Source organism: Siphateles boraxobius, unplaced genomic scaffold, assembly GCF_051911475.1.
Source record: "Siphateles boraxobius isolate OS27281-9 unplaced genomic scaffold, OSU_SipBor_1 43, whole genome shotgun sequence".
Lineage (NCBI taxonomy): Eukaryota > Metazoa > Chordata > Actinopteri > Cypriniformes > Leuciscidae > Siphateles > Siphateles boraxobius.
The window spans coordinates 4,367,003-4,618,896 of NW_027509064.1; the positions used below are offsets into that span (position 1 = coordinate 4,367,003).

Below are 251,894 nucleotides of genomic sequence, written 5' to 3' on the forward strand. Positions count from 1 at the left end.
AATAGCAAATACAACGTAATATCAATTGCAGAATAATATAGACAATGATAAAAATAGTAAATGAAATAGTATCTACCCGAAACGAGTACTTGTCATAAAAGTCGGTTTTAAGAAAATATAGAGTTAACTATAAGTTAGCTAAGTTAACTAGCGACATCGCTAGCTATTTCAGTCTGATTGACTCCGGTGCCCAACTAACTACTATTACTAATTATATAATGACCAAATACAACCAGAAACAAATGTTCAGTCTTGCTTCTGAAAGGTAATTCCCCGAGACCTGTTTTCAATTGTGCGGCGATTTGTACAGACCCAAGCAGCACACGATGCAGGCATTTTTTCTCAATTCCCGTTATGAGAGTTATGGGAAAGTTGCCCTCCGCAATATGGCGGCGCCGTTGACGTACGATCCATCGGCCAATAGGGCGTCTATATATTTATTGTACCTATGGTAAAGAGAACATTGACGTCACTTTCCCACCGGAACACACTCCCCTTTCAGGTGGACTGAGTGGCTGAGCATCCTGCTGCATGACTGGATTTCATAGGGGAAACAGCGAAAACGGGAATAAAACAAACGATTATCTTCTTAAATTAAAGAAAGTTGGCCTCGACACTATTCCTTACAACTTACAAAAGAATCAGTGTCCCATGGATCTGAGCACGTGTTCAGAAATCGACTGTGTCTAAGTTACACTTTGACGCGGGGAAAATACATAAAGCAAAGCCTATGAACGCTTTGTGCTACACTGTTATACAATATATGTAGATCTAAATCAGGTTAACAATTATATATCATTGTTATATATCGTCAAATTGCCCAGGCCAACAAGGCAAATAATACACTATTTCGGGTATAATTTTACCCCAAAATCCACGTTACGCTGTCTGGATTCCAGCCGTTGCTGCGAATTACAGCGATCCATTTTCTTGTCTTTTCGGCAGCTTTCGGGCGTGTAAAAAGATAGCTCCGATTTTTTAGAAAAAACATAACGTTACTGGTTAAAAAGGGTATTTGAGAAGTAGTTATCTGCTTGTTACCGCTAGATGGAGCTGTGGGATTAACATTTCGTGCTCTGATATTTCAAAGGAGATATGTAACGTGTTCACTGCTAGCATCAGATACAACCAGGTTCAAATACAACCATGTTGAATTTCAGCCCATAGAAATGCAAGCAGGGTTAATGCAATGCATATTTTTTCAAGTAGTGCAATTCAACAAGTTTTTTTGTTTCAAAAACATTTGTCATTATTGTACTTGCATACTTGACTTTTACTTGCATACATGACCTTCACTTTATTTTGTAATGAAGGAAATTTACAGCCACAACTTTACAATCTCTTTGATTGGATTGTCTGTTAATGTATTTGTTTTTACACAAAATTTGATTAAAATGCAAAACATAACTATTCTACTCAACTTCTCTTTGAAAACTGCATGCATTTCATGTTCTACTTATAATAATGTAGGCAGCCTAAAGAAGCCTGTATTTTTACAGTATGCAATTATTCCTTTTCAAACAGCCTAGGTGTTTTCTTTAGGTTGGACACCTTTAATCCTGAAAAAAAATGTGACTTGCGATTTGCACTTCATAGAATCTTCCATACTACAGTACAGAAACACTTTCGGAGTCGGGCCTCCACCAAACAGCTAAATACTAATGCATATACAGGTCCTTCTCAAAAAATTAGCATATTGTGATAAAGTTCATTATTTTCCATAATGTAATGATAAAAATTAAACTTTCATATATTTTAGATTCATTGCACACCAACTGAAATATTTCAGGTCTTTTGTTTTAATACTGATGATTTTGGCATACAGCTCATGAAAACCTCAAAAAATTAGCATATTTCATCCGACCAATAAAAGAAGTGTTTTTAATACAAAAAAAGTCAACCTTCAAATAATTATGTTCAGTTATGCACTCAATACTTGGTCGGTAATCCTTTTGCAGAAATGACTGCTTCAATGCGGCGTGGCATGGAGGCAATCAGCCTGTGGCACTGCTGAGGTGTTATGGAGGCCCAGGATGCTTCGATTGCGGCCTTAAGCTCATCCAGAGTGTTGGGTCTTGCGTCTCTCAACTTTCTCTTCACAATATCCCACAGATTCTCTATGGCAGGCCAATTGAGCACAGTAATACCATGGTCAGTAAACCATTTACCAGTTGTTGCGTGACAACTAAAGAAAACTAGGTGAGGACTCAATTGCAAAAGAATAGTGATTTATTTAATAAAAGAAACAAAGTAAAACAAAATATAAAACAAAACAACAACTTCAAAATCAAACATACCGGAGTTCACGGGAAAACAGGAGACGTATACAAAACAACGAACCGACACAAACTGCAAACACTAAGGAACTTATAAAAGGGACAAATCAAGCAGGTAAAGAAGGATCAACAGGTGGGGCAAATGAAACCAATAATGAGATAACAAGGAGGGTGGAATCGAGACAGAGACAGGAACACAAAACACCACATGTGCTACACGAGACAGGACAGGCATGTGACACCAGTGGTTTTGGCACTGTGAGCAGGTGCCAGGTCGTGCTGAAAAATGAAATCTTCATCTCCATAAAGCTTTTCAGCAGATGGAAGCATGAAGTGCTCCAAAATCTCCTGATAGCTAGCTGCATTGCCCCTGCCCTTGATAAAACACAGTGGAACAACACCAGCAGCTGACATGGCACCCCAGACCATCACTGACTGTGGGTACTTGACACTGGACTTCAGGCATTTTGGCATTTCCTTCTCCCCAGTCTTCCTCCAGACTCTGACACCTTGATTTCCGAATGACATGCAAAATTTGCTTTCATCCGAAAAAAGTACTTTGGACCACTGAGCAACAGTCCAGTGCTGCTTCTCTGTAGCCCAGGTCAGGCGCTTCTTCCGCTGTTTCTGGTTCAAAAGTGGCTTGACCTGGGGAATGCGGCACTTGTAGCCCATTTCCTGCACACGCCTGTGCACGGTGGCTCTGGATGTTTCTACTCCAGACTTAGTCCACTGCTTCCACAGGTCCTCCAAGGTCTGGAATCGGTCCTTCTCCACAATCTTCCTCAGGGTCCGGTCACCTCTTCTCGTTGTGCAGCGTTTTTTGCCACACTTTTTCCTTCCCACAGACTTCCCACTGAGGTGCCTTGATACAGCACTCTGGGAACAGCCTACTTGTTCAGAAACCCTCTTGCTTGAGGGTGTCAATGATGGCCTTCTGGACAGCAGTCAGGTCGGCAGACTTACCCATGATTGCGGTTTTGAGTAATGAAACAGGCTGGGAGTTTTTAAAAGCCTCAGGAATCTTTTGCAGGTGTTTAGAGTTAATTAGTTGATTCAGAATTTTAGGTTAATAGCTCATTTAGAAACCCTTTTCATGATATGCTAATTTTTTGAGAGAGGAATTATGGGTTTTCATGAGCTGTATGCCAAAATCATCAGTATTAAAACATTAAAAGACCTGAAATATATCAGTTGGTGTGCAATGAATCTAAAATATATGAAAGTTTAATTTTTATCATTACATTATGGAAAATAATGAACTTCATCACAATATGCTATTTTTTTGAGAAGGACCTGTAGATGCCAAATCAGAAGCTGTTAAGTGTATAATTCATAGTCTACTCTTATCAACAGCACTTGAGGATAACGGATTACAACAGAAATACATTTTTGCAGGTTACAGAATACATTTGCAATGGAATTAAATGGGACATTCACTTTGAAAGTTTACCAGCAGAAATGTGAGCCTTGAGCACTTACCTGAATAGGAGTTATTAGGCTGTGAAGTTGTTCAAATAATTTTTGTAATGGCACTAAGGTTCTAGGTGAACAAACTTTAGTTGTGTCACTGTCACCTATGTAATGCATATTAGGCTTTTGACCTTGTGCATTTGAAAATGTAAAAATTAATGTGTTGTGGAAAATTAAAATTGATGTGGAATTACTGGACAGCAACTTTGCACATACAGTTTGTAGGATTGTAACAACAATTGAACATGTATAACATTTAAGACTTGTGGCTATACTTGCCAAACACTAGCATCTGAGCATTACCGTTTACTTCCTTTATAACTACCTTACTTGGTTCCAACCACAATTGTCACTTTTTTTTTTACTGTGGAAAAATAATGTGATAATCAAAAATGCAACAAATACAGTCTATACATCTTAACGTGTATAAATTCATAAACTGCAAAACTGATCATTTATATAAATAAATCAATCACAAACGTTTTACCAAGATTTAATGTACATTTATTCTTAACACGTGGAACATATAGTATAAAGATTTCATACGGAATAAATGATATTCATTAAGCCAAAAGGGGGGGGGGGGGGGAGGAATTTACAACAAGATTTTAGCTACATCATCTGAAATACAAATATGAATCCATAGCACTGGAATCGACTAAGGAAACCGCTGGGAAAGAGGGGAAAACAAACTTGTTTATTGTATCTTTGTTCCGGTTAATGATGATGAAATCGGTTGGAGTTAATGGACTTGTCTGGTTTGATATATACCTCTACAGCTTTTACAAAAGGAATTGAAATGTTATGTGTATGGGATCGCAAGGGCAAAAGATTGCATCCCTACAACCAGAGATGTAAGGAGAGGAAGGTGGTAAATAAACACATGGCAATGCGCAATGAGAGATCTGTTGAGTGAAACCTTTAATTCGTCAAAGATTAAAAACGGTGAAGAGCGCCATAAGATGAGAAAGAAAAAGAGCAAAGTGTAATTTACAACATCATTATATACACTGCAGCCTGGACTGCATCTAGAGCTCAAGACCAGTCCTAAGAGGTGATTTCTTTAAGGGTCAAGTCATACAATCGAGGGACAAAGAAGAGGTCGGGGTGTTGTAGGTTCACGTTACTTTGGGGGGAAAGCCATTTTTTCCTCTCTCAACATGAACTAAAATTTTTAAAAACTACAGTTTTTTTGCTGCCAAGCCAGCATTATCTCAGTGTGAAACAGTATTATTACAGTATGTTTACAGTTTTAAGGTGTACAGTACAGAAAAAAAGTCCTACAATCTACTGCACAGGCCTCCCATTTACATTTCTGTTCACAGCCAACGACCTGGTTCCTTTAGGGCTAAGTATATATTTAATCAAAGTTACAGCAATTTATACCACACACCAGAGTCTGCAAGTCCATTTAGCCTCCAAGAACCAGATTATGGTCATCTCCATGCCCTTGCTCACCCGGAAGGTGAATATGGGCACAATTTTTCCCCAAAACTCACTGTAAAGTGACAGCAACTTTGGTTACAGTTTTGTTTTTTCTGTCTTTTTTGTAATTTTATTTTTCCTTACAAAAGAAAGTCCAACGGGCAGCGCACTTGCAGGTAAGGATCTTGATCGGTACATCCTTGTTAGTTTAATTCTTATACATGTCAAATCCATCGTGACTTAATGGTATATCCTTCCTTTAGAGCAAAGCAAGGATAGACAGTGGAATCTGAGGTGATTTTGCATAAATTAAAAAAAATGAACATACAGTCAGTCAGTTTCACTGTTAAATTTTCTCCACTCACGCGGACACACACACATTAAAAAAACGAGTGGGGAAAAACATGATCACCCCCACGGCTGTCATGACTGGCCGATCAGAAAAAGTACGTCACAGATTACATGGGACACCAAAGAGTTCATAAGTGGGGACACCGATATGTCCAATAGCCGTGACTCAAACAGCGTGAACTCCGAGTGGTTCTCTTCCACTTTGGCAAGAGCGTACAGGGCTCGTGCTGCCCGCCGCATCATGTCCACACTAGTGGGCTCGAAGTGCGCACCTTGTAAGTGCAGTAACGAGCCCTGACTCTGTTGAAACTGGGTGGCTGCAAGACTGTCCTCCAAGAAGCCAAGAAGGTTTCCAACACTTCCTTTCTGCACAGCAATCGCCCGGGCCGCAACGCTATCGCCTTGTGCCAGATTAGCTAGCAGCACCACCGCCATTTCCCGGCAGACGGGCACTTTGCGCTCACCGACCATGCGCACAAGGGAGCCGTAGAGCTTCTCTAAGCGGCTGAAAGGCGGTGTAGCCAGAATGAGGTCAACATTGTTATCCTGGATGCTAAGCTTACTAAGGGTTTCGAGGACGAGTCTCTGCGGAGACAGTGTCCCATTGAGCCCCAGCGTGGGGAAGGGGTCAATCGCTTCGGCCGAAGGGCACACGGCCCAGTGGAGCAAGCCATCCAGCAGTGGCAAGCAAATACTTTCTGGGTAGATGGAGAGGTCCAGCTGACCTGAGATGTTTGCTAATGTGACCAAGCAGTTTTCCCGCAAAACCTCAAGACAGTCCCACCACCACTCGTCTCGCTCACAACTGACACCTTCATCTTCCTCCTCTTCTTTTTCATAGGTAACCGGTGCCTGTTTGCGTTCAGGATGTCGATGGTGCAACAGCACAAGCCGACCAAGTAACAGCAAAAGCCCTGGATGCTTTGACATCTCCAGATCATTGCCAGGAATAAAGGAAAGGCTGCGAATAATGTTGGAAACGCAGATGCAGCGGCGAGCAAGGGCATCCTGCCAATCTGAGAGTGTGCAGAGCGGTGTCTCGTCCTTGCTATGTGGCTCGTCTTCCAAGATCTTGATATTGCAACTCTGCTGTGCAAGATCGATGCCAAAGAGAAACGTATTGTTCTTGTGGCTATCCAGGTTGCCTCTGACTGCTTCCTCAGTCACAGAGCCTCGCCTCGCCGACAGAACGTCATCAATAGTGGCTGTTATACTTGCCGACGTACTTGCTGTTGTAGTACTTTTACCTTCTGACAATGGTTGATTTGAGGATGACTGAGGTTGTACTTGTTGATGCTCTTCATGTGTCTGAGCCTTCTGAGCATTATCCGTAACAGTTTCAATTACTTGAGATACCTTCTTACGTGGCTCAACATTCACTGGCACCCGTTTCTGATGCTTCAAGAGTTCCATCTTGCTCTCAAAATGGGTTTGTATATGCTCGGTGGTGTCACCACCACCCACACTCCAATGGATAAGACCACTATCAAAGGCTTGCCGCCGACCCAATTTACTAGTGCGCCCAATCACAAACGGGTCTTTTTTCCTCAATATCTTGATGGGAAGCTTGTCAAATTTACTAGCTTGCTTTGGCCTCTCCTGGGAGGCACTCGTGTCCTGCAATGGGGTGGATGATCGGAGATGATCTTTGCATGAAGTATCATCGCCCTCCCTCTCTTCTATGCCATTATTTTCATTGGATTTTTGACCCTGCATAGACTCCTCTTTCTCTTGCTTGACCTGGACTTGTGACGTATGAACAGGGTTTATCTCAACATCATCATCATCATCATCTTCCTCCTCTTCCATCTGCTCTGCCTCTGGCCCCTCCTCATCAGACATCTCGGGGTCAATGGCATCTGGGTCAATTAGGGTACGCTGCCCAGGGTCTCCAACCTCATACTCTTTCAAGATGCCAAAAATCTCAATGAGGCACCTTCGGAAGTACTCAACAATAAGCTCGAGGAAGCCAGGAAGCTGCAATCGGAACAGAGATATATTAAAGATAAGTCACTAGTTGACCAACCTGACCCATCCCTAGTCATATCGTCTATAAAATTTACTGACCTGGTTCAGGTTAAAGTTAGAAATGCTGTTGTCATCATAGAGAAGAATATTAATGGTATCCAAAGCCCATGTACTCTCAGCTAACAAGCCTGATTTGAGGGACATCATGACTCGCCAAGCCTCTGGTGTTCCTGAAACAAAACAAAACCCAACTTTCAGAACACTCTACAAATGGACCAAGACACAAGTATTCATGGGAACGATGCTGTGACCCTCTTACCAATATCTTTCATGGTAAGCCGACGACGCGGTTTCAGAATGGGCTGCGAGGCCTCTATTGAACCTGGTGGGAATGCTACGTCTCTCCGAATCAGAGGGGGCTGCACTGATGGCTGGGCAATGTGTGACGCAGGAACTGGAGGTCCAGCCTTCTGAATTTTCATCCCCGAGTGCATGTATGGAGACTTACTGGGTGAGGTCCTATTCTCCATTGGTCTTGGCATGGGTGCAGGGCTGGACACTTGTGGAATGTGGTTCTGAGAGGATTGATAGTTGGGCTGAAGAGTTCTGGACATTTGTGGCCCAGAGCCTCCAGGCCCGTATGGGGGCTGACGCTGGTTAACATGGCCAGGCCAAGATCCCTCATGGTTCATGCGCTGATCTGAAGGCATCATGTCTTCAGAACGATTCATGCTATGGTAGCCTTGACCTTGAGAAGGGACACCAGGGGGCCCCTGGCGATTATGAAAGTTTGGGTAGTTCATCTCATTACGCCCAGGCCACATGGGACCTTGGGGTCCATCGGGGACTGAGGGCACACTCATGGAGCTACCCATCATCTGCGGCTGCATGGAGGGCTGGGAGTTTGGAACACCCATGTTAGGTCCTCGATCTCGCCCGAAACCAAAAGGAAATTGGCTCTGTGGGCCAGGTGGGCGTCTGTCTGAGCCTGGATAGGTATTATACTGGTTATACATATCTGGTTGGGACTGAGGTCCACCTGGGGCCTGGGGTCCCTGCTGCTGACCACTAAAAGGGTATATGTCCCCTTCATGACGCTTTGCAGGAGGACCATAAACACCATCAACCGGTCTCTTCTGCGTGTAATTCTATATGAGAGAAAGTTTTTTTAGATATTCGGCAATAACACAGCTACCACTAATGCAATAATTTTTAATAGGTTGTGTTGCACTGACCGGTTGTTGTTGTGGGTACATTCCTGACTGTTGGTTTGGGTATGGTCCACAAGGGGGAGCACCTTGGCCAGGGTATTGATTACTGTAAGAATCATGCCTGCAAACCAAAAAATAAATCCAATTTTAGAAAGCCCTAAAAAGCATGGATGTTCAATAGTGAGTAGCAAACAACAGAAATAAGCAATTGTGAAATTTATATTTTAAGCATGTAAACATTTAGCAAGTTTAATGTGTAGTTTAATTAAATTTTAACCTCTGCTGTTGTGGGGGCCGGTTGGGTGAGTACATCCCTGCATCTGCACCAGAAGGCATCATGTTAGGTTGTGGACCCATATTGCCATCTGGGCCCATACTTGAGTCTGGTCTGTAAGGAAATAAAGAAATGGCATTTTCAAAATGGCAACTGAAGACACTACTCCTTGGTTAGGTTGTGTTGGAATGTTAAAATCACTGCAAAGCTACTAAATATTAACACTTCATCAGATTTCAGTAGTGTTTTTATTGCTGTGATAAATTCAATGGCTACATTTAATAAAAAGGTAAAACACAAATAAATGTTCTCACCTTCTGTCGTATCCTGGACCATATGGGTACTGTTGTCTTTGACCCATCGGCATATTGCCCATATGTCCTGGGGCGCCTCGGTTATATTGTTCACCCATGCCACTATTTGGGCCTTGACTTGGGCTCATGAACTGCTCACCCGCTGAAAATGCAAGCAGAGAGAACCACTGAACATCCTCTTTTGTATACTAAAATATTATGTACCACCCATAATTCTTATCATGGTGTGTTGTTTACTACATGACAAATCATTAAAAGTACAATTTATACTTACAAGTATAATTAGTAAATTTCAGGTTTAAAAAAAAATGTGTCTGTTTTGTCCAGCCTTTTAACAATCAGTGACACTATGATTAGAATCATAGGATGTGCATAATACTTTTGAGAGCAGACAATTTGAAAGTTTGAAATGTTAATGTAGCAAAGTACATACAAACTGGCTACAGTGAGTAATCTGGTAACAGAGTTGGCTCAATATTATAGCAGGACAACTAAAGATTTCATCGTATAAATTGGGCCAGAAAATAACTGACTCGTACATAATTAGGGGTGGCCCGATCCGATACTCAGTATCTGTATTGCTCCGATACTACCAATATTTGCCGGATCGGGTATCGGCCAGACGAGACCATCCAAATCCGCTATTGTGCGTATGTTATTGTTATACAACACAAAAGGCACAAAAACATTATAAAGCACCATAATGTTTTTGTGTACTATATTCCAAGTTTTCTGAAGCCATTACATATAGTTTAATGTGACGTACAGACAGGGGCGTAGCCATCATTTCAAAAGTGAGGGGGACAGAATGTCAAGTGTAATACCATTTTTTTTTTAGACTTTTGTTGACAGGTTAATTGGCTTAATATGCTATTTATTTTTAAAGCAAAAAAACAGAAAGAAAGAAATGCAGATGTTCAGTACTTTATATTTTCCTGGCTTAAAACGAGGCGGAGGTGGTAAAATCCTGATCATGTATTTTAATTAGATAATAACATTTTAATTTTTCGTAGACCATCATTTAGCCTACTGTGTTTCCCAAAGTATTTTTGTAGGTGGATCTCGGTACTTCTAGGGCGGTCCGGGGGGGGGAATGAAAGAAAATTTTGTACATTTTAAAGATAAATTCATTAATCTGGTGCACTTAGAGTCCCCCGAATCCACTTTTAAAAATAAATAATCCACCCGTCAACCGCCCAAACATATGATATTCTCTGATTTAGATATCTGATCATCGCATTACAATTATTCAAATTATAAGTGTTACTGATAAGCATGATAATATGGTTAAATATCAAACTGAAGTAGGCTGATTTAAAAATAACATTTACTTAAAATAAAAGTTCTTCTTTTGGCAAAATAACATTTCCTTAATAGCCTAAAGTTTGTCTTACTAAACTAAAACTTTCCAATTGAAAACCTTCAAAAGTCAAGCTTTTAAAAATACTTCAAACTTTCTAGTTAGGCTTTTTCAAGAGAACTTAAAGTTTGTCTACAAACTTTTTTTATCTAATTGTAAAGTGTTACCGAATTATGGTAAACATCATAGTCTACACGTTATTGCCTGATTCAAGCAGATCGTGGCTGTTAATGCATGAACATACAAATTCAGCATTAACAATCACCGTGTTTATTCTAATTTGAAGGGCTTTGATAACATATCTGTGAAAATAAAAGACATTACGAATAAAAAAAGATTGAAAATAGTGCACGTTTGTGCGGGTATAGTGAATATTTTCAATTTACAACAAAACTTGTTAATTATTCAATAAGAGAAATAGGCAGAGGTATTCATCATTGTGCAACACAATTCGGATACCACATGACAACTTACTTACAGTGCTTGACTTTTTCGTGAAAAAGGAGTGAAGAGTTTTTTTTGCCGTTTTGAACTCTATGAAACTGGATTCGGCACGGGTGCGAGCATGGGCGTGTCGTAAGCTAATGCACGAGTGACTAATTACCATGGAAACGTGAAAGTCACGTATGTAGATAGACTATCCTTGACTCTTTGGATTTTAAATCTCGATGTAGGGCAGGCTATACACACCCGCGGAAACCTCAGCTTGTCATAGACACATTTGCCTTATGAAAAAGTGCGGGGGACGAATTTAAATTTTATTAAAAGTGGGGGGGGCACGTCCCCCCCGTCCCCCGCGTAATCTACGCCCATGCGTACAGATTTAAGTCGTTAAATTAATCTTCACCTAAGTGCTTCCCTCCTCTGCGGATGTCAGTCATTCTCCATTCAGCATTCAAACACTGCGCCTCGCTCGGTTACGACAGTCAACACGATGAAACTCTCTCCAAGATGAGTCAATGTTCCTATTATTATACTGTAGATAAAGGTCTATGGTTTGCATAAAAGGAATTTAACTTGCTGGAGTTTCACATGTTAGCCTTCTGTCTCCCGGGTGTCTGTTAGATCACAACACTGGAGTAGAGAGCGATATAATTGTTCTTCACGTGCACATTAAATGAAATTTAAAACGGTTAGAAGGCTCAAACTAATGAATAAATAAATAAATATATGTATATCTTCCCTTTGTGCTTTGAACTTTTCAATGCGAAGCGCTGCGCGCCGTGACTCCATGTTACTTCAAACACATCATTCTTCCCACGGGATGCACCTAAGTGTTTCGTGCTGCTCTGAATTGGAGCCTTTCATATTACAATACTTTTGCGTAATGGCAGTTTATTGATAGCCTTAGTTGTTCTGTCCAATCCATCATATGTTGCGGCTTCATTAAAGAGTTGCACTTAAAATGTTTATTATATAGTATATATTTTGTTTGTATATTGTTTTACAAAGTAAGGAAAATAATGTTTAAGTCAACCTTGATGCCTTTAACAAAAGAATAATCACAGTGTTTTCCCCACAGTGAGGCATACAGATACTTTTATTAGGTAATTAGGTAATTCGGCACTGTTTTTTTAATTATTATTTTAGTATTGGATCGGTAGTCGTATCGGTCAATACTGAATCCCAGGTATCAGAATCGGTATCGTAGGCAAAAAAGGCGGATCGTGCCACCCCTATACATAATGACGAGAGATAACTCCATATTACAAAGAAAACAAACAGAAAAAATTACAAAAGAGCTCCTTAACATTACTTTGTATGGATATGACCAGAAGAGTCACCTTTTCTCATACCACCAAAGGGGTCCTTATTTGGCTCATAAGGCCCCATGCGGCCCATCATGTCTGGTCCACCCATACCAGGCTGATAACCTGAATTGGGGGTGACAGAGTTACGCCTGGAAAAAGCTGGATCCCCACCATCAGCAAACGGGTCCTGTAAATTCACACTGCTCCTGTGTGAGACATAATGACGATAAGCTCAAATGAGAGAAACTGTGACCCTTGAAATTAATTTTGAATGTCCTGATACAGAGAGGCACAGTATTGACATGTACCTAGCACCAGGCATGGGTGGCATCTGACTGTGCGGTGTTGAGGCAGGTGTAGGGGGCTTCAGGTCACCACCTTCGGCCATAGAACTGCTGGTCGACTGAGGTGTCTGAGGACCCTGTAACGATCCTGATCCAGCTGGGGGGCAGAGATAACAGATTTGTCAGTCAACAAATCCTATAGGAAGTTTAGGTGGTCATATTGTGTGAATGGTAAACACTGTGCTTTAAAAAACACAAACCAGAAAACAAAATTCTCTTTCCACATGGCTGTAATTTAAACACCAAATATGTTCTGAAGTGCTGTTTGTTGTTTCCACAGCACTTTCACTGTCAGTGTGGACAGACAGCATGCCAACATGCAGTGACACACTTTCAAGGAAATGTGCTGAGCTTGGCTCATTTGGCAACCCTCCCCAGCCTGAAATCAGCTCCTTTTCATGGCACTTAATCTCATTTGAGGACTTTCCCCTCCGATGACACAGGGAGAGGTGCTCTGCCAGCTAAGTGCTCAGAGAGTAGCATTCTAAGGTTTGAAACTCCTTATCCCAGCATGACAGAGTCTCCATTACTACCACTCAACCAGCAGCTAAGTGCTTAGTCATGTGCTGAGAAAGATGAGGCAATGTGCCTCATGGGTGGGCAATTGGATCGCTTGAGTACTCGGATAAACAGGCAGAGAACTCAAATGCAATTGATAACATTACAAATGAGGCCCCATATTTGTTTGTTTTTTCACATTTAGCTATCTGCTTGTTAAGTCGTGACTTATCAAATACTTTTTCCAGGTCCAAGTCTCAATTCTTCAATTGAGAATACTATTTCAGCAGATGTCACAGTTTTTTAATAGCACACATTTAAGCAAATCTTTTAAAAACATCCGGTTAGGAATGTCACGATATTCCAGTAGTCGGTACCAATACCATTAAAATTTTACAGTTCTTGGTACCAATTTCAGTACCACAGCTAAATCTAGAACTATTTTTCCATTTTAACTATTTAAAAAAAAGTTTATTATTTATGATGGTAATCATAAGCAAATAATACATATAAACATTGATGGTTACATGCTGTTTAAAAGTAAAAATTTTTTATAAAAAGTGAAAAAGCAGCAACCTTCTATGCACACATTATTAGTATTATTACTACATTGAGACATAGATAAATCTACTGTACAACAGTAGCCTAATTTAATTATTTGTCAATTTCTTCAAGTTAAACCGAACTACTATTATAACAGGTTGCCGTACAGTAGAGATGCGCGGTTGGCGGTTATAGCCGCGGACTCCGCGGATAAACCGCGGATCGGGCGGATGACGTGACGAAAAAAAAAATATTTTAATTAAATTCGGGCGGGTGGCGGGCAGTTTCTAGTCTAGCAGCGCCTTGTATCAGCGGATGGCGGGCGGGTACGGTTATGAAAATTGGTCAAAAACGTTGGTGCGAATGGATGGCGGACGGATGATGAGTTTTGTGATGCGGTTGCGGATGAAATAATAGCCCATCCGCACATCTCTACCGTACAGACCTATGAGTTTGTGTGCGTGTATATGACTATAGTTTCTAAAATGAAACTATAAAATGCTCATGAAGTAACTCTCAGAGTGGCAGCATATCGTGAGGCAGCAGAAACACTGCAAGCGTCAAGCGTGCTTAAGTGTGTGTGGTAAATGAAACAGCGTGTCTGCGCTAGGGCTGGGCGATATGACCAAAATCTCATATCAAGATATAAGTCATCTCATATCCCGATAGCGATATATATATTACGATATAGTACCTGTAAATTCAATCAATTAATAGTTTATAAATACATGGAAAATAATTTATTTTAGTATATATCAAGTAAAAGAATAGTTGATATATTTATTGAGTATATATTAAGTATATACTCAAAATGTACTCATTCATATGTGATTATTTTTCTCCTTTTATTTAGAACTCCTGGGCAAATGTTTGATTAATAATGTAGAAATATAAAATATGAATGAAACACTTTACAAAAACAAATGATTACAGGCCGAACATAAAATCTTGCTATATAAAATACCAAATGTAAACATTGTACTTTCAAGTTTAAAATGTAGCAGCAATCAGGGCTCCAAACCTGTTCAATAAACGAAAACAAACGAACGAAATCTTACAGGAACATAACAGAAACAAAATCAAATTTAATCGTTCTGAACAGACATGCTTATTTGAAATGGTCATTACCCGGTTAATGACGTTATTTTATCGTTCTGTTAAATATTTTAATTTGCCAGTCAACCAATCACGAATTCAAAGTACATTCAAGTACAGTACTGTACAAATGTGATATTGACACATAGCCTATCCAACGTGAGTGAAATGCCTGCGCTCAGCTGTCAATCATCATAAGTAAGTTGCAATGGCAATGCGCTGGCGTTAGTTTTCCTAAGGATATACTGTATGTCACCAACTGTCAAACAATTAGGCTTGCATTTCAGTGAAAATGAATAGCAGGAAATATGCAACTTTTTGTTTTTTGAAACCAGCGAAAATTGCAGGATAGTGTAGAACATGGATTCAAACTACGTCAAATCATGCACTTAAAGCGCTTCTGTGAACGGAGAAAAAAAGAATAAAACTAAATATATAGAACTAATATATAGGCCTATACGCAAATTTCTTTAATTATTTCCCTTAAATAATTACGGATTAACAAAACGAAAGGAAAAACTTTGCTGAGCTTTGGTTCATTGTGACAGGGTCCAAAGTTCACAAAAAGGAAACCGAGAAGGCAGAAAACGGATCGTGCTTTTTTTCTGTATTTTACAAAAGCTTTGCAGTTTTGAATAATTTCTTGCTTCCATCCGTATGACCATAAATTACGGAGTAACAGGTTCCTCGGAAGGACAAAAATTCCTGTGATCGCGCCGACGGCTCACGCACACACGTTCTAGCATTGCTAACTTAACATCGCAGCATGATCATTATCAAAATAAAATATTCAACCAAACATATAGAAATTTAACCAAACCATGTTCATGCTACAGAGGTATAGGAACGAGCTCTTAGTTTTTTTCTGGCTGGTCCTGCTCGGAGCCACCCGGTTCTGTCACCCCTTCACTCGCCATGTTATGCACGTTTCTTCCTGCATCCCCATGGCGGCGTGTAACATTGCAGTCATCCAAATTATGAAAAAGTTTTGCTGTAAACAATGTTTTTTGCGATACGATATAAACGATAGAGCATAATATGAAACGATAGACTTTTTATATCGTCCATCCGATATATCATCATATCGCACAGCCCTAGCATTTCATTGCTAGGGCCTACGCCATTCATTCACACAGATACATGCAGGATTAATATTTAAAGTCTTTTTGTGGTTTAATATTCACAGACACTAGTATATATCGTGGTGTGTGTATATATATATATATTAGGGGTGGCACGCTTCACAAAACCCACGGTTCGGATCACGGTTTTAGGGTCACGGTTTTCGGTTCTGTATGGTTCTTGTTGTTATTTTCTCTTTTAATCTTTAACACTCCGGAAATGTACTTCAGCATATGATATAGGCAATAGCTTAATTATCCACAATTCAGGATACAGTATTAAAAAAAAATTTGATATCATGTAATCATGCACAAACTGAATTTGACTTGACTAAGCACATTATTGAGACCATCTCTGAGGAAAGCTAGGTGACATTTTGATACAGCAAGAGAGAAGACATTGATGAAATGCTTTTGTTTATTTGGCAAAAAAGGAGAATGTGTATGGCTATCTCTATAGGGACTTATGTGCATTTTTAGCACACAAAGATTAAAATTAACTTGCATTTATCAAACTGTCAACGTCAGTGTAGCTCTTACAAAATGTTTATCTATTAAAAGAAAAAGAGTGAAACTCTTAAAGCACTATCTTTTAAATAAATCAAAATATGTTACACATAATTGCCTATATTGAGGCTATAACAATAGCAAATGCATAACCATAAAGTGAAACATAAGTTCAACCTCAACACAAAAACAGTATCAACAATCCTTCTATTCCCTGAGAGTGAGGATACATTTTTTTCACTTGAAATTAAAGTGCAGTATTTGGAAACATATGACTGGAGTTCTTATCTAAACTTGGTGTCACTGTATTTAAATATCATAGGTAACATGAAATCCAAAATGTTCCCACACACCGGACTTATACGACGCTGGCTCATCCTCCAACTCCGGTTAGCCTTCCTTATATCTCCCACTTGACATTTCTATACGTGACGAGACCTGCAGCACTCCATACTCCACTTTTACTGTAGGCTTGTTCGACTTGAACCGGCGCTGCACAGACCGATCGGTTTATGACATCAAAGTACCGCGAGAGTGATTGAAAAGCATACGGAGCCGTTGCTCTCGCGGTACTTTGATGTTATTCAACGATCGGTCTGTGCAGCGCCGGTTCAAGTCGAACAAGCCTCATATGTATGTCCATTGTCCACACATCTCTTATTTTGCGCGAAAAGTAAACACACTGTCTGAGGTCACGGGCACGAGGTTACATTGCGCATGCGTCGAGCCGTTAATTATTGTAATTTATATTTGCTTGTAATTTATTATTATGTTTTTTCATGTACCGTGCCACCCCTAATATATATATATATATATATATATATGAATGAGAGAGAGAGAGAGAGAGAGAGAGAGAGAGAGAGAGAGAGAGAGAGAGAGAGAGAGAGAGAGAGAGAGAGAGAGAGAGAGAGAGAGAGAGAGAGAGAGAGAGAGAGAGAGAGAGAGACTACAGTGCTCCTAGTAAAAAAGTTAGTCTGAAGCCCTGCACTTAGATAAATTAGAGGGTACCAAATATACCTGGTACTACAGAAATGCTTGTATAGTCACATTTTAAAATTTTCCGTACCGACTTGGTACCAAACTACCGGTACTTTTGACAACCCTACTTCCAGTGTACATTACAGTCTCTCGGCTCACACCCCAGAAACCAATATTTTAATGAATCATAAATTCATCCCGTTCTGGCTAACTGACATGTTATGGCAATCAAGGTTAGGATCATGATTTTTCAGTATTTGCACTATTTGTTTGCTTTTGGGATCTGATAGAGAATTGTTTTGAACTTCCTTATCAAACTTTTTTATGATCTCTTTTTTAAGTCCTTGAGTGCTCATGCCAATCCCAACCAACATAATTGCCATGTTTAAGTAGACTTGAGCCAATGTGCATGTGTGTAAATGTCAGAGAGTGCAGGGAATGATGACGAGAGAGAGACAAATGTGTGTGGATGAACAGCATGTTTGTACACCACATGTTGCAGCTCATCTTGCGGCCAGCTAGAGGACGATTACTACTGGCATGCCTGTTGGATGACTCATGCTTTCATTCATTAACTCGTACACACATCGGGGTCACTGCCAGGTCAGACTTATCCGTATCTCACACTCCACAGCTCTTTAACACATGGCACAATACCTCAGCCTCCCTCCTCTGGGCAAGGATATCCCTCAAACACATATAAAGAAGGGGGAGGGTGGAAAAAAAAGATGAAGAAAACCCCAGCTTGACTTAACATTTCACTAACCCCTTCGTTCACACTTCATGTTTCTGTTACACGGGACGGAACTGTTGCAACTTGCATGAAACAAAAACAAAAGTTACACCAGCGGTGCACCAGCTTAAAGTGCCGTGCTCAGATAAAAAAAAAATATATATATATATATATATATATATATATATATATGTATATATATATATATATATATATATATATATATATATATACATATACATATATATATATATATATATAAATATCATCTATATATACACATATACATATATACATACATATATATATATATATGCTTTACTCAAACTATTTGGGCAAAAAAACAAAAACAAATTAAAACAGTATAGGCCGAAATAGTTTGAGGGGTTAAAACCATTGACCAAAACAGTGCTGTTTAAATAGTGCTTCTTTTAGTCATGTCAGCATGTATTTCGTGTGCACAATGTGGATAAGTAACAAATAGTGTGCTAAAAAAACATTTTTTCTTTATATGTATCAATACTGAAATATCTCAAACGGCTCCAATACTTATTTCCAGCAGTATCAAGACACCGATACCAGCTGCACTTTCTTGCTCTCATCTCATGACAGCAACTTGACAAGTAACAAGTTGCGCTTTAACATCAAGTACACCAAAAATTCTGTCAAAATGCCCATCTTGGCAAGTATTCACATAAACATAGTCTGTTATGTCTTAAGTGAAGGTAAACAGTTGAGAAAGAGAACAAATGTGAAACAGTATATTGTATCTGTGCATTAGCTCTTACAGTGACCGCAGCCTAATAAGCCTGCAGCTGTTTTGTCAATGTTAATCAAACAAAAGACAGAAAAAAGAAAAGAAAAAAAACTCACTGCTCTTGACTGAATAACTTTTGTAACTTCTGTATTTAATTTTTACAATGAAGACTATTAATCTTTTATTTTCAGGGAAGAAATACTGCAGAAATTGAATACTGTAAGACTAAGGCTGCAAAATATTTTGTTTTACCATCGATATCGTGATAAGTGCATCCGCGATGTCAAGTATAGAGATTGTGGTTAATACATAATCCGTACAGACCAGGCACCTCGGTTAGAAACACGTGATCCTCGGAATAATTGTAAAGTTTAACAATCATAGAGTGAACGTTTGTCATTCACACGTGTTTTATGTCCTGTCAGATTAAACATTCAAGCAATTTTAAACCATCTTAGTGCACAAAGATGCTAAAGAGAACTCAATACAGAACTTGCGCGCTATATTCTGTGCAGAGACAGAGCCAAGCAGACAGCAAACATACACCGAGTTCTGTACTCTTTCTAATCTATTTGCCCGTCTCAGCGAGTGTCCTCGTAAACAGTTGCTTATGGCTTAACGTAAACAATTAATAAAACGGATGCATATCATTATATTGGATCTGTGTAATATACCCGATGCTGTATAGTCAATCAAACAACAAAACACAAAGAGAGAATCACTTTTGTAGCCTTAAAGATTAATTATATGTAATTTATACAGTGAAGACTGCAGTATTATTTTACATTTGATTATTCAATTTCTGTACCTGAATACCTGAAAAACAAAGCATTGTTTATTTCATTTGTATCTTTGATCTATTGTATTAATCTATGCTTGTAATTTATTATTAACAGGTATGGTTTAGTTTAATTACGGTTATAACTTATGTTGTCACCTTCCTTTTACACTACAAGCCTGTTGTAGCAGAGTAGACCCCATCTGAATGATGGCCAAAACTTTATTAATGAGTTTTATGAAGTTTATTGTACATCACACAAAAGATGAAAAACTTTATCATCAAAAAGTTCTCACAGGTTTCCCGAGATGGAAGAAGAGAGCTGGTAAGGGTTTTAGCACTGAATCAATTGTCTTAAAAAGCATTCTTGGCCGATTTGCATTTTCTGTGATGGGTTTTGAAAGGAATTTAGATTTGGCCTCCTTCACTGACTTTTGGTAACCAAGTAAGCATGCAGTTAAACATTCATATTAAACTTGGAGTTCATCTCTTTTCCACTTCCGCTCTGCCTTATGACACTCTTGTCTAAGAGAGCGAGTAAGGCCTTTTAACCAAGGCTGGGCGGGACCCTTTCCCTTAGCTTTCCTGGGCTTAAGGGGAGCAACAGAGTCTAAAGAAATGGAGCAGGTTTTAGTAAAAACCTCCACCATTTCTTCAGGGTTTAATTCGTCGAAGGGGACAACATCTGCAAGGTTGGCTTGATAGTACTCGGAAAATAAGCTGGCAATGGAAGGTTGGATGAAACGAGAGTAACTGAGTGCGAGTCGAGGTGGGAAAACACAGACAGATTCAAACACAATTGGCAGATGGTCTGAAATAGCAGCATCAACTACTCTCAGATTTGTAACGGGTAAACCGTGTGACAACACCAAATCCAAAGTGTGCCCCAATTTATGAGTAGGGCTAAAGACTGATTAAGAGATTCATTAAGATATAAAAAATCTTTCACCAGTCAGGTCACTGTCCTTTTCACACTGCATGACTATCTGGGGTAACATTCAGTTGCTGCTGTGTTCACACTGCACGATGGATCAGCGACAGGAGGTTTCACACTTCATGACTTTACAAAAGAAAGAGTCGCAGAGAACAACTGTCTGGTCCGCAAACTACGTTACACAACCAAACATGTTGTGAAGTGAGAAGTGACGTGAGAAGTTGAGAAGTGATAAGGAAATAATGCAAGACTGAAATTGTTATTAAAAATGATAGCCTGCAAGAAGATTGCGATCTAAATTGTCTATGCATTAATTTGCAGCGAAAAGGAGAACAAAAAAACAGCTTATGCAGGAGGAAAAGATTGGGGAGATGAGGGGAGCAAGGACTGAGTGTTCTGCAGAGAGTTGGGGGTAAATCAATAATTTTGCAATGTATTGCTGTTGCTGCTGGTCAAGCAAATGTTTGTTCTTTGTTTCTGTTTGATATAATTGTAAATACTATTATCTATTAAATAAAATACTGATATTCTGGTCTATAACTCCTCCCTGAACATCCCGCTGCCCTGTATCTTGCCCTCTCATTGGCTGTAGGTCATCACCGATGTAGTTTTCAGTCAGAACGCAGGATTTTGAATCGCCGACAGATTCAGATATTTAGCATCTCAAATATCTCACAGGCGTCGGTGAATCGACGGCGATTCTCTCAGATCGTGTCGTTGATCATTCACACTGCGTGACTGTCACTCAGTGAACGAGCACCGATTTGCTTATGGTTTCGGGCATTTGTCGGCGATCTCCCAAATCCTGTCGGCGAGCCAAAATCAGGCCTAAAAACGCTATACATATATATAAAAGCAGTGGGTGGATTTGTATCAATGTAAGTTGATTGTGTTCACACACTGCCAACACACTATTATGTCCAAAAAATTAAGTTGATTTTGCATTATAGATTTATATTTACATGCTTACATACTTTTTAAAGCATTTAGAAAATATTTATTTCCTAGACTTTCAATGGATGTTTTCTTATTTTCTTATTATAAAAATAAATAAGTGTAATTTAAGTGTTTGTATAGCTACATATCAGTTAATTTTTACCTTCAATATTATAGTAGGCTAATGAACTAATGAATTAGTTAAGAGATTTGTTTTCCTTGTGAAAATTTGCCATGTATTGTACCTGAAATCCAAAACAATCGATATCGAATCGGGATCGAAATCGAATTGCAAGCCTGGGAATCAAAATCGAATCGAATTGTGAAATTTGTGTCAATACCCAGCCCTATTAAAAATATCTAATATTTGGGGCAGAAATTCCCCATGGTCTCGAAAAAGGTATCGAATATCGATACTTTTCAAGGTATAGAATCGAAATTAGAAATTCCAGTATTTTGACAACACTACTTACAACAGGTAAACAATTAAGCAGTGTGGATGCACTTCACAATTACCAAAAAGGATGGTGAAGTAGCAACTTGTTTGGCTAAAACACAGAGGCAGCTCACTGAGGAAAAACTTTACTAAAACTGATTTAATGTATCATCTGAGTGCACAATGCCCTGAACAGAATACCAAGTTTAAGTACCCAATTACCCAAATTGAACCGTCCAAATTTTATTTCCTATTTTTGGCTAAAATAAAACTTTAATTTCAGCAGCAAAATTCATCAATATATTTTCCAGGCCTGAAGACAGAAGTACAGAAGGGTATACATAAACTCTGATATCGCAGCAGAAAGGAGAAGTAGCTAGCAGTACAGTAAATCACTATAAACGACAAGAAATGAACATCAAATGTTGGTGTACAAACATTACCAGCTGTATTAAACCACATCAAAGCAAAATTCCATTAAAACAAGACATGCACACACTATAATGTCACATTTACAACCACATTAATCTAGCTGGTTACAGGTGCATTATGAGGCCAATGGAAAGAGGTTTATGTCCAGGCAGTTATCGTCTTTCAAGTCTGATTATGTCAGCTTTCCTGGACATCATGAAAACATTGTACCTGCATTTGGGAAACTAACTCAGAACAACAACGCATTAACCTTTCCTTCAAATTCATAAGCTTCAAATCTGCACAACACTGTGGTAATCTTACACCAGAAAGAGAAATGCTGAAAGCAAGCACCAAATCTCACAATGAGAACATATTTGATGCTTAATACACATCTCTGTGAAGAGGGATTTTGGACCACTAAGATTGCACAATGGCAGGGCTACCCAGTGCAACATGGCAAAAATTACAGACTAAAAAACTAGTATGTGAAATATGCCTTTTTGCATCACACCTGGTTATAGCATGGCATTGGTCATAATACCTTGATACTAAATCCAAAAACAAGTTTCCAGTTATTGGACATGTCTGCACTGACCTGGTGACGGGGGCTGGACCTTGGCCTGGTTCTTTTTAGGGTCAGTGTTGAAGAAGTCGGGTGGAGGGTCTTCCCCTCGCTCGATCTTGCACTCAAAGGCATATAGACACTGGATGTACTGTTTCTTCAGAGAGCTGGCCGCACTACTGGATGTGCCCACATTTAGGTTAGTGGCTAATTCCCTCCACTTTTTATTCTTGTTCACCTGATAACAGCAGACAGACACAATTTAATGACTATGACAGGCTGAAGAGACCTTTAGTGAACTCCAAAGCCAACAGAAACCAAAATAAGCATTTCATATGCAAATCACAAATAACTCCTAATGAAAACATTCTGCAATTTACAGCTACCATATCAGGAGAAGTTCATCTCCACACCTGAGTGAGGCCGCCTATCTCTTTGACAGACACGTAGAGGCGAAAGAGGTCAAGGGGTTTGCGGCCCACTGCAGGGAGATTGTTCATGCCCATAGCTTTCTCCTCAGCAAATGCAAGGTAACGATCCACCCACATTTTCCGCTCTGGTTCTGGACCCAGCTCATACAGACGGGTTATCTTCTCATTAGTGGTGGTAGAGGAACTCGACTTCTGCAAGGATGAAAAAGCAAAAATGGATGCATATAGTAGATTACTGCTGTTTAGTTATGGGGGGGAAAACATGCAATTTTCATAATCAGGAAGCACGGGGCGGAGGGGGTATATCAACACGGTGTATATGTGCAATGTGCATTTCAGTGGAAAAGCATTTTCATTAATGATGTATAAAGCCAGGACTGCAGGGAGCAATTTCAAAACCCCTGAATGTGCATTTCTCCCCATGTACATTCTCTGGCATTCAAAACCCTCCGTACAGATGATCAGTCAAGCGCTGTTCACAGAGCTCAGAGAGGCCCATGTCCTTGAGCTTAAGAGATGCATGTCGGCCAACAAAACTAAGGCCGAGACCCATTTAAATATTAATAGCTCTTCACCTTTTTTGATTCAGTCTTAGGAGTACCATCCACTTTGTTATTTAACTTCTGAGATTGGTTGAGTTTGTCCATGCCAAACTCTGGACTGGGAGCCATGCCTATGAAACAAATTGAAAAACATTGTCATTGTGGGCTACTTCAATAATCAGTAAAATTAAAAAAAGTGAAAACATCTAAAAAAAAATGTGCAGACAAAAACGGATGCGTGAAGAAAAACAAAAGAAAAATACAGGAAGTAGTCCGCAAGCAAGTTCAGTGCTTACCTGCAGAGTTATTGGACATGTTGCCAGGCATGGGGTAAGGTCCTGCTTGATTCATCATACCCTGCATGCTGTTCATGGGTGGTGCATATGGAGAACCAGCTCCCATCATTCCTTGGTTCATGTTGGGAAATCCAGGCGGTCTAGGAAAGAAACGAATAAAAAAAATTTGACTTAACTGAAAAATCTTAAGTGGTATGAATGACTCAGATGATCTTCCATTGTCTCTTTCAACACACTGCCTTCACTCTCACTGTTATGATCTAATTTTCAGCTCTCACAGTATGATCAGACTAGGGCTGCAACTAACGATTATTTTGATAATCGATTAATCGGACGATTATTTTTTCGATTAATCGATTAATCGGATAGAAATTAAATTTGATTTTTTTTTATTATAACTAAATAAAACCGTAAATCAGGGTATTTATGTGTAAAAGTGTACTTTAAAAAGTGCAAAAGCCACACATTGAGTTTTACTAATAGCAATATTTGCATTGTTTTTAATGATAATTGCTGATGGCAAGTTGACAAACATGATTATTGTTAAAAAAATGATTTCCAACATATGTTTTAACACAATTTTTGTTAAAACAAATTTACACAGACATGTTGTTCAGATGTGAATATCTGAACTAAAAACAAACTAAAAACATCTAAAATATATAATTCATTTAATTTTTATTTAAAATTAATTATATATAAGGAATATAAGGATAAAGAATATAATATATATTATATATATAATATATAAAAGAATATAATATAAGGATAAATTGATTAAATAAATATAGAAAGACTGAAAACAATTGTGTGAATGTAGAGCCGCAGTAGATCGCGTTTGAAAAACAATTAAAACTTAGTAGACAAATGCTATAAAAAGAGAACGGAATGGAGGTAACGTTACCCAGCAAGCTAACAGGCTTGAGTAAAGGACAGGAGAAATTATGCATTAGTGCACAAGCATTCGCTGAAAACCACTGAGTACAGTGACTAAAAAACAATATTTTACTGCTGCTGTTATTAACTGCCTTTATATTTAGTGCTTCGCTTTGTAAAGACCGTTTTAATTTAACCTATTTCTGCGGTAGCGCTATTTTAATCCATCACTTACGTTGCGAGCGAACTGATTGCACAACCTGATGCTCGAGACAAAATACAGACATCCCAAGATCCCGGAAGTCCCGGGAGTCTCCCGCATATTGATTGCGGCTCCCTGATGCCCGCGAATTAGTTCAAACTCCCGAAATGAAATCTAGAGCGCGCAAGCAAGAGTGCGCATGCGAGACAGAAGAGACTGCTCCAAACCGTGTAGCGCGCGCGCTCGGCAGAGCGCCTGAGGGAGAGAGACCTTGCGTGTGTGTGCGTACCAGTAAACGCTCCCCGTGACGTAAGCAGACCAACTAATCGATAATGACATTCGTTGACAACGATTTTCATAATCGATTATAATAGATTTTATCGATTAGTTGTTGCAGCCCTAGATCAGACTGACTCCAGCTGTGCTCCCCCGGAATGTAAAATCTCTGCTGCAATTCTGATTGTACCGGCAGTCCCCCAGGATGCTATGGTTTTGCGACTGCAAAATTTAAATGTAAAATCAAGCAAACTCTGCATTATTTGTCTTATTTCCACCTCTTTCCTTTGTAAAGTGTTTTCTTTTGTTTCTTTTCTTTTTTTAAATTTCATTGTAAAGTGATCAGGGATGGATCGACATATGGAGCACCGGGACTTCCACAGAGTCAGGGTTGTATAAAAGCGTTTAAAGAAAAGCGATAAATTAATATTTCCAATTGATCTCTTCAAATCATTCACTCACGACATGCACTTGCCTATTGTGTTACCAACCTGTTTGTTTCCAAAAGGCACGCGAGATATCCAGCTATGTGAGCATTCCAACACCAGATGTTGTGTTAGACTTTCGTGTTGTACGTAAAAATTCTGACACTACAGCAAAAACTACTAGCTTAATTAATGTGCATTTAAAACATTAAAGACAAGCAGTCAGTAATAAAACAACAATCAAATTATAAATAGCACAAATAAATATAATAGAACAAAGTAATCAAATGTGAAATATCACTGCATATTCATCCCTGTATAAGAGCAGTGAGTGATTTATTTGCAGGTTTATTAGACTGCTGTACCTTTAAGACCGAATGCACAGGCCCAATATGAATATACCGTCTACATTTACTTGTGATATAACTGACTGTTTACTAGGATACTCGCCAAGACAGGTGTTTTTACATAATTTTGTGAAAGTTAGTTCCTACAAGCGCAAGACGTGAAAAAGATTTCAATTCAGTATCTGCGCGCAGTCTGAGACGCAGGTTTTCATGGTGCGCACTTCGGATGTTTGTGTTCATGAAAGTTCTGGACCTGCAAATGACTGAGTGAACGATCAGCAATAAAGAGCATGCAACATAAGTGCTCTCTCTCTCTCTCTCTACACCGTCAATTAACGTTGATACATGCCTCGTTTTACTTTCTTTGCAATTGACATTACTACAAACATTCCACTGATGTCTGTGAAAAAGGGATGCGCTCGACAAGCTTACGCGTCTGTGCCGCAGCGCGCTTAAGGTCTCATTATGCCTCTGCGTCAACTCCACGGCGTAGCTACGCCGCCACTCCTACGGCGTCGTGGCAGTTTTATGGGTCTGCGTCAGGTTGCGCCGCATCGCGGTGCATCTGACCAATCACAGCCCTTGCGGTCTGCGTCGCCTCGACGCGCAGTTACAATTTTTTGGAGGTCAGAGAGGGGTTCGCGGCGACGCAGAGGGGTCTGCAAGGGTACGCCATCGATTCGACACAGAAGCATAAAACGGGCTTTACTCCACTGCACGTTTTTTTCCTCTTATCAGCTTGCGTTCCACAGCTATATAGACGTTAATACATTTGGTTTAATTTTCCAATAATTACATTTACTTCATAGACAGCTTTCTTTTTTACCCCTATTATGTTCTCTGTTGTCTGTTTTTCTTTGTCTGGACACAAACACTGTACACTTGTTGAGCGGTATCGGTTGTTGGTATCAGAGTATTTCATACGAGCACGAAACGGTAACCATTTATCTTGTTTAACATGATAATTTTGTCAAAATTTACTATATCCAGCAAAGTAAACCATTAGACTGAAGGTTGATTCTAACAAAACTATTTTCTGCAAGCTTTTTTCAAAGTAAATGTATGTGCCTTTCCTCCCCCAAAAAAAGGGTTTTCGGAGATTCCAAAAGGACACCTAATAACCAAATAATACACTCTTGAACAAAATCTTAAAACCAGGGAAAACCTTATAAGTATTCGCATTTTGCGCTGGTGGATCGTAACCGGGTTGTAAGTACTACTTCAAAATGCAAAAAGAAAAAACAGGAGCAAGAGACAAAGAATAGAGAGTAGCCAATTTATTGAAAACTGCATTTAACCCTTGTGCATCAATTAAAAAAAGTTACACATAGGTATAGAGGACAAAAATGTTCATGTGAAAAAATTGTCGTAAAAATGTGAAGCTTGGGAGCACAGACTTAAGTTTGGTTTCATTTTAAAGAAGACCCTTGGCAGATTATTACTGAAGTAAAAAATAAATTAATAAGTAAATCCAAAAAAGTTATATAGGTTTAAGTTGATGAAAATTATTTATGAACATTATTTTATACAAAATATATATTTTATGAAACAAGTTGAACTCTTAAACGGCTAGAAAATCAAAGCCATAAATCTAAAATTGTGTTCCAAATTTGAGGATGATATCTCAAAAAATGAGCTTCCAGTAAGATTTTGTTTGGGCGCAGTAACAGATTTTCCCCATTGGGTGCCAGCAAAACTCCACTGGTGCACACAGTAAATGGATTTTAGATATGCAGATGAGTTTTTCTCTCTCAATTATTACAAGCACACAAACACTTTTTTTTTATTACACGCATACAAACCACACTCAGACATCAATAACACACCCACACAATTATCGTTGCACAATTTATCCAATTGGCTATATGCAGAAGCAGAAAACAGGAATAAAGCGAGTATTTGCTTTATAGGCCAAACCTGGAAAAATGGCACCATCTGGTAAAAAAATAAATAATAATAATATAGTAAACATTTTATTTTTGAAACCTTGCCAACAGAATGAAAGCCTCTTAAAGATTGCATCATTTTATAGTTAAATGGCCCTGGGATTAAAAATTGCATTTTTGTCGAAAAGGCGCTGAGAGGCACTATTTTGTGTACCTAGAGCAAAATAGATTTTTTAAGGGAAATGGCGGTGAAATAGTAAAATTCCAATAAAAATACACACCTGTGCCACATTTTATGCAGTTAGCATTAACACAGGCAGAGTGATAAAAAAAAAAGCTGAAAAGGACAAAAATGTCGATAAGGATGCACAAGGGTTAAACTCAAACAGGCTGTTCATCAGCTGATCGAAAGTTTAAGATCATAGCCCAAAAATAAACTCACAAAAAAACTAAAAGTGTCAAAAAAGGACTCAGTAGTGAGTAGCCCCACCATTTATGTTGATCACTTCAAACACTCGTTTCGGCATGCTTGATGCAACGGTTTCCAGGAGGCTTATGGGGACATCGCTCCATGTGGAAAAGATGGCTTCACAAAGGGCATCCAAGGCCTGGAACTGACGTCCGTTTTTATAAACTTCCCTTGCCATCCATCCCCAAAGTTCTCAATGGGATTCGCTCCATGTGGAAAAGATGGCTTCACAAAGGGCATCCAAGGCCTGGAACTGACGTCCGTTTTTATAAACTTCCCTTGCCATCCATCCCCAAAGTTCTCAATGGGATTTAGATCAAGGGAACACGCTGGATGGTCCAAAAGAGCGACGTTATTCTCCTGGAAGAAGCCCTTCGTAAGGCGGACGTTGTGAACCGCAGCGTTGTCCTGTTGAAAGACCCAGTCATTACCACACAGACGAAGGCCCTCGGTCAAGAGGGATGCCCGCTGCAACATGTCCACATAGCCAGCCGCCGTTTGACACTCCTGCACAACCTGAAGCTCCATTTTCCCACTGAAGGAAAAAGCCAGGTAGAAAACCTCTCCGGTGGGACATCCTCGTCATGCCAGTAACATTGGAAGCCATCATGACCGTCCAGATTACATCTTTTCTCGTCAGAGAATGAAACTTTCTTCCACCTTTCAATGCGTCATGTTTGGTGCTCCCTTGCAAATTCCAAACGAGCAAAGTTTGTGGCGTGGGAGGAGACTTGGCCTTTGAAGAAGTTTTTTGTTCTTTAAGCCCTTCTCTCGCAGATGACGTCTTATGGCTATTGGGCTGCAGTCAACATCAGTAAGGGCCTTACTTTGGGTCGAGGATCGTCCCATGTCTTCACAGACAACACGTTGGATCCTCCGGCTCAAGAGCAGGTAAATTTTCTACCACTTGACTTTTTTGGCCCATAACTCTCATCTTTTAAGAAACGTAAAATGACTGTCTTACTGTGTCCAACCAGGGCAGCAATTGCACATTGCGAGAGGCCTTGCTTGTGCAGATCAACGATCCTGCCTCATTCAAATAGAGAAAGCCTTTTTGCCTTTGCCATCAGGCGATCGTGACAGTGTGACTGCTTAAGGACAATGACATGAAAACCATATTTTTGCGCAGATTTTACCTTTTTAAGGCTATGGCCTTACATTTTTGACCAGCTGATGAACAGCCTGTTTGAATTGAAATGCAGTTCTCAGTAAATTGCCTTTTCTCTATTTTTTTGTCTCGTTTCTTCTTTTGGCATTTTGAAGCAGGACTTACAACCCGGTTACGATACACCAGCGTGAAATATGAACACTTGTAATGTTTCCCCCAGCCTGTTCAGGAGTTTATAAGCATAATTCATTTATATATATATATAGTATGAATAGTATGTGTACAGTGCAACAGCAAATAGCTTGTTTAGAGATTGTTTACATTTTAGACATGTCAAGTTGCATACTCAACAGGACCACATGGGGATGCCCAAAAAAAAACTTAAACCAACCGCCTTGACATGACTGCATTATATGCCTACTACAGTGCACGGATACATTCAGAATTACTAAACACAGCAACATACACTGACAGATAAAAACATTACCCTGAATGTTTGCGCAAAAACAACGTGAATGTACTAAAATATGTCTATGCATAAATGCAATGTGCGATCAGTGCATCAAGAGCGCACATACAAGGTTTGATTTGTTAGCGCATCAATAATAACGGACTCACGCGTGCTTACTGTACGACTCCTGTACGTTACTGCAATCGTATTTACCTTGATTACAATTCGCATCCATCAAAACTTTACTAGCGAGAAACTGGTTTGCTTTATCCAGCTGAGAAATGTAGTTTGCATATCATCTGGCCATGGTGGGATGTTTTGACGTTCCGTTCAGTCTGTATTTCACACAGCGCGACACGTGAGGGCTCACGCTCTTCAGAAACAATCACAGAGTTTGACAGAATATTTAAAGCGAGAAACACACTGGAATGAATAATTCACTGAAAACTGGCCATGAGTCACTTTTCACTCAGCCATCTCTGATGAAATAAGCCTGGTTTTCCTGACATACAAGCGCTGTTTTGGACTGATTGTTTGAAAGAATTTGCTTCGTGGGTAATTGAAAACCTTCCCAGAGTTTAGCTGCTAAAAATGATCCGATTGCAAACAGATAAGTAAAATCGGGTTATGGGGCTAGAATAGAAATTTCTGCCAACCAGGGTTACAGGAATTGTGCCATTATAGATGCTCAGTTTGAAAATATCCCGACCCCCAAGATAATTTAACTGCGTGACGCATTTAAAGAACTTATTTCATTAATTATACAAATTACATTAATGACACAGTTTCGAGTGCTTCATTCATTTTATTTGCGTTATTTAAACACGTCAAGGATTTTGAATTAAATTGCATACTTGCTTGAAGTCACCTTAAAAATATTTAACGCAATATAAAAAAAACAATCGTTTGGCTATTGTTACTGTATATGATCACACTCAACAACCTGCTGATGGCACCTACGACCCTAGAATCAAGCATTTTTTAAATTTGCATTGACAGTCAGTGGAATGGACTCTTGCGTGAATGGCACAGACCAATGAGCTTGTTCTCACACTGAAGAACTAGCATTGTCAGATCAGATCCAAACATCTTTTTTAGTCCGTATTGTGCACGGCACTTCTCAATGAGTTTAAGTTTAAAAGTAGAATGTGGTGCACTCTACCTGTGTATGGAGTTGGATGGGCCATGGTGCATGCCCGCTGCAGCAGGATCCTGAGGCTTTCTGTTCATTCCCGGTGGTGGACACATTCCAGATGCCACCTGAGGGGGCATGCCGCCCATGTTGGGGGCAATGCCAGGGCCGTATGGCCTAGTACCCATCTGACCTGGACCCATGCGTCCTGGAGGCATCCCTCCATACGGCCCCCCTCCACCCTGCCCAGCCATAGGGTTCATGGAGCCACTCATGCCAGGACCCCCTGGATAGTTAGCATTTGGCATGCCTCCATAACCTGGTGGCCTCGGATAACCTGTTAAGTAGATTTTGAGGTTAAGGTAAACTAGGCTAGTGTAATAAAAGTGAAAAATGGTTTTGATGTTCTTAAAAATCATCAGTCAAATATTTAATCAAAACAAAGCTTCTCACCTTGAGGTCCATACTGGGCACCCTGCGGTCCATAGTTACCCATGGTGTTGTTCTGGGGGAAGGAACCCATCCCACTATGCATTTGGCCTCCAGATGATTGTCGTGGGGATAAAGTTGACCCGGGTTGAGGAGAGCCATATGGCATCTGAGGGTTCCTCATATATACTGCAGAAAGCGGACACAGTTATGCTATGGTAAACTAGCCTTGACGTTAATTATTATAAAAAAATAATACTACTGGTATATTTCACTGTAAAATAAAACAAATATTAAAGAAATATATAATTATTTTATTTTACATTACTGTAAAACTGTAAAATGTATATTTTTAAAGATTTATTTTTTGGCGTTTTTGCCTTTTATCATAGAACAGTACGTAGACAGGAAGCGAAGTGGGAGGGAGAGGGAGAGAGGGAAATGATCGGGAGAGGGAGGGGGGTATGATCGGGAGCCGGGAATCGAACTTGAGTCGCCTGAAGCGCAAAGGTGGAATATGTCGGAGCGCTGCCCACGAGGCACACAACGCATACATTTAATTAAATTGCAGGCTTTGTGATTTGTAATCACACCCACCCATATCGCGTTTTCAGTTTTATTTTGATTAATAGTGCAGCCCTTATTCAAATTGTAAAAATAATAAAATGTCACAGTAATTTAAAAAACTATCAAGACTCACCTCTATCCTGACTTATGGAGGAGTGTAATATACCATCTGATTGGACACTCGGTGGTCGGGGGGGCATTTGGTTTCCTATAGGTGATGTAAACAACAAAGTTTTTAAAAAAAAAGTGGGCAACTACTGATATTCTCAAAAAATTAACTAAACAAAAAAATTACTGCATTATTAAAATAAATTATTTAAGTGAGGTTCCCACCAGGCATTGTTCCGGGTGAAAGGGGTCCCGTGCGCGAGGCCGGGCCACTGGCGGGGGAGCCCACAGGTGAGGGAGAGGGGCCACGGATACCCGAGAGGTGAGGAGAGGTGTGGGGAGAGAAAGGCGACTGCGCTGGGTTGCTCTGTTCACCCTGACTGCTGGACACACCTGATGTGCTCACGCCCGGGCTCAAAGCACCCTCTGTGCCTGTGGGGAGATCGTCGATGGAGCCTGACAAATCCTGCACAGGAGAACAAGAAGAAATTAAAAAAATGTTTTAGTGCTGTGTGATAAGGCAAACCATTACTGTTGCTTAATGATTACTGACTTTTTGTACTTTTTTGATAAGAGCTGCACGATATTGAAGAAAATGTATGATAACTGATGCGATAAATTATGCAATATTCGATATGCCATACGATAATGCCTTAAGTGTGTAAAATCAATTTACATATATTGTTTATGTAACTTTCAGTTTTTAAATGTTTCACATTCTCTGTGGGAAAAGAAAGCATCACTACAACTTCTGAAAGTGAACAGCAGTGTTTTTGCATTACATAAGAAGTCACAAATCTGACCATGTCATTTTAACATCAATGTAAACAAAACAAAATACCCATTTAAATACCACTGACTCTGTTCAACTTGGCAATATAAAATTCTATCAACCGGAAAACTTAACATCAAGAACACCCAGGTAAACAAACACCTGAAAAGGGGTGGACAATCAGTTATTTTTGTAATTTTAATTTATCTTTGTTATTAAAAATAAGAACAAAGAAGCAAAGTACAAACAATAGGACAACTACAATAATCGTGCAACCCTATTTTTGATGCATTAAAGCTTTTTGGTTGCATAAACTTTCAATGGATGAACACAAATAATGAGAATATTAATGTCTTCATTTGTGTTCTTAAGATGAACAGAAGTCTTATGGGTTTCTAACAACATAAGTGTGAACAAATTGGCTACTCAATTGTCAAACCATCCTGACCAGTCACCGGTTGCATAAAGCACCTTAAGTTTTTCCCTTACGTATGATACTTAGGGGGCGATTTCCCCTTACCTAAGAGAATAACTTAAGGGTGTTGCATATAATCTCTTAAACGGTTCTCTTAGGTAAGGGAAAGATTTAAGTGTTTCACGACAGCCATCCTGGATTGACGTTATAAACGTCTGTTGTTGCCATAGATATGCAAAACACTAACACTAGCAATTTCGCAGTTTCATCAAATAAAGTAGGATAGGATATCGGAAAGGATAAAGGATAAAAGAACAACAATTTTGAAAAGCAAACTAAATCCCAATGTAACTGCAGCAAAAAACAAAACAAAAAAAAACAGAAACAATGGGAAGAAATAATAACGGAAAAAATCAATGCAATGAATCTTGACGCGAAGAGGACGGTTCAGGAAGTCCTTAAAAAATATGAAAACATCTCTTTGGTCGCAATAAAAGAGCTGAGCGCTTATAAGAAAGAAAGCCAACAAAACAGGTAAGATTAAGCAAGACTACGCTTTTAAGACTGTATGCACCGCACCGTGGTGAAAAGTTCGCTTTATTGCTGTACAGTGTTAAGATTTAACCATTACAAAACTGACCAACAGCTTGACCGTTGCGTTTGAATGACGGGAAAGAGCCCCCGCAACCCGGTGAACCACTCTGCTGACACACAAAAATTACATAAATTCAGCCATGTCGTCTTATTTTTGTCCGCGTTACTCTTAAGGTTACGATTTCCAAACCTTAAGTTATACTTAGGGAAATGACCGTTAAGAGGTTTTATGCAACACATAACGCTTTTTAAGGGATTACTTAAGTGAAAAAACAGCATTTAAGGGAAATTCTAAGTGTTTATGACGTTTCACTTAAAGAAACCCTTAAGTAACACTTAAGGTTTTTTTTCTGCAACACCCTTAGGTTTAAGCGAAACATAAGGGCGAACTTAAGGGAAAATTACACTTAAGGTTCTTTATGCAACCGGGCACAGTCCCTAACAGCAACGATCTGGATAGCACACACGACAAACTAGCATTGTTGCGTCAAAGTTTTGGACAGGCAAACACTTCACATTTTCTCAAAAATAAATCTAGTTGCAGGGCATACATCAGTGACATTTACACAAACGGTGCATAACAAATACAACATGACAAGTATAAAAAAACATAAAAAAGAAAAAGAAAAATAACTATTAGATATGAAAATGTTCGCTCAATATACATAAAATAAACATGGATATTTGGTGCTACCATGTGTCTTTGATTAATGATGGTTTTGCCCATTACAGAACACTGGCTGCCTGAAAGCAAGCCTGAGCAAAATGAGCAGTGAGTTCATATGGGGTGTGATGCTGAAATCAATCTGGCAGTCAGTCATAAAGCCTCCCAGCGGAGGAGTGCGTGTGTGTGGGAATATTTACACACTAAACTGTCGTCACGTGGAGCGCATGTGTTCAGTGAAAATTTGCAAGCTCATCTGCCAGTCAGATCAGAGAGGAAAAGGGAAAAAAAGTGGGAGTGGAACGAGAAAAACACACACACACTCAGAGCACGACTGGAGCTTAGCCAAGTATTCCCATAGAAATCTCACACTCGCAGACTGGCTGCGGCCCCAAAGTCGGCGGTTTTGCACTTGAATCGGCGCCCGCTGCTATTTTTGGGCCGTGACCTGCTGGAGGAACCCTAGAGGGAGAGACAGGAGGAGAACGCTGATTCAGGCTCCTGTTTTAACTGCCACACACACGCTCACTGCATCCATGGAGAGAGTTTGCATGTCCCAGGTCTGCTCTCCTAACAGGAAACAATTCTCTGTGGATGTGTGTTAATGTTGGCATGTGTGAGTCTACAAGGAGATTCCTGTGTATGTGACCCATGAGGACGGTGTTTATTACCCAAGAGTGTATCACTGATCCCAAAGAGAAGGCATTAATTAATGGAGACCCTGAGGACAGAAACTGTAAGTGAGTGCGAGTGTGCATGTGTTTTTTTTCCTATATATTTAGCGCACAAAGGTTCGGAAACCACAGAAGATATCCAAGGACTGAAGTTTATTAAATATTTTAACTAGTTTGATAATGCATTCAGCTATCAAAATATCGTATTTTCAGCATGATTTAATACATTTTACCATGCATAAATCCATTAATAGCAATACTCAAACAGCCAAAAATTTGTCCGGACCTTTGTCAACAAATATATCTGGGTGCATGACATGTATGCTGTTCATTTACATATATTACTGACATTGCCAATTTTCAACCAGCACTGTATTGTTACTGTAAGTTATCTTTTAAATTTAAGAGCTAAAATGCTAGATTATTGTGATTTTACTATTTAATTTCAAGTTCAAACATCCAATCCTCTTCAAAGGCAGCCCGTTCTATCACACTCACTCTTTTACTGTGTCTTCACACATGCACACTCTGCTATCACAAGACCAGTCATCTGACTGTTGGCTGAGGGTTTCTTAAACCTTTCTGAGAGTCACATGAACTTGTCTGACCCCCTGATCTCTAAATGTCAAGGGAGTCACAAGGGGTCAGACTGGGCTCTCCTGACGACACAGAGGTCAAGAGTACAGCTCAGTTCAGGGCATAAGAGCAGCATTGAGCAACATGTTACACTGTCTCTGAACACAGCAATACATCATACTGTAGCATGCATTCACAGACTGACCCTCCAGGCTTCACCTATGCTTGCCTCTCCTTCTATTATTCACTCTCTGGCTGGGTTTCAAAACCAGTTCAAAATATGTGCATCTTAAAGCTGGAATACACCTTTTCAGGTGGTTTAAAATGTTTTATGTTTTTTGTTTTTGTTTTTGTTAAAAAAAAATTGTTTTACATGCTTCATTTGTTACCAGTGTGTTTACCCGATCAAAGCTTTAAGAAGACACTTTAGCTTTCAGACAACTGTTTATTGATGAAGAAGTGTTTTGTATGCAAGGAGGGAGTGTAATTACACAATTGAAAAAAAATGTTAAATAAAACAGTATATTCAAATCAGTGCTGTTGCTATGATTGTCAAAAACGAGTAAAACAAAAATTAAATATCAGTTATCAGGCACATAAACATGCAAATAATCGGTATCGATTATAAAAAACAAAAGGAGAATTAATATTGCCCTATCTCTAAAAATTTGTCAATAACCAGCCCAACTAGCCTGTCTACCAACTCAACACAAAGAAAATGCAATTTGTTTACAACACATTGGTTTGTCGCAATAAGACTTTCAAAAGCAAATGACTGCACTCTAAATATATTTCTATCTTAAAAAAGGCCAGTGAGTTGTGATGAATATCAACAAAGTAACTAAGGCAGCCAGGTAGTTACACAGACACCATAGTTGAAAAACTCAAGTATACTAACTGAACAGAAATACATTGATGTGGCAAATGCTGTTTGTGAGGTTTTATTACAAGCTGTGTCCCAAACACACACTCTACGCTATGAACTTGTACTATGCCCTATGTACTCAACTGCCTAGTGTATGAGTTGTATAAGATTAGTTTGTCATCCAGTATCGAGAGTCTGAAAGCCCCTCCAACTCCGCTATGCAAGGAATCCTGCGACAGTTGAGTAAAAGTCCAACGTTCAACAATTTTCCGGTTAAATGAGTACATCATCCGGGTATTTAAAATTGACTCGTTCTTTTTGTGATTTTCAGTGTGTGCACTATTTACTACAAAATGGCACAGAATAGTGCATAAGTACGCAAATTGGGACGCACCTACAGACTCTGTCTGACCCTTGCTGGCTCAGGATGCTGATCCACTCCCTCGCCTTTTCCTGTTCACTCACACACACACACATATATGCCCATTCATCTGTTGCCAAAACAGTAGAATTAGAAAAGGCAGAGAGGGAGGGAGGAGACAGGGACCAAAAAAAGAAAAAAAAGAAAAACACACAAAAGCAGCTGCATCTGTGAGGTTGCCATAGCAACTGTCTCCACGTGCTTGACACATTAGTCCAAAGTAGAGCACCCCTCCACTCCCATTCTCTGGCGCTGAGGTTACAGTGCAGTCACACACACACAGGCGTTCACAGTCTACTAACACAGCATTACAGTATCTGGATGAGCAACGCATCTCGAAGACGTCAAGTTAAAGCAAACCCAAATACACCAAGCGGGACATGCGCACGCACACATACAGCAGATTAATTGTAGATTATCAATACACGCATTTTTGCTGCTCACACCAAATCAGAGCAGTACAAACATCGCTACCCAAGTGAAGGAGGACCCAAGTACAGTGTTCTGTGTCTGTGCAGATGTCAGCCATGAGGGGGCGCTACCAGCCCACTGATTGTGAAAGTGATGGGGGGGAGAGAGAGAGAGAGAGGGCCCTGCCTCCACCAGCGGCCATTACTGCCTCACTCTCAGCACAAACACAGATACTCTTCTCGTGAAGGCAAGCATCACTGCTACTATTGCTCATATTAGGGTTAGGGATGTGCACAAAGGATGTGATCAGGCTTTAGATATGGCTTGAGAAGTTCAGTGGATAGCTAGAGATGAGAATACCATACAGATTTATAGGTGGGCTATTTTGACTTGTCAGTAAGCAAGCCCCTAAAAACTACAGAACAGCCTAGCAACCACCCACACTCGCAACCGTCTAGCAATGCACTGGCAACCATTGTGGCTGTGACGTCTGCATGGGCAAGCACCACTCACCAGGGCTGCGCAATTTGGGGAAGTTAGCCATTTAAAATGAAATATATATATATCAAGTTAGATACTAATAATAATAATAATATAAGGTTATTTTATATAATAATAGGGCTGCAACTAAAGGTTATTTTGATAATCGATTAGCTGGCTAATTATTTCTTCGATTAATCGGATAAAAGGGGCCCAAATTTCTTTTTCTTTTGTTAACAAAACACAACCACCACACATCCTGCCCAATGTTGTCCTTCAAACAATAATGGCAACTGAATGCTATGAAAACATATAGTAAATACATCTATACTGTATGCAAAAGAACTATAAAGCAAAAGGACAGTTTAAAAATAAAGATAATTAAGAAAAATAAAAACAAACTCCGTGTTAAAGGATAAGAGGAAAGTTCTAAGCAACACACACATTCACTCTAGACACAGTAGCCCGTTACTGTAATTTCTTTATCCTGTAAGAAACGACTTGCATTTATATTCAATTACATGCTTTTATCCCTTTACAGTAACTACTCTCAAAAAATACTTGAATTACATGTTGACTTTAAAACCTAAATTTAACATCCAACAACATATTTCAGCAGGATTACATTTTTGCACTGAATATTAATTGTCTCCCTCTCTAATACATCCTTGTCTGTTTAACGCAGACTGTCAAGACGAACCTTCATGCAAAATGGAAATACTCCGGTGAATCTGTAACACTTACAGATAAGAATATAAACGTAAAATGAACATTTTGCGCTGAGGAAACATCACACATTAAACAACTCACGCATCTGTCAAAGCACCTGACAGGGCAAGCCATGTTAAACATTATGCTAAATGCATTAGTTTGAAGATTAAAATTAAGAATTCTCATGTTTTGAGCTGCTTGGATCACGTACCATTCCCACAGCAGCTCACTCTCCACTATTTTTAGATAACATTTTGTCCATAGAAATGCATTATTCAGTGCTGTAATTTGAAGCGACTGGCGTAAGTTTTCCATGGACAGTGTCGATGATTTTCATTACCGATTATTATCAATTAGTTGTTGCAGCCCTATATAATAATTATATAATAATAATGATATATAATCTGAGATACTGAAAACACCGGATCATGAGCTGCTTGTGGCTACGGTGCTGTGCTTCAAACATGCGGTGAGTATATTTAATTAAAAAGGAGCCATATTGCAATTCTTTTTATTTATCGTGCAGCCCTTCCACTCACATTGTAAATAGAGACAAGTTGCACTAGCTCAGAAAGACATTGAGAAGAAAATAAGCGATTTGGTTTCATTTATTGAGCTTTGCTAGTAATAGCTGATAACTCACTTTTCACACTCCATGTTCATATCCTCACGTCACCCTAAACTACGGATCTTTCCAAGGGCAATTTTCTCCTCTCAAATACTCAACAGATAAACTGGCTGTTGCTTTGCATCTTGTGCCAAGTTATAAATACTCTTTATTAAATCATGCATTCTACAAAAACCACTTGAAGACCCCAAGGGTCTTGGCACTGCGTCCCATGTGAACGCCCCCCCTAATCCCCTCTGGCGTGCAGGCCTGGACTGAAAGTCGCCATGAACAGTGCAGGCGCAAAATTGTTCTTGGATAAATAAAAATAAAATAAATTAAAATTAAACATGTTTTGGCTTACAATATAAACTAAATATACACATCTGTGTATATTTGTTACTGAATTTCAATCATTGTGCAATTATTTTAAGTAATAAAAAAATACATCAAGTCACAGAATAATTTTGCCAGTAAAGACTGCTAATTTTGCAGTGACTTCTCTGATTGATGGATCTCTTTTGAATATTATGGGTAATGGAGTTCTATACTGGGGTTGTTTCTCAAAAGAATGGCTTTTATTGGAAAAAAAAGTCGTTAAATTGAACAATATATTAAAAGTGTAAAGTATACTTAAATATAAGAAATACAAGAAAACAATTTTACATTAATTCACAATAAAACCTAAACCACCTAATCCAGCTACAATAATTTAAAACTAAATAAAAGTTACAGTACTAATAACAGGCATTAGTAGAGGATTGCATCCAACCGCGATATTCACGTGTTTGTTTTTTTTGTTTTTGTTTTTTTTTCATAAGGCTATGCCTTTCTTGTTTTGCACTTTGTGCATGTGTATTGAATATTAGTTAAATAAATAAATAAATAATGATAACAAGACTGTTTATCATGGTTATTTGTACAGGGGCTTCGTGGATTTGCAGTGAACGAGAGAGATCGCCTTAGCGTGTGTGATTACCTGCGTTTGTCCTTCCAGTCAAGTCATATATTCATAAATAAAAATAATAAATAATACGTTTGCCATGTCCTCGGAAAGCTAAATCTTTGTCCTATCATTTTAACGTTTGAGGGTCATTCCCATGAATGGCATCAGCGCTGGTCAATTAATTAAATCAATGCCATTGGTCTCTAAGAAGTGAAGCATCAGTTTCAGTGTTGACCATGCAGCGCATTACTGCTCAGCCAAGCCTTGTAAAGTGGAGCTCAAAAGTAAAATAATTTCAACACCTTGTTTCATTACATCAATCTTTGAATGAATCTGCGTTGTAGAACGTGTTGTTTAAATGAACGATTTAACACCTCACTAAAAATCTGCGCTCTGATTCGGTCCGGTACATAGTGGAAAAACTCAAGAGATAGCAAAATCCACAGTCCCCTTCTCCCCCCCCGAGAGGGGGATCCGGAGCCTACGGGTACCCTTCAGACCTGAGGCATTTGATTTTCGTTCCTGGGTAGAGGCTGTCGACCTCCCTCGGCCCGGAGACCTGTAATGATCCTTCCGCAGGTTACGACTTTTAGACATCTCTAGATGTATCGGTATAAGGTTTTGGTACACAGCCCTAATCACAAGTAGCGGCTAATGCACAATAAATACAACAATCACAAACAAGTGTCATAACCTATTAAAACAGTTCTTTCATATTATGATAGACATTGCTTTCATATAATTTGATATCTTTTTACTTTACCGCATGTATTTATGTAAATGAGTAGCCTATGTGTTACCTATGTTTGGTCAATGTTAAGATTCTTTTTAGTATGCCAATAAAAATACTGCAGGCTTTCTTCAGGTTATCACTTAATTAAAATTAAGCAAAACAAACGAACAAATGTTTACTTTTACGAGCAGTCAAATATTTGCGAGCTTGCAACAGAGGGAATCTCTTTAAGTGAGAACGAGAAGTTTAAAGCTTACAGGCTTCCGTACTTCGACTGCCACGCCATTTCTGGTATTTTTAACGGTTCGATTCTCTCAAGTCTGCATTCGATGCATCCTCGATATCGAGAACACATCCTGGTACTTTCATGAGTCCTCTGTACTTGTGTTCTTGAGTACTGAAATTGAACTATGACGGTTGATGATGACGTAGTACAAGAGAGTTAAAAAAAAAAAATCACACTGACTATCGGCTTTTACGGAAACGTACATCACTTAACCTCGGAGCTCCTGGCGTGTCTTGAAACCTCTTACACATTAATCACTACAACTCAATTTTTCCCTAGGGAAAATGAATGGGATTTTTCCGGAACCCGACTGTTGCGCTATATGCCATGGTCACTCTCTCTAAGAGTGATTGAATGTCTGTGATTGGATTTACCAGTAAACCAATCAAAGGTGGAGCCATAGAGCCAAGGGCTGCGTCCAAAAATGTAGGCAGTTGAGTTGTTGCCTCAATGACTTTGAAGGAAACGTTTGCACATGAAGGTATCGTACGAAACTGATTTCAGGCAGACTTCTGTTCTGAGGCAACATAACGGTTTAATGATCAACAGCAAAATAGAACGCTTTGGTGAAAACCAAGAGAATATTTAATTAGTACAATAGTAATTTCTCGATAGAAGTTACATCAAAAGTGGACAACGTTGTCAAAAATGTAAATTTACACACAAAGTGACCACCAACCGTAAATTTTCAGATAACATCTTTAATTTTTAGCTCAACTGTTTCAGAATAGAAAGCACAGGATTGTGTGATATAAAAGGAAGCGAAGAACACATCTACAGTATGCTGCTTTCAAAAATTGATCAGATGAAGGTATCTCAGGAGACAGGAAGTGAAGCTAATTTTGTATTCGGACATGCCTTGATGCATCATCACAAGGCAGCATTTTTAAGCTTTCAGAAAAAAACAAAGTCTGATGAATGTCTTTAGGTATTTAGCCTACATTTTTGGTTAATAACTGCATCATATAAAATATGATACAATTACTGTAACAACTAAGGGTTTCCACGAGTAAAAATATCCTTTAGTGACACAATGAACAATTTTGTAAGCCAAACGTTATCACATCATATGGGCACCACCGTCAGAGCTGCAAATAAAAACATCTATTCACAGGCATCTGAACTCATCCAAGTCTCTCTCTCTCTCTCTCTCTCTCTCTCTCTCTCTACACGCCGTTGGGGAGGGGTACTCCATATGAGTGCATTAGGGGGTCTATTGTGTGGGTCACAATAGTAGCGGGAACCACAGATGCTTCTGTAAGGGAGGCAGCCACCCAGTCTGGGTGAAAACAGGGAGAGAGAAGGGAGGAGAGGTGGATACTGGGGGGCTGAGGGTCTGACAGAGGAAAAAAAACAGCCTGTCTGCCTCTTCTCCAGAGCAACGCCCCTCCCACAGCAGAGCGGCCCCAGAGTCAGAGCTGAGCAGAGCATAGGGCCGGAGATGTGAATACAGCACAGAAAAACTGCTGGAGCTGTAGGCCGAGAATAAGAGACAAGAGAACTGAGATCTGCAAATAAGGATAGGAATCATAAGCAACCTAATGGGATTCTGGTTCCAAATCCAATTAAGGAATTGTTACAGAACCAAAATCATTAAGTATTTGTAAGACTTTAATACATCACTAAATACATTAACTTGGTTTTGCATTAACATATCCTGGTTTCACAGACCACATTTTAAAATGCAGGTTTGATCTTTTTTAACTGAAAGCAACTTGCACTGACAAATCTTAAAATATATCAGTGCAATTGTTTGGTCTCAAGATGCACACCAGTAATGTTTTTTCTACAGCATGTTTAAAAAAGCTTAATTGAACTAGGGCCTTAATCTAAGTCCTGTCTGTGAAACCGGACCTATGTATTTGAAAAAGAACAAACATGCCTGAACAGTAGTGTAGGAAATACTGCCATATAAGCACGGCTTACAAGTATTTTAGTATCTGCATACGTTTCGTCTATATATCAAATCATATCACAGTTGCAAATTTATATCTGTATAATACAGTCATTTATGTAGGACATTTCTCAATACAAAACCCGAGTGTCTTTCAGGCAAGTAAATACTTCACAAATAAAATGTGACCCCGCCTAAATGATAGATTATACCATGGGCTTCAAGATTCAGTACTTTAATTTTCATTTCTAACATGATAAATAATGAAATTAATGATTTTGACACTATGTTTTATGATTTTGTGGCAAAAAAATACAGAAAGTTGGCTTCCTAAACATTGATTTTAATCATCTCCGGCACAGAAACACCAGCTGATTCTTGTATCATTTGGTTCAGAAATATCTTTTCTACAATTAGAAAGAGCAAACAGACCTTAACATCAATCCACACGAGCAACAATCAGCTCAGTCTCGGGAAAGGCAAGAAAATTGCAACTTAAGCTGAGTTCTGAATTTTGTGTGGATTTCTTCGTGTCATCACTTAAATTTCAGGAACAGCTTATTTGTGGCACACTAAGAGCAAGAAACGGAAGATAGCTGATTGTTTAAACGGTGTGTTTGGTTTACATTTTGCTGGAAATGCCCCAAATTATGACATAATCAGTCTTATAGAAGATTACTTTCTGGAGGATGATGACTAGAGCTGTAATAAAATTGTTTTTCAGGTGCATCACGATGCATGCTGATGTAAACGATTCCGCAACGATACACAAAAACAGAAGAATAGGCCCATCATACATATCAATATACAGTTTTTTGTAGGCTAAATAAAGAACGCGTATTATATACTAATTAAAAAAAGTTGAGCATGTCCTTCGGAAGCAATGCACTTGCGTCTGATGCTTCTTTCAGTTTGTACGAGTAGAACATCCATGTATGACAAAATGTTAAGCACAATAAGCCACGAAAAAGATTCTCTCAATGTGTTACTTGCGCTGAAAAGAGCTATAGGGATTTTTAATCTAGCCTAGTAATTATTAATAAAATATTTTATTTTATCTCGGATTTTAAATGTTACAAAACAGCCCAGAAAGAGATTAATGAGATTTTCTATTGATGTTTTATATATTAATTAATATATAAATGACATTTTCTACTGATATTTCATTTTACTAAAGAAGTTATACAAAATCATTACCGTGAACTGACTTAGTAAATCAAGCTCTTACTATTGGCCAGCATCACACACAAACTTTATCGGCCAATAGTGAGCCTACGTTCTGACGTAGAACCCAGAAGCGCTGCACCATTTACAGTACGTCAACAGTGTAGGAGAATGACAAGGAAGAGAAGAGAAGGTTGAATAAAGTCGTTATTTCGTTTTAGCACAAAAAATATTCTCGTCGCTTGATAAACTTTAGGTTGACCCACTGTAGTCACTTGGACTATTGTAATGATGTCTTTACTAACTTTCTGGGCCGACAGATGAAATTACCTAGCAGCCTATGAAGGAGTGAGCCAGCTCTCAGATTTCATCAAAAATATCATAGGCTAATTTGTATTTTATGCTTTGATTGCATTTTATGCTTTTCCAAGAGATAAATAAAAAAGGATTTGTGTATCAAATACGTTTCACTTATATTTTTTGTCTTTTCGTGTTCTCCTTCCTCCATTCGTTGTCCGAAGATGAACAATGGTCTTACGGGGTTGGAACAACAAGAGGGTGAGTAATTACTGACAGAATTTTCAGTAGACCTTTAGAAATAGGATTGCATAAGCCACATTTCAAAGTAGTTTACAAAAATAAATGTGCAAACCAGTAAAATTCCAATAGTAATACAGCACTGCAATTGTTACTTACAGCACCACGTCCCTACATGAAAACGCACTTTCATTACAATCAATCTACATTGGAAGCACCCATCGGTATCTACACTATAGTTTTCGGCTTGCCGCTTGAATTAAAATCACATCACAGATATACAAAGGTAAACAGTATAACAGAATCTTCCCGTTGACATTTCTACCATACATATCTCCATACTACCCAGCTCTGATGATGGAGGCTGACACTTAAGAACCACTAATGAAACTGATCATGGTGAATATTATGGATGATGGTGTCTTTAAAAAAAAAAAAGGAACTAGTTCTGATTCTGACTAAGAACCTGTTCTTAATTCTAAAGCCCATCTGTAAACCTACAATAATAAAAAAAACAACAACAAAAAAACACTGGATTGATGCATTTCAGAAAAGTATGGAAGAAAAATAGAATATGTATGATAAAAAATAAAAATAATGGGAGAGGCAGTAGACGGAAAGAGAGAGTGCTGCAGTGAGACACGGCCTTTGTGCTGCCGTCAGCCGAGCAGAAGCGCTGAGAGAGGGGAGGGGGGGGATGGGTTGGGGGGGGGGGGGGGTTGGCTGAGAGAGGGTTTGTGAACAAGAGTGCGAGAGACATACAACGAATGGAAGGAGAACACGAAAAGACAAAAAATACAAGTGAAACGTATTTGATACACAAATCCTTTTTTTTTTTTATCTCTTGGAAAAGCATTAAATGCAATCTAATACTGCAGTTTTTCCTGCATCGTGCTTGATTCTGTTAATTAAACTAACACACAAGATGAGGGAAAAACGGTGCAACAGAGAGCGCATGAACAAGAGCAACCTGAAGCCCATGAACATGAATAAGCCACGCACACACAGGAAGACCCAGAATAGCAACAGGAAACACGCCCCAGACTCTGAATACTGCAAAGGCACAGCCGCGCAAAACAGGCAACATTCAGATCACACAGAGAGCAAAAGTTAAAAAAAACTGCTGCAGAATTAGACTTATAAACAAGATTACAATTTAATTAGTTTATAAGTCTGTCAAGAGAAAATGTCTGTTTCCCATTAGAAGATTTTATACATTTTAAAGTTAAATACTTCAATATGGTGTCCAGTGATAAACACTCCAGTAGTGCATGACTAAGTGCAAAACGTCACCACATTGCAAGAGTGCCAACGCGATACCACCTACAGATATGTGTATGTATGCATGCGTTATACTGTATGTGTGTGTGTGTGTGTGTGTGTGTGTGTGTATATACATATACACACACACACACACACACACAAACACACACACACACACACACACACACACACACACACACACACACATATATATATATATTAGAGGTGCACGATTAAAAAAAAATGTGATATTGATAATGAATATTGCGATATCCATTTTTTTAAACATGTAAATTTACAAAAGTTATGGGAAAACGCATCAAAATAGATTCATAACAAATAAAACAAATTATTACAACACAAGGTTTAATTTCAGCAGACAGTCATATTGGACTGGTACAACATGAATAAATACTAACCATTTGTACTACAGAAAATGGATAGATATATATATATATATATATGTATATATATATATATATATATATATATATATATATATATATATATATATATATATATATGTATATACACACACACATACATACATACATACATACATACACAAGTATATACAGATATGTATATAAGTGTGTGTGTATGTGTGTATATACACACGTATATACAGATATGTATATAAGTGTGTGTGTGTGTGTACTGTATATATATATATATATATATATATATATATATATATATATATACACACAAACACGTATACAGATATGTATATAAGTGTGTGTGTGTGTGTGTGTGTGTATATATATAATTGATACAAACTTGTAATTACCTTAACTTTCTTAACTCAAAATATATACAAACAGTCGTATTTATGATAAATCTATAATTGTGTAATACTGTGAGTAAAATAGGATATATCACAATTGTGAGTTTATTCTTGTTTCTCAGAATTTCACATTTATATCGCAAATTTTTAAGGAAAAAAACTCAGACTACAAGATATTTACTAAAAATTACAATCTATAAACTAAGAATTTGGGGAAATAAACTTACAATTGTGATATTAAAAGGTCATTACTTTATTTATTTTTTAATTGCGTAGTGGAAACGGGCTTCTCTAACATTCCTTTAATCGCCACTGGGCAAAAATCTTCTATCTGATCATTTGAAAAATAACAATTTATGAGGCATCATTTATGTTCATACCTCAAACAGTGGAGGGTTGAGCAACGGTTGTTAAAATCACTAACCCTAAGCATGAGCAAGAGTAATAGTTAGGCTTGCTTTAGCAAATGCTATTAATAAATATAAAAGTTACAGAATACAAAAAAAATTTAAGAGTAAAAAGATGGCCATAAATATGCCAATCTGCAAAGAGACAGCACAACAATGAGAGAGTAAGAAAAAAAAGTGAATTGCAACAAAGACAAAACTGTTAGATGAGAAACTAAGTGAAAAGGAACAGGACAGAAAGAGGAAAGATGGATGGAAAGAGCCGCAGACATCGGACAGTACTGGAGCACTTGGCACTGGTGGTACGTCAGGGTGGGAGTGCTGGGGAAAATGCGGGTGGTCTTAAAATGATATCAGCCATTGGGGTTCCTGTGTGAAACTTGCCTGCTCTGTCTTTCCAACACACTTTTCTTCCGTTTACTTCCATTTCTTTTTTTCATTATCAATTTCCTGCCTCAATCCATCCTGACGCCCTCTTTCTCCACTTAATGTCTATTTGTTTTCATCCCTAGCAGTGTTCCTACATATTCCGAACTAGTACCTTTTTTATTTTTTACAGTTGAACTAAGAACCAGTGGTTAATTCTAAACCCCATCTGCAAACACGGGATTAAAATGTGCATTGCAAGAGTGTTGCCCAGTTGCACACGATTGACGGGCATCCAGCAACAACATATACAGGTCCTTCTCAAAAAATTTGCATATTGTGATGAAGTTCATTATTTTCCATAATGTAATGATAAAATTAAACTTTCATATATTTAGATTCATTGCACACCAACTGAAATATTTCAGGTCTTTTATTGTTTTAATACTGATGATTTTGGCATACAGCTCATTAAAACCCAAAATTCCTATCTCAAAAAATTAGCATATCATGAAAAGGTTCTCAAAACGAGCTATTAATCTAATCATCTGAATCAACTAATTAACTCTAAACACCTGCAAAAGATTCCTGAGGCTTTTAAAAACTCCCAGCCTGTTTCATTACTCAAAACCGCAATCATGGGTAAGGCTGTCGACCTGACTGCTGTCCAAAAGTCATTGACACCCTCAAGCAAGAGGGTAAGACACAGAAAGAAATTTCTGAACAAATAGGCTGTTCCCAGAGTGCTGTATCAAGGCACCTTAGTGGGAAGTCTGTGGGAAGGAAAAAGTGTGGCAAAAAACGCGGCACAACGAGAAGAGGTGACCGACCCTGAGGAAGATTGTGGAGAAGGACCGATTCCAGATCTTGCGGGACCTGCGGAAGCAGTGGACTGAGTCTGGAGTAGAAACATCCAGAGCCACCGTGCACAGGCGTGTGCAGGAAATGGGCTACAGGTGCCGCATTCCCCAGGTCAAGCCACTTTTGAACCAGAAACAGCGGCAGAAGCGCCTGACCTGGGCTACAGAGAAGCAGCACTGGACTGTTGCTCAGTGGTCCAAAGTACTTTTTTCGGATGAAAGCAAATTTTGCATGTCATTCGGAAATCAAGGTGTCAGAGTCTGGAGGAAGACTGGGGAGAAGGAAATGCCAAAATGCCTGAAGTCCAGTGTCAAGTACCCACAGTCAGTGATTGTCTGGGGTGCCATGTCAGCTGCTGGTGTTGGTCCACTGTGTTTTATCAAGGGTAGGGTCAATGCAGCTAGCTATCAGGAGATTTTGGAGCACTTCATGCTTCCATCTGCTGAAAAGCTTTATGGAGATGAAGATTTCATTTTTCAGCACGACCTGGCACCTGCTCACAGTGCCAAAACAACTGGTAAATGGTTTACTAACCATGGTATTACTGTGCTCAATTGGCCTTCCAACTCTCCTGACCTGAACCCCATAGAGAATCTGCGGGATATTGTGAAGAGAAAGTTGAGAGACGCAAGACCCAACACTCTGGATGAGCTTAAGGCCGCTATCGAAGCATCCTGGGCCTCCATAACACCTCAGCAGTGCCACAGGCTGATTGCCTCCATGCCACGCCGCATTGAAGCAGTCATTTCTGCAAAAGGATTCCCGACCAAGTATTGAGTGCATAACTAATGTAAGTAACATAAGTAATGGGCGATATAAACGATATACAATATAAACGATACAAAATTGGCCTACGATAGAGATCTTAATCCTTTTGCACTATCGCGATAATGCATGTTGACGCAATCTACCCGCGAAATTTACAGTCACGAGCTGCAACCGGCTGCAACGCATCATCGTATTCGTCATCTTGAGTAAACATGGCTGAAAGCGAAACGGAGGAGCTGGTGAAAAAGACCGGTGCAACATCCATTATTTGGACTTGGTTCGGATTGAAGACGTCCGACGCGCAGTCTATTTCTACTGTGCTGCACCATAGACAGTAAAAAAATATGGAGGTAGTGTCCATGACGTCACCCGTAGGTTTCTGAAGAGCGTTTTTGAAGCCTAAAGTGGGCGGAGTCACTCGTTACCATCTTGGAAGCGCGTCACAGTGCGTCACTCCCGGATAAACGAAAATGGGCAAAAAGGTGGGATGTGGGTGGAGTTGAGGTGCCTGGATGCTGAAACTACGCCCGCCTTGCTCGAGTTTGCTCAGGCTAACAGCTAATGTGCTACTGGCCTCGCGCTAAAGTGACAGCTGACTTGAAGTAGACCTAAAGCCAATAGTTAAAGTTCATGTTTTTGCCCTTTGAAATACTATAATAGTTAAAAGACATAACTAACGGTGAGACTATGTGTATTGTGATGCATTATTATTCTCATGCAGTAACTTACAATATTTGCTCTGAGCGTGTCTGTGACAGTGATGCGCATACCCTGTACATGTCAGTCAGCGCGGCACCGCACGTCAAGTTCGTAGAGAGCTTTATTCAGTCCATTTTAAATTCTGATAGATATTACCTAAGAAGTTCAAGTAAATGCACTAGAAATACGCGCTCATTTAAGGGACGAATAGAAAGCACTGACACCTGCAGGATTTAATCTGACGGTACTTTTTATTGAACACTAAACATGAAATAAGCATATTATAGTCTATCTGCTCCGTAAGATCAACGGTACAGCAGAACGAGTGTGGCCTCTATATCTTAGACGTTTTTAAATCTGAACTCCAAAAAGCAACGATATTGTCAGACATCCATGAGTGCATGTTCACAGAGGAAAACACCTGAAGAACAGCGCTGGTTGTTCACTCGACAACGACGGAATCCAACGGCGTGGGCGAAGGTATAAGGGCGGCATGTAAAACTGTATGAAATAATCCCGAAAATAGAACAAACACGGCAGAGATGACAAGTTCAGCAGCTGGAATCAGCTGAGGTGACATGATGGCTAACAGAGAGCAGACAAACGGCTAGTAACAGCAGCGGTAATCCACCTGTCACTCAAGTGGCCACGCCCTTGATTATGCAGCATTTTACGGCTTAATATAATTTAAACGGATGAGTTCTAAAAAAAAAAAACTTCACCCCCCTCACAGTTGTCATGAAGGGTAAAATTAGCTGTATAGACCAAAACAACTTAAGACACCAGGCTGTAAACATTTTTTTTTCTGCGGTAAAGTTGGGCATTTTAACATGGGGGAGATACAGATTTGGTTCAATTTTGCAGTCAGCCTCAAGCGGCCAGGCGATGAATTGCAGTTTTAATTCACTTCCGTGTTGGTTTCAAGAGAGAGACAGGGAGGTTGCCGCTTGTGCTGCACGCACTGAATTAAAGTGATAGCGCATGGTTCATGGTCAAAATGAACACGGATTGATTTGAAAATATAGTAATCTCTCCTTAAATGCATTTAAATTATACTACTACTTTTTCAGTCATTTTCTTATAAACTTTAAGCTCGGGTTAATTAAAGCAAGGAAAACTACACAGTAACATTACCTCAACAACGTGACATAATGGATGCACTTGTCTCTTCGTGGAGGTGGAAAAACAAGTTTTTTGAGACCGCAATATTTCTTATAAAAAAGATTTAAATGCAAAAGAAAAGGTATGAGGGAGCTGTTTTTGTCAATTGTGTTAAAATAAATGTATAAATGTTGAGCAACATTTATACATTGAGCAACTTAATATATAAATCTATTTAGAAGTAATAATAAGTTTGTGTCCTATTAAGTTTAAACGTGAATAGCCTAAAGGCCCGTTCACACCAAGCACGATAACTATAAAGATAACGATAAAGATAACTACATATGCGTCCACACTAGGGAGGAAACGATACACTCAGCTCACGATTCGATACGTATCACGATACTGGGTTCACGATACGATATGTATCACGATATTTTGAACAAAATAAAAAAATTAAACTGAAAATCAAACAACAGATTTATTTAACATTAACAGTGTTCAAAAAATGTCTTGTTATACTTACAACTTAAAGAATTTACAATACTTCAATATAAATCAAGATTTAGTTTAACCTTCTGTATGTAAGATTAACAATTGACTAGGTGTCACTGACCAATAAAACTACTTTGTATAGATGTCTTCTATACAATTGTCCTACTTTCACTCTCTTTTTCGCACCTGGTTGCAGGAGTTTTTCTTTGTGGTGCCGTTTTAAATGACACCTGTGCTCGAAGTGGGGCGGTACTCACCGGTACGCAGTACCAGCACTTCTACATTTTACTCTTAAGCGTACCTGCAATTTTTCTTGCGAACCGCTACTTCCTTCTACCACTGACAGAAAAAGCGTCAGTGAGCCCGTTTCACATATACTCCGTTTGCAGTGCGTATGTGGTGCGTATTTTTTCCGCACCCATGTTAACAGGTTAGAGCTTTCACACTACACGCGGATGCGCTCCAGCGGTCCGTTCCAGGAGTGGTGTGTACACAGAGACAATTTATACAGCTGTGCAGCGATCGTTTCCACACAGAGTCTATTTCTGCTGCGCTGCACACGCTGAATTAAAGTTACAGCGCATGGTTCGTGGTCAACATGAACACAGACTGACATGAAAATATATGGATCTCACCATAAATGCATTTAATTAAATAAAATTTAGTAATCTCACCATACATTTTTGGACTTGCAGACTTGGAAGTCCGTTTTCACACACACACACACACACACACACACACACACACACACACACACACACGCACACGCACACGCACACGCACACACACACGACTTGTTTAAATACATTGATGCTGTTAATAACAATAAATTGTTGTTATACCAGCAATATCTCCAAGTCTCAAATGTCATGATTTAGCAATGCAAGAGAGTACCGGCACCTTTTTTCCCACTTCAAGCACTCCATGAAACATAATATTTGTTGTGTTCGACGTCCTGTTAACAGTGTTTGTTTACAGTATTTACACACACTTCGTGTTTTGTCTGTTTTTTTTTTTTATATCATTCTACGTATATCGTATATAAGTGGAAAACCAAAATGCTGCCAGACGTCGGACTTGTAAGTGGACGGGGCATCCTCCATTTCAATTTCAGTCGAACGATTCATTTGAGCGTGAATGCAGTGAATGCAAGCGTGACGCAGGTGCGTTAGCTCAACCAATAGGATAAAATGGACGTCATCGTAAAAAATAAATAAATCGCCATAACTCTACGATACATATCGTAACATTTTTGCATCGCGATACATCGTACCGCGATATATCGTTACACCCCTAGTCCACACCAACGACCGATAACGGTCTTTTTATTCTACAAACGCGCCAGCCCGCGCTGCAGTTTCAAAGTAGCGAAAATGGATGACCTGCTGCTGCTTTACGTTACAAAAAAATATCAAAATAAAAACAGGCGCTTTTGGGTACACGAAATCCTTAAAAGACAAGAGGAGTTGGGAGAATCCGAATTTTATTATAATTGTTGTTTACAACATGTCATTGAACATGTTTTTGCTGTTCTTATTGCCTTTACACGTCTTTGCCAGCAGATGTCCTCAGCCAGCATGCTATGTCCCGAGAGCATCTAAACAGTGAATCTAGCAAGTCTAGTGTAATCGATCTAATCTAACAGTGAATTTAGCTGACGAAGTCAATGATGGGATAAAAATATCGCCTAGTCAACACCTTTATGTATACAACGCCTTTTTCACTGCAACTTCAGCAATGTTGTCAAAACTAGCGCTGGATAGCCTACCTGAGGTAATTATGTTACACTATGCTAAACTGCATAATCATATCTCATCGTTAATCCTTCACACCATTTATTCCCAGGATACGACCGATTGCTTTCCATATATCCAACTTTTTTAACGTATCCTTGAAAAGGGGGTTTGACTTGTCAAACAGTGGAGGATTTTTTTGTACCTCGACGATCAACTTCTCTGCAATGTCATCTGCCATTTTAAATGCGCGAGACCTTTAAATTAGAATGGATTCTGATGGGCTGTAGGTGTTTTATCGTTCGACAGCTGGAAAAAAATCGTTCTGAAAGTGATCCCAACGATATCGTTCCTCATATCTTTATCGTTATAGTTGTGGTGTGAACTCTGTTATTCTTTAATATGGAGAACGATTTTTAGAATTATATCTGTATCGTTATCTTTATAGTTATCGAGTTTGGTGTGAACTGGCCTTAAGTCTTCTGAAAGAGTGTAGATGTATTACTAGCCTACTGGCTGTGTACAAATACAATCGCAATGCGATAATTTCAAAGTCATTTGAAATAAAAAATAGAAGATAAATGTTGTGTTTATCGCACAGCCGTAGATCAGTTGCCCACTGCAAACGCAGCATACGTGAAAGCACAATAGCGCGTGCTGCTCCAGCGCCACATACCACTGCAACATGCACTGCACACAGAGTATGTGTGAAACAGGCGTGCACTAAAGGAAAGAAAACTTTTTCTTTGTTAAAGTCTTTGCAGCTAGTGTACTTGAATTTTATTTATCAGCAACATTATGTTGTATAATTACAGTTTTGCATAATAAATAAATTGCAGAGTCTTCAAAAAACAGAAGACTAGGAAAGCCTCAGGCCCAGACGGCATCTCATCTGCTTGTTTAAAAGCCTGCGCTGACCAACTGGCCCCGGTCTTCACACAGACCTTCAATAGATCATTGGAGCAGTGTGAAGTTCCCTGCTGCTTCAAACGCTCCACTATCATTCCTGTCCCCAAAAAACCCCAAATCACTGGACTTAATGACTACAGACCTGTCGCTCTCACGTCTGTGGTCATGAAGTCGTTTGAAAGACTGGTGTTGGCCCACCTGAAGGACATCACTGGACCCCTGCTGGATCCCTTTCAGTTTGCTTACAGAGCAAACAGGTCTGTGGATGATGCAGTCAACATGGGACTGCATTATATCCTGCAACATCTCGACAGACCAGGGACTTATGCAAGGATCCTCTTTGTGGACTTCAGTTCGGCCTTCAATACCATCATGCCTGGTCTTCTCACAGCCAAACTGACCCAGCTCTCCATACCATCCACGATCTGTCAGTGGATCACCAGCTTCCTGAAGGGCCGGCAGCAGCGAGTGAGACTGGGGAAACAAGCATCCAGGACTCTCACCACCAGCACTGGTGCCCCCCAAGGGTGCGTTCTCTCCCCACTGCTCTTCTCCCTGTACACTAATGACTGCACTTCTGAAGACCCCACTGTCAAGCTCCTGAAATTTGCAGACGACATCACTGTCATCGGTCTCATCCATAACGGTGACGAGTCTGCTTACAGACTGGAGGTTGAACAGCTGGCTGTCTGGTGCAGTTACAACAACCTTGAGCTGAACAGGCTCAAAACAGTGGAGATGATCGTGGACTTCAGGAGGAACAGCCCAGCACTCCCCCCACTCACCATCATGAACAGCACTGTGGAAGCAGTGGAGTCATTCAGGTTCCTGGGCACTTCCATCTCTCAGAACCTGAAGTGGGACAATCACATTGACTCCACTGTGAAAAAGGCCCAGCATAGACTGTACTTCCTTCGCCAGCTGAGGAAGTTCAACTTGCCACAGGAGCTGCTAATTCAGTTCTACTCAGCCGTCATTGAGTCTGTCTTATGCACTTCCATCACTGTCTGGTTTGGTTCAGCTACTAAATCAGACATCAGGAGACCACAACGAACAGTCCGGACTGCGGAGAGGATTATTGGTGCCCCCCTGCCATCCCTCCAGGACCTGTACTCTTCCAGAGTGAGGAAGAGAGCAGGTAAAATCATCACAGACTCCACTCACCCTGGACACCACCTGTTTGAACTGTTACCGTCAAGACGGCGACTCAGATCACTGGCCACAAGAACATCTCGGCACAGGAACAGTTTCTTCCCACAGGCCATTTCCCTCCTGAACAGTTAACACTCCTCCCAAGGCATATGCCTGTAAGTGCAATACTCCCACTGTTTAGTGCAATACCCTACAACTCAGGTGATACTTATATGTAGATTTATTAATTTATAATATTCAAAACACTATAAATATGTTCATAATCTGTAAATCTGAAAATGTCTATTCTGACTAAGCCCAACTGTGATACTTTTATTCTCATATATTTTTATTTTTATTTTTTATTCTTATAATTTGTAGTATTAGGTTTCTTGTTGTATTTGTATATGTCCACTGGAAGCCTCAGTATCAAAACAAATTCCTTGTGTGTGCAAGCACACTTGGCAATAAAGCTCTTTCTGATTCTCATTCTAAATGTTCTCAAAACTACATATGTTTCTTTAAAAAAAAAAAGTTTGGCTTTCCTTATGGTCTATCTAACCTGTTCTGAAATGGTTCTATTATAATTTGTATATCGTGGAAAATATCGTTATCGCAAGAGGCTGCAATGTCTATCGCAATATGGATTTTAGGCCATATCGCCCATCCCTAATTATATATATATATATATATATATATATATATATATGTTTTTTTTGTTTTGTTCTTTACACATTAAGATTGCATATAAGATATGATATCATGAACTAGTGGCCGATACCAGGCCTCACAGCTGAGTTTTATTGCCATCTCACTGTACTCCAGCTCAATTTTCTCTTAGCGTCTCTCACATTCCCAACGGGCTGTGCCCCTGTGAGTCAGAATTACTACTCCATAAAACCTTTTTCACTAGGAGGAAGAGGGAAAAACTAACGAGCATGTGACGAGCATGTGACCTTCCACTCCAGGCCTGAGCACATTTACTCATTATACATCTCAGAATAAGATACTGCAAAAAGATTGTGGACAAAGTTTAAGGGACGATTCAAACTGAGCACTTACAGGACACTGGGGATATTTACTAAAAAAGGAAGAGTGTGTGATCTATAAAGGCAGCGGGGGAAACGAGGGGCCGGGGGTGACAGACCCCTGAAGTCACGGCGGAGTTTAGAAGTACAGAGAGGAGGCGGATACTGCTTCGGATTAGCCGCACTTTGAGGAAGGTGCACAAAAGCCCATCAGAAAGGAACTGGAGGAGATTAGAAAAGACTGAAGGGAGTGTTCATGTTCTCTTACACACAGAAAGGATATATCACTTCCAGGGCGTCCCACATTGAAATCCCAAGCTATTGGAAATCTCCCTCCGCCAGATCGCTCTCACTCATATATGCGGACATAAACACCATTATCATCAACCAAATGGAAGAGGATTTGATTTGATCCTCGACTGATATGAACCACACTGCATTGAGATTAATTTGGGAAATGAAAAACAAAAAAACATAACTCAAAACTAATTAATCAGGATCACAGCAAAAGATGCCCAGTCTTTTTGCCTCTGAAGACACAATCTGGGGAATCAGTTTTTTGGATTCAGATTCTCCCCGGTATCTGATCAGCTCCAGCTTTCTGTCTTTCTCGGTCTTGGCACGTATCACCATACATATGACTGAGACATTATGGTAAACCAGAGTGCGTCTACAGAGGAATATGCCAAATGGGTATTAACTAAGACAAATGCAAGCTCATGAAAAAGCTGTCTGAAGGTAGAATCTTGCCAGCATAAACCCACAAGTCCAATGTTTTTTGTTGTCAATATAATTGCCAATCACAATGTGGCTTCACACTTATTTACAGCAGAAAAACTTTTAAAAGCATCAGTGCACTAGGTTATATAGTGCACAGTGAACTGTGGTTGTTTGCTGTACTGGTTTAATAGGCTAAAGGTACTAACATCCCTTTAACATGGTGGTTCAACGTGGTGCTTCTCAATCAGGGCTCAACCAGGGCCCAACAGGGTCCTCAGCAAAAACATCCATGAGGGGGCACAGGATGTATTATTTCAATTAATCTAAACACTTTAACAACCCAACTGTTATCTAATTAAAATAACACTTTAAAAGCAAAAATACTGCGTAACCTGACAGGCTTTGATCTTATGAGACTTTACTGTGGACAGGGCTAACCAACAGCACATAAGCCAAGCAACAGAATGTATCTTCATTCACCATGGTTGAGTGTTTTGAAGGTTATTGAGAAGTTACTGTTTTAACCATTAGCAAGATTTTAGAACAGCATTACTAATATCAGTAGCCTCATACTCACGTTTCACGTTTATGTGTGTGGCCTCAGTGACATCAGCCGAAACAGATTTTTTTTTTAATAGGTGGAGCGAGATGCATTTTTTAAAAGGCCAAACTTTTTTATTCTTTGAACGGTGTGCAATGATTTCACTGATTTACACAAAGAAACGGCTTTAGAAATTCAGCTACAGCAGCCACAACTAAATCAAACGTTAAAGAATGTTGTAAATATCCTTATGTGAATACGGCAAAACATGCATGAGAACAAACAGTTCACAGAGAGCTGACAAAGTGTACAGTTGCTAGACTTGTTCATTCGTTGCAGTGTGAAGCAATAACTGTCAGGAAACCAGCTGAACCAGTTAAACTGGTCCCTACTCACTCTCTGAAATGTCTCAGCAGTTGTCAGCTTTAATCCACATTAACTTTCATAAAATCAGTCCTCAAAATCCAACAAATGCAGACTCAATCTAAAAGATCTTAAAGTCGAATAATTCCAGGAGGTGGAAGCACTATATTTTTGTATTAGGGCGAAAGACTTTTAGACTACAAGGAGCGGAAAATAAAGATGCTAAAACAAATAAACCCTGTAACAATACGTATATGCCCAGTATTTTTTCCTCAGCATAGCAGTACCATTAAGCTTCTAGTAGTTTTGTTACGCAGCTGGATAACTCCCATGCAGGTCAGGTAGTGATTTGGAGAGGTTTTACCTTTGGTGTCGGCCAGGCTAAAGTAAGCAATAGGGGCTAATCTACCGTGAGAGCAGAGCGTGAGGGAGATGTTGATGGTAGAAGGGGTCAATCGAGGGCTACATTATTGCCTTTCCTGCAGGCAACCATGGGGATTCCTTGGATTGAATAAAATCTCGGCCAATCTCAGTCACTGGCTACGTAAGAGAAATATAATATATATATATATATATATATATATATATATATATATATAGAGAGAGAGAGAGAGAGAGAGAGAGAGAGAGAGAGTGAGTGAGAGAGAGAGAGAGAGAGAGAGAGAGAGAGAGAGAGAGAGAGTATATGTGTATATATATATATATAAAAATGGAGAGGAGATCACATCCTGAGGGCATCCCCCACTGGCAGAGATGAAACCATCTCATTTCTCTCTCACACACTCATCCCCCCTTTTACCTTCTCAAGACCTCGAGCTCCAGTCTTTTTCCAGCTCTCTATAAGACACTTTCTCTCACTCTCACATTAATTATCTCAGCTTATTTTAAAATTTTGGACACACTGTTGCTCTGAATGAGCTATTTGTATCTGCTAACCTTATATGCAAACACACGCATGTGCCATATCCTGCATGTTTTTTACAGTGACAGTGAAGTGCAGTGAAGACCTGATGTCCAAAAGCAACTAATCTTGCATAGCCGACTTTTGGCGTCAACGTTTATCTTGAACTAAGTAACCTTGTAACCGACATGTAGCATGATATAAGGTTTATGCTGGGTAAATTAGACAAATCAATATCACACAATAACACTCAGTTGTGACACGAAACAAAATTTCTTTCAAAGAATGATGCACAAGGCACAATGCTAAGGATTTCTTCTGTTTGCCCTTTTGGGGCAGACGAGGTTCCAATTTTTACTTGCCCTGCTAAAATATTCACTGATCCAATCAAAAAATATAAATTGATCAAAAAAATTTAAAATGTGTTGTTTTGACTCATGTAAAATATTCTAATAAATAATCCCCCACAATTTTTGATACCAGTCAGTGAAATTTCACAAATTTCAAATTCGATTTTGATACCGCAGGAAAAATTACTATAAACTTCAAACAATATTGAAGACAAATGAATAGTCAATAATTAAAATAAGAAAAAAAATTACAGGCAACAGCGAAAATAAATATACAAAAGAACAAAATATACAAATTAAACTGTTTTTCAGGTAGGTCTCACCAGTAGTATTCCAAGTATTAAGTACAGAAACTGAAAAATCTAACAAAAGTAAAATAACACTGCATAGTCTTCACTAGGGCTGGGTAAAAATATCGATTCAATGCATTGCAATTATTTGTTTCTCAATTCAATATCGATTCATCAAATCCTATGAATCGATCCAGCCCACCGGCCAGTGGCGGCGCTGTGGGCAACACTCTAGTGAGAGCCTTTCAGTGTTGTACAAGACGCGCTTTACCAAAACAGCAAGATGACGGACAGTAGCTGCACTCCGTTCAAGCCTGCACCACCAACCAGGGACGTCGTTAGGCCTATTTTAGGGGAGCTGAAGCTACCCCAAAATGTTCCTAAGCCCCCCTAAATGATAATAAGAACAACAATAAGTCTCCGGGAGTCTCCAGCATATTGATAGCGGCTCCCTGATGTACGCAAATTACTTAAAATCTCCCGAAATCTAGAGCTCGCAAGCTCCAAACCGTGTAGCGCGCGCACGACAGAGAGGAAGAGAGCGAGAGTCCTTGCGTGTGTGTGCAAATGTGCGCGCTAGGGGTGTGCCATATCATACAGTCCACGATAATACCGGTATACATTTTTACATGATAAAAAAAAGTGTCATATCGCGATGACGTATGACAATAACACAACAATAACACCTGTCTGAGCGCGAGAGCAGCCTGTCAGCCTCCGATGACGATTTAGCAATTTCACAAACAGCTTGAGTGTTCAGCGGGGCTGCCGACACGCGTCTTCTCTCGTGCGCATTTAGGAGTCGAGACATGACTGACTGGTCTCTTGCACAATCAGGCCATCAGTGCATCGTAACTAAAGTTTATAATTTTCAAGTCTTCTTAATTCTTATCAGTTTAAACATTCAAGCGGTTTTAAACTATCCAATAAGCTACTCGCGCACTCTCTGAGAGAGTTGCACTGCGTGCATACATAGAGTAGCCTACAGCTCGCGGGAAACTAAAGTTATTTTTCGCGGATTATATCGCTTTAATGGGGGGGAAAACGCAAAATTGTGTAAAACTTCCGGTCTTGGTAAGTATACTCATAAACACAGTCGGTTATGTATAAAACGCATGTGACAGTGTGACAGACAGTATAATGAAAACAGCAATGGATCCGTGCACTAGCTGTAAAAGTGACAGCAGCCATAGGCTATGCGTCTGTCATTAATGTTGTCGTCAAAACAACAAAAGATAGCTTTAATTGTAATGAATGAGAATTATTAGCCTATGTATTTAATTCATTCAGCAAACAGAACTAAAAGACTATGTGTTATTTTACATTTGATTACTTTATTATGTTTCCGTAGTATTTCTGAATACTGGTGTTAGACCTACACACATTTAACATTTAATTCAAAGATTGAAATCAAGCTTCCTTGTGTTGTGTAAACTCTTAACAACAAAATGTGAGCAAACATTTAGGCGAGATAAACATAATAAACATAATCGTGATACAATTTTGAGGCTATATCGCCCACCCCTAGTGCGTGCGTGTGCCTCACATAGCACTTTTTTTTTATGAGTATGCACATTTTGTGTTTCTGTTTACATTTCTTTAATAACTTGAATGTATAGGAAGAAATATACTTTCTATTACAGTTACATGCACTTTAGAGGTGTGTTAATAAAGCACCTGTTTGTTACAGTTGTGGTTTGTATTCAACACATGTACAATATTGTACAGTTTGTTCTGCTAAATAAACCATGACAGGAAACATGCTGGGGTCAATTTGTTCTTAAACATTGGTAATACTGCACACATTATTTAAAAATATACTCAGGTACTTAATTACTTGTGTATTTTATCAAAACTTTATCATTTTCACGTCTTTTTAAGTTTTACCAGTTTAACATTCAAGCGATTTTAAACTATCCAGTGCTCGCGCGCTCTCAGAGATGTTTTTCACTGCGTGCACATACAGTAACAAAAGTTATTTTTCGCGGATTATATCGCTTTAACGGTCAAAAGAACGCAAAATGATAGCTTTATATATTTTTTTATATATATTTTATAGCTTTAATTATATGGAATCAGGATAAATAGCCTATGTATTTAACTTAGTCAGGACTAAAAGACTAGCCAGTGTTATTTTACATTGAATTACTTTATTCAGTTTCTGTAGTATTTTTGAACTACCCAAAAACTTTTTTTATGTCTCTTATTTGTATCTTTATTCTATTGTATTTACAGTATATGTGTTACTTTTTTCTATTTAATTCAAAGATTGAAATCAAGCTTCCATGTTATGCATAAACTCTTAACAACAAAATTACCCCATTGTAAAAACAAATATTTAGGTGAGATAAATGAAATAAAATTGTCTAAAAAAATATAACTGATATTTATCTATCTATCTTAAACATAAAATAACCTGATCCTGTTTGATCAAGGCATGTGACTGTTCTGACTTGTCCAATTTTCAGCATCAATTTTGCATCTTGCATCAAAATCCTGTCTATTCATTGTATGCAATTGAAATATAGAGTTGGATTCTGTTTTAATGTACCCAAGTGTACCTAAAATAAAAAGTTTAATTTACAGGTTTGTGGCTCTTAATTTCTTTTTATTAATTAACCACTTGTAAACTTATGTTCACTGTTCTTTTTTATAAACATAGGATTTGTATTACATCTATATTCATTGAGTCGAATCGAGAATCGAAATAAAAAAATCAAATCGGAAATCTAAATCGTATCAAGAGCTTGCGAATCGAATCGAATTTGAACATCTGAATCGATACCCAGCCCTAGTCTTCACTGTATAAATCAAATGTAGATTAACATGTTAAAGCTATAAAAGTTGTTTAGTCAAGATGAGTGATTTTCTTTTTGTCTTTTTCTATTGCTGTCACTTTAAGAGCCAATGTATGCGTTTAGTTTCTCACCTGTTTAACGTTAAGACATGTTGTTAAAAGGCTGTTCACGAGAATACTCGCCAAGATTTTGATACTTTTGTTGTGTGTGTATTGTTCCGTGCAAGAACAAGACGATGCAAAAGAGAACTCCATTCCGTATTCTTGGCAACCACACCGTGAGCTGTCAGGCTCTCTATAGCCGCGTTTCCACCACAGGAACTTTCCCCAGGAACTAGGAACTTTGGGGTGGTACTCGGTGTGTTTAAACCGCAGGAACCAGTGTCTAAATGAAGTTCCGGGTAAAAATTTCCCCCCCAGAAAGTCCCTGCTGGCGAGGTAGTACTTTCGTTCAGGAACTTTCGGGGTGGGACTTGTGCGCTGAACAAGCTGATTGGTTGAGCTCACGTCACATTTGATTCGTTGACTCCACGCAGCATTTTATTTTAGCCGCCTTTTTTTTTTTTATCGCGTTTCCTGGCTTCGTGCAGTAAAGAGTTGTCTGGAAATTAATATGTTAATTTTTACAAATTTAATAAAAGTTTACATAAAAATACAACCAGAGCAAAACGCACTCAAAACAAACTCGCAGACTGAGAGGAGCAGTCGCACGCAGTTCAACGTCACCAGACTATCTTCCCGGTTCTTTAGTCCGCGGTGTAAACGCAGTAAGCAACCGGTGTGGGGCAAAAAAAGGTTCCTATGAAAAAAGTTCCTGGGACAAATAGTTCCTGGTAATTGCGGTGGAAACGCGGCTTAAGTGTCTGCGCACAAAAAACAGCACGCAAGTACTGAATTGAGTTCTCTTTCGCATCTTTTTATGGTTGAATAGCTTAAAATCAATAGAACGTTTAAATTGACAAGACTTAAAAACGCATGCAAAAAATTAACTTTCTTAATGACACTGCACAGCACTGGCCTGATCGGGGCAATTCCGTCAACTGTCCCGAACATCTTTCACAATGGCCCCAGGCCATCGGGCAGTCCTTATTGCCGAGCCCTGCTGCAATCATTTTCATGCAAGGCTGTACAGAACACCACCAGAAAATTTAGCATAATAGACGTAATGTTCAGAATTTCTACCCATCCAAAAGTAACAACTATATCAGAGATGTGGCCTAGCAGGCAGTGGTTATGCTATATGCTGCTTAAGTGCAGTTGACCCCAGTTGAAATCCAAAACATCAGGTAATTTCCCGATTCCGATGCACTTAGGACAGGAGTGTTCAATACTACTCCTGGAAGGCCAATGTCTTGCAGAGTTTAGCTCCAACCTGCTCTGAATCAATGCACTTGCTTGGAGGGTTTAAGTAATCCTAAAGACCTTGATCAGCTGGTTCAGGTGTGTTTAATTAGGACTGGAGCTAAACTGCGCAGGATGGTGGTCCTTCTGGAGCAGGACAGGACACCCATGACTTAGGAACACATTGTACAATATTTACCACAGGTCTCACAACTTACAAATCTTTATCAATGGTTCAATGTCAGTTACCAGGTAAACTACCTTATAGCCACGGAGCTGATCCCTGCCGATCCCTGTATAGTACTGGCTATGACTATTGTCTTCCAGCCAATCACTATCTCAGAGACAAAGATATTTTGGACAAGTCTGTATACATTAAGGCACAAAAGCATAAGCTAGCAGTGGTAAATAAACTAAAAATATTCTGATGAGTAACCAAAAGCAGTTGCATAAACTTAATGCAAGAGAGCTTACCTCTTAAGCACTTTAAACTGTTTGAAAGCTAGCACTGCATTACATTATTCTGGTTTGAAACATTCGTGGTACTCACAGGCAGACTGGAAGGTCGTCCCTGCATGGTCTCCTCTGGACCACTCTTACCAGACACCATGGGCTGATTGGAGGAAGGAGCTGAAGATTGAGAGCTGAAGGAGTCTTGAGAAAGCTCCTGAGGAACAAAGTGATGACGACAAAATGTAGAATCATTTTGTAGAAGGGCAACAAACTCAACACTTGTGTAAGGATAGCGTTCATCGAAGCACCTCCAAGTATTTGGACACTGCTATAACCTGTCAGATTTATTTATGTTTTTACCTGAGGTGGCGGAGGAAAGCGCTGGAAGGGCGACTGCTGTTGTTGAGACTGCAGCGGAGGGGTCTGGGAGTAAGGTGAGGGCTGACCCTGTCCTGAAGGTTGCTGGGATGACTGAGGTGGCACTGAGCTGGGCGGCTGTGATTGTGGTGGGCCCTGCTGCTGCTGTTGTGGAGGTCCCTGCTGCTGAGGAGGCTGAACCGGACCGGAGGGTGGTTGAGAGTATCCAGGCTGCGACTGAGAGCCTTGCTGGCCCTGAGAAGGACCCTGTGACTGAATGGGACCCTGGGACGGGGGGTAGGAAGGCTGTCCTGACTGTGGAGTCTGGGAATACGGAGGTTGGCCCTGAGGGGGACCATGGGGGCCCTGAGGTTGCCCGTAAGAGGGCCCACTCTGGCCATGGGGAGGACCAGGGGATTGCTGGGAATAAGGGGGCTGAGAGCCTGGAGCAGTGGAGGGCTGCTGGGGGTATGGAGACTGCTGGGGGCCTCCGTGAGGTGAAGGGCCCTGTTGTCCGTAGTAGCCACCTTGGTTCTGACCATAACTACCTGGGCCATGCTGTCCATAGCTCATCTGAAGAGAACACAATAAGTAAAGTACTCCAATTAGCAAGCAAACATCAATTTTGCAACATAAAACTATAAACTAGGGACATGATATATCTGTGACCATCTGTAACTGTCAGTATGCATTTTAATTCCAGATCACCAGGCACGCAAACTTGAGCAGGTTTTTGCTACTAATTTGATTGGACTCTGACTCGCAAACTATCAATGCTATTTTAACAAGACTAAGATATTCCCTTATGTCATCAAACAACCAAATTGCAATGAATCGGCTATAGCAATAGATATATTCGCTTTTGTATTGTGACGTAGATTTAAGTTGATTGGATTCGAGATGTAGGCGTTGCACTCAAACGTGAACCTGAGCTTGCAGTCAATTGTGGAGAGGCGGAGTTTAAGCAGACTAAATTGAAGTACTGCATAGATTTATTATTATAAATATGTATGAGTTCATAATATTACTCATTCTGTTACAGTTTATAACATGAAAATAAATGTAATCTCAAATATGATTACAGGGCTCCAGACGAAAGAAAAATAATGAGTCATTGACTCCTATAAGGAGAAAAAAAATAAGCACCAAATTATTAAAAAAAATAAACATTTTTAATTTTGTCATGTGTTGTCATGTCTGCCCTTCTTTTACAGCATCAGCATTTTCATCCATCTTGTGGATGTCCTGGAAACTAAGCTTCACTAAAAGAAGAACAGAATTGGTTTTCTTGAGAAAACTTGAGAACTACATATACAGTTACAAAGAATTGTTCTTTACACAGAATCTGAGCCAGTGTCACCATAATAAATGTCAGCATCACTTGGCCAATGAGTGTAGTTTGGCGGCCTCCTAATACATCCAATAAATGTAGTCGGATGTCTTGAACACACACAATATATTTTTCTTCCTTAGTAGCTGAGAGGTAAATGTGGTGAAAGCAGGGCTCAACATAAAAAAAAAATCCCCACTGGCCCCCAGGGCCAGTAGATCAGAGTTTTACTGGTCCCTTCTATATTTTTACTGTCCCTGAAAGAAATAGAAGGAAAAGCACTTTTCCATTAAACTATTTATTGTATACATTAGAATAATTTTTTCTTGTCCCCTCACAGTGACAGTAAACTAATTATTACATTACATGAGTGATGAGTAATGTTACATAGGCTTTATTTTCACTTCAAAATGGCAAAATTAGACAAAAGTATATTAGTTTGCCTGATTATTTTTGTCATTCGTTTAACATTTATGACCTAAAAAAATGTCAATGAATAAAAAAATGAAGAGCCCGTCGGCAGGCCGGTTAGGCCTATGCATTTTGGTCGGCCTTTGTTGGAAATTTCCGCCAAACGAAACAGTACATGCCCTCATCGCCTTTCTCCGCCGTGTACTGTGTTTTCCATGACAATAGGAATTAGGACTGGGCGATATGGCCAAAAATCATATCTCTGTATTTTTTGGTTAAATGATGATATACGATATCGGTACTTTCTACTTTTTTCTATTTGGATAAAGAAAATCTGTATTTATTTTAAAAAAAAATGTTATTTCACATCCTGCTCAATGATATCCAAACAATGTTGATATTGAAGGATATGGAAACAAATATAGGGAATGTAATGTAGGCTATGCAATATATTATGTGCAAAAAGGTAATTAACATCACATTACATTCTAACATTGTAACATTACAATCTAAAAACAAAAATAATGCTTTTGTTTTTAAAATGACTAAAGGCTAAACTAAAAATGAAAATAAAAACAAAAGCACAAACTAATTATATTAGCCCGCATTTGATTACCCCATTATAATGGTCACTTTCATAAAAAACATACTTGTAGGTTTAAAATTCCACATATGGCACATTTATTTTCTCCAACAACAAATATTTTATTTCATATTTGTTTGACTCTCTAACATTTACAGATGGAGAACACACCTGTGAAATGTAAGTTAAGCACTGAGGAAAGCACCACGTCTCAAACGCATTAAACAGCGCAAGTATTTATCTGTCAGTCAGCAACAGTATCTGTCAGAGCATCTGCAGGGCAAGCTGCTTTAAACTTAACTATATCTTACCAGTTATTTTGAAGCGCTTAACATAAGCTTGTGTCATGTTTAGGACAAATTGTAGCTACTATGTTCTTTCACTGCAGGAGCTCACATACTCTGCTATTTTTCAGATGTGCTCGTATCAAACTACTGTATCGATATAAAGAGTATTGCCTCATTCCATATCGTTTAACCCTCAGGGGTCTGAGGGGTTTTCTGGGTCCTGGAGGTGTTCTGACATGCTCTGACATTTGTGCTTTTTTCAGTTATTTATAAACATGTTAATGGCGAAGGTGTAAATTCACTCTATATAGCACAAACGGGGCTACAGTAATATGTGAGCAACATGTTTGCACGTTTGTATTTTTTAGAGAATAATGTTTATGCGTGGTTATTGAAAAAACTAAAACTTAAAGTGTCTGAAATAAGGCCACAAAACACATACTAAATATGTGTCCACAAGACTTTTGACTAATGGGCATTGTTGCATAGAGTTTTTGCTTCAAAATGATCTGAAAATCATCCTGCCTAATCATTTACAGAAAACAATACATTGATTTAAATTTTATAAGACACTTATTGTTTGAAAAGGCAATATGCGTGGAGGCGTGTTCACACCTGAGAAGACAAAGGCCAGATAATGTGCCGCATAATGAGCTGCATATTAATTAGCCCTTTCACACAGGAGTGTCACAGTGTCCCAAAGAACGCAAGGACAAAAGAAATTATCTATATATATATATATACATATTTTACAATTAGAAATTGTAACCAATTACAAATAGGTTACAATTACAACAACAATTACAATTTTAACAATATTTCAAGTGTATTCTTTCTTTGTAAAAAGTATACATTTTATCATACATATTAAAAAAGGTAAGGATTCATTATTTTGAATATTGGAACAAACACTATAATAACATCTTAGTTGATAATTCAATATACCTACTTTATTTTTGACAAAACATCATATAGTATATTTAACATGAGCAGAAATTGGTGAACAAAAGCGTACCTATTTAATGTGACAGTAGTCTTTTTTTACAGTCAAAACTTTATAATCTATCCAAAACTAATCACAAAATCTTGTCTAAACATTCATATTTAGTCTGTAACATATTGTGTATATGATATATTAACATATACATGTTAATTTGCAGTTTGTTGCTTATACAGACATTTATTTCAACATATTTCAGTCTATTTTTACTCATCTTAATAGGCCTTATCAATATAGTTTGGATGTGTTCATGTAAATTTAACAACATGTTTACTAATGTAGATGCGAGAGTGAATGAACGGCACAGATACGCGCTGTATAACTGTAGTAAACAAAGCAGCGATACCAGCTCACTTTTTTCCTTATCAGTGCAAGAGAGACTAAAATTACTCTGTTGATTTTGATCTTACATATAAGTGCTGTACACCATTACATCCTGTTACGTGTCTATTTTTTTTGTGGGTACTCACAATAAAAACAAAGTGTTGTGCTTTGTCAAATAAAGAAAAATAAACATGATGCCGTTTTACCTTCTCTCGTCAGTGAGGTCCATTCTGAAACGCGTCCGAAAAATGAACTGTAACTCTGTCAATACTTGTCACAGAGATACGAGAGATTTCTCTTTATGAAGCTGAAATTCTCTTCTTTTAAATGAAGTAATTTATATAAAAAAACAAATATTCTCAGTTTATGTAATCTTTATGAAAAGAGAGAGATGTCAGTCTTTTTCTTTCCAGCTCATTATACCTCATTACGCGTTACGTGTCACACAGACATGCAAGTCTTTTTGCGGTTTACAGTCAGACACTATTCAATATCGCGATTAGAACGAAGCACTTAAGAATAAATGACTTACTACATCAGCTGGATCCGTTGCTCCTCGAAATGAAACTACCAGCACTTTTGATACATTTTCCAGGGTTATTAGATAGTATTATTCCTCACAGTGAAAGGATACGCTGTGTACACAGCTCTAGTAAGATACTTACTGAACACGATGTGTTTTATAATCCAGCTGGTGGGCGTTGGCATGTTTGAATGGCTTGCCTTAGATCATTCGCGTTTGAATACCGCGCGCTCTCCGTGGGCGTGGCACATTAACGCGTAATGAGGTATAATGAGCTGGAAAGAAAAAGACTGACATCTCTCTCTTTTCATACAGATTACATAAACTGAGAATATTTGTTTTTTATATAAATTACTTCATTTAAAAGAAGAGAATTTCAGCTTCATAAAGAGAAATCTCTCGTATCTCTGTGACAAGTATTGACAGAGTTGCAGTTAATTTTTCGGACGCGTTTCAGAATGGACCTCACTGACGAGAGAAGGTAAAACGCGCATCATTTTTATTTTTCTTTATTTGACAAAAAGCACAACACTTTGTTTTTATTGTGAGTACCCACAAATAAATAGTCACTTAACAGGATGTAATGATGTACAGCACTTATATGTAAGATCAAAATCAACAGAGTAATTTGAGTCACTTTTGCACTGATAAGGAAAAAAGTGAGCTGGTATCGCCCGCGATACCGCCGACCCCAGAGGGTTAAAAAAAAAATCGATATACTGTACAAACTCAATTTACCGCCCAGCCCTACTAGGAATGTCCTCTTTCTCGTATCAGCCTCGTAGATCTTTGACATTTTAACACGTTATAAATAACCTGAAGCAATATTTACACTCTTCGCACCACTGTGTATATGACGTTTGCTGTTTGTTTTGCTGATGGCCAGTCACTGGCCAATCGTCTAGCCCGACATACTCTTTTACTGGCCCCGGGCCATCGGGCCATTGCTTATGTCGAGCCCTGGGTGAAAGGCAGCTCTTCATATTAAATTATACGGACATTGTTGAATTTCATGTTTAGCTCCTTTCATTCTTTCTCATGAAGACAACCGGTTAAGTAAAAATATGAGGATTATGTGATCATATTGCAAAATGCCCCTTTCTATAGTTATTTTTCTAGCTGACTGATAAGCATTGAATGGCTTTTCTGAGCCTGAGGTAAATTAGACGTACATGACCTGATCGTTCTCAAGCTTTTTATACAAGCTCTTTCCAAGGTTGAAATGCTGATTGGGCGATCTCTCAGGCCACAGTGCCAAAACGACATTTATTGCTTGTATTTTGTAATAAAATTTCATAATATTGACAGAATTTGAGATCTTAAATTTTTTCACTTTTTTATAAAATTAACAAACACATTAAAATGGGACAATTACGTGCAAAACTGCAAATCTTACCGCGATTACAGGTGGCTCCTTGACAAATAATGTGAAGTTCAGGCAGTAACAGAAAACCGCAAAAATTAAAAGACATTGAAAATAAGAATTCATATCAGTACCAATTGTTGTTTTCTCTCTCTTATAATGGCATAAGTTGAAATGGCTGATATTTTTGTCTTGACACACGTTTCTGACACGGAAAAGCTGATCCTTGCTGTCCCCGTGCAAATTTTGGTGCTAGTTTTTTTTCCCCACCGCGACTTGCTGCACGTTCGTCTCATTTTATTAGGCTATATCAAGACAAAAGATGTGATGGGCTACTCATCACAGAACAGCAGGTAAAGAGAGACACAATTTTTAATGCATATTTATATAGTCACCAGTGGTGATCTCAGAAAAAAATCTCAAAAATTTATATTTTTAGTCGCAGTCTGGAGCCCTGAATTATGACAATCAACTTGGCAAGCAACTGTTCAAAATAGCAGTTAATGTGAGTTGCATTGTGAAATGTGTTCTCATTCCACTTTTTTTTCAAAAGGCTCTGAAATAGCAGCAAAAACACATTTTAGGTTTCACTAAGACTGAGGTCAGTGTTTTCTACAAAGCTCTTATCAATTTGAACGACCAGGGCATACATGGGCTTTCAGGGAAATGCTTGAATTTCATTACTTTCAGTCAGCCTACAAAAAAAGTTGACCTTGCTGGTGAATGTACTGTATGACAAAAGCCTGATGGTGACAAGCTGGGCACTTTCTCTCTCAAGGAAAAAGGGAAATATAAAAATGGGGAAGAAAAACACCTCTGACAGGAAGGTTTAATAAAAACAACCTGAAGAGCATGTTCTACACCAGTTTACAAATGGATGGCACTCCAGTGCATTTGCTTACTCAACACAAGCACAATGGGGCACCTAGCACAATTGCACAGACAACAGGATGAAGAAAGGCAGACACTTCAAGACTGCCACATACAAAAATACAGCAGTGCAAGGAAATCCCCATGTGACAATCCCGAGCCTCACTGTGACCTCATAACAACCTTCTTTGAAAGTGCAGATGAAAAGACTCATGAGCTCATGCTGCTATGATCAAGAACATCTTAGAGTGTAAATTGCAGGTTCAATTTTTCACGAAGATAATGCAATGTTCTTATTAAACATAAAGATAAGAACCGCCCACCATTGTTTTTTATGTTTTTTATACCAAAATGCTGAATATAATATGAAAAGTTGGTACGTTTTACAGTGGTTTTAAGCACGCCCCCTCCCTTCCACTAGGCTGGGCGTGACGTCATAACAGGGACTCCAAGCCTAGAGTTACCGTTAGTCTAACGGCAAGTAACAAAAATGGTGAACTATTGTGTTTGTGCGGGATGTACAAATACTTCTAATACGGGAGAGAGGCTCCATAAGTTCCCCAAGGACAAACGGCTGATTCGTGCCTGGGTGAAGTTTGTGGCTACGAAGCGAGCTGATTTTAGTAGAAACGTTTTTTAGATTCAGAAGTGATTAATTAAATTACTGAATTGTAAACATATTCGTGTGTGCTGGCTTTAAGAGGACCGTGATCCTGCCTGAAATGAGAGTGAGCTATGCGCAAAACAAACGGGTTCAGGCAGCATGAGTCAAAACCAGGATGCTGCGTAAGGCACGTCAGATTTGCCGGTCGCGGGTCGAGCTGCTCCTCTAAACTCCAAAACGCGTTCACCTCACGACAGCACATACTCTCCACTGCTGATTCCATTGGGTGGCATAGCCCACACAAACACCTGTCAAACACAGCGATAGGGACATCGATCTATTTTTTTCTTTCTGACAATGAGCATTGTTAATTAGTTGCGTTTTAGCACAGGCAATATCGCGTTCTGTCAACAGATGCCAGCAAAAGCGCCATTGTGCCTGTGCAGTGTGTGCATCTCTACAGCTCTGATTAGGACCACTAACACCATGTAAGTAAATAATGTCTTCAGTTGTTGTCCCTTCTTGCTATTCTACATGACGGCAAGATTTTGAAAAAGACTTTAGCTTGTTTCCTAATGTTATCCGGGCTAGCACCAGGCTAACCTAGGCTAGCTCTAGCTACTCACTAAGACTGAGTAGCTAATTTTCCTCACACCAGGACATGAAAACATGTCTACATTAATAATATAGTAAAATTGTATATGAATATCCCACATTTTCTCCACAATACCAATGTGCAGTTAGTGTTACTACAGTAAATCCATGGTAAATGAAGTTGATTGTAGATTGAAAAGCCTTCTGACAGTATTGTTGCACAGAGTGTTTCTCCTGTTCATCAGTATTTTATTTATTACTTTTACGTGGCGGGTCCAGTTAAAAAATCCATAGCGTTGAGCACCGTGTTCTATAGTTGCCATAGAACTGACTATTTTACCTAGCAGAAAAATATCTCAAAGCAATGTAATGCATCAAAATGGCACAAAACACCACAACAAAAATACATTAAGCTGACCTGTTGTCCGTATTGCATTCCGCTCATGCTCCCAGGAGTGCGGCCCTGCATGCCCATAGGATATCTCTGGGGTCCTGGCGCTCCGTAACCTTGTCCTGGGTAAGGAGGACCCTGTTGGGAGCCAGGGGAAGGTCCCTGCTGCTGAGAGTAGGGGTTTCCAGCACCGTAGTGTTGCCCTCGAATTTTTCCCACCTGGTCTATGGGGACGGGAGGCTGAAAAAAGAAAAAGAATAAAGGTAGGTGCTAATAATTCAGCTGCACAGTTCAAAATCAGCTAGTGTCATACAGGAAGTGAAATTATTGTGGTACGATTCAGCTTCCTTACAGCATTGATCCAGCTGCACGCCAAGCATTTGGATCATAAATTTTTTTGAAAGCATTCACTTAAGCATCTCTGGTTAAAATGAAGTCAATGGTGATCAATATCAAGAGAGGCTTGTTACCACTGTTAAGAATGAAAACAATCACAATGTCACAACAGTATTAGCCAGAGCATAGCAAAGGCACACCACCCAAAATCAAAAATAGATCTGTACGCTTCAAATACAGTGCCAGTGAAGGGAGGGGAAAATTGGCGCGGAATGAATGAGAGAATGAAAGCAGCGGTTCTATCTGCCAGGCCATCCTGAGTGCCAGCGGCTGGAGATTGGATGAACACTGAACTTCCCTTTGAAAACAGACAAGAGGAAACAAATGTGTATGATGACTGAAGGGTGACCCGAACACCAGCTCACAGGACAGAGAGAGATTGGAATAAAAGAGTACTACAAGAATACAGTGCTTGGGAATTAGGAAAAGATGACAGGGACCCTTCCACTTCAAGGCAGAAACTGAGATCATCAACTGAAATTGGCGATTAACTGCCCATCTTTTTTCTACTTGCAAAAAGGCAGCACTTGCTTTCAAGTGCTCTCAAATGGTTTTATTAGAATTGAACTGAATAGTAATGTAACATCTGAATCAGAAAGAACAAAAACACATTGTTCATGTTAAGAACGTGACAAGCCTACGTCAAAGAACTGGTGGCAAGCCTACGTCAAAGAACTGGTGGCAACGCAAGCCGGCTGGGTTGTCGCTTCGCAGCGGCTGCGTCTAGGCCTAAAAAACAAAACTATGCTTAAACACACCGCAGAAACAAAAGAAAACGGACAACTAGCATGTGCGTTCCAGCGCCTGCAGCAGGTATCATATATTCATCAATCAAAAATAGAAACCGAAACTAGGACTGTAGACATACAAAAAGTGAACAAACCAGCACTTGTCTTAGGGCTGCTCAATTATGGAAAAAATCATAATCACACTTATTTTGGTCAGTATTGAAATCACGATTATTTCACATGATTATTTCACATGACTTTGGTTCCCATGTTGAATTCTAAAAAAAAAAAAAAAAAAATTTAACATTCATTGTACTTTATTAAAATAAATAATATAACAGATAATACTTCAATTTTTATTTAGGTCTAACACTTATAATGCGGGAAATTCCCCCGCAAACATTGATTCACTTTAGCATGTAGATTGTATGAGTAAACTAAATTAATCCACACAGATTATAAAATCCTTTTTTCAAATCAATTTCTCCAAGACGCAATTTCACAAACCGCGTGAGTGTTCAGCGGTTCTGCATCTTCTCTCTCTCAGTCTCTCAAAATGGGTTGGGCAAGGCAAGCGTCGCAACTACATTCTCGCGTTTAGGAGTCGGGACATGATGGAATTGTCAATTGCACAATCGGGCCAGCATTGCATCATAACTAAAGTTATAATAATTTTCACTTCTTTTTAAGTCTTTTCAGTTTAAACATTTAAGCTGAGATAATTTATGGCTTCGAGAGGGGCGGATGTGCGCGTGTCAGAACACAAGACAAAATAAGAGTGTTCTTGCAAAAAAGAACATGGCAAAATAATCGTTTTTACTCAATTGTACTATTTTGGTGATCGTTGGGAGCCAAAATCAAAATTCGATTAATTGCACAGCCCTAACTTGTTTGCCATTTTAATTATCAATTACTTTCTACTGGGGCTGTAGTCAAGACCACCTTTGTCGAGTCCAAGTCAAGACCAAGTCCAAAGAGGTTAGAGTCCAAGACAAGACCAAGTCCAAAAAGGTTTGAGTCCGAGTCAAGACCGAGTCCAGGACAGGAAAAAAGTCTTATGCATGACATTATCAAGACAATCATTTTGGGTTATTATTTGTTGATCTAAAAGCAAAATCTGTGATGATTTTTAAGTATAAACATTTCCCTTGATATCATATAATCTTCTAATATAAAGAAAAAAAAATTATGACATATGGTGATACCTCATAATAGCAGTGTTGAACTGATACTAACACCAACCCACTACTATTACCACTGCTAGGTAGGCTACTAGTAGCCTACTGAGCATTTGAGCAACTAAATGACAATATAGCTTCACTCCAGTAAAATATATCTGTGGTAATCTCTTCACGTTAAACCAAACTTTTATTTTGACGGGTTTCTGAGTGTATCTGACGATGAAATGCTGAAGATAAACGTGTACTTGAGTATGTGTAGTACATGAACCTGCGGCGCTCATTTGCAGAGACTCGGTGAACAATCAGATTTGATAGCAGTCTTTAATATTCACAGTCACTAGTCCATATAGCAATTTCATATTATGATCGGCAGTGAATAGACAGATCTCTTATTTCAGCTATGCGCCGGTATTGCAGTAGCAAATAGTAGAAAATAAATCACACACGCGCAAGTCGTACAGTCAATGACAGGCACTACAATCTGCGGAGGTGCATACTACAATAATACGTTACTGGGAACATAATAAAAGACACCTGGACTCGGTTGAGACCAAAAGCCATATTTGGCAAGCACAGTGGCCGAGACCGAGACAAGTCCGAGTCCGAATACCAGCGAGTCCGAGACAAGTCTGAGACCGAGATCATAGAAAAACGGTCTCGAGTCCAAGACCGGACTCGAGTACTACAGCCCTGCTTTCTACATTCCAGGCAGCTCGTAATGAAACTATTTAAATTTTGGAATGCTCAAGCAAGATTACGTAAAATTAGAACAGCCTTCTATCTGTGCAGTCTTGAACTCTTTGCTCGCTTTTGCTTTTATTCTAATGCACTGATTCGCTAAACTGAATCAGAGCAAACTCTCTCACTGATGATCAGACACCGATTCAACATGCTGAACCGGGCGAATAAATGCCGACGTGTGCCTGACAGAAGCTTACTGATGACAGTAGCTCACTGATGACAGTGAGGTAAATGAAACATGAGACACAAACACACACACACACACATACATACAAGGGGTGTAACGGTTCACAAAATTCATGGTTCAGTACGACACAGTGGTATCACAGTTCGGTAAGTTTTCAATACAGCAAAAAGAAAGAAATGCCAGAGAAATTTCATTGGTTTAAAAAAAAATATATTATGTCAACAGTTTTCCTACATCTTGAAACTAATTTTGAAGGATGAACAAATAATGTTTTGGTCATCACATTCAAATCAACATTTAAATGAGATAATATTAGAGTTTTGAATTGCTGGAAAAAGATGTGACGTAGGCCTACTTGAAAGCATTTTACTATTCCTGCAAAACTTCCATGGTGAATGTTGATGATCTGTTGACTTAAAGCCTATAAATAGTTCATTCATGGCACAATGTTTCTCCATGTTTTCATGTCAGCGCTGTTTGATCTAAAAGAGATATACGGTTAATAACGGAGAAATTTGAATGCTTCTCACTAGATCTCGCAGTGATGTTATTACTTCTGTGGCGAATTCAAATGCTTTCTTTACTGGATCCCTTAGCGCTGTGTAGTAACAGTGTCGCTTGATCAATATAGGCTCGCGCTGCACTGACATTGGTCCAAACTGATAAACAGTCAGTGAAGCAAAAAATAACGCAGTATCGTTCTGCTTTCATTACGTTTGGTATTTGATGTTCAGCAACGTTGTGGTGGTGACCGCTAACCAAATTTAGGTCACACCGGCAGGAAAAATGGTCCAAAGAATCTTTCGGTTTGTAATACGTACCAAACCGAAAGCCGGTTCAATACCAATACGCGTGTCATTACACCCCATATATTATATATATAAATATATGAACATAAAAGCATTTACGTGATCGTAGGGAATATTCCCCTAAAAAATAAAACTCAGCCATTTCGTCTTCAGCGGTTCGAATTTAGGAACACCAAAATGACTGCTGTGTTCCTTATTACAGCCAAGAACAGAACACCACAATCGCTTAGACGCCATTCTGCTCCAGTGTATCAACAATGGCGGACTACGATGACAGCTCGCTCAGCTCGTCTGTGTTGAAACGCTGCTGTCAATTATCAATCGTGGGAGGGGCGTCCGATCTAGTGACATCACAAAATCGAACGGCTCAATTTGAGGCAGGGGAAAACCTACAAGGAGATTAGAACAAAAACACTGGATGGATTTTTATCATTATATGATGGTTGTGTACAGGCACTGCCAACACACATTTCAGTAAAATCAACTTGTAAAAGTGCATGTACCATTATATGACTCCTTTAATTTGAATCAATGTTTCATCAACCAATTGCCTGGATTTAATAAATAAGCAAATAAGGGATGAGTCGCGATCTTCGAATAGTCGAACTGCGTTCGAAATTCGATCATAAAATTACTTTTTCGAATATCGTTATATTTCGCGCAATTCCAATGTGTCATAATTGACGGCGCGCCAACTCTCACAGATCACCCAGCAGGGTATTTTCCTGTCGGGGACACAAGGTGTCACTAACATGAATGAAACCCCCTACTGCGCAATAGGATACCAGTGTTGTATATAGTGTAAACAAACAACAGAAGAAGAGCACCGTCACCGTTAACTCTGCGCCCAACAGAGGTGGGTAGTAACCTTTTACTGTCTATGGTAGTAACCGTCTACAAAGTAGGCTACATTTACTTCCTTACGTTGGGGCGACGTTCCTCTCGTTACTTTATTTTAATGCAATACATGCTGTTAAATGTATAGTTTATTCCAAGTGCGCTGTACCTTTTTTATGCGCATGAGCGATGCTCAATTCACAAATGAATCACTCTTTTGAGTCGATTCTGTTCAAAGACTTCAAACAGATCTGTCTAAATTGGTTCGCGAATCAGTTTGAATGGTCTGTTCAGTTTCCTGCACGCACTGAATCCTCTGATGCACTTTCAATTCACACTCGGAGTCGTAACAGGAAGATTTCAGAACATCAAGAGCGTTGGATGAAGTGGCCGTGGGCCTACAGCAGGGCTCGACATAAGCAATGGTCCGGGGCCAGTAAAAGAGTATGTCGGCCCGATGGCCGCGCGGGCCAGTGACTGGCCATCAGCAAAACAAACAGCAAACGTAACACAGAAGCGCGAAGAGTGTCAATGTTACTTCAGGTTATTTATAACGTGTTCAAATGTCAAAGAACTACGAGGCTGATACGAGAAAGAGGACATTCCTAGTAGGGCTGGGCAGTATATCGAGTTTGTACAATATATTGATTTTTTTAAACAATATGGAATGAGGCAATACCGTTTATATCGATACAGTTGTTTGATACGAGCACATCTGAAATATAGCGGAGTACACAGTGTGTGCTCCTGCAGTGAAAGAACATAGTAATATTGTCCTAAACATGACACAAGCTAGTATTAAGCGCTTCAAAATAACTGGTGAGACATAGTTAACAAGTTTAAAGCAGCTTGCCCTGCAGATGCTCTGACAGATACTGTTGCTGACTGACAGATAAATAATTGCGCTGTTTAATGCGTTTGAGACGTGGTGCTTTCCTCAGTGCTTAACTTACATTTCACTGGTATATTCTCCATCTGTAAATGTTAGAAAGTCAAACAAATATGTCCATTTCACTGTCAGGAGAGGACGAGCTTCTGCAAGTGAATCTCCGCTAAAATTCAAGCTTCCGTTAATGTGCGCCGCCGCGCGCATGCTCGCCAAACAGACGAGCACGATAGAATAGTAGCGTAATAATTCTGACTAAAATACACTGTAGATGTTACTAAAATACTTGTTGTTGGGGACAATAAATGTGCCATATGCAGACCCGTCGCTATGGGCGGGCCATAGGGGGCCGGGCCCGCCCCAAAAAATGCTTGTGCCCCCCCCACTTGAGGCACAGATAATTTAATTTTAATATTATCATAGTTGCTAATTTTGTGTTGCATTAATGTTGCATTCTTTATCAGTAAAATATTAAAAATATAAAGAAACAATGGTGTGATTTAGTTTGATTGATGGGAATCTACACTGCAACAGCCTATCACGGCCTTACAAAAGAACGTTAGGCTACGTACGTGACATACAACTAAGCCGCTCAACAGTTAAAGCGCATTTTTGAAAGCTGTTTCAAAACGAGTTTTCACCGGCTTACTCGCTTCAGTTCCTTCCGAGTGGAATGATACTTTGACGGGGAGGTTCTGCTCGGAGAAACGCTTACACCCGCTGTACTGGGACTGGACAGAGGACAGCGCAGCCTCCACTCAAAGTATCTGTGCGAGTGTAATTGCGTGCTAGTGTATGTATATGTGTGTGTGTGTCATGGCAATGCATATCCCTCTGTTGACTGCTTTAAAATGCAATGTTTGAGAGATGCTTCTAGTGTTACATCTAATATGTTGTATAGTCAAGTGTTTTATGGATATTCATAACATTGCTTCTGTGTAATGTGGTGTAGGCTAGGCTACCTGGTCATATTGCTGTAGGTTATATGTTTAACGTGATGAGTACGTGCTGCGCGACTAGAGTTGATTATTATAAATATACATACTGTAGGCTAATAATAATTGTGCCCCCCCATACATTTCATATGCCCCCCTTAAGACTGAGGTCTGGCGACGGGTCTGGCCATATATGGAATTTTAAACCTACAAGTATATTTTTATGAAAGTGACCATTATAATGGGGTAATCAAATGCAGGCAAAAATAATTACTGTTTGCTTTTGTTTTTATTTTATTTTTAGTTTAGCCTTTCGTCATTTTAAAAACAAAGTTTTTAGATTGTAATGTTACAATTTTAGAATGTAATGTGATTTTAACCACCTTTTTGCACATAATATAGCCTATTGCATGGCCTACATTAGGGCTGCAGCTATCGATTCTTTTTGTAATCGATTAATCTAGCACTTAATCGATCGATAAATCGAGTAATCGGATATTTTTTTTCGTGTGTGTTTTATTAACAGAATAGTTATATTAAACTTGTGTCTATTTCAGTTAAAGCTGTTATAAGTTATATACTATAGGTTATATAGTATGCAAGTTATAAAGCTATCTCATATGTGAATTTTCCTTTAAGATGTTATAATATAACCACTCTAAGCATCTAAGCATATTTGTGTATTTTGGTAGTTTAACGCTGAAGAAGAGCGGTAACTTGACTTCTTGTTGAACACGCAGTAAAAGCTGACGCACTTTTTGTTCCGTGCGTTTTAACTGAAAAATGAGTACTCCGAACAGGCTGGGGACTTTCTTTTTTTTTTTGTAACTATTTGGCAGACGTGAAATACAAACTATGTGCAAAGCAAAGACTGCAATAAAATATTTGCTCCTCCATCACGTCGCGGTGTGTACAGTGAATGCATGCTGAAATTATTGTTGCGTGGCTACATAAAAGTTTAAGCATATGTGATGCATTGCTGCAATTGGTCTGACTGGTGTGTGTGTGTGTGTGTGTGTGTGTGTGTGTGTGTGTGTGTGTGTGTGTGTGTGTGTGTGTGTGTGTGTGTGTGTGTGTGTGTGTGCTTTTTTTTAGGCTATACTCTCTTGCAATTGAACCTGATAGTTACGTTTACTACTTAAAAATGTCATCAAAGCTAAAAATCATATCTAGTCAAAACGCATCACGACATCGCTACAAATACAGTATGGGATTAAAATCAGCGAACATCAATAGGCTTAGACTACGTTACCTTGTTTCAGCGAGTTAAGTGTATTAAGTGAATTAAGTGTGTAATGATCCCACACTTTAGACAATTTCTGCCGTTTATTTACATATTTATTCTCCGCCATCGCGCCAACTAAATTCAAAATATATGCTTCCTGAACAGGTCCGTGTGAATAAACGGTCCGTGGGAAACAATCAAATCCCTGCGCCGGGCGTATAGTGCGCGTCATACGAATTTAACGAGGCTTCGAGGCAGAGTTTTTGCCTCGAGGAATTTTTGTAATCGAGTAACTCGAGGAATCGTTTCAGCCCTAGCTTACATTACATTTCCTATATTTGTTTCCATATCCTTCAATTTCAACATTTTTTTTTCTTCATTTTGTTTTTATTGACAGCTTTTTTAGGTCATAAATGTTAAATGAATGACAAAAATAATCAGGCAAACTAATATACTTTCGTCTAATTTCGCCATTTTGAAGTGAAAATAGGCCTATGTAACGTTACTCATCACTCATGTATCAATAATTGGTTTGTCATTGTGAGGGGACAAGAAAAATTAATCCTAATGTATACAATAAATACAGTTTAATGGAAAAGTGCTTTTCCTTCTATTTCTTTCAGGGCCAGTAAAAATATAGAAGGGGCCAGTAAAACTCTGATCTACTGGCCCTGGGGGCCAGTGGGGATTTTTTTTATGTTGAGCCCTGGCCTACAGTTTAGTCTAGTGAAAGCAAATCTGCAAATGCATCATTTTTGCCAGCGATGAAGATATAGTTGACCATCTTCGTATGATGACTGTAAATGAATGATTCCACAGGACGATGCATTCGATCTCATTTCATTCAGGTAATACATTTTACAACCAAACAGATTATTACGCGATGATAGCAATGCTACAAGTATGATGACATTATCCGTTTTTTGAAAATGTTAATTTATTGGCTACATTAAATAAGCTACCATTGTCCACAGTTTATGAAATGAACACCCGCCATCCCGCGGTAATGTGTGTGTATTGCGCAGTGGCATCACACGAATAGTTTTGATTGAAACTAATTTGTTTAAAAAGTAGGCTATTGCAGTAACAAGGCAGGTCCACATAAAATCATTATGACATATGACATTATTTTTTTATCTAACGAGCATCTGGTTTGGCGATGCAAAAACGGACTGTCGTGCTTATTGTTTTTTTTTCTATGTTAACTATGTTAAAAAAACAACGAAAACATGTAACTTGTTCAATTAATAAACAGTTTGTTTGATGACAAATCGCTAAAGATGAAATTGGCCACCCTTTCTGTCATTGTGAGTGTGCGTTTTTTTTCTTTCTATTTTTGAATGATAATTGACTTTTGCTCCTCGATTTTCGAATGCCATTTTTGGCAGAAATTCACATCCCTAAAGCAAATATAGCAGACAATATAATCAGGATATGGAAGCGCCAGAATGCTCACTTTGCACGTGAACTGGAGGTAGTCTCATAAATGAACCGAAACTCAGTGTATAGGCTACTTGCCTCACATGACATACATACACACACACACACACACACACACACACACACACACACACACACACACACACACACACACACACACACACACACACACACACACACACACACACACACACACACACACACACACACACACACACACACACACACACACACACACACACCCTTCTCAAAAAATTTGCATATTGTGATAGTTAATTATTTTCCATAATGTAATGATTAAAATTAAACTTTCATATATTTTATATTCATTGCACACCAACTGAAATATTTCAGGTCTTTTATTGTTTTAATACTGATGATTTTGGCATACAGCTCATGAAAACCCAAAATTCCTTATCTCAAAAAATTAGCATATCATGAAAAGGGTCTCTAAACGAGCTATTAACCTAATCATCTGAATCAACTAATTAACTCTAAACACCTGCAAAAGATTCCTGAGGCTTTTAAAAACTCCCAGCCTGTTTCATTACTCAAAACCGCAATCATGGGTAAGGCTGCCGACCTGACTGCTGTCCAGACGGCCATCATTGACACCCTCAAGCAAGAGGGTAAGACACAAAGAAATTTCTGAACAAATAGGCTGTTCCCAGAGTGCTGTATCAAGGCACCTCAGTGGGAAGTCTGTGGGGAGAAAAAAGTGTGGCAAAAAACGCTGCACAACGAGAAGAGGTGACCGGACCCTGAGGAAGATTGTGGAGAAGGACCGATTCCAGACCTTGGAGGACCTGCGGAAGCAGAGGACTGAGTCTGGAGTAGAAACATCCAGAGCCACCGTGCACAGGCGTGTGCAGGAAATGGGCTACAGGTGCCGCATTCCCCAGGCCAAGCCACTTTTGAACCAGAAACAGCGGCAGAAGCGCCTGACCTGGACTACAGAGAAGCAGCACTGGACTGTTGCTCAGTGGTCCAAAGTACTTTTTTCGTATGAAAGCAAATTTTGCATGTCATTCGGAAATCAAGGTGCCAGATTCTGGAGGAAGACAACAGAACATATAATATTCATTTTATTTTTCGTGTTCGCATTTATGAGGAAAAAACGGACGTGACAAGCTCTGCAAGCGGCACTAAAGTGCTTTAAAACTTTCACATAGACCTCGAGCAGAAAGCACAAAGCCTTTCATTAAAGTCAAATTCGTTTTGTATTAATTATATCTTAATTTTAATCAATGTTTCATCAACCAAATGCCTGGATTTAATAAATAAGTAGTAAATATAACAGACAATAGATAATCTCGAAACGGAGGCGCCGGCAAGTGAACTGCAACTCGTCTCATAAATGAACCGAAACTCAGCGTATAGACCTGAGAAATATATCTATTGAAATGTCTACTTTTAAACAGAACAAATCAAAACGAAAGACAAACTGCTCTCTGCTTAGGTAGGCCTAATCCTTCTGAAATGTACATTTCTCTCTGGCGCGTTCAAAGATCGCGAGTCCGCATCCTCAACTTCATCTTTGCAGCCCACAATGACTAAAAACACTTGTTATTAATAAACAATTCGAATGTCTCCTTGCTATATTTGATGTATTCATATCATTGCTTTTGCCAGTTGATTGTGACAGCTTTTAGGTGCTTTATTGGCAGCGCCACCCTTACATGAATCCCTGCACGTCGCATTTTTTTTTATATTAATTTATCGGCCATTATAAATGCCGACACCGATAGTTATGAAAATACCTAATATCGGCCGATAATATCGGCTCGCCGATATATCGGTCGGGCTCTACTTGCTATATTTGGCACATTCATAATCATTACTTTTGCCGGTTCTTTGTGGCAAGCTTTATGCGTGCACTTGAATGCAGAATAGGCTATATATGGCTATTACGTAAACGCTCATTATGGTTTAGTATTCTCTCTCCAATATATATTTAAGTAATTAAATTAATATAAATATGCGATTAGACTAATGGCTTAAATGGACAACCACTAATCGACTAGAAAAAACTTTAGTTTTTTTGCTCGGGCAGGTCTGATCGAGCGGAGCGTAATCTTCAGAAAGGTACTCTCCGCTCTGGAGGAAATATTACCACTCTGATCACATGCTGTAGTCTAAGACTAATGTGTTGTTCTTCTGTTCCTGATAGTTGATTGACAGTTTTTTGTGTTTGTTATTAGCCTCACCCTCTGGTTAAATGAACGCGTCACCACTGCATCAGCACCGAAAAAAAATAGATTTTTTTAGACAATCGCACAACCTATTTGATATTCTACAATTAAATCAACTAATCGAATATTTGAAAATTGTGACTCATCCCTAGTCAGTATCAGTTTACATTTCCAAACATTAATTTTGCCTTTCATTGTAACAATCCAGTGAGACCTCTGTATGCACAAGGAGTCTGACAACAGCCGATATGCTCCACACGGAAATCTGACCTCACCATCATCGAGTCCATCTGGGATTACATAAAGAAACAGAAAAAACTGAGATGGACTAAATCCAGAAGAACTGTGGCAATGTCTCCAAGGCACTTGAAGAAACCTTCCTGCAAAGCTACCTGACAAAGTGTACTTGTACAAAAACTGTTTTAAACGCAAAGGATGGTCTCTCTACTATTTGATTTGATTTAGTTAATAGAAGTAAATTGATAAATAAAATCCATTTATGACATTATATTTTTTTTGAAAGCATCTTCACTTTACAGCATTTTTAAACAGTACTGTAGCTTTTCAGAAATGTTTTTTCAAGCATCTTGAAAACATTACCCCAGTTCTTCTGGATTTAGTCAATCTCAGTTTTTTCTGTTTCTTCATGTAATCCCAGATGGACTCGATGATGGTGAGATCAGATCTCCGTGTGGAGCATACCGCTGTTGTCAGGCTCCTCTTAATGCATTGTGTTTCCTTCTGGAGCATCAGTGTATGTTTTAACCTTTTTTAATTGTTGTGTTTGAGTCCCTCAATTGTCCTCAGTGTGAAAAGATGGATCTCAAAATCATACAATCACTGATGGAAAGGAATTTTCAGGACCTGGAGGATTTTTCTAAAGAACTTTGGGCAACTTAACTGCTCAGGACAAACAAGGGACTAGAGAACAATCATCACAAAACAAAAATCCAGGATCATCCAGGTTACGAGTCACAGTATTAAGAATCAAGGGTACATAAACTTTTGAACAGGGTAATTTTTATAAATTCAGCTATTCTTTGTCTTGGACTATACTTTTCAAAGATCACTAGGACCGGTAAAGGCACAGAGAGACAGGGCAGGACACAGGGCCTGAATTTCGTTTTGGAAAATAGGGGGGAAATCCCCCTTTAGATCATTCTTATGGGGGGGAATTTTTAATTTGAGGGGGGAGTTTTTTAGACAATTTTTAAAAAATACGTTTAGCTAAATGTTTGCTCACTCATTGTATTTCTGTTTTTACAATGGGGTCATTTTTTTTAGTTTACACAACAAAAAGAAGCTTGATTTCAATCTTTGAATTAAATTGAAAAAAGTAGCACTAATAAATACATGAAATAAAGAGAAAAGTTTAGGTCTAACACTAGTATTCAGAAATGCTAGAAAGGGAAAAAAGTAATCAAATGTAAAATAACACGGAATAGTCTTTTAGTTCTGTATAATTTGAATACATAGGCTATTAATCCTGATTTCTTACAATTAATGCTATCTTTTGTTGTTTTATATACAATAATGACAGACACATTTTAGGCTACTCTCACTTTAACTTCAACGTTCACATGTTGCGTGTAAAGCGCAGTCCGCGCCACTTTCTCCTCTTTCAAAAAGGGCTCCCTGTTGCTAAGCAATCATGAGCCACGTTCTCCATGACGACGAAGACATTTCAGCAAAGGATGAACGCGCAAAAGACGTAACGTGAACGGCCCATACTGTTTTCATTGGTCACATGCATTTTTCTTTTTGTATTATTTTTTTAAGACATAACTGATTGTGTTTGAGAGGATACTCCCCAAGACTGGAATTTAGACAATGTTGTGTGCTTTTGACCGTTAAAGCGCTATAATTCAAGAAAAATAACTCAGTTTTGTTACTCACAAGCTGTTTGTTATGCGGGTTAAAATCGCTTGAATGTTTAAATAGGTAAGACTTAAAAAGACGCACAAATTATAAACAATAGTGACAATGCAATGGTCCGATTGTGCAAGTGACATTTCCATCAAATGTCCCGACTCCTGGAACGCGAGAGTCTAGAATCACCGCCTGCAGCTGCAGCGCGATTGGCTTGCCTTGTGTAACCTATTTTAAGAGACAGAAGACGCGGCTTTGGCAGAATCACTCACGCTGTTTGTGAAATTGCGTCTCGCAGAAAGTTTTAAAATGACTGATTTGATCTTATAATCTGTTAGGTTAAATTTACTCATAGGCCTACATGCTAGATTGAATGAATGTTTGCAGGAATTTCCCGCATTATAAACGCAAGACCTGCGGGAATGATTAAAATGCTGCGCAATACCCGCAATCCCGCACCGAAATTCGAGCCCTGGGACAGTTGAAGTGGTAACAGCTGTGACCACAGCAAATATTTAACCCGCACTGCACCTCCAGCAGCTGTAATAAGACTCTCTTGATAGAATAGAGACTGGACCTGCCTGAGACTACTGAAGTAAATCTGGGCACTTTTTCTTCTGTCAATATGAGCGAGAAACAAGAACAGGAGAATTTCTTTTTAAAATGTAATTGCAGATGGACGAGTGACGGGCCACAGCGGATGATTCTAGTGTCTGCTCAAGTTGATTAATGGAAGAGATGTAGTTTTGTAGTAGGGTCGAACGATATGTGATTTTCAGGGCCGATGCTGATACCGATTATTACAGATAAAGTAGACCGATAACAGATATTTTAAAACCGATATATAGCCTATAACTGGTGTAAAAATCTAAGTTAATGTCAAAATTAGGAATAACAAAGAGTTTTGACAAATACTTTCTTCAAATAATTTTAAACATATATTTAAATCTGAGAACTGTTAATAATAACATTATTATTATTATTATTATAAAAAATGCTCAATATCGGTGCCGATAATCTGTCAGGCCGATAATCGGTCGACCCCTATTTCGACCCCTATTTTGTAGCCCACAAGACCAGACTGGGGATAGTGTTAAGTTAATTTTTGACTGTACAGTAGTGTTTACTTGTATAAGGATGGAAGATGGATCCCTTTAAGATGGATGGAAGATCGATTTAAAATCCCTTAAACTCATCTTTATCTCATATTTAAGTGTTTTTCCTTGAATTTGAATTTTTTATGCCTTAAAACAGCTTTTATGTAACTACACCCTTGCCTTTAGTATACGCGGTTCTAAGAATATGCAAAGTAGCCCCGCTAGGGGTGTGCCATATCATACCGTCCACGATAATACCGGTATACATTTTTGCATGATAAAAAAAAGGTGTCATATCGCGATATCAATGATATAGCGACGCGATGACGTATGGCGCATTTACGTTCCCTAGCATGCACAACAACACCTGTCTGAGCGCGAGAGCAGCCTGTCAGCCTCCGATGACGATTTAGCAATTTCACAAACAGCTTGAGTGTTCAGCGGGGCTGCCGACGCGCGTCTACTCTCGCGCGCGTTTAGGAGTCAGGACATGACTGAATGGTATCTTGCACAATCTAGCCATCAGTGCATTGTAACTAAAGTTTATAATTTTCAAGTCTTCTTAATTCTTATCAGTTTAAACATTCAAGCGGTTTTAAACTATCCAGTAAGCTACTCGCGCACTCTCTGAGAGAGTTGCACTGCGTGCATACATAGAGTAGCCTACAGCTCGCGAGAAACTAAAGTTATTTTTCGCGGATTATATCGCTTTAATGGGGGGAAAAACGCAAAATTGTGTAAAACTTCCGGTCTTGGTAAGTATACTCATAAACACAGTCGGTTATGTATAAAACGCATGTGACAGTGTGACAGACAGTATAATGAAAACAGCAATGGATCCGTGCACTAGCTGTAAAAGTGACAGCAGCCATAGGCTATGCGTCTGTCATTAATGTTGTCGTCAAAACAACAAAAGATAGCTTTAATTGTAATGAATGAGAATTATTAGCCTATGTATTTAATTTAATCAGGAAACAGAACTAAAAGACTGTGTTATTTTGCATTTGATTACTTTATTATGTTTCTGTAGTATTTCTGAATACTGGTGTTAGACCTACACACATTTAACATTTAATTCAAAGATTGAAATCAAGCTTCCTTGTGTTGTGTAAACTCTTAACAACAAAATTACCACATTGTAAAAACACAATGAGTGAGCAAACATTTAGGCGAGATAAACATAAGAAAATTTTCAACCAACAAAAAAAATGTCTATATCGTCATAAATATCATTATCGCAAATATTCTTAAAATATCATGATAGAATTTTGAGGCTATATCGCCCACCCCTAAGCCCCGCCTCCACTCACTCACACCAGCTCAGAGTCAGGGTCGACCAATTATCGGCGCCGATATTAAGCATTTTTATGGTTATCGGTATCGGCCATTTTCAAAACCAATTTGCAGATAAAATAATTTTAAAATGCGCTATATTTGGCACTGACGCGCCCACCTCTGTCGGAACTCACCACTCATTAGACTAAACCAATGTCCCCACCCGCCAATCAACACGGAAAGCTGAAGGCACTGAAAGTTTTGCACTCTCACACCAAAAGCACTTGCTGACTGAAGCTGCATCAATGATCACGCATCAGTTGTCTCTCAAAGTTAAGGCAGCAGCAGACTTTGCTGAAGTAGCAATAAATTACTAGGGCTGGGTATTGACACAAATTTCACAATTCGATTCGATTTCGATTCACAAGCTTGCAATTCGATTCGATTTCGATTACGATTCGATTCGATTCAATATTGATTATTTTGGATATCAGGTACAATACATGGCAAAATTTCTCAAGGAAAACAAATCTCGTAACCAATGCTGTAAACTATGTGAGTCAGTTGTATCATTAAAATTGTTTCATTAGCCTACTAGCCTAATATTAAAGGTAAAGATTTACTGATTTCTATACAAACAATTACACTTTTATTTATTTTTCTAATAATGAAGTTATATGAAATATAAATATTTAAATGGTGGCTGTCATAAAAACTTGCCAGATTTATTCAAACATGCATTAAATATTGAAAAACATAAAATAATTATAAAATAACATAAAATGCATATGTAATATGGTGCATATATTTAGCAAAATGCTCCTCTCTAGAGTTAATTTTTCTAGCTGACTAACGAGTTCATGGTCACTTGATATGGTTTTTCTGAGGTAAATGTGACGTTACATGACATTGTTTACAAGCTGTTTCACTGACGTCTTTCCTCGGTTGAAACAATGATTGAGCGATTCCATGTGACAACAAGGATTTCGATAAGTTATACTCTATCTTTTAACACACTTTCAGATGCTCATTCAAGTTTATTTCACGCTGTAACTGGTAATATTAAGGCGGAAGAGAAGATTATGTGTGCTCGGCGCTGCTGCTTCTCTTGAGCTGCGCCAGAGCGATCTCACGCCACAGCGCCAAAACGGTATTTATGTTTTTGAATTTCGTAAGAAAATGGACGTAATTTGAAATCTGAGACTTTGTTTCATATCAATAGTAACAAAGCACAAAGATTATTGCGTTTATTGGACGGGATGCGCGCTACAATGTTCCATTCATTCATCAACTGAAAACAGGATGACTAATCGATTCTTGGGATTTAAGAATCGATATCGGTTCGTAAAAATGAGAATCGATTAAAATCGAGAAATCAATATTTTTTACCCAGCCCTATAAATTACTATACTGAAGTTGCAAAACACCTCAATACAAAAGGGCCCTGTGATTTCTGCGATGCAGAAAACACAGACGGAATCGCGGAATCCAGTCATAAAAATGGAATTTACTGTATAAAGCGGAATGTCACAGAATTTGTCAACTTTTTGATGAATTAATAAAAAGCAGGTCAGTACAAATCAAATCGAATTTCAAACCGCAGAAAGATTAATTTAAATATGAATCCTACGTGTCTCTAAATGAATGGTGCAGACACGTGATTTCATTTCTCACACACACACAGCACGCATGACGATTACACTGTTTTCAGCCCCAGCCGCATCATTATATGAGGACATGATTGCAAACATCATCTCCAAGGCCGCTTAAGTCACTTCATGAGCTTTTTAAAGCTTCAACTGAGAAAAGTTATTGTCATATCAAACACACAGAAACTCAAAGATCTCCACGGCAATAGGGCTGTGTATCACCAACAATGTCACGATTAGGGATGGCTTGATACCACAATTTTGGCTTAGGTACGATACCAGAACCTAATACCTCGGTATCCATACCACAGTTAAAAAAAAAAAAAACATTCTCAAAATTTAAGTGACACTTAAAAAACACTGCTTGAAACTCTCCACTACCAAATGTGCTAAGAAAAGGTATCAAAATGTAAAATAAAAAAATAATCAGTCGGGGAACATACAGTAGGTTAAATTTTGATTTTGAAAAAAAAAAACTGAAATTATACAATTAAAATAGGTTAATATCTATAATAATAGATTAACATATAATAATAATAGAATAATGAAATGACATGTAAACCATTAGCTGTCATGCATCAACAGAGAATTATCAACATTTATTGCATTTATTCATCTTGGTTTGGTTACTGTTTGGGTTCATATTAGTTTAATGCATTGCTAAACATGTATTAGTATATTTAATTTTCTAGGTCATTTAATTACTGGTTGATATAGATTAATAAATGCTATAATACTGTTAGGTCTGGTTACCTAAAGAATGTTGACAAATGTAGCTTAATTGAAATATTAGTAATATTCATATTACTACTATCACTCTCTCTCTCGGCTTATTCCTTTAGGGGTCGCCACAGCGGCTCTAATATGCCATTCATTTTACTATCACTAATACTAAAATTAATATTATTCAAATTTTTATTCTTTATTCATTCAAATTCAATTAATATATGTTTGTTTGAAAGTGCAAAAATGATGAGACCTAAACTTAATTGGTTCTAGCCTGCCATGAAAGCAGATTTGAGCTTTCGTGTTTACCGTAACATATATAATTGATAAGCTCTTACGTATGTGCGCTGTTCAGTGTTCAATAAAAGTCTAAATTAAATCAGTTGAATGATGGAATAACCTGTCGATCTCTGAACTCTTTGAACAAGTCAGGATGAGCAACTGACAAGTCAAGTGCTTAGGCAGGTTTGATGTGTTGCCTCCCTGTTTGCAGAGTGGTGCATTGAGATCTGTTTCTTTACTTGTCTCATTACTTTTGTAGGCAAAGTAATGCCTTATTTCACTCATACTGCTCTCTCTATTTATTAATTTCGGGCGTGTAGAAATTCGAATGAGCTTCGTTTGATCCATCGTGCTCCTCTGTTGTCGCCGTTTGCCGGTTTCGCATGCCCCGCGTCAGTTTAGGAAGCGCACTGCCGCCTAGCGGTGAACTTCGAAACAGCAGCGCATCAAATACCGAATTGAACAAAATTAGGATATTGTACCGTTTGAAATACAATATATACCGGTATTTTTGCAGTACCTGTATACCGCGCATCCCTAGTCACGATACGATACGCATCCCGATACTAAAGCCACGATACGATACGTATCACGATATGGATAAATTTGGAATTTAAATTTCTTTTGAGCAGAGTTTAGTAGCAGTAATATCTTTATTGAATAAACAGTGTTATAACAGTTGTGATAACTGAAAAACTATTTAGTTTTTGTCATTAAAAAACAATGAGAGTTCAATTAAATAAGTGTTGGAATGTGCACCAAACAAAGTTATTTCTTGACATTACGTTGAAATCATTTTAAACAAATAAATACAATAGAATAAAGATTGCCTACCAATAAAGAGAAATGTTTTTGAATAGGTCTAGCACTAGTATTCAGAAATACTACAGAAACTTAAAGTAATTAGGACTAAAATACTACCCAATGTTATTTTACATTTGACTAAATTAAATACATTGGCTATAAATCCAGATTCCTTATAATTAAAGCTATCTTTTGTTGTTTTGACGACAATATTAATGACAGACACATATGGCTGCTGTCACTTTAAGAGCTAGTGCACGGATCCTGTGTTCATTATACCGTCACGTTCATTAACCGACTGTGTTGGATACTCACCAAGACTGACATTTTTTACATCATTTTGCTTGTTTTTGTCCGTAAAAGCGATATAATTCACGAAAAAGAACTTTTGTTACTCACAGGCTGTTTGTGAGGCGGCTTTACTCTATGTATGCATGCAGAGAAAACCATCTCTCAGAGAGCGTGCGAGAACTGAATAGTTTAAAATCGCTTGAATGTTTTGCGTGGTAAGACTTAAAAAGACGAGCGAATGGTAAACTTAAGTGACAATGCAATACTGGCCCGAATATGCAAGTGAATATTCCGTCATGTCGCAACTCCCGAAAGCGAGAGTGTATCGCCGCCTTCAGCGCGTTTGACGCTTGCCTTGAGCAACCCATTTTAAGAGACAGAGACAGAAGACGCGGCACAGCTGAACACTCACGTTGTTTGTGAAATTGTGTCTTGCAGAATGTTTTAAAATGACTAATTCGATGTCATAACCTGTATGGATTAATCATTATAAGTGGGAGACCTGCGGGAATGGTTAGAATAATGCGTAATATTCGCAATCCCGTGCTGAAATTCGAGCCCTGAATTGGCTACATTTAAAAGCACTACAGTATCGATACGTAAGTTGCTGTATCGATACGCGCATCGTCAGGAGTTCATGACGATGTATCGTCGTATCGATATTCTGAGCACAGCCCTACACGGCAACCTGTCAAAATAAAAGTTCGGTTTTTCATAGGGCCCTAAAAATGTAATTTTTGTTAAACTGTAAATAAATTGAAAAAGTTTAATGATTTCAATAAAATTTTAGTAATCAAAAAGCATTTCTAATTAATTTAACCATTACAATAGTCTATTTAAGTTTTACAAAATGTTTACAGAATGCTGTTGGGTGCTCCCTGCACTTTAAGTTATTACTATTAATAATAATGCTATTATTAACAGTTCTCAGATTTAAAGATACGTTTAAAATCATTTAAAGAAAGTATTTGTCAAAACCCTTTGTTATTCTTAATTTTGACATTAACTTACATTTTTACACCAGACATAGGCTATAGCTATATCGGTTCAAAATATCGGTTATTAGGGGTGTAACGATACACTCAGCTCACGATTCGATACGTATCACGCTACTGGGTTCACGATACGATATGCATCACGATATTTTGAACAAAATAAAAAAATTAAACTGAAAATCAAATAACAGATTTATTTAACATTAACAGTGTTCAAAAAATGTCTTGTTATACATACAACTTAAAGGGGCCATATCATGCTTTTAAATCGTTCCTTTTTACATATAAATCATACATTTGTGGTCTATATAAAGCAGAACTGCAATGCTTGGGTCTGAATTCCTCATTATTATAGCTCCACAGGCCCCTTTTCTACCCCTTTTCTTATGTGCGTCTGAGAGCAACTCGTTTTGGTGCGGTCTCTTTAAATGCAAATGAGACACTTCATACCCCGCCCCCTCTCCAGGCTGCAGAGGTGACACTCGGTTCAACTCCACCCTGTTCGGCCATTTTTGTAGTTTGATAGCAGAGATATGATTATCTAGCGGCACAGAAACTTTTTATTCACATGTTATTAACAAAATGTCAACAACGGAAGACTTGTCCATCAAGCCTTACATGTTCGAGCCAGAGTCGGACCCGGAGCGAAATGGAAATGAAGACGACGAATCTGCACTTTTGACATGAGGTAACATAGAGTTTTCAAAGAAAGCAACTGAGCACATCTGGGGTTTTGTTTAACAGCCTTTGTCAGCAAATGTTGGTCTGTGCCTTGTTGGTTTAGCCCTCTAAATAAAGTGAAAGTCGATTATTTCTCTTGTTAAAACAAGCACACTAACAAGACAAATGACTACGGCCTAATTTTACCACTAAAAATCTGTATTGATAATATGCTACGTTTAGAAAAGCATCAGAAAACACAGCAGCTAAATGACCATTGTCATAATTATACTCAACAACAGTAATACTGCTACAGACGTGTACTTAAAAAAAAGAAAAGACAAAGGTACTGCTATTACGGTGTAATGAAGCGTGTGGGTTACTAACTTACATCCAACAACCTAACATTTTGAATTACTCTGTCGTAACTTCTGCATCCTTGAGCTTGGACTACAAAATCGCAGCGAGAAATACAAATGGCGGATTGCTCGAAGTGTTTGACCGGAAGTCGATGTCCTTATTTGGCAGTTCCGCTGCAAATACTGTGACGTAATAGTTCAAAAAACGTCATAGATAATAGAAAAATCGGAACAGGTTGAAAAATATGACCAAAACTGAATATAAAGATATCAATGAAGCACCTGAAGAGACTAATTTCACATTATCTGTACTTATAAACACTCCAAATATACAAAAAACTGCATTTACAGGCTAAAAAAGTGGATTTAGCATGATATGTCCCCTTTAAAGAATTTACAATCATTCAATATAAATCAAGATTTAGTTTAACCTTCTGTATGTAAAATTAGCAATTGACTAGGTGTCACTGACCAATTAAACTACGTTGTATAGATGTCTTCTATACAATTGTCCTTTCACTCTCTTTTTCGCACTTAGTTGCAGGAGTTTGTCTTTGTAGTGCCGTTTTAAATGACACCAGTGCTCGAAGTGGGGCGGTACTCACGGGTACGCAGTACCAGCACTTCTACATTTTACTCTTAAGCGTGCCGCAACTTCTCGCATGTAGCCGGTAGGCTACTCTACCACTGACAGAAAAAGCATCAGTGAGCCCGTTTCACATATACTCCGTTTGCAGTGCGTATGTGGTGCGTATTTTTTCTGCACCCATGTTAACAGGTTAGACCTTTCACTCTGCATGCGGATGCGCTCCAGCGATCCGTTCCAGGAGTGGTGTGTACACAGAGACAATTTATACAGCAGTGCAGCGATCGTTTCCACACAGAGTCCATTTCTGCTGTGCTGGACGCGCTGAATTAAAGTTCCGTTTTCACACACACACACCCATACACACACGCACGACTTGTTTAAATACATTTATGTTGTTAATAACAGTAAATTGTTGTTGTACCAGCAATAGCCTATCTCCAAGTTTTGTTTTTCACTGTAGAAATCTCAAATGTCATGATTTGCCAATGGAAGAGAGTACCGGCACCTTTTTTCCCACTTCAAGCACTCAATGACACATTTTGTTCGACGTCGTGTTAAGCGTGACGTGGGTGCTGTAGCTCAACCAATAGGATAAAACGGACGTCATATTGTAAAAAAAATTTATAAAATTTAAAAAACGCCATAACTCTACGATACATATCGTAACATTTTTGCGTCGCGATACATCGTACCACGATATATCGTTACACCCCCATCGGTTATCGGTCTACTTGATCTGTAATAATCGGTATCAGTCCTGAAAATCACATATCGGTCGACCCCTGACTCAGAGATCCACTCGTTGATGATCACACTTTGACACGATTTCAAACCGCATTTCTGATGCTGTCTTTGGTTCCCTGCAGTTTTAAGGGGAAAATACTCAGCAATGGTGTTGACTTGGCAAAAAAGTGACTAGGCCTATATCATAAAGCATATTAAAAACACCACATAGACAAACAACATTAAAACCTTGATTTTCATCACAGGAGAACTTTAAATAAGTAGGCTACATATACAATGAAAACTATACAATGAAAACTATTACAAAAACAACAAATTAACTTGTGTGTTGCCTTTAGAGAATGGCTCACAAATAAAGACAGTAGGCCAAAAGATATCTAAATCCTCTTTCTGTCTAAGACCGTGGTAAACATTAAGGTTGTGGGCACATACCTGCATGCAGTCTAAAAACGCTGAGGTTGCTTTCACACAGCATTATGTATTTGAATTACCCCAGGGCTCCCTTAAGTGCAGGAATGGGGGTGGGATGTGACGGCGAGAGAGAATAACAGTTGTTCAGAAATGAAGTGCTTTTAATTCATCCTCAGGCAAGGTCAAAGATAAGCAGCACCATATCTCGCAGTCTCATTTTTAAATAGACAAGACGTACTTTATTGATCCCTGAGGGGAATTCAAGGATTTCCCGCTGCAGCATTACTCACTGAGGGTGAGAGTTTCCCCTTTCACTTTTTTAATGAATGATACTAGTTCATAGCAACAATAACAAGGAGCCAGTCATGGGATTTTCTCTTGAAACACCCCTGGCTGTTCCTAAAAACAAAACCATACAGAAATTGAAATAAACCTGAAACAGCGGTCATTCAAAACAGGATATTTAAGTAGAAATAAATGCATGGAAGGAATTACTTGTCACCAATTAACTAGATGAAAAATAATAAGAAAACTGTACTTGCACATTTTAAAAAAAAAACAAATAATTTACAATGCATAGTCTTTATAGTAACTTTGGATCAATTTAATGCATATCCTTGTTGATTAAGTTAATAATTTATTAACTTGATCTAAACATTTTGAATGCAAGTTAATTTTGATTACATGATGACTTTAAATACATTCAAATATTGTCATTAGGTTCTGTAAATCTCTTAAGTGATTGGACATGACATCTGTTAATGTTACAGCTCAGAGACACTCATGCTATTTGGTTCACCTATCTCAACCCATCCTTTTCCTCTTCCACCAATCAATCGCTCTTCCATGGCTGATTTCCTTCCTCTCTCACTCTCTATCCAAAAAGGGAGGGGGAAAAAAAATAAATAACTGCAATTAGCACATGGCTAATCTGCATAGGAGAAAGCCAAGCGCTCTTGGCAGAGGAGGTTACACAGGGTGGAATGTCTCACTGTCTGTTAGAGAAGCGGGAAGGGGGTGTGGACTGCTCCGTGTGTGTGTGTTTGTTTGAGAGGTCGGGCGTTGGAGTGAAGTATGATAGCACAGATAGCGCCGGCTCTACTGAGCCAGACAGATGGATTGGGTACGGATGATAAACAACTGCTGCTAATTTAATCCTCCACACGAACAAACAGTCCAAGCCTACAGCAAAGGACTATCGTTGTGCCAAAACACCAACACACTAGGCTTGCTATGATAGTCGGTGTTACACGGTGTTCAGTCGCAACACCGGTTTCATCACTTGCCAAAAATATTTAACGCAGTAACGCGGTATCCGTTAAGTCCTGCCTATTACACACACACACACACACACAGAAAAGATGCGCGTCAGTATCGCTCTTTCAGGCTTGAACAAACCATAACACAAAGATCTGTGAGAAAATGGGACGTGTGTCAGATCGCGTCTCTGTCAGCAGCGGCTGGTCTTAAAGATGAACTGAACTGAAATTTGAAAAAATGTGATAACAGATGTATTTTATTTATTCTCATTGGTACAATTATTAAAATGGCAGAATTTGTTAAAAGGGATAAAATGGTACGTTGAAAATGTTGTTGTTACACGGGCGCCGCCATGTTGAATTTCAACATTCGACTACGTCACTGGCATGGTAGGCTACTCCATTGCCAACCAACACTAGCAGAGCTAGCTCCTCTCTACCCCCTGCCTTGTCAACAAAATTATTCTAGTCGTGATTTCTAGTGTTTAATCCTAGGTACGAGAGACAGATGTGTTGAAACGTCAATGAGTACATGAAGCGTCAGACATCAAAAGTTTTATTTACTTACAAGTCCAACGCATACTAGAATCCTTGATATTCAGCTGAGGGGAAAAGATGTAACGTTAGTTCACTGCACAGGATGGGAACGAATCTTATTCATCCTTCCCAAATGCCCCCTCACCCAAAGAGTGAACTGCCGGCACGCTGTTAACCTTAACAGTCTGAGAAAAGGATATAAGTTAGCCTAGCACAGTCGCCAATTCGTAAAATACACTGTTACATACCAGCTACTTTTGGGGCGCTCCAGCGTCTCCGCTCGGACATCCCTTAGAGATAGCATAGCCTCCTCTAACACGTCTTCTCTCACCGCACAGCATCCGAAATGAACGGTGCATGGTGATGCATTTTTGCCGATCAATAAATGTTCCAGGTTGACCTCTCTGCAACAAGTCGACTCCGGTGCAGTGTCCATGCTCCGGCAGCGCCCGCGCCCGCACACTTCCCCCCAAACGAACCTGTACTGTATGTGTGGAGCCTGAAAATGGTCGTCCTCCATGTGGTGGTAGTCAGATACTACTGGCCTGTCCCTGACATGCTCAAATGCGTAACTCATGCCATTAAAATGACTCATTTTCGTGTGTGTATACACGACTTGCAGCTGTTGCCTATATACCTTCGCGGGTCCTACCATGCCAGTGACGTCATCGAAATTGCCAGCGTAACAAATGCAATTTTTGTGCTGCTTAAAAAAGCTATATTGATATTTTTAGTTAAAATGTTTAATGTAAATTACTTTTAATTGTCAAACAACATGTTATCAACGTTGATTTTTTTCAGTTCAGTTCATCTTTAAAGTGTCATCAATGTTAATCAAAGAACAAAGGTAAGAGAGTAAATTACTCACTCAGACCCGGCGCCAGGAGGATTATTATACCAGTAGCCTAATAATCATGAATGCACGCTGCTATCTTTTAACACAAACTCTTCATGAAGCGCAGTGAAATTCAGCTAACTTAGCGAATGAGGGTTTAGGGGGCGATTTCGGATTCAACCCATGTTCTCAAGCAGTGAAAAATAGAGGACACTGACAATGCGATGACAGACAGGGCCGAACAGGTCATATTTAATATGAAACAAAGTCTCAACTTTCAAATTTGGTCATTCAAAGAAAATTAAACAATAAATAGGCTTACCGTTTTGTGGCTCTTTAATGTGTCGCGACAGATTGCCTAAGTTAAAGTCAAGTTCAAATCCACCGACGTTAATCTAATAACTCTTCTGACTGCTTTTTCTGACAAAAATGGTGGATTTTGATTGGTCAGATCGCATGTCAATCAAACTCCCTGTGAAGGATGAATTGACGCCAATTTAAAAGTGAAAGTGAAGTGCACACTGCCACACCATTATAAGAGTTCCATTTTCAAATTAGCGCCAATTCAGGGCACAATAACAAAACAGTGCTGCTCCGCATGACCACACCATTATGCATGGCCGTGCAAACACGCACATTTAACGTTTGCCTTTAAATTACCAATTTTAAAGCCCCCGCAGGTGATACCGGCATTACCTGTGTTGTCACACGTCGATTAACCGGTGGGAAAATATCCTCACCGTCCCATCCCTACAACACACACTAATACAAATGAGATCACTCCAGTGTAGGTTTATCCAGGAGCGCAAGTGTGGAACAGTTAGCGCTGGAAATGCATGTGGAAACAAGATTTGTACTCTTAAGGAGCGTAAATGATCCGGTCATTTTCCAAAGCGGCATCCTTGAAACTTTTATGCAACGTGCTAGGTTGCACACTATCGCTAGGTTCATACAGAATTTGGCTGGTTTTATATATTTATTATATTTTGATGTAATTAACCCATTTAAATGCATAAAAACGTGCTGAAGGTGAGTACTACTAGTCAGTGTCAGTGGTTAAAATTATGACATCACAATTTTAGATACATTTTTAGACAATTCCACAGTAAACAGTCAGTAATAAAAACAACAAATTACAAGCAATATCACGAATAAATAATATAGAACAAAGACAGATAAAACAATGAACAGTGATTTAACAAGGAATTAGCCTATAAAGTTTTTATTCTATTTTTTGGGTGAAACAAGAAATATTTCAGGGATCAAGGCTGATGAATTTTCTATTGGCCCGGTACAATTCAGGTAAATCACAATCTATATTTTCACTCAGGGTGACTAAATAATGCCTATCATTAGCAGGGCTTGCAAAATTTCAAAGTCGCTGGTAGCCCTCCGGGCAGGCACTCTTCAGATTTTGGTGGCCCGAAATGAATTTTACTAGCCCAAATAAAAAGACAACTTTTAATGTAGAAAATTGGTTAGGAGTCAAAACATCAAATCAATCAAATATCAACAAATGTCAAAACACAAATTTCAACAAGTGCGCAGCTCAGTTGTTTTAAAGTCTGACAACGCTAAAAGTGTTAATTTTCGGATGGAATAATTCACATATTGAAGTGAAGCAATAAATAATCTATCTATAAATTACAGGAACGTCTGTCTGCGTGTCTGTTAATCGCATATCTCTCGAACCGTTAATCCGATTGATTTCAAACTTGACAGGTGTCTTGCTACGGGCACGAGTAAGTGCAGTGCCGAGTTTCACGTTGTTTGGATTAGAAATGCAAAATATATCGCTAAAAGAAGCACACATTAAAGTTGTGGTTTAAAAATAAACATTCTGACATTAGAGAGGGTTGTGGTTTAAAAATTGTGTTTTAAAAATAATCATTCTGTCAGCTAAACATTAAGTCAGCTACACGGTTTACTTCTGAATATTGTAGTTATTCAGAAGTAATTAGTTGTCAGTAGTTAAATTGTGGTATGTAGTTAAATTTTCCATATTTATTGTATGTCATTATCAGTAATAGGGCTGTCGCGATAACCGCAATCTTGCAGTACCGCGCTACTGACAGGCGAACCGCAGAGGAATGCAAGTAACCGCAGCAACCGCGAACCGCGTTTTCTTTTTTCATAAGGCCACCCTTCGTAGTTCGTACCATGTTTATTGAATGTTAAATAAGTTAATAATGATAACAAGACTGTTTATCATGGTGATTTGTAAAGAGGATTCGTGGATTTGGACTTAAGCTTAAACAGACAGTGAATGTGTTCGACTGAGCGCATGCGATTACCTGCGTCTGTCTTTGAAGTCAAGTAATGTATATTCGTGAAAAGGTTGCCGTTTCCAAGGAAAGCGAAATATTTGTCGTAGGCTATCATCCTTTTAACGTGTATGGGTATTTACCATGAATGGCGTCAGCGCTGGTCAGCATTACACAGCACGAGGAAGCCGTGGGGGAAACCAGCGAGTCACGCATTGAATCAATGCCATTGGTCTCTATTAAGTGAAGCATTGCTTCAGCTTTGCCCACAAGTGAAGCATTGCTGGCCAGCTGAGCCTTGAAAAGTGGAGCTCAAAGTTAAAAAATAATTAACACCTTGTTTCATTACATCTATCATTTAAGGAATCAGCTTTTTTGAACGTTTTTGTTGAATGAACGGTTTAATTACTCACTCAACGACAGTCCGTTGGCATAACAACTGCGCGCTGAGTGACAGTCTTTCAATGCGCAGAGACGCTGTTTAAATTCAGTTACATTGTTTTTGTGTATGCTGACCACATCATAACACGTATTTATATAGCAACAAATAAATATAAATAAATGGCGGTAAAACCGCATATCGCGCTACTGAGCCACTCAAAATTACCGCAAGGGAAATTCCTTCACCGCGACAGCCCTAATCAGTAATTGCTTTCTACCATGCACAAATAAAAATCTCACTGAACTTTTTCTGTTTAATTGTAACAATGAGCACTCAAACACACCAAACCAACAATTACTAAAAACTTAGTAATAACACACAAAAAACAATTTTGCACGGGCACTTAGTTTGCACTAGTAATAATAATACAAGACTTTGAGGCAAGTAAATGGTGCTCTAATTATTTTATGCTGTTTATAGCAGAATATATGATGGTCAAGTCACCTTTATTTATGTAGGGCTTTTTACCATACACATTTGTTTGATTCAATGCAGCTTTAAAGTGATAGTGTGTTAGCGCATGGATTTAATCATTCTGACACGCAAAGTAAAGCATTCATGTCAAAGTGGAGCTTTAATTTTTATTTTGCATAGGCGTAATCTATGGGGTGGGACTAGGGCTGGGCGGTATGACGGTATATATCGTTACCACGGTAGAAAATGTCAACCGTAACATATTTTTTTTGTTCTGTGTATACCGCAACTAGGGATGTGAATTACTGCCAAAAATGGCATTCGAAAATCGAGGGGGGAAAGTCGATTATCGTTCGAAAATCAAAAAAAAAAAAAAAAACGCACAATGACAGAAAGGGAGGCCAATTTCATCTTTAGCGATTTGTCATCAAACAAATGGTTTATTAATTGAACAAGTTACATGTTTTCGTCGTTTTTTTAACATAGTTAACATACAAGAAAAAAACAATAAGCACGACAGTCTGTTTTTGCATCGCCAAACCAGATGCTCGTTAGATAAAAAAATAATGTCATAATGATTTTATGCGGACCTGCCTTGTTACTGCAATAGCCTACTTTTTAAACAAATTAGTTTCAATCAAAACTATTCGTGTGATGCCACTGCGCAATACACACACATTACCGCGGGATGGCGGGTGTTCATTTCATAAACTGTGGACAATGGTAGCTTATTTGATGTAGCCAATAAATTAACATTTTCAAAAAACGGATAATGTCATCATACTTGTAGCATTGCTATCATCGCGTAATAATCTGTTTGGTTGTAAAATGTATTACCTGAATGAAATGAGATCGAATGCATCGTCCTGTGGAATCATTCATTTACAGTCATCATACGAAGATGTTCAACTAGATCTTCATCGCTGGCAAAAATGATGCATTTGCAGATTTGCTTTCACTAGACTAAACTGTAGGCCAGGGCTCAACATAAAAAAAATCCCCACTGGCCCCCAGGGCCAGTAGATCAGAGTTTTACTAGTATTACTAATATCCTACAAAATTAAAAGGAGGTAAATAATTTATTATGAATATAGGATAGTTCAATATAAAATATTCAGATATTATAAACTAATTGATGAAGTAAAGCAATAAGATTAAATTTAATAATTATTCAATAACACTTTATTTAAGTTTTAACCACAAGACAAAGAATAATTAAACCCAATGTAACGTTACTATTGAACTTGATTTCTAGACTTCTTAATGTTTTTTTTCCTCAAATTGTTATTTGAATTGTTACATATATCTGATTTTGCATCGTATTAGCAACATACCCACACACACCTGTCCCACCTACTTTTAAAAACAAACTTACACCATGTGTTTCTCTTAAAACAGACACAGAGATTCATGAGAAATTGCGCTGCGGATAAATAAGCATGATCAAAAAAGGGAGCAATTTGATTACACCATTTCAGAAAGCCCGTCGGGCAGGCCGGTTATGCATTTTGGTAGCCCGACTGGAACACAAAAGCCCCGGGACATCGGTCTAGCGATTTTGCGAGCCCTGATTAGCCATTGGCTAATAAATTCTTAGATTTTACTCACCAGTGTGTTTGTTAGAGGCTAAATATAGGTTTAGCATAGATATATTTTCTAGGGGTGGCACGATCCACCTTTTTTGCCTCCGATACCGATTCCGATACCTGGGACTCAGTATTGGCCGATACGATCTGATCCAATACTAAAATAATAATTAAAAAACAGTGCCAAATTACCTAATAAACTGTATCTGTATGCCGCACTGTGGGGAAGAGACTGTGATTATTATTTTGTTAAAGGCATCAAAGCTTGACTTAAACATTATTTTCCTTACTTTGTAAAACAATACAGACAAAATATGTACTATAGAATTAAAAGACATTTATTTTTAAATTTTAAGCGCAACTTTTTAATGAAGCAGCAACATATGATAGATTGGACAGAACAACTAAGGCTATCAATAAACTGCCATTCTGCAAAAATATTGTAATATGAAAGGCTCCAATTCAGAGCGCCACGAAACACTTAGGTGCATCCCGTGCGCAGAATGATGCGCTCGAAGCAACATGGAGTCACAGCGCGCAGCACTTCGCATTGAAAAGTTCAAAGCACAAAAGTAAGATATACATATATTTCTTTATTTATTCATTAGTTTGAGCCTTTTAACAGTTTTAAATTTCAGTTAATGTGCGCGTGAAGAGCAATTATATCGCTCTCTACTCCAGTGTTGTGATCACTGATCAGTTGTGTTGTGATCTAACAGACACCCGGTAGAAAGTAAACATGTGAAACTCCAGAACGTTAAAGTCCTTTTATGCAAACCATAGACCTTTATCTACATATCTACAGTATAATAATAGGAACATTGACTCATCTTGGAGAGAGTTTCATCGTGTTGACTGTTTTACCCGAGCGCGACGCGCTGTTTGAGTGCTGAGAATGACTGACAGCCGCAGCGGAGGGAAGCACTTAGGTGAAGATTAATTTAACGATTTAAATCTGTACCTCACATTAAACTATATGTAAAGGCTTCAGAAAACTTGGAATATAGTACACGGGAACATTATAGTGCTTTATAATGTTTTTGTGCCTTTTGTGTTGTATAACAATAACATTCGTAGCCTACAATATCGGATCGGATTTGGATGGTCTCGTCTGGCGATACCCGATCCGGCAAATATTGCTAGTATCGGAGCAATACAGATACTAAGTATCGGATCGGCGCACCCCCTAATATTTTCACTCGCTGAAAACTGACTGAGTGTTTGAGAGTTTTGCTCTCGGTCAAGCAATCTGTACTAGGCTATTTCAATTCAGCTCAATGGATGCGCAGTGTACTGTATGTGATGTAGTGCAAACTTTAGTGTGAAGGTGCATGACGCGCCGTCGCTTTGCTGAGAGAATTTAGTGTTTCTCTCACAAACGCAGAGAGAGAGAGAGAGAGAGAGAGAGAGAGAGAGAGAGAGAGAGAGAGAGAGAGAGAGAGAGAGAGAGAGAGAGAGAGAGAGAGAGAGAGAGAGAGAGAGAGAGAGAGAGAGAGAGAGAGAGAGAGAGAGAGAGAGAGAGAGAGAGAGATCTTACATACCATAGAATCAAAATGCTATATGTAAACGATATTCTTTGTTGCATTTTCCTCTCAAAATAATGGCGTTCATTTGAAATTATTCAGCTTTTAAGAACAAACAGAAGATATGCCAGATTCTCCGGTAGTGGGCGGAACTAATGCGCAAACCACAATCTCATTGGCTAGCGCTCAACTATTACCATCCCGTTTTGAATTTAGCAAATCAGTCAGCGTGAACGTGATCATGAACCCAGCAGCTCAATCCTTTGTGCATTGTATATTGTTATTAGTAGAAGAATTAGTAGTAGTAGTATCTTTTAATAATGATTACTATTGTCTATTAATACTATTATTTTAATTGTTTTACAGAACCACTGACTGAGTAACAATATCTTAAGCACCGTCCACCAGTCTAAGTTCAGTTAAAATGACAAATAGGCATTCATATATGATTACCAAGATTTAGTTCTAATTACTTTTTATTATTATTTATTATTAAGTTCTATCATTAAATAGTGCTTGATTATCATAATAAAAACGCTTGATTGACTGATGTTAAGAGTGTACGTTCAGATATTTAAAAAGCTGTGCCATTTCACGAAGATAAGCTGATTTGGTGGATATAAAAAATAAATAGTATCAGTCTGGAGAGTAAACTAAAACGTGTACTGGCCAATCGCAGTTCTATTGCCAAGGTGTGCGTAGAGGGTTGCGGTCGTACGAGTGGTTCAAATTTTTACTTGCCAAAATTCACTAGCCCCACTACAAAAAAGTAATAAAGTTTAAAAAAAAAAAGAACTGGTTATTGTTTTTGTTGTTTTGACCAATGTAACCTAAATAAAGAAGGTTATGACACCAAAAACTACTAACCTTACTCAAACATTTTAAATATTGTTAGTAGAGCTGCACCGATATGAAATTTCTCAGCCGATACAGATAGCTGATTATTCAGAATGATATCGGGCGATATTTTCTTATAAAAAAACATCTCTCTCAAATAATGCTGCAAACTATACAGGGAACCTCTCATTTGGTACACTATAATATTAGAGGTTACAACTAACAACAGAGCTATTATTTTCAACTATTTATTTCCAGATATAATATTTACACAAATAAAAGCTGGAATGTTTGTATAAAACTTACACATACGGTAGTTTTCATAAGCACTTGTCGTCATGGCAAATTTATTCAAACATACAATTAACAGTAAATAATCTCTAGGTTTTTTTTTTTGGTTTTTTTAAAGCTAACTAACAAATGGATGCTTTTTCTGATACAACATTAAGTGATATTGTTCACAAGCTGTTTTATTGACATCTTTCCGCCGTTGAAACACTGATTAAATGATTACATGTGACATTATACGGATTTCGGGAAGTTGTACAGTATCTTTCAACTTATCTTTTGATATTCATGCATGTTTTTCTTGATATAATTTGTATTAAAGTGGAAAAAAAAACTCATGCTTGGTACCTGAAAGCATAAAATCAATTTAATTGCTACATTTTTTTTTTTTTTTTAACCTTTCAAAATTCCTTGTGTCCGACCATACAGGTCCACATGAGTAACATGCTGTGAGCTCAAACAACATTGAATACAAAGTCAGAACAAACGCTTTTGACTAGGGGTCAACCGATATGTGATTTTCAGGGCCGATGCCGATTATAACAGATCAAGTAGACCGATAACCGATATTTTAAAACCGATATATAGCCTATGTCTGGTGTAAAAATGTAAGTTAATGTCAAAATTAAGAATAACAGAGTTTTGACAAATACTTTTTGAATTATTTTAAGCATATCTTTAAATCTGAGAACTGTTAATAATAACATTATTATTATTATTATTATTAATAATAATAATAATAATAACTAAAAAAAATGTGCAGGGAGCACCCAGCAGCATTCTGTAAAACTTAAAGACTCTATTTTAATGGTCAAATTAAATTTTAGTAATCAAAAAGCATTTCTAATTAATTTAAATCAAACTTATTCAATTTATTTACAGTTTAACAAAAATTACATGTTTAGGGCCCTATGAAAAAAAGAAATTTTATTTTGACGGGTTGCCGTGGAGTTTGAGTTTCTGTGTGTTTATGATATGACGATAACTTTTCTCAGTTGAAGCTTTAAAAAGCTCATGAAGTGACTAAGCGGCTCTGGAGATGATGTTTATGCAATCATGTCCTCATATAATGATGCGGCTGAGGCTGAAAACAGCGCAAGCGTCACGCGTGCTCCAGTGTGTGTGTGTGTGTGTGTGTGTGTGTGTGTGTGTGTGTGTGTGTGTGTGTGTGTGTGTGTGTGTGTGTGTGTGTGTGTGTGTGTGTGGTAAATGAAATCACGCGTCTGCACCATTCATTTAGAGACACGCAGGATTCATATTTAAATAGTCTTATTGCGTTTGAAACTCGATTTGATATGTACTGACCTGCTTTTTATTAATTCATCAAGAAGTTGACAAATTCTGTGACATTCCGCTTTATACAGTAAAATCCGTTTTTATGACTAGATTCCACGATTCGGTCCGCGTTTTCTGCATCGCGGACATCACAGGACCCTATTATATTGAGGTGTTTTGCAACTTCAGTGTAGTAATTTATTGCTACTTCAGCAAAATCTGCTGCTGCCTTAACTTTGAGAGACAAGACAACTGATGCGTGATCAGTGCAGCAGTTCCAGTCAGCGAGTGCTGTTGGTGTGAGTGCTAAACTTTCAGTGCCTTCAGCTTTCCGCATTGATTGGCCGGACTCGTGACTCCCAACAAATCAGATGTGCGGGACATTGCATTGGTCTAGTCTACAGACTGGTAAGTTCCGACAGAGGTGGCTGCATCAGAGCCACATATAGCGCATTTCAAAATTAAATTATTTTATCGGCAAATCGGTTTTGAAAATGGCTGATACCGATAACCTTAAAAATGCTTAATATCGGCGCAGATAATTGGTTGATCCCTACTTTCAACTCATATTCCCTGATTTGCTCCGCATTGGGAGTGCGGCTGCAAATGAGATTATGTACTCACTTCAGTGTTTCCCCTACAAATTTTTCCAGCAGCGGTGCTGTTATGTGCCCGAGGTTGTTACCAAGCCGCGCGTGGTGGGGTCCGGGGGCATGCACCCTGGAAGATTTTTTTTTTAAAATAACCCCTTAAACCATGACTTCTGGCAAGTTTGGTGAATAGAAATGGACATTTTGAGAAAAACAAATATGACATACCATCAACTGATTCAAGGCATGATTAGTGCAGCACGTACCTTGAACTGCAGTCACAAACAGAAACCTTCATTTTATAATTTTAGACAGGATTGTTCATGTTTTCTTTTGTGTTCATTTATCAGCTTGTTAGAAATTGTTTAGGGGAAAAATGAAACGGCACAACCCAGAAAAAGATTATTTACAATTTATTGAAAATTTTATCTTAATGGGAAAGGCCACACCCAATCTGTGAGCACTTAATTTTTCTTGGCTTTTTATAGAAGATCTCTAAGGCTCTTTGGTAATTGAATGATATTGTGGGGGTATTTTTCGTTTTTGCAAGAAGTCTTATGCTCATCTAGCCTGCATTTATTTAATCAAAAATACAGAAAAAACAGTAGCCTAATATAGTGAAATATTATTACATGATGTTCTTTTTAACTTTATTAATCAAAGAATCTTTAAAAAAAAAAAAAAAAGAGCATCACGTATCATCATATTAGAATGATTTCTGAAGGACAACAACAAGTTTAGTAGACTCATCTGAAAAATTAAATATGATTTATCGTTAACTATCAGGACTATGAGCTGTAGGTGATACTTGCTCGTCTTCATGGAGAGCGCAGTTCGTACCGCTTTCTCCTTTCCACAAGCGCTTGCTCTCCCGTGGCGTCTGTCGTTGCTATGCAACCATGAACAGAGGCGCGCTTGAAAAAACGACCGCGCCGGCCGCATTTGAAATTTGCACGCGCAAAAAAACGTGCTATGTGAACGGCCCCTTATGGCAACGTGACATTAGTCTAATCGAAAATATTTCCATATGTGGCTCTTTCCTCCTTGTTAACAAGGGGATTCAGAGCCACCGCATGCAGTGCCGCCGGTCGCCATGACAGTGTTTTTAGGTGTGTAAGTGAATGAAGTGAATGTCGTGATATTGCTGATCATGGAAAGATTTTGCAGCGGCGCTGAAAATCCAGCGGCGGCGCTGCGCCGCTGCTGAATACATTGTAGGGGAAACACTGCACTTAGACAAGTCCCATCTTCTTAACAGCAATTTAAACAGAAAATTCCCTTCATTTGTTGAGTAAAGGACTCATTGTAGGAGAAAGCTGTACTCCTTCAATTTTCAATTACACCTCACTGGGTTGAGTAATATCAAAGCTATAAATTAAGAAAACTACCACCAGTAGCGACAAGGTAAGGAGGAATTATTAGTGACTTTAACAGTCAACAACTGCCACATTTGCAGATAAACTCAACACCCCTAATGTTTCTCCACCTATTCTGAAGAAGTCAGAAGAAATGGAGCAAAGGAAAAAACTAAAGCAATACAGAGATGTTAACTGACCTGCTGATATTCACATCCAGCATTTCACATATGTACAAGGAGTGGTATGAGTAATTTTATCAATATCACAAATATAGCTATTTTCGCTACTGGGAAACCTGGAAATTCACTATATAATTTATAATAAATAAATAATAAAAATTAATGCTGATAATAAAGGACCGCTTACACCAAGAATGATATCAATAATGATAACGATTACGGTTTCCTTCCACAACAACACATGATAATGTTCTGTTTATCAAAAGCACACGCTGCAGTTTTGTCATCTGCCCCTTTAAGCGCTAAAGTTCTTTCAAATTGGGTAAATTCTGTTTGGCTGTCAAAACATAAATAATAAACAGCCTTTTTGTGTCACATATACATTAATTTCAGTACATTTAATTGAGATAAGGTATTATGTTGAATGAATAAGAGTATATATAAGTCAAAACAGAGCAACAAATAGTAAGACATGGAAGATGTGAGCATGGAACTAGTGCTCATAACAGTAGTTTGAAAGTTTTGTAAAACTATCAGATACTTTACAGAAAGTAAAAAAAAATACCAATTAATACTATCAGTTAAATGGTTTTTAGCTTTTTTGTTTGTTTGCTGCAACAAAAAAACAAATAGTATAGCCTATATTTGTTAAATCACGGGGTGCGTCGACACGCGCAACCACACGTGCCTAAAGACATATTTCGCCGAGCAAGCAAAATGAAGCAAGCGAAAAGAAGTAGCTACTGTGTGGGACCATTTCGACAGAAAGGGCGACGAAGTTACTTGCAAAAAATGCTACGCGGTAGGGTTCGGCGGTATTACGGTAATATCGTATACCGCGGGGTCTTAAAATAGCAACGGTATCAGTTTCAATACCGTCATTACCGGCACTTATATATAATATAAAAAAATCTGTGGCTTTGAACGAATCGTGAGATTCAATGAATGACTCGATGACTCACACATAAAGACAATGAGTTACCGCCACGACCTACTGGCGATTTTTATATAATAATGTTATTACCTTGACAAACTATACATCATTAAAAAGATATAAGACTCAAGTTACAGTATGTCTTAATTTGTGTTAATTTGTCTTAACTATTTTAACGGCCGCCCAAGAGTGTTTTCTCAAACAGGGAGTCAAAAATCCTACAGATTATTTGTATAGGCCTAGGCCTTTTTACAGTTCACTCAAAACAAGAGTGTGGGCCGAGAATGACATTCAGCACTGACAGACGACAAATAAAAGGGCAGTAAAAGCCACTTGAGCCATCTACAAGTACGGTTAAGTGCTCAATAGCAGTAAAAATATTTCAGATTGCAGTTCAAACAACTACAGTATTCAGGCATGCATTATTTAGATTAGGGGTGTCACGATTCTCCAAATCCTCGATTCGATTACATTTTCGAGTCTAGGGTCACGGTTTGATTCGATTCTCGATTTTTACTTTTTTTTTTTTTTTTAAAGCAAAGGTTGCTGTTGCTCCTAAAAAGCTGACATCAGTTCATCGCAATCTCACACATCTCTGTTATTATTAGGGCTGCAACAACTAATCGATAAAATCGATTATAATCGATTATGAAAATCGTTGTCAACGAATGTCATTATCGATTAGTTGGTCTGCTTACGTCACGGGGAGCGTTTACTGGTACGCACACACACGCAAGGTCTCTCTCCCTCAGGCGCTCTGCCGAGCGCGCGCGCTACACGGTTTGGAGCAGTCTCTTCTGTCTCGCATGCGCGCTCTAGATTTCGGGAGTTTGAACTAATTCGCGGGCATCAGGGAGCCGCAATCAATATGCGGGAGACTCCCGGGACTTCCGGGATCTTGGGATGTCTGTATTTTGTCTCGAGCATCAGGTTGCGCAATCAGTTCGCTCGCAACGTAAGTGATGGATTAAAATAGCGCTACCGCAGAAATAGGTTAAATTAAAACGGTCTTTACAAAGCGAAGCACTAAATATAAAGGCAGTTAATAACAGCAGCAGTAAAATATTGTTTTTTAGTCACTGTACTCAGTGGTTTTCAGCGAATGCTTGTGCACTAATGCATAATTTCTCCTGTCCTTTACTCAAGCCTGTTAGCTTGCTGGGTAACGTTACCTCCATTCCGTTCTCTTTTTATAGCATTTGTCTACTAAGTTTTAATTGTTTTTCAAACGCGATCTACTGCGGCTCTACATTCACACAATTGTTTTCAGTCTTTCTATATTTATTTAATCATCATTTAATCATTATCCTTATATTATTCTTTTATATATTATATATAATATATATTATATTCTTTATCCTTATATTCCTTATATATAATTAATTTTAAATAAAAATTAAATGAATTATATATTTTAGATGTTTTTAGTTTGTTTTTAGTTCAGATATTCACATCTGAACAACATGTCTGTGTAAATTTGTTTTAACAAAAATTGTGTTAAAACATAATATGTTGGATATCATTTTTTTAACAATAATCATGTTTGTCAACTTGCCATCAGCAATTATCATTAAAAACAATGCAAATATTGATATTAGTAAAACTCAATGTGTGGCTTTTGCACTTTTTAAAGTACACTTTTACACATAAATACCCTGATTTACGGTTTTATTTAGTTATAATAAAAAAAAATCTAATTTAATTTCTATCCGATTAATCGATTAATCGAAAAAATAATCGTCCGATTAATCGATTATCGTTAAAAAATAATCGTTAGTTGCAGCCCTAGTTATTATCAATGAAGCTGACTGCACAATGAATCTTTCATAATATATAGCCTACACTTTGTTTGTTAGAATTAGAGGATTTGCCAGCTTACAGAATTCAGCACTGAACAAAAAGTCAGTTTTGATTATTATTCATTATAATGATTTCTTAATTCAGAATATGATCAAGATTGCGTAGGTGGATGTGTTCGGGGAATTTGCCTGTCAAAGCATAACATTTAAAGCCCCTGAAATGACTAGAAAAAAAGATTAGTTAATTTTGATGAACGAGATTGAACAATAGAGTCAGTAAAACGATCCGAACTTTCCATCACGGGCGCGACATGGGGGCGTGGCAGCATCGACCTTTCCATTCCATTTTTTATTTCGATTTTTGAGATTGTGAATTAATTTCGATCTATTTAAAATCGAAATCGTGACACCCTTAATTTCGATATAACCCAAACTGCATACAGGCAAATAAGGGTATGAAACCACATTTCTCACTGACGTTGTGGTCTGATATCACTAGGGTTTAGTGTGATTTATGTTGCAGACTCTAGAAGCCCGTAAAAGGTTAATGGTGTTCGGTTCTCCACATAACACACACATATATGTGTCATGTAAATGAAGCCTGCAGACTCCAGGACCATAAGTTTGAAGAAGGAAATTACTATGCTAATCTGCTACATTTTAAAAGTAAATGTCAAAAGAAAATACATTACCCTCACATTTCCAAACAGCCCTGTGGAACTGCTTAAATGTGACATTTCCCCAATCACAGAGGAGAAAGGGAAGACCTCATCATCAAAAGTATGCTATGGCAAATGATTAGTACACTATTTCAAGCAATTGTTTGTGCCAAGGTGGCTCTAAGACATGCGTCCAAGTCTATTTCTCATTGTACGAACATGCAGAACTTCTGAAGAAGAAGAATGGAAGGGAAAGAGGAAAGAAACAAACAAAGATACATTGCAATAAAGAACCAACAAATAAAGTAAGGGGGAAAAAGTGATAGATGCAAGCAGGGCTGGTCAGTGGGCAATAAATTATATCATATCGAAATTGTGATACATTTTATGCTGATAACGATAAGCTCATAAGAACATTTTTACGTGATATGGATTAGTCTAACAGCCTATCACACAGTGAAAATAAAAGTGACAACAGCCAGTCAGTGCATGTCGCTTAAGTGATTTCCGCATGTGTCTGTTTGAATGAACGGCGTCGTTTCATCTGATACACAAACACACACACAGTGTTCAGTGTTTTCAGCGTCTGCCACTTGCTGCGTTGAGAGTAAATTCACAAGCTTTCGGTTTCTTTTGAGAAAGACTAAATCAAACACACTGAAATTGAAAATAAAACTGAAAGATCTTTACAACAGACCACCCTTCCAACATGTAATTTATGTTAACCATACCACCAAACCTGCTTCTACCCTTAACCGTATCCCACCTCAATAGGAGCAGAAGTGTTTTGCAATAAAACACAATAAGTACATTGAACCTACCAATTATTTATCATTAATAATTCATCATGCAGGTAAATGTCATTATGTGACTACACATTAATTTAGTAAGATTTTACATGTACTGGACAAGTTGTGTTTTAAGAACGAATAGTGCAGAAAAAAAGTTGAGATAGTAACAAACTAACTAGTATATACTTAGCCTATAGTCTGGAATTTATGTTCCAGTTTAAGTAAGAACTTACGAATGAAGAATGGCTGGTGCAACTCTACCCAGCCCATAAGTAGAGGTACCAGACTTGCACACGAGGACATCCAAAATGTGCAGAGCAGGCATCCTCCATGGCCAGGACTGAGATCCACTAAGTTTGCACTGTAAAAACTACCACAATAATGTGTGTAGTCCGGGTCAAGTGAAGCCAGCATAAATAAGACCAATTAATCAACTATTCGTTTAGGCAATCCAGTGACTAGCCCATTTTGAAAGTATATTTTTTGCACATCCTAACGGAATGTTTGTATCTAAAACGTATGCTTACTTTCAAAAATCACCTTACCTACTTCCCAATCACACCAGCAAGCTCTGATACGTCTAGTGCAGGGGTCTCCAACCTTTTTTCATTTGAGAGCTACTTTTTTAAAAAAGATAGTGGCCGAGAGCTCATGTAATACAATACTTTAATCTCTTAAATAATGTCTCATAACTCTCATATTAACAACTATCTAAACTGTTTTGGACCTTTAAAAGTGTTTTTGTAGGCCCATATATGTCACCCTTAAATGTCAGAGAAAAGAACAGAATCAGAGATACATTTTTCTAAAGAAAATTGTACTTTGCATATTATACTGTAAAAACAAAACATAATCATAGTTGATTTTATAGTGCATCTTAACTAGAGATGAAATGGCATGGAAATTTCATTTCATGATTATAGTGACCAAAATGATCACGGTTATCACAGAATCCTGTTCAAAAAGTACTAATACTACACAATAAAATCAATACACTAAGTTGTATGTCGAAAACCAGCAAATGAAAAATATAATTAGCATTAATATGCACTTTTTGTTTACATGAACATTAAAATAACAACATTAAAAATGATGGCCAGATTTTAAAGGAGTACTGGACATTATCTACTAGTATGCAGCCTACAAGTTCAAATAAAGTTTTGACAAAAAAGATGTATAAAAAGAAACCTTGCATATTTCAGCCTTTTAATCATTTTTATAAAAAGAAATAGTCAAAAAAGATAAATTACTGACTTATACAATGCACATTAGCTTTTCTTTTATTATTAATAGTAAAATTCGGTCCGGTTTTCCCGTGGCGTCTGTCGTTGCTATGCAACCATGCACTGTGCTCTCTACAATGACAAAGAAGTTTTAGCTAATGCATTTTTTCATCTCACTGCACCTGGAAAAAATGAGCGCGTCGCTTCAATTATGAGCTTCCTACATTTGAAATAACGAACTTGAGCGCGCAAAAGACGCGATATGTGAACGGCCCCTTGGCGAGCTACCTCCAATCAGGCCACGAGCTACTGGTAGCTCGCGAACGACGTGTTGGAGACCCCTGGTCTAGTGTATAGTAGCATTTAAACTAGCATAAAGTGTGAGCAAATAAAAATAAAAAAAAGAGAGAGAAACATGAGGAATGGACGTGATGTGCAGAACAGTTTGAGGCCTACATGATTGCTTTTGCGTGGGTAAAGCAAGCATAAAAGAGGCCAATTTGTGGTCAACCTAAACACTCCTGCAAAGATAGACGTATCGCTGGTGGCGCATGAAGCATGAGCCGGTCAGAGTGCTTCTCCCAGCGTCCGCTAACATGTGCATGCACACACACCCACCCACATTCACAGGCGCACAGCTGTCACCGGCAGGCAGCAAAGGATCATTCACAAAAACACCCCCCTCCCGGCTCTGTTTCCCTAAGTATCTGTGACACACACACACACTCACTCACACTCACTCACAGTGAGGCAGCATGTGGAGATTCATTACTCAGCAGTGCAGACAGTGTGCTGTGGCAGCAACCGTTCACTCATTACCCCGTAGGCAACGGTGACCATGCCCTTCATTCGGAGGATGCTGGGACAAGATTCTCCCTCTTAAACAGATTCGCTTTGCTCTCAGGGCAGACTGAAGGGTCAATGCCAAGGTCTGGGTTAGAAAGGCTAGTCTTAGAACAGTTCAAAGGGCATCCAGTTAATATTCAAATAGACCCATATTCATAGTAAACCAAAAGCATCCTTTGGAGAATATTGGACTACCATGTAAATATAAATCATTCAGCACATTAGGGATGGGCATTTTTCAAAAATATTACATTCGAATATTCGGGCTCATAAAAATCGAATATTCGTTTATTAAATGATGTTTACCGAAAAATATGTTGTTGGGGATTTTTTTGTCACCATTTCTGAAAAAGATTACGATTAGGCAATATACACAACAAGCTTACAATACATGTTCAAGTTTTCTTTTAGTAAAAAAAAAACATTAAACAATGTGTAAACGAAATGTATAAAGAACAAAAGCATTTAAGCTCAAGCAGCGTGAACGGAAAAAAAAGGCCCAATAAAGCAGACTGTGCCACTTATCGTACAGAACATACAAATACACTCGAGTCAACAGCATAAGATTATCGTTTATATAGCTAGTTTCACGTTTATGTTGAGAAAAACAATATCCACATGCTTGAGTGAGAAAATGCGGTGCACTGACAGACGTTGCAGAGACAATAACGGTGTGCTGCTAAGCGAAGTTTCTAACAGCACTTTGCGTTTTTTGTTCTTACCTGTCTCCCTCAACGAAACAAAGTATATACCTCAAAATCATTTTACTATCAGATAAGTTATCTCGGCACTCGTTACCAGGTTAGCCTGCCCCCAGTCGTGAATGCAGTGATGGACAGCTGTATTTCCTGAACTAGGCTACTGGTGTTTGGATTTCATGTGATTTCTCATTGTAGTGATGATATTATAACTCAGATTCATTCATTAATTTGTGATCAAAAGCAATTCCATTTTGTTAGATCATTTACATAATTTTCAATTAATTCCAAACTTTGCAAGGCAGACGACAACATTTATCTGATAAAATACAAACAACTTGTTAACACGCTCCACAGCGCCACCCAGTGCATTTGATTATAACTGTGAGTTAGCGCTTGGGATTTATCATGGATTCACTGCATTTACGGCCAGCAGAGCAACGTAGTAAAATTAGAATAGTATTTTATTTTTCGAATAATCATTGCAGATCAAATATTCGAAAATGTGAACATTCGTTCACACCCCAGTACATGTATGGTTGTCAAAAGTACCGGTACTTCAGTGCCAAATCGATACTTCAATTTTAAAAACGTAACGGTACCAGCCTCTCTGCAGCACTGGGTCAATCCAGTACCTGCTGCTGGCCAGTTGCTTTCAAACGCTGTCGTGCTTATTTGTGTGGGTGCTTGTTGAATAGCATGAAATTTTTCTATTTACAATTTTTTGCAGCGTTGATTGCAACCAATCCCAGACAATTTTGTTTAGCACGTGAATGCAATGGCCAATCAGAGGCATTTAAGTTAGTTGGAATCCGCTCAATACGCCAGAGTTCGTTTGACAATGTTTGATGTTTGAAAAATGGACAGGACAAAAAATATGATGAGTCAAAATAGATCTGTGCATTAAGTCTTAAAGTATTAGGGCTTGTTCAAAATCTTTCGATCCGGTGCCAATTTCGATACCTCAGTTTCGATACTGGTTCCTAAAGATACTTTTTTCGATACCAATTTTATGAAATCCATTTGAACAAGATTACATAACACATTACCTCAGAAAAACTTTAGTTTTATTTTTTCAGTTTGACTCATGCTCCTTTTAGCCAGTGCAAAAAGGAACAAAAAAAGCACAAAGGAACAAAAAAGTGATAAATTTTTTCATGATTCTTTGATGAATAAAAAAATCTAAAGAACAGCATTTATTTAAAAACTAAATATTTTGTAACATTACACATGTTTTAATGTCACCTTTGATAACTTTAATGCATCCTATTTCTTACTGAAAAAAGTTCTGACTAACCAACTCATTTTTGAACGGCAGTGTAGGCTACATTCAGTAGGTTATTATTTATTGCAATATAAACACTGTCAGAGTGATCAACAAGGTATCTCTTCATTTACCAGTCGAAGACGGAGCAACTTTTATGTTTACTCCGTGCACTGTCAAGGTCTTCATCATATTTGTCGTGGTATACCGGTCTTTGCAGCAATTATTTTACCGCAAATACTGCATCGCGCGCTGTTGGCATCGAGCCTGGAGAAATGTACCCACACTTTTGATCGACTTTTCCACATCTTTAAGGTATTATGTGTGTGTGCTCGCGTCTCATATGAATATGTGCGCGGAGAGTTTGTGTGTGTGAGCTCGAGTGTCATTGAGTATGTGCGCGAGTTTGTGTGTGTGCGCTCGCGTCTCATAAGTATGCGCGTGGAGAGTTTGGGCGTGCACGCCTCATGAGTATGTTCGCGGAGAGTTCAGCGCGTCTTGTTTGTGTAGAGTTTGCGTGTGTGTGCATTTCATATGTATTTGTTTGAGCACTGACGTTGACGAGTTAACTCCTTAGGTATCGAAATCTGGAACAGAACAACGTATCATTTTTCGATACTCGATAGTATCGAGGCAATTCGGTCGGTTCCTAAAAAGTATCGAACTCGGTACCCAGCCGTATAAAGTATGCAATCAGGGTTTTTCCCTGTAATATAAATATTTTGGCGACTGCCCAAAAATGAATCTTCGTCCCTACCAAAGATTAATTTTATCATATAAATGTGACGATACCTGCCGTTTTGAAGTAGGCTACTGGTTTCCCTGCTGATAGCTGGCTGCTTTAAAACGCTCCTGTTTTGACGCTCTAAAACGAGTGTTTTTGTGACTTACTTTTCAAATCAGTCACTCATTGACTTTCTACAGACAACGTAAATGTTTTATGATGTGTCCTGACATTGATTAATTTTTTTATTCATGAATAAATAGGACAAGTTAATATTACAAACTATTTCTTTCTTTCAGTACTGGTCTCGAAAGACCCTTTTTGTCCCAGGAAAAATTTAACTGAACAATATTTGAAGGCAAATTGGTAATGTTTTAATGCATTTACTTATAATAATTAATAGTATTAAAAATTTACTAATTTCATTCAATGAATACTTTCTATTTTCAGTAAAAACATATTACGTTTTAAAAAAAACTTAAAACAAAATGGTTACAACAGTGTTAGTTTTGGTAACGAAATCACTACCCAGAACTAAGGGTGGGTGACGAATAAATTCTTATTTCACGATATGAGAAATTGTATTCGATATTACGATATAGTAATTTTGTGTTATTTTATCTCATTTGTTTTATTAAAAATAAGAAAAAAGCAGCAAATTACAAACGATAGGACAAACAATATAAAAAACATGAATTAAACCATTTTTATCAGGTACAATAGGTTTATTTAACAGTTAGAATTAGTACAGAAATGTAATGTAAAAAATAAAATATTGCAGTCTTCACTGTGTGAATTCAATATACATTTATTCTTAGCTAAAACAAGTTATTTAGTCAAGAGCAGCAAGTTATTTTCTCTATTGTTTGATTGTTTGATTAACATTAAAGGGACACTTCACCCATTTGCATTAATCTTTGTATTTTAGAAACCCAGACATATTTTTGAATGGTCATGGATTTTTATTCCCTTATTTTTCCCTGAGATGGGAGAAGTAAGGATTTAAGTGTTCCACTTCCTGCTTTTTATGACGTAAAAATCGCCATTTTGCGTCATAAAAAGCAGGAAGTCCAATTTCTTTGTATAAGGGTTAAGACTACAAACACTAGCTGATATTTATTCAAAGATGCCAATTTCTGCTGGACGAAATCTCTGAAGCGGGCAAGGACGTTTGTGTAGTGAACCATCCGAGTTTCGCACCGCATATGGACAGCGGCGTCCTGGAGACATACTTCAGAATCCCACAGGTGAACTGGAAACGACAGACAAAGCCTGCATGGACAAACGGACGTCTGACTGTAAAGTTAGTGTTTATATTCTATTATATTCTTATAGCAACGTGTCACGCTAAGCACAAAGACCATGCATCGCTAACTGTGTGCTCAATGTCTCGTAGACAATATTTAAAGGGTCACTCCAACCATTTGCATTAAGATTTCCATTGTTAGAAATCCAGTCATACTATTGAATGGTCGTGCAACACTCTTTCATTTTCCCCTGAGACGAGAGAAATCCTCTATTTACCTTTTTCACTTCCTCCTACAATGATGCAAAAATCTTCATTTTACGTCATTGTAGGAGGAAGTGTAAAGGGGGGGGATTTCTGTGAAGACTACAAGCACTAGTTCCCACCCTTTCAAACCCCCCCATAGGGGGTTGGACCTAATGCGCCAACAGACCTATCAGATCAGTGCCAGTGCGTTTGATTTCACCGGGAGAGAAACTTTTTGAAAATATGGCCGAAGGTACTGAATACACAGGCGGATGGATTATGGAGGATCTGGATTTTGACAAAGTTATGGTAGAAACGGATGTTCGTGGCTACCTTTATGAGCCACAGAATAGCGACGAGCAGCTGAGGGCTATGGAGGAACTGCAGGCGGCTGAAGCTGCTGTCACCACAGCCGATGCAGACGATCTGCTTGCCGCGGACGAGGAGCCCGCAATGGCTCGAGCTGGGGCAGATTGGTGGTGCCTGTGCTCTCACTGTACGCCAATGGACACAGAACAAGAGTCTGTCTGCTGCCGAGAATTCCAGCGGTGCTACGGAATCGGAGGATGACACGGACGTGTGTTGTTGCTCACCCAAGTTTCACACCCCATATGGATAGCGGCGTCCTGGAGACCTCCTTTAGAACACCTAAGTTCAACTGGCAACGTCAGCCAAAGCCTACAGGGTCAAATTGTCGTCTTTCTGTAAATTAAGTTTATTTTCATTTTGTTAACACGCTAACGCTGCAGGTTCATTGCACAAATATCTTGCAGTTAAACTAGCTACTGTAGTGGGAGTGGTCTGCAGAGCTGAGCATTGCAATGCACTATGGGGATTGTTGTCTACAATCCACAAGCACTAAAAAGTCATTTTCTGCCTTTTATTGGCCAAGAATGTCCTAAATTAGAAATTTATGATACTATTCTACTAAATATGAACCACTTTCAATACATATTCATGTCTCCACCGGTGGAATGACCCTTTAACCATTTCTAAATAAATAATGAATTCGGCAACAAATTAGATATTTTTTCTGTGGAATGAATTTTAAACATGGAAGAGTGCTTTCTCTGAATCTGATAGGCGGATACCTCATAGGCGTTGTTCTGGATTAGTGGGAGTGGCTTGCGGAGCTGTGTAATGTGGTGCATTTTGGGAGTTGTGGTTTTCCATACAAATTTGCCCTAAAGTTACTTTCTGTCTCTACTCTTTGCAACATCAAGCACACTCTTTATATTCTCATTCACGCATTCCATCACTCTGAAGTGTCATTAGTGCTATTTGCATACCGGGACGTACACGATATAGCAAAATCTCTAACGAGACATTTTATACCGTGGTAATGATATCGTTATATCACCACCCAGCCCTACCAAGAACCGTGAAATTTGACTGGCATTGGCACAGACTACTGAAATTTGGTACTGTGACAACCCTAGTACCATGTTGATAGTAGGGCTGTGAACCTACACTGGTCTCACGGTTCGGTTACGATTATCATGTCATCGATTCAGTTCAATTCGGTATCACAACGCATTTCGATGCACCGCATCCTCAATTTTCAAATTTACTTTAAAAGTGATCCGTGCACGTGCGTGTGTGTTTGTCTGTTTGAGAAGTCGCAGTGACAGAAACAGTGACATTCAAGTTTGAATTTCAAAAGGCCTGTTTATGCCATTAAGAAAATAAAATTTTATCAAATCAATTTTGTTTTAAAGAAATGTTTATTTAAAAGCAGCGCTCATTCATCATTGTATATGTCACCATTAGAGGCGCGCGCATCAACCGTCGAGAGTTCACTGTTGAAGATGACGATCATTTATAATCACCCGTAACACAGAATAATTGTAATTTCACCATCGGCTGGCAGCGAATACTTAAATCAGAGAACAATATTGAGGCGGGTGGATTATTTGTTTTGGCTGCGGATTCGGGTGACGTTGAAGCTCATTCTCTTACTCTAAAGCAGTCTGGCTCTGCCAGGCGCAACAGCTCGGGGTGAACACGGCTAACATTGTTTATCAAGTTAATATAGCTATTACCTCCTGCCTATTCTATTTGTGCGTGACATGAGCGCACACAGCGCATGTCTTCTCCAGGTCGTGCTTACCAGGTAGTTCATAAAAGCCGAAATGTGTCCAGATGTAGGCTTTTAAAGTAGCTGGAGCATTTTTAATTATGCGCACACATCTCGCCTCCCTCTGCCAGTGTATGGTATCACGACAAAGCACATGCGTGACAAATGACGTCAGAAAAGCGTCAGTACATTGTAACCGGTTATGGTCTATTACTGAACCGATAACCGAATCGTCCTCGTCTGCATCGCGATGCATCGTAGAAACGATTAATTTCGACACCCCTAGTTGATGGCAGAGATTAATTTCCATTAATCTATTGAGACTGTCCATTTCCATTAATAAATTAGAAACTCTGTCAAGAATCCACATGAATCACTCAAAACATTCACAGAAGTCTCTGGAAAAAAAAAATATTACATTTATTAATAATTTATCTAATCTGCAAAATTGGGGTATATATATGGTCAAATTAATAAATAGTGTTAAATGAATCAAAAAAACTTAATGGAAACATATCACACATAGATTTACATATTGCATCATTCATGCTAATCTGCAGTCTCAAAACCTTTAACATTGCACAATTTATCTGGCTAGACCACAAATTAGAACTTAAAATACACAAATAAGAAATGTAGTAATCTTTGTACAATTTTTATGCACATCTGTATCTAACTACTGTAGGTCCAAAAAGGTCCAGCACATACAGAACTCCACAAAGAGCCCATTCAGTTTTCAACATATTAAATATTCATTAGATAACAAATATTATAAAATATCTATTCATTTAACAATGTCTTCAGCTACCTACACAAAATTTGCTCACAAAAGAAATGTTCAAATCTAAAAACTATACAGCGAGTACGATCAAACTCAGAAATAAGTTTCTGTGCATTCGTGAGTCACATCAACACTAAATCACCTGTTGTTTATCTAAAGAGAGACAATGTCGCTTCATCCGGTCTGATTAACAGAAAGAATCACCACAAACTCTCATCTGAAAATTAAAACACTCCAGAGGAGAATATACCATTTAATTAAGGAAAAATATTCTTGTCTTCCCATAAAGCTTATGTAGTAGACGGACTAAAAATGTATTGCACTGGCTGAGGGTCTTAAAACACTTTACTTCCACAGAGAATACACGATCAAGTCTTCAAGCATTTTTATCTTATTCAAAAAACATTATCTCAGAACAGCATGAATGTCAGTGTTCAAGAAAGACAGAGTTTGACAATGAGGACAGGATGGTAGTATAACAGCAGTGACACTTGGCTAACACCTACACAGCATGTAAACACAGAAACACATTGAGTCTGAAGAAGCATGCTACTTTCAATATTACCTGCACCGGGATCAGGGACACACTGTGTATAGGACACACTTAGCCTATATAATGAGTTGAACCTGAAATGTATGATAAAATTCTGCTAATCTCTAATAATAATACACTGCTGCTAATGAACATTTCATGACATGCAAAGAAAAATAGTATGCATGAAAGAGGTTAACATTAAAATGCATGTAATTCAGAAGAATTAAGTTTCACATCAAAAGAGATTCAGATAGGCAATCAAGATTCTTAAATGAACAAAGAATTGAGACCTTATGATGTTAATGTTCTCATTAAAATACCACAATATGCTCATAATGTAACCTAGTAAATAACCTTTTTATGAAATACCTCTGAACATTGGACATTGCAGACCCTGCAAAACCAATGTACATCACTAAAATGTGCTCTACACTGCACACAATGTAAAGCAAAGTTGCAAAATCCCTTAATCATGATTGTTAAAAACAAACCAGATTTGTGCATGAATGACCTGTTTATGAAATGCTACATAAATGAAATACCAGTATGAAATTATCCGGTTTCAATGCAAAAGTGACTCAAAATGAAAAAAAGTATGTTATTAATCAAGTTGCATACATTTAAAACGTAAAAACGCTTTAAAAGGCGCCCAATGCACACCGTGAGAGTAAGTAGAGCAGCTCTTTTGCGGGGCTCTTTGCTGCATTAGATGCAATTATAAATGGCCAGGCGCAGGAGAAGAGGCAGCCAATCAGATTTGAGCTCGCGTGTCAACCTAAGACCAACTGTCTTCTGCCTTTGACAGAAGGATTTTACCTCCATAATTCAAATCCCAAAGCAAAGCAGCCCGCTGCACTTATTCACATCACTCAGCCTGTTTACACACACGTACGGCCCAAAAAACGCTTCAAAACACTCCCAAACGCGACGCGTTTCAAATCAAACCGATCTTAACTGTTAACGCGGCGTTAATGTTCACTTTTACCCCACGAATTGTGATATATTCGGACTGAAAATATGTGTTTAGCATCGGTTTTTAACTAGCAATTACTCTGATAGTCTGGGGGCTAATGAACGAGCCGTTAACGAACTCGCATATCTTAACAGAATAAACCGAACAAACAACATTCATTCAAAACTTTCCCGACAAAACTACCGTATTATCAAATTATGTGAATCTTGGCTTACACGAAGCTGGACTTTTTGCTGCATGCACGCAGCGAGCCCTGCCTCAAAAATTAGCATTACTTCAATGTCAACATGCAAACTTGAGCCCCCATCAGCCCTGTCCGAGCTCTGGACATCTGTCTCGCACAACCAACCCAAAACGAGTCAACAAGGGACAGAAATACAGTACAATAAAACCTGCTTACATGGACTGAGTTCGCTGGAAAAACAGAGGCAGCCATTTTAGAGCAGACTGAAGTTGTGTCCCAAATGTCATACTATACACTATGTACTCAACCGTCTATTGTATGAATTTTATACGGTTATTTTGTCATGCAGTAGTCTGAAAGCCCCTCCACCTCCGCTAAGTAAGGAAAGCTGCGACCGTTGAGTGCATGAGGTGTCCAGCCTTCCACACTTCAATATTTTCGGTGAAATGAGTGCATCATCCGGGTATATAAAATGCACTTGTTCTTTTTAGATTTTTCAGTGAACACTATTCATACTGTGTATAATACAAAACGGCATACATTGTCTACGTACGCGAATTGGGACGCACCTTGGAAAAAACAATAGCAGACTCGTGCCGACGCACACAGCTCTAACGTTAGCCAAGCGAGTTAAGCAAAGTTTACCTGGGTCCTGTTGAGGGCTTGTCCAGTGCTTCCCGGGCTCATTGGAGGAGGGTGATGGCTTCTTTGTTGCCAGGCCGGATGGCCGCCACCGTACTGACTACTGATGTCCCCCGGTCCTTTGGTAGCCCCGTCCTGGCCGCTATACTCATTGGCCGGGTAGTTTTGGTAGCTCCTCGTGGAGCTTGGAGAAGTCAGAAGCTGGTTCAACGTTGGGGTGGACGTGGGCTGAGGGGTTCCCATGTTATACCTCTGGTTGTTGTAGGAAGCAGCAGCAGCAGTAGTAGTAGTAGTTCCTCCTGGCGGCGGTTGCTTGCCTGGCTGCCCCCCGGTCGTCGGCTGCTGACTGTTTCGCGGGGAATTCATGCCGTAGCCTTGGCCCTGCTGGTACGGAGTCCGGTTTGGGAAGGGGCTGTAGTTGTTGAAGTGGTTCGGGTAACCGTGTTCGTGCGAATTGGGTGGGTATGAGTCCATCACCGCCGGCCCTGCCATGCCAGGGCTTTGTTGTCCGCCATGTTGATGAAAAGGGGCCCGGTTGTAGTGCTGGTTGAGGCTGTATGGAGGTGGGGGGAAGGCGCCCGTGTGGTGGGGAGCCATGCCGGGGTGGTTGTTTCCTTCGGAATCATTCTGGCTATTGTTATTGTTCACCCTGGACGGGTTCCCGTTGCCGTTCTTCATGTCAGGGTCTCCTCCTGCTCCTCCTCCTCCCCCAGCAGCATTTCCCACATCGGCCCCGTCTTGTAGTTCCTTCTGGCCCGGGGATCCGCCGTCGGAGCGCGGCTCCTTGCTTTCCTGCTGCTTATCTCCGAGCACCGACTCGTCCTGCGGCTCCCGCTCCGGCTTTTTAAGTTCGACGGGCGGGCTAGTGTTGAGAGTGGCGACCTGAGCGGCCATGATCTCTCTCTCTCCCTCTCTTTCACCGCGAGTCACTTTGAATATAAATACAACGCTCTTATAAAGACGTGCCCGTGTCCCGTATCATTCCTTCGACTTTCAGACCGAATTCGGTCTTCTCTCCCGAATGCGACTCGAGTATAAAAAGTTTCTTGGAAAATATAAATAAAGGTCCCGGGAATGAATTTAACCGACACAAATGTGTGTGTGAGTGTATGTGAAGGGGGGGCCTCTTACAGAACGAGAGCGAGAGAGAGAAACCGATCAAACCAGCACGAGGCTCTGCGAGACACAGCCATTTTACCGAAGCGCGCGGTCACATGCAAAATGCGTCATGGACCACTATGCGGATCCGGAGCGAGAGAGAGAAGTATGTCATCAGGTACTTTCACATAGTTCTGGCTCCAGTTCGTGGAATGAACACAAAATACGTGTGAGCTTTGGTTTTATTATGAAATAATACATAAAATAGAGATTGTATTGTGAGTATTGTATTAAATAAATCTAGAGTGGTTGTTGTTGTTGTTAGGTGGAGTGCAATGAAAAATTTAAACTCTTTTAAATAATTTTTACTTAACATCACCATGAAATCCAAATAAAAAAAATCCTATTTTTTATGGAATATTGCAGTATTTGTTATAAATATAATAACTATATATATATATATATATATATATATATATATATAATATGTTTTTATTCATTATTCAGATCATAATCGTTAACCAAAATAACTTAGGCTACCCTCTCTCTTGCAGCAACATCTCTTCTCGGATGATGTGTTTACTGGAACAAGGGCGGGACAATTCCCCATTGACAAAATCAAGTCTGCCCTACACTATTTCTTGTTGTTGTTGTTGTTGTTTTTACTTTTCTTTTCTTGCAAAACATACAGATATGACATGTTTATGACATACCACTTTGTATATAGTATACACAATGTATTAGCAATATGTTCAGTGGCATCAGAATACAAATGAGAAAAGAAGAGTTTACATTATTTCTTGTTCAAAAAGACGTCGGTTCACTCAGATATACGTCACAATACGGAAGAAAAGACTATCTCAACTTCCGTTTCACGCCAATTTTAAAAAAAAATGTGCCCATGAAAAACTCACTGCCACAATGTTAGGGATTCCAGGATGCTATGCAGTTGCCAGTGTAGTTGCTATGCAGTTGCTATGGTGTTGAGTGCTTTGCTGAGGGGTTGCTGGGTGATGGACCCATTTCACATTTCCGGGGTTATCAGAAGCGGAAGTCATTATTATTGGGTAAACTTCTAGGCCTATAGCGGCAAACGGGAGACGACAGCAAATATCATTTTTGTATTTCCATTTGCTCCAATAGCAAAAGTGAAAGATCTGTAATAGAGTTTCCACGACTTTCCAAAAGAGCGGAAAAAAGAAAGTTGATTAGAAGAGAGAAAGTTGTCAAATTTGCCATCACTCCCTCAGCCATTTTATTAGAAAAACCTTCACAGAAGTGTTAATTCATTTTTACATTTACTAACAAGGTAATATAACACAATAAATAGCGTAATAAATGTAAAAAAAAAATTTTTTTAATGAAAATATGAAAAACTTTACTAGATTTGTGATGTTTATAAAAGTGGAACCGCATCATCACAGACTGTGATTAGCACACTTTTTCTCAATCCGAATCTCATTCACGTCCATAACAAAATTGTGTGACTTATGCACCCATCTCTAAAGGGGAAGCGTGTCATTTCGGTGTCACTCCTGTCACCAAACAGAATGTTCAAGAATAATGACTGTTTTCAAACAGGTTTCATGAACACTCCTCCCATCAGCCATTGGTCAGCCAAAAGGATTATCCCACCCCAAACTCACACCATTGGTTGAAGTCATATTACTGTGTTGGGTTTGTCCTGATACCACTGAATTTTTTAGTATTATTTATATAATACTATAGTATTTACTCATATTTTGAATTAGCTTCTGTTTTTATTTTTATTTTGTAATTTTCTTACGTTATTTTGTTAATATATCTTTATTTGTTTCTTTACATATTTATTTAGCTTTCATTTATATTTTTATTCAGTTTTAATTTAAGTGGCCCTACTTCAGAAAAATTCTTTTAGAAATAACATTTATAACACATATAAGCAACATTTCAAATTTTTATTTAATATTAAGTTATTTTTTCAGTTCATCTAATTTGTTCATTTAATATTTATATTTATATTTTAATTTCATTTCATCTTCACAAAAATATATTTAATAGCCTAGTTAATATAAATGATATTTAATTTTAGTTAATAACAACATTGAGAGGACAGACAGTGCCACGTTGTTTACACTTTTCAGGGAAATCATACACGTCTCACCATATTAAGCTGGAACAGGACAAAGTATTTTACCATAAAACATTTCACACTTTAATGCTTAGATTAAGGGATTGTTCATATTGTGCTTTGGTGGGCACCGCTAAGAAAGGAATAAATACAATTGTACAAAAAATAATACTTTAATAGTTACATTATATTTACAGTATTATAACATGAGATGTACAACACTATACAAAATATAAACAAGTGTTTAGAACCAAGTTTGTTCTTGTATATTTCAGACAGCAAACGAGAAGGTTTATTGCAGCAGCATTATGTTTGATCTGTGCAGAGGACAGCATGAAATTACAGCCTGTGTACTAATGTGTATGTGCGCATGTGTTCAGAGAAAGAGAGAGAGAGGGGTGGAAAGGGAAAGAGGATGGGGGATGGACCGAGAGCAGGAAGTGAAAATGAAAAAAAAGTGAAATGCAGCGCAAGCCATTGAGAAAGGGAGAGAAAAAAAACTGCGTAGGCCGCAGCAATCAAATCTGGCACACCAAATTCTACAGCGAAACATAGACTTGGTTTGGTAAAGAGATACCAGAGAGCTTAGAGACAGGCAGGGCAAAGTAAATAACCAAATGGAAACAGCCATGCTCTTTCCCCCACTCAAACACTGCTGCTCTCTCCCCACCCCCTCTCATTCTCTCTGCCTGTCTGCCTCTGCCTCTGCCTCTCTCTCTCTCTCTCTCTCTCTCTCTCTCTCTCTCTCTCTCTCTCTCTCTCTCTCTCTCTCGCTTCTCGCAGCAGCGGCTGGCTCTGTGCTTGCAAAAGCAGCAGAACTTTGCTATCTGGCTGTGGGGGATGGGCAGCGAACACGCACAGCGGCTTGCAATGCAAATGCAAAACCAACCTGCGCCAGCGAAAGACGCCAGGTAGCCTGACCCGTGTCAGTGCTCATAAACAAGTTGTTACTGTTATAAAGTAAAATAGACTCAAAATATTTTATAAAAGCGTTTGTGCGCATGTTTGTGTGAGTGTGTGTGTGCTCGGTGCGAATGCGCGTGAGTGTGTGTCGAGGAGGAGGGGGGTCAGTCGCTGACTATATCAGCAGAATTGCGAGTGTTGTGCGGGTAGAATGTAGACATGCAGGCAGCAGAGGGGGTTGGGAACTCTCTCAAGCGTTTTTTGCATTTAAAACCAATTTAATGTCTGTTTTGAAGCATGTTTCCAGTTACTTTAGCAAATTACTATAGCAATAGGTGCTTAAAAGTCAACATGAAATACAAAATTGACCCTATTCGTTTTCCTATTCGACCTTATTCGTGTGTCCCTGGTCTTGAGTACAATTCATTGGTGCATGTTATTCACAGGGGGGAAAATATATTTTATTTTTAATCTTTTATCAGAATATATGACTTTTCCTTTTCGCATAAGGCACGTGGCTATCGGATGATGTTAACCAATAGGAACATCTTTAATTAGGCATTGTTTTAGCATACTTGCATGCAGCCATAAATATGTCGAATTCTTAAAAAATGGCTTGCAAAATCAATTAACATTGGCTTTAATTAAAGTCTTAAGATTTTTTTGTTTGCCCTCATATAAAATGAACTGAAGGGGAAAAAAGTCATTATAATACAGATAAACCATTTTTGCAGCACATAAAATACACATAGAAAATGAAGTGTGCATAATTTTATTGGATATAATTTTATTTAATATGCAATTGTAGTGTAGGCTACTTCAAATATGTAGCCTACTTAAGTAGGTCAAAAGAACTCTTAAAATTTTGAATATCTGCATTTAATATAAATATAAACTACAATACATTTTCATTTAATTGCAGTTAACATTCAATTAAGTGTCTGAAAGCATTTAAAACACATTTAAATTTATTCTTGTAAAGAATATTATTTCCATAATAAGTATACTTCTTTTTAGCAAGGGAGGGCTAAAATCTATATTTTGATAAAAATAATTATTATTATTATTTTATTAAGTTCATGGACATGTTGTTTGCCAATGAACAAAAGAATGAACATGATTAGCAGATAGGCAGTTGTAATCGGAAGATTTAAGTTGAATGCTAAGAATCCAGCACAAAGGCCTTTAGATCCAGGGCTCATTGAATGCCACTGACTTTAGGGGCCACTTTTCTTTGAAACATTGGCTCTGGCTGCAAGTCCTGGGCTTTCAGACTGAGGGACCAGGTTGTATAGCAACAGAAATGCTTGGCCACCAGCTCTCCTCCACTTGAAAAGAATGAATCAGAGATTTTTCCACCAACATCGATTTAACATTTACTCTCTTAGTCATAGTTGTCAAAGGATAAATGAAGCTTTTGCATACCGGCATGTGTCTTTACCTCTGATTTCTGCTGTGAAACCCTTCTAATAAACTCAGATTAAAAGCTTTCTCAAAGTCAGATCACCAGGCCTCTGGCTGTGAGTTCGCTGCATGGGCACCGTGACACAGCCCATCTGTGACAGCCTGTGATCTACGACTGTTTACTCTGTCCCCCTCCACCACCTACCCATGAGTCTGAGCGTGATGCATCACCTGTGGTCTGCTGCCGAGGGCTCTCCCCGGTCTACGCGATGACGAGCCTGGAACCCATCCAAGAGGAACCTGGGCCAAAAATACACTGTATTTGCAAGATTTACACCGTTATTTAAATATTAAGCACATACACTCACTGGAATAGTAAGTGGAAGCTATTTATCACAACAACCTGTTGATAAGCTGTGATCATCTACTGATTAGAGTTAAGAGAAGGTCTGTTAGCTTTATATTTTTCACCTTACATAAATTCTAAGCCAGCATCTTTAACTACAAAGATAATAACATTTAAAATTAATTAAACATTGGGCTAAAGTATTTGGGCACTTAAACCTAAAATGTGTGCACAATGAAATATGAAATCTGGCACAACTGCTTCTAGTGCTTTTCCCAGAACTAACTTCACAATTCTGGGTTACATTTCTTCACATTTCTTAAAGTCCCCCTGTTGTGAATATCAAGTTTTTAATGTTGTTTATATATCTATGTGGTGTTTTTAATATGATTGATGTGTAAATTCATAAGTCAACACCATTGCTGAGTATTTTCTCCTTAAAACTGCAGTGAACCAAAGACAGTCTCAAAAATGCGGTTTGAAATCGCTGGTGTTTCTGACGTCACAAACTACCTTGTAACCAATCAGGTCAATATGTGATCATCAACGAGTGGATCTCTGAGCTGGTGTGAGTGGAGGCGGGGCTAATTTGCATATTCATAGGTCTGCGTATTCTAACGATAATCATTTTATCTATTAAACTGATCTTTGATAATCCAAAATGACAGATTTAAGTGTTTTTTCATTGAAAAAATTCTTCATGCCTTAAAATACCTTGAATGTTACTCTACACCCTTGCCTCATTTATGGCGCTTTTCCACTGCATGGTACGGTACGGCACGGTTCGGTACGGCACGCTTTGGCGCTTTTCCACTGCATAGTACTGTATGGCTCGGTATGGCTCAGTACGGTTCAGCTCGGCGCGGCACGGTTCGGCTCGCTTCGCTTCGCTTTTCCACGGCGTGGTACGACTCGGCGCGGCACGGCTCAGTTCGCTTTAGCTCGTTGCTTTTCCACTGCAGTTAGTACCGCTTCAAAGTGGGTGGGATTATGACTGATCGTTATCGTTTATCCGCTCCTCGGCAACCCGAGAGGAACGTCTGCACTTCTCGTCCACTGACCACGATTCAGCCATTTCTTTTTTGGACGTTTTTTTTCAAGCAAGTCAAGCAAGTAGTTTTAAAACAGGTGCTACAGCGGTGGCTGTTACTGGCTATTTAAATCTAGCGGGTTTGATGTCTCGCAAAAACAATTACGCTGGTAGTGACGATTCTGTCTGTCTGACCAATCAGTGATCTGTAGTGTTTTCACGTCACATTTTAGTATCGGTACGGTATGCTTGGAACCTCAAGAGAGGTGGTACCATTTAAAGCGAGCCGAAGCGAGCCCTACCGTACCGTACCATGCAGTGGAAAAGCGCCATAAGTGAGCCATACCGAGCCATACCGTACTATGCAGTGGAAAAGCTCCAAAGCGTGCCGAACCGAACCGTGCCGTACCGTACCATGTAGTGGAAAAGTGCCATAAATGAGGCAAGGGTGTAGAGTAACATTCAAGGTATTTTAAGGCATGAAGAATTTTTTCAATGAAAAAACACTTAAATCTGTCATTTTGGATTATCAAAGATCAGTTTAATAGATAAAATGATTGACTACAGGACTTTAAAGGTGATTTTTATTGGATGTATGAAGCCAGTTCTCATCAATTTCACACACGTGTCCTATAGTAAAATATACTTTAATGTAATTAATTAACTTGTAATGTCATGTATTATGTTAACTTTAAATGTAATATTGAAAAATAAACTACAGTAAAAATCATAATCAAGTATTGTATGTGCTTTAGTGTCAACATAAAAATAAGTGTAATTCTTTAAAGCACAACAAAATATTATTAAAACAATTATTTAACATGTACTGTATTGAATTTGAAATTATTACAAAGCGCACTTCATAAAAGTGTACTTAATTGTGTTAAACACACACTGTAAAAGTGAACGTGCAGTTGTTGCTGAGGTATTTCAACCTGATTCTACCTAAAATCTACTTTTGTTGTTACGTAATTCAATCAGGTTTATGTAACATAAAACAAGGGAATGCTGTTTTAACTTAATTGAGTTACATTGACCCAACATACAATTTCCAATAAAGCTCAGGATGGACACATTTGACAAATGCACACTGATTGCACCAGACCTATAGAGGGTAGTATAGTCATGACTCGTGTAAGAACATCTGCTGAAGGACAAAGAAAAAGAAAAGGTTTGTTTGGCTGTTCCTAGCTGCTTGGGGAATTTTGCTTTAATGAGAAATTGTGATTTGAGGTTATTATACGCATTTGCCCTGTCCCAAATGGCGCACTTCATGTGGATTTTCGGTCTCGTGGACTTAAATTGAGCGTGCTCGCTGAGTCTACGAGTCTGTAGGCCGTCCCATTCATCATGTTAACGCTTTGAAGTGTGCTCAGTAGCGCCCCCTTTGTACCCCTGAAGCGTTCTTAAGCAAAGCCCGTATGGATGCAGGCTCCACACACTTTAACTACCCAGGAATCCTTGCGAAAGGCCAATTAGACAACATGGCTGAGAAGAAAATATTTAAGTGCAAGTATCATTACGGTTTTTATGACCTAGGTGTACATTTTATCAGTTATTACATACAGTTTATAGGTTGATGTTAGTTTCTGGTTGATGTCTCAAACATAGGCTATAATAGCGCGCTGAATAATACGATCACATTATGAATCATTAAATAAATAGAACCGAATGTCAGGGCTTTACTGAGTCATATGTTAACGTAGTATGAATATTTAAATCTGTAAATTCATCTGAAACTCACGCACATTTTCATTATGTGTTTAAATTGTAATCTTAGTTCAAATGGAACATTATGTATTATTATGTACAATACATCATTAAATAAGCATGTATCTATTGTCTAATGCCCAGGTGGCATAATGATTTCCATTACACGAGAGTAGATGTTAAAACTTCATGCTGATTCGTACTCGGCTTTCGCCAAGATAAGCACCAACTAAGACATAGCTTTACAGTAACCTATGCTTCTCCATCAATTTACTCTTCTTTCCATATGGTGATGTAAATCTCCTTCTGTCTAGTGTTAACACGCGTCAGCACACACAACGGCTGCAACCACAGTGCGGTCCCCCCATGACAACCGTCTGGATTGAGCTGAGGAGGGGACATCTCTAGGGTCTTCAAGTGGGCACCTTCCGTCCTCAGTGTTTCGTTGACTAGCCCACGACACCTCAAGAGGGCTCGACAGTGACTCGGACATCCCAGAGTCACCCCCCTCCGTCCCCCACTAAACTCAGCCCAGCTTACTGACCTCTACATCCCTCCTGCTGCTGAGACCTAACCACAATCTCACAATCTCTCCGCAACCCAACCATACGCGCCAACCCGTTTGACTAAGGCTGTCGAGCCCCACTGGTGCGCTAATATGCAGTTTCAGTGGCAACGGTTCCGTATGGCATACCACCTACCGCAAAACACAATATCTGCCCAACCACCTGACATTCACGCAATATACCGGTACACAGGAATGTAATGACTGTAAATACTATAAAACCTGTACAAATAAACCAACAGACTCTTCAAGTTTTCAAGAATTCTACGAAACCGTAGCATGGCGACCTGTACACAGCCAGCTAGAATCTTTTCGTCTCAAACACAGCCAGTTGCTGCTCCTTTCTGCTGCTTCAGATAGGTTCTTTACTGTGCGACACAACTCTTGGCCACTGAATCCGACGTCTCTGAGGAACCGGGTTGTAGAGTGTGCCACAAAACCTCGACAACCCACTTCCACTGGATAAACCTGGACTCTCCATCCTCGCTGTTCTGCTTCAGTGGCCAGATGAGCATACCGCAGTTTCTTCCTCTCATATGCCTCATCTACTGCATCCTCCCATGGCACTGTTAACTCTATCAGTTGAACAATGCGTGCTGATCCAGACCACAAAACAATATCTGGTCGTAGGTTAGTGGTTGCAATCTCAGGTGGAAAAATAAGCCGTTGATCAAGATCAGCCAGCATCTTCCAGTCCCTAGCAGCTTCCAGTTCCTGGGCGAGAATTGGTGTTAGCACCTTTTCTTGGTGGTTGCTCGCCTGGGCGGAAGAATATTGTCTTCTGCGTGTAATGTTTTGCTAGAACAGGTGGCAACTTATTGGTCATACTACTTCCAATGCTAAAGCCAAACATCACTATACTTGGTCATGGCGCCAAGTAAACCGACCTTGGCTGAGAGCCACCTTACATCCAGTCAAAATGTGCCTTAATGTGGCAGGTGATGAACACAAAGGACAAGAGGGATCCTCTCCTACCCGAAGGTTTAGGTTCTGCGGTGATGGGAGAAAATCATATGTTGACCTAATAAGGAAACTGATCCTACTCTCTTCCATTGACCAAAGGTCTTGCCAGCCCATTTTGCGTTGTTCCACACTCTCCCATCTCATACACTCTCCCTGCTTGGCCTGGGAAATGGCCTTTATACATCTCATCCTCTCTTCCTGCTTTCGCACCTTGTTGAGTACCAGCTTCCTCCTTTGAGCTGGGCCTGCCTTGTGCTATTTAGGAGGAGCTTAACTGAGCCCAAAACCCCCTCTTCCATGCTGTACCTGTCCCACGATATCCCCAATTTGAAGGTCAGCCTTTGCCTCTACTACAGATTTCTTTGGTGACCACTTTCTACCAGTTTTTACCACAGGGGCTGCCTCCCTTACACATTTGTCGCGTGACTCTGCTAAAGTCATTTCCAGTCTGACCTTGGCACACTTAAACTCCTCGGTTAAAGCAGAGACTGGCAGCTGCAATACTCCTTTACTATAAAGTCCCACCCTGCTGAGGCAGCGTGGAACTCCCAACCATTTCCTGATGCATGAACTTATTAACGCTTCCAGCTTATCCACTGTTGTCAAAGAAACCTCGTACACAGTCAGTGGCCACAGCAACCTTGGCAGTAGACCAAACTGAAAGCACCAGAGTTTTAGTTTGCCTGAAAGAGCACAGCTGTTTATGCTCTTCAACCCTTCCACTGCTTGTCGTCTAACTTCTCCCACTCGAACTGTGTCCTTTAGATCCCCATCGTACCATCTCCCAAGACTCTTCACTGGCTTCTCAGAAACTGTTGGTATTGCCTCACCATTAATGAAGAATGTTTTATCTACTCCCTTTTCTTTAACTACCGAGATGCTCCTTGATTTAGAGGGCTTAAATTGCATTCGTGCCCATTCGATATTATCTGTTAACTTCCCCAATAACCGATTAGTGCAGGCTACTGTTGTAGTCATGGTTGTCATGTCATCCATGTATGCTCTGATTGGTGGTAGTCGCATCCCAGAAGCCAAGCGCTCTCCTCCTACTACCCATCTTGATGCCCTAATGATTACTTCCATTGCCATGGTAAAAGCCAGTGGAGAAATGGTGCATCCTGCCATTATTCCAACCTCTAAGCATTGCCATGCGGTGCTGAATTTTGAAGTTCAGAAACTAAATTTCTAAATCTCCAAAATAGGCTTTCACTAATTTGTTATTGACATTGGTACTCTAAAAAAATCAAAGAAGCTCATTTGGCACTGAACCATATGCATTAGCCAAATCCAGGAATGTCACATGGAGCTCCTTCCTCTCCTTTTTAGCTGATTGAATTCGTTGCCAGATAACATTGATGTGTTCTAAGCATCCTGAGAACCCTGGAATGCCCGCTTTTTGAACTGAAGTGTCAATGAAGCCCTTCTTTAATAGGTATGTTGACAATCTCTGCGCAATAATGCTGAAGAAAATCTTACCTTCGACGTTTAATAGTGAAATAGGACGAAACTGACTGATGCTTGTAGCATCTTTTTCTTTAGATATAAAGACTCCACCTGCTCGGCGCCATGCTCTAGGTACAACCTGTTTTTCCCATGCCACTTTTATCAATTTCCCCAGAATTCGTAGAACTCCTGAAGCACTCTTGTACACTCTGTACGGAACTCCATTAGGCCCTGGAGATGATGAAGCCCTTGCCTTTCTCACAACCTGCTCTATCTCTTTCCACTTAGGTGCACAGACCTCCATTTGGTATTCTGCTGGATTAATAGGTGGGATATCTGACGGAATTGACATAGGCTCATGCCTTTTTGCATCTGTATGCGTTTCCTCCAAATATCTCTCTAGCTCAACCCTAGATGCTTTTAAAGTGCCATTCTTCTCACTGATGAATAACTTCTTTACGAATTTGAATGGGTCTTTATAGAAAGTAGCCCTCGCACGCACCTTTTTGTAACGTTTTCGTAGGCGCTCAGCTCTGCGTAATGTTGCAAGCTTATCTTTTATGGCCCTTTGTAAGAGATTGAGTCCCTCCTTCTGACTTTGTTCTGCTTTTTTCCATTGCTTCCTCAGCTGTCTCCTTTCTCTAACTAACCCTTCAATTTTCTGCTGCCGTCTAGATACAGCAGGAGTAGTTTGTACTTTTTCCTTCCTTTTTTCCACACCAAACCTCTCACTTCCATATGCGTAAATGATGTCCCCAAATTTATCCAGCTTCTTTTCAACTGTACCAGTTAATCTTTCCAATGCAAAGCATAGATCTGTGTTTACCGTGTCCAATGCAGTTTTCTCACAAGCTCTTGGCCATCTAACGCCAGGCCTATGCCCGTTGAGGTTCTTTTCTCTCTTATGCTAGTTAGTCTGACCGGGTTCACAACTATCAATGTGTTCATCACTAGCTGTGCAAACCCTCATCTCCTCTCTGAGAGGGGTAGTGATATCCTGCGAACTGTGGTTTGCTTCCTGTCGCTGGATTTCATTCAACTGACTTGACTGACTTCGTAAGAAGCACTGATCAATGCGAGGCCCTTGTCCCTTCTCCCTCAAGCATTTCATTTTCCCTTGATGAATCTTCAACCCCCTGACCGTTGTCGCCTTGCTCCAGCCACAGACACAAGCTTGGAGTTCAATGACTTTGCTAACTGCAGAACCTGAACTAGTCTTTTGTGAAGTACTCTCCATACTCATATCCATTTCCATTCCAACGTCGTTAACCATGTTGTCCAACATTGAGTCACCTTCCGCCCCTGCTCTCGCAGACTCTAGGGGTATTTTTCTCTTTAATTTCTCAGAAGCCTTGGGCGGGTGTCTCCAGCATCCTGTAAACACAGAGCTGGATACTCCCGACAAGGGTAACTAACCCTTACCAGCCCCATTGGGGTATCTTTCCTCGTGTCAGCTGTGTCTCCAGGCTGTCACAAGGTCTTTCCCTTGTTGCCAGCAGCACTATTCACTGCAGTCACTGGACGTATCCAGATCTTCATGATTTCCATTACACGAGAGTAGATGTTAAAACTTCATGCTGATTTGTACTCGGCTTTCGCCAATATAAGCACCAACTAAGACATAGCTTTACAGTAACCTATGCTTCTCCATCCATTTACGCTTCTTTCCATATCGTGATGTAAATCTCCTTCTGTCTGGTGTTAACACGCGTCAGCACACACAACGGCTACAACCACAGTGCGGTCCCCCCATGACAACCGTCTGGATTGAGCTGAGTAGGGGACATCTCTAGGGTATTCAAGTGGCTACCTTCCATCCTCAGTGTTTCGTCGACTAGCCCACGACACCTCAAGAGTGACTCTGGCGTCCCAGAGTCACCCCCCTCCGTCCCCCACTCAACTCAGCCCAGCTTACTGACCTCTACATTCCTCCTCCTGATGAGACCTAACCACAATCTCACAATCTCTCCGCAACCCAACCATACACGCCAACCCGTTTGACTTAGGCTGTCGAGCCCCACTGGTGCGTTAATATGCAGTTTCAGTGGCAACGGTTCCGTATGGCATACCAACTACCGCAAAACACATTATCTGCCCAACCACCCGTCATTCACGCAATATACACAGGAACGTAATGACTGTAAATACTATACAACCTATACAAATAAACCAACAGACTCTTCAAGTTTTCAAGAATTCTACGAAACCGTAGCATGGCGGCCTGTACACAGCCAGCTAGAATCTTTCCATACACAATATCAAAATATATAACTGTAAAAGCAGGCTGTATAGTTGGCATGGAGATGGACATGGAACATGGACATGGAAAAGAAATCCTGTTCTCGATCGATGCTAAATAGTATAATATTTGTGTATGATATTTTTTATTTTGATCTAATAAAGGGACTGATGAGATGACCTTTCAGTTTATTCGGCTCCATATGGAGAGGGATAAGGCTCGATCGAGTGGACTCGCGCCAAGGGCCCAATATGTCTGCACCACATGACGTCACCAAAGTGTGGACTCTGAGGAAGTCCACAAGTCCGGAGTGTGCCATTTGGGACAGAGCCTCTATGTTGCATCAAAGTGAAAATCACAACTGGCATTTTGAAACAAATATACATTCAAAAAAAAGTTATTTTTGCCTCTTCAGTTGAATTAATTAAAATGAGCTAAAGTAACACAATTCAACATTTTATCACAACTTAAATTAATTGTGTTCAATCCACCTAATTTATTTAAAAGTGAAGTTTACTCCAATCATTTGTATTAAAACTACATGAATAATGCTAACTGGGGTACGTTTCCCAAAAGTATCGTAGGCCTCAGTAGATCATAGAACCATTGCCACATACGATCAACTTAGCTCACAATGCTTTTGAGAAAGACAGCCATTGGGCAGTGGATCTGTAGTTCCCAGCATGCTTTGAAAGGGACTGCATTAGGAGAGTAAATTTAGGGATTACATGTTATGTTATGCGTTTTTCAGTAAAGGAAAAGATGTTGGTAGTTTGTTAATGTTTGATGTTCAGTTATGTTGGAGATTTAGAGGAGATTCTGATATTGAATTTTGTGGCTGGCATTGTGCTGAAGAGTAGTGCTTGTGCTGCTGTGGGCACTCAGTGTTTTGCTAACGTCAGTGTTGACACCAGTCTTTTCTTAGGCATTCATTATAGACATTGTTTAATGATGAACAACTCATCCTGATTGAAAATTAAGCCTCAGTAAATTAATTTTAAAAAAAGTTAAATCAACATTTAAAAAAAATTAGTTTGACTAATTAATTTAAACCAAATTATGTTAACCCAACTAAACTAATTTATTTTGAATGAACTAAATTAATTTGTGTGTAAAATTAAGTAAGGGTAATGGATACATTTTTGTTAATATTTACATCAAGGTGGAAAAGGACTTTTATCATATAAAACAAAAAGGGTATATCACACTTATTAAGTAATTTTACCCTGCAGGTTATATCTACTGTTAGGCATCAGTAAAACCTTGTTTTAATTTCAAGTTGGTTGAATTCAATCAGTTATAATTTGGTAACACTTTACAATAAGGTTTCATTAGTTAACATTAGTTATTAGTTTACAACTTGAACTAATAATAAAATACACTTTTATAGCTATATTAATCTCAGTCAATGTTAATTTCAACATTTAATACATTATTAAAATTGAGTTTAAAGTTGTATTTGTTAACAGTTAACAGTTAAGTAACATGAACAGACAATGATCAGCTGTATTTTTTTTAACTAACATTAACAAAGATTAACACAATAACAAATTTACTGCTCATGGTTAGTTCATAGCTAATACATTAATTAATGTTAACAAATGAAACCTTATTGTAAAGGTATTGAGAAGTTTTGAAGGTTTTTTTCCTCCATCTTGAATTTTAGCACAATATGCATCGTTTTATCATGTAAAACAAACTGATTTTTTGTGAAATTAGTAAAGGAGACATATCATGAAAACAACAGACGTGGACAACACCGGCACGCATGTGGCGCTGATATCTGTCTCTCATTAGCAGAATTCGCGAACTGCTTCATACCACAGTCATGTTAAAAAACGTGAATGTATTCACACATCCATAAACATTATTTCCCTTAAACACTATTAGATCCATCGGCATGACGACAAGTTCCATAATTCCGCTTATTTACTGTGTCAACAATCTATGCCTTTGTTATTTTAAGAGGTTAGCGAACCATAGCGGCTAAACAAATTACTGTAGCTTTAAAGCTATAATGTTACATGCACTTTTACAAGTTGATTGTACTGAAATGTGTGTTGGCAGTGCCTGTACACAACCATCATATAATGATAAAAATCCATCAAGTGTTTTTGTTTTAATCTCCTTATATGTTTTCCCCTGCCTCAAATTGAGCCGTTCGATTTTGTGACGTCACTAAATCAGACACCCTTCCCACGATTGGTAATTGACAGCAGCGTTTCAACACAGACCCGCTCTGAGTGAGCTGTCATCGTATTCCGCCATTGTTGATACACTGGAGCAGAATGGCGTCTAAACGCATAGATGTCTATGTCTAAGCGATTGTGGTGTTCTGTTCTTGGGTGTAATAAGGAACACAGCAGTCATTTTGGTGTTCCTAAATTTGAACAGCTGAAGACGCAGTGGCTGAGTTTTATTTTTGAAGGGAATATTCCCAACGATCTACGTAAATGCTTTTATGTTTGCGCTAATCATTTCTCACCAGACTGCTTTCTAAACGAGGTTCAGTGTAAATCTGGTTTTGAAAAGCTGGTCGCCTGTCAATCAAACTCCTTGCGAAGGGTCGATTAAAACAGAATCGGTACCAACTATTCGTGTTCCTGCTGCACCTCCAGAAGAAGTGAGTGTAACGTTTTATTAACCTTTAAATATTAATCTTTGCAAATCGCTTGCACGCTTAGCGATGAATGCGGGTAATGTTTACACACAGGGTATATTACGGTATGTTTTCTCTGTAACGTTAGGACGTTCTCAATATAATTCATAATCCCACGTTTATAATGAACAACGCGTTATGGTTAATGTGTTATTAAAAACCCTGCCAGTACATACAAAAATAGATCAAATTGACATTACGTTAACCAACCATTCAGTAACGTCCTGTTCGAGCCTTATGCCGCGTTTCAGGCAACCTGTAACCCGTGTTTTTCCAACCTTATACCTGTGAAAGTGCACTGGAACGGCAGTCAAACCCGTGACTTCCCACCCGTGAACTCGTACTAGATCGATGTACTCCCAGTTACAAGCTCTGAAGTCACATAGCCCGCGAAACCATACAAAACACCAATTGCAGCCCCTACGGATGCAGTGTTTCTGCAGGCGGTACACGGTGAGAATATACTTTAGGACAATATAACGTTGCAATCAAATTAATAATAATATAATAATGATGATAATAATACACACACGATTATGTATTACAATGTTATGTGTCTGAAACAATAAGTATGTATTTTGCGCTCAGGTAGTTAGGCGTGACTGGCCTGGAAGGCTACAAAGTCTTGAGTCGTGGTTTGAAATCGTGATTTACATGCTCAAAAACCTGCCTGGAACGCAGCTTTAATCGACCCTTCGCAAGGAGTTTGATTGACAGGTGACTTACCAATCATAATCCGCCATTTTTGTCCGACAAGGAAGTCAGGATAGTTAGTAGATTAACATTGGAGGATTTTAACTTGAAAAACTAAGTGTACTGATGTCTTTACGCGATTAAAATAACATTCCTTCTTGTTCATTCATGTTTATTTTATGCTATAAATTAACTAGAAGGAAGAGATGATCAGTTCACGAGCAGCTTTAAGCTCTACAGCGATCTGTCAGACACATTAAAGAGCCACAAAACGGTATTTATTGTTTACATTTCTTTAAAAATGACCAAATTTGAAAGTTGTTCCTTTGTTTCATATCAAAGGTTACCTGGTCTGTTGTGTCTGTCAGCGCGTTGTCAGTTTGCTCTGCTCCGCGTTGTATTTTTCACACCATGAGAACATGGTGTGTGGCGTGAGAGCAGAGTGGCTTGTCGGACATAGCAACAGTAACTAAAGGGGGCGGGTCTTTGCGAACGGTCAATTGTCGAACTTCTTCGGGGCCGTCATCTTGTTCCGGGGGCGACTCCGACTCCGGTTCAAATTGATACGGTTGCACCAAGGGGGTAATCCATCAGCCAGAAATTGAAGCCGAACGGGGGCCGCCATTGTAGCAGAACTTTACCTGCTGTTGGCATTCCATTGACTCCCATTCATTTTGGCGTCACTTTGACAGCGAATAACTTTACATCTTAGGCGTCCAAAGACTTCATTTGTCCATTATTTTTTTCTAAAGAAACACGACAATGTATAAAGGGCTCCATTACTTTGTATCTTACGTTATGGCCCCGTAGAAGCCGTTTTTGTAAAAATAGGCTAACGATTGCGTCATAACCACACGACTTTCTGTCGCACAATAGAGACATTTCTGTATAGACAGGAGGAGAAGCTCGCAGGCAATCTTTTACTGTCTATGAGGCAATCGGGGGGACATAGAGGCATAAAGTCAAGGGAGAAGCCCATAGATAGAGAGTCCATAAAGCAACGGGACAAAATATTTCAACAGCGTTTTTGAGGAATTAGGTGATTCAGATTTGTCTTGGCACAGCTACTAGAAGATATACAACTGTCAGACTGTCGTCAAGCTCAGTTTGAGCCAGCGCAGTCGCTCAACCATCAGACAGGAAGTGCAATAATCGGGCTTCAGTCTTCTCCGTTGAAATCAATGGGGTCGCTGTGTCCATTTCTTTTACTGTCTATGGGTTGCACAGATGTGTCCTACGAGACTCCCGCTGCCATCTTTCTCCAAAATATACCCTCAACTGTTGTCAAGGCAACACCATGTGCGTTGTCAAAACGCCCCACAGAACAGACGGACGGAGTGAGCAAAGCTTATTATCATTCAAAGGCATATGCACTGAAACGGCGTGCTGAAAACAGCTGATTTTGACCAGGTAAAATGAGTGTTTTCTTACAATACTAATGAGAATTTTTAATAAAATTATATTACAAAGTTTTCATTTAGACCCTAAAGATACATATTAACTTGTACAAAAATGCCATTATATGACCCCTTTAAGTCTTATAATCTGGTCCCCGGTGCATCTACCAACCCAGAAAACATGAAAAGTGACAACCCAGTAACTTTGTTTTGATAAGCCTATCTCTGCAAGCATGTCAAAAAATAAGCCGATCAGATTTCACTCCCCTTCTGATTTAGGAAGGGGATCTTATTATAATATTTGCGGCCCTTAATCTGCACTTTTCCACCCACTGCACCGCCATTTGGTTTTCGCAAGCGACAACAGTAGTTTAACCAGTTCTAACGTCGTTGCTGCACAGGCGAGTTCAGAAATTGACCGAAAAATGCCACAGCTGTCTTATAAAGACCTCATGGAACGGTATCAACTTGTGTAAAAGTTAAACATGATGACAGTACATGCAAGTCGATGAGATGAATTAATGTAACTCCTCAACAACTACATAGCTACACTAGCAGTAGTAATACACTAGTATCCAAACCATGCAGAAACGTCCAGGTGCATCTTCCTCTTCCTGAGTGCTGCACCGCGCTACTGGTGATTTCTGAGATTTTGGATGAGTGAGATTTGCGATTTCGTGTGTTTTGTTATTGCTGGAGTGTCCGAAGCTCGTGTAATGCATGTTTCACACTTGCAGTGCGTATGCGGTTCGTATTTTTTTCCGTACCCATGTTAACAGATTAGAGCTTTCACACTGCACGCGGATGCGGTCCGTCAATACGTTCCAGGTGCAGTGTGTATACAGGAGTGCAGAGATCGTTTCCACACCGAGTCTATTTTTGCTGTGCTGCAGGCGCTGAATTAAAGTGACATCACATGGTTCGTGGTCAAAATGAACACGGATTGACATGAAAATATAGTAATCTCAGCATAAATTAAATTATACTGCAAGTATAAAGCAGCTGGAGCAGGGTAATTAAAGCAAGGAAAACCTTGCATCAGGCCGCTCATTTGTACAAAATAGTGCCTGGTAGCTCAAGAACGCAAACCATGAAATAGGCCTAGGTTCCAAGGTACAAGCCTTGAAACGTGAATACATCTGTGAAAGAGTGTAGACCTATAACTAGCCTACTGTGTAGCTACAAATAGAATCACAAGGTTGAAACTTGTTTATATTATTTTATAAAAGATGCAAAATAGTGATTTGAAATAAAAAATAGAGAATAAATTTTGTGTTTGTGGTACAGCCGTAGATCAGTTGCGCACTGCAAACGCAGCATATGTGAAAAGCACAATAGCGCGTACGTGAGTAAAGGCTGATTTATACTTCTGCGTCGGACCTACGCCGGAGCCTCTACGCCGTAGACTACGCTTTGGTTTTAATTTATACATCTGCGTCGTTGTCCGCGTTGACGCACGCAGAGGGAGCATGCGAAACCCGAGGGAGCGGTTTGAGCAGACCAATCACAGCGCTTGCGTCCACGTAGAATTGACGCGTTGTTACATTTTTGGAGAGGTGCACGTCAGGGTACGCCGAAGGGTACGCGTGCTACGCACAGCCTACAACGTAGCTACGGCGTAAGTTCGACGCAGAAGTATAAATCGGGCTTTTAACGGTGCTGATCCACTTGTCCGACGCGACTGTCGCGTGGTGTCGCGACGCCTCCCCACATTTGTACGTTGATGGGCGTTCATCTGTTTACCGCTATGGCCGTGGTTTTGACGGAGCGGGAATTGTTTGCGTATCAGAACAGAGGACCTGCGAGAGACATCCATCCTTCTCCATATGCTCTGCTTCGATTGGATAGACGCCTCGCGTTCAACGGACTTCATTTGCATAAAAATGTGCATCGGCCAGCTTCTTGACGCGCGACAATTTTCAAAATGAAGCGTCGCCTTCCTGGAATGCTTTGTGGGCGCGACAAAGTCGCGTGACGTCACCCATAGGAATAAAGCGGAGCGCGGCGCAACAGAAGTGTCGCACGGACAAGTGGATCAGCACCGTAACCCAAGAGTGCAGTCTGGATAGTCGGGCGGGGCGACACTTTTAGGCGGGGTAACACTTGTCGCTCCGCCCACACCCGATTTTATTGGTTTATAATACAGCAATCTTATTGGCATAGACGCTTTAGGCATGAGCATGCGCATTACTTTATGTACGAATGGTACGAGTTTATGAATGATCTGCTGTTTGGCCGTACTATATTAAGTGATAACCATGCGATTTTAGTAACAATCAATTGGATTTTGATGAACTTAGGAATGAAGTTAGATGAAGTTACTGTCAAAAGTATTTGTATAGCGCTCAATTCACATCGTTTCAAAGCAGCTTTACAAAAAGTCATATTGTAAGCTTTAGGCCTAATATTGAGCAGTTTTATGGCTTGGCGATATCACAAAATATGTTGCTGATAAATGATACACTGTTTGAGATTTAGCATATAGCCTACTATATTAATTTACCCTGCAGATAAGTCAGTGCCACTTTTGGTGGGCAATGAGCATGACTGCATGATTTAGACAATATATTTCCGCATTTTCCGCGTAATTTTAAATCATTCGTTTATGCTTCTTCCTTTTTCCAGTAGGATCAGTGAATACACAAACTCGGGATTTTACACAAATGATGATATTTCCTGTATTTCAGTAAAACATCGGATAAATCCGAAAGTGTGTTTTATTTTATTTTAAAGCAAAACCACGGTGACAAATAAGACAATAATAGGCTACCAAATAGCATACAAGCCCTGGCCATTGGGTTTTGTGCGTACGATGGGAATAAAATCCGTGCAGCGCTTCAATGTGAAAATAAATGTTTTTTGTTTTTTTTTACTAAAACAGATGTTATGTCGATCTATAGCAAACATTATAATGTATGTCCTCAAGATAGTATTTAAGCAATAGGCCTAGTACATGTTCATATCACTTCTCTGTGTATTTTATTTATTTTATTATATTATAATTGCACAGATTTACAGCAGTGGGGTTTTTTATGGTTATGCAGCTAGCCTATATGTGAGTGTTAAGATTTGAAACCATTTTTATCCCTTAGCCTACATATACGATGATAAAATTTCAAATACGTTTTTTTTATTGGCTTCAGTTTGAATAGTATTTACCGTTTTATCATTTCAAACCTAACAGACATCTTTTTGTAAAATGTTTTCTTAAAAAACTGCACTTGTGCTATCTTGGAAATAAATGACACATCATTTGTTGTCTAATGCAATGACATAATATTTATTAATTTTTAAGTATGATGTCCAAACAGTTTTTATGCCACCACTGTTATTATGATCACAGTCTAATAGAAGGCTTAAAACACCAATGTCACCAAAGGTAACATTTGATCAAATCTCACGCTTTTAAGCTTTTCAAAAGACAACGGATCACTCTTTTTCTTATATGATGCTCAAAACCACTTGTTGCTGGCACTTTATAAACCACATTGTGTTTATAGGGCTCTGAGGTGAAAGCCACAGGTTTTGATCCTAAACCAAAAGCATCTGAGGCTAAAGCTCTGTCTTTATAGTGTGACTTAACCACACAGCTTTGCATGTTTTCTACATTTGCAGTTTTCCTCAAACCGTACACTGTTAAAGTTCACAGAAAGGGTTTTTAACCACAATTGAGTTTTTCTGGTCTGCAAAAAAGAAAAAAAGATTTAACTAAGAGTAGATAACGCCAATGTAGCCTACTGTAAATTAATGATCATTTAAGATCCAGTCACAAGACAGTAAAACTGTCAGGCATGAGAAAAAGAGTCCTCATGGCACGTACCTCTTTTCCCCATTTTCTGTAAACCTCGTCGAATTCAGTCTGGGAATGGAGCCATTAAATTGTCAAGACAACTCAATCCAGAGTGGAATTTTCTAACAAAAGTGGAGTCAAGTTTGGCATAAAAACACACACTGAGTTCACAATTTTGCTTGTGCACGTTAAGCAACACATTCTGGGTGTGAATGGAAACACTATTCTCCGAGTGAACAAAATCCAATACAAACAGCAGCGTGGCTGGATGAGCTCCGTCCATTGGATTGTTGGGTAGCAGTAAAACACATCATCTGGAGTGTGCAGAGGAAGGAAGTGGCACTTTGAGCAGAGCAACTGAATTTTAGCTCATTCCCACAGATACTTAGGACCAAATACTAACAAATAGCCTACCCTAAATTGTTACTGCTAAATTTAGTTTTTCTCAAAATATTTATAATATGGTAAATTGGTTCAAACCTTATAATTGAATGTACTTTAACTTAATATTAATCAAAAGTATTTATTTTCCCAAATTCAAAAAGATTATTTACAATGAAGGCCATATGCTTATTCTTCATTTCATATATTTAATCAATAATTCAATATACTTAATCAATAAAATCAATTAATTCTTTAGATATAAGACAAAATGTTAATAAATGTAGGTCAATACATTAGTTTTTGTGGCTTTTTATATGGTCTTAATTAAGTCTTTTTAAAATATGCATCATATTTTCAGTTATGTTTTAAAAAAAGAAGACCAATATAAAAATTCCCTTTAAAAAAATGGCACAGGTCATTTCTCTCTCAATCTCATTTTCATTGGACATTATTGGTAATACACAATACTCATTGTGTATTACAATGAGTATTGTGTATTACAGGTTGAAACACCTGAAATTTACATAACTGACAGTGCTATGGCAGCAGCTAGCACATTGAATGATGTTTAACTTCAACTTGAACTTTTTTCTAACTTCTTCTTAGAATCTTCATTTTGACAGCTTTATCGCCTAACATGATGCTTTTTAGCTGAGAAGTGTGGCCCGAGCACATCATATCGGCATGTTATCCATTACAAAGAGTGAAAATATACCAGAAAAAATCTGTAACTGTCACGCTGACAAACACCAAGCTAAAAGAAGGCCTACATATTCAGGTTACATAAAGCACTGTCCTCTCTGTATGCTCTTGCTGTGAGAGGGACTCCTCTTTCTATCTTTAAGGTAAACTCACCTCGCCCAGGGCTTTTCACACTGGAACTCTTAGGAATACCCACATTTCTTGTAATCAACAGTCTGAGACAGATATCATCCATAATCCATCCCTCATGGTCATGAAGATAACATGAGGAGACTCTCCTGGGCCTAACAAAACACTGCAAGAGTAGTTTTGAGTACTACTCACTGGTTTTAGACTCCATTAAATCATAATGGGAGTTTTGGCTTTTAGTTCATGTTTATCAGTTTTAAAGGTTCATCAAAAAAAATAAAATTTACTGTTAATTTACCCACCCTCTGGCCATCCAAGATGTAGGTGTCTTTTTTTCTGAAGTAGAGCAGTAAATAAAGTTTTTTAGGTGAAAATTGTCCTTCGTGATTCTTAATGCAAGTCAATGGCCATCACTTTGAGAGTAAAAAAAACAAAACATGCAGGGTTAGCAAAAACAAAAATAATCCGCGGCCCCTGGTGATACACTAAAGTCTTATGAAGCGAAATGGTCGGTCTGAGCAAGAAACCATTATTTACAACATTCAGTAGTAGCTACCTGTAATTCACAGACTCGACAAACAGTCCTGAACGCGTTCGCGGCAGATTATTAAAATACGAGTTCACTGACGCATAATGACAAACTCACACGTGAGCGGCGCTGTGTTTGTTTACAACAGAGAGGGGGCGCGTCTGTTGTAGGCCTATTGTTCATCAAAATGGTACTTGTGGTTATCCTGGAACTCACAACCTATACAATGGTTAAAATGATTTACTCGCGCGATCTCAAGCGGGACTCTACACAGATTCTCAATGAAATGCGACAGGAAACTCGCGCTCCAGACTGCCATGAATGCTCTCAGGACCGTTTATGAGGCGATGGATTACTGGTAATAACTTTGAATTAATTTTTTTTGCACATACCGATCGTTTCGCTTTCAGAAGACCTCAGGAGCCACAGGTATTAATTTTGTTTTTGCTAAGTTTTTTTGACTCTCAAAGTGATGGTAGCCATTGATTTGCATTATCACCAAGGACCACAGTTTCAGCTATACTGTTCTAGGCCTACTGAAGAAAAAGAAGAAGAAATGACATATTGGATGGCCTGACGGTGAGTAAAATAACTATTCCTTTAAAATAATGTGAGTCAACAAAAATAATCTGAGAAAATGGAGAAAAACTACTGATGACATAATCTCCTGCTCAGAGGTGTATGCAATGTTTTCCAATCAAATGCTCTCTAGAATGTCCCTCCCCCAATAAAAAAATGCAAGTTGCAAAACTTAGTTTGTTGGTGTGCTTTTCTTCCTTCATTTTTTATTAAAGACCAGTCCACCTTCCTGTTTCAATATGAAATACAACAATGGAAAATAAAACAATGGAAAGAAAATGACATTTGTCAAACCAGTCTTTCCTGAACTCTCTTTTTACTGTGAGTAAAATAACAGCTATAAAATAGAAGGCAGTTCTGGCTTCTGTTTATGTTTTATTTTTAACCATGTCCTTTGCTCCATGTGATTCTCCAAAAGAAAATAAAAATCACAGAATTTCTTTTTTAATGTCTCAGTCTCTCATAGACATTGAGATAAATAGAGATCAGTTTGAGACTTGCTTAAATATGCTGCTTCTCAGAAAAATCTGTAATCATAAATCAGCACGTCATTTGTCATCAAATTCTTCCCAGACCAAATGATCTGAGCTATTCTGTTCATTTTACAGTTCTGTACTCTGCACTGTCAACATGCGTCTCAATTGTCTCTTATTTAAAAACAAAATAATAATAATCTGAAAAAAGTTTATTCTTAAATACAACATAACTGAAAATTGTATTTGCACCTACTCTGACAAACTCATCTGAACAACACAAATTTCCTATGGGTGCTTCTCAATCCACAGCAGTGACAATAAAATGTAGCCTATGTTTTACATCATAATCATCTCTCCTTTATTTCATTTACAACACTTTCAAATGGCCCAGCCAAAACAAGCTGGTTTGTCTGATAACATCTACTGTGCATCTCCAAAGATCATTAAACTCTTGGATGGGCACTTGTCGAGCAGATGAATAATCCCTGTAATCTTAAAGCCAAGGAAGTGTCAATTGAGCTTTACAGATGGTTCAAATGACCAGTAAGAGATCAGCCCCTGGAATGCTATCGACATAATACAGATGGGAAGACTAAGCAGCCGCCCGTCAGTATTGAGTCCGACACTCTGAAAAGATGGATGGATCTAGTAAAAGCAGCGACAGCCCAAGGAAAGACATTGTTATCCTGGATGGAAAAAACTTCTGAAGCCAGAGTGTGGCGATAAATGTGCTCACAAGTACGCAAATGAAGATGTGAATCCTTGGCCAATTGTTTAAGCATTTCTGTGACAATAGCACAACAGTAACAAGTACCCAAGGCAGCAATAGTTAGGTTCAAATGTCTGCGCTGTTAAACCGGGTAAGTCAATGTTCAGCTAGCTAGCTATAAATATGTTTACTGTTTAATAAACTTACTAACTTTGCTCAGCAAGATTCTCTTGAAATTGCTGCACCATGACAGTAGCTGACCTAATCGAGAAACTGACCACAGAAGAAGTAGTTTGCTTTAATGCCCACTATAGCACTATTGCAGACAATGCAACACATACTTTCAATTTATCATTTGTGATTATGAATTTCATTCGGATTCATTCGGATGAAAACAAGCTTGTGAATACCCTTGTGTCACTTTAACATATTTAAAAAGAGTACTCATTTAGGAAAATACTTGAAATTAATGTAAGTGTGAACGGAAAGTAATGTTTTCGGACACTTGCAAATTAATTGCAATTTGTTAAAAAAAATAATTTAAAGTTGAACTTTAGAGTGCTTTTTTTGACCCAGCCTAAATTTCACAATTACTTCTATTGTATTTAAAACATACTGCCAAATGTACTGACAAGCATTTATGGAAAACTACAACATCCATTAATGTCATTTCTATTGAAACTGAAATGAAACTCAAATGTCGTGCATTTGAATATATTTCTAATTAATTACACATTTGTAATGATGAGTATAAAAACTTGAAATACATTTTTATTATTATCTTTAAATGTAATATTGAATTACACACCACAGTTAAAATTATTATCTAGTTATTTAGTTATTTAGTATAGGCTATTCATCAAAATAATCAAAGTATACTCTCTTTAACTGGCCATTTATTTCAGTAATATTATTTTTTTGTCACGTCCGGTTGCAATAAAGGTGAGAAAGGACATATTTGCAGCAGTTTGGATCTATATCTAACAAAACTCAAAACACACAGTGAAACAAAACAGCTATTAAACAAACGACGAGAACTGACAATGAACAGAAGGAAACTCAGTTTAAATACAAACCAATCAACGAAATTAACAACAGGTGCAAACAATAATCAAACAATGAGAAACCATAGTAATTAACAGAAACACAGGAAACAGAACTAAACAAGTGCAAAACCCACCCCAAACAGACAAGAAATACAGATGATCCCTTACAATTATCTGCAGGTACACGTTTTTACAAAATATACTTTTACGATTTAAATTGAACATTCAAAACACTTATTTTTCACAAGGGTCGCTAGCTACAAGCGTTTACGTTCACATACTTTCAACTCAGTGTGTTTCAGTTTTCTTACTGCTGCTTCTGCCTGCTTTTTAGTATAATATCGCTCATTGTCCCTCAAGAGGATGCTAGTGTGCAGAAGTGCCTTTGTGCTCCTGGGCTCATGTAGGGTTCTGCTTTAGACTTTATCTTGTTTGCCGTGTAAGCAGCGCTGTGCACCCAGGGCCCAAAAATTCAAATACAGGGAATATATTAACTGCGCAGTTTGATCTGCGTGAGGAAGGGGGAAGGGAGGCAGCACGGTATGGAGACTGAGACTAATACAGCGGTATAGAGAAACCGAGAGAGAAAAAATCCAGAAAATACATTGTTTGATGAAACCAAGGTGGCACTAGCAAAAGAAAATCAAGCAATTAAACAAATCTCACACCGAAGAAGTGAATCAATATATCTAGAGACCAGGTGTGGGCTCCAAAACAACACCCAAGCAACATCTTAGCAACCACCCAAAACATTCTAGCGACGACTAAGCAACATATAATGGTGCAGACAAGCACTAGTCACATATTCTTAATTTATTTTATTTTTTTTCATCTAGTAGACATATTTTCTTTGCCATGTAGGCTACTCTGGCATATTTGGGAATCACATATTTCAAAACCTTCACCTCTTATTTCCGCCCTAATCAACAGGGTCATTGTGTGGTCCACTGCAGGGACAGCTGGGATATCTGTATGGACTGGCACACTTTAGGCATAAAGTCGCATGCTGAACTCTCCAGCACCACCCAGCATGCGGTCAACTGTGAAAACAAAACGTGCTGCGGCCCCGCAGGGGGTCTGCATACTCCTTGAGGGCTTTGTTTGGGGTAGTTGGTGTGGATTTTTGCCCCGGGGGCAAGGCTGGAAAAGGTGAGGCTTGAGAGGTATAGGTGGGCAGGATTAAGGTTTCTAATACCTCATTGAAATGCTGATGAAACCAATCCACTTATGCAACCATACCTCCAAATTGCTACAGAAAAACAATTATTACAAAGTGAACTTTTCAAAAGTCTACTTAAGTTTGTTAAGAAACTTGTCATGAAAGAATGCTTTTAAGATTTCCAGTACACTGCAAGTGCACAGTCAATACAATTAAGCACACTTCCTTTCACAAGGGTTTTTCTATTTGCCCACGTGAAATCTGTGGCTGCAAATTTTCTCAGAATTGAAACAGATTCATTATAGAGATCTAGAAGTTCCCCTCCCCGTGTTTGTTAGTTTATCACAATCAATATAAATGATTTTATGCACATTCCTGATCTAATCGCGCACAATTCATCAGTCCACATTCTTCAAAATACAATTTTAATTATAAATCAATATTAATGAGAACGTTTCATCATAATGTAATAACTTTACACATTTATTTTGAAATTTACAGTAATACAACAGCTGTGGTTGCCAGAAATTTACCATAAAAAATATGGTAGCAACATTTTAGGTTTTACAGATTTAACTTAAAACTTGAACTTATATTTAACTTACTGTAAAAAACAAATTTAATTAACTGATATAATGTTAATATACCAACCTATTAAGGTACTAATATCTGTTTTGTACCATTGTAATACACTGGCAACCACCAAAAACAGATGGTGATGAGAATCACGATGAACCAAAGCTCATCTCAAGCAGCTTTACCACAAATTTAGGAATTAAGTACTAATATATAGATGGTGCATGGTAACGACACTAAAGCAATACAATAAACATTAATTCAACATTAAATGTAACATAAACCCCCAATGTAACAGCAAAAAACTGTTATTTATAAGAAAATGCATAAAATGTCACGCAGGGAATTCTGAGAATGTCAATTTGACCATTTTTTGTAAAGTTTTCACTGTAAATTAAACAATCATTTCCAAAATCTTTTACTGTAAAATTACATTAAATGTAAGGTTCGATCTATTATAGTTACTCACCACAAAGAAATTTACTGTTAAGCATTTTTTACTTTCTTTTACTGTTTAAATCACAATCATTTGTTACAGTGTAGATTCACATTTAAAGTGTCTGTCCTTTTTGTACAAATCGCTCAAATTGCTCTTATTTTTCAACACCTCCCCTCCAACCACCTGGTAATATTGTAGGATATAACACACAGTTTTCACAATTCAATCAACTCCTGATTTAAAAAAAAAAAGCCCAGCTTTATGTACGAAACTATTGCTACACAAAATATTACACATCCAGAAGGGATTCAGACCGGTTTAGAACATTGACTTATTTTGGTTAATTACATTTTATTTCTCTGATAAATCGCATCTCCGTTTAATACATTTTATCATGTTTAAATCCATCCTGTTGAATTTCACTGATTTCCTTCCAAATCAGACTCAATTAAATCAAGTATGCAGATTCAGATTGGATTATCATGGCCAGATGATTTTGACCTTTGACATGTGTTATTGAAAATAACTGGGATCCCCAAGCTTTGGACAGCATCCGTGCTCATTTGGAAAGGATGCTGGGATTGCCTCTTAACTAATCGGGCATTAGCTCAATGCTGGCATCCAAGCCTTGAACATGGTGCCTGGCAAAGGGCATGATGCCCACTATGGAGTTGCTTGGCAAATGCCACTGTCTGTCATGTTTGCCCTTCTATGAAAACAAAAAATTTACTTGATGATGCCGATGTTCAGATGTCACGTCTATTGTTTTAAGTGGGTCATTGCACAGAACGCAGCACGTAAACAAACAAATAAACCTCTTGCTGTCAGTGCATGTCCTCTAATGAAGAATGACTGACTTTCAAAATGAAGTGAGTAATATTCATGAGCATTTTCACAGATTCACCAGAAGCTGTTGGATTGTATTTTGTTGAAAAAAGATATAAAGAAAGAAGAAAACACTACATTTTGATATCTTTTCTTTTTGATGGCAGTAGGTGCCACAATCACAACAAAAGCTGCAACAATAAAGAAGAGTGCTTTAGCAACAAGGTTACATTGCAAAATCCACCGTTTATTTTTTTCTTGCAGCAGAGGGACATTTTTAGATGAGAGAATATGGAAAGGGGATATTTGACATGAAAAAGCTTGTACTAATTCAATTTAATTTGTGCTATAAAAGAGCGTATATTAAAGAGAAGTGAATATACCAACCAGATCAAAAAGTACAATGAGGGTAAAAGATTTTTACATAAGTGGTGCGCACCCATCCAAAAGTCATGCTTTAATGTTGTAGGTGGTTGCCAGGGCGTTAATATGTAGTTGCTAGGGCGTTCTAGGTTGTTATTAGGCTGTTGCTAGGGTGTTCTGAGTAGTTACTAGAACATTGCTAGGTGGTTGACAAGATGATTTAGTTAATTATTAGGCCATTTCTAGGGTGTTGCACATGCAGGATACTGGAAAAAAACAGGCAGGGTTGTTTGATTGTGGATGGAACTTAACTGTGCAGGACAGTGATCCTCCTGGACTGGAGTTTCCCATCCCTCTTCTAGTTAATTACTGGGCTGTTGCTAGGGTTTTCTAGGAAGTTACTGCTAGTTATTGCTAAATGGTTGCCAGGGTGTTCTCATTAATTACCAGACCATTTCTAGGGTGCTCTAAGTAGACCATTGCTAGGTGTTTGCCAGGTGTTCTGGCTGTTGCTAGGGTGTTCTAAGTAGTTACTAGACCATAGAGTACATTAGTGCCCTCCTACTTTTTCAGCTGTATTTTTCCAGAAGTATTTTTCCATTTATTTTTCCCATAGGGATTTCAAAAGTCTTGGTTAAAGCGTTATACACCACGAGCAAAGCCAACCAGCTGCCAAGGTGAAACTGGTGAATCCCAACATTACAAACTTTCAAGCAAAAAAGTATTTGAAAATCGGACAAAAATACAAAGCTACATGATTGTGTGCTTAACGGCTTTAGTGATGGAAAGAACTACAAACCCATGAAGGGGATTGGTGGAATTTTCTGTAAAGCATCATGGGGAATGTATTTTTTCCACCACAATTTCCAGTCAAACACAATTATTTTAAAACTAAGCTGAAATAATGAGAGCTGAAAGCTTCAACAGAAGCGAATACTATCGCTTAACAATCGCTTAAAAAGCAATTTCCGTATGGAGAAAACAAATAGAATTTTTAATTCCAGAACTGACCGCTCTATTGCTAGTTACTACACAATTGCAAGGTGGTGCCAGGGAGTTCTAGCTGATTACTGGGCCATTGCTCAGTGGTTGTTAGGTGGAATCTGCAGAGCGTATCAATGAAAACCATCCAATCACACATCTCCCCTAACAATCTGAGGTATCATTAACACAAATGGTGCGGGAGTTGAGTGCAAAAATTTTATATGTAAGCTTAAGGGTTCATTAAAATCATTAACCTTAAGTATGAGCAATGATAAAAGTGATGCTTGCCTGAGCAAACACTACTAACAAGAAATGACTGAGCACTGTAACATTTGAACAATTTTAGTAGACTTCTGAGCTTCATTTACAGCTAGTGTTTTATATATATATGCATGCAAAGAGAGATAAAAAGAGTACAGCTGGATTTGCCTGTATAAGGCAATAAAGCACTTGCTCTGCAAGGAGAGCAAGAGAGAGAGACAGAGAGGCCCAGCAGCCCAGAAAAAAAAACACTAGAGGCTCCGTTATGCAGAAACACAGATTTAATGTAAGGCTTGGCTCCGTGTTATGATCGTTAGAGAGAGGGAAAAGCTGGGCTGGATCTGACGGAGAAGGAGAGAGGCATGGGGGGGGGGGGGGGGGGGGGGGCAGGGGGAACAGCTTCCTGTGCTCAATACAGGACAGCTGTGAATTGATTTTGCCGTGCAGGTTAGCTGTAAAGTCTGCTCACAAATGAGTAGCGTTTCAAAGGCCATAGTGGTGGACTGCTTTTGAAAAGGCCTTTAGGATTCCCTGTTGTCTTTGCTCACCAATGTGGTCGGCCACAGTGTCATCTTGCATTAAATTAACAACCCACGCCCTGGGGAAATCAGGGAAACTTGCTGTAAATTGACAATGCCCACACCCCTCCACTCCCTTATTTATAGTTTCAAGCTCAATAACCGTGTTATTAAAGCAGGTTTACAAGAAGCTTGCATACATCCCTGAATTAGACGTATGAAGTAGAAAGGTTGCCATCTGCCACAGCGATAAACATCAATTTAACCAAACGGAGCAAAGTTGAAGCAAACACTTCAATTGGATCTTAATTTTCAATAAAGATGCATTAGGTGGCAATCAAAACTGATGTACAACCTGAAATGTGCTACAAAAAATTAGGTTTGGGAATGTCTGGATGCATTTTTTGACTGTCCACTTGATATAAGGAACGCTGTAACAGAATAACATGCCAGTTGCAATGATGCAAATTCACACTAAAACTGACAGCTGAGGATACTGTTCAGGAAGGGACAAGTGAACCATGCAGTTTCTTGGCAAAGTACTATTGAAGTGCTATTGAACAGGCCACATATTCAGTCCCTTATCTGTATCAAACTCTCACCTATAGAAGATCTAGGAAATGATCAAACTCTAAATAAGTACCCAGAGGTGTAAACCACAAAACCTATTAGATTTATTTCTGACTAAACTACTTTACCATTATCACCCAGCAATTATCAGTAAACTGTCCTCAACAGACATTATGTGTGTGATTTTTGCTCATTAAGCTGCATGCTCTCCATGGACTGTCTCATCCTTTTAATTACGTCACTGCAATAACAAAAAGTTTGGTTTTGTACACATACGTAGCTTTAATGTTGTGAGTGTTTAACCCAATTCTGTACTATAAGAGAACCTGATTATTTACACAAGTGACAAGCGCATCCTATTCATACTATTAAATTAAACTAATTACGTTTTTTAATTTTTTTTAAGTTAAATCTGCATAGTGTGAACTGAACCAAACTGCTCCCACCAAACTGGAGGTGACCATACATTATAGTCTAAGTGGCAGTTTGCGAAATATTGTTGTAAAATAATACATTTAAAAAAAATGTTTCTTTATTACATTTTTATTTCTTATTTTTTTATTCATTTTTATTTATTTTATTTTTATTACCGGGGTCCGGCCGGGCTCAGCCCGAAGGAGCTATGTGGGACCGCCTTCCCGTGGGCTCACCACCTGCAGGAAGAGCCGTAAGGGGCCGGTGCAGAGGGGATCGGGCGGCAGTCGAAGGCGGGGACCTCGACGACCCGATCCCTGGACACGGAAACTAGCCTTAGGGACGTGGAACATCATCTCGCTGGCGGGGAAGGAGCCTGAGATGGTGCGTGAGGTTGAGAGGTTCCGACTAGAGATAGTCTGGATCACCTCTACGCATGGCTTGGGCTCTGGAACCACACTCCTTGAGAGAGGATGGACTCTTCACCACTCTGGAGTTGCCCATGGTGAGAGGCGATGGGCTGGTGTGGGTTTGCCTATGGGGTCCTTTGCTAAGCTTGCTTCGCATTGCCTGTAGTAAGTCAGACTTCTTCCTGGTGCATGTTGGACTCCGGCAGGGCTGCCCTTTGTCACCGGTTCTGTTCATAGTTTTTATGGATAGAATTTCTAGGCGCAGCCAGGGGCCGGAGGGTGTCAGGTTTGGGGACCAAGCGATTTCGTCTCTGCTTTTTGTCGATGATGTTGTCGTGTTGGCCCCTTCACACCAGGACCTTCAGCATGCACTGGGATGCTTTGCAGCCGAGTGTGAAGCGGCTGGGATCAAAATCAGCACCTCCAAATCCGAGGCTATGGTCCTCAGTCGGAAAAGGGTGGCTTGCTCACTTCAGGTTGGTGGAGAGATCCTTCCTCAAGTGGAGGAGTTTAAGTATCTTGGGGGTTTGTTCACGAGTGAGGGAAGGATGGAACGGGAGATTGACAGACGGATCGGTGCAGCTTCTGCAGTAATGCGGTCGATGTACCGGTCTGTTGTGGTGAAGAAGGAGCTGAGCCGTAAGGCAAAGCTCTCGATTTACCGGTCAATCTACGTTCCTACTCTCACCTATGGTCATGAGCTTTGGGTCATGACCGAAAGGACAAGATCCCAGATACAGGCGGCCGAAATGAGCTTTCTCCGCAGGGTGGCTGGGCGATCCCTTAGAGATAGGGTGAGAAGCTCAGTCACTCGGGAGGAGCTCAGAGTAGAGCCGCTGCTCCTCCACATTGAAAGGGGTCAGCTGAGGTGGCTAGGGCATCTGTTCCGGATGCCTCCTGGACGCCTTCCCGGGGAGGTGTGTCGGGCACGTCTCACTGGGAGGAGACCCCGGGGAAGACCTAGGACACGCTGGAGAGACTATGTCTCCCGGCTGGCCTGGGAACGCCTCGGTGTCCCCCCGGAAGAGCTGGAGGAAGTGTCTAGGGAGAGGGAAGTCTGGGCATCTCTGCTTAGACTGCTGCCCCCGCGACCCGGCCTCGGATAAGCGGAAGAAGATGGATGGATGAATGTTTCTTTATTACATTTGTGAGAAACACCAAAACATTGCTATGTTTCCACTTTATCAACTGGTGTGTGTTCAGGAGTGACTCCTGCATTCCATACACTCCATTCCATTCCTTAGTAACCCGGGACGTCATTCACTATCCTCCTCCTCATTCAAGTTAGACATCAATCTTCTTAGTATTCCTCAATCAGTTCATTATAAACAATATAACAAGACTGTTGTCACCTTATTTTTTGTTAACAATTGTATAGGGTCGCTAACGACCCAAGGTCTGTAATAGTGTAAGTATATTTTTTCTGCACAACAATAATTGAATCTTTGATAACTGAATAAGTGCAATTTACCATTATTCCACAAGGTGGAAATTTCTGATACACAATGATGAAGTGACATTTCACTCATAGTTACCGCAGGCAGAAAACAAAAGAATAGGAAGTATCAAAACTTGAAATGGCTCAGAGATTTACTGCAGAGCAAGTACTGAACGCAATCAAATATTATAGTGTCACTGTCACTTGTTGGTGGATCAGCGATCAAAATATTGATTTTGAAGGTGTTGAAAATTATAGTTTTGAGAATATTTTTGAGATGGCAAATATGAGCCAGATGCTGAGTGTACTTGAAAATGAGCTCTGACGAGGACAGTGATGATGGTATAAAACATCTGCTCAAACTGAAACCTTCAAGCTCCAAAAGGTAACAAAATACTTTATTTTATTCTTCTGTATTGTTACTCTAATATGAGGAGAGTTTTATATTATTGTGACAGGTAGAGATCCATCCGTGTTATATATCCGGGTTGCTTAAGATTAAAGATTGACAAAATCTTAATTTTGGGTGAATTTAAGTTGGTTGAACAAAACATAATTTGTTTAAACGAACATGCTTTAGTCTTGTACAAACTTAAACTAATTGAGCTGGAAAATGTTCCTTAATTTAATCAAATTCATTGAGCAAACTATTTTTAGTGCAAATGCTGCTGTAATATGAATGACCAAAAACACAACATCCACAAAAAAAGACAGATCAGCTCCTCGCAACATCAAATTGCATCGCATTGTTTCCCAAAAAAGAATGGAAACAAAGGTCAAAAATAATCAAAAGGTGCTCATGGTGTGCTTTCTGCCCCTTTATATTCGAGATATTAAGACACCATGACAGGCGAGACATCACAAACAAATCGCAGTGTGATAGTAAGCGCTAAAAGAGCTAATTTCATCCACAGCCCTCAAATCTGAGCCTGTGTGTTGTTTCCACTGCTGGGAACCAGGTAGAAACCCCTTTGTGGCGTCTTCTCACCCACTGCTTAATCTCACCCGCAATCATGCTCAGTGACAGTCGCACAAAGCCAGACACCAAGCACAACAAGGCCTTGCTATTATGTAACCATCGACAGCTGGGCGAGCAGAGGAGGGGTGACCCAGTCGTTGTGGCAGCACTTTGTGTCACCCAGACGTGACAATCAGGAAGAGGCCAAGGACAGTGAATGGAGAGAGGGGAATACGTGGGGGGTGTTAAGGATAAAACAGGATGGATGTGGCTTATGGTAATGCAGGCAGAATCAAAACACATCCAGCGTGAAGGATAAGGATGATGACCTTTTTCTTAGCCGCCGATCACGCAGACAAAAGCGTCCAGGCCTTGAGTGTGATGGTGCAACATTTGTGTAGTTTGATAAGAAAGTTCTGATATGGGCTTGCGAGAGCAAGTTATTAGCTTTTAGCTTGTTTGTTTATGTCAATAATTTTGATTTGCATGCACTTGCAAAAAAAAAAAGTGTCTTATAATATTTTACTGTCATACAGTTAAAATTGCTTTATTAGATAATCGATTAAGAATCACAAGTTGGAAAAAAATTGGGATTTAATTAAAATGGTAACACTTTAGTTAAGAGTCCAATTCTCACTATTTACTAGTTGCTTATTACCATGTGTATTACTAGGATATTGACTATTAGTACTTATAAAGCAAACTATTAGTATATATTAATGCCTTATTCTGCATTACCATATTCTACATCCCTAATCAATTCCGAAACTTAACACCTACCTTACTAACTAGTAACAAGCAGGAGTTTTATTGAGGCAAAAGTCCTAGTTAAGAGTTAGTTAGTGAGAATTGGACCCTAATCTACAGTGTGAGCATTAAAAGTATATCACAAAAATAGTCACAATTCAAATATCTTAATGGTCCTAAAATAGGCTATTTTCCCCCTCTTTTTGATTTTTGGCTGAAATGTGACCTGAAAATGTTTTTATTGATGAGACTCATCTATACATTTTCAGGACGTCCACTGAATACATAAAGTCCGTACAATCAATTTTGTCAGCATGTAGCTTTTCAGAGAAGGTCCAAATGTCTAGTTACACTATAAAGGGAACAGACTTTTCTTTATTCTTAGGTATAAAGTAAAAGGTGACATGGTGCCACAGTGTTCAGAGGCACCCAAATATTTGATTGAATTCCTGTTGCATTCCACATGACCAGCCGTTTCTTAGGAGCCGCCTCACAGACCGCGTGTGCCAGAAAGGCATGTTATTGGCAGACGCTCCTGGAGCCAGAATAGCAGGAGCTAATCAACAGGAAGCAGAAAGATTTGGCCGGGAATCCCAAATACTTGAATGAAATGACAGAAATGAATGTGAGGAACCCCTGTCTAGTGTGATTGGATGCCAAGACCAAACAGGGGTTCCTCACAGGTCTTAACACCAATGTAGGCCTATTAAAAAGAAGAAGGCATTCATAAAAGCCATTTCATAGAAAAGTATAAATTAATTAAGACCATTAAGGCCCGTTCACACCAAGAATGATAATTATAAAGATAATGATAATCGTCCACACCAGTGGACGATATTGTTCTTTTCATGTGCTGCAGTTTTGTCGTCTGCTGCATTAAATGCTTGAGCTCTTTAAAGAGTGGATTCTGATTGGCTGTCATTGTTTTTATAGTTCATCAATTGGAAAAAAAAATCACTCTCAAAGTGAGTGATTCCAACAATATCTGTCTCTCTGCCATTGTCATTATAGTGTGGACTCTGCTATTCTTTTATATTTAGAATAATTTTTATATATCTTTATCGTTTTTCTTAATGGATAGTAGCCTAATCATCCATGGTGTGAATGGGCCTTTACAGTTTTTCTTTGCATTGTTATATTTCATGATAATTAAACATACCATTAATATGATATAGTTAGCCTACCTATCTTTTTTAACAGTAACTATTTATTTGGTATACTTTTAATTTGAGACAATAAACATTTTGAATATTTAATGTGATTAAATGAACATTTGTGAGGTAAAATTAGCTTAATTGTGCTAAAATGTCTTAAAATTACTTAAGTTTGTTATGCTAACTATAATTATTTTTGTATAAAAAAGGGAAAGTGGCCAATAGCCTATTGAGAGACTTCATAGGATTCCCCCATTCATCTGATTTTATAATTCTCAATTTATAATTTTACTTTTATAAAATACTGATCACCAAAACAACTTATTGGATGAGTAGATTCAAGGAAAACGTCTAGGAATTGTTTGACTTATTTCAACTATAAAACTTTAAAACTCGTCTAATTCACCAGACAGTGTGCGGTTCGCGCTCACGCATATTCCCGATGCATTAACATAACTATCAACTATCAATGTATCTAGAGGTCAGAATACAGAGAATCCTTCTCCTTACAGAGAAGACTACAGCCTACATCTCGGACTGGGGAGGTTTAAAGACGCTCCACATGTGTTCAGACGACCGTGATAATAAAAACAACTATTTATGACTTATACTATACTCATTCATTACTTCAAGGGACCGATTATGATTTAAAATAAGGTCTCAGTATTCTTTATCAGAGGTTTTTCTTACTTGATAACATCATACTCCACTCCGGGTTTTTAGTTTGATTCTCGCTTCAATTTACTGTGTGTGCTTTCAGGGCCGAAGGACGCATTGACAACCTTCGGGATTCCTCCGCGGCTTACTTGTGTGTATGTGTGACAGTGAGTGTTTTTTAATGCAGTAAAACCACTCGACGTGTAGTTAGTATATCTGAGAGAACCTTTACATAAAATATTACGTGGCATGTTTTTTACAGACCATTATGTCTTTTTAAGACATTCAAGAGAGGAAGGATTTTAATTAACTTAGGCACTATTTCGCTCATCTGCCCTGTCTCATACACATACAATGCATTCCTGTGTTGCTCCGCGCGTGATGTGGCCGGGCCTGCCTGCTGTTCCTGTAAACTCCCGCCTTAACTAAAGCAGACTGAAGCACATAGAAATGCAGCTGAAGTAGAGCTGTGTGATAGAAAGTGTTCCTCTCTACACGTTATACTGAGAGCTGCATTGTGTATATAAATAAAAGCATTTTTAAATAACATTTATACACAACACTTTAACATAAAGTAAAATTAATAAAAATTAAGCTTAAGCAAAAGTAATTGAAGTGAACTAGAATTAGCCTACCATGTTTACCAAGCACGTGCTATGGTATTCTTCGATGTACCTTGGAGTACAATGTAAATAGCGTGGTTAATATAGAGTACCATGGTATTACTATCTGATAGCACAACTACAGTGCTTTTTCAGAAAGATAATGGGCCTATTTAAAATTTATACAGTATATTTCTATATTTACAGTTAAAATGCTTCCATAATTTGCTGTTAGTTTTTGTTTTTTCATGGAAGACAAAAAGATAATTCCAAGTCTTAAGTCGTCACGATAACCTTTTTTAACATAAAAAATGTAACTTGTTATTCTTAGAAAATATTCAGTTCCGCGGCAGCTTTCAAATCACATTCTGGCAAAAAGTCATTGGACTATTAGATGCGTTTTTGTCTTTTTTTTAAAGAGGGTCAAATACACTGTCATTGTATGTAAAAAGTGTAACTTGAATATTCTTTAAAACTTCTTTTTGTGCTCCACAGAATGACAGAGTTTGGAATGGCATTAGGGTACTATTCCTTTTTGCATTTATCAATGGAACGATCAGATTCAGTTTTCCTCCACTGACCTCAGTCCCGTCTTAAAAACAGTTCAAACTTTTCTCTATAACATTTATTAACACAATGCATTAGAATTTAAAGGTCCAGAACAGAAAGTAAGTGATATATCTTCACCTCAGTCTCGCCATATCTTAAAAGGGGTTTGCACAGTATAATTTCATGAAATGTCAATTAATCCAAAGGCCTTTGCTGTTTTGCATAGCGATCTTAACAGGGGGCAGCAGTGGCAGCTCCACGTGAGGAGAGACTGACGATTTCATGGCTGGAGTTGTGGTGGGAAATGAGATTCCAGTGGCCCTAAGTGACAGTTTACGGTCTCTGATTTGGTTTGGGAAGAGATTGCCAGGCAACAAAACCAGCCTGAGTCCTGAATGAAACCGCCATCTGTTCCGTAGCCCGCTAAAACTGAATTAATTTCACATAATCCTGGAATTCAGAGCTAGATTGATGTCGTGGGTAAAACGGTGTAGTTCTTGAAGCCCATCTTTGGTCTATGATCTTATAACCGGCTTCGTATTATTGTCTGTTTGGAGTATAGCATATTTGGTGTGTTATGAAAAGAAATAGGGCATAGTTTACATTTCCTTTGTTGTAATGTTCAAATCCTGGAGATCTTTCTGCTTTACCTTTAAACAAAAACACCAACCAGACAAAGGGAGAGCGGGCCAGTGCATCTGCGGTGTAAATCAGGTCATACAAGACATTAATCCCTTTGTGTATATGTCATGTTAGCTGGGTTTACCTTGCAATCCAAAAACAACAATGCAAAAAAGGACAGCTTTGAGGATTCTGCATTGATTCTTTTGAGGTGTTTTTAGAGGTGTTTGCTAGCATCACTAGTACTATTGCTCATATTTACGGTTAGGGATTAAATGAAAGCTGTATAACTCTGGTTGTGCCGTTTGTCCTACGGAGACGGATGACGTCTCAAATTGTACATCTTTTTGAGCAGATTTAATTTACTTTTCTAACCAATTTGATTTAAGATTGTACCCAGGGCCTAAAACTCACTTTTTACCACACCTGCCAACGGCCATGCAGTGACTTATAAATATATTTTTTTTACCAGGCATGAACTTTTTTTTTGCAAAAACAGTGAGTAACGAACTGAGTTCCTGTTGGCGTCTTCTTGCGCTTCAATATTTCAATTGGCATGGCTTAAACTTTCCTGACGATGCAACAGTGGTCAGTCAACTGTCCCAAACGTTGATCACGTTTGTTCACATTCATGTTTTCACAACATTGCAATGCTAGCAGTCATAAAAATATTGTGTTGTCAATTCATAACATTTACATCGTTTCATATTCTCACGATCATCGATTTTTACTCACATTTGGCGAAGGTTAGTTTTAAGCCCTGTTTACCTGCAGGCGATAATACACCCCAAAAACAAAGCAAAAAACATACCTAGGCCATAGAAACCAGCCTGAATACCTTAGCAACCACATAGCAACTCATTAAGACAGTCCAAAACATCTTAGCAACACCATAGCAACATCCTGGAAACCACATACAAAACACTATCATGATGCTGGAGACTTTTGCATAGAAATTTCATAGTTATGGACTATACTCACCTTTTACCATGTTTTGCATTTCAGCTTGTCTGCATGTGGAAGAGTTCTATTAGTGCAATGATCTGACTTATGATTTTTGCTTTGCTACGATAAAACAAGTAAAAAAAATAAACCCAACTAGGTTTTATAGCAACCACCCAGAATGCCCTGGCAACTACATAGCAACTCATTAAGAACAGCCCAAAACATATAGCAACCTCATAGCAACGTCATTGCACCTACCCGCAACACACTAACACAATGACATTGAGATTTGCACAGGCAGGCACCAGAAAATGTAAAAATGTAAAAATGTAAAAAAAAAAGAGAAAAGGTTTGAAATTTCAAAGTTATGGGCTATACTTTAACTTTAGGCCTGCTCACATTTTACCATGTTTTGCCCAATGTTTTTAATTTCAGCTTGTCAGTACCCAGCAAGCAATTTTGCATTTAAAAGACGTCTAATAGCCGCCCAAACACAGCCATGATGTCTAGGCTAAACACAAGGCAAAATTTGGGCTGTCAGTGAAAAGTTTATATATGTCTAACCCATAGACTGTAAAAGGTCTAACCATAGCCCATGAATAGACACACAGGCTAAACATATAACATGTCAAAGAAATTAAACCAAACACCCTGTAATCACTGTTGACTTTGCTCACATGATGGAATATCTCACAAGTTATTTTGTCAAAAACTACATGTAACCAAATTCAGGGTTATTTTGGCTAGAAGTGGGTTACTCATAGCCGGACTATATCGGGTTCTGTAGTTAACCGAGACGGGGAAATGACGGCTATTGCTTGCTGGGATGTAGTAGTGAATCATTGATTTCATGCACCTGTCAGCGTCTTCCTCACCTGCTCTCTGTTGTGCTGCTCTGATTTCAGGTCAGAGGTCATTGGAATTGTGTTATTGCAACCTGGGCTGTGTCCGAAACAACCCCCTATAGCTACCCTTAAATAGGGCACTATTTGAAGGGAAAGAGATTTGTAGTGGTGTCCAAAACCATAGTGGGCGTTATCGAGTGCACTCATTCAAACCCACAATGCACCGCAATAACGAGTGTACAACTGATGTATGCTAAACGGCTAGAGAATACCCAAAATGCATTGTTATTAAGGTTTATACAGTCTCCCCATGACAGAGATCCAGATAAATTTTTTCATCTTACTATTGGAGCTGCCAAATAATTATTAAACGACAAGCACAAACTATGCAAAAGCAACAGCCCTTCCGGCGCACTCAGTGTCCGAATTCCCTCACTCGTTTTCATTTGCTCCCTCAAGTGAACTATATTTGTGAAGTAATGTAGGCAATAGTGTAAATATTTCAGATATTTCGCCTAGACAGCAATGAGATTAAATGGAGCGCAAATGGAGTCTCTTGTGATTTATCTCCTGAGAGAGAAAAAAATCCAAGTAATTGTTCAGATCTCAACAATGTCTCAAACTGTGCTCATTCTTGCTTTCTTCTATGTCATTATTGGCATGTTAATATTTTTTTTTTTAGAAGAAACAAGTTTAAAGGAAGAAAGACAGAAAAAAACAGAAAGCCAGAGAAGGGTGTTTGGCAAGAAGAAGGGCTGTGATGAGGGTGTGCTATTTTGAGCGATGCTTTATAGTACTCTCGCCTCAATTAATTAAATGGTGATTCTACAATTTAGAAACGCATTGACAGCATAAAGGAAACCTCAATCAGGAAATACAGCGATGATGAGATCCATAAAGGATTTTAGACAGCAGCAATATCTTTCAGGGGTGTAATTAAGTGTCTGAGCATGTAAAAGCAATAATTGCACTGGTGCATTCACCACTCAACACTGCTATCTAGTGGTGGAAGTTCGGAAGTAAACTTTTATTGCAACAAAGTGCTAAAACTGCTGAAAGGAAAAGATGTTGCATTTCTGATAAGCATCAATATAATATGAGTACAATATCAACTTTATCAGCATAATATGCACAAGACAAGGCACATACTGTGATTTTACCATGCAAAATACATATATTGCATATTTTCACAAACACTTTCCCATCTGAAAATCTCTTGTGCACCGAGGATGGATTTGCTTGATCAAAAATTCAGTAAGAACATTAATATCGTGAAATACATTTACAGTTTGAAATAACTGTTTTCTTTGTTTTTGCTTGATCAAAAATACAGTAGGAACAGTAATATCGTGAAATACATTTACAGTTTAAAATAACTGTTTTCTCTGTAAATCCTATATATTTTAAGATGAAAGTGTCAAAAAGTTACATATTCAGCTTCATTAGGCTACTTCAGTCTTCAGTGTCACATGATCCTTCAGAAATCATTCTAATATGCTGATTTGGAGCTCAAGAAACATTTCTTATTATTATCAATGTTGAAAACAGTTTTAAGAAATTTCTTAATAAAGGTACAGTGAAAACATCATCCACACTGCCCATTAGTACTATTAACATGAAAGAGGAATAAATAGACATTTTACTAAATTAATTCAACGCTTACAAAAAAGTAATTTAAAACGATGCAAGTATTTACCCTCTTAATTTGACACAATAAACTTGTCTGTTCATCTGTTAATCACCCTCTTTTCCAGATCATTTCACCAGGTCAACCTGTTTGCAGTTTTTTTTATTAATTACAGAATAAATATGCCTAGACTCCTTCCATCTTCAGCATCATCCAAAAAATGACTACAGCAGAAGAAACTTCATATCCTTTTGAACTAAAGGCTGTTTAAAAGCACGAGTCACTGCTTGATGAATAGGGCTGGGCAAAAAAAGAAGAAGATTTTTCGATTAATCTTTTTTTTTTAAATGTGGTAGATTCAAAATCGATTCTCAAAGATTTTTTTCCATATTTATTTATCTATCACCCAAAAGCCAGTTTTTGAACAACTACACTGTTCATAGGCTTGCAGCCTCCATGTTACAGATGTTTGTTTTATCTTAAACATAAAATAATCTGATCCTGTTTGATCAAGGTATTTGACTGTTCTGACTTGTCCAATTTTCAGCATCAATTTTTCATCTTGCATCAAAATCCTGTCTATTCATTGCATTTGAAATATAGAGTTGGATTCTGTTTTAATGTACCAAGGTGTACCTAAAATAAAAAGTTTAATATACAGGTTTGTGGCTCTAAATTTCTTTTTATTAATTAACCACTTGTAAACTTATGTTCTTTTATATAAATATAGGATTTGTATTAAATCTATATTTATTGAATCGAAAATGAAAATAGAATTTAGAATCGAAATCGAAAATCGAATCAAGAATCGAAATCGAATCAAATTGAGGGCTTAAGAATCGAACTCGAATCGAATTGGAACATCTGAATCAATGCCCAGCCCTATTGATGAACCTCATAAAGTTACATTTATGAACCAACTTCATGAGGTTCATAAAGCAGTGAATCATGTATTTAAACAGGATTTGAAGATAATGACAAAGATATAGTTAGTCAAATGTTTGACTGGTAGTGTACAGTAAATGCACATCTCTAAATGATGTCAGACACAACTTCTGTAGAGATTCTATAGTCTGATGAGACCAAGGCATACATTTTCGGATATCATTGCAAACAGCTCAGCAAACACAACAGCACATCACTCTGTGAACAGAGTCTGAACTGTGAAGCATGATGCTAGGGCTCTGGGACGCTCCTCTGTGGCAGATGCTGGAAAACTCATAAAGTTAGAAGGAAAAATGGATGGAGCTAAATCTTCAGGGAAAATATGATGGGATTTGCAATAACACTGAGACTTGGAAGACAGATTATCTTTCACAAGGACAATGAATGCATGTGAATTCATTTTCCCCCAGTTTTTCATATTTCTAATTTAGCGAAATGTCTGCATTTGTTTACTGGTGGCATTATAAAGCAAGCATTATAAGCTTATCATTCTTTGTTGAATAAATTACAGTTCGGTGCTAAATCACATTTCAACAGAAACGTCAAGTCTTCTCAGCGCACTTGAAACCAAAGTGTTCACAGAGCCGGTTCCTTCCTTACACTCCTTCTAAAGCCTCTTGTGTTCTCAAATGGTCCTGGAGGAAAAGGCCACTTACTGAAGGACCTGTAGAGCCACTCGTTCTCTCGCACCCTCTCTCCTTTTTAAACGCACCACAGCACGTGAACAGCCACCCGAAGCGTGATTAATGGACCTCTCACTCTCTCCTTCTCTTCCTTCTTCCTGTAGACAATGAAGTATCCCGTTATCAAAATGCCCTCCCTGATTTACAGTCTTGTTGCATGGCTAATGGAGAACAAACCAGAAAGAAGTCTGTGTCAAATCCTCAAATACATGTTGATGCTAAATGAGCAGCTATGGGGGAAAAATATTGCCTATTTGATTCAGTTTAAATAAATAGTTTAATAAAATATTGCTCTTACGACTCTACATCCCCTCCAGAAGCCTCAGGACGGAAAGTGAGAGAAACGTACCTTCACTGAGAGGCTAAAAATCACTTTTCAGAACGTTTTCGTTCACTGTTCCTTGCTGGTGGAATGATTCCCAACCATATCTGGAATGCAGAATCCCTGACAATATTCAAGAAACAGCTGAAAACCCATCTCTTCCATCTGCACTTACTGTAATTGCATCCTGCTGAAAAAAAAAACTCGAGAGACTCTAGGAACAACCAATATAAACATAATGGTAACAGACACAGGCCTTGTCCACATTAATACATTTTCGTTTGAACTGGACTGTGAAAACGGAGGTATTTAAAAACAATGATGCAAGTTTAGTCATGTGACGCACGTTGAACCCATAGTTATTCATGTTTATACCAGTATTGTGCCTTTTCACAATTCACACAGTTGCTAAAATATGTTACTTTGCACACGCTTCATATCACAGTCCCTGCTGCAAAACATGACAGCAGTTGTGACCTGGACGCATCAGTGAAGGATGAGATATTTTGCTAAATAAAATGATCCTGCCAGAAGAATTGCGTGATAACTTGATTATGTCTTGTTCCCTTTCAGTCGATAACGTCAGACGTAGTCGACGGTCGACTGAATGGGGATCGCGCTAGAGAGCCTATCATCTTCGATTACTATTGATCGAGCCAATGGTATTTGGCGTTCGTGGTTTGCATCACACACTCCACCCCCACGGCGCGGGTATAAATATGGAAGTGGATGCACGCACTAGTTGCCTTTCGCTTTGGAGCCGTTTGTCTTTGATGTCTCTGAAGAGTGCTGTTGTATTCAACGAGCGAGTGTGTCGGTGTTCTTGCGGGAAGACCTCTCCAGTGTTGGTGTTCTACAGCGTGGTGCAGCGGTGATCGCGAGCTTCTCAGCTCTCAACTGCTGTTTGAACAGCATCAAATTTCTATTGTTTGTTTGTGTGTTGACGGTTGGTTAGAGGGCGGGAAGTGAGTGCTTCACTGTTGGTTGAAAGACTATTCAGTGTTTGCCGCGGTCATTCCCTGTGTGCTCCGGCACTGGTGACGGTCCCATTTCCTAAAAGAGCAACACGGGTGTGAGTGCGTCTTTTTCAAGATGCCATTCCATCCGTGCGTTTCTGGGTGCGGTCTGGCGCTATCCCCCTCTGACGGTCACGAAAGTTGTGTCGCATGTTTGGGCTTACAGCATGTCGAGGCAGCTTTCGTGGATGAGTCATGTTCTCACTGCGGGAACATGGCCATCTCGGTGTTGAGATCTAGACTCGCCTTCGTCAAAAGCGTTGGTGCAGTCCCCACCTCTGGGCCCCGCCCTTGTTCTTCCTCTGGGTTACCTTCCCAGAGAAAGACTGGGGTGCCGTCCAAGCTGGGTGATCTGAGGATCACAGTGAGGGGTAATCCGCCCGGCCAGGCCCCGTGGATCCCTCACTCCTCTTCCGCACCGCAACCGGTGGAGCTCCCCATTGATCCCGCTGGTCCCTCTGTAATGGACAGGCCAGCCATGTCATTTGGGGCCCCTCCAGGGGATACCATGTCAATCGCAGCATCGGAGGGGGAGCTGAACTCTGGAGATGACGACTCGGCTGCACTGCCTCCCTCTGGGAGACCAGTGTTGCCCGAGCCAGATCCAGAAATGTCAGCTATGCTGAAAAAGGCCGCCGAGGCGGTAGGGCTCGTTTGGAACCCTCCACCATGTCCAGAGCCGTCTCGGTTGGATGATTGGTATATCGGTTCCTTTCTTTCCTGAAGTGCATGAGGAGCTTACGAGGGCATGGATGGCACCTTTCTCTGCCAGAAACTGCCTGAGTGGCTCCTCCCCCCTCGCTACCCTTGATGGGGGAGCGGTGAAGGGTTACAAGGCTATCCCTCCAGTGGAGCGGGCTGTTGCGATGCAGTTATGCCCAACGGCGGCCGCTTCCTGGAGAGGTGATCCTCGTCACCCCTCTAAAGCCTGTAAGTTCTCGTCCGCTCTTACAGGCAAGGCTTACAAAGCTTGTGGGCAAGCTGCTTCCTCTCTGCATGCCATGGCGTTGCTCCAGGTCCACCAGGCCCAGGCACTCATGAACATGTACGAGGGTAGTCCGGACCGTGAGCTCACGGGTGAGCTCCGCACTGCAACTGACCTCGCCCTCCGGGCGACGAAGGTTGCAGCTCGCGCGGTCGGTTCGGTTCAGCGGTACCCACATATTCAGAAAAAGAGCAAATTTTCTATTCCTGGGTCCCAAGTGGACCAGTCTGGCGGGTGTGACCCTGTAATAGCCTTACATCCCCCAGCTTCCCTTGGTCATCAGCAGGCAGCTTGGGGGGTTCGAGGACCAGGTCATCCGCCACGTCCCCCTGCCGCTAGTGGAGACAGGTAAGTGTTGCACTGCACACTAACACCACTATCTCTACTTTGCTGCCCCACCTCAGGCTCTGATACCCCGCTCAAGTCAGTGATAATCATCACATTAGGTGTTGAGCAGACGTGCTCCTGAAAATTCAGTGATATTCATCACACCGAGTGTTGAGCAGTGCTTCTGACTTGTGCGTGTTTATCTTATCCTGCTGGCGAAGGATTTGATATAGCCGCTCCTCCAGCCGGTACGAAGGCCAGTTGTAAACTCGTTCTTCGTGCTACTAGGTGGTGGGTCGTGACCATCTTGGCCCAAGATTGGTCTGCAGCTCCGACCTGAAAGACATGTGCTTCAGATCTCTACCTTCCGCACCGCAGGCCATCCTGTGTGTTGCGTGTAAGGGTGGAGTATCAGTACAGTGTCCTTCCCCTCGAGTGCTCCAGAGCCCGTTGGGTCTCCAGGTCAACTGGAAGAGAGTAATCTCGCCCACGGGCTGAGTATCTATTTTTCAGTTTTGGAGATGGACTCGGTCTAACACGTCTCTCAAATGAGAATATGTTCAGCTGGTGTTGAAGTGAGAAAGGGTCCCACTGAAAGAACTTTCAGAGGCTCCTGGGGTATATGGTAGTTGCAGCCTTTGGCTTCCTCCATATGTGACCGCTTCAGCGCTAGCTTCATGATCGAGTCCCGAGGTGACCGTGGCAGAGCAGCTCACCCTGTGTGACTATAGTTCATCCCGGTCTGCTGCCAAACCCTCTTCAACAGAGGGGCCATGTACAAAGGGCGTGTTTTAACGGGGGTCTGGGCGACCCTCGACTACACGGGCATTCGTGCCTCGAGTTGTTAGACATTGCGACCGTTGCGCAAGCTTCCCTTGCATGTCACAACTCACCCGTCTCCTCCTCCTTGGAGTCAGAAGCTTCTGAGGACGCTTTGTTCCACTCTTCCCGCTTTACTCAATCGTGCCGCCATCGAGCCTCACGACAGTTATAGCCAGGGCAAGTGGAGACTCCATCCCCTGGGTCCAGCTGCGTCATGACCATTCCGGGGCCACTCAGTTGCCCCTCCGGTTTCGTCTTCCTGCCAGTGTTTGTATAAACCGAGCGGACTACCCTTGGACAAACACTGGCTCTCAGCTGCCCCAGGGGCCCGCAGAAATGCGTTTAACCCCATTGAGCCTTCTAAAAGCGACTGCGACTCATGGTCGCCTTGCGCCTGCTCAAGTCAGTGAAATCATCACACTTCATGTTGAGCAGAAATGCTCCTGAAACTCAGTGAAGTTCATCGCACTCAAGTGTTGAGCAGCAATGCTCCTGTAGCTCAGTGAGTTCATCACACTCAGGTGTTGAGCAGCAATGCTCCTGTAGCTCAGTGAGTTCATCACACTCAGGTGTTGAGCAGAAATGCTCCTGTAGCTGAGTGAATTCATCACACGCAGTGCTGAGCAGAAATGCTCCTGTTGCTCAGTGAAGTTCTTCGCGCTCAAGTGTTGAGCGGAAATGCTCCTGAAGCTCAGTGAGTTTATCACACTCAGGTGTTGAGCAGGAATGCTCCTGAAGCTCAGTGAACTTATCTCACTCAAGTGCTGAGCAGAAAATGCTCCTGAAGCCCAGTGATCATCAGATGTTGTGTTGAGCAATGCTCCTGTCTTTTTGCGCCCGTCGCCTGCACCTACGTGCCAAGTCAGGAGAGGAACAGGTCTTCATAGTTGCCCCTTATTGGCCCAACTAGACCTGGTTCCCATCGACAGACTTCCTGACTTCCCCTGAAAACTCTTTCAGGGACGGGGCACGATGGCACCCGCGTTCTTCCCCCGGAGATTCCGGGCGGTCTTACATCTGAATGCGGAGGTTCAGGTGGCTATCACAGGGACATGTGATAGTTACCATCACTTCTGCGAGCACCCCCTAGAAATGGGTAGCGTGCTTACGCCTTTAGAAGTGGAACCTAGTCGTTGAGTCTTCTCTCCAGAGGAGATCCTGAAAGCTTTCGATCACTTCAGTGCTCTCTTTCCTGCAAAATGGGTTGGAGTAGGCTGTTTTCCTTCACCCTCAAAATGATGTTGCCTCGGTGTTTAAACGACGCTCATCGTGTTGCAGAAGTGTGCAGAAGCACGTTCTGATCGTCAGGTTCCTGAGGAGCAAGGTCTTGTAAATCCTTGCGTCCCTCTTTATCCTCTTGAGCCTTGTCCCTGGTGCGATTGCACTGCAGAGACCGCCCCTGAGCCACTGCAGGCAGTGAGTTAAAAATTCTGTTATATCAGTTCTCCTGCTCGCGTGGTCTCTACTAGATGGTAGGGACTTGCTCGCTTTCGGTCAACGTATTGTACCTGGAGTCTGGGCCGGCTAACTCTCACAAGCTGAGACCCGGGCTCGGATTGTGCCCAAGGTTCCTACCTCTCCCGTAATAGGAGCAGGTGGTGAGCCTGCAAGCGCTGCCCTGGAGGCGCCAGATCCAGCCCTGGCTTCTCTGTCCGTTCGCTTGGACGTGTACACAACGCAAGCCATAGACCTCAGACCAGCTCTACAAATATCTGTTGGAATTCAGCAGAGAGGGAAGGCTGTTTCCATGCAAAGCCGCACTAGTGCTTGCCTTCATTTCGGTAAAAATCCGAGATGCAACATGTCCACTAAGGTGTTGAGCTCCTCTATGATGAATGTAAAGTGCTCCGCCTGGGCGTTGACGATATGCTTTGCTAAAACAGATTCTAGAGTTGGGGGCTGGACGACACCTAGTTGAACCGCTGCTTCCCGTGGGCTCCCTTCTCATGAAGCCAGTTTCACCGTGAGCCCGGTTCAAGTGTCGGCTTGCTGCACCATTCCCCTCCTATGGACTGGATACGTGCGCCTTTCTACTCCAGTTGAGTTCCCTTAAAATTGAACCCTGTTGAGTTCCTCCACACCCCTCCGACGTCGGACGTGCGTAACATCTGGTGTTAGGCCTACCACTCGTAAGCAGTGTGGAACCTGTGTTAGGCTGGGTCCATATGTTGCGGTCCCTACGGCGACCCCATATGTGAATTCTTCCACGATACGGCTCCCTGCGGTGAGCCCGTGTCTTCCCTCGGCAGAGTCTCTCTGCCGTCACTGTCCGGTGTGTCTCCCCCCGTCTTAGGCTGGAGCCACCCCAGTGACATTCCATATGTTAGACTGCCCGGTTTCCGCCCAGTTCATATGTGTAATTTCCACGTTACCTCCCTCTGGTTTGGATATGGCTTCCGCAGCGTCCCTTCCTTCCAATGTACGGGGAACGCTTTCCCAGTGGTCCTGTAGGAACAGCAGTGACTTCCCTGGCCTAAGCCCTGTCCTTCCCCGCCTTAAATTTGCGGGGGCATCAGGAGGCTTTGGTTTAGGCACTGGAAGGTGGCAGCGTTAGTGGCGTTTTCAAAGGTTATCCCCATTCAGTGGACCGTCGACTACGTCTGACGCTATCGACTGAAAGGGAACGTCCTGGTTGCGTATGCAACCCACCGTTCCCTGAAGGAGGGAACGGAGGACGTAGTCCCCTTGCCCCTACCGCTGGACCACCGCTGACCCCGGGTTACTCTCGGCTCCTCAGCGAAAAGCAACTAGTGTGTGCATCCACTTCCGTATTTATACCCGCGCCGCGGGGGCGGAGTGTGTGATGCAAATCACGCACGCCAAATTCCATTGGCTCGTTCAATAGTAATCGAAGATGATAGGCTCTCTAGCGCGATCCCCATTCAGTCGACCGTCGACTACGTCCTCCGTTCCCTCCTTCAGGGAACGGTGGGTTGCATATGCAACCAGGGCGTTCTGTATCATCTCAGGTTTACAGCGCATGCGTATTCATTTATTCATTCATCAAGAGATGGTATTCATCCCTCCTGGCATGGTGCTGCTCTTCTCTCTAGTAATATGGCACAGTCTTAGAGCTCAAACATGATTTGGGGCTAAGGTCAGGAAGCAGACAGACTCGCTAAACTGACCGTCTGCTAGCTGTCTCAAGTCACTGAGGTCAGATAAATCCCATCACATAGAGACTCTTTCACCTAGATATCATCATAGAGACTGTGCCTGTTCCCTGAATTAGGACATACAAAAAACACCTAAACTCATTTAAGGGTAAAAATTTAAGGTTACACTTTATTTCGATAGTCCACTTTAGACATTCTACTAACTATAAGTAACTTTTCAAATACATATCAACTAACTCTCATTAGAGTATTAGTAGGCTGTAGTAGACTGTCAGTAGACTGTTAGGTTATGGTAAGGTGTTAGGGTTTCGGGTTAGTAGAATAAGTTGACTTGTATAAGTAGTCACTTATGGTCAGTAGAATGTCTGTTGGGGGACCAACAAAATAAAGTGTTTGTAGATATTAAGCAGACAGCCTACTAATCCTCTAATGACAGTTTGTTTACATGTAGTTGCAAAGTTACTTATAGTTAGTAGAATGTCTAATGTGGACTATCGAAATAAAGTGTTACCAAACTTAATTGATATTCAACACATAAAAAGCAGACATAATACGGATGAACAAATGATAAAGCTCGGGTTGCTGAATATTCAATCCCTTACTTCAAAGCACTTATTGTTAATGATATGATTACAGATTATAACCTAGATGTGCTGTGTTTGACAGAAACCCAGCTAAAACCAGACGATTACTGTAACGGGTTCAATGTAAGGAAGGAAAAAAGGAGACGGGAACCGGCGAACATTCAACACTTTTAATAACAAAATAAAACAAATACAAAAACAAAAGTATAATCCAGCAGCCCCTCACGGACGACTGCTGGCCACACAAAACAGAAACAAAACACAAGGTCAGGCCTGTTCCTCTCTCTATCTTCACAGTCTTCGCTCCCCCTTTTACGCTTCCGCTCCTTCGTGAGGGATACCGGTGCGTCTCACAGGTGTCGTTCATCATTAATCACATCACCGGCCTCGCGCCGTTCTCTCACGTCCCTCGACCTCGTCCTGCTCGCCACTTTAAATGAGTGTAATTTATAGTAATATCTTCAGAATTACTGAGAAGTCTAGTTTTAAATACAATTCTTTTGAAGTGTTGGTGCTTAATGTAACACTATCTAGTGTAAATGATAAATCACGTTTAAGATTTGTGCTGGCTACTGTATACAGGCCACCAGGGTACCATACAGACTTTATCAAAGAATTTGCTGATTTTCTATCAGAGTTAGTACTGGCTGCAGAAAAAGTCCTAATTGTTGGTGATTTTAATATACATGTAGATAACAAAAAACATGCATTGGTATTGGCATTTAAAGACATTCTGAACTCTATTGGAGTTAGACAACACGTGTCAGGACCCAATCATTGTCATAATCATACTCTAGATCTAATATTATCGCATGGAATCAATGTTGATTGGAGAGGGAACGAGACGCTGCGTTGAGACGTGGTGGGAACGCTCTGCGTGATTGCGTCGTGAAGCACGTGTATAATCAGTCCAATGGAAGAGCGAGACATCATAAGCGGGTGACGTCATAGACCAGGAAGCTATAACGCACACCAGAAAACAGACCGCGACAGCTTCTGAATAAGCCTGAAGCAAGTCGATCAGGGCATGCAGGAAGTATGACAGGAGAACGCAGTATCTCGTTCCCTCTCAGGGAACCAGGGTTACATACTTTCAAGGCTTTACAGGCTTTCAAGGGAACTCGAGCTGCGTTGAGACGCGGTGGGAACCCTATACCCACTACGCCATAATGAGAAATGCCCGTTCTGTGTGAAGTCCTTGCGCACACTAAGAAGCAAGCAGCCTAGCCCTGGGAGTGGAGAGGTCTAGGTCATAAAATCTGACAAATGTATGTGGTGAGGACCAGCCTGCCGCATTACAAATGTCCTGAAGGGAAACACCTGAAATTAAAGCCTAGAGGCAGCCATACTCCTTGTAGAATGGGCCTGAACAGCCATAGGTGAAGGCTGTCCGGCCGCTTCATAAGCAAGTGAGATAGCCTCAACTACCCACTTGCACATTATCTGTTTAGATGCAGGGAAACGTATCTTAAGTTACCCGAAGGAGACAAAAAATTGTTCTGATATACACCACTGAGCAGCTCTGTGGACATACGCATCCAAAGCCCGGAAAGGGCATAACAGATTAAGTTTTTCCTGATCTGGGGTATTAAAGGTGGAGCACAGAAGGCCTAGAGCACAAATGACCCGCACATTTAGTAGGGAACTAAGAAATACAACCCAAAATGGGGTGAAGAAATACTACCACCAAACCAGGTGCAAATCCAAGTACGTGCACGCCTCAGCCTCATGTACCAGGGAGAGGACGAAATTAAGGATCTCTCCTCAGAGATAACCCAGCAAAGAAACATTCATTACAGAAATCAAGTACTTTACCAACAGGGCAGAAACAAGATTCAGAAGGCGTTCTCTGCACCAGCCAGAGAACAGTTCCCATGTCAATGCATATTTAGTCTTCTCATGGAGGGAGCTCTGGACTGGAGTATGGTCTCCACGACCTCGGTCGAGAGACCTGAATCTATGAGCTGGGCCCCCTCAGAGGCAGAGCCCACAGTATCCATAACTCCAGAGCTCCCAGGAGCAAAGATATCGGGAATGCGTACAGGTGTAGCGTCAACCACACCTAATACATCACGTCCAGTCCAAGCGGAGCTGGATGCGTGAGGGAGAACCACAAAGGGCAATGCATTGTACAAACGATGCGAAAGGTCGACTTGAGTTGACCGAAATTCTCCCAAAGAAGCTCCACCACCTCGGGGTGAAGTCTCAATTCCCCGGGCCACAGCCCCTGCCTCAACAGGATATCTGCTCTGATATACGAGACCATCAGTGTGTTGTCCGGACCCTTCGCCGAGCGACCACTCATGATTGTCCCCGACTTGTGAGGGAAGCATCCGTCGAAAGCATTATGCGTCGACAAGAAGCCCCCAACACTGGGCCTGGGCGAGGAACCAAGGTTCTTCCACATGACAGAGGCACGCAGGCATAGCCCCGTGACCTTGATCATGCGAAAACGGATTTCCCCTCGGAGAAAACCCCTTGGTCCTGAGCCACTACTGCAGGGGTCTCATGTACAGAAGGCCAAAAGTAACTACGTTGGACGCAACTGCCATGAGCCCCAACCAAAGACCTTTCACCGAGCAGCCACTCATGACCACCCCCCATCCTGCGAGGGAAGCATCCATCGATAGTGTGACGTGTCGACAAGAAGCCCCCAGCACTGGGCCCTGGGCGAGGAACCAAGGTTTCTTCCACATGACCGAGGCACAAAGGCATAGCCCCGTGACCTTGATCATGCGAAAACGGATTTCCCCTCGGAGAAAACCCCTTGGTCCCGAGCCACCACTTCAGGGGGCTCATGTACAGAAGGCCAAAAGTAACTACGTTGGACGCAGCTACCATGAGCCCCAACAGTCTCAGAGACTGTTTTGCAGTGAATGACTGACCTAATTTACATTCTTTATGGCTGAGAAACGCAGAAATACGTGCAGGAGACAGACATGCTTGCATGTTGTCAAATCCCATTCTACACCTAGAAAAGTGGTCCTCTGAGCTGGGAGGAGTACACTTTTTGGTGTTGAGCCGCAACCCCAACCTCCTTATATGGGACAGAACGACATCTCGATAATTGAACTGCCAAAAGCTCGGACTGAGCTAAAATCAACCAATCGTCGATATAATTTAATACGCGAATGCCCTGGAATCTCAGAGGAACCAGAGCTGCATCCACGCATATTGTAAAGGTGCGGGGTGATAACCTAGGCCGAATGGAAGAACCCCATACTGGTATGCTTCGCCCCTGAAAGCAAACCTCAAGAACCTCCTGTGATGAGGATGGATAGATAAGTAAACGTCCTTTAAGTCTATTGTGACAAACCAGTCCTCGGACTGAGTCTGTGACACAATCGTATTTAGCGTAAGCATACTTTGAACTTAAGATTCTGAAACCTGCTGTTTAAATGACGCAGGTCTAGAGTAGGACGCAACCCCTCATCCTCTTTTGGAACAATGAAGTAATGGCTGTAAAACCCTGACTGTCTGCCGGGAGGAGGAACCCCTTCTACAGCTCCTTTTGCAGAAGTGTCAGTACTTCCTGCTCCATAACCAAATCCTGCTCGGGGTCCACTACAATGGGGAGGACCCCTAGAAATCTGGGCGGACAAGAACTGAATTCTGAACCCTTTCCTTTAGTGTGCAGGACCCACTGAGAAATAAGTGGCAGTAGTTTCCACGCTGCCAGAAATTCTTCTAGGGGAACCAGTCTCTCAAGACTGGCCTCTGGATTTGGTTGAACTGTCACTACGGTGCCCTGAAGCGGCGAACCGTCAGGGAACAACCGAACTGACGTTCTACGACCCTCCTCGGAGGATCGTATGGAGACGCTGACACCTCGGTGCCCTGAACGGCGAACCGGCAGGGAACAACCGAACTGGCAGTGCTGCGACCCTCCTCAGAGAGTCGCACCCCAGAGGGCGCCGAGGAGAAACGATTTCTCAAAACCGTCCCTCCCCCGGAGGAGCCCTCAGAAGCCTGATAGCCTTGTTTTTTGCGACAGGACTTCCTGTCTAAGCTTTATTAGAGATGACGATAATCTTATATAGGCCTATATATATATATATATATATAGAAGACCCTGTCTTCTTCTTCCTTCACCCACACACACGCTAAGATTGACTACACTGGTGCCGAAACCCGGTAAGGAGAAGACTGCCGCCGCCATGCAGAACCCGCCAGGAACGCCATTTGCGGACCTCATTTAAACGCTCGCGGGTCTTCACCGGGAACAACACCACGCCCTGCTGGCTGTAAAGGAGGAGCAAGATCACCGGTTCCAGCTGCTTCTCCAAGGCCAGCAAGAAGACCGCGAGCTGTTCCGGAGCTGGCTCGACCGGGAGATTCGGGCTGTCCTCGATCCAGCTACGGCCTCGGCCCCGCCCCTGCCTCTCAATAAGATGGGGCCCCAGGATGATCCGGAGGCATTCCTGGACCTTTTTGAGAGGTCGGCCGAGGCCCGGGGATGGCCCCGAATGGACTGGCCTATGCGGCTCATCCCTCTACTATCTGGTGAGTCGCAGATAGCCGCCCACCAACTGCCAGTCCAGAATCTCCTGGTCTATGAAGATCTGAGGCGCGCCATTCTTCAGCGGGTCGGCCCCCGGAACAACATCGCCAGTGGTTCAGGTCTCTGAGCCTGGACGAGTCCGCCGGCCCTTCGATACCGTGTAGCAGCTCCGGGACTCCTGCCGCAGATGGCTGATGGCCTCTTCGAAAAAGAGAAACAAGGGAAAGACAGCGGTTGTTCAGGTGGGAGATGCTGAGCCGGGACCTCTGGCTTCTGCTGCAGGGGAACGGAGTGCTCTGGAGAGAACTATCCTCACAGAGCGCGATGATTTTCCCCTGGAGCAGTCCCAGGACGAGACGTTAAAACGTGCGTTTGACCAGGTCCGTTCTATCGACGTCCAGCTACTCCACCCAGACCAACCGCTCTCTTATCCCTATTTTGCTATTTTGAAAGATATGTTGTATCGGGTGACCCAAGACACCCAGTCAAAAGAAGATACAACACAGTTGTTAGTTCCTAAGAGCCGCCGGGAAATGCTTTTTCAGGCGGCTCACTGTAATCCAATGGCCGGGCATTTAGGTCAAACGGCGAAACTAAACCGTCTCATGGCCCGATTCTTTTGGCCGGGCATTCACGAGCACTTGCGCAGGTGGTGCGCGTCTTGTCGCGAATGTCAGTTGGTGAACCCACCGGCCAACCCAAAAGCACCGTTGTGCCCCCTTCCATTAATGCAGGTTCCCTTCGAACGAATTGGTATGGACCTCATCAGGCCATCAGAACGGTCAGCACGTGGGCACCGCTTTGCGTTAGTCCTGGTGGATTACGCAACGCGGTACCCTGAAGCAGTCCTGCTCCGTAACATTTCTGCCAAAAGTGTTGCAAGCGCGCTCTTCTCGTTAATCTCCCAAATGGGAATCCCTAAAGAGATTCTCACCGATCAGGGCACGGCGTTTATGTCATGAACTATTCGCGAACTCTATGAATTATTGGGCGTTAAATCGATTCGCACTAGCCTCTACCACCCACAGACAGACGGGTTAGTGGAACGATTTAACCGCACTTTGAAGTCCATGATTCGGAAGTTCGTTCACGAGGATGCCAAAAATTGGGATAAGTGGCTAGAACCCCTCTTGTTCGCTGTACGCGAGGTCCCCCAAGCCTCCACGGGGTTTTCCCCCTTCGAGCTTCTCTATGGGCGTCAGCCCCGCGGGGTGTTAGACGTTCTTAGAGAAACTTGGGAGGACGGACCGTCCGCTAGTAAGAACGAAATTCAGTATGTCTTGGACCTGAGAACAAAACTCCACACTTTGGGGCGCCTATCAATGGAGAATTTGTTACAGGCCCAGGACAGACAGAGTCAGCTGTACAACAGGGGGGCTAGACTTCGTCAATTTGCACCGGGAGATAAAGTGCTTCTATTACTCCCTACTTCCAGCTCTAAATTACTCGCAAAGTGGCAAGGACCTTTTGAGGTCACACGGCAGGTTAGCGATCTCAATTATGAAGTAGTTCGAACAGATAGGGGCGGAGCACATCAAATTTATCACCTCAACCTCCTCAAAAAGTGGGTTGAGGCAGAGTCAGTGATGCTGGCGATGGTAGAGAGTGGGGAGGAGGATCTCGGACCAGAAGCGAACACAAAACCACAATCTCTCGCGCTGGCTCTTGGTGGAGATCACCTCTCGCCCTCCCAGCTCACTGACGTTAAAAATTTACAAGCTGAATTTGCTGAAGTGTTCTCTCCCCTACCTGGTCGAACGGACCTCATTCAGCACCACATTGAGACGGAACCGGGTGTGGTGGTACGCTGCCGCCTGTATCGTTTACCTGAGCACAAAAAAAGGTAGTTCAGGACGAATTAGAGGCTATGCTGGATATGGGGGTGATAGAAGAGTCCAACAGTGACTGGGCGAGTCCGATAATTTTAGTTCCTAAAACCGACGGCTCTGTCCGTTTCTGTGTGGACTATAGAAAGGTGAACGCGGTGTCTAAGTTTGATGCTTATCCAATGCCGAGGGTTGACGAATTGCTTGATCGGCTGGGTACTGCTCGTTTTTATTCGACACTGGACTTAACAAAGGGCTATTGGTAGATCCCCTTGTCTCCTATGTCCAAAGAAAAGTCAGCTTTCACAACGCCGTTCGGATTGCACCAATTTGTCACCCTTCCTTTCGGCTTGTTCGGGGCTCCTGCGACTTTCAGCGTTTGATGGACAAAATTCTCCGGCCGCATGCTGCATATGCCGCTGCCTACTTGGATGATATTATCATCTATAGTAACGACTGGCAGCGTCATATGCAGCATTTGCGTGCTGTCCTAAAGACGCTGAGAAGGGCTGGGCTCACGGCCAACCCGAAGAAGTGTGCTATTGGGCGTGTGGAAGTAAGGTATCTGGGCTTCCACTTGGGTCATGGACAGGTGCTTCCCCAAATTGATAAGACGGCAGCGGTTGCGACCTGTCCGAGGCCTAAGACCAAAAAGGAGGTTGAGTTGAGTTAACTTTATTGTCCCCGAGGGGAAATTTTGCTTGGGCGCAGTGCAGAGTTGTTTCATAAAATGAACATCATACAAAACATCACAAATTACAAACAGAAGCAAATATAGACAAAAGAAAAAGAGACATAATTGACAACACAATTCCATGGATTAAAGTGCAAGTGCTTAAGCGCTAGTATAGGCTAGCTAGGTTAGACAGTTCCTGGGGCTAGTGGGTTATTACAGAAGGTTTGTGCCTAATTATTCGGACCTCGCTAGCCCGCTGACTGATCTAACTACAAAGGAGGCACCAGATACGGTCCAGTGGACGGAGCAGTGTCAGCAGGTGTTCACCCATATAAAGGCTGCTCTGTGTGGCGGGCCGCTTTTACATGCTCCTGACTTCTCTCTCCCTTTCATCCTACAGACGGACACATCGGACAGGGGGGTGGGCGCAGTCCTGTCCCAGGAGGTGGAGGGTGAAGAGCGGCCGGTGCTGTACATCAGTCGAAAGCTCTCTAAGAGAGAGACGATGTACAGCACCATTGAGAAAGAGTGTTTGGCCATCAGGTGGGCTGTTCTCACCCTCCGCTACTACCTCCTGGGGCGGGAGTTCACCCTCTGTTTGGACCACGCTCCCCTGCAGTGGCTCCACCGCATGAAGGATACCAACGCGCGGATCACCCGTTGGTATCTTGCTTTACAGCCTTTTAAATTCCAGGTGGTACACAGTGAATTCCAGGTGAGTCGGGCGGTGGGGGTATGTGGCGAGGGGGGCGTGGTCTCGCGAAGTCTGTAGCGAGAGACGAGTCAGCGAGCTGTGCGGTGAGTAAGTAGGTCAGGTGCAGATGATGAACACCTGTGTCTGATTGCAGTGATTGGTGTGGAGACTGCATATAAGCTGCCAGGAATGAGAGAGCGGGGAGAGAGAAGGACTAGGGACTCGTACCAAACACTCACAACCTGCTGGCTGACAATGGACTGAGTTACACATCGGAAAGAGTTTTATAAATGGACTGAGTTACACATCGGGAAGAGTGGTCGTTTAACTGAACCTTGAGAGCTGGAGACATACAGCGAGAGCTGGTACAGCGGGCAGAGTCTCATTGACAAATGCAGAACAACTAGTTCATGCGTTCATGACATCAAGGCTAGATTATTGTAATGCTCTACTGGGTGGTTGCCCTGCACGCTTAATAAACAAACTACAGCTAGTTCAAAATGCAGCCGCTAGAGTTCTTACCAGAACCAGGAAGTACGACCATATTAGCCCGGTTCTGTCAACACTGCATTGGCTCCCTATTAAACATCGTATAAATTTTAAAATATTGCTGATTACTTACAAAGCACTAAATGGTTTAGCTCCCCAGTACTTGAGCGAGCTCTTAACGCATTATAGTCCTTCACGTCTTTTGCGATCTCAAAACTCCGGCCAGTTGATTATACCTAGAATATCTAAATCGACTGCTGGCGGTAGATCCTTTTCCTATTTAGCACCAAAACTTTGGAACAATCTTCCTAACATTGTCCGGGAAGCAGACACAGTCTGTCAGTTCAAAGCTAGACTAAAAACACATCTCTTTGACCTAGCATTCACATAACACCTCTATAGACTCCTATAATTCAATATTAGGCTGCTTAGATTAGGTCAGCCAGAACTGGGAACACTTCCCTTAAATCCTGATGTACTCGTTACATCATAAGAAGAATGGCATCTACGCTAATTTTAGTGTCTTTGTTTATCCCGAGGTTTTCCAGCAGCCTGCCGGATCCAGGCCGTTTCCAGATCTGACGAAGGACTTTCGCCTGGACCCGATGACAATGCAGTGCTGAAGTGCCAACTAGCCTCTCCCTATGGAGGATCCCTATACCACTCTACAGATAAAGCGTTGTGGAATTTTTCGGTTCGCGTACCTACCCGAAGTGATAAGATAAAATAAAATGCTGCATCAAAATTTATAGACAAGACAAGTAGTTTGTTTAGGCATGGTTTGTAAGGAATTGCAAACCTGCGCACATATATTCAAACGCACATAACTATAGAATCAATTCTTAATGCGCATGTGAACGCCATCAGCGTCTATCACAGGTTCACGTTTAAAGTCTGTTTAGAGAGAACGGATTCGTCTTAGCGGCCCCTAATTTAATAACAAATGATCATTTAGATGGAAGTGAATCAATCAAAACTAACTTTAGCTGGAATTTTTTTTTTTCAAGAACCACTATTAAACCAAACCAATCTCTGTTACCTTAAATTATATGTTTATCTCTGTAAAGCTGCTTTGAAACAATCTACATTGTTAAAAGCGCTATATAAATGAGGATGACTTGACTTGACTTGACTTGAGAGTGTTTCTTATTTATGTGCTGTAGTGGAACACTACGGTGAAAGCGCACGAGCGCACCTTTTGTTTGTTCTTTTTTTTCTGAATAAAGTACGAGTCCCAAGTTTGCCGACCCTGTCTTCTTCTTCCTTCACCCACACACACGCTAAGATTGACTACAATACAGTATATGTATATATATATATATATATATATATATATCACTCCGTGGCCACCAGCAGGAAAAAAACCGAACTGGCCGTGCTGCGACCCTCCTCAGAGAGTCGTCTCCCCAGAGGACGCAGAGGAGAAACGATTTCTCGAAACCGTCCCTCCCCAGTATAGTTTATCTGTTTTTGCACGACGCAATTCTCGAATAGCATCAGTGCTGACATCCTCACATTCATCCATGTCCTTATACTTTAAACACCAGCGCTGCCTAATAAAATTTATTTATTTAAGATCGCTGGTGGGTAACGTCGGGGTTAAAAACGATGATGCCGACTCGGGAGAGAGAAAGCTCGCAAGCGTCTCTTTAACCCGAGGCACTGTCATACCATGATACTTAATACCCAAAGCATTACTATAGTTAGATGTTTGGGCATTAAACACATAAAATAGAAACCGGCTTATTCCACGATCTCGACACCTCAGTGTGGAGATAGGGAAAAACAGCAGTCCCCGACGAGGAGGCTGAGATACAGAGTTTTTCTGTTTTTAGATATATTTCATCTAATAAACTCTTTTTATTTTCACTCTCATAATGTTCAGCTGGCCAGTAAATATTTAACTAGCAACAGCACTAGATAAACCTCCTTGTAAAGCTCCTCTTTATTCAACAGAGTCATGAGCTGACTTATTTATTTATTTATTTATTGAAAACTCAAACATCTGCCTTTTTCTTAATATCTTTATTTGTTTTGTTCTCTTTTTTCTAAACAAAACACTAACGATACCAATTCCTCGGAACTGGAAATCGCCAGCACTGGATCTGACAGGTGAAAGCTGAAATAGGGCGGAGCCCGTCCCAACCCCGGCTGTCAGATCCGTCCCAAAATGCGAGTCGCCGGCGTGCCTCGGCAACCGCGGGACCCACGCTGGGAGCCTGAACCGAACCGTCCTCCTCGAAGAACGCCCAGCGGGAGCGGAGCGTCCTCACGGACAGCTTCTCGCAATGCTCACAGTCAGCCCACTCGAGAACTGACTGTGGCATGCTCCACTCCCAAATAATAACAAAAAGCTGATGTGTGTGTCCCCACACGTGATATAACGTGGGCAGGGAACAACACAAAGCTGCTTGCTCTCTTTTGCCATAATATATATATATATATATATTGCAACTTGACAGACAACAATAAATATGACAAGGACAGAATACACAGATCGCTTGCTGAAGGCACAGAAGCTGTCGCGGTCTGTTTTCTGGTGTGCTTTATAGCTTCCTGGTCTATGACGTCACCTGCCTATGACGTCTCGCTCTTCCATTGGACTGATTATACACATGCTTCACGACGCAATCACGCAGAGCGTTCCCACCACGTCTCAACGCAGCTCGAGTTCCCTTGAAAGGGAACTATAGTTTTTTTCACATTTCATGGAAAGAGAGCACGATAGCGTACAGAGAGGCCTTAAAAGCTGCTAGATCTGCTTATTTTTCAACCCTATTCGAAGAAAATAAACAAAAACCCTAGGTATTTATTTGAAACAGTGGCTAAATTAACAAAAAATAAAGTTTCAACCCCAGATGTTTTCAAACAGCACAGCAGTAATGACTTTATGAACTTCTTACAAGATTGATAGTATCAGAGAGAAAATTATAACTATGCAACCGTCTACTACAGTATCGTATAAGGCATTGCATTGTAGATTTCCTGAGTTCGCCTGAAAAATTTTATTAATACATTGCTATAGGAGAGGAAGAATTTTCTAAAGTCGTTAAATCATTTAAATCAACAACATGATTGTTAAACCCTATACCGACTAAGCTATTGAAAGAAATGTTTCTAGAGGTCATAGATCCTTAATTCATCTTTGTCATTATGATACGTACCAAAAACATTTAAGCTGGCTATGATTAAACCGCTTGTTAAAAAAACACAACTTGATACTACAGAATTAGTCAATTACAGGCCGATCTCGAATCTACCTTTTCTGTCAAATATACTAGAAAAGGTAGTATCCTCACAGCTATGTTCCTTTTTAGAAAGAAATGTTATCTGCGAGGATTTTCAGTCAGGATTTAGACCTGGGTGTGCTCTTTGATACCAATCTTTCATTTGAAAGTCACGTGTCTAGTATCTGTAAAACCGCATTTTTCCATCTTAAAAATATATCTAAATTACGTCATATGTGTAACCCGCATTTAGTTAAGTCTTTTATTTTGGCGGGCCGCCCACTTCCTGCGGTTTCCCCGAACTCCCAACTTCCTCAAAGTTGCGGGTCATGGAGTTCACTTTCTCTCTGTCTCCACTGTGGCTGTGGCATGGTCTGTTCGGCGTCCCTAAACAAATCTACAAAGTGCTTCAACTTTAGCGATTCAAGCTTTGAATACTCGTTGTTGCCGCTTCTCAACCAGAGCCCTGTCTGATTCCGCTCTGTTTAGACATTGGGCTGCACCTGGATTAACCCCGCGTTAATCATTCCGATTTCAAAGGTCAGGTTTTTTTTCTGGACCAATCAATCCCAATTCTTCATTTATGGACTTTTGAATTCTCAACTGTCCCAACTCAAGGACTCCAATCAAGATGGCGAGCCAAAAGAACTCAGATCTATATGTGGTAGGATAAGCGGACTACACATCCACCGCGACTGAACCTTTCCCTACCTGGATTATTATTGCTCAACCAGTAATTTACTGACTTCTGACCAGACTCTGTCTCGGCCGTGATACACATTCAAATTCAAATTCAAATTCAAATTTATTTATAAAGCACTGAATAAAACAACACAGTTGACCATAGTGCTGTACAAGCAGTAAAACAGTGAGCAGAGAAAAGACAAATAAAAGATATATATATATCCATATATCTAAATAGGTAGTATAAACTTAATAAAAACATTCAACAACATATATTTATAAAAAAAATGACACTAGCACCCTTCACACTTATCTTAATCGAACGCTATCATAAAAAAATATGTTTTCAGATGGATTTTAAACTGACTGAGTGTAGGAAGGTCCCTAATATATAAAGGTAAACTGTTCCATAGTTTAGGGGCTGCGACCGCAAATGCGCGATCCCCTCTAGTCTTCATCTTTGACCGAGGAACAGCAAGACGTTTTTTAAATTGTGATCGTAGCGATCTCATTGACTTTTGTTCCTGTATTAGATCAGCAATATAAGATGGGGCTAACCCATGTAGAGATTTAAATACAAATAGCAGAATTTTAAAATGAATCCTAAAAGTGACAGGCAACCAATGTAATGATTTTAACACCGGAGTAATATGATCGAATTTGCGAGTGCCTGTCAGCAATCTTGCATCCGCATTTTGGACCATCTGTAGTCTATCTAGAACTTTATTTTGGGCACCATAATATAACGAGTTGCAGTAATCTAATCTTGTAGTGATAAATGCATGAATTGTTTTTTCCAGATCTTTGTGAGATAAAAAAGGCTTAATTTTTGAAATCATCCTCAATTTAAAAAAACTCGTTCTAACGATTTCATTTATTTGTTTGTCAAATTTAAGTGCACTATCACAAATCATCCCCAGATTGAATTCGGTTTCATTGCGGAACATTGCGGTTTTATTTTTATTTTCCCCTCTCCTTTCTGTTTTTTTCTCCCGATTCGTCGGCAGCATATCATCCTGCCATTGAACTGAACTTTAAGTAGCAGTGTCTTTTGTATGTGTCATTGACGACATTTTGTTCATGTTGTTTGTTTGGTTATTTTATATTGAATACACACACTACAATCTAAAATCTATGACTCCAGTGTACTCATTCACAACCCAGGCTCCATGACGATCTATCTTCTGTTGCCACATAGCATCCGCTGCCTAGCATATAACTGCTACATCTTTGGCGAGCCAGCCAGGAGCCTGATATTGTGAATGTGTGTCATTGTGTAATTACCGGTTATTTACATAGGAACAATAGTAATTAAGTGAGAATATGGATTTCTTTAAGAAAACTGGTATCACTGTAGCTAATTCTGTTATTATTAGTGGTGTGACAAACACCGAAGCAGATGACGAAGTCATTGATCACTTATGTAGTTACTGTGAAATTAAACAGTCGTTACTGAACGTGAGAGTCCACTTTACAAAAACCTGTCCGTTGAATTTATTAATGCAGAGGCTTTAGTACAGCTAGAAGCGAAACTGCCTTATAATTTTTCAGCTAAATCTGCCGATTTTTTTATTAAATTACTCAAAAGTGAGTACGCAGCCACGGTGGAGGCCACCCTGTCTCCTGATTACCTGCAAGAGTTGAAACGTATCTCCCGACAGAGTGGCCAGTCATTCGACCACGTTCTGAAAGGAATGTTTGACCAAATTAGTTCACATTTGGGAATGGCAGCCACTGGTGGTGGAGAGGAAGATGATGAAGTAGAGATGGAGGAGGAGGAGGAAGAAGATACTGTTGAGGTGCTTGGAACTGCTACGGAGACCGGTCAACCGCAGTCATTCACTTTTCCCTTAGCACATGGGAGTCGACCTCGACGACCTCGACCAACCCCCGCTATGGGCGTTGGACCAAGAATCTCACTCTCTGGCAATGATCTGAATCCTCCTGAGATCCGAAGGGTGGTAGTTGAACACATTGTGCGCAGAGACGATGTTAACTTTCAGGCCATGTCTTCATTTCGACTACGCACCTTCTCAGGAAAACTTCCAAAACTACAGCATGAAGCAAATTACGAGTCTTGGAGGTCTCAAATTGAACTTTTGAATGCAGATCCAAGTCTAGTTCCGGTACACATCACGAGGCGCATACTGAAAAGTTTACTCCCTCCAGCTGCGGACCTAGTGAAAAGTTTTGGACCTAACGTTCTGCCTGCTACCTTTCTGCATGTGCTTGATTCCGTTTATGCTACAGTTGAAGGTGGGGAGGAGCTGTTTGCTAAATATCTGAACTCTCTTCAAGACCAGGGAGAACAACCATCTTCATACCTGCAGAGACTCCAGCTTGCTCTTGGTAGTGTGGTTAAGCGTGGTGGTATTCTAGCTGCTGAATTTGACAGATACTTGCTGAAGCAATTTTGTAGAGGGTGCTGGGACAACGGCGTGATAAACAAGTTGCAACTGGAACAGAAAAGAGACCATCCACCTCCCTTCTCAGAGCTGTTGTTTATGCTTCGAACTGAAGAGGACAGGCAGTTGGCAAAAGAGACATTAATGAAGAAGCACATTCCATCAGCGAGGCACCATGCAAAACTGCAAACTCATCATATGCATGTGACCATACCTCAGACACGAGCGCTATTGAAGAACTGAAAAAACAGATGTTGCAACTTCAGAGAAGATGTCCGCCTTGTTGGCTCAGAAGTCTGTTAAACCAGACACCCAGTTGAACAAAAAGAACTCAAAACCCGGTCAAGGAGCCAATAGGCCAAAGCCTTGGTTTTGTTTCAAGTGCGGGCAGGATGGTCACATAGTCCCCAATTGTCCCAATCAGCCAAATTCCAGTTTGGTGGAAGAGAAACGCTGCCAGCTTAAAGGCAAGCAACAATCCTGGGAAAAGCTGAAGCCATCAAACTAGAAGCAGCTTCTGCCAAAGGAACAAGCAGGAGCTGCAATCAATGAATGTCCCCATGTTAAGCATTCAGCAGCACGTTGCCCATTGCCAAAGGGGTTGGTGGGTACAAGAAGCACCGGCGAGGTCAAGGTTAAAGGGACCACCTTCCATTGTCTTTTTGACACGGGGTCCCAAGTCACCACAGTTTCACATTCCTTTTACAACACCTACCTCTCAGACCACGAAATAAAGCCGTTGAATGATCTGTTGGAGGTAGAGGGTGCCAATTGACAATGTGTGCCTTATATTGGGTATGTGGAACTCTGTTTGAAATTTCCACCTGAGTTTATAGGGGAAGAGATGGACATCGAGACCCTGGCCTTGGTTGTACCGGACCTGCGAACAACACAGCCCCCTGTTCTGATTGGCACCAATACTTTAGATGTCGTCTAAGACCAGCATTATCTATCACCCTCTGAGTTTCATCCTGTGCCTTTTGGATACAAGGTGGTGCACAAAATTCTGGAGGTAAGACGCAAGCTAACAACCGACGACTATCATGGCGTTTTGAAGATGCTGTCCACCACCCCACAGACCATCCCTGCTCGTAAGACTGTTGTGCTGGATGCATATGCCATTTGTCCATTTCTCCAAGGTGAGAAAGAAGTGCTTATCCAACATCCAACCTCTTTCTCCCTACCCGGTGGTTTGATGGTGAAAACTAGTCTTGTCGACCTACCTCCAGTCCAACCTGTCCATCTGTCAGTGGTAATCACCGAAGAATCTGACCACGACGTTGTGATTTCTACCAGAGTAGCCATCGCAGAGTTAAGCGCCATCCAGAACATCCTTCAAAAAGATCAAACTGTGCGTCAACTTTCCCATCCTACAGAGCCAATGCCGACCAAACTGAATTACAAATTCGGAGAGTCACCACTCTCCACTGAATGGAAGCAACGTGTAACAGCAATGTTCGACAGTATGCCTGAGGTGTTTGCAAAGCATGAATTTGATTTTGGTCGCACAGACAAGGTTAAGCATGATATCAAGCTTTCCGATCCAACTGCTTTCAAGCAACGACCAAGACCGATACACCCTCAAGATGTAGATGCTGTTCGTAAACACATTCAAGAACTATTGCAGTCTGGTGTTATACGTGAATCTAACTCACCCTTTGCTTCCCCGACAGTTGTGGTGCGGAAGAAAAATGGTACGGTACGGCTCTGTATTGATTATCGACAGACAATCAAGGATGCGTACGCACTGCCGAAATTGGAAGACACATTCTCAGCACTCGCTGGCTCCACATGGCTCTCTACACTGGACTTGAAATCTGGGTACTATCAGATAGAGATGGAGGAACGCAACAAGAGCAAGACAGCATTCGTATGTCCATTGGGATTTTATGAATTCAACCACATGCCTCAAGGGGTGACGAATGCCCCAGGCACCTTTCAACGTCTTATGGAGCGATGCATAGGGGATTTGAATTAGAAAGAAGCGCTGGTGTTCATTGATGATCTGCTCGTGTTTGCACCGACACTGGAAGAACACGAGCAACGTCTGATGAAAGTGCTCCAACGCCTGAAAGAATTCGGACTGAAGTTATCGGTTGAAAAATGTGTTTTCTTCCAAACATCAGTTCACTACCTTGGGCATGTCGTTTCCAGCGATGGTGTGAAGACCGATCCTGACAAGATTGCTACATTAACATCCTGGCCTGTCCCTCAAAACCTCAAAGAACTTGGATCATTCCTTGGTTTTGCAGGGTACTACCGGTGTTTTGTGAAGGGGTATTCTTCCATCGTTAGACCCCTCAATGATTTAACTTCTGGATATCCGCCCAGCCAGAATAGGTCCAAGCTGGTGGGGAAGTCGCAACATTATCTGAATCCAAAAGAACCTTTTACTGACCGTTGGACCAATGTTTGCCAGCAAGCCTTCGAGGAGATAATCAAGAAGCTCACGACAGCCCCGGTTCTTGCCTTTGCCGATCCAAGGAAACCCTACATCTTACACACAGACGCAAGTTCTACTGGTCTTGGTGCAGTATTGAATCAAGAGCACGATGGACGAAACCGGGTAGTTGCATACGCTAGCAGAGGCCTGTCACGCAGTGAAAGCAGATACTCTGCACATAAACTAGAGTTTTTGGCGCTCAAATGGGCGGTCACGGAGAAATTCACTGACTACTTATACGGATCGGATTTCACTGTAGTCACTGATAGCAATCCATTAACGTATTTGTTGACTTCTGCAAAACTGGATGCTACCAGCTACCGATGGCTCTCCGCTCTTTTGACTTTTACATTCAAGTTTGTCTATCGAGCCGGGAAGTTGAATGCTGATGCTGACGGACTCTCTCGGCGACCTCATGCTGAACTATCAGAAGATGCCCTATCTCAGAAGGAGAGAGAGAGAATACTGAAGTTCACGGAACAACACCTTGAGGATCCATTCTGTGTTTCTATTGACCAGCTCTCAGTTCAAGCTGTATGTGAGAGACAACTGGTGTACAGCTCACCCGACCAAGACCAAGTCACTGCTCTTGTGCAAACGCTTTCCACTACCGCTGACAGCCTGCCAGACAGTTTTGTAAACGATCTGAAGTTCTCTTCACCTGTTGTGTAATCCCTGTCTGTTGTTGAGATCGCTGCCAAACAAAGAGCCGACCCAGTCCTTCAGCATATCATTGCTCAGTTGGAGAGAGGAGAAACTCCGCCGCCATCCCTGAGGGAACAGCTCCCTGATCTGCCATTACTCCTGCGAGAGCTTACACGTCTGGAGCTCCATAATAATGTTCTCGTCAGGAGAAGGCATATCGGAGGTGAGCCTACGTACCAGCTTGTCTTTCCAGAGGAGTGTCGGCCTGATGTCTTCTTCCAGCTTCATGATCAAATGGGCCATTTGGGCACGGAGAGAACATTGGACCTTGTCAGATCCCATTTTTTTCTGGCCACGCATGTCAGTTGATGTCTGTAACAAGATCAAAAGATGCGAGCGATGCATTCGGAGGAAAACACAACCAGAAAAAGCTGCACCCCTTGTCAATATTAGAACATCAAGGCCTCTAGAACTCGTCTGTATGGACTTTTTGTCCATAGAACCAGATCGGAGTAACACAAAAGATGTCCTCGTCATAACGGATCATTTCACAAAGTACGCCGTAGCAGTGCCAACTTCGAATCAACGAGCCAGGACAGTCGCAAAAGCTCTATGGGATAACTACCAAGTTCATTATGGAATCCCTGAGAGGCTCCATAGTGAACCAGGGCGCTCGAATCAAATACCATAAAGGAGCTCTGTCAAAAGGCTGGAATTCACAAAAATAGGACCACACCTTACCATCCTCGCGGCAACCGCGTGGAACGATTCAATCGAACACTTTTAAACATGTTGGGCACTTTGCAAGATCAGGATAAAACTCACTGGAAAGATTTTTTCATGCCGCTTGTACACGCTTACAACTGTACTCGAAATGACGTCACTGGATATTCCCCATATGAACTTATGTTCGGTCGACAACCCCGCCTTCCTGTTGATTTGGCTTTCGGGCTGCCTGTGTCTGAGAAAACATCCACATCTCATTCACAGTATGTTGAGAAGCTAAAGTCCTATCTTAAAGAAAGCTACAGGATTGCGACCGAGAACTCAGAAAAGGTTATGGGGAGAAACAAGCTCAGATTCGATAAGCAAGTCACCGCTTCAGAACTCTCTGTTGGGGACAGAGTTCTGGTCAGGAATGTCAAACTACGAGGCAAGCACAAACTCGCGGACAGATGGGAGCCAGATGTGTATGTTATCCAGAAGAGAGCCGGCACTCTTCCGGTATACACAGTCAAGCCAGAAAGCAAAGATCGCCCCATCAGAACTCTCCACCGAGACCTATTGCTGACTTGTGGTTATATATCGCCAGCTTCCAAACCTGAACCAGCAAAGATTACATCAGTAAAGTTATTAGCTCCAGTGATTCCTGAAAGCTCTGACCTTCCAGACCCTGATGATGATTTGCAAGAACTGTTCTTACCTTACGTCCTTGCCAACTCCAGCTCCTATCCTAACCGTTTCACAACGGTGGTGGACTTACCTGTTCCAGCGCCTGCATTTCCTCCTGGTGTTTGTGTGTGATTCCGCCTGGCCAGCGTTCACAGCCTGTCACTGATAAAACTGTTGAGGTGGAACAGAAATCGGAACCAGAACTAGATTCCACAGAGCTGGGTGTGGTTGCAGAACCACCAGATGAAACTGATTTAAATGCTGCTGATAACCTGGAGCCTCCGGAAAGCACCTCCTCTGATCCGGAACTTGTGTCTGCTCTGGAGCCAGTCAGCATTTCAAGTGATTCTGAACCATCTCCTACACCTGATCTTTCCAGCCCTGACTCTGAACCACGAGTGCAACGTCCCATTCGAACACGTCAGCCGCCTAATCGCCTGCAGTATTCAAAGCTTGGGAATCCACTTCTGCATACCATTCAGTCTCTGTTCCATGCGCTCAGTACTGTATTTTCCTCTGCTCTTCAACTTGATGAGATCCCTTCGATTCCCACTTCCTGTAACGGCGCTGTGTGCCATCTGCATGTACGAGGCCGTACATGAGTATAAGGGGTGAACCTGTAACCCGCGAGTGCAACGTCCCATTCGAATACGTCAGCCGGCTACTCGCCTGCAGTATTCGAAGCTTGGGAATCCACTTCTGCATAGCATTCAGTCTCTGTTCCATGGGCTCAGTACTGCATTTGCCTCTGCTCTTCAACTTGATGAGATCCCTTTGATTCCCACTCTCTGTAACGGCGCTGTGTGCCATCTGCATGTACGAGGCCGTACATGAGTATAAGGGGGGAACCTGTAACTCGCATTTAGTTAAGTCTTTTATTTTGGCGGGCCGCCCACTTCCTGCGGTTTCCCCGAACTCCCAACTTCCTCAAAGTTGCGCGTCACGGAGTTCACTTTCTCTCTGTCTCCACTGTGGCTGTGGCATGGTCTGTTCGGCGTCCCTAAACAAACCTACAAAGTGCTTCAACTTTAGCGATTCAAGCTTTGAATACTCGTTGTTGCCACTTCTCAACCAGAGCCCTGTCTGATTCCGCTCTGTTTAGACGTTGGGCTGCACCTGGATTAACCCCGCGTTAATAATTCCGATTTCAAAGGTCAGGTTTTTTTTCTGGACCAATCAATCCCCATTCTTCATTTATGGACTTTTAAATTCTCGACTCGGACTCCAATCGAGATGGCGAGCCAAAAGAACTCGGATCTATATGTGGTAGGATAAGCGGACTACACATCCACCGCGACTGAACCTTTCCCTACCTGGATTATTATTGCTCAACCAGAAATTTACTGACTTCTAACCAGACTCTGTCTCGGCCGTGATACACATTGCGGTTTTATTTTTATTTTCCCCTCTCCTTTCTGTTTTTTTCTCCCGATTCGTCGGCAGCATATCATCCTGCCATTTAACTGAACTTTAAGTAGCAATGTGTTTTGTATGTGTCATTGACGACATTTTGTTCATGTTGTTTGTTTGGTTGTTTTATATTGAATACACACACTACAATCTAAAATCTATGACTCCAGTGCACTCATTCACAACCCAGGCTCCGTGACGATCTATCTTCTGTTGCAACATAGCATCCGCAGTCAACTGCCTAGCATATAACTGCTACATATGCACTTAATGCCTAATGTGGAACAGTTAGTTCATGCGTTCATGACATTAAGGCTAGATTATTGTAATGCTATTATGGGTGGTTGCCCTGCACGCTTAATAAACAAACTACAGCTGGTCCAAAACGCAGCAGCTAGAGTTCTTACCAGAACCAAGAAGTATGACCATATTAGCCCAGTTCTGTCAACACTGCATTGGCTCCCTATTAAACATTGTATAAATTTTAAAATATTGCTGATTACTTACAAAGAACTAAATGGTTTAGCTCCCCATTACTTGAGCGAGCTCTAAACGCATTATAGTCCGTCACGTCTGTTGCGATCTCAAAATTCCGGCCAGTTGATAATTTACAGTCCCTTTACGTCTGTATAGATAAAACGTTGTCGGGATAATTCCGGTTCAAGTGGCTACGCGGAAGCGATAGAAAATTCTGTATTAAACATTTTTCAAGGCTTGTACCTTGGAACCTATTTCATGGTTTGCGTTCTCGAGCCACCAGGCACTGTTTTGTGCAAATGAGCAACCGAATCGTATTAAGGGTTTTCTGTTAGAACGATGTCGTGTTAGCGGCCCCTAAGTTAATAACTAATGATCGTTGCGACGGAAGTGAATCAGTCAAAACTAACTTTAGCTGGACTATAACTTTATTCTAGAGCTGCTGTAAAGCCAAAACAATCTCTGTTACTTTAATTCCCTTTCAAGGGAACTCGCGCTGTGTCAAGCGCTGCGGGAACGCTCCTGCGTGAACGCGTCATGAAGCACTCGTGAAATCAGTCCAATGGCGTGACGAGACGTTGTAGGCGGGTGACGTCATTGACCAGGAAGCTATAAAGCACCCCTGAACCAAACCATGTCAGCTTCTTTGTCTTCACAAGCGCTCTATGTTGAAATCGTTCTGTCTATTTGGTGTGTGTTTGTCTCTACTATATATATAATATGGAGAAAAATAAGCAGCAATTTAAGCAGTGTGTCACTCCCTGTCCTCGTTTTATCACGGGTGGGGATACACACGAGCTTTGTGTGTGGTGTTTGGGACTGGAGCATGCCCAGTCAGCCCTCGAGGGGGCTGGCTGCGAGCATTGTGAGAGGCTGCCCATGAGAACTCTCCGGTCCCGCCGAGAGCTCTTCGAGGAGGGTGCTTGGGCTCTCGTGCCTCAGGGCTCGGGTCCCGCTGCTGCCGAGGCACAGCGGAGACGCATGTCCTGGGGCTCGCAGATGGATCTGACGCCGGGGTTAGAGACGGGTGATCCCCTATCTCTTCCCTTACCCGATGGATCCGACGCTTCAGTTTGCGAGTCAGAAGCACGCGCTGCGTTTTCTTCTGCTCGCGCTGGAGTGCAAGTGCAGCAGCATTCCAGTTCCGAGGAACTGGATGTTGTGAGTTTAGAGAATGAAGAGAGCCTTGCACTTTCACACAAAACTACACACACACAAGAGGAGCTTTTAGAGGTTGTCACTCGCGCTGTTGCTAGATTAAATCTAGACTGTGCAGCCGGTGAGCAGGAATCATATCAGTCAACTAGCAAGTTAGATGAAAGATTTTTTTCGACTATATCGCAACCTCCAAAGCGTGGCTTACCGTTCTTTCCTGATCTCCACACTGAGGTGTCGAAATCATGGACTATACCATCATCTTTTAGAGTGTTTAACCCAGCGACATCTGAATATTCTAATATTGTAGGGTTAAAAGAACGTGGTTATGCGGCAATGCCTCAGGTGGAAGAGACGCTTGCGGGCTATCTCTCCCCTGAGTGTGCATCGTCGCTGAAAGCCCCGCAGCTGCCCACTAAGCCAGTTAGGACGACATCGGTTTTAGTGGGTAGGGCGTACTCGGCAGCAGGTCAAGCGGCAGCAGGTTTGGAAACTGGCGGTCCTACAAGCATATCAGGCTGACCTGCTAAAAGATAAGGATGATGAATGTGAAGAGGTGGGGAGAGAAACAATAGCGGAGATTAGGAAGGTAGCTGATCTGTCTCTTCGAGCCACCAGGGAAGCGACAAAATCTATCGGCCGCTCTATGGCAGCTCTGGTGGCTACGGAGAGACATCTCTGGTTAAATTTATCTGAAATAAAAGAAAGAGATAAAAAATTCTTGCTAAACGCCCCTGTCTCCCCTGCTGGTCTTTTTGGCGACTCAGTAAACTCGGTCGTCGAAAGGTTCCAAGAAGCGAAAAACCAGGCGGCTGCATTTCAAAAATTTCGCCCCCGAAAAGTCTATGGCACCTGTCTCCTCTCGGTGCCATCAGGAGGCCGTGTTGCCAACCCTGCCACCTCCGGTGTTTCAGGGCGCAGTGGTCCTCAGCGAGTTCACATCGTCATGTCCGCCCGGAAACATAGCGGCGTGGGGAAGCTCGCACCCTCCGAGGAGGGCTCGAAGAGGGTCAGTTCGGTTGCTTCCTGCAGGTGCGCCGTTTCAGGTCACCGAGCTGGCCGCTCAAATAATCGCTCGAGAGGCTGGTTTCCTTAGTAGATTTTCTGGCAGCGTGGAGACTTCTGCCAAATGTCTCAGATTGGGTCCTGCGTACAGTGGAAAAAGGGTACAGAATTCAGTTCAGGTCCAGGTCAATCCAGGTTCAACAGGGTAGTACACACGGTGGTAAACTCCGAGCAGGCTCTGGTAATGGAAGGAGAAGTACAAACACTGCTGCGAAAAGAGGCTATAGAAAGGGTTCTTCCCCACAGCAGAGAGTCGGGGTTTTACAGCCGTACTTCATAGTTCCAAAGAAGGGTGGGGGGCTACAGCCCATTCTAGATCTGCGGCAACTAAATCGAGCCGTCAAAAAATTAAAATTCAAAATGCTCATGTTAAAACAGATCGCATGTCAGATCAGATCCGAGGACTGGTGTGTCACAATAGACCTAAAAGACGCATACTTTCACGTCTCCATCCTTCCGCAACACAGGAAGTTCCTCAGGTTCGCTTTCAGGGGCGAAGCGTACCAGTACCGGGTTCTTCCGTTTGGCCTAGCACTGTCACCCCGCACATTCACAAAATGCGTGGATGCAGCTCTGGCTCCCCTGAGACTTCAGGGCATCCGCGTGTTAAACTATATAGACGACTGGCTCATCCTGGCGCAGTCGGAACATCAGGTAGCTCAGTCTCGAGATGGTGTGCTAGCTCATATGAAGACGTTGGGGCTGAGGCTAAACGTAAAGAAAAGCGTGCTGATTCCACAACAGAATACCACTTTTCTGGGCGTAATGTGGGACACAAACACTATGAGAGCCCGTTTGACGCCCGCCAGGATAAATTCGATCCTGGAGGCTGTGCACAGGGTAAGGCTAGTCACTCACTGTATTACAGTTCCAGAGACTTTTGGGTTTGATGGCAGCAGCGTCCAACGTGATTCCTTTTGGCCTGCTGTACATGAGACCCCTAAAGTGGTGGCTAAAAACCAAGGGATTCTCCCCGAGGGGAAATCCATTTCGCATGATCAAAGTCACGCGGCGATGCCTACGTGCTCTGGTGATGTGGAAAGATCCTTGGTTCCTGTCCCAAGGTCAGGTGCTGGGAGCTCCTTGTCGTCGCTCTACGCTAACTACGGATGCTTCCCTCACCGGTTGGGGGGTGACCATGAATGGTCGCTTGGCTCGGCTCATGGCCGAGGCTACGTCTGTATGCCTTTCCCCCTCTGGCATTGCTACCGGGAGTTCTGGAGAGAGTGCGCCGGGACGGGGTTCGGCTCTTATTGATAGCCCCGTTCTGGCCGGGTCGAGTATGGCTGTCAGACATTGTGTCTCTCCTCGAGGGCCCTCCGTGGGAAATTCCGGTCAGGAGGGACCTTCTCTCCCAGGCGGGGTCAGTGTTTCACCCACGCCCGGAGCTATGGAAACTGTGGGCCTGGCCTCTGAGGGGGTTCAGCTCATAAACTCAGGTCTTTCTACTGAGGTAGTGGAGACCATGTTGCACTCCAGAGCTCCTTCTACGAGGAGGCTTTATGCCCTAAAATGGAGAATTTTCGTTGCCTGGTGTACGAGCCCGTCTGTGAATCCAGTTGACTGCCCAGTTGGTTCAGTTCTAGATTTTCTTCAAGAAAAATTCTCTTCGGGGTTGTCCCCCTCCATTTTAAAAGTGTACGTGGCAGCTATATCTGCCTATCACGTTCCTCTAGAGGGGGCATCAGTGGGGAGACACCCATGGGTAGTTCGCTTCCTTCGCGGTACTCTGAGGCTAAGGCCGGCGGCACAGGACCAGGAGAAACTAAGTTTACTTTGCCCAGTTAGGGCTTTGGATGCCTATGTCCACAGAGCTGACCTGTGGCGCAAGTCTGATCAGCTGTTTATATGTTTTGGGTCCCCGAGTAAAGGGAAGCCCGCATCTAAGCAGACTTTAAGTAAATGGATAGTCGAGGCTATCTCACTTTCATACGAGGCGGCCGGTCATCCTTCACCATTAAAGGTCCGAGCCCACTCGACTAGGAGTATGGCTGCTTCTATGGCCCTGTTGTCAGGGGTTTAACTTCAGGAGGTATGTGATGCGGCAGGGTGGTCCTCTCCGCACACCTTTGTAATATTTTATAACCTGGATGTGGCTTCTACTCCGGGTTCTCGGGTGTTTCTAGTATGATGTGCACACGATTTCACAAATACAGGCACCTGAGGATTATGGCGACGTGGGTATTCAGTTCCCGCAGCGCTTGACGCAGCGCGAGTTCCCTTGAAAGGGAACGTCTCAGGTTACGTATGTATCCATGGTTCCCTGAGAGGGAACGAGACGCTGCGTCGCTTTGCCATACTCCTGGCATGCCTGTGACCAACTTGTTCGACCTATCAGAAGCTGACATGGTTTGGTTCAGGGGTGTTTTATAGCTTCCTGGTCAATGACGTCACCCGCCTACGACGTCTCGTCACGCCATTGGACTGATTTCACGAGTGCTTCATGACGCGTTCACGCAGGAGCGTTCCTGTAGCGCTTGATGCAGCGTCTCGTTCCCTCTCAGGGAACCATGGTTACATACGTAACCTGAGACGTTTCCTATTATCACTGTAAAGCTGCTTTGAAAAAATCTATATTGTTAAAAGCGCTATATAAATGAAGGTGACTTGACTTGACAGAACAAGACACAATCAAGTTATCACGCAATTCTTCTGGCAGGATCATTTTATTTAGGAAAATATCTCACCATTCACTGATTTTGCTTTTTCCGACATTTCAGTGTGGATAAGAAACTTTTAGAACACTCAGATCACAATTAGTGACTTAACACATCAGACTTAACACTTTAAACGCTAATGTGGATGGAGAGCGTTTTGAAATGAAAATTTTTAAAATATATCTGGATTAATGTAGATATAGCCAAAGAACTGAAAGAAACACAGATCTTAAATACATTGAGCAAACTAATTAATGAAATGAACAGCAGGTGTGCAAATGAATTAAACAATGAAAAACCATGGCAACAAAATGAAAACTAGAACACAGAATTGAAACACATGCTAAAAACTCCAGATCCAGATGACCAAGGGGGACCAAGGTGGCGCTGGAGGGAAGGAGGAGCCATCCGGAGCAGAAGGGGTGGAGGGACAAAGCACAGCTGAAGGTCCGGAATTCTCTGGCGCAGGCAGAGCGACGACTGACCAAGAAGGAGCTGGAGGAATAAAGAAGCCTAGTGGAGTCGTAGGAATGACGGATCAGGTGGAGACGAGGGGGCAAGGAGCCAAGTTGGAGCTGAGTACTCAACAGGCCAAGGTGGAGTTACGGGCCTAAAGGCTCTAGGTGAACTAGTCTGTCGACACTCAAGGGCTGGACTGACGAGCTAACAGTCCGAGGCGGATCTATGATGCGTAGATCAGGCAGAGTATGAGGAGACAAAGTGCTGGAGTGAGAAAGTGCAGACAGGGCTAAGGGACTGGGCAGTGAAGGCTGGGGTTTAAAAAACATTTTCTTGGACAATGTATTAATTTCAGGAATGACCCTCTTGGTCGTTGCGGAACAGGAAGACATCTCACCTGGCTGAAACATGCAGAGGAGGTAGAAAGTGGGAGGCAGGGCGGGAACATAAACTCAAACAATTTGGTGCTGGGTGAAGAAACAGGGACGGTGCAGGGAAACGAAACAGGCAGGAAACACTCACTCTGCTGCTGTTCTGGGGGTAGGGATCCCCGTCATTCCCCACGTCAAACTCCATCAGCAGTCCCTCGGAGACTGACGTTGTTGCCGGCTCATGCACCTGGTCAGACGATTCATCGGGCTCGGGCTCTGGGACGATCCTTGGTTCAGTCTCTTTCACTGGCGCTGTTGTCATGGCAGGCTCCAACTCCGCTTCTGCGGTGGGATCATGCTCGTCAATCACTGGGCTGGAGGCGTCAGAAGGTGCGCTGTTTTCCTCCTCACACTCATTCCACTCCTTAAAACCCATCGAGGTCTGAAAACACGCAGGCAGTCGTCATCATAATGCGTGGTACAAGTCCACGGTAAAAGACCAGAAACACCTGCGTGTGTCTCTCGAGGGACTGGTATCCCTGCGAGAGGAGGATAATTTTTGCTGCTACATCCCTCTCTTAAAGGTTCATTATTCTGTTACAGTTGGGTGAAGGTATTGATGACTGCAGGATCTAATTGCAAGTAGTTTTGATTTCATTTAACAAACAACTAAGAATACAGAAAACAACCATGGAACCACCAATGAAAATGCGACGATAACAGACAAAGAACTAAAAGAAACACAGAGCATTGACCAAACTAATAAAATAAATTAAATGAACAGCAGGTGTGCAAATAAATGAAACAATGAAAAACCATAGCAACAAAATGAAAACTAGAACACAGAATTGAAACACATGCTAAAAACTCCAGATCCAGATGACCAAGGGGGACCAAGGTGGAGCTGGAGGGAAGGTGTGCTAATAAATCAAACAATGAATAACCATAGCAACAAACTGAAAACTAGAACACAGAACTAAAACACATGGCAAAAACCCACCCAAAACAGAAACAAACCCAGATGATCATTTACACATTGAGGGGAAGCATTTAAAAATCAAATATAATATATAATAAGAATCCCAATGTTTCGGTTTGCTTGAAATTGCCTTAATGTCTTTTAAATTCATATTTTTGAAGTGTCCATTTTTTCCCCTCAGTGTTCATTTGTAGGAGCCACTAATATTGTTACACAATGTCTTCATTGGTTTCATAGTAAGTACTTATTCAAAATACTCAAGAGAGTGGGATTTCGGAAGCAGCCATGTCTTAGTTTTTTTTTACTCCCCCTGTGGTAAATGGGACGAATTGCATCTATTTGGGCATTTCCTGCAGATGAACTGATGTCGGTTGTGGGAAGGGAGACTGTTTTCGTCCTGCATTGCAACTACCTTTTAATCATAATTTTGTCGTACAAACTAAAGGAAGCCAGTACAACATTTTTGAAGACCATGCAGCATCATATGATGTTATAGCTAGTTTCTGAGGTGGACATGATTATGATAGCATTAGTGTCCTATTTTTGTTCAATATGTTATCTACAATAACTATTGTCAAGGAGTATATTAATACTGTAAACTATGTTGGGTACACTGGTCTGGTTTGAAATATTGTAAAATTTTAATTAAAATATATATTCAAATTTGAGGTTAACCTGATCAAGACAGGGTTGGCCAGATAAGGCCTGTTAGTCATGACCTGAAGTCATGATGGGATGGTGAAGGATGGATGCAGATATTCAAATGAGAGAGAGAATATGAAACTACTTGAGTAAACTAGTTCAATAATTTTTCATTTAATCGAAGAAAATTGTTACACACAATTTAATTTAGTTCATTGGAATTAATTCATTTTAGTTGGAATTTAACACAATTTAGTTGGTCTTGGTCAAATTAATTTATTACATTTATTACATTATTACATTCGTCAAACTAAATTTTCTTATGTTGCTCGAACTTTACTGAGGTTTAATTCATTTTCTTATGTTTAAACATGCCGTTTAATTCATCATTACACATACTGTAATGAATAAATAAAAAAAAGACTGGTGTCAGCACTGTCCAATGTCCACAAAACTCCATAAATGTCCAACATTACTGAACTTTAAACATTAATATGTTTTTCCCTTTACTGAAAAACACACAAAATAACTCTTAATCACTAAATTTACTTCCAGCAGTCCCTATACCAACAAAAAATGATTAATGTAGTTTTAACACAAAGGAATTAAGTAAACTTCAGTTTTAAATATATTGGGTGGATTTAACACAATTAAATTAAGTTGTGACAAAATGTTCAAAAATTTTGTTACTTTAGCTCATTTGCATTAATTTAATTAAACAAATAGTTTTTTTTAGTGCAGTTTATTTGTATCATACAAGTTGGACAATTGAACTGAAATACCTGGTTTTAAACCACAATAATTTATGGTTTTGGACCTCCTTTTGCGACAAATACAGCACATATATAGGTGTGAAACCTCCAACACTCTATTGCCCAGTGCTTCAGTTTCATTGTCCTCTAGTTGACAAATTCACCAGGGAAACATTATTTCTCTTGTAATATCAAAATGGGGTTTTATGAGTAATCTTGGAAGATATGTAAAATGAAATACTTAAATCAAAACCATCGATCAGTTTATTAAATAAGTATATTGTTTTTTGTTCTTATTGTTGATGTGAAATGAACCGCAATTATAGAATTGAGAAATGCAAATAACCAATTGCAATGTATGAATAGACATTGAAATGCACTGCATACAAATGATGTTGCATTGACAATGCCACAAGAAAATGCCTTATTCATTTTGTGAAAAGACAATTTATGTACACATAAATAATTTTAACAATTTTCATTTTATTTCAGTAATGTTTTAAATGACTGGAGCCTATTTTGTTGTAAAGTTACACCAATTGAAGACGGAACAATCACTAACCACTATACTTACTGATGAAGCAGTTCGACCTAATTAAGGGGAATTGCCATTTTGTGGTGTGATTCTCATGTAAGGCAAGTGGGAAGGTTTTACTGACGCCATTAAACGAAGTCATCAGCGGAAAAATGATTGAACTAGTTTACTCATCAAGTAGTTTTATATTCTCTCTCTCATTTGAATATCTGCATCCATCCTTCACCATCAAATCATGACTCCAGGTCACGGCTAACACATCAAGATTTATTCATGCTGACAATGAGCTACTCTTTCTAATTTACTCATTGAAATTAACATGATTGACATGTTCATTTTATCACACTGTGTGGTAGCCCCTCCCTCCCCTCCTCCTCCTGTGGCAGTATGATCTGATCGGCCGAGGCAGACTGTAATCATTGACAAGCCCATTAAAAGAGACGCTGAACAATTATCTTGCTAATTCAGAAGATTCTTTTTAATTTGCCACCATGTAATTGTCAATCCTGAAAGTGTAATCGCTATTTTTTTCCATTCCAGTCTTTAAATTTGCAGGTCAGGGAAGGGTATTTTGGCTTGTAACCTTTTACTGCAGTCTACTTAGAAATCAACAAATGCAAATCAGTAGCATACACATGTGCTTATCTGAAATAACAGCTAGTCAACGGAGTAAGGGATGAAAATTAATTTAAATAGTCAATATCTCAGACACACTTATTATGCAGACTGATTAGCTTCAGTTTTAATGTGGCATCATCAAGCTACCTGTCATTTGCATGGGACATGCTCTAATATCATTACCTATTTCAAAAATTAAACAAAACACTATGTTGGGAATACCATACTACCATATTAGTCTTGGTATCTGCAGACTCTCCTTTAGTAGCTCAACAATTTCAATAAGTGATTTTTTTTTTTAGTTGATCTATTTGATCTATTGATCTATTTCTCTTATGAATGTCAGTGACTATGTTTACATGCAGCCAATTTTCGGGTTATGGTCAGGTTAAGGTCACTATTCGCGTTTCTGAAACATAAGGAATAACCCGTTTACATGCGTGAGCAGAGAGAGTTTCTCCTGTATACATGGAATTGCAATATCCCGATGTAAACAGCGATGCACGGTTAGCGTCTGGACGTACGGACAACCTTAAGACGCAATATGCGTCATTTCTGATTCTTCTTCCTGTATCCAAAGACAGCAATAACAGCAGCAGCATGCGGATAATGAATAGTTCGGGACAGATAGCGATCGCCTTTGTTTGCACTTTGGTGCTGGTATTGACCTTGCTCCAAATGTATGCTGTGCTGCGTCTCGCCATGTTTACTTCCGGTATGCGCCGAGAAGTTCCTCTACTCAAAAGACCAAGATTCCTCTGCAAATAGAACATGCACAGAACACAAATCACTATGGGGATATGCCGATACGCGTTTACATGACCAGAAATTCGGGTTAGAAAAGGGGTACCCCAGGTATCATATCCGGGTTTTTAAAATCCGGGATATGAGCATATTCGGGTTTTTGCCAGTGTTTACATGGCCGTGCGCGACCGGGTTATTGCTAATATTCCGGTTTTGAGCGGGTTATTGGCTGCATGTAAACGTAGTCAGTGTAGGGGTTGTTTAAACGACACCGTTTTCAACTAAAAAAATACAACTTTTTATGCGTTTTGGCCGTTCATTTACAGAACAAAGGCAATTTGGGTGCCTGAAAATGCAAACTTTTGAAAACGGTCTCCATGTAAACAACAAAAAACGTGAATCTCTGAAGATGATGACGTCTTGCACATGAGTATTATGTGTTCAGTCTATGTGTTTCATCGCCATCTAACGGCCTGGAAGCAGAATGCAAGGTTTTTTGTCGTTTTTACGGATCTGTGAATAGGGGTCATTTTAACAATGGTTATCTGGTTGTCTGTACATGGAAAAGTTAAAGGAAAGATTTAAGCATATTGTTGTTGTGTAAACAATCATAGTTTCAAACAATCCTACCACCCAAATTTAGGTTAGAACCATCCTTTTCAGATGCTCTTCTAGTGACCATGAGTACAACAGCTACTTCCAGAAATTTATTTGGAAAGTAGGCAATGCATACTTCAAGTAAATTTAACATTAAATGTTTTTATCTAGGTATTTCAGGATGTCACATGGAAGAAAAAAATTTCAGCATTGATAATAAAAAGAAATGTTTTTCTTGAGCACCAAATGAGAAATAAAATGTCTAAGGGATCATGCAGCTCTGAACACTGGATAAAAATTCAGCTTTGCCATTAGATGAAAATACAATGTAGAATACATGTAGAACATACAATGAACTGAATAAACGTAGGGCTATATATACCCAAGGTAATAAACTAAAACCGGTTATGAGTAACTAATCAAAAACCATGGCAGCAATGATGAGTGAGAAAATGGAACAAAGGAAACATGAAAATGAAAAACAAACTAAAAATCCATGAAAATCAAAATAAACTGAACCAATAACAGAACATGACAGCTACATAGTAGCACAAAACCTGGGGAGTTTAAGTGAGAATCTATCAAATTATTTTTCTAATCTATTTAATGTTTTTATGTGATGTTTTACTTGAGTATCTTGTGCTTGTATCTTGTGCATTATTTGGAGCAACTTCTGTGTTTTAAATTATTAGATTTTTTATTATAAATAGCCATAATAATGCAGACAGTGAATTTATTTCAGTTCATTTCAGTATTTCACATAAGTGAAAATAAAATGCCCCTGAAAATCAATTCCAAGGGCAGATTTTGCTGCAATACACAAACAGAATGCATGTTTGCACAACAAAGTCAAGAAGCTCAATATATCCAGTAAAAGTCAGGTGCCAACCAAACGGTTGACGCGAAACCTTTGGCATTTAGAATATTTAGAGGGCTCTTTGGAATATTATTGCACAGAGCCAGATTCTCCATCCCATTCCCCTCCCACTCACTTCACCTCTCACTGCAGGCAATTCAATTACCTCTCATGCAAATTATGGGCGCTTTCATTTGGAAATCCACGCCTGGGCGCCTCATAAGACTTTCGTACTCCCTGATCTCCCTTAATTAGCTCACTAATGCACCCGTTTGTCATGCTTCTGAGCGTTTGAAAGCAGCATGAAGAATGGAGGCACTCTTGATGGAGGGATGATGACAAGAGACGAAGGAGCGGGGCTGGGGGTGTAGTCAAGGAGGGAATGATGGGTAGATGGACAAAAATAGCACAGGACCCCAGACAGCAATGCTGAAAGTGTAGTGAGTGGAAAAATGGCCCTTAACATATGGATCAATAGCGCTGTTGTTGAGCATCAAACATCCTCTGTGTCGCTGAATGTGTAAACAGTGAGCTCTTAGTACAATCAACACTTTGAAATGACCACTACTGTATGCATTGTGTTGCTATGCATTTGCTAAGGTGTTATGACTGTATTGAGTCGTATTAGTATGTTGCATTTTGGTTGCAGGCATACAGTATTGTAAATAGTTGTCAGGGTGTTGCTATGCAGTTGCAATGGGGTTCTGACTGTATTGAGTCTTATTATGTTGCAATTAGGTTGCAGGCATGTTGTGAGTGGTTGTCAGGGTGTTGCTATGCAGTTGCTAAGGGGTTCTGACTGTATTGAGTCTTATTATGTTGCAATTAGGTTGCAGGCATGTTGTGAGTGGTTGTCAGGGTGTTGCTATGCAGTTGCTAAGGGGTTCTGACTGTATTGAGTCTTATTATGTTGCAATTAGGTTGCAGGCATGTTGTGAGTGGTTGTCAGGGTGTTGCTATGAAGTTGCCAAGTTTGACTTTTGGTTTTGTTAGTACATTGCACTGAAGTTAAAGGGATGTTGTGAGTGGTTGACAGGGCGTTTCTATGCAGTTGTTAATAGTTGGGGGCCTTAAGCACATAAATAGATAATTTCGCGCAAATTCATCTAAAAGCACCAAATGTGGCACAGATGTAGCTCAGGTCATACCGAAATGATTTAGCTAGGGTATTTGGCTATAGCTTTTGAGCCAGATGAGACACAAATACAAACAAATTGATGTCTATTTTACCTTTTTTGACCATGGGAAACCCATAGGAATACTTACATTTATGATTGGGTATATCAGGACCCCCCAAATTCCCTAAATTCAATATGGCCGCTGTCCTAAAAAGGGATTTGGCTACAAGTTTTGAACCAAATGTGCTACAAATGAGGATGTGGTGTCTATTTTATGTTTATTGGCCACAGGAAGTTCATAGGCTTTTTATAGTCTATTTATATTTATGCTTGTGTAAGTCTGGACCCTGTATTCTTTTCAAGACTGTGGTTGAAAATAAAAGTGAAATGCTTTTCAGTGTACCACAGGTGAAAACATTTCAAAGTGTAATCATATAAGAAAGAATAAGACACAATTATTATTGCAAGGACCTGTAGGCTCCAGGACCTGTACTCTTCCAGAGTGAGGAAGAGAGCAGGTAAAATCATCACAGACTCCACTCACCCTGGACACCACCTGTTTGAACTGTTACCGTCAAGACGGAGACTCAGATCACTGGCCACAAGAACATCTCGGCACAGGAACAGTTTCTTCCCACAGGCCATTTCCCTCCTGAACAGTTAACACTCCTCCCAAGGCATATGCCTGTAAGTGCAATACTCCCACTGTTTAGTGCAATATCCCACAACTCAGGTGATACTTATATGTAGATTTATTTATTTATAATATTCAAAACACTGTTTTGTTTCACAGATTATTACAGATAATCTGTAAATCTGAAAATGTCTATTCTGACTAAACCCAACTGTGATAGTTTTATTCTCATATATTTATATTTTTATTTTTTATTCTTATAATTTGTAGTATTATGTTTCATGTTGTATTTGTATATGTCCACTGGAAGCCTCAGTACCAAAACAAATTCCTTTTGTGTGCAAGCACACTTGGCAATAAAGCTCTTTCTGATTCTGATTCTGATTCTGAAAAAGGCAATATTTATATTATGTCAAATTGTTAAAAGAATAATATAGTCAATTTGTCCAAAACTCTTAAAGGTTTGCTTAGCATATCAAAAAAACAGCAATAACATAAAAAACAACAGTGAATTCTCATGGTCTTTCACATGAATTATCATTATCACTCACAATCACTGGATCTCTCATCGTCTCCACCATCATTGTTTGTACAAGCACCCTCACGTGCACATATAGAAGTGCAACGAACTCCGGCTTTACAGCACTTACAGTGCCCTCTACATGCTGTCTTGCAGCCACAGTGGAGGAGAATGGTGTAGGCTTTACTGGCATCTCCGAGATTAGTCCAGTAAGGTTCCCAAGTCTTGCTCGTAGAGTCCTGATACCATCCTGGGATATCTTGCTGGACAGCGGTTGCCTGATTCCAGTAGAAGCTGGCCTGCAGCAGTGCTCTTTTGATGTGCTGAATGAGTGCAGCTTGGGTGGGAGGCAGGTTCTTGAGAGACCTGGTACCATTCGAGAAAAGGTGATGTCTAGCTTCATCTATGCGGCTGGAACCACAGCTCTTGCTGTACATGATGACGACCATACGCTCCAGTCATTGGACATGAACGTCATAGTTAATCTGTTCAGGCTCCAAGGTGAGGGTAACCAGGGATTACCATCTTTCTCAATCTGGTGTTACCTCCCAAGCTGCCCATGCACTCTTTTTCCCATGGCCCAGGAAGGCTGAGGTTGTGTCAAAGCCTGTTAAACCGTGGAAGAGTGGTAAGGCCAGTGACTTCTGGGGACCAAGATCCTTGCTGATTTCATGAGCAGGAATGTCGCTATAGTTTTTTCCACCTGCAAATCTGATCCAGAACTCTGTGAGGCAGAGTGTGTTGAAGAAGCGGATGGCAAAGATGACAACATCTCTGTCGACAGTCCGGACAAATGCCTTTTTATGGCCATTGGCCCCTGCATGTGCAAGATGCAGGATTATTCTTCTATCTGCTTCTGGATGATTACAAGGCTGAAGGGCAGACATGTCATACCCAGGTCTGTTGGAGAGTACAGCATCTTTCTTGGTGGAAAGGAGGAGTTTACCTGACATGCCATTAAAATCAACATTAAAGCAATTTGGACCCCATTTACTTTCTTAATAGATGTTCTTGGTCTTATTGTTATTGAATGAATCATTAGTATATATTAGAAAAAAAGAAAAAAAAATGAAGGATGCACCATATCGATTGTCAGCTGAATTATCGGTAGATATCGAATGATATTAAACAATCTTAATCTTTAAATTTGAATCTTTAATTGAATGTTCCTATAGCCCACAAAGGTCAGCATACGCCACTAAGCGAATGTCCATCCAAAGAATGCATTTTAGAATTTAAACGGCACCAATTATGCCCCTTTTTACAAGATGTAATATTGGTCTCGGGTGTCCCCAGAATGTATTTGTGAAGTTTCAGCACAAAATACCCCACAGTTAATTTATTTTAACCATTTGGAAATGTCATTTTTGGGGCCTGTTTTAAAAAGAGCGGTTTTGGTGTGTACCACCTTAAATGTAAATGAGCTGCATATCCCCGCCCTGCCTTTGGATGAGGGCATAACTTGCATACCTATGGCAATAAACAGTCGGGTAGAAGCAGAATTGCCGAGAATGACAGACCCGCTGTTTTGTATGGCATTCAGCCGTACATGTTTGAACCGGAATCAGACCCAGATGATAAAGAGACTCCGGCAGAAGAAACACAAATGAGAATGGACCAGGACGTCTCGGAATGGTTATTTGGTAACTTATGTACTTATAGAGTTGTAATCGCGCCCCCTTTGCAATTATGGATGTGCAACACACACACAGACACACACAAACTGTGATAACGTTGGCGCAATTTTTTGAAACTACAAACACAAATACTCTGATAACGTTTGCTACGTACAAACGAAATTACATTTATGTGATGTTTCTGTCTGCACGCCAATATCCCTCGTTCTACAGCTTTGTGTCGATGTGCTGGCCTTTGTATAAACATAGCAATTTTGATGTCTTGTCTTTACAGAAAACATGCACAGTTTTTAATACAATATCTTTAAAAAACATATTTATAAACGTGTGGTTACACACTATACAAACAAGGTTTGAATTATATACACAGACATCCTACGACGACGACAACAACTTTAGACGCATTTGTTGTTGAATTGGCTGACATCGCCTGTATTTGCTCAAAAATCATAAAATACACTTACTTCTACTGGAGGTGACATTGGATCGCGAACAGTAGGCAACGATCCACACTTGAGGATAACTTTGAAGCAAGACCTGCTTTGAATTGACCCTCGTTCACAAAACAGTCAAAATGATTCGCGCAAACAAACATATTTTGGAAGTTTAAGTGGCGCCTTTCCTTCGTAAATAAAATCCATCCACTGCGTTTTCAGTGGCTCTGATGTCGGAAGTAAGTGAAAACTACTATGTACATTATTGCATCCCACAACAGAACACTTATGTTCCTTAGGAGACATTTTCGACAAGGCAGCACAAATCGTCAGAACACCGGCTGTCGTTGAGACAATGGAGGCAGGTGTACAGATCACTGTGGGCGGGGTCTATGCCAAAACCACAGTGTCAATCAAACCCTCGGTGGGGCTTGCTCAATTCTACGTCACATTGAGCCGAATCTTAGAACAGCTCGTTCTGAGACAGTGCTTATGATTTTTTGAGATTGTAAAAAAAAAACACTGGGTGGATTTTTATCATTCTAGGGTGGTTTTGCTCACACACTGCCAACACACATTTATGTTCAAACACCATGTAAAAGTGAATTTTGCATAATAGGTGCCCTTTAATAATTTGTTATAATTAAGTTTGTTTAATATGAACGCCAAAATCATGAAGGCAAAAAGTTACTATTATTTACTTTCAGCAGTTTATTTTACTCCAACCAAAATGGATCTGAAACAGTGGACAATGAAATCTTTAGAAATTCTCAAAAATGATTAGCCATTTTTCATACTGTACCATATGTATTGCATAAATTCACTTGTTGCATTTAAATTATTTTAGGTTTTAGTGTTATTGTAAATTTATTTAGTGTATTATTTTAAATTACTATAGAATTTTGAGTAACACTTTAGAATATTGTCCCATTAGTTAGTGCTAGTTTATTATTAGTTCATGTTAGCTGTATATTAACAGATACAACTTTTGATTGTATTAATGTATTAGTAAATGTTGAAATTAACAAACAAACAAAAGATTAATAAATGATTTAGAAGTATTTTTCATTGGTATTTAATTTAATGTAGTAACAAACAGAACCTTATTATATAGTGTAAATTAATTTAGATTTCTATCATTTCTTGATTATTGGCCATAACGAAGAAAAGATTTATTGGCCTATTGCATCGGCAAGAATTGTAATTTTGGCGTATCCCTAAAAAATGCTTTCTCTTTGTTATCTTAAATCAAAATCAACTTGCTCTTGCAACAATTTTCCACAGAAATGTGTCACATTATGGAAATGATTTGCAAGTGGCACTTCACTTTGTCCTGAAGGATGTCATAGTCACAAGAGAAAAATACATAAACGTATGTCGATTTTCTACCTTCTTTCAATCTAACCTAGTTTATCGTAGCTAAAAAAGGGAATATAGTATTCTAAACTAGAATTATAAACTAATATTCTCAATATTTGCTCAGTATTGGCCAAATCTATGCTGGAATTCTGACTTTCTCTCATATATGCCTTTCCTACATTATCAATTGGAAAATTGGTGGGAATATTTGGAAAGTATGAATGATCAGGTAGTTGCTTTCTTGTAAATGCAAATGTGGGGTATAAACATAGGCAATCACAAATGTAAGCATTCCCTTGTGTTTGTCATGGTAAAAAAAATAATAAAAAAATTAAGTTTTCATTTGGTTCAAAAGTTGTCAAAACCTTTTTTCGGACAGTAGCCAGATTGGATTTGGGGACTTTGAGGGTCCACATATACCCAATCACAAATATATATTTTTTTGTGTTTCCCATAGCCTGAAAAGTTGAAATAGACATCAAGTTTGTATTTGTATCTCATCTGGTTCAAAATATGCAGCCGAATCCCCTTTCAGGTGGCGGCCATATTGGATTTGGCAGCTATCTTGGTCTCAGGGACCATTGGCCCGGGCACCCTGACTAAATCATTTCAGTATGCCCTCAGCTACATCTATGCCAAAGTTGGGGCTTGTAGATGAATTTGTGCGAACAATGGGGTGTAAGGTCCCATACTACAGCCCAAACTGCTTTTTGCACAGCGGCCATATTGGAATTGGAGGATCAAGGGGTCCAAATATACTGGGTCATAAATATAAACATTCCTATGTGTTTCCCATGATCAATTAAGCTGAAAAACATATCAAGTTTGTATTTGTAATTCATGTCGTTCAAAAGTTATAGCCGGGAACCCTTTTCGGGCAGTGGCCATATTGGATTTGGCCGCCATCTTGGCTCCGAGGGTCGCTGGCTCTGTCGCCCTAGCTAAATTATTTCGGTATGGCCTGAGCTACATCTGTGCCAAATTTGGCGCATTTAGATGAATTTGCTTGAAAATGTGCTTAAGGCCCCCAACTATAAGGAGTTCTGACTGTATTGAATCTTGTTATCATGTTGCAATTTGGTTACGGGCATGTTGTGAGTGGTTGTCAGGGCATTGCTGTGTTGATTGTTTTGAGTCTTGTTATGTTGCAATGCAGTTGCATGGTTGTTGTGAGTGGTTGTCAGGATGTTGCTATGCGGTTGCCAATGTGTTTGACTGTTTTATTTTTTTAGCACATTGCACTAAAGTTTCAGGGATGTTGTGAGTTGTTGTCACAGTGTTGCTATGCAGTTATCAAGGTGTTTGACTGCTTTAAGTTTTGTTAGCACAATGTACTGAAGTTAAGGGGGAGTTGTGAGTCATTGTCAGGGTATTGCTATGCAGTTGCCAAGGTGTTTGGCTGTTTTAAGTTTTGTTAGCACATTGCACTGAAGTTATAGGGATGTTGGGAGTGGTTGTCAGTGAGTTCTGACTGTTTTGAGTCTTGTGTGCATGTTGCAGTGTGGTTGTGGGCATATCATCAGTGGTTGTCAGGGTGTTACTAAGCCCTGTTTGGATTTTGCAATGTGTTTCTGGTTGTCAGGGGTTCATGTGTTGCTATGCATTTGCAAGGTTGTTCTGAGTATTTATTAAAATTTTGCTTTAATCAAAGGTGCTATAAGTATTTGATAAGGCATTGCTAAGTGGATGCTAAGGTATTTTGAGTGGTTGTTAGCACTTTGCTATGCTCTTTCTAGGGTGTACTGGGTGGTTGCTAGGTGGTTTTCTACTGGCCCAAGTTAAAAGTGCCACCTCTAAGTCTCTATGACATTTTTTTGTCCCTCCAATGTGAGACTACAAATTGTTCACTAGGCAAAAATGGTAAAATTACTTAGAGAAGTAATAGAACTCCTGCCTTAGCAAGCAATTATTTCTGTCTTTGTGTAAACATGCACAATACTCTCAGTAGGATTAACTATCAGCACATGCTGTGATTTAATGTGATGTAGGTGTGTTTCCATGACATGGTGAGAGGTGTATAGAGGGATATAAAGTTCATGAATAAAATAAAGCAATTCTGAGTTTGGATTCATTCATGACAAGCTATGTTAAGCTTAATCACCCTGTTTGCGTTTCATACTGTGAGACTGGAAGATTGATTTGGATTTTCATCAAAACGCACACCACACCAGCTGTTTTCAGGTGTCATTTTGTCTATGATATAGCCTCAAATTTTTTTTTTTACAAATTCTGAAGCTAGTGTTTTGCACATTTCTTTTATAGTATCTATCTATCTATCTATCTATCTATCTATCTATCTATCTATCTATCTATCTATCTATCTATCTATCTATCTATCTATCTATCTATCTATCCATCCATCCATCCATCCATCCATCCATCCATCCATCCATCCATCCATCCATCCATCCATCCATCCATCCATCCATCCATCCATCCATCCATCCATCCATCCATCCATCCATCCATCCATCCATCCATCCATCTTGTCACTGTTTATTTTATGTACTGACGCTATTGCAATTTTGTATGAAAATCGATAATGTCAATATAGTGCTTTGAAAAATGAAATTTACTAGGACTTGTAATATTACTGTTTGTCCAGCAGAGGAAGCTAGTGCAGCATTTGTGACAATCCATTGTCACAAATGATGCAGCCTACACATTTTCTGCGGTACTGTTCAAAATGAGCTGCACTTTTCTTTCTTCTTTCAGCTATCATCATTACTAAGTTTATTCGCCTTGTTAATTGATTGCTTGTCATTTAGGCTATTAAAAGTGACATTCAACTAATTGGAGCCCCAAATGGGACAAAAAGATGATAGATAGATAGATAGATAGATAGATAGATAGATAGATAGATAGATATATTTTTGTTTTAATTCGCCACCAAACCATTGGTAGAAGTACTAATTAAAGTAGTATACTATAACACATAACAAACAGCGTATCAGCTTGAACACTGTAAAGCGTTCAAAGAGAGTGTTTAAAACCTGCTTTAGATGTCCTACAAAGGCTTCAAAGCACTAACACAAGTCCTTTCAATTTTATTTGTTTCCAGTAGTGTGTACACACATTACTCAGATTTAGTAAAGAGTCATGGAAGGCCGAGCCCATTAAAACCTCTAATCTCTCTCCCATTTGTACAGATGTGCACGGCATGCTTTTTTCAGTGATAAACACTGAGGGACAGTTTGAACAGGGTGAGCGGGAGGGATCTGTAGAAGTGTCACCCAACCATGAACAGACCCACAGCTGTGTGTCTGAAATGTAGAACCAGAGAAGTGTAGTGTTCCGTCTTTCCTAGTTTCCTCAAACACATTTAGGAGTTCGTCACAGTTTTGAGCTTGAAAAATTCTTTGGCTCACAAATTCTACAGATGAGCAGTATTTACACAAACTGTGTCAAAAGCTTCTTACAGTTCTTATTTGAGATAGAAGAATATTTTTAATGTATCAACACATTTATACCAGTTTCTGTTGATAAACTATATATATATATATATATAGTTTGTATATATATATATATATATATATATATAGTTTGTATATATATATATATATATATATATATATATATATATATGAGCCCTGACCCCACGGTTGAGAGCCACCGAGATATACAAAATCAGATGACAATGTATTCCTGTGAATTATGTGACATAATGAGTGTATAATTCCAAATTCTACAATACTGTGTTTTGGCTCCATAATTCCAGGTTTTGTAATAGTGTATAAATTCTATAACAGTTTGTCGCTATAATAAATTCCATGTTATGACCAGCTACAGTTGTGGTCAGAATTAATGGCACCCCTGGTAAATATGATCAAAAATGCCTGTAAAAAATAAATCTGCATTGTTTATCCTATTGATCTTTCATTCAAAAAATTCACAAAAATCTAACCTTTCATTGAAGTAAAAGAATTGAAAGTGCGGGGTAAATCACATTATGAAATAAATGTTTTTCTGCAAAACACGTTGGCCACAAATATTGGCACCCTTTTATTAAATACTTTTTGCAATCTCCTTTTGCCGAGAGAACAGCTCTGAGTTTTCTTCTATAATGCCTGATGAGTTTGGAGAATAACTGACAAGAGATCAGAGTCCATTCCTTCATACAGAATCTCTCCAGATCCGTCAGATTCCCAGATACATGTTGGTGCTTCTTCTCTTCAGTTCACACCAATCATCAGGTCAGGGAACTGGGACGGTCATGGCAGAAGCTTCATTTTGTACTCCGAAACACATTTTTGTGTTGATTTTGATGTTTGTTTTGGATCGTTGTCCTGATGGAAGATCCAACCACGGCCCATTATAAGATTTCTAGCAGAGGCAGTCAGGTTTTGATTTTTTATCTGTTGATATTTGCTAGAATCCATGATACCATGTATCTGAACAAGATGTCCAGGACCTCCAGCAAAAATAGGCCCACAACTTATAAGATCCAGCGGTATATTTCACCGTGGGTATGGGGTACTTGTTATCCCTGTTTGCACCAAACACATCTGGTGGGTTTGCTGCCAAAAAGCCCTTTTTTTGTTTCATCTGACCACAGAATCCAGTCCCTTTTGAAGATCCAGTCATGTCTGACAACTGAATTTTCTGGAGTTTGTTTTTGGGCGAGCGAGGAGGATTTTTCTTGAAACCCTCCCAAACAACATGTGGTGATGTAAGGGTTGTTTGATATATTTTTTAGGCTTTCTGACCCCCAAGACTCATGTAATCTCTGCAATTCTACATCTGTGATCCTTGAAGAGTCTTTGGCCACTCAAACTCTCCTCCTCATCGTGCATTAAGACAATATAGACACACGTACTCTACCTGGCAGATTCGTTAAATCTTTAGTTGATTGGAACTTCTTAATTATTGCCCTGATGGTCAAAATGGGGATTTTCCATTTTTTAGCTATTTTCTTACAGCCACTTTCTATTTTGTGATGCTCAACAATCTTTTGATGCACATCAGAACTATATTCTTTGGTTTTACTCATTGTGATGGATGATTAAGGGAATTTGGCCTTTGTGTTTCCTTATATTTAAACTCCTGTGAAACAAGAAGTCATAGACAATTTCATGTTCCTAGTCACCCTGGTGTGCTTAAAAAAAGGTAAATATTAATGGGAATATATTTCATTGGTATAATATATTTCACAGATATTTTGTTGGTAAAAAATTCTAGGGGTGCCAATAATTGTGGCCAACGTGCTTTGTAGAAAAACATTTATTTCATAATGTGACCCCCCCCCCCCCCCCCCCCCACACACACACACTTTCAATTATTTTACTTCAATGAAAGATTAGTTTTTTGCAAATTTTTGGAATGAAAAATCAATAGGATAAACAATGCAGATTTATTATTTTACAGGAATTTTTGATCATATTTACCAGGGGTGCCATTAATTCTGAACACCACTGTATATATTGAATCTATAATAACAGGTTCTATAACGTTTTTACTTTCCACATTCTATAAACCTATTAATACAAATTCTAGAACATTTTCACACTGTAATTTCAAGTTCAATACAAATTTAGACTCTATAATTCCACATTCTACGTATTGAATCTATAATTGTGAGTTCTATAACATTTATAATTACAAGTTCTAGAATAGTTTAACTCTATAATTATTACGTATTCTATAATATACTGAATTATAAGTTTATAACATTTTTGTTCTATAATTACGAGTTCTGAGATTCTGAACTGTCAATTAAAATGAGCTGACTCTGTATTTCTAAGCTTTATAAGATATTGACTGAATCATTTTCTTCTCAGGTAACACCACAAGATAGATTAATCATGGCAAAGGAAGACTGAAATGTGTAAGGTGTAACCCTCAATTGTTGTTATTCAAACCCTTCACCAGATGTCAATAACAATGATGTAAGATCAAAATCACCCTTAACATTACATGATGGCCACATCCTCAGCTGGCAGGAGCATCGTATAACACAATCCCATCAGCAGAGCAAACAGACAGATGATGATGATAGTGGGAGGAGAGCAGTAAGAGCCCACAGCATTGAGTCTCAGTCCCTCTGGCTCCCCCTTCAACAATAGAGCAGACGCGGCCTCTGGCCTGCAGCTTTTGTGATTGTCCACATGGGGCCAGGGGTAATAGGTAACACAGCTAAACTCTCTCTAGGGGGTCACTCATACACGCACACACATGAGTCAGGACACATCAGCAGGGCCGGGGAGACGGGTGAGAGAGAACAAACTGGAAGTGGAAAGCTGATGTGGACATCCTTACACTGCAGAGTCTAAATCCATAAAGCCAACAGAGAAAAACTGCCCACACCTTCTGTACTGATCTGAAAAATGTACCGATTTAAAATTAGTTTCATGCTAAGAATCTTGTAGAACATACAATTAGTGAACATACGCCAGCCATATAAACGTGTGTGTGTGTTTGTGATTTTAATTTTATGTGTTTAATTGTCCTGTAAATAACATGCAAAAAAACTTAAAAACGACTAAAATTGAAATACTAAAAAACTTGTCCTAAAGGCTTCATTTTCTACATGCAAATATAATGTATGTGATTTTGAAGTGAAATGTGATCCCAGTGTTCTTGACAGGTTTCATGTGATTTACCCACAGCAAAATACATAAACACTCCAATATGAAATGAATGTGAGATTCATCAAATGCTTTATAAATACAATTCCAATCTGAAATAGGAAAACTGATATTTGACACTGATTCCAAATGATTTTTTTGGATAAAATATAATGTTCTTTATATCATAATATCTGAATTAACATGCTAAAATATTGAATTATGCATACAATAAGTACAATATTATTTAAATTGACTCAATAGAAGTTTTTTTGGATACATTTTTGTCAATAATAATATTTATTTTCCTGAAACTTAATGTATGACTTAAAAAACTGTCTTTTTTGCTCTAAAGCAAGAATTTGCTTCAGACACCAACCACGTGTCTGAATACGCGTATATCCCGACTACATAGTAGGGGAAAAGCAGCATGTGCTAGTATGTCTGAATTCACAGTTTTCATAAAACCATAGTTCAAAAAAATATCTGGATGACATAATACTTCTGCCAAGATCCTGAAGTTCACATCCAATGGACAATATCCATGGTAGAGGAGTCTTGAATGGCAGGCAAAGGACACAACTCACTCTATAGCCCACATGACAATGTGGATGTAGTACATTCAGATTGCCTTCATACTATACACATGGATACAGATATGATGAAGTTTTCAAATGTAGAACCTACTCAGTTAGGCTATAGAAAGGTGCGAATCTTATGTGAAAAGTCTGCACAGATCAAATTGAAAAAGCCCCTTAAACTAATAATAACACAGATGTTATATACGGTGTACAAAATGAACTACCCATAACATGCAATAAGAATAGCATGATATAGAACGTTTCACAGTGTAAGATGTCATAAACACCAGCTTATAACACTTTGGTTTAGGAAGTGCCAAACTGATATTTTAGTATATGATGCAGCATATCCTCGGAACAGGAAAAGAGGCCCGTCTGGGTGTGATAGGGATGTGTTTGCCCATCAGGCCGGGTGGCAGGTACCCTACGGACTCGGTGTGTTTGCATGTGTGCATGCGGTGAACCTGACGAGATTAAGAGGTGGCTGATCGTTCTCTCCGCATAGTCCAACATCCCCTCCGCTCGGCCCTTCTCACGCTCCCAGTTCAAAGAGAAAGAGACGCAGGCGTTGGAGGGGAGGGGAAGTGATCTCTGGCTTCCTGCTCTCTTCCTAGCAGTATTATCTACTGATCTTAACATGCCGTATCTCTTAATGAACGCCCATGAGAGGCAGAATTACCTCCTTAATAACTGCTTTCGGTTTTATGGTTTAAAGGATTAATCTGCAGATTTAGATTTGGTTAATCTGGAGTGATTTATTCTGAAACTGAAGAAGCTCTTGTTAGGGGTTTGGTAGAGTGACAACACCACAGGTTACTGTGCAGTTCAAGAGATGTTTCTACTGTGTCTCACTCTTAAAAATGTCCTCTGTGGCTTAACCCAACATAGAAAGATTGATTCAGTCATATAAAATAATATTTTTTGCTCCTTGAATAAAACCATTCAATTTTGATGTTTAATAGTTTTGTTTCACACTGTTTTTGACTCTAAAACAACATGCTCACTTGATATCCCATAATGCGAGCATTGATCAGACAAGGCTTATGCACGCCCTCTAGTTAGGGAGCAAACTACTTTTTAGAATGTTTTTTGTATATGCTTTTTCCCTTGTATTAAATAATGTTGACTCAATTAAAACCAGTTAATTTATATTACCACATGAAGTACATTTTAGGTTAAAAATAAACCTAACTCCCCCTCCCCCCACACACATTATCATAATATCACGTTATCATATAATGTCATAAATGTTTCAAAATATAGTGTCAACAAATTATCATATTTCATAAGTATACTAATGCAGACCCTTATATCAAATGTGAATATCAAGTGTACTTGATTGTATTAAATGTGCACATGTAATCTTATGCCCGGTTTCACAGAAAAAGCTTAAGACTAGTCCCAGACTTGAGCTGTTTTGACTGAAAGTAACTTGCACTAACATATATTAAAATGTTTTGTCTCAAGATGCACAACAGTTATGTTTTTTTTTCTAACGCACATTTAAAAAAGCTACTTAAATCTTGAAATTTAACTAAACTAATTTAACTGTCTGTAAAACTGAGCCTTAGTATATATTTCAAAAATTGTACTTGCAGATAATATAATATTAATGACATAAAAGGTCACTTAAATGTACTTAAAGAGAGTATGCATAACTGTCTCTTTACACACTTTTTAAAAGTGCGCGTTGTAATAATTTAAAATTAAAAGATTTACTTTAAAGTACCATTTAAATCTTTATATCATCTTTTTTTTTGTCGTGCTTTAAAGAAGTACACTTATTTTGATGTGTTGCCTAACATACTAAAGCACATGTAAAATACTCAATAATATTGCAAGTTCATATTTGTTTTAACTTATGTATATTTTTTAACAAATGTGCAATTACAAATAGAACTTGTAAAAAGTTGCATATAAAGCATATATGTATTGAAATTGCTTATAAAGATGTACTTAAGTCCTACTTAAGTTGGTTAAAAAGCACTCTAAAGTTCAACTTATTACATTTAATATAAATTTAAATGAAATACATTTTCATTTAATTGCAATTAACATTCAATTAAGTGCCTGAAAATGACATTCACTTCAGACTTAAGTGCCAGGATATTCTTTCAAAGTCTTTTTTTCCCTTCCATATTTCTTTTTTCCTAGGGTGATGCAATATCATCAAAAATAGCCCACTTTGATAATTGTGCAGGAGGTTGTTTTCTCACAGACTCGAGGTGCATTGTGCTACAGCCAGTCTCCATTAGTAATATTCATACTAGAGAAAGTGACCTCTTTTCTAGAATATATAAATACAATTAACCCTGGTTTTAAATATCAGCTAGAACATATGGTTCTTTTTTTGTGCTGTGTATGATAAAGCAGACTATTTTTCATGGAAGGTCACCCAGCTCTCTGACAAAAAAAAAAGCTTGGGTGATTCTGTCACATTTCACAAAGGGTCCAGCAAAATGAGAGTGCGCTCAAACTGAGAGGAGGTCAAGCAGACAATTACAGTTCTGCTCTCTCTCATAGCTCTTTCTGACACTGGGTTAAAACCAATTAACCTGAGCTGACAGCGTCAAAGAACTGCGCCGCTTATGCTGCGATCATATGGTTGGGTTGCAGGAGCAAATGTTTCTAAAGTGCAAATGTTTCCAAAGTCACAATTAAAGATGGTAGTGTGTGTGGGTGTGTATACGCCACTTTATTTTTCTTTTAAACTGTGACATTTCAGCAGACATTCACTAGGATATATTCCGTAGTGACAACGCACGAATAGATCAAATGATGCCTAAATTATTGGATGTCCTTTGATTAGTGAAAAAACACCATTTAGACTTCATAACATTTTTAAAGTGATGTGGGAAAAATCTCAGCTGAGATCTTTTTAATAACTGAGTAGTTTTTTAGTGCCGTTAGATTGAATCCAAATGCATGGACTGTAAAAAGCTGAAGTTACCTAAAAACTGAACCTATGTAAAGTAGATAAGTTTGAGCTAAAATACTAAAATTACTCAAACTAAAAATAAATGAAAGCTAAATAGAAATACTTACAAAAATGACAAAGGCACATAAAATACTACTAAAATGTAAACAAAAAAAATTAATTAAAAAATTAAAAACAAAAATAAAAGCTATAATTCCAAATATTGATAAATGCTATAATCATATATTAATAATACTAAAATAACAATTTGACAATTCATAAATATTTTTAATCATCCACTCATGGAAAACCATAATCATTTTCTTGCATTTAGAGGACTCCATAAAAAACAGCATTTCCTTTTTCAGTCTGTCACTTTGACTATGCTTCTTGCTGCAGAATGTTATGAGCGACCAGAAACAGAGAAGAAAGTGACCAAGGGAAGGGAAAACAGAGGACAGAGAGGTAGAGAGAGGTCAAAGATGAAGGGATGTCAGAAGAAAGGGGGTAATTACTGGCCCTTTCTTATGGAAATGCTAATGAAGTAGGAGAGATGCCAGTAGACAATGGGGGCTGCGAGCAGGTTGAGCGTCCCCATGTAAACAGCTTCCTGTCATGGAGCCATTTAGCCCTCACTTTTACTGACTAACAAGACATCTCCACGCCAACTACAAAGAGCCAGTCTTCATCAAAGCCGGCCGCAGCCACCAGAGCACCTCGGACAGGTTTCAGCACACTTTTCCCAGGGAATGATGGGATGTCAGAGGATGTGGAGTGTCTTTCTCTTTTTGAACCCCCTGAGTTTATTATTATTGTAACATAGAGGAAAAAATAAAGAAATGGCCGATGAATTTGGGGTGCACTCTTTAAACTAAAGGTTTTAAAAGAGGGGGTTTGGAGCGATGCTTTTGAGGAACCATTTTTGGATCCCCAAATAACCTTTCAGCGAACAGTTCTGAAAATAACTACTATTTTTCTTAGTGTGAAGAACATTTAAAACATCTAAAATATTGTATTATTACTAGAAATGTGTCGATAAAAAGCCTTTATTTTTAAGAGTAAATATCTAAATGACAAACTCTAAATCTCTATAGTTTGAGTCACACAATAATGGCATTAACAATTTTCAACAAACACTTTCATGTTTTATACGCTTAAAAATGTTCACCAAAATGATTCTTTTGTGTCTGTGTGTCATTTGAGGTAACTGGTATTTTTGACTCTAAAATGACTTACAGTCATTTTACACACACACACACACACACACACACACACACACACACACACACACACACACACACACACACACACACACACACACACACACACACAGTCGCACACACACACACACAGTCGCACATACATGCAATGAAGCTCCTAAGCACATCCAGTCATCTGACTCATGCTGACATTCCATTTATTATGAAGTATATTCCCTCCATCTGCTCGCCTACGCTGATGAAACGCCATATATTTTCATATTAGACAGTAGAGTGTGAATATGCACTGGAAATAAATATTGTTTGCAATCACAACTGGGATTTTATAGAATTGTACTTATGTTTTCCATTGTGACAAATAATGGCTGCTTAGGGTTATGTAAAATGTACGTTTATAAAAAAAAAAAAAAAAAGTATATTTATTTTTAAAAATGTAATATTTTTAATTTATTTTATTTTATTTGAAAGAACTTTAAATGTTTTATTATTTTTTTAATTTATAAAATTATGTTTTGTTTACATACTGTAAAAAAATGTTATTTCAACTTAAAAAGTAAGTGTTTGTGCTACCTTAATTTTAATTTTAGTTAACTTGAAAAATTTAACAACTTGGATATTTCAGTTGACTTATCTTAAAATCTTAAGGCAGGACAAAAACTTACTTTTTTAAGTTGAAACAACCAATCTTACTACTGACATTTTGACATGTTGGTTTGGTTAAAAAAGCTTTAAAAATGTAAAAAATGTTTTTTGTTTTGTCTTTTTTTTTTTGTTCTTACAGTAGTGTCTAACTCCAATAGCTTTATTGTGGTGACATTAACTGCGATAACTATGCTATTTTAGTGGAAACTTTTTTTAAATAATTTTAGTGGAAACTAACATGACAACTTGTAATGTCAATATTTTCATCTATTCATTTTACTTGTTATAGATTTATTTTTGGTGTTTTTGCCTTTTATTAGGATAGGACAGTAGCTAGACAGGAAGTGAGGTTAGAGAGAGGGGTGACGGGATTGGGAAAGGTCCATGAGCCGGGACTCGGACTCGGGTCGCCCAAAAAAGCACAACGCCGCTACGGTGGCGACGTTATTCCTTTTATTTGTTAGAGTAGCGATTCATGACAAACCTGTAAAAAAACAAACAAACAAAAAACAGCTGCTGCCTTACATTTTTATATTTTTTTACAGTCGCTAGGACACATTTCTCAATACTTAGGTCACTTTTTCAAAACTCTTCACACAGTGAGCACAACAGAAGTATATGTGGGCTAAACTGTGGATGATTTATCATTCAATGACTACATCTTTCAAATTACATTAATTGTTTTCTCACTTCGACACAACAACCACCAAAACTCTGTGTACTTACAGGCCAATTTGCACATGCTTACATACTGTTTTAAAAACTGCTAAGCTTATGTTCAAAACAATAACATAATACAAAACTGAATATGACAGCAATTTGCTACATTAATACTACATTTTTTTAACATTTTGCTACAATTACAATTGCTTTACAATTGCTACATTTGCTACAGTAATATTGTAATGAAATTTATTTCAAATCTAAAAATGAAATGCTATAAAAATAATTGTACAATTGTTTTTACAAGTGTACAAATTCTTGTATTTTGTAATTAGTCTGTGCAAAAAAAAAGAAAGAAAAAAAGACATAAAATATATTGAAGCATACGGCATCATGTCTGATTCATTCCAGTAAAATATATTGCAGTGAATTCTAAACAGTAGAGAGGTGTGCTTGTTTTACAGAAGAAAACATTGTATAATGCTACCTGTTGTTAGTGTTTTTTAGGTCATTGTTTTGTGGGTGACAAAGTGTGTTTGTTGTCTGTCAACCTTTGCTAGTGTGATGGAAGAATATGTTGATTTGAGACATGTATGAAGTGATATGGTAGTTTTAGTGCATTTTGAAAGTGAAATGAACTGCTGTGCCGAGCTGAAAGTTGGTTTAGCGACTGTAAAAAACTGTAAGTACAATCCACTTGGATTTTAAGTTATTTCAACTTAAATTACATTAAACTGACTTAAAATATGAAACAAATATTCCTCAACCAACAAGAGTTGAATCTTGTATAACTTCTAAAAAAAAAAGTTGACAATTGCTTAACTTACTTTGATGAGTTAAAGAAAATATGCAAAAAATGATGTTGTCATAATTTATTGATCAAATATTTTTTTTACAGTGCACTGGGATCAGAGTTCCAGCACAACAGATTGACCCTCACTGTTAAAATAGCAAAACCGTCCTGTAGGGGGCGACGGCTCAGGTGTCCAACAGGGAGGCGGAGCACTCCGGCCCACGGCTTTGGTAAAAGATCTAGGATTAGAGGGCTGTATCTATTGTTCTTTAATGAGTGTCTTTGATCTGGGCACAGTGTTTAGTGTTTGTACACCTGGGTCACTGCGGCCCTTGAGTAGGACTGGCTGTGTTGAGCTGCTGCTGGTGGGTGGTGTGTGGGGGCTGTGGATGATGTGGATAGGGGGTTATGGGGGATATCCAGCATCGTGCAGGTAACACTTCCCAGTGAGCCACTGTTGCTGGCGTGGGAATGCAGTAAAAAGAGTCCTGCTAAGGGCCCTGCCCCCTTTGTTTGCTCTGGTTTTATGGTCTCCTGGCCCCCAGATCCTATATGGAGCTTCAGACTACCCAGACAAACACGTAGGGCTCAAGCTTCCATGAACTATAGCAGGAAGAGCTACTGTATCATATCTGTGTGTCATCAAGCAGAGCTACGTTATGCCTGTGAGTGGCCAGATTACAGTTTTTCTTGATTGTTTACACACATTTTCTGAAAGAATGCCTCATATTCTCAGAACTCTACACACAAATCAAAAAACACACACACAATGGGCAAAACCCCTCAATTCTCCTGCAAAATGAAACTTTACATTCAAAACAATGTTATTTCTTCTCAAAATGGTATTTTGTTTTCAAATGACACACACAAACCATCATATGAATAGACATTTATAAGAACCAGTTGAACACTGATGTGCTCAATGTAAAACACTACGATGAATGGAAAACACTTCTCCATTCATCATAATGATTTAGGCCTTTTTTTTGTTCAGTGTTACACTTACTACAGACAGTACATACATAAGTGTGTTATAAAATATTTGAGAATATTGTTTTTATACTCAGAACACACAAATACACGGTAACAAATATATTTTATTTTCCCCACAAAAACAATGTACAGAGTGTACTGTACATCCCATTCCCAACCAACACAAAGTTGCACATACACTACATACAAAACAACAGAATAATTTACTGTACACAGTTACAGTAAAAAAAAAAAAAAAAGCTACCGTAACAAAAAACTATGCTGCATCCTCTCTTCTGTTTCGTCTGGCCACAGCACCTCATCCACATCACAAGCAATGTTTTCCCTGGCCAAGCAGCGGGGGAAATATCGCCTAGCATGGAGATTGCAGACATAAAAAGCATCAGCTGCTATATCTCCACATCCGTCCTCCATAGCTTGGAGAAGAGGTATACGCATTTGTGGATTACGGTCATACACTTTCCATCTCCAGGCAGAAAAAAATTCCTCAATAGGATTGATGAATGGAGAATATGGAGGGAGATAAACAATTAAGAAGCGTGGGTGGGCAGTGAACCAGTTACGAACCAGAGCAGCCCTGTGGAAACTTACGTTGTCCCAAATGACGACGTACCTGAGCTGCTCTGGGCCATCTACCTGATCTGGTGGAATGAGTGTGTTGTGTAGGGTGTCCAGGAATGTGATCAAATGGGCGGTGTTGTAGGGGCCAAGGGTAGAGTGGTGATGGATGACGCCGTGGTGGGTAATTGCTGCACACATTGTGATGTTCCCTCCGCGCTGGCCAGGGACTTTAACAATGGCACGCTGGCCGATGATATTCCTTCCTCTTTCGTCTCTTTGTGAGGTTGAACCCAACCTCATCAATGAAGATGAACTGGTGCTCCACTACAGCCACCTCTAGCTCAAGGACTCTCTGAAACACACATGACAACATCAGAAATAGACATGGAGTGGTCACTATTGTGAAGCACAATCATTATGATTACAATATTGAAATATGTATAATTTACTGTATACAATGTTGAGAGTATGCATCAATTGTGGGACTCACTTGCACATAGTTATATCGCAATTCTTTGACTCTTTCTGAATTGCGTTCAAATGGCACCCTGTAGACCTGCTTCATCCTGAGATGATTTCTGCGCAAGACACGGCCCAGTGTTGATAAGCTTACCCTATCAATATTTTGAAATATGTCATTGTTTTCTATTATTTTTCTTTGTATTTGCTGTAATGTTATGGCGTTGTTTTCTAGGACCATGTTTATGACTTCAGTTTCCTGTTCAGGAGACAGAACACGTTCCCGACCACCTTGTGTTGGTAATCTTTCAGTTCTGCCAAACAAATAGTAAAATACTGTATATACAAAGTAGGTATACATTTCCTAAATACTTGAAACATACTTTACAGTATTTTTACAGTCCTACAGAACAGTCCACATGCAATACTGTACTACTGTACTCATTGAGTACTGTATTGATATGCAGTACTGCAATTTTCTAGTGGGAGTAGATTTCTTACCTATTCTCATTTTGGAAAGTCCGGATGATGGATGCTACAGTGTACCTGCTCAGATTTGGCTGTACTCTTTGCCCAGCCTCCCTCATTGTTAGACCATGGTTGACCACATGATCAACCAAAGTGGCTCGGATCTCATCAGAGATTACGGTCCTTGGCCTTCCTCGTCCACGTCCTCGTCCTCCCCGTCCTCCTCCTCTTACTCTCACACCTCTGGCTCTGCCTCTGTTTCCAATGTTGGCGTCCATTGCTCCATTGAAGAGCTCACCTATTGCCCTTTTATGCTAAAGCTCTGATTGCTAATTGTAAAATAGTGTGAAGGGTGTTTGCCCATGTGAGGAGTCAGTGTGCATATTTGAATGGCAGTGTGTTCCTTGTGAAAACAAGATATTTTCTGCATGAAAATTGTGCGAAAAGCAGAGAATTGTGTGTAGTTTTTTGAAAAAAGTGTGTTTTAGTACTACAATTTGAGTGTAAAGCAGGAATTGTGCTTGTAGTTTAGCAGAATTGGTTGAGGGGGTTGGTGAATGAGTTACATGTTGTGGTTATTGTGTCTCAAGTACCAGAATTTGTGTGTAAACAATTGAGAAAAACTGTAAAAACTAACATGATTTAAGCATAGAACTAGTAAACAATGGATACACAAAACATTTTAATAATGCAGGTCATATTTATTCACCAAAATAAAGGCAGTACATTTTTTTTTTGGGAGTAAAATTTGACCTATAGGGCCGGTTGCATAAATTTCTTAGACTAGCCTTACACATTTATTTAAGACTGTTAATAAGTTTTTTGAGTCATAAAAATGTTGATTGGTCTAATTTGATACTGAAAATTAAAACTGACTGCCCCTTGAATAACTGGTGGGTCATACTAGATCTTAAGGAGCTGTCTTAAAATAATGGTTGTTTATGCAACTGGCCCCTGTGTGTGTGTGTGTGTGTGTGTGTGTGTGTGTGTTTGTGTGTGTGTGTGTGTGTGTGTGTGTGTGTGTGTGTGTGTGTGTGTGTGTGTGTGTGTGTGTGTGTGTGTGTGTGTGTGTGTGTGTGTGTGTGTGCATATATATATATATATATATATGTGTGTGTGTGTGTGTGTGTATATATAAAATATATTATATTTTATTATAAAGTTACAGACAGATAGTGAAAATGTGAGCAAAAGCTTCAATATCTGTCTACTGGGTTTTGATGAAGTCAGAGGCTGTTTTTTAGCCTAGCTGCAAGTGTAGCCATTATGATGACATCATCCCCGGGGGCTAAAAGGAAATGAAGCCTCAGGTTTACACCTACACCATCACTCTGCATGCATACATATTATATGTTTCTGCATACACTGTGTTTCCACTTGCATTCAATTAAAACATCACTGTAATTCAAATTGCTTACATTCAAAACCGATCTGATAAAGGAACAACCATGGAAAGAGGAAGTAAAACTTTAACAGTGACCAACATGTTTCCTTTAAATAATCAGTTTGTGCCCTATCTTGTGAATATGTGTGTGAGTCTGCTTGTGAATGCAGTGAATGTTTTAATTATGCTTTTTTCCACACACTGGTGAGTGTTGACCTCAGCGAGACACCACAAAACATGACAAATCTGCTAAAGGAAACCTCTCTGCACTCATGTGATGTTACACACACACTCATCTAGTTTAAACATAATCAAATCACTTCGTGAGAGACCTTTTTAACACATGAGTATGCTGTCAATTATTTTAAAAAAAAAACCACAGGCCTAATATAGGCCTAAAGGCTATAAGTATATAGGCAACACTTGGGACATAATATGTTGTTTCCCCTTAGAAGTTTTTGATACAAATCAAAATGTATTGGAATCATGTGAACTGATGTGATTTTAATTATAGAAACATTGCCATCACAGGCACAGATATGGCAGTTCCAAGTTCCAACAGGATTCCTGAGTCAGTTCTGCACACTTTCTGATCTCTTTAAAAAAGAGAAGGCTCAATGGTCTTCTACACTGTAAAAAGGTATATGATCAATATATGACAACATATGTTTTTACATTGTTTTAACTCATCAAAATAAGTTTGTCAATTGTCAACCTTTTTTTTTATAAGTTATACAAGATTAAAATATTGTTTAAGCCAGTTTAATGTAATTTAAGTTGATATAATTAAAACATCCAAGTTGATTGTATTTACAAATTTAAAGCAGCAACTTTTTTGTTACAGTCTATATGTAACCCTTTATGCCAAAAAGGTTCTATAAAATGAGAAATTTACATGATTGCATAATAATTTCAAGATGAACAAGCTATTTAATTCAAAATAAAAAAGTGAATTAAAACAAAATGAATTAATTCAAACTAAATCCATAAAATGATCCCATGATGGGAAAATATTCTATATCTGAAGCGCCTGACAGATTCTATACGCTGTTGTTTTCAATATTTATTACATTGTGCTAAAAGATGTATACGAAGCAAAAACAAAAACCATCTGAATGCAAAACCTTTCAAAGGAGTAAAAAGATCTAATGAGTTGTTATCACTTTGTGTTTGTTGCTAGGCAACCTGACCTTGGAGTGTGCTGTAAATCAGTGTGTTGTCACCCTCTCTGCCTGACCTGTGTGCTCACACTGAAGTGAGATGGAGAGCCATGTATCCATGCCAACTTGCTTTATTTTTAATATTAGACATAAAAAAACGGTTCCCTAACCATTCAGCATTGTGATGCTTCATCACGCAGAACCTGCTTTCACCAAACAACGCAACATGTTCCTGGATCGACATCTGTGTTGATCCGGTAACAACATTCCAATCAAACACTCAGATTTGAAGTTTATGACAAGTTTACAGTTTAGTAATTTGTAAACAATTGTAAGTTTAGGCGCACAACCTGGGTTTGGTGGTTCTACATGAGTGTTATTCACCCATAATTTCCCTCTGATTTTAGGGATAACTTATGGGTAATGATAGGTTTAGGGATTATTTTTCGGACAGGAATGTTGTTATTGGATCAACAAAATATGTTGACCCATGAACGCATCTAACTCGGCTACTCAGGACGTGTCTTCATTACATAAATCGTATTTTATAAGTAACTTGTTCATGTCATAGTAAAAATTGAATAATTTGATCACATAGTATTATTATTATCATAGTGCGAAAGAGCTTGTCAAAGATAAACAAGCATACTTCCCTGTTGGAGGTCTGGATCAGATGTTTTGCTTTTGAAATACACCATAGAAAAAACAGTGACAAATAATAAAATTGTGCTAACACTTAACAGTAAGGTTTCATTAGTTAACTACATTAGTTAACTTGAACTAAGAATGAACAACATATTTATTAATCTCAGTTCATGTTAATTCTAGCATTTCCTAGTATCTAAAAACAAAAATTGTATTTGTTAACATTAGTTAATGCACTTTGAACTAACATGAACAAACAATAATCAGCTGCATTTTTATTAAAATGTGCTGCTCATTGTTAGTTTATGTGTTAATAAATTAGACCTTGTTTTAAAGTGCTACCGAAAAAGTAAAGCATGCTGCATTATTTTATGTATGTATGAAATTGTATGTATATAGTGTAAAAAATTTAATATAGACTAAAGCAAAGCATACAATTTCTGGGGTCTGTAATAATATTTTTTAAATAATTTGATAGTTTTATTCAACAAGGGTGCATTATATATTGGTGCATTTTTATAACGTTTCCAAATAAATGCTGTTCTTTTGAACTTTCTATTCATCAAAGAATCCTGAAAAAAGAGTGTATCATGGTTCCCACACAAGATATTAAGCAGCAAAACTGTTGTAAACATTGATGATAATAATAAGAAATGTTTCTTGAGCATCAAATCAGCATATTAGAATGATTTCTGAAGGATCATGTGACACTGAAGACTGGAATAATGACACTGAAAATTCAGCTTTGACATCACAGGAAGAAATTACATCTTAAAATATATATAATTTTAATAATAATTATTTTTTATATTTAATTTAATTTGTATCTTTTTGTTGTTCGAAATAAAATAAATAAATAATATTACTGTTTTTACTGTAATTGTGATCAAATATATAACTATTCTGAGCATATCAAAAATATTTTTAAAATCATATTGACCCCATACTTCTGAACAGTAGTATGTAAATATTAATTTCTATTATAATTTATACCTAAATTATATATGAGTACTGTTAAAATTGGGCATTAGTGCACATCTGAAATCATCGTCATCCAGAGTTTTTGGTAATTTGGAAGGAAGCATTTTCAGTGTTAAACTGTCAAACTGAAAAGTAACCAACAAGAACAAAAACCAAAAAACAAACATGTAATTTCATACTCCTGATTAGAGCAGCTCTCTCTCTCCTCTCTGATTTTCTCTGCTGGCAGTTTGTTTCTTCAGCTCTCACCTCACTGTGTCTCTAAAGGATAAAGTTCATCAGAAGCTTCTGAAGCAATACCATCTTCTCTCCCTCTCTCATTAGCATCCAAAAGGTCTGATGTCTATTGCGGGGAGGTGGGGGCGAGAGAGGGGGAACAATTACTGTCCCTCCAGTCTTTTTTATCCTTTTCAAAGGGCAGGGTGATTAGGAGAGGAAAGTTTAGATTTCCTGAACTTGAAGTGGAAACGCAGCAGTGACAGACGCATCTCGAGACTCAATCCACATCTGGCTGAGTGCGGGGGGAGTGTGTCTGTGCGGACGGCAGTACTGTAAACTCTCTCCACACACACACACACACACACACACACACACACACACACACACACACACACACACACACACACACACACACACACACACACACACACACACACACACACACACACACACACAATCACACACACACACACACACACACACACACACACACACACACACACACACACACACACACACACACACACACACACACACACACACACACACACACACACACACACACACACACACACTGTCCTTCAGTCTATCTTCTGTTATAAAGCCACTTCACATACAATGACAGCTGTGCTGAACCCAAATCCACCTATAACTGGAAAGTAAATAAACAGACCAGATTTTGTTTAAAAATTTCGATTTTATTGATGCTTGCATCTTGCATGCACTCGTGTCAGATGCTCTTATACTTAAAAACTGAAATTGAATTTGACATGGTTGATGTGATTACTGGCACGAGAAGAAAATTGCTCAAGAAAAATCCAAAAAGTTGCTGCCGAAAATGTTGAGAGCAGCAATCATAACAGAACTGAAATGATTAACACATCAGTGAAGCTAACATATGATTAAGTGATGATGATTAACATAATACATCATTAAAAAATATCATTAAAATGTTGGAGCTTGACTGTCTCAAGAGATCACATAACACATGTTTGTGTATTATGACACAATGGATAGATGTATTTTAAACAGTGGCAAAAACAGTGACAAAAAAATGAAATATTTGTATATTGTATTATGTTATGTAAGTATAAATTTGTTTGAATATACTGTACATTAGCGTAATAAAACCTACTACAAAAGTTTGGGGTCAGTAAGAATTCTTTTGTTTTAAAGAAAGTAATACTTTTATTCAGCAAAGATGCATTAAATTGATCAAGAGGGACATTTATAAAGTTATAAAAGATTTGCATTTTAAATAAATGCTGTTCTTTTGAACTATCTATTAATCAAAGAATCAAAAAAATAAAAATTGTTTATCAACACAATAAAAAATTATTAGCTACATTTTGGAGCTTCACGGTCTACACAGATTAAGAAAACAGCTGAATTTGTATTTTTATTTGGACAAAATTATGTATGTGTGTATTAGTATGTATGTGTGTACAATGACAAAATGGCCCCGTAACAATAGCAATATCCGAAATAATTTTCCTTTTGGGGACACGAAGTCCCCGTGAGGAAAACAGCTTATAAATCACACAGATTGATGTTTTTTTTTGAAAATGTAAAATGCAGAGTTTTCTGTGATAGTTATAGGTTTTGGGGTAGAGTTAATCTAAGGGGATAGAATATACAGTTTGTACAGTATAAAAATCATTATGTCTATGGAAAGCCCCCATAGAAACTTGTGTCTGTGTGTATCTTGTCTCCTTTATTTTCAAAAGACTGACTCATCCGATTCCCCTGTTTACTGATTTAGGCCGGAGAGGAGAAGAGTGGAAAATATGCATCTTCTCTTATAACTGTCCTTTTGTGGAGCACCAGTCCTCTGTAATATTTCTCACCGAGGTGAGAGTGTCCTTATGCCAGAGAGAGGCAGCATCTCTTAACCCCTTCATCACTCGCACAAAACCTCCATCCACATGCACACAATCTGTATGTATGGAAAAAACAAAGAAAATTAAAAACAAAATTCCAGACACAGCAAATAATGTTTATCTTTTAATTTAAAAACAGTGTACTTTCATGTACTTTCATGTGATAACATGTTAACCGGGTTTATTCTGTGTGTGTGTGTGTGTGTGTGTGTGTGTGTGTGTGTGTGTGTGTGTGTGTGTGTGTGTGTGTGTGTGTGTGTGTGTGTGTGTGTGTGTGTGTGTGTGTGTGTGTGTGTGTGTGTGTGTGTGTGTGTGTGTGTGTGTGTAAAAGAGAAAGAAACAGAAGCTCAGGAGAGTGAGCTTGATGTGACTGATGACAGGCTGTTTGTTGCTCTGTAAATCAGCTGAATCTAAGCAGTGGAAAGGTGTGAGGGCCCTTCACATTTATGGTCCCTGAGAAGTGCGGACTTCATCAACATCCTCTATCATCAACTCCAAGTGCGTCAGAAAGACACTGATTTACAGAGCTCTTTTGAACTCAATGCTTACTATCTTAGATCATGTAAAATAGTATAATAAGCTGAGAAAATGAGACAATATAAACAGGTGAAGCTTGATGGTGTTTAAAAAAGTAACTGCCAAAGTTTTCACTGAAATATGGTGAATCAAGGATTTATATATAAACATAACTCTCAATTACAAAAGAATAGGACTGTTTAAATTGTTTAAAATAGGTTTGGATAAAGTGTAACATGTCACAATGCAAGGTACTGCTGTCATTGCACTTCTCATGTCAAGTACCCTAATATAAACGCACTACACTTGTTGACTGATATTCAATAGGCTAATTTAAATTAAAACTGCCACGAAGTAAACAATAGGCCTATCCAATTTTAAAAACAAAAACAATATTGTTACAGCTACATTTACATTTTAAAGTAAATATTTAAATACTCGTAAGATGAAAAATATATTTTTTAATGTTTGTTTATTATTTTAAACAAAGAATAAAAAAGTTCCAGCTGCATATTTAAAATTCAGGTCGAAAAGCAGCACATAAATATCCCAGATATTGCCGTAGGACACTTATCTGGCTGGAGTCATGCTGGATTAAGGGAATTCACACATATCACCTTTGGGCCATCCACACTTCAGTCGAGCACTGGCGCAGGACGCGTCAATGGCCGCATCCTAATGGCCCGTCCCAGTAAACACGAGCTTTCTCACATGTGTATCTGGGACAACAAAAGATTAGCATTATTCGCAAATATACAGCTGAGTTCAAAGGCACCGAGGGAGCAGACACCGTCTCTCTTCCTTCTTTTGTTTCAAAGGCGAGTTCGCGAAAAGGAAAAGATTTAGGCTATAGCCTATCATTCCACGATATAGCCTAATCCGATGTTCTTATAATATGAGCATTTTGGTCAATGTTTCAATTAAAATAATTATAATAATAATAATAGGCTACATATATAGGCCTACATAAAAACAAGAAATGCATTTAAAATAGGCTATTTCATAATATTAATAGTCAAAAATAAAAACGCAGAACAAGTAAAAGTGTGCAGTCTAAATAAAAAGCTAAAAAAGTTGCAGACTGTATTATTCAAAAACATTAAATGAATGTATTATGTAGTCCAATATAATAGAATAAGTTATGCTAAGTTTTTTAATAATGTCATGTATTTCTTTTTATTTCATTATTATTATTATTTATACAATGGCTTATTTCTTAAACGTTTTCAGTGACTGTAGACTTTCAAGCACTTTAACACTTTGTAATGTGGCACTATGTATGTCAATAATACTTTCCGTTTTGTGGCGACAAATTATCGGGCGCTATTAGGGCGCAATGGGCCTGGTCTCGCGCTCCGGGTCACGCCCCGCGACAGCAGGGGCTCAGTATCGGGCCTTTAAAAAGGCCCCGGGCGCGTTAAAAGGGCAGTTTAAGACGTGCTGTCAAAGCATCGTAACCCAACGGGATTTGGTGATTTCGGACTTAACTCAAGGTTTATTTTATCGGAAATATGTCTTCCTCAAGTCCCGATCAGCGCCTGGATCATCTCCTGAGCGCAGTGGAGAGCGAGTTTCAGAAGGGCAGCGAGAAAGGCGACGCGTCCGAGCGGGATATTAAACTTTCCCTTGATGACGCGGAGTTGTGGACCAAATTTAAAGAACTCACAAATGAAATGATTGTCACTAAGACTGGAAGGTATGTTGAGATTTGACAACAGTTAAAATAATGCTTCCATTAGCCTATAAAACATTTTTGCAAAGTTTTTTTTTTTTTTTAAATCAGTAGCCTACTCCTAATCTAACGTAAAAATCTCGAACATTTACGCTAAGTTTTTAGTTTTTTTTTTTTTTTTTTAGTTTTCTTAAGTCAATTATGCTATAAAAAGGTTCAAGTAGCGTGTCTTACGACTCGGTCGTTTATTAGCGTTCTACTTTTGTCGCGATAATAATTAATCTTGTCGAGTTCATTCAGTTTGAATGCTATTAAAATGTTTTTGACCAATCTTTGTCTTGTCTTCTAGGCGAATGTTTCCCGTGCTCAGAGCCAGTGTCTCCGGTCTCGACCCCAACGCAATGTATTCGGTGCTGCTGGACTTCGTGGCGGCCGACAATAACCGATGGAAATATGTGAACGGCGAATGGGTGCCAGGTGGAAAACCCGAACCTCAGAGTCCGAGCTGCGTCTACATCCATCCAGACTCACCCAACTTCGGCGCGCACTGGATGAAAGCGCCCGTCTCTTTCAGCAAAGTCAAACTCTCCAATAAACTCAATGGAGGAGGACAGGTAAAGGAAATCTTTATATATCAGTGGTGAAATAAATAAGTGTACAGTAAAAAAAGTTTACAGTAAAAATATACCGTTTTTGTTAGGAGTTAAAAATGTTGAATATTCAATATTTACGACATTTCATAACCAATCATTTTCTTCTCTTTTAGATTATGTTGAACTCTTTGCACAAATACGAACCCAGGATTCACATAGTGAAAGTTGGCGGGATTCAGAAAATGATCAGCAGTCAGTCTTTTCCTGAGACCCAGTTTATTGCAGTCACAGCTTATCAGAATGAAGAGGTGAGTGTTTGTTAAATGACACTGGAGATGTGTCCTCGGCCTTCATTATGTTGCATTAATCGAACATTTCCCTCCATATTCATTAGTTTTAATCCTTAATTATTTTCAGATCACAGCTCTGAAGATCAAGCACAACCCGTTTGCCAAAGCATTCCTAGATGCCAAAGAAAGGTACAAGAAAAAATACAATTAGGCCTACTAGACGTAATTTCTCCTTAAAACCATTCTGTAACACCGTTTCGATAATTGATATATTTGATTACAACTGAAATTTTGTTGTCATGTCAACAGAAGTGACCACAAGGACATCCCAGACCACAGCACTGATAATCAGCAATCTGGATACTCACAACGTAAGTGAACCAACACTCAAATGAACTTTACTAAATCTTCCCCTCAAACAGTGCCTTATAGTATATTTAAAGTTTGTCTCCCTTCAACAGTTGGTGGCTGGTTCCTGCCCAGTAACGGCCCTATGGGCCCCAGCAGCAGCCCTCCTCAGTTCAGTGGGGCCCCTGTTCACTCCTCTGGCTCGTACTGTGAGAGATACTCCAGCCTGAGGAACCACAGAGCTGCCCCGTATCCCAGCCATTACCCCCACCGCAGCACTACCAGCAGTAAGAGCAAATACATTCAGTTCAGTTCAGCTTAGTGTACTTTATTGGCATGATTGTGTTCACATACATTATTGTAAATGAAGGAAAAAAATATGTATGGGGATGGTCTGGTCACACTTTATATTAGGTGTCCTTATCTACCTAGTACTTACATAAAAAATAAAAACAATTTGACAAAAAACAAACTCAATTTTAGGTACAATGTACTTATTGTGTTCATGTTTTTTTGATATTGAGGTGGGGTACGGGTAAAGTTAGGGACATGTTTGGTTAGGTTTAAGGGTGGGTTAAGGTGTAAGGGAAGGGTCCAGGGTGTAATTATAGATGCAATTACAGAAATTCATACTTCCGTAATTACATGCAGATATACATTTTTACACTGATGTATTACAGTGTAATTATACATTTAAGTACTGAGTAATAATAATTAACTACATGTACTTACTATAGGGTAATGGTTAGGATGAGGGTTTAGTTTAAGGTCCTTGCACACTGAGTCCGAAATTTTCGTATTTGTCACTTCGCTAAGAATGCAAAAACACAAAAAATCGAACCCGTTTCGAATTTTTTTATGATGGATGAAAGTTTCGGAGGCAGTGTGTAAACGTGATTGACACAAAGTGGGGTCGTATATATTTTTAACCTGCGGAAATTTTGGACAAGCATTTCGGACTCTGTGTGCAACGACCTTTAGGGTTAATTGCATGTAATTATGCATAATTTATAGTCGTTACTACAGTAACTCCATGTAACAATAAACGCATTGTGAATATTAGTACAGAGTACACGTAATATGGTCTTTGACTGTATTGATCAAGGCAATGGTTTCTGAGGGTATGCAGTTGAAAAAAAATGAAATTAGAGTTAAAACTGATTCTCTTCCATTTATTTCCTTTACTTGTATTTTGCTGTTAGATAACTACATGGACAACTCTTCAGGAAGTCTTGCTTCTCACGATAGCTGGTCAGCCCTGCAGATACCCAACTCTAGCGGCATGGGCACCCTGGCCCACACCACCAACACTACCTCTAACACCAGGTCGGGACTTTCTAAACATTATTTTTTCGTATTAATAACTGACCGACTGACCCATGGATTCACTAACTAACCATGCACTTCTGCGTTACAGCCAGTACCCAAGCTTGTGGTCCGTTGCGGGTACGACCCTCACCCCGTCGGGCTCAGCATCGGGGTCCATCACCGGAGGCCTGACATCTCAGTTCCTGCGCGGCTCTTCGGTGTCCTACTCTGGGCTGACCTCTTCTCTGCCTGTTTCCTCTCCCTCCTCGATGTATGATCCGGGGTTGAGCGAGGTTGGCGTGGGAGATACCCAGTTTGAGAGCTCCATCGCCAGGCTTACAGCGTCCTGGGCTCCTGTGGCACAGAGCTACTGAGTTCCAGATCATTCCCAACTGAGACTCTGACTGATGGTGCAGTATGGGACATCCTACAAAGGCTGGCCTACTTCCTGAGGGAATCTAGAAGAGCTTCTCGCCGTTTCGACAATCAGAAAACGGGTCCATTTTTAAATTCACATCTTGCGAGTATCACAATCAAGAGCTGATAAAAGACAATCACTTAATAGAGTATCTATATTCACAAAAACCATCATGGGAATTTTAGAGATCCGGCATAAAATGGGGCCAATTATTTTGTTTATTCTTAATAATATTATCTAAAATATTAATAAGACCGAATCGTGCTGTTGACTCACTAAAATGTATATGTGTGTAAATAAATAGAAATTAACGACCATTGTCAATGTATTACAGTATATAACTGTAACAGTCTTACGTGTGCTTTCTGTAGAACGAGAGAAAGACAGACTTTGCTGTTTAGTTTGAAATGGTGAAAACATTTGAAAAAACAAGTGACCCTGTAGTTATGTCTGCAATCCGTCCTATAGAGAAATCATTTGTACATATCTATCTATTTGTATTTGTTGGACTCTTTGTGAGTTTTATTTATGTCATTTTAATAATAAATTAAATTTCTTTTTTTTTCTGTCAGACATTTGCCAGTGGTCTTTATTTACCGTGTATTTTTTCTTAAATACTTGTTGTACGTTGTATTATTAACATTTGGTTTGTTCAAGGGACTTTATGTACAGATCCTGACATTTTAAGGAACAAAAAATAACACACTGCTAGTATTAACAGAATATCAATTGATCATCTTAAGAGCATGAATGTGAACAAAAATGAAGTTCATTGAAGTTCTTCAACAAACAAACCAAATGTAAATTATTAAAATTTAACAGCTAACAAAAAATATTTCTTAATTACAATAACAACCTAACTGATAATTGGTGTTAATGGTTGTTTCCTATGAAACCGTTCAGTATTAATGGGAGGTTTTAAATATTTGCTTGTTCAAAACACATTTGAGCATTTATCATAAATTAGACATTATACATGAATAATCTGACAACATACAAGGACCATTTTTCAGGTCTTTGTGTGCACAATTATGTCTAATAACTTAAAGTCTTACTGTTCTATTATTTCATGTGTATTGTTGAACATCTTGATCTTGAGCTAAATTAGTGAGGCAGTTTTAAGCAGGTGGAAGATGATCCTTAAATTCAGGGAAAGGTAGTGAGTTTAGATGACAGGTTTGCTAAATGAAGTCGGGGCTCAGAGAGATTCAGAGCATGTGATGTGCTTCACAATCTCTCACAGCGCTTTGTTAGAGTCTGCAGATCTGTGTGACACATGGTCATTTCAAACCAGAGAAGAAAAAAATCAACAACAAATTGCAAGTGATGCTGACACCAATGAGAAAATCAAATGGCAAACCCTAAAAATACAATCATTTAATCTTCTAAATGAGAGACACACATTCTCTTTTTTTGCATTAACATTAATGTTGCACACTTTGTTAAAGATTTGTTTACTTTTTAACACATTTGTCTTCTCATATTTGTGCCATACTTCTTGTATGTATATTGTTGGAGGTCTTATATAGTTTTTTATGATTAAAGCTGCTGCTAATAATAATATAAACATAAATATAAATAATTATATTATTATTATTAGAAGTAGTAGTAGTAGTAGAAGTGGTAATGGTAGTGTATTGGTATTATTATTATAATTTATTATTATTTAAAGAGTTGTTTAAATTATAATAATTGCAATAATAAAAATAATTATTGTTATTATTATTATTATTATTATTAGTTGTAGTAGAAGTGGTAATGGTAGTGTATTGGTATTATTATTATAATAATTTATTATTATTTAAAGCATTGTTTAAAATAATAATAATAATAATAATAATAATAATCATAATAATAAACTATTACTATTATTATTATTAGTAGAGTAGTAGTGTATTGGTATTATTATTATTATTTAAAGCTTTGTTTAAATTATAAAAATAACAATAATAATAATTATGATAATAATAATAATAATAATAATAATTATTATTATTATAATTATAATTATTATTATTAGTAGTAGTGGTGGTAATGGTGGTGTATTGGTAGGCCTATATTTGGTATTTTATTCTTATGAAATGAAATGAAACATGTCCTAAACGCTCTCTGCGTGAGCTGTGGATTGTCTGATAGCTGCTGATGTCACTGCTCATTGACAGCACTGGAGATCTGCGGTCGGGGCCGTGATTGAGCACTCAACACTAGGGCGTAAATGAAGACTGGAGGGTCACGGGGACACAGGCAAACAATAATGAAGGAGCAATGTGACAGGCAGCTGGTAGAGAAGCCATGGTGTGTTCCCAGAGTAAAGAGAACATCCCATGAAAGTTCGTCTTTCTAAACAGATCTCTGTCTATTCTGTGTGGAGGTCGAAACTCTCACAGAACGCAGCCCTGAAAAGCACTTTGTAAAAGACTGTTGTAAAAGCACTTGCACATAATGCACAGGTTTTGAAGGTATCCCGACAATTTAATTTAAATGGTAATCTCTAACATTTTATAATGTTAAAAAATCTGAAGAAAAAATAAATACATTAGTATTTTGAGAGTCTTAATGTTTTTGTACTAAAAACTATGGCTTTAAAAAAAAAATGTTATGTACCTCTTCCAGGTCAAAATCGACCTGAATACATCAGGAGGGTTTAAAAAAATTCTGAGAATCACACATATATTAATTTAGACTTTAAAATGTCAAAAATATACAATAATGGATGGGGTGGGCTTAAAGATATGGCTTGCTAACAGAAAAATTGTAAGACTTTGTAAGTTTGCTAGAGGATGCGATACATGGGAGGTCACCATTGTGAGGACGGCACTAACCCCAGGTGCATTGTAGTAAGTCACATTTATGTGCATTATGAATGTAAAAATGAAATATGGACACTTAGAAAAATCCAGATGACATTGCATTATCAAACCAACATCATCTGCCCTCAAATGCTGCTAGCGTCTCACAACTAACATACATTTTCAGATCAATTATCGCAATATAGCTTTAAACTGGAATCCATGTGATTTTTAGTGAAGTTATGAAGTTATTTCTCCTCAAGTTCACACAGGTGTCCTATAGAGCAACCACAGATGTTTCTTTAAAAGCATCTGATCAGTGACGAGTCTTCTCCAAGTATTTCTAGCTCTCTGACTGAGCTCTTTGTCTGTGTGGTTTGTCTGCACACTCATAACATCCTAAACACACACATATGGCAGCCTGCCTGTGTTGATCCTAGTTAATAACAGCTTCATTGGGTCTCTGTCTTCCTGGCAAGTGTGTCTTTTAAATACGCTCTTCAAAGTGTGCGCACACAGGTGAGGAAAGGAAGGCTTATAGGACCCCTCACTGTGAGGACAAATGAGATCATTGTGTTCTGAAGTGTGCTATTTGTTGTTTTCCATTGGTGCCCGCTTTACCCATGTGGACCTCACCAGTATTAAGTTTGCTTGTTAACACTGCTAACATTGCATGTTACTGAGAAGGTGATATTGAGAATTATGTGTTTATGATACATTAGCACAAGTCATTCTCTGAGATGGCTTATGTACTTATGTTTTTTTTTTTGTATGTGGTGTCGTTTCGAACAAATTTGAGTGTAAAAAAAAAACGGTGCTGCCTTAAATTTTTAAGGACTATCAACTTGAATGTTTTAGTCATTTCAACTTAAATGGCATTAAACTGACTTAAAACGTGTTGAATTTTGTATATAACTTATTTTGAGTTAAAGCAATGAAAAAAAAATGTTGTCATAACTTATTGATCATATAATGTTTTTATAGTGTTGTAACATCAGGAGAAAGATACGTTTATAGTAAATTATAAAACTGATTGAATTTAAAAGTTCTTGATTTAATAAATGATAGTCGAATGTGGCATGGTTGAAGATAATGGCTTGTATATAAAAGTAAATACATCATATGCAGATATGTATTTAGTTGTATACACGAATGACAGGACTGTCATACAAATGCATAGTTTCTAGTACAGGAAGCAAGCTGTTCAAATGAGCTAAGACAATCAATTTACACATTTGTTATTTATTGTTATAGTTAAGTTATTAGATAACAACTTTTATACATGTTATGTAGACTTTTTTAATCTATGAGTTAGATTTTCCTCAAAAATAATTTTATATAATATTTTTAGCATTTTTCCCATATCTCAGAAACACAGAATAATATGAATAATATGCACGTCTATTGATTAACCATTGCAACATGAAAAACCACTGATGCAGTTAATACTGGTCCATTTTCAGATTGTATGTTCTTATACATTTCTGATGCAAGATTTTTATCTTGAATCAATGTGGTTTGTCTGTAGTTCATGTAAAATGTTTATTTTTAAACATGTTCTCATAATTTTTAATAATAAAAAAGGGGTACATGTCGTAATAACATGGTTTTATAAGCTGACGTTCCACCGGGAATTCAAAAATAGAAATTAAAATAATGTAATGCATTATGAAGGTTGAAAAAAACTTTTTTTCAGTGTATTTTCCCAATTAAAAACTTACTTTAAAGGTTTGTAATTGAATTCACACCCCATTAAATTTGGGACAAGCAGAATATGATCAGAACATATCAAATGATCCTCAAAAAAAAAAAAGAAAAAAAAAAGGAAAAGGAAATATATTTGTTAAAAGTTAAACATGAACAGAACTGGGGACATAAATGTCAAACGATCCCAAATCCAAACTGAGTCTGCATCCGAAATCGCATACTTCCCTACTATATAGGAGATGAAAAACAGTAGCCTATGTGACAAAATAAGTATGTCAGAATTCACAGTACTCATAAAGGAGTTCCCAGATTACCTACTTCCAGCGAGATTCTGAAGTTTGCATACAATGATATTTACTATCCCATGAGGCCACAGGAGAGGATTTGTGAATGGCAGTGAAGTCACTGGTAGGTCACATGATAATGACAACATGGTGAATGTAGTATGTCCAGATTACATTCATACTACACACACGCATACTATATAGAACAGTGTTTGTGAAGAAATTACTTATTCAAAATAAGAACCTATACTCAAGAGATTTTGGACACAGCCTTTGACTTGTTAGGTTTTTCTAGTTCAATTAACCTTAAAGAATGACATCAACATTGTATAGCTGCTGTTAGTGTGTGTGTGTATATATATGAACAGAAAACATGAACTGTCAAGAAAAATTATTGGTTTAAGACAAAAGAGGATTTAATATTGATTTCCCCAAGAAACAGGATGTAGAGAATGGTAGCATATGTTCCAGTCTATCCATAGGGACCTCGTTTTCCATCAACAATGCCAATGCATCTTCTATTTCCCGGTACCGGTGCAGTCAGTACAGAGTGAGTGCATGACTGGGTAAACATTTGGGTTATAATGGTGAGTCTGAATGCGAGGACTTGTGGATGAGTTATGGGTCCCTGCTGCCAAAAACAAGTCATCAAGTCTGGAGCGGCCCGTCGTGGTGCTGTGTTTGCCCATCATCTCTCCTGCCTTTCACCCCCACACAAACCCACTTCGCCCTCTGATGTCTGTGTGCCTTCGCTAATGAAGAAATTCTCATACCTGGGTGAGACATAGCTGTCAGCTGAGCAACCTCCAGCTCTCTGTCCCGAATCTTCACCCACCGACAGAGACGGAGTATTCTGGGAGGAAACATTACAGCTGCATCATGGAGAAGGTGGCCTAGCTTTACCTCTTTTCTCAAAATCACAAATCAGATCTCTTTAATATCTCTGTCAATCCTCCTGGACTGCAATGAGATTAAACGGAGAGCAGTTTGCTTTAGGCTGCTGATTTTTTTTGCCTGAGAAAATCAAAAGATCTCAAAGTACACTTGAACACACTTTTAGAACGAGTACTTATTACAGAAATAATATAATTTAACACTCCAGTTCTGCTCACATGGCTGTCAATGAAATGAATGTACTATATTTTAGTTCGGTGATGTTTTTTATTTAATATTTTGTAACTTTTATTACCGGTTAACCACTTTTCAGCATATACCTGAAAAGTACATTTATATTAAATGCAGTTAGCTGAACATTAAGACATTTTTATATTCAATTTCATATTTACTTCTATTGGCTTTCAAATATGGTTCAACTGCACTGCCAAATGTACTCAAAAGCATTTTTGGAAAACTAAAATATAATTTAATGTAATTTCTATATCTAAATGTGTATGTCATATATTTTGTAATAATGAAGTTGCAATTTAGTACATTTAAATCGAATAATACACTACAGTTAAAATTATAATCAAGTACTTTACATGCGTTTTATTATGTCAACACATCAAAATAAGAGTACTACTTTAAAGCATGACAATTGATTATTAAAGAATATTTAAAATGTTACTAATACATTTTAAACTTTCACGCTGTAAAAATGTACATTTTGTCAATGTATTATCAAACATGAATTAACAATGAACATAGGCCTATAATAAATCAGTTTCTGGACAAAAGAGATTAATGAAAACGATTTTAAGTTTTTCAAAACTGTCTAGATTAGTAGGCCTAGTTCACTAAATGATTGGTCTGCTTCAAAAAAATGTAAATAAAATGTTGTGTTTGTGCTAAACAATATCAAATGTTTGTCTACCATTTTGACGACTGAGCTATGAAACTGCCTACAAGAGGCAACGTTACTATTAAGATTTAGGAAACATATGTGCCATTTCACATACAACAAACACTTGCTAGTTTGCACGAGCTAATGCAACTGACAGGCACGAGTAAGATGGTAACTGACACTCTCACCATCATGATGAAGGCCGCCACTAAAGCTATAGACAGTCGCACGATGTCCAAGAGAGTTGTTAACAAACTGCACACTCGGCTCCAAACCATTAGCAGTGATACAAAATATACAATCAAGTCTGGGTGAGGAATAACTTCTATGTGATAGCCAGGATGTCAGAGGAGGGTCTGATCTGTTATTTTGCTCTACAGGAATGGATATTTGAAATACATGATCGGGCTGATACATTTGAAATGAAATAAATAAAAACTGGATACTAAATGTATGACATAAGAAAATGGGATAACACCCATCAGACTTTTCTAAAGAACAAACTGGTTCTAAAGAAGCAGAAGGTCCCAAACATGACATTATTGTCTTGTTTAGATTCTCATATTGGTAGGGCCAAAGTGATCCCAAACAGAAAGACTGTTAGTGTGGAGAATAATGCTTGTCTTCTGTGTGGTGTAAAAAAGGATGATTAAATCTTCATGAATATCTTCCTACTGTACTGGGTTTAAATATAGGTGAGAGGAACTGTTTAAAGGAAATGATGGGAAAACAATAGATTAATCTGAAATTACTATTATTTTTAGCATAAGGGTCTCTAGATCTCAGTTTCTACCAGAGTTCTCATTACAGTACAGTAATTTATTAGCCACCATGATTAAAATCAATAAAAATTAATTGTATTAAATTATTCTTATTTTACAGCAGTGACAACTGTAGTAAGTATGATATGTTTCAGTGGTAACAATAATTACCATGGTAAAATGTGTAAGGTTGAAAACGAGAGGAACCCTCACGTTTTCAACCCACATTACAAATTGCCGCCACCTGATGGCCAGGAGAGGAAAAACCATTTGCAGCTCCCACAAAAACAGCCAGTATTTAGAACCACTGTCTCAACACTCATTTGCAAACACTGACCCCTTGTGTCATCACTATGACTGCATCTGAAATTGCATACTTCCCTACTATATAGTAGGTAAAAAACAGTATGTGACAAAAGTAGTATGAATAGTCGTAGTAGTATGAATGAAAAGTAGTACTCATAAAATAGTAGGCAAAAAGTGCCCAGATGACCTACTACTTCCTGCAAGATTCTGAAGTGTGAGTGTGATGAACACTTTACTATCACATGAGTCCACGGGAGAGGATTTGTGAATCGCAGTGAAGTGACGTCACTTGATAATGACAACATGGCGAATGTAGTACTTCCAGATTGCATGCATACTACACACATTCATACTATATAGAATACTCTTTTTTTTTTAGTGGTCATGAAGTGATTCATCACAAAATTCTTCTCAAAATAAGAACCTACTCAAGAGAGTATACGATTTCGGACGCAGCCATATTCTCTTGAGTAGGTAGCCTACTTGTTTTTAACAATTACTTACTTAACGACAGCTAAAAAAATATGGTCTATAGTATGAATGTAATCTGGACATACTACATTCACCGTGTTTTCAGCTTCACGGTCATTCACAAATCCTCTCCCGTGGCCTCATGGGATAGTAAAGTGTCATCGTACTATGCACACTTCAGAATCTCACCGGAAGAAGTAGGTCATCCGGGTACTTTTTACTATTTTATGAGTACTGTGAATGCCGCACATGACATACTATTTTATCGAACAGTAAAGTAGATCAGAATATAGGTAAAAGATTTATAAATAAAATAGAATGTTTTAAAGTTTAATTTTAAAGTAATAAAATCTTTAATTAGAATAAAGATAGCCAACTGAACACTCAGAAAAATACAGAAAAAACATGATACTGTATTTTTTTTGGGTGCATTTTAGCAACATTTCTTAGGGGGCAGAGCACTTGACTTCACTCTAGTTTGTAATTTCAGAAATGTAGTGTTAAATTTGCCATAAATTTGGTCAACTTGTATAAAAATGTCTTCATAAAAGTTTTCATTA

The 251,894-nt window shown here is 39.5% G+C and overlaps 2 protein-coding genes and 2 long non-coding RNA genes across 4 annotated transcripts; 3 read left to right on the forward strand and 1 right to left on the reverse strand.

The window, feature by feature from the left end:
* Positions 1-4,230: 4,230 nt before the first annotated feature.
* On the reverse strand, positions 4,231-126,805 carry arid1ab (AT-rich interactive domain 1Ab). Its single transcript, XM_077200129.1, has 20 exons — positions 125,596-126,805; positions 73,303-73,515; positions 64,999-65,568; positions 64,736-64,852; positions 32,810-33,050; positions 32,610-32,684; positions 31,934-32,098; positions 31,511-31,817; positions 24,309-24,448; positions 24,046-24,143; positions 23,453-23,662; positions 23,073-23,277; positions 12,712-12,844; positions 12,437-12,609; positions 9,293-9,434; positions 8,982-9,092; positions 8,729-8,825; positions 7,813-8,641; positions 7,593-7,723; positions 4,231-7,502 (listed from the first exon to the last, which is right to left on the reverse strand). The coding sequence occupies exons 1-20, from the start codon at positions 126,484-126,486 to the stop codon at positions 5,598-5,600; spliced, it is 6,753 nt and encodes a 2,250-aa protein (XP_077056244.1). The 5' UTR covers positions 126,487-126,805; the 3' UTR covers positions 4,231-5,597.
* LOC143708798 (uncharacterized) lies at positions 111,341-115,875 on the forward strand. Its single transcript, XR_013193658.1, has 3 exons — positions 111,341-111,501; positions 112,694-114,744; positions 115,734-115,875. It is a non-coding gene; the product is annotated as an uncharacterized LOC143708798 (long non-coding RNA).
* LOC143708799 (uncharacterized) lies at positions 126,749-127,474 on the forward strand. Its single transcript, XR_013193659.1, has 2 exons — positions 126,749-126,868; positions 127,245-127,474. It is a non-coding gene; the product is annotated as an uncharacterized LOC143708799 (long non-coding RNA).
* Positions 127,475-240,115: 112,641 nt separating this feature from the next.
* On the forward strand, positions 240,116-243,419 carry tbxta (T-box transcription factor Ta). Its single transcript, XM_077200153.1, has 8 exons — positions 240,116-240,300; positions 240,626-240,890; positions 241,043-241,177; positions 241,287-241,348; positions 241,469-241,530; positions 241,621-241,794; positions 242,710-242,833; positions 242,925-243,419. Exons 1-8 carry the CDS (start codon positions 240,116-240,118, stop codon positions 243,187-243,189), a joined length of 1,272 nt encoding a protein of 423 aa, XP_077056268.1. The 3' UTR covers positions 243,190-243,419.
* Positions 243,420-251,894: the final 8,475 nt, after the last annotated feature.

Excerpts from the sequence above, each read along its gene's own strand:
- tbxta (XM_077200153.1), top strand. The coding sequence starts at position 240,116 with ATGTCTTCCTCAAGTCCCGATCAGCGCCTGGATCATCTCCTGAGCGCA. Across the intron at positions 240,891-241,042 it reads AACTCAATGGAGGAGGACAG|ATTATGTTGAACTCTTTGCA; the intron begins GTAAAGGAAATC and ends CTTCTCTTTTAG. Across the intron at positions 241,349-241,468 it reads TTCCTAGATGCCAAAGAAAG|AAGTGACCACAAGGACATCC; the intron begins GTACAAGAAAAA and ends TCATGTCAACAG.
- arid1ab (XM_077200129.1), bottom strand. The coding sequence starts at position 126,486 with ATGGCCGCTCAGGTCGCCACTCTCAACACTAGCCCGCCCGTCGAACTT. Across the intron at positions 32,099-32,609 it reads CTCCATAAGTCAGGATAGAG|TATATATGAGGAACCCTCAG; the intron begins GTGAGTCTTGAT and ends CGCTTTCTGCAG. Across the intron at positions 7,503-7,592 it reads CTAACTTTAACCTGAACCAG|CTTCCTGGCTTCCTCGAGCT; the intron begins GTCAGTAAATTT and ends TTCCGATTGCAG.